A 275,243-nucleotide genomic window follows, 5' to 3' on the forward strand; every position below is an offset into this window, starting at 1 on the left:
AGCTGATCATGGATGGAAGGAAGGAAGGAAGGAAGGAAGGAAGGAAGGAAGGAAGGAAGGAAGGAAGGAAGGAAGGAAGGAAGGAAGAGAGGGAGGGAGGGAGGGAGGGAGGAAGGAAGGAAGGAAGGGAGGGAGGGAGGAAGGAAGGAAGGAAGGAAGGAAGGGAGGGAGGGAGGAAGGAAGGAAGGAAGGAAGGAAGGAAGGAAGGAAGGAAGGAAGGAAGAGAGGGAGGGAGGGAGGGAGGGAGGGAGGAAGGAAGGAAGGAAGGAAGGAAGGAAGGAAGGGAGGGAGGAAGGGAGGGAGGAAGGAAGGAAGGAAGGGAGAGAGGGAGGGAGGAAGGAAGGAAGGAAGGAAGGAAGGAAGGAAGGAAGGAAGGAAGGAAGGAAGGAAGGAAGGAAAGAAGGCGCCACAACCTGGCTCTTCTCCCCCCCCTCCACACCGTCAGGGGTGGGTGCGATAGTCCTGTTTCGACCACCCTGAGGGTCTCTCCCGCTTCTCTTCCCCTTAACATTCTGGGCGTAACCTGGTGAAGGCCATCCTGCCGAGCTCAGTGTGAGTGTGGGGAGTAACCCGTGTGAGTTTTGGGGGGGGGGGTCCTTAGCCAGGCAGAGGCTTCCAAACAGGGAGAATGGGCGGCAAAATGGCAAATGCGCTTCAGTATAAGAAAATGTAAAGTAACGCACATTGGGGCAACATAATCAAAACTTTAGATATCAGCTGATGGGTTCTGAGCTGTCCATGGACGGCTCGGTGAAAGGGCTCACCCAGAGTGCGGCCGCAGCAAAGAAAGCCAATTCCATGCTAGGGATCATTAAAAAATGGGATTGAAACTAAAACAGCCAACCCGGTCACGCCCTTGTGCAAAACGCTGGTATGGCCGTACCTGGAGTCTTGCCTGCAGTTCTGGTGGCTGCACCTCAAGAAAGACGTGGTGGAACTGGAGAAGGTGCAGAAGAGAGGGACTCCAAGGAGGACTGGGCAGGGGCACCTCCTTGATCAGGGACAGCAGCGACCGCGTTGGGGGCTCTTTAGAGAAAAGGCGCCTGAGGTGGGACAGATGATGGGAGAGGCATCAAAGGATGCAGGAGAGGGATATAAAGCGGAGAGAGGGAAGCTCTTTCCCCTCTCACGCCATACCAGAACCAGGGGACCCCCACTCCCGTGGAAGGTTGGGAGACGGAGGACAGACCCAAGGAGGGACTTCTTGACCCAGCGTGTGGTTAGTCTGCGGAACTCCTTGCCACAGGATGTGGGGGATGGCCTCGGGCATCCAGACGCCTTTCAAGGGGGATTGGGCAGATTCCTGGAGAAAGAGCCACGATGGGGAGGTGCTGTATGTAGCACAATCTCCAGGCGTTGAAGGAAGGGACCCCCGAAGGCCCGAGGCAGGGGAGAGAGATGTCGGGAGACCGGGATCTGCTCCCGGAGGCATCCGGAGGGGCCCCGTGGGAGATCCGGGGAGCTGGAGGAAGAGGGGCGCCCGGGCCCGATCCCGCAGGGCGCTCCTTCGGTTCCTCCGGCAGCCCTCCTGCTCAGGCGGAGGGAGGGAGGGAGGCGCCCCTTCCCCGCCCGGGTCCCCTGCCCCGATGCCCTCCCACTCGCGCCCTCCCCGGCGCCTGGCGAGTCTGGGCCCCCTCCCGAAGGGGCCCCTCCCGCTCTGCCTTTGCGCGACCCCCCCCCCCGGGCACCCGGCGCCCCTCCTGCAGCCCAGCCACGCCAAGCTCAGCCCCCGTCCTCCCCCCTCCCTCCTCGTCCCCCCCCCCCTTCCGCGTCTCCGCTTTCCCGCGGGCGCCCTAATCCCGGCGCACCCAAGCGCCGCCCCCGCCCCCGCCCCCGCCGCCAGTGCTGCTGCTGCTGCCGCTGCCGCTGCCGCTGCTGCTGCGAGAGGCGGGAGGCGAGGATGGGGCGGCGGGCGGGCGGCGGCGGAGGAGGAGGAGGCGGAGGAGGCGGAGCGGCGGCGGCGGGTGGGGGGCGCTGAGCGGCCAGGGAGGGAGGGAGGGCGCGCGGACCGGGGAGCGGAGGGGGGGCGGCGGCGGCTGAGCACCAGCACCGGCTCCTCCGGCACCGGCACCAATCCGAGAAGGCGGCGGCGCGGAGGCCATGCCGCGGGGCTCCCCCCGCCGGCGCTGAGGACACCGGGCACCGGGAGAGGCAGCGGGGACGGGGACGGGGCGGGGGCGGCGGCGCGGGCGGCCCGCGGGGGGCGGCGGCGGAGGGGCTGGCGGGGGCCGCCGCCGCCGAAGCGTCCGGGGAGAGGAGGAGGAGGAGGACGAGGAGGAGGATGGGGCGCCCGCTCGCCGCCCCCGCCGCGCCGGGGATCCCCGCTGCCGCCGCCCCCGCCGCCGCCCCCGCCGGCCGCCGCCTGCTGCTGCTGCTCGCCTGCCTGGCGGCGCTCCTGGCGGGTAGGTGGCGGGAGGGCCCTTCTCCCCAGACCCCCCCCGACCCACCCCCCGGCCCCGCTCCAAGGCGAGGGGGAGGGAACAGCGGAGCCCCCCCGGCCCGGCCCCCCTCCCCAAAAAAGGGACCCCGAGGGAGGGGCGGGTCCATTTCGGGGGCGGGGGGGTCCAGCTGTAAAGGAGGGAGTGGGCAGAAAAAGAGGGGGGGCGGGGAGGGGACCGGCCGCTGCAAGGTTCCCGGAGGGAGGGGGGTGGGAGATCCACGCGCCGGGAACCCCCCTCCCCCGAAGGGTCCCTCTGCTCTCTCCCCCACCCCGTCTCGCTTTTAAAGCCGGGCGGCGGCGCGACGGGAAGGAGGGTTTGCAGAGGGTGGTGTCCTTAGCATGCAGGACACGTGTTACAAGATCCACACGCTCTCCCTCCCCGCCGTCATGAAAAACGATGGTGGGGAGGGAGGCGGAAGGGGGGTCGGTGCGGCGTCAACCGGGATCTTGTCCTGGCGATCTGGTTGCGGGCAAACCCGTGTGTGTGTGTGTGTGTGTGTGTGTGTGTGTGTGTGTGTGTGTGTGTGTGTGTGTGTGTGTGTGTGTAAAAGGAGGACCCAAATGAGGATCGGTTTTAAAAGGCGTTTTTCGCTCTCCATTTATTAGTCCAGAGGTGGGTGTGCGGTCCCCATGGTGACCGTGCAGTAAATAAACCTCAGACCCGCTGGAGGTGGTTGGTGGTCCTGGCGCGGGGGGGGGGGTTTGGGGTCGCGGGGGGGGGTCGAGGAGAATCAGGAGGCGAAGGGACCTGGGGGATCTGGACTCTGGAGGTCAGGAGGCCCCCAGAGCCAGCCCCTCCCAGCAGGGCAGGAGGGAGAGGGGGGGGCGGGTTATTTTGAGAGGTACCCAGCCCCCCACCCCACCCCCATGACCAGAAACGGCACGCCCCTCGCTCCAGTCTCTTGGCACCTAACCCTAACCCTCTCCTGCTCTGGAGGGGTCTTCATGCCACCCCCAAACCCACCCACCTAACCCTTCCTTTTTGGGATTAATTCCTTTCCTGCTGTGATCCTGCCTCCCTTTTTTCTCTGTGTTGGGGAATCTATCTATCTATCTATCTATCTATCTATCTATCTATCTATCTATCTATCTATCTATCTATCTATCTATCTATCTACCTACCTACCTACCTACCTACCTACCTACCTACCTACCTACCTACCTACCTACCTACCTACCTACCTACCTACAGTATCTCCAAAATTAAGCAGCTGGGACTCCCTTCCTGGGAGTTTTCCTCCCCCTGGTGTGGATGCTGCCTTTTGCTGGCAGAGAGAGAGGGTGGAAAAGCACAGGAGAACCTCCTCTCCGCCCCCATCCTCCAGGAAATACCCCCCCCCTCCGGTATATTTTTAAGCCACTGTCTGGTTCCCCCCCCCCCGCCCCGCCCATCCTCACTTCCCAGGGATGAATTCTCCTCCGCTCTGCTTGGAATGAGGGGAGAAATCAAGATGAATCAGAGAGAGTAGAAATGTGTAGGAACAAATGGGAAGGGAGCCCTTTGCTATTTTTTGCCACTACTGTACTCTAGAAAAGAGCATCCGTCTCTCTCTCTCTCTCTCTCTCTCTCTCTCTCTCCATCTTTCTTCCTCCTAATTTGGAAAATTCAGTTTGATGGAGAGCTGTGGCTTGCAGGAGATCGGGGGGGGGGTCTGTACGAGGAGAAGGGGTTGCCAGGCATGGGAGGAGTGGGGGAAGAGGTGACTGTCTCCGGAGGGGTGAAGAACCCGGGCCTGGCCCCGATCCCCAGCCTGACGTGCCCTCCCCCCTTCCCTCCCCCCTGCCCTGTCTTTCTTCCAGCCTCTGAACAGCGCCCGAGATCTCCAAACACCACCGATGTCCAAGGCACCCTTTGGAAGGGCGGCCCCGAGCAGACGGCCCCAAAACGAGGGCCCCCCGAGAAGGACACTCCGGGGTCCGGCAAGCAGGGCTTTTTCCATGCGAGAAACGGCTCGGCAGAGGAGGAGGAGAAGGAGGAGGAGGCCTGGCTGCCTGGGGGCCCCGTGGCAGCAGCCGCTGCAGGAGGAGCGAAGGAATCCCGGCTCATGCCACCTGCCGTTCTCCCTGCAGGCGAAGGCAGAGGAGGAGGAGGAGGAGGAAGAAGGACGGATCCAGCTGCGGCGGCCGGCAGTCCCCCAGGGGCCGGCCCCAGCACACCCATCTCAGTGAGGTACCTTTCCAGAGAGGTGGAGGAGGAGGAAGAGGAGAAGAAGGCGCCAGCCCTTTGCCTTGGCTGTTCAGGGGGAGAGATGATGGCCTGGCAGGCGACACAGGGCGGCCGGAGGGAAGGGCAAAGGGCCCCCCTGGAAGCCTTGGCCGAGGTCACCAGCTTTGCTCAGCCGCTCCCGGATGGGGCCCGGAAGCTGTTGGAGGCGAAGGAGGCCCCCGGCAGCCTGGCAACCGTCCCAGAAAGCCAAGAGGAGGTGGGAAGCGGAGACCCTCAGGCCGGGGCCCCCCCAGGCGAGGACGGCGGCTTGGCCGGAGGGGCCACCGGGGTCCCGCCTCCCCTTCCAGTGGCCCCGGAGGCCAGCTCGCCTCCCGGCCTCGGCCACGATGCTGTGGCGACAGACCTTCTCCTCGACCCCTTGCGGGCTGAAGGGCAGGCGTCTCCCACGGAGGGGGCCGGCCCTCCCCAGCGGCCCAGGGAGCCCCCAGACCAGGACTCCGCTCAGAAAGAGGAGCCGCTGGAGATCTGGGTGGACGCCTCCAGCCGCTCGCCGGCCGAGGGGACGCAAGGCCGCACCGACCTGACCTGGCTGGAGGCCGGGACACCCCAGTCGGCCGTCACGCCGCCGGTGCAGGCGGCTCAGCCCCCCAAGCCGTCCTCCGACCCCCTGGCCTCCGAAATCATCGACATAGATTACTACGACCTGTTCGACGGGGAGGGCCTGGGCGAGGGGGCGGGCTCCGATGGCGCCAAGGGGAAACCGTCGGAGGATAAAGGCATGTCGTGGTCCCTCCACGACCTTTACGATGACTTTACGCCCTTCGATGAGTCGGATTTCTATCCCACCACCTCGTTCTACACCGACGGTGACGAAGAGGACCTGGAGGAGCCCGAGGAGGAAGAGGAGGAGGAGGAAGATGGGGGAGGAGGGCTGGCGAGGGATCTGGAGGACGAGAACACCTACCGGATCCCCACTCCGGCGACGCCCAAAATCCAGACCGAGGTCCAGGAGGCCAAACCCACCAGCCGCCACCACCTCATCCCTCCGTTGCAGACTTTCGTCATCTCTGGCGGGATCGGCGTGGCCACCCCCAGGCCCCGTCCGGCGGACGCAGGAAGGGACTTGGGCCTGTCCGGGAGCAGCAGCGAGAACGGCACAGAATGCCGTAGCGGCTACATCCGTCACAACACCTCCTGCAAGTCCGTCTGCGACACTTTCCCCAGCTACTGCCACAACGGGGGCCAGTGCTACCTGGTGGAGAATCTGGGGGCCTTCTGCAGGTGAGAACGTCATCCTTGGGCCGGGCGGGTCAGGGGTTTCCCCGTTTGGGTGAGATGGGGGTAGCCAAATCTGTCTGGATTTGTTGATATTTTAGACCTGCCGAAAGCAGCCTGTGGCTCTTGAGAACTTCTCTCTCTGGCAACCGGCAGCTATGCAAAAAATAAATCTGCCATTCGTTTAGTGAGGAAGTCTCCTTAGCCATTTGGTCGCCGGAATGAAGAGGCCTGATGTTAGACAGAGAAGCCTCCCAATCCTACATCCATGTTTGCATGGTCTGTTGGCAGCCCTTTCGCTAATCCTTTAGAAGAAGCAGCAGCAGCAGCAGGGGGTGACTTCACAGAAGAAGGAAGCCTAAGAGGACGAATCTACATGTGGATCTAAAAAACCAAGAGACTACCTATCTGCCAGTCCCCTCCAGGTGGCAGGTGGGGAAAGCCATTTTGGCATGCATAAGACGCAGGCGGATGACACTCCCAGCAAATTTTTAAAAAGGCTAGCAACTCTGAGATCAAGGTTCCCTGCGTCTAAACCTCTTGCCTGCTTTCTGCCAAGAGAACCGGGCCGTGATAAATGTCCAAGCAGAGCAGGTTTCAGAAAAGTTCTTCTTGTTAGCACAAGAATTTCCAAAAATTTCTGGCCACAGGCTGGGTGTGGGAATCCTGGACGGTGTCGTTACTAACTTTTCATAGCCCTGAAACAGGGACGTCCTTTGATCAACGGCCTCGATAGGGAAAGTGATTACAGTAGTTGGCAAGGGAGAGAAATGGCACCCACTCAGGGAGACTTGTCTGCCTTTATTCCACATTGCTTCCTATCTGTTCCCTTAAAGGAAGGGTCTGGCCAAAGAGGAGGGGACCTGCTCAATGGGCAGGATCAAAGGGGCCATGACGGATGTGTGTGCAAAGGGTAATGATAAAATAATATCGTTGTATATTGTATTTTTAATAGCACCCTGAAAGTCTTGCCTTCCCTACCCAACTGCTGGTTGACATTTAAGTCTGCAGATGAGGGCTGACAGAAGGGAATATTTCTCAGCACTACCTACTGTATCGTCTGTCTGTCCGTCCGTCCGTCCGTCCGTCCGTCCGTCCGTCCATCCGTCCATCCATCCATCCACCCACCCTCCCACCCACTGCATTCCTGCTGCTAGAAGATTAGCTGGTCAGAAAGAAAGGAGTCTTCTTAACTGCCATGCTTATTTTCTCGATGGAAGATCCCATTTCACCCCCCAACCCACGAGATTGCATGCCAACACCTGAGCCCCACCTGCAGTCTCGCGCCTAGAAATGCCCTCTTTTCTCCTCCGCTTCAGAAGGAATGAAGCCACCCACAGCTTTGGCAGAGGATCTGGGAGAGGAGCGTTTGTGGACAGGGGCTCTCTCTCCCTCCCCACAGATCTGTTTTGGTTCTCCCGACCGACCAACCGACCGGGCAGGGAGGGAAAGTAGGTTGGGGAGCCCCCCCCGAGGTGTGTGGGGGGGGCGGAGGACAGAGTTCTGGGTTTGTGCATCTCAGCTTGTCGCTCCTGGAGCACACGTAGCTGCCAGAGTTGCCCCAGGAAGGATGTGGGGGCCCAGTCCAACCGGGGGGGGGGTACCCTGGCTGCCTAATTAGCCGATAGGGTTTGGAAAAGTTCCTTTTTTTGGACTACAGCTTCCAAAGGCCCTCCTCCAGTCAGCAGAGCTGGAAAATTCAGGGAGGCATAGTCTGTAGAAGTTAACTTTCCGGAGCTCTGATTAGAGTGATGCGCGGCAACATGTGGCTGTCCGGAAGCTTCCCCCCCCCCTTTCGAGAAGCCACCCATCGGCCACGGCTTCCTTCAGAAGACCCTAACAACCCGTTTCCACTCCCTTCCCCCTCCTGCCCCGGGTCTCTTTCCTTGCACCCAGAGCCATCGGCATTCCTTGGCTGTGCTGCTTGAGCACCTTTGAGGATCACTTGCCTGTTTTGGGGTCCCCCCTCCCACAACCTTAGCGCTTTTAGGGGGGCCCTTTGCCAAACTCTCCTTTTACGAAGGGCTAGACTCCCACCTAGCCTGCCGATCCTCCCCTTCCATGTGCGGGCAGAGAATGGAGCTTCATCCAGGAAGAGGTTTATAAAATTTTACTTCTGCAGCATATAATCATTGTGGGTGCATGACCCAATACTGTCTGGGTAGACAGTGGGGAGAATTAAAAAAAAGGGGGATGTCTATACCACCCCATGATGCTAAAGTCCTCTTTGGGTGGTTTACAACATAATTATGCAGACACCAACTTGTTGTCCCCCACCCCCAGCGAGCTGGGTACTCGTTTTGCCAACCTCGGAAGGATGGAAGACTGAGTGAACCTTGAGCCAGCTCCCTGAACCCGTTAGGTTGCGAGCAGAAGCTCAATTGTCTTACTGCAGTTCAGCCACCGTGCCACAAGGCACTTGTTCTGTTCTTTTGTGGAACTCACTGCCACAAGATATTTGGGGAGTGGCTTTGGTTTAAATGACTTTCGGAAAAGGTTAGATGAATCCAGGAAAGGTGAGGAAAGTTCTCTAAAAAGCCAAACAGTTAGAGGACCTTTATGCTTGCGGACATCTGGCTTCCAAATACTGGACTGGGAGGGGTGAGCAGGCAGGCAGGCAGGGAGACCCGCTGCTTGGTTCTGCATGACAGAGCACAGCACGGAGGAGAGGGCGTCTGCGCAATGCCCCGGAGCTTGGGGGAAAGTTCCTTTTTTGGCTCACTGTGCCCAATGCACAGGATCCCCCAGGTGGCAGGGCCAGCAGTCTTGAGAGGGTGTGGATGTGACCCATCTCACCCTGAATAGTGGCGGACGGCTCTGCTATGACTCCCGTCATCCCCTAATCCACACAGACGGTGGAGGGCCACGCTGCCCCACGGATTCCGGGAGTTGGGATGGGAAGTCCTAGCGCGCGCCACTTCAGACGTGGGGTTTCCAGCACAAGCAATTCTGAATGTTGCCGAAAGAGAGACGACGAGACTCAAACCACCCTCCCTTCTCCTCCTCGCTCCTTCCTGTTGCCTTCTGTGCCATGGAGAGAAGCACGGTGGCCTACCTCGCTGGGCCGTTGTAGAGGTGGCTGAAGTAATTAAGAGGGAGTGCTTGGAGTCCTTCAGAGGGCCATCGCTGTCTCAGCCTCCTCTGAAAACGGTTACCTCCACGATGGCCCCTCATCTAGACTGCCTTTGCCTCTGGAGGTTTTGCTACAGCTCCGGCGGGAGGAGAGGGCCGTGTGGTGGTTCGGTTCTCTCTATGCTGATTGGGGGGGGGGCTTCCTTGTTTCCGGGGCGCAGGTGCAACACGCAGGATTACATCTGGCACAAAGGGATCCGCTGCGAGTCGATCATCACCGACTTCCAGGTGATGTGCGTGGCCGTGGGCTCGGCCGCCCTGGTGGTGCTCCTCCTCTTCATGATGACCGTCTTCTTCGCCAAGAAGCTCTACTTGCTCAAAACCGAGAACAACAAGCTGCGCAAGACCAAGTGAGTGGGAAGGTTCGGCCAAAGGGGGGGGGAGGCTCTTGGGTCGCCCTCCCAGAGGGGGCGGGGAGAAGCCACGCTGTCTTTTTTTTTAACCACCCTCCCCCCCCCGCCAACACTTCACTGAGTCCTGATTCTGAGATCAAAACAGTCAGAGAGTAAAGCCACCAGCGCACGCACGCACGCACACACACACACACACACACACACACACACACACACACACACACACACACACGAGAGCTAGCCTTTTCTGCTCTGCCCAGACCGGCTCTGACTGTTTTATGGCAGGATGGTGCTCAGGGGAAGAGTGGGTTTCTGAATGCCCGGGAGGAGACACCCATGTGTGTTTCTCATTTGTGATCCGCGTGCATGTTGGGCTTTAGAGTGTCCAAAACAGTCTGGGCCAGGCTCAAAGTCTTCTTTCTGCATGGTTTGGGACACAAAGCCCATCATCCCCCAACATAGATCTTGAGGGAGTCTGGTCTGAAATACCCCATGCACATTCTCTCAGACCGGCCCCTCACTAAAAAAGGTGGAATCGACTCCCACAAAAGGCATTGACGGCTGCCGGGGGGGGGCAGTGTGTGTGCAAAGTCACCCGATGGGCGTCACGTGTGAGGTGTGTCCAGCAAACCTTGTTCTTTATGAGGCATTTCCAGATGCAAGTTCAACGGGAACGTCTGGCACCATCTTCTTGTCAGTCCTTAAGTTTCTTCTTCCCAAAGGAAAAAGAACCGAGAGAGAAAAGGAGCAGGTAGCGCAGAGGCGGGGGCGGGGGGGGAGGGGAGCGAGTGAATTGTACAGCACAGTAACGGGTCACCATTATTTTCCTACAAGTAACGGGTCAAAAATCATTACGACAAGTCCTTTGACTTTAGACAGTGACGTGGTTTGCTTCTTTTGCTGGAGAGGGCCTCTGTGCCTTTCAACCGTCGTTGGTCAGGCAGACATTCAACAGGGGCGCCTTCCACCACTGCGGTTTGAGAGGTCTCCGCAAGCTGGCTTGCATTTTTACCTGGACGTTCAGCCAGCGCCAGAGTCCCCCAGTGGGATCCCTGCTCCTGCGGAGGAGGCGAGGCGGCTTCTCCAGCTAAACCCAGCCATCTCTGGTGATTTACGGGCCAGTCTTGTGCCTGGGAGGGTTGCCAAGCCGGTGTCCTCCCTCGCCCCCCCCTCCCTGCCCGCCCGCCCGCCCGCCTGCTTGCCTTCCTCTGGGGCCGTAAATTTCCCCGGTGCAACTGGAGCAAGACAGAGGAAGAGGTGAACCGGAGTGGCAGAGCGGGGAGGGGGAGGAGCGGCCACCGGGCAGGGCTTTCCAGACCGCCCAGGTGGAGCGTCCAGCGCCTCCGAAAGGATGCGATCCAGCTCAGTGGATGTGGTGGCGGTGGGGGCCCGATGACAGCTTGTAGGTGGCTCTGGACACTGCCGGGTTGCTGTCTGTGTGGAGAATGGCTTGCGTGGATACTCCTCCTGTTTTTAATTCAAAAGAATGAGAAAGACTTTCTGGGGAGGAAGCAAATGTCCCTGACAGGCAGGACCCTTTGCTAATCCAGCACCCGGAGGGTCCCTTAGGGTCTCCCTTCCAAGCAGGGCCGAGCCTGCTTAGCTTCCAGAATCACACAGTAATCGCTTGGTCCTGAGACGCAGGGATCCTTCCCGGAGAACAGGAAAGGCCCCTTTTCCAGGGAGGGGGCCGCTGTACAATCAGCATGGGTCAGGAGTCCCAAAGGTGGCTTTTTCATGCTCCAGACCCTTCCTGCTCCCCCACCTGCCGGTCGGTCGGTCGTATGCCTGCAAGTAAAAAGGAAGCACATTTTTACGAGTTCAGATTGAGAAAGGATGGGCTCTGGGTGCCTTTTGCAGTGTGTGTGTGTGGGGTGGAGGGGCTGGGGGGCAGGCAGAAGGAGGGTCAGTCGGGGCCAGTGATTGCCGCTTTCAGCTCCCCCCCCCCCCCGTGGAGAGATGGCTTAGAAGGAAGGAATAGAGGGAAGGGTCGTGTGGACATGACGCTATAACCTTCCAGCTGGAGGCCAGAGCATGAGCCACTGCCTGCCCGCCCGCCTGCTCCGCTCCTGCGGTCAGCAGCCTGCTAACCCCGCATAACCCCGTGAGCATCTGGATCTCGAGGCTGAGAGCAAGCGAGAGCGTTTCATAGCCGTTAGCAGCAGGAAAAGCTCTCGCCGGATGCCAGCGCATGGCCCCTCCCTGGCAAGCCGGGTCCCTAATGAGCAGTTAATTATTGTTTTGCAAAGTGCCATAAGCAATTATCCGGGAGTGCTGTGGGCTCTGCCTGGCTCTCAAACCTTCCTTTGTGAGGGCAGGACCCATTTCCCCACCCCATCTCCATCCTGGGTACGGGTGGCAGCGCCAGCCTTGCCTGGATATTCTCTCTTCCTCATGCCCGACACCTAGAACTGAACAAGGCAGGTCTCTGAGAGAGCCCTTTTAACCCTTCCCTCACGGCGGGTCAGGACAGGGAAAACTCCCCCCCCCCCCCCAAGGAGTCTGGTGGAATTCCTTGAGCGAAATTGGGGAAAGGGATCTCTCTCTGCCTGGGTGAAAACTCCACCTTTGCAAGAAATGCAGCATCCATTTCATTTCAGAAGCTTATTGCCCGCGGTTGTGGGTTCCCTCCGGAGTCTCGGAATATCCTTAAAACATCTCGGAAAGGGGGTGAAATGAGATTTTGGATGGCAGGAGCACCCATTCTGCGCTTGGCCAGACTCCTCCTCTCTCCTCTTGATCAGAAGAACTGGGGTGCATTATGCAACCCCCCCTCCCTCCTTTTGTAAGCGTTACGCAAGCAGTCATTGGTTGCTTTGTGAACCCCACCGAGGGGCAATGGGTGGCATTCCTCACCCCCTTTCTCTCCTTCACCCCGTTGCCTTCCAACCCTCTCGGGAGGTGGGTGAGCAAGCAGCTGGCTCGAGGGAAGTTCTCAGGCTGAACTTGGTTTTCTGCCCATCATCCTGGTCCCTGTGGCACACGACAGACAAGTGCAACAGGTTGGGAATGTTTGCACCTTGGAATGGGAAAGGTCGAACTGCTGGAGGGGGGGGGCAGGATTTCGCCTCCAGCCCTTGGTCGTTCACAGCCGTTGCTATGGTCAAGCCACCCCTCCCCCCCGGCCTCTAATCCTGCTGTAAACGCCATCGACCACCACGCTGGGGGCTGCCAGTTGCCCTAACGAATCCTGCCAGGAACTGAATTCCAGAGCCTTGTGCGAAGCCTCCTGCGTCGGCTGCTAGCCCAGGTCACGGGGTGACCTGCCCCTGCGGGCCTCGGATGTTTAAAGAGAGCGGCAGAGGGCTTCCTCCCCCCCCGCACCGTTTCCAACCCCAACGCCCCCCCAGCCTCTGACACCTGCCCTCCCCGAGGGGCTCCTCGCCCTGTCTGGCCCTCCACGCTGGCCCTTAGGCAGGAGGGCTTCCTGTTTCTCTGCCTCAGTGGGACCGCTTTCGGTTCAGAGATGCTTCCCGGGCCAGTCGCCCTGGACGATTTTGCAAAAGCTACTATCATTTCTGGGCTAGACTTCTGAAACACGTCCGGCCAGGAAGACATTAAAGCGCAGCTCCCACCGCCTGGTTCTCTGCTTGGCTGCTGCAGCCCCCACGTCTTGCAGTGTGTCTTCAGGGAATGAACCTGGAGGCAGTTTATGGCTGTATTTGCTGTGCTTTTCTGCTGCCTTTCTCCAGAGAAAGACCCCTAAGTAGGTTCAGATGGGTGCGGAGGGGGGCCTTTTGTCCCAGAAAACTCCCCCCCCCCAATTAGCTGTTAGCTCTCTTCTGGGGTTCTCCACCAACTGGTTCTGAGTTACATGACCACTGACTAGAAGGCAGAAATACCTCTGGACTCGATAGTTTTGCATTCTCCCTCCCTCCCTCCCTCCCTCCCTCTCTCTCTGCTGGCTGGAGATAGTCATAGTCTAAAAAGTCATATTTCAGAGCTTCGCTTCAGGAGGACTGGGATCCTGAGGATGATGGATGGCTGCAGGATGGAACGTTCTCCCCACGGCTTTGCTCTGGTTCCCAGGAAGCCGGAGGAACTCCTGCCTGCTCGTGCTCTAGCATGCCAATGGGAATGGGCCAGCCAGCTCGCACTCCCAGGGCAGACTGCAAACGGGGGGGGGGGGGGAGGCCAGTGCACCTCGCCTGGGAAGCGCCGCCGGCCAGCCTTGGGGGCCCTGCATCCGCCTTGTGCCAAAGTCTGGGCGGTTTGCAGCTGGGGGGGGCTGGGGGAGGTCGGGAAGGGGGGCACCTGGAGGAGAGACTCCAGCTATTTGCAACCTTCCCCATGCAGAGAGAGAGAGAGACAGTGTGGAGGGCGGTTGGGGGGGGCAGCCTGGGAACTGGTGGGGCCTGCCTTCCCGAGGAGCAAGCAACCGGAGCCCCCTTCTGCAGGGGTCATGGGAGCGGCCCCAGCATGTCAGGCCAGGCGGGCTCTCCCTTTTCTTCTGGGAGCGCCTAACAAATGCAAATGAGCCAGGGATTTCCCCCCCCCCCAACGTGCCCCACTGCACAGCCACAAGGCCATCTCCCTCCCCAGTCCCTGAAAAGAGCTTGGTGGCAGTGGGGGGGGGTGGGGAGGGAGGGAGACCTGGGCAGCTGCTTCTCAGCAGGAAGGCGCCTTAGCCTGGCAACGGCAGATGGTAGGCATTGTCCTTCCCATGGGGGGTGGGGTGGCTGGACGGGGCAGCGGGACAGGGATGGGAGGAAGGGGGGATCCCAGAGCTTCATATCTCTGTGTGTGTGTGTGTGTGTGCGTGCGCGTGCGCGTGTGCATAGAACAGAACCCGAAAAAGCTTGCTGGCTCTAGCCAAGAATTTCGCCATGCCGTCTCTGGAACTCTGGGAATTCTCATCCCCAAAACCAGGGACTTCCATAAACTCCGGCTCTGCTGGATGAGGCAGGGGTCTGTTTCATCCACCTTACTTTCAGGGCCCCCTTCTTCTGTTTCCTGAGACGAGGGTCCGAGCAGAGCTGGCCTTTGGCTTGGAGGGCGTTGCCAGGAGCTGCCCTAAGCCTCTGACTGAGGGGGAGGCATTATGTAGGGTCAAATGTGGAAGGGGGGGGGGGGAAACAGCAGGGAATGAGATTGTTAAAGCCAGGGCAAGAATTTTCCTTTCCTAACCTGTCACATTATCCCCTTAAGTGGTTGCAGAAGGAAGACGCTGGAGAGATCTAAGCCCCAAGCCAGCTTAAAGATGCAAAAAGCCCCTTCTAATTGTTCGGAATCCATTGGAGGCAGGTCACCTGGCTTTGCCACCCACGGGAGAGTTTTTACACACACATGGCCATGATGCTTGAGGAATTTGGGGCGGGGGGGGGGAAGCTGTATTCCAACGCCATAAAAGTACATACTTCTAATAGGTGTGCGTGCATAGATCAAGGGAACCTCAACCGACGATTCTTATCAATAGTAATGGAAAACCACTTGTGATTGCCATTCCAAAACTTTAAAAAAGAAAGTACCTTGAGACAAGGAATACCCGTTTTGATCAAAAACGAGTTGAAAGTTTGCAGGAATATTCTGCACCGCCAGGAAACTCAAAGTAGATGGAAGGCTTTCCATAAAAGGCCTGACACCCAGCGAAGTTGCCTGCGGTAGCTTCCCCTTAACAGTGTAAAAGTGTGTTCATGAGTGGCATAAGATTGTGTTCATAAGAAGCGCGGTCTTCTCATCATGTCAGATGGCCTCAGCCCTGCATGGTCCGGGGGTTTAAAAATGAGTGACCTCTGGTTTACTATGGCTGCAAAGTTCTGGAAGGGACACAGCACGGACAGCTACTCTCTGAAGCATCATTTAGTCGTGTTGTTGCACTTTGTGCTGTTTAAAAAGGAAGTGGCAGCAGTTTTAAAAGATCCGCCTGGCGTTGCACGATGGGTTCCTCCTTCCTTTTCCTTGAAGTTCTGTTCCAGTGTTGCTTTTAAAAAAAAAACGCTCCATGGCTGATAAGAAGATGGCGTAAAATTTGCCAAATTCCCGCCGAGATGCCTCCAAAGTGGAATTACAAAATGTGACTCATCACCCCAGGAGTAGCTCGTTGGTTGAGTGCGAATTGTTCCTTTCCAGCCGTGAGAAGGAAGGGCTGAAGGAGGTGCCACGAAAGGATATTTTACGTAATTTCTCTTTCTCCGGGTTCCCTCCCCTGTGCTTCCCGGCAGATACCGCACTCCGTCCGAACTCCACAACGACAACTTCTCGCTGTCCACAATAGCCGAGGGCTCCCACCCACATGTAAGGAAATTTTGCGACACCCCGTGTAACCTCTCCCCTCATGCCCGTGCATTGGCTTACTATGATAACATTATCTGTCAGGTAACTCGTCTTCTTCACGTCTCCCCCCTTCTGCATGCCTCAAGGTTGACCCCCCCTCCTTCCCAGACCCCCCCCCTTCCCGCCTGCTCCAGAGCATGCTCAGACCAACCCCAGCCAGGGGCCAGGGTGGGATCCCGACTCCCCCAAAAGCATGGCCCCGTGGAGACCGGGGGGGGGGATGCCATCAGACTTGGGGGGGTGGGGGTCATGGAGGAGTGGTCTTCACACCCCTGGAACCCAGGGCAGAGCCCAATGGCCTCCCCCTACTCAGCTCCAAAATCCCCACATTCCCCCCCCCCCGAAAAATGCAGACTGATTTCAAAGAGGGTCATGTTTCCTTGAGTCCAATTCCCCATGCTTCACACACACAAATGCAAACCCACCCCCATGAAAATTTGGGAGTGGCCATGCCCCCCCGAAAAGAGCTGTAAAAAGAGAATGGGGGGGTCTCCAGAGCTTGCAGGGCTGTTCGTGGTGGACCCCCCACACTAAAGCCACAGGGAACAGAAGGCTAGCCTTTGAGAGGGCTCCCACTCAGGCAACCAGACCCATTAGTCTGTCCACTCAGTGGTCAGCCACACCGGCCGGACACGCGGCGTGGGAGAGCAGTGGTTGCGATCCCAGGGGATCAGCAGGTGGAGCAGAGCTTGGAAGCGTTCTCTTTTTTGACTACAACTCCCAGAATCCCCGCTGGCCATTCCGTCAGGGGGACTCCGGAGCCTGTAGTCCTGAATCTGGAGGAAATATCAAGCCAACTTCCACGCCCCAATTCTCCCTTATGTTTTTGGCCCACATCAGGGGAGTGAAGGAGCCAGAGAAGGGGGGGATTTTGAGCTGACTTGGGGCCCAGAACCCCAAAAAGGATGCCCAAGACTTTTGCCCCATTGAAAGGTGGTTGCTAGGCGACAAAATGGCGCCTTTCTTCTCCAGTGTGTTGGGGCCCTTCCTCCCCATCATCCCACACAGCCAGTCCGGGGGGGGGGGGTCTGGGGGCACAAGGAAGGGATCGGCTCTTGCGGTGGCTGCTAGGCAACACAGCATGGGTTGGGGAGGGACCCCCAGCTCCCCACCCCGCCCCCAGGAGCCCTTGGCCTCTGGAGTGGTCCAGATCCTGCCCTGTTGGGTGGGGAGAGGGAGAGGCCAGTGGCAACGTTTGAGGAAAGAGCGCCAGAGAGGCAAAGGTCTGGGACTGGGGAGGTCCAGGTTTCTAGTCCTCAGTGAGCCCTGAAACCCAGGCGGTTGACCCTAGGCCAGCCTCACAAGCTCTCAACCAGGCCCGGGGGCCTGTCCGCTGCTGGCTTGCATGCCCCCCCCAGCCGAGTCACCCCTGCACTGCTGTTGCTTTGGGCGTGCCTGATCCACGCACTTCCTCCTCCTCCTCCTCGTCCATGTTTCTTCCCCATCCCCATGCTCGTCTCGTCTGCCATGGTGTCTGCCTGTCCATCTGTCCATCCATCCGTCCGTCTGTGACCAGCTAGCTACACCTCTCTGGCCGGAAGCAGGGCAGATGAGGGCTTTCCAGGGGGTGGGGTGGGGAGGAAAGGGCCGAAATGGGGGGGGTCGAGGGGGAGGAACGCTGCTCTGCCTTGGCTGCCTCCTTCTCCGCAGCTGCCACTTGGCCACGGGGTGGGGTTGAACGGGATGGATCCAGAACACGTGAGCATGCGCCAGGGGGCTGCTCACCTTCCAGGGTGTGAATGGTTCTCCTAAGCCTGGGGTTTGAGCAGAGGGGACCTCCCGAGAAGCTCCTGCCTTGTCCTCTCACTTCACGCCTCTCGTTCAAATGCTTGTATTCCTTTATTTGAGGTATTTGACACTCTGCGTTTCGGTCTTTTAAAAAAAATTAGTCTGAACAACTTTCAATGGAGATGAAATAATGCCAGTTAAAGCTATAGGGCTCCCCACTGGTAATAAAATACGTCCAGTAGATTTGCTTCTAAGTGAGCAGAGGTAGGCAGGGTTTTGTGGCCAACCCCCCCCCCCCCCGATAATCATACACAAAACCAAAGCTCAGAAGGGTTCATTTTCTGGACTCCGTCCCCCAGAATCCCCCCCCCCAGCCAGGAGAATCATGGTCCAAAATAGGGCCACGCCCAAGCCCTGTGCAAAACACAACAGCAAGCTAAGTTGAATCCTGGTTAAAAACAGAAACTCAGAAATATTGAAAGCAGGCTCTTTTTTCCCCTCTGAAAAAAGAAAAATGTCATGTATTTCAGCCAAAGACAATAGCTGGTCAAAGAAGCCCCAAAGTCAGCCAGGGAATCTCGCTCCTCCTCCTCTCCTTCAGAAAACAAGCTTTTACTTGGCTTGTGGCAACAAGGAAGAAGCAGCCCCCCCAAAAAAGCAAGTTTGGATCAAAACTTTAAAACAACAACAACAACTAAGATGGGTTGGATTCCGAATGCGAATCCTGTTCCACCACCACCTCCGTCCTCCAGGGACTTCTGGCAGGATATGGCCTTCTCATATGACCATTTGGGCCACAAGCCTCTTTGCGGAATATGGGAATCTGCCTTCCGCTTGACTGTTAGGTCTTCTGGTTTAGTTGCGTCGAGAAGATCTGGCCGTGGGAGGACTCTTTCCTGGCCTGGCCTGGAGATCCATAGGAGCCTCCTGTCTGAGCGTTAACCTGGCCAGGCCCTGCTCAGCTTCCAAAACCGGAAGAGATCCGTGGGCTCGGAGTGCGAAAGACACCTCCTTGATTTGGGAGGCGTGTCTCATGGCCCTTTCCAAGACACCTGGTTCGAGCAGTCACGTGGTTCCACCGACAGCTGTCAACCGTTAGGTCCCTGTGTGCTGTTGAGCAAGTCGGAGCGGCTTTCCCCATCCCATCCTTTTTCCTCAGCGCCTTTCGCTGTCCCACACCCAAGCCAGGAGGCTGGGCCACCAGCCAACCTGGCTTGCTCAGATTTGAGATTCAGGGGCTTTTAGATTTCCCCTCAAGACAGAGAGGCGGCCGTCAGAAGGCCTGGCCCCCTCCCCTGCTTGGATTAGAATCACGTCTCTGCCCATGGCCAGGTAAATCAAGATAGGAGGCCAGGTGTCCTTAGTCCACACACCCAATGATGCAGCCGGTCTTCCCCTTTTCCCCCCCTCTCTCGTACACCCTGCCTTTTCCATCCGCTCTGTCTAGGATGACCCCAGTGCCCCTCACAAGCTTCAAGACCCCTTGAAATCCTGCCTCAAGGAAGAAGAGTCCTTCAACATTCAGAACTCCATGTCACCCAAGCTGGAGAACAATAAAGGGGACCCGGACGCTGCCGACATGAACTGCCTGCAGAACAACCTGACATGAAGCCGGAGAGGAGCTGGGGAGGCAATCGGGAGGAGAAGGAAAAACTGCGAGAGCCATTTCCTCTTGTACAGATCTCATTCCTCGTAATCGTTCCGTTTTTCTCCCTGCAAACTTCATAGCATGCTTCGATGTATTTTCTACAGGGAGGGAAGACAAACCAATAATAATAAGGATCATCATAAGGATAATAATAATAATAATAATTCACAAGAAGATTAAGTCCTCAAGTGTCCCTCCATGAATCTGTGTGCATTGGGTTGTTTGGTATGATGTCCTTGTCTGTATATTGCCTGGATTAGCTTGCCCCACATCTCCCTCCCTTCTTCACCCCCCCCACCCCCAACCCATGGTCCACTTTCTGTGATTTCTAAACCTTTGCTGTAACTCGACTGACTTTTTTTTTTGTACTCTGCCCAGCCTTTTTTGAGAAACGAGTTTAAAAATGTGGAAAAAAAATTCAAGATCTTGAAATAATAACAATAACGACAATAATAATAATAATAAAACTTTTTAAAAAGTTAAATCACTGCCATCTATCTCTTGCTTTGTGCCGAGGGTGGGCGTGTGGGTGGTTTATTCTTGAGAATCCGGCACCAGGGAATCGAGAGGGCAGGTTGGGGTCAGGCAGACGTGGATGACGGATGGAGGACGAGGACCAACCTCTGAAGTTTTACAGAGACAGAAGATACGCCGTTGGTCTCTTAGGTCACCTGAGAACCACCGTATTGGCTGTTTTCTTACTCTCCTTGGCCGGTGGACTCTGGCTTCCTATATCTTGAGCCCCTTATCATGCACACTAGGATGATGGAGGACAGATCCCGCCCCCTTCTTTGCAGGACTCCCTTTCAACTCTTTGAAGAGCACTATCCTGTCTCCCCTCCGTTTTCTTTTCTCAAGGCTAAGCACATCCAGTTCTTTCAGCCTTTGCTCTTAGGGCTTCCTTTCCAGTCCCCTGATCCTCCTCCTTGTCGCCCTCCCTCTGAACTTGCTCCAGTTGGTCAGCATCCTTCTTGAAGTGTGGTGTCCAGAACTAGACACAGGACTCCAGAACAGGCCTAACCATTGCTTGAACAGAGAAGCCTTAGTTTCTTGCCTCGATCTTGCTTCCTTTTTCACCACTTGCAAAATGAACTTTGGAACCTCTGCCTATTTAGGCATGCTGGCCGAAAAAGCTTTTTGGTCTGGTTTGGTTCCCCCCCCCCCGTATCCAAACCCCTTATTCTGCTCCTCCAGTAAGTATTCATTTTGCTTCCTGTGGTGATTTTTGGACTGGAGAAAAGAAAAATGTATGTTAGGTCTAGCAATAAATGAGAAGTTCTGGATCTGATGTGGTGTTGTCAGCATCTGGACAACGTTGAACGGCAGTGCCTCCCCACCTCTTTCAGATTAACAGCCTGCCTGCACCCCCCCCCAAAAGTGGGAAGTGCAAAATGCTGTCCATGTATCAGCAGGGCAGCGTCTCCTGATGCCAAACAGAATGACTGTGCCTGTAGCTTTCCTGCCCATCTCTTTCCCTCAGTTGCAATCTGATGTCGCTGTGTGAACCGAACCTTCATTGTTTCCAGGAGGAGTAATACAATAACATTCAAAAGAGGCGCTAGCATAGTTGCCAAATGGAATGTGTGCCATCCAGATGGAGTGCTGTTGAAGACATGACCCCAGGGAAGACCGAAAAGCCAAAATCGCTGCCGAGCAGCCAAAACGTCTTCAGATAGCCCATTTGTGATGAGGACACACTCATGCCTTCTCATGATGCCGTGAAAACTTTCCTTTGGAGGAAGGCTTCTGGGTCTTAACGTGTTTTGATTTCCATGGGAATTGACCCAACGGCTGTTTCTAAGGCCTCGCGTCTTCCAGTTTTCGTTCTGTTCCTGGGGTGCTGCTTTGCTTTTTGTTTTGTTTTACCATGATGGGTGGCGACCCACTTTGGAGGAAAAGAGGGCGATAGATGGAACACCGAACGTGCGCTTTAATGGGCCGCATCAGAGGAAGGGCTGCATGGTTAGCACGGAGCGAAACATCCCTGGAATAGATGGGCTGAATGTTAGGGCCTCGTTCTCAGCGAAGCAACCCACCCATCTGGCACTACACCCCTCGAGACGGTGCCACGTCCAATGGCTCGCATTTATTTATTTGGCACCTTTCTGCCCCCCTCTTCCCAGTTGATCACACCGCTCAGCCACATGACGAAGAGATGCTTCCGAGACTTCAGGCATGTCCTTGCGTTCAAAATGTACCCTGTCAGGGAGAAAGGTCAGCCGAGCCCCCTATCTGCATCCTCTAAGTCAGCGGTTTCCAACTTTGGGTCTCCAGATATTCTTGGACTTGCAGCTTCCAGAAAGCTTGGCCAGTGCAGCGGGGTTTGTGTGTGTGAAGGCTTCTGGGAGTTGCAGTCCAAGAACACCCGGCTTGCCCAGGGTTGGGAACATGTTGCTCTAAGTCAGTGGTGTCCAACCTCGGCCCTCCAGATGTTCTTAGACTACAGCTCCCAGAAGCCTTCACTACCACCTCTGCTGGCCAGGATTTCTGGGAAACATCTGGAGGGCCAAGGTTGGACACCATTGCTCTAAGTCACTGGTTCTTAACCTTGGGTTACTCAGGAGTTTTGGACTGCAACTCCCAGAAGCCTTCACCACCAGCTGTCCTGACTGGGGTTTCTGGGAGCTGCAGTTCAAAAGCATCCGAGTAACAAAGGTTAAGAACCATTGCTCTAAGTGGAGAGGATTAAGCCTCCAAGTAGCACGAAAAGCTTCAGGACATTGGACAGCACCCCAGCAGGAAAGGCTTCTCCTGGAACAGCCCTGGCTGGCTGCTTTTTGCTTTCCCTGACTTCTCCTTCCTGGGGAGACCCGGAGAAAGGAAGGAGGCAGTGGGGGCGGGGGCAGAGACTGGCGCTGCATCATCAGCTGCCGAGGCCCCCAGCTTCGCTTCACCTCTGCCCACCCCACCTCCTTTCCCAGGGGACGGGGCTTGAAAGATGGCGAGGGGTGCCTGGGAAACCACTGCGGGCCAGATCAGAGGTCCTCGTACCACAGCCTCAAAGGTTTGGTCGCCTTTGGAACGGTGTCTGCATCTCCCTCCCCCATCATCTGTACTGTTGACCCTGCCCTGTGCCAAGGTCAAGGGACCAGCTCTGGCTGGCACCGTGGGGGCTGGAAGGCAAGATCGAATGGGCAAGACGGCCCAGCAAAACTTTGCCAGGGTCGTCCTCCAAGCAGTAGGGGAGGGGCCCACATGGACTCTCCGTTGTCCAAAAAGGCCCCTCTCTTTAGCTGAGCCTTCTTGAGATTCGGAGGTCTGTGGGGCGCCCTTCTGCTTGGTCCCACCAGCCCCATGAGAGCAGGGCCTTCTCAGTGGCTCCCCCCACACTCCTAGCTGGCAAACTCGCTTCAAAGGAAGGCTCAATAGCTAGCTACTCACCCGGTGTTTTGTCTGCAAAACTTGGGGGGGGGGTTGCCTGTCTCCTGGGGAAGGGGGGGGCTTTTCATGGAGGAGGGGGTTCTGAATGGTTTAACCCTTCTGAAAGAATCATCAATCGTTCACATTCTGAGCTTGCCTTACTCTACCCTTTTACAAATCCAGAAGGTCAACGTGGGTTTGTTTTCAAAACGTTTTTGTCAGCCAGCTCAAGCCGCTTGAATGAGAAAAAGCAGAGTGTAAAATAAAGAAATAATTCAGGCAGAAAAACGTCCCTGCCAGAGAACAGTGGATTCATTCTTCTTCTGGGAGACCCCGGCAGTCTTCTGGATAACCACCCACCCCACCTCCCAGGGGCAGGGGGGGGGGTTCACAAGGTGCCTCGGCATCTACCCAGCCTTTGAGAAAGTCACGTTTTTTAAGACGACAACTGCTCTGCAGGTATGGCAGCTGGGGGCTTTTGGGGGCGGGGCTGTTGTCCGGACCTGTAAGGTTCAGGATCTCTCATCCAAAATCCTCAACAGCCTCTGCTTGGAAGCAGGCTTGCCCCCCCCCCCCGTCCTGGAGAGGTGGGCGGCCCAAGGCCTCTTTTGCCCAGGCAGGCCACCCATCACTGCTCTCTTCCCAGACCGAGAGGGTACTGACGCTGGCGGGTGGGTGGGCAGGCGGGCGGGCGAGCAGCCCCTCCCGATGGCTGCTTTCCACGCCTCTGTGGGCTTCCAAGGGAACAGCGTTTGCCCTTTGCCTCCCTAGACAGCTTGACCCATTTCTGGCTGCGGGGTTTTTTTGTGTGTGCCTGCCTTTGCTTCCGGGAACCCAGATCAGGGTTAGTGTGCCAGAGATGGGAAAGGGGCCAAGAGGCCTCGGCAAGGGGGGGACCGGCCTGTCCCTGCATGATCGCTCCCCTCCTCCCCACACACCACGAAAACCACCCCCTGCCGTGGCAGATGGAGCCTGGTGGGGCTCGGGAGGGACGGTTGTGGAAGAGTGTATTCCTTCACAGGGTACTATGTTCTGCGGCTTCTCACTGAGGGTGTCACTTTCAAAGCACGGATTTTAGGAAAGTCTTTGAGAATACGTTTAGGAAAGCAACTTTCGGGACAGGAACGGTCCCAAACCCTCCAGCCGGTCTGTTGTCAGTGAACCTCCCATGCATGAATGTGCTTTTCTATACTTGGACGTACGTGCCCCCCCCCTTCAAATGATGCTTCAGGACGGTGATTCAGATTTCAACCGCTCATTTTCATCCATACCCCTTACGGATCACAGAAGGCCCTCCCTCATGCTGGAGCAGGTCATCATCATTCCCCTTCGGCCGGGCATCCTTCCTCTTTCATTCAATAGCAGCAGCCTTGTGGGTCCCACCATCTGCAAAAAGCGTCCAGGGCCGGGCAGGTGGGAGGGGAAGGACAAGAAGGCGGTGGAGGTCATCGGGCGACCTTGGACCTCTTGCCACCGCCTAGCCTACCTTGTAGAGGGGTTGTGAGGACACAGTCAGCGACAGAAGAACCAAGTGCCTATGGTGCCTACAGGCCTTTGGAAAACAAACCGGAGATCTGATCCATCACAGCCACAATATAGTCATATTGATAACAATCAAGGTAATAATTGTCCTAGGTTGGCTCCGTCTGGAGGGAATCTTCAGCCTTGTTATCTCGTGGACCGTTTTGTACACAAAGTACAGACACCTTGTCATCTCTGGTGCTGAATCTACTATGTAGTTCAAGACGGAAGGAAAGCGACAGGTGCCTCGAAGGACATCGGTCATGCAAGGCAGTTCCCGCCACTGGCCACGGCAGTCCGTGGGTGGGAAGGGAGCGCCTGATGTGGAACAGGCCTGGTGGCTTCAGAGGGACCCTCGGCGTTCCCGGAGCCTTTGCCCGAAGCCGCCCCCTCCCTGCTTCAGATGAACTGGCTTGCCTCTCCGTGCAGCAAGGTTGGCTTTGTCAGAAGAAAGTTTAATCACTTTTAAATGGTGGGGAGGCTATTAAATTTCAATGCTTGGTTAGCTGGCCGAGGGCAGGGAGGCTCCTCTGTTTTCGTGGGAGGCTAATGGCCACCCGAGGGAAAGAGGGTGGCCAAGGGGTGGCTGGGGGGGGGGGGAGAAAGAGCTGGCAGGCAACCGAGAGATCTCTGTCTGTGTTGCTTTTCTTCCTCTCCTCAGACACACACGTTGCCGGATCAAAGCCATAGACCTTGGAGACAAAGGCCCTTTCTTTGCCCTCTCTGCGTTTCTGGCAGGGCCCAAAGCAAGGCGGGAAGGTTGCCCAGTTCAGGCTCGGAGAAAAAGAAGGGAAACCAGATTGTGAAAAGCCGTGGGGTGTTTTCTCCTCGAAAGGCTCAGCGTCTCGCCCTGCGCTTGCCTTCAGGCCAGTGGAGCAGAGGAACTCAGACTCTAAGAGCTGATGGCAGGTCGGGAGGGCAAGCTGAGGGCGGGGCAGGGGGGGCAGCTGGCATTTGAGATGCCTCTGCCGGACCACCGGGGGGCGCTGGGCAAATCGGGTGACTGTACGAGGTACACCTCGTGGTAGGCTGAGGTCTGGGTAAAGTTATTTCGCTGGCCTACAGTTCTGGAGCATCCCCTGCCCAGCATGGCCAGCAAGTGTCATGATAGGGAATTCTGGGAGTTATAGCCCTCCCTCCCCAAAAGTAACTTTTCCAAGGGCTGGGGATGTCTGCCAGAGTCATCTCTCCCTACGGATGAACAGGGCCGCCATTTTGAAAGGGGTGGTCCCCTCTGGGGAATCTAACCTTTGGTCCTGCGGGCTGGTTGCACAGAAGATGTGAGACGTCAAGCTATGAGAGAGAGAGAGAGAGAGAGAGAGAGAGAAAGCGACGGAGGTCCCAAGGTCACCCCGTCAATTTCACCGGTCGGTTGGAAACTAGAAACTGGGTCTCCTGAGAAGGCCTGTTCAACACTCTGAACATGATCCCACCTAGGCTCCATCTTTGTATGGGCAGCGCTGATGAACGACCCATGATCTTGGGAGGCAGGGAGCGTTCCAACGATGGAGGCACTCAAAAGGGAATTGGACCACCCTCGGTCCGATGTGCTTTGATTTGGATTCCTGCCTTGACCAGGAGGATGGACTCCATGGCCTTAGAGGCCCCTTCCAACTCCGTTATTCTCGCATCCTGTGATTCTAAGCCATGACACCGGCTTCCCTAACCCTGGGAAGAGAGGAAAAGGCCCGCTTTCAGCGGGAAGGCCTCCTTCTCCAGCGACCGAGGGAGGGAGCCTCTGTGCAGCTCTCATGACGGGATCCCTTTATAGCAGCCGTGCGTGTGAGTGACCCCCTTCAGGCATCTACCGCGCTCGAACAGGCACTTCCCTTCCCCTTCTCCTGCAGTGATGCTTCTCTTTCAGCGGACGAGCATCCTAACAGCCCATCATCAGCTAGAAACCGAGAACGCCAATTGGAGCCCGGCAGCCTCGCTGCTCCAATCAGGGCAGAAATCAGGGGATGCAGCTGTTGCCAAGGTTCCCAGCGCCTCCGCTGGACCAGCCCTGACGACGTGGGGGCTCCCCCTTTTCCCCTCCCTATCAATGCACCCTTATTTTCTATTTTTGCAGAGGGGGCCCTAGGTCCCGTGTTTACATCTCATGGGAGGAAAGCACATTTTCACCTGTTCGACTGAATCCCTGTGGTTTTTAAAGCGACTCCTTAAGTTTATCTTTTGATTCCTTCCTATTTCTCAGCAACCCCCCCAAAAAACATTCTTGCTTAGATCGCCCTCTGGCGGACCACGGAAAATGAAAGCCTGGCCCGGCTGGGTCAAACCTCGCCGATCCTCAGCAGGGGTGGGCAACGTGTGGCCTTCCAGATGCCTTTAGGCGACATCATTTCCCATCATCATCCTACACTGCTGGCTGTGTGGGCTGGGGCCAATGAGTGAGGCAACATCTTGATGGCCCACGTCTGGAACGTAGAAAGCTTCCATTTTGCGATTGTCACTCCCAAAATCTCCTTACCAACAGGGACTACCACTCCCAGATTCCACGGCCACCATGGCCAGAGGCCGGGCAAAACAGCGAACGTGACCACGGTCTTCTGCACATGGTGATTTGTGCGAGGAAGTGCTTTCTCCGACCTGTCCAGAATAGACTCTTGATTTCAATCAATTTATATTCTATATAGGGAGAGAAAAGGGAGGCTGGGTCACCTCCGGTCGTGGATGTTTTCCTGGTAGGCTCCTGCATTTCACTGTGGAGTGGACGAGTCTTGGGGTGACCACCTGTTTTCTACACTCCAGAAACTGGGGGGGGGACACCAATTTGCAAAGCAGAAAGTGGGGAAGCTCCAGGCTGTGGGTCCAAGGTGAGTCTCTTGCACTCAGTCCAGACCCGGGCTACTCTCTCACTCGCTCTCCTCCGAACGACTGGCACGGTGCGTTAGTGTGTGTGCCAGCAAGTTGATCCGGACTTAGTGCAACCCTTTCCAGGGTTTTCCATGTACAGGAGTTACTTAGAGGTGGTCTTTTTTCTTAAATGGGGGAGCCCTGGGACTCCTGTGCCGTTTGCGCAAGGCCACACAGGATGGTTCTACTTGCGGGAGGTGCCGTGGGGGATCGAACTCCCAACTTCTGGTTCTGCAAGCCACAGAATCAAAGCACTGAACTATCCAGCCAGCTACTGGCATTATATATCTATCCATCCCTATTCTGCCCCAACCGGACACCTGCCAATTTGATTTTATTCTATTCAGTCATTCAAACGGTCTCCACGGGTGCACCCATGTTAAGACAGTTGCAGTGAAAACCCACAACAACGCACCTTGCAGAGCAAACTCGCTTCTTACACCATAAGCCTTCATGAGCTAGTAGGTACATTGCAGGAAAGAACTATGACTCCCATTTGGCAAAGTCACAGGATCAGGATCTCTCTACCAGAGGTGTCATAGGTTTGTGGGAGATGGTTGGACTACAACTCCCGGAACTGTCCGGGATCAACAGTTATACTAAACAGGAGGACTCTGGGAGTGGTAGTCCCAAGACCCTTGCACCTCTACCCCTTCCAGTTTCTGCATTTCCAGCCCCTCGAGAGTATGGACACCCCCCCCAAAGCAGCCACGCACGGGTGTGCACGCCCCCAGAATCTGATGACCGGGCCTTGGCCTGGGAACGCTTGACGTCCTCAAGAGAATTAGTGATGTCAAGACAGGGTTACACAGAGCGCCGGGCCGCCTTTCGGGACCTCAAATGATGTTCATTTGAACACTTGAACCTCAGGGTTTTGCTTCTGAGGCGCTTCAATTGTCGTTTTGATGGGGTGATGATGTCGGGCATGGAAATGCTGCTGGCGGGGCCATTGTGGCGCCGGGGGGTGGGGGGTTAGGGTGACCCAGAGTCATGCGAAGGACCTCAACAGGCAGTATATGAAAGCAAGAAGGAAAGAAGGACGGGCACAACTCAAATGTATCGAAACATTGACTGGTGTTATAGAACAGATGCAAGTTTTAACCCAAAATGGCGCAGGATGTAGGCTGTTCCTAATATTGCCTTTTTTTGTAATAATAATAATAATAATAATAATAATAATAATAATAATAATAATAATAATAATAATAATAATAATAATAATAATAATAATAATAATAATATAATTTATTGTCATTGTAAGTATATACGCAGTATACCATACAACGAAATTCACAGACACCCAGAGACCAGACACATGCACACACATAACATTCCCCAAACACTCCCCACCCACTAGAAGTCCCCCACTAAAAATACAAACATAGCTCTGATGGGTGTGATTTCTGAGATCTGCAACTGCTTATAGTTATTATTACTGTTATAGTTATGCTGATTGTTATTATTCTTATTCTTAATCCTGAATAAACGCAAATCAGAGAGTAAAGAATCGCTTCCAGTGGATGCCCTGACTTCCAGTTTGAGCAAAATAAAAAAGAAATGGGGAAGTCTTTAAAGTGGTAAAATATTCTTTCTTTCTTTCTTTCTTTCTTTCTTTCTTTCTTTCTTTCGTCTCTTGCCTTTGGTATTTACTTCCGAGTAGACCTGCCGATGCGCGCTCCACGCGCCCGCCCGCGCCGAGATCCCAGAGCGGCCAGCAGGGGGCGAGCGAGTCCAGCGGGACGTGCGCGGGGACCGCGAGCGCATGCGCGCTTCGCCCGCCCGCCCGCTCGCGGCGATCCCTCGGCGGCGCTTCCTCCCGAGCGGAGCCTTTTCATCCCTCGGCGGACACCGTAGCGGCGAGACGATGTTTGCGGAGCTGAGCGAGCTGCTCGGGGTCTCCGTCGAGCAGCCGGAGCGGGTGAGGGGCGCGTTCGGGAATGCCGAGCTTGGCTTGGCCTTCCTCGCTTCCCGTCGTTCCTGTGTATATGGGGGTGGGGGAGAGAAGAGAGACGCGTTCGCTCTCCCATGATGCAGCGCGTGCTGTGCTACGGAGCGAGGCATGCTGGGAGTTGTAGTCTACACGTCCAGGGCATGCCCTGGCTTTGCTGCAGTTTTCAGCTGAACTGGGAGGGTGTTGAATTTTTTTTTTTGACTGCAACTCCCAGAATCCCTCCTGTTCAACCACAAGGTTCTAATTACTAAGTAAGGAACGAGTTAATAACTAGTAGTTCGTTATTAGTAATTGATTACACTTCAGCCCAGGAGGGAGAAATGTTGGGCTCTCAGTCCCCACCAGCCCCAGCTGGGATGCCTAGAGGTCAGGATGATGGGATCTGTAGGCCGGCAGCCTCTGGAGGGTACTCGCTCCTTTTTTTTTTTTGCAATCAGTAGGAAATCATAACAGGAAGGGTTTTAAAGGGAACCTTAAGCATGTGTCCCCGTAAGATTGTTATGTCAGCATTAAAACATTTAGCAGTCTCCCCTTTGGGTCAATGTCATTCAGGAGTCCCGGCGGGGTGCAGTGGGTGGAGCGATGGCCCCAGGAGGCCTGGGGTTGAGTCTCCCCCCCGCTCGGCTGCGGACACTCACCAGGGGTGGGCAAGCAAAACTGCAAAAACCGCTCCTTAAATCTCTCGCTCACCTTGAAAGCCCTTTTAGGGTCGCTCTAAGTCGTTTCCGACTTGATGGCACACAACACACGGTGAAGGTCAGTCTGAGCCAACCTGTCGGAATCCTTCCCGAGGTGAGTGAAAAGGTTCACTAAAACACAGAAGTTGGTCGCTTTGATGCGTCATCGTGCCCGTTTTCACGCAAAACTAAACCCGAAATAGAATCCAGTCCAAAGGCAGTGCCTGATCCCAGGAAGGCCACTCCAGACCAGACTCCCTCTGGCCAGGTGTTGGGTTTTATACCTCTCTCTCTTTTCACCCCCACCCCCCCTCTCTTTTGCACTCTGTCTTCCAGGGCAAGCTCACTTTGCTGTGTGCCGCCAACACAGATGCCAGCTTCCTGATCCACCATTTCCTTTCCTTTTATTTGAAAGGTAGGCAAGCCAACGGCTTGGGAGTCTGAGTTGTGTGACAGGCCAGCTCCCAGGCCCCAGAGCTTGGCACAAATGGGATGCAGATGCCTTCAAAAGAACAGGAGCCTGAGGCTGAAATTCCGTTCTTGATTGGGTCACGTCTTGTGGATAAGGCACAGAACCTGGACATTTTTATCTTTTAGGAGTCTAACTCCCAGCCAGCACTGGCCCCTTGCCCTGTTGGTTAGCCGTTCTTGGAGTGGTCATTCGAAAGGGGGGGGGAAACAATGTTCCCAAGCTTTGCATCTGGATAGCTCCTCTATACACATCTGTTAGGGTTGGCCCGGAGAAGTACAGCATGTGCCTTCGTAAATCAACATCCCCATGCACACATGTTTATTTCTTAAGTAGAATTTTTCCAATAAAGGATGAATATGAAACTGCAGTTGCTATAAACACAAAGTAAAATAGCAGCATAGGGAATTTGGCATAAAAATTAAGCTGAACAAACAAAACCTTTAAAATTAAAATCTTGAGAGTCTCAACTCAAAGGTCCAAATAAATTTTAAAAAATTATAATCATGGGAGCACCATGAGCATGTCAGACTATCACAGGTTTTCATCTGGCAAGGGGGAATAAAATGGGGGCTATCCCTCCCCCCATCATCTCCTTTGTCATTTGACAAATTGTCACTTGTTGAGCCGTTGGGCCCATGAATTCTAAAGACCTGAGTAGCCCTTCCTTGCGTTTGAAAAATGTTAAGACTGTCAGAACAAACAAAGGAGCAAGTAAACAAGACAAAGTAAGATTATTTTGGATCACATACGTATCTTTGCAGTGATCAGAAAGCAAACCTCATCTGCAGCCGAGAGGATGGTGGGGAGTTTGTGTCGTATCTAAAGGCCGCTTTTGCTTCCCCATAAACTCTTCCAGCCTGGTTCTGTTTTGACATTTCACTCCACGGGTGGGGCTGGCAGCTCACTGTCCCCTTCAGCATTGTTGTTAGGTGCAGGATTTGTGGGAAACGAGATGGGGGAAGAATGGCTGAGAAAGCCCTTCTCGCACCGTGCTTTGCTCCTCGTCGGTTTTCTGTTGTCGCAAACTGTTTTTTATGGCTGACCTGCATAATAACAAGAAAGTGGGTGTCTTTGTCATTTTTTTCCAGCTGGCTGCAAAGTCTGTTTCATTGCTGTTGTGCAGTCGTTCAGTCACTACAGCATCGTCGCCCAAAAGCTGGTAAGTGACACGAGTTTTAATTTTTTCACCAACTACCACACTTTGACGTTTCTGGCACCCACCCATCCATCACCCCTCACCTGAGAAAGCAGGCTCAGCCATGGGTGAGATTTCAGTGACTGCCTTTAATGTAACTCAGAGGAACATGTTCAGAGGAACATCATCCCCAAATGGCATGGGGATAATGGGAATTCTAGTCCCCCAACAGGGACGTGGTGGAGCTGTAGGTTAAACTGCAAAGCCTCTGGGCTGCTAGGTCAAAAGACCAGCAGTTCGAATCCACGCGACGGAGGGAGCGCCCGTCGCTTGTATCAGCTCTTGCCAACCTAGCTGTCTGGAAGCATGTAAGAATCTGAGTTGATAAATAGGTACCACCTCGGTGGGAAGGTCACGGCATTCCGTGTCTAGTCACGCTGGCCACCTGACCATGGAAACTGTATTCGGACAAATGTTGGCTCTACGGCTTGGAGACAGCAATGAGCACCATGCCCTAGAGTCGGACACGACTGGACTGTCAAGGGGAACCTTTACCTTTACCTAGTCCCCGAACAACGGAAGCGTGTCAGATTGCGAAAAAAAGCCATTGTGGGCCCTTAATCAGGTGGGAACAGGCTGAGCAGACAACTTCTCGGTAGGCCCTTGGGGAGAGTGAAGCCGTGTTTCTTCATTCCCTCCAAGCGTGGATCTGAGATGTTGTTTTTTTTCTCTCTCTCTTTTTCCCCCTAGGGAGTCAGTCTGACCGCAGCCAAAGAAAGAGGCCAGCTTGTGTTCTTAGAAGGGCTGAAATCTTCAAACGAGGTCTTGTTTGCTGAACAGCAGGAGCCAGCTTATGCTAATCCTTTCCAGTTTATCAGGTAACCCGACTTTGTTTCTGGAAGTGGAAAGGGCACCGTGTGTATCTGTGAGAGAGTCTACTTTTCTCAACACCATTGGGCAGACTTCAGTCTGGATCCAACCTGGTTGGTCTTCTAAGCTTCTTGGCACGTGACACGGTGGTGGTAAATGTGAAACATCTATTACATTGAATATTGGTAAATGAAAAATGTAGATCCTTTGCCTCGGTTTGGCTCGTGTGACATTCTTGACGTAGTTATCCGTGGTGCTTGAGTTACCCGGTGGAGGGCAGAACGGCAGGTCAGGGCCATGAGGTAAAGAAAGGGTCGCCATTTATTATTAACTGAGATGGACTGGTAACAGGCAACTTGGTAAACTTTGTGTTTCTGGCGACATAACTGCCTGTGGGAGTGTGATTCAGCCGTCGTTTTTCAGGGAGAATATTCTGCCTAATGTAAAATGAAACTTAGATAGACCTGGGGCTGCAACACCTTCAACGTTGTGTATTTGAGCCCTGCAGTTGTGTTGCTTTCTACCATCCATTAGGGTTTGTCAGTGTTTTAAGCCGTCTTGTACTGTATAGTTAACTGTCTGTGAATTCTCGTATTTCTTCTTTTTTTTACACACTATACTTTTTAATAGACCTACCAGATTGTGAATGTTCTGTTTTAAGCTTCTTGTGCCATGATTTAAATTTCTCAGTCAGTTTTCACTGTTTTGAGAGACCAGCTCATTGTATATGACACTTAGCAGATGGAACAATTTTAGATAAGTATATTGTGATATTTGTTATTCTCGATCCCAGCGGATTCACCTCACATTTGCTGCTTACCATTTACTGTCTGCTTGGATGGTAGAGTGGTTATCCTCTCTCTTCTCCCTCCACCTGTTGCAGCAGAGATGGTTCAGACCTGAAGGTGCTGTATGAATTTGTCCGGAAATCGCTAAGCCCCACTTCGGTCGGAGAAACGTGGAGGTGCCCGGTGCTTATTGTGGACAACCTGGGGGTCTTGCTGAGCCTTGGTGTGAAGCTGGTGGACATTCTTGATTTCATCCATTACTGTAGAGTCACAGTGAACTCTCAGCTGAAGGTATCCCAGTGGCAATTCTGGTTGTGCTAGAGCTTAATGAGAACAGGAGTCCAAGGGCAGAGGCTGAAAAGGTCCTAGATAGGCCCCTTGGCAAGAGGCTTGCCGAGATGAGTCGAGGAAATAAAAGGCATTTCCTTGAAAGAAATCATCCCTGCGTCTTCTTGGACTGTCGTGTAAAAGAAGAATCCGGAATACCGTTCCTTATTGCCTAGTTCATTTCAGATAGATCAATCCAGGTGGGATGCAGAAACAGTCTAGTCAGGGGGGATCAAGGGTTTTGCTAGCCACTCCTGCTCTGCTCTGAAACGATGGCCGGCAGGTTACCAGCTTCTTCCCCGTCCTGTTTTCTGGCTCAGGGCAACGTGGTGGTGATGGCTCACAGCAGGGAGGATTCGGAGGATGAGGAGAACGAGCGGCTTGTGATGTCCCTCCGTCACCAGAGCCACCGACTCCTGTGGGCGGAAGGGCTGGCTACGGGCTACTGCAAAGACGTCCACGGACAGGTACGCCCCTCCTCCCTTGGCTCCCTTTCCCTCCCTGCAGGCCTTTGAACCAGGAGCTGAGCATCCTGGCTGAATTCCCGGCCCTGTCTCTAGATGTTCCCAGTTCTGGGCTTTTTCACACTGCTGGGGCTTGGACTTGATCCGCCTTCCCAGTCTGAGGTCCTCCCGGTCTGCGGGGGGGGGGGGGGAACAACTCCCATCATCCCCCACCCACCCACCCGTGGTGCCAGTTCGGAAGAGTTGTCGCCCCCACCTCTGGAGTTTGGCCTCCTGGGGGAGACGTCGCCTCTTCTCTCCTGACCTGTGATTCCGAAACATCCACGCATGCCACTGTAACCTGTTGGAGCGATGGTTCTGTGACTCTTGCTTTCTTCCAGCTGTGTGCAGGTTTGATGGATGGTCGGATCCATTCTCTTGGGAAACACTGGGCAAGGAGTGTTCCAGCGTTTTCATGACGCTGCTGAAAATATTCTGGTGTTCATGCATATGGGGAGGGGGGAGGCCTGTTCAGAGTATGGGGCTGGGCTCTCCTTGCTGCTCCTCCGTTACCCCCGCTTTGTTAAACCAGAACTAAACTCAAACAACCCTTTCCCTCTTTCTTTTTTTGCCCCAGCTAACCATCCTCCAGCGGAGCCCCTGGGAGGCCGAAGCTGAGCGGGACCATCCACGCATTTATCAGTACAAGATCCAGGACAGAAATGTCTCGTTTTTTGCCCGAGGGATGTCGGCCGCTGTGCTGTGACTTGGCTGAGGAGCTTTTTTTTAGGGATTCAGAGGCAGACCGAAGGGGCCTCTTCAATGCAGCTGGGTTTTCCAAAGGACTGGGTTGTTCTCACAGCTTCTGTTCTGACTCTGGTTCCCCCCCCCCGCCCCCCCCTTGGTTCTCTACCAAGTCCTGGTGAAGAGATTTGCTCTGAGCTGCTGTGAGATTATTCAAAATGAGGAATGAAAGTCTGATCCTGATTCTGCAGTGGTTAAGGTGACTTGGTAAAAGCCGCTTGTGATCTGACCCGAGTCAGATCCGAGCTTTGGAACCTGAGTCCAGTGGCTGATGCCATTAGTAGGTTGGCCAGTTCTTCTAAATTAAATCATTCTGATCTGGACAGAGCCAAGACTGCCCTACCCCGACCTGGATCTGGACTACAACTTCCATGTTGTCTGGAGATTTGGGAGTTGTAGTCTAGCCCACCTGGAGAGTGCCCGGTCAGGGGAAGGCTGGCCTGAACAGCCATCTCTGTGTCAAGGACTCCGAACCAGAAACATCAAGGCACGCTCACAATGTTTTCATTAACGTCCATTAGTTCAGTGGCTCTCGGCCATTTCCACCTGAACTTCCTACCAGCTACTCCGTAAGAGGACTTGGGTCCCACCACGGTAGAACAAAAACACTTACTGCAGCCTTTTCCCAATCGGGTCCTTTCCTGGGGAGAGGTGTTTGGCTCCTTCTGGGTGTTTTGTTACTATATCTATTATTTATGTTAAGTTGTAAAGACATAAAAAAATGCAGCTGTACTGTTGGGAATAATTGCACGCGAGCAAAAACATTACAAGTTGAGAATTGAAATACTATCCCATGGAAGCGTAATTGTGTAAAATACAGATATAACAGATTTAAAAATGGGAGTATTATTTTCAGGAATAAATTTTATTGCAGTGGCTAAAACACAAACCAACAAGAATTTCCATCATTAAGTGGTCTGAAACCACCACCACCCCCATGTTCCGCCGAGACCTTTTCCGCATCCCACTGGAGAGACACCACGGCATTAAATAAAATGGCTGGGGGAAGTCAAGGAGAAAGGAAGTATTCTGGGTGTGGTCCTTTCCTGTGTGTTCCTCTTTGTGCCGTCAATCTTGACGGCTGAGCAGCTGTCGGGCAGTCCACCTGCAAAGCGCTTGCATTGTCTATTTGTTTCCTTGAAAGTGGGAACATCTGGATGGCGGGGAAGGTCACCCATCCACTCTCCACACTCAGGGGTTCCTGGGCGAGGCAGGCATCCGCCTAAAGCAGGCTGAGATGCCTTGCCTGTTTGAGCGCCATCCAGAGGAGGGTACCTGGTCACCTGCGGTGGGGATCCGGGCTTCCAGGTCCTGTTGGAAGAGCCCTGCAAAACGGCAGAGGCCGCCTGCAACCACCTCAAAAGTGTGTTAGCCTTTGGGTTCCCTTCTGATTGGCAGGCCTTAATTGGGCTGGCCTTCTTTACTCACCGCAACCTGCAGTGTCATCTTATTTGAGAGTCTGCATCCTGGATGGGGGAATCTTTCAACTCAACCACTGAGTTTAGTTTCAGAAATATTTGGGCAGGGGTGGTGGTGGGTAGAATAGCAGAACGGCATTGTCAGCTCCGTTTCCTGCCTCTGAGAAGATTAAATCAAATATCTTTATATCTCCTCCTCCTCTTACGTATGATGGACTTGTCCACAAAAGCTCACATTAAACAATATAAGAGTTAGTCTTTGTTGTCTTTCCCCCCCAATTCTCCCTCCACCCCCACACCTTTAATGATCAAGTAGAGCAGACGGAGGCCTCTTCCTGTCCCTAGAGCTGAGGGACACTCCTAGGATCCGGTTCCAGACAACGAAGTGTACAAGCTGGTACCAAGATTAATGAATAGCCAGGTGCTCTTCCAACTTCACTCTTCTATGAAAAAAGGTGAAGGCTATTTTAGGCTGCATAAATAGAAGTACAGTTTCCAAATCTTGCTAGTCCCCCTCTATTCAGCACAGGTTAGGCCTCACCTTGAGTCTTGTGTTCAGATCTGGACACCGGATTTCAAGAAGGATGCTGACAAACTGGAATGAGTTCAGAGGAGGGCGACAAGGAGGATCAGGGTGGTGGAAAACAAGCCCTTAGGAGGAAAGGCTGAGAGAATGGGCCATGTTTAGCTTTGAGAAAAGAAATATTTGAAAAGCTGTCATGCAGAGGAAGGGCAAAATCTGTTCTCGATCATCCCAGAGTGCACAATAGGTAATAATGGGCTCAAGCACCCAAATATATACTGTATATTTTATTTTTTCTTTTACCACACAGGGGAGCATGTACAGAAACCAGCCTATTTTTTTTCAAGCCTGTCTTCCGTTGGTTGCCCTCTCTCTTCCCTCGCCCCTTCTCCTCTTGAGGGAGAGAGCAAATTTGATATTTCCTTGAGTAACAAAGACCCACCCCACCCATATGCACACATTCCACATTCGTCACATTCCACCATCAAGCCCATAATTGCATTGTATCAGATACCAAATATGCAGAAGAGCAGGACTGGCTTTTCCAAGCGAGGATACCTTGTGCAAAATTAGCCTTCACATCGTGCGCCTGGGACTTGGAAGGGCTGGTTGGGATTTGTGCTCCCACATGCGCAGCTTCTTGTTTAGTCATTCAGTCGTGTCCGACTCTTCGTGACCCCATGGACCAGAGCATGCCAGGCCCTCCCGTCTTCCACTGTCTCCCGAAGTTGGGTCACAGTCATCTTGGTCGCTTCGATGACCCTGTCCAACCAGCTCATCCTCTGTCGTCCCCTTCTCTTCCTGCCTTCACACTTTTCCAACATCAGGGTCATTTCCAGGGAGTCTTCTCTTCTCATGAGATGGCCAAAGTATTGGAGCCTCAGCTTCAGGATCAGCCCTTCCAGGGAGCACTCGGGGTTGATTTCCTTCAGAACGGATAGGTTTGTTCTCCTTGCAGCCCGGGGGACTCTCAAGGGTCTCCTCCAGCACCAGAGTTCAAAAGCATCAATCTGCATGTGCAGCAGATGGGTACATATTGCGTCATTCTCAAACTGGCAGAAATGTGCCCTTCCTCCTTGGCTGAAACAGCCCATGGGCAGTTCATCAAAGTCTGTGCCAGCAGACACAGTCCGAGAGGAAATATGGAAGAGAAGGGAAGAGGGAGAGGGAAAAAACCCACACCCTCGGTCGGTTGGGCTTGTGAAGGCCCTGCTTCCCTTCCCATCCTCCCTCGGCTGCAGCCCACAGGCCCCTCGCCACTCCCTCCCCTGCCGTGTTCGCCCTGTGGCATCTGCAGGAGGCATCGTTCAGGCTGCAAAAGTGGCGTCCGATCAGTCCCGCACTGCGCCATCGAGGTCAGCCAGGGTCAAAAAGGGAAGCCCACGCACCTGGGTGGCGGATCTGAGCCGTGGAGTCGGCGTGTCTCTCCACTGGGGTTTCCGGAAGGGGGGGAATGGGAGAACGTGTGGGGTGCGCCATTCACTCCAAGCTGGTGTTCCCATTGGGGCAACACGGAGCAAAAGGACCTGAGGATGTCCCGTGAAAAAACGGCACAGGGCAGGTCACTCGGGAAAACGGGCCACGTGCAGAAGGCTGGGAAGCAGGACTGGACCGCTCAGGTCCCAGGAGAGAGGGTTTGTTTTGGGCCCTTGTGCGAGCCTGGCCGGGGAGAATGGGGGCTGGACAGGGAAAGGCTGGGGAAGGGCTGTCCGGCAGCCCCAGGACGCCCAACCCTTCCTGGGCATGGAGGTCAAACGCGGCTCCGGAGGGGTTTCGGTCGGGTGAAGGAGTTCTGCGCGGGCCTGAGAGAGGAAGGGCAGGAGGTGCCTTTGAAAAACTGGGGTGCATGGGAACTAGAACTCCCAGGATGCTCCAAGTTGCATGGGATCTCACTTTTCCAAACGCCACACCTCTCCCTTTTTGGATTTCTTTTAGGTTTTTCAGCCATGCAGCCGTCAAAGATGAGGAGCCTTACAGGCGGGGCAAGGTGGCAATTGAGAGAATATCATCATCATCATCATCATCATCATCATCATCATCATCATCATCATCATCATCATCATCATCATGTGCTGTCAGGTCAATTCTAACTCATGGCATCCCTTTGTGCCTCAGGGTTTTCTAAGTGGAAGTGGTTGCCCCGTCCCTTCTTCTGGGGGTTACTTCTGGGACGGTGCAGCCGGCCCAAGGACGCCTAGGCTGGCTCTTCCTGCAAGAGGCCCCTGTGGGGAATCGAACTCGCCACCTCTGGCTCCCCAGACAGACAGGCAGACGTAGAGAGAGGTACGTATACAGCGAAATCGCTTGACGTCCGCGTGACCCAGCGGCGCTGGGACCCAGGGGAAGCTTCACGGAGGCTGGGAGAGCGGTTGTGCGCAAGCGCAGGCCGGCCGGCGGGGAGAGCGGGCGGAGCTGCCGGGTTTGCGCGGCCGTGGTGCGCACGCGCGGTAGGCGGGAGGGGGGGGGGGCGGAGGCCACGCGAGAGCAGTCGCGGTCGCGCGGGAGCCGAGCTCTGAGGCGGAGGACCGCGCTTCTAGCCCACGTCCCTTTGCCGCCCCGCGCCTCCACGGACGCCCCTCAGGTGAGGGGAAAGGGGGGGCGGCGGGCGGCGGGCGCTTCTCCGTTCCTGTCTCCTCTCACACGCGGGCCGCCTGAGGCGCCGGAGCGGAAGGGAGGAGAGGGCGACCCTCGTGAGGGAGCCGCCTGAGGCGGAGGGAGGTCCAGAGGGCCCTCAGGGAACTGGCGGGTCTCTGAAGGCAGGCCTCCCCACCCCTTACCCTTACCCGGGGTCCTCCAGGGGCGGCGGAGCGAGTGGAGGGAGGGAGAGAAGATGGCGACGTTGGACTACAACTCCCAGCATCCCCAGCTCCCGGGGAAACGGCGCGCGCATGGGTGTCTGGGGACGGGGTCGCGGGGGCTCGTGCTTTGTGTTGCTTTCCCTCGGAGCCGCCTCTCTGCCAGGCGACCACAACCCCCATCATCCCCGAAAGCCACAAGCCTTCTGAGCCTACCGCCTTCCTGCCTTGCCCCACGCCTGGAGGGCTTCTTTCCTTCCTTCCCTCTCCATTCCTTCATCCCTTCCTCCAGTCCCGCCTTCCTTCCTTCCTTCCTTCCCTCTCCCTTCCTTCATCCCTTCCTCCAGTCCCGCCTTCCTTCCTTCCTTCCTCTTTTCCGCCCCTTTACAACAACCGGGCCAGGGGCGCCCAAAGCATGGCCTCCTGCCTCCCTCGCAGAGCAATGATCCCCAACCTGGGGGTGGGACGGGGGTGGGCGTTGGACGCCGGACGGGATCGCAGGTCTCCTCCTGTGTGTGGTCGCCCTTCTTAAATTGCTTCTTCCTCGGCCCTTCGGAGCGGGAGCTTAAAATCAGCGCATAGGTGTATGTATGAGGAACAGGCCCCCCTTTAGGGGAGAGAAAGAAGCCTCTGCTTTCTGAGAAGGGATGCCTGGACCCCATGAAAAAGGCCTCTTTAGGCAAAGGGGTGTGTGTGTGTGTGTGTGTCTGTCTTTGTGGTGACTTGGCTGTTACAACAGGAGGTTGGGACTTGGAAAAGGTTGCGAACCACCCACGGCTTTGGAGACAGCACCTTCACCCCGGGGCTTTGCCTGTGCAGTGGTTGGCTAATATTTCACAAGGAAACCCACCCCATAACCTGGCACATTTTTATAAAAACACCCTGCCATTCAAAACTAGGGAGCCAGAGGGAAATGAAGGGGCCCTGGCCTTCTCCCCAGCCAGCAGGGATTTCCAACCCCCCCCTAGCATTTGCTCTGGGAGGGGGCCTATTCCATATTCCATCCTGGATTCCCATTTGCCCTCTGCCCAGACAAGGCCCAGATAACCGTTTGCCCGCCTGGGTGTGACGAGGGCCTGAGGTCATCATTAGGTGAGATTCGTGGCTGAAATCACCATGGCCCACCATGCGGGGTGTGGGCACAGCAGTGCATGACGGATCAGGGCGGCAATCCCAACTTTGTTTATTCAGAGAAAGTTGTCCTGGGCCAACATGAGTCTGCATAAACGTGCGTAGGCTTGACAGGGTGTGTGGAACGAGGCAAGAAAGAAGCACAGGGACCGTGCTGTAGATCAGCGTTTGTACCAAAAAGATGTGGGGTTCATTTTTGGGGAATTAGACCCTGGCTGTTGTGCTAATCATTGAGTGCAAGGACCAACTTGTTATTTTGTAAATGGTGTGGCTAATGACATTTAAAACACACACGCACAAGAGTGACCTTTGAAGATGTATGGGTGCTACTTTGGTCAACAGTGAATAAAGACTTACTGTATTTTTCCTGTATAAGACTATACTTTTGTCTAAAATCTTAGACTAAAAATTGAGGGTCGATGTATTTATATACGGAAGGAAGCTGAGGAGAGAACATAAACAAGTGGAGGGGAAAGCAGGGATCAAAGCGATCCTGCAGCGCTTTGATCCCTTCCCCCCACACTTGCTAAGCCCCACTTAGATTTCTTAATTTTGGATTAGAAAAATGGGGGGCATCTTACACGTGGGTGTCATACATGGAAAAATACGGTAACTTGTGAAAGCTATTGTGAGGCTCCCCCTCTTCCTCTGTGACTTCTTTTTCACATGAACATGAAATAATGATAATATTTTTGAAAATAAATGCTCTTGAACATTTGGAATCATATCACTTGCGCTTGTGATTCTTATATGCGGTGCAGTAGTCTAATCATCACCCATCAGGTGGGAGTACAGAGTCTGACAGAGACTGCTTTGCAGGAGGATTTTTTTGGGAAGTTCATGGTGCAGGGAAGGTGATTGGATGGCAGGCTTCCTGATTCGAATATCTGGACATGAGCTTCCTCAAGATGCTGTTTCTGATAACAAGTTTCATGGTTATGTCTTGAAGCACCTGCAAAGTGCACTTTGGCAGTCCCCTGTATCTCTACCAGTGAGTCATTCCTGGTATCATCACCACCACCACCATCTTTTCCTAGTGTGCTTTTAGCTGAGCACGTCTGAGTCAGTGACGAGGGACCACTTGGCTTTCAGAGTATGGGTGATGTATTTATTTTACTTGCCTCTATGGACCTTCGTGTGTCCTCAGATTTACATCTGAGTATGGTTGACAGTTTGATATTGGCATGTGTCTTTAAATTGATCAGCATATGTATTCTGAGGAGGAGTGGGGGTACATTGTGTGTTTGTGTCAAGAAAAGATAGAGTAGGAATTGTAGATATGTGTATATATTTAGTTAAGAAAAAGAGGTGGTGTTTATATCTGCTGGGTCTAATTACTGATATAATTAGCTTGCTTTATTGCCTAAGATAGAAATGTTGGAGCTTGAAATCAGCTTTACATTATTCTACCTTGCAGGCATAAAGTTTGAGGATATTATTTTCCATTCCCACATAGATCCTGGGTGTATTTATGTAGAATCTTGAAAATTTAATGTAAATCTCAGCTAATCTGGTTAATGCATAGGAAGAAAAGTTATTGAAGGAAGCGTGGGCTGAGTGGATGGATTTAATCTGTTTAAGAATGCAGAAGGTATTCTCCATTTCCTATTAGATAAAAAAAAATAGTATAACACTGCACCAGTTTTAGTCAGACTGTTCAGTGTATACAGTTTGCGTAAATGCCTATCATGCTTTAAAGCACTTTCCTTCTTAGCTCTTGACTCGTCCCTTGCGAATTGTTAGTTTCCAGCATAACAACATATTAATGCTACAAGTAACAATTAATTGTGAGGAATATTACCTGATATGATTTGTTTATTTTGAAACAGGAAAAGTACTTAGTCAGTAAAGCATCTGTTTTGTTCTGTTGGTTGCTTTAAAAATGACTGCGACTTTTAAATGGGCGGGCCGGCCACGGTATTGCTAAGTAATTCAGTTGTTTGTAGGATCCTTACGTTTGTATGTTTCAAGTGCTGTGAATCACTGGGAATAAATTTTAATAAAACTGGAGGAGGCCTGTTGCGGTGTATATTCTCACCTTCTTTCAGTGATGAAAGAGAAAATTACAGCAGTCAAGATGAGAAGAAGGGTGTGGGTCCTCGCTGAATTAAAGACAGGAAGGAGGGGTGTGTCTGTTCTATGAAAGATGGAAAGGAAGGCTATGCTGGCCTGGATATACAGTGGTACCTCGCATAGCGACAATCGGTGCAGCAAAAATAGCTGCAAAGCGATTTCGTCACTATGCGATTTAAAAAAGCCCATAGGAATGCATTGAAACCCCTTCAATGCGTTCCTATGGGCTTCAGACTCACCTTTAAATGAAAATCCTCCATACGGCGGCCATTTTCGCTGCCCAGTAAGCGAGGAATCCGTCCCAGAAAACAGCGGGCGGCCATTTTTTTTACCCGGTGGCCATTTTGGAACTGCTGATCAGCTGTTAAAAAATCATCGCTTTGCGATGATCGGTAAGCGAAACAGGGTACCGATCATCGCAAAGCGATTTTTCCCTATTTAAAACATCGCAATGCGATCGCAAAATCTTCGTCGCTATGCGATTTCATCGTTAAACGGGGCGCCTGTTAAGCGAGGCACCACTGTACTAGCCAGTAGTCCTGTGTGGAGGCGTATTATGCAACATGAATAGGCTGTCTGTCCAATCTCCAGTATGTTGTGTCTTTTACATGCAAATAATTGTGATTGTTCTTTGTATGCATTGTAAGCTTAGTATGAACTGGACAACTATAGAAAAAGTAGCAGGTGTCCCGTGATTGTTAGTGGCATTCTTTGGAGCTCCTGCTGTCAGAAATGCTGCTCTTGGCCTTATTTGCTACGTTATGCAGGGCTGTGGCAGGGGAGATCAGATAAGAAAAAATGTATTGTGTGAATAAAACGAAAGTAAACGGACAAGGAGAAAAGCAGACCAAAAATGGAAATACAAGCGTCTGTCTTGCCTGCATGTCTTTGTAGTCAGTAGCATTGTGTGGTGCTTCCTATCAGGCCAGATGTAATTCAGGCCTAAATCAATAAAGTTTTTTCTTGGGCCATGATCTGTTGGAAGTAGAAAGGAATAAAAAGCTTAATGAATGGGTCTGTTACTGTGCATTGTGGCACCTGACCTCATATTCATGGATCTCATGATCACATTCCATTTGCACTTTCCTTAACTTCCAGATCATGGTAAGTATTAGTTGCTTCTCTTCTGAAGTATCTCTGTACTCACGCCCTTTATAGGTATGGCCTTTTGCAACGAGAGAAGATATGTGAAGGATGCTGCATCTGGAAACAACAGCTGAACTTCAGAGAATTTTGTGTGTTTCTAAGAGAGATCCTTCCTTTCTCAAACTTCAAGCATGGGACTTCATCCTGTTTTGGGATGGGAGCAGTTTAGCAATAGCTTTCATTTTAGCAGTGAGCAGTTTCAGGACGTAAGTGGAACAACTCGTTCAGCACCAAGGCAGACACCCATTTTAAAAGTTTGAAGCAGGAGAGGAGAGGGTTAACACAGACCTACATGTTCAAGTGCAGGTTGAGATTAGAGGCTAAGGTTTTAGTTCTCTGGAATCCAAAGAATGCACCAGTGAACATCCTTGAATTTATTTCTGAATAAATCTGCATAGGATTTTGACGTGGTCCTGGGAACAGCAGTTTGTGGGCATCTGCCATGTTTAATGATGATGATGATGATTATGTGCCGTCAAGTCAATTTTGACTTATGGCAACCCTTTTCAGAAATTTCTAGTTAGAGAGTACTCATGAAACATATGGAAAAGCAATACCTTCATTTCATAATGGGGGATGTTAGTGCTAAGAGAAATGATCTTACAGACATTATGTTGAAAAATGCAGGCTAGGGTCCCAGAATAGATAATACATTTTCTTTGAGGAGGAACAAGAATTTATTCTCACTAGTACAACATTCAAGCTACTACCCATTGGACTGTATTCAGACAAGCATGATGACACTAACAACAATATTGTGAGGGGCTGAAGATTGGTCAGAATTTTCCCAGTCCCCTCACAGTTTCTTGTCAAAATCTGTAACCCTTCCTCCTGCAGCTGCAGGTATGCCTTAGAACCCTGCTTCTGGGTTTTGGAAAAATCCCTGGAGCAAGTGGGTGGCAGCTGACGTGGGGGGGGGATCCAATGCCCTGAGGTTCCTAATGGCTTCTGCAGGGCAAAAGAGAATCTGAGGTAGTCTCTGGACCTGAAAGTGGGGGATAGGAAACTTTCCATGAGTTTAAATTAAATGTTTCTGGCACCTGATCTGGGTTACATTGGTGTGAAAGTTACATAACAGTGTTTTGCCCATCATACTATAGTGACTTAGGGTTACCTGGATAGTCCCCGCTAGAGGAGACCCCTCGAATCCATGGTTGAATCATGAATTATTTACATAGATCATGCTAATTTAGTGAGGGTTCTGTTTCTTTTCTACATTGTGTATGTTTACTGCTCATCTAAAACTGAGGATGTAATTTGAGGTTTCTGTTGCATCATCTTTTCAGAAAAGGTGAATTCCCCAGTTGGTTGCAAACTTTCTAGATGATTTAAGAAGAGACTCAAGAGTGCCTCTGATGCCGAGAAACTGACATTTACCTTTGTCCGCTGCATTTGCAATTGTGGCCAGGAGTGTAGCCTTTGAAATTCTTCTAGTGACCTGTTTTTACTTCGCTGGGCAGGAGGCCTCTCAGAACTCTTAACTTACTGCCACTACTGTTTTGCACAGTGGCATTTTGGTGTCAAATCTGATTTGGGAAGCGACAGAAGAATTCAGAGTGTAGTCCTGCACTTGCCAGTGAGGACAGAGTTGCCTTCCTGATTCATGGTACTGTATTGTGAAGGGTGTAGGTGTGTTTGAATTGGTCATAATCATCTGCAGAGCGTTATAGAGAGTTGTTTCTGAGAGGTATGGCCTATAGACCCAAGAGCTTGCAGTGCAGTGTGGTTGATGTTTAGATCTCTCAGCCCAGATGTTGCTAACAGCTGTTTTGTAAGGGTAGGCAGATGTTGCTTTGTTGCTAATGTGGTTATATAAACTGATGTTGTTGTCTTAAGTAATACAAAGCACATATAGGTTGAGGCTATTTAGATGAGTATTCTACACGAGCTGTGAGCCTGAATAAATATGAGGAATTTTGATTCTTCAAAATTGGACATGTGCTGGCAGGTGGCTAGTGCATTTTGAAAGGAGGAGAAAAGCAATCTTGCAAAATGCCTGGTGTTTTGCAGGTAAAATTTACACCCTTCAGACTCTGTTTTCTCTCTCCTCTGATCCTTTGAATCTCATGGCTCTTTGGTCTTCTAATCCGTGTGCAACGAATGTCCGTATTGTATGAATCAGGTTGAGCACTGGGGAGGCCTTGGAGCTTGTTTCCTAAAATTGCATGGTCAAAATTTGTAAAGTGCATGGGCTCTCCAGCGACGAGGGCTCCACTCATAGAAGAGGGTCTGTTTTCACTTGGCTTTTGTCTGTGCCTACATATTGTAGGGTCACAGTCTTCCCATGGGAATTTCAAAGGAGAACAATATATCTTGTTGGTGTTATTGAATTCATTCTGGATGAAACTCACAAAAAGAGGAGGGATTATTGTTCAATACACATTCTTGGCTTTAGAAAATTGAAATTTTCTTTATGAAAATGCCCTGCTTAGCAGTTTCCCGGCGGAATCTGAAGACGCAAGCTCGTTGAAATGCCCCAGCTGTGCTGAAGCAATCTGGAGGGTTGAGTCCTGCTTGTGTTTCTTCTCTTGCTCTTACAAAGATATCCTTTTAGTTAGATACTAGTGGTCCTCCGTTCCTGGAAACCTGTATGGTGACAATCTCATCAATAGTCCGTTGAGTCTGGGCACCAAGGAGTAGTAATTGTGGCATGCTGATGGGAGAGAGTAAATGGGGCTCAAGGCTGTGTCAGCTCTTCTTATCACATCATTGATGACAGATCATTGTCTGGTTGTCTGTTCCAGTCCTTGGAGTGGAATGATTTTATAATCTAAGACTTTGAGCCTCTCAAGTAAAAACTGAGAAGCTAAAACTGCTTCATGGAAAAGCAACCCCTTGAGATTCTCCTTTTCTTCACTGTATTGCAACCTTTGAGGTTGACCCCGTAGAAAACTGGAAAGGTCAATGCCTTCATAATCAGCCTCCAGAGCAGCAATTATCAGTCTCTTTTTTTTTTTGCCACAGCTGTAAACACAACAGAAAAAATATAGGTGGAATCAGAATTGTGTAAGTTGCATAATGAACCTTATACGGCGGTGTGCAAAGAATTGTTTCCAGTCTGTGGCCGTTTTCAGTTGTGCCAGAGCCCCTCAAGGGCCCATATGGCCCCCACTGAGAATGGCTGCTCCAGAGTCTTCGACGGAACTCTCTTGATTCCTGCCCTTTCCTAAAGTCTTCCTTCAGTTTTCTCATTGAATATAGGAAGCTGTCGCCTCCTGAATCAGACCGTTGGTCTTCCTAGTCCTGCAAGGTCCCTTCTTGACCAGGAGCAGGCTCAGGATCTCTGGCAGGAAAATGCGTTAGCCACCTCTGATGCCCCAAAACATTTTAAATTTGAGATGATGGGATTTGAACCTGGGCCTCCTATTCAAAGCCTGTGCCCTTCAGCTGGCGTTCTTGTCAGCAGTCTTCCAGGAGTACTCACGATGTTTCCATGTATCTTGTGTGAAAGTTTTAGATATTTCAACCGCTGACCTCTTGCTGTCGGGCGAGGCTCCATCTCAGGCTCTCCATAGGGAGTGGGGAAACCAAGAGCTGCCTGGCCACCTGTTTTGGACTTCACCTCCCACAGGTCTCAGCTAGGATGTCAGTGGCAAGAGATTGTGGCAGTTCTAATCCCAGACCTTGACAATCAAAGGTCCCCGGGCCCTGCTCTGAACCCAGATGGATGTTTTCACTTGTGATTTTTAGGCCCTTTGAAATCTACATCGTAACTAAGCTATAAGAGTAGCGGAAATGCAGAAAATGAGAATGATTGTCATGGCAGTCATGTGCAAGAAAACAACTTTAATCTCTTGAAATCCATCCATCCCTTCCCCCAATTTCCATCACCACCAGTGTTTCAAGGCATACACGTTCAAAAGCCCACCCCTAGGAAGAAAGAAAGGAAGGGTGGGTGGGTTTTCTCCCCTTTGCCTTCTGTGACTGAGCCTGTGGCTTTTATACTGTGGAGCCTCCATGGCTGGGAAATGGAGAGTGAGCAGAACTCTCCCTTCTGCTCTCGGGCTGTGATCCCTTGTACACTCTGGCACAGTGACTGTGGCTTTGGGTCTTGCTCAGGGGCTTAACAGAACTGTGGGAGGAGAGTGTGTGGAGGATGATGAGGATGATGACACCCACTTCCTGGCATTTGCCATCTTATAACTCTTAAATAAACTTAATGAGCTTATGAACTGATGTGCTTCTGGTGCCTGCCCTTGAGGTGCTGAGGTAAGCTCTTCCCTGAATTCATCCCCTCCTGGTCTTTTCTGCCGTTGCTTTGCCTCCTTTCTCTTTATGTTTCCTCTTCTGGTTGGCATCTCAAGGCTGTGTTTTTTACTTTTGAGGATGGAATCGCTGTGTTCAAGGCTGAGGACTGTTATGATAAATAATATCTTTCTTCCTGGTTTTTATCTGACCTCCCTTTCTGCTTACAGTAGTTTTCAGTGTTTCAGTTAACTCCTGGCCTTGCTCCTTTGCCTTCCCTGATAATCCAAGGACAGGAATCTTAGAGCCTGATAAATGCCTGTCCTTTTTCCAGAGCTTGTTTACAGTTCCATCTTAGCACACATGTACACAGTCGGGGCTGATGCAAAATTGTAAAAGGTGGGAGGGAAAAGGCAAGGCCAGAATAATGCATGGCGGTCAGTCGCCAGGAACAACAGCTGTTCTAAGCAGGGGGCTTTCGTTGAATCCAGTGAGTACCTGTGCTGTCTCTTTTAGGCTCCTGCTGTTGTAGGTACATCAGAAGCTAGGCTCTGCAGTGAGCCGGGATGTTAGTCAGCGGAGGTCAATACTGCCAGCGCTGACTGCCTGACCTGTGCTCCACTGGGTATGCCCCGGCGGTCTCCTGTCCAACTAGCGAGCAAGCCCGCTTCTGTTGGCCTTGTGGAACCTGACAAGGTTTCAGGATGGCATAGTGATACAGTTATGAATTGGACTGGCCTGTTTCTTATCCCCTCTGTGGTCTAAGCTTCTGTGTGCACAGAAGGGATTATTTCTGAGAAATGAATTGTACTTAGACGGAAAGCCGGCTGTTGTGTTAGGTGTGCAGAAAGCCAACAGCACACTATTCAGTTACTTCTCGCTGCCAGTGGGCGGGCTGCTGCTGTGGTTCTTGGGGTGTGTATGCATCTTCTGGGTCAGAGTGCATTTGGGACCCCCAGAAGAGACTTGTTGATTGCTAGCAAGAAGGGCACTGAAAGTTTACCCCATTTGCCTTCTGCGTAATTCCCACCACAGAGGGCAAAGTTCCATCGGCTCCCCTCCAGAGGTGCTGCAGTTCTTTTCCTCATGCACTCATCATCCACTGGATCTTTTCTCTCCCCTCCAACCCCCAACCCTTTTCCAGGAGTTTGTCTCACCTGCTGCGTCTTCCCAGAAGGACTGCTCATGACAGGGCCCGTTGAAGCCACACTCACCCATTTTGGGATGGCAGCGAGCTGACGGGCAGCTGAGGATGACCTTGACTGACAGACTGCGTGAGAAGATTTCACGGGTGTTCTATAGTCATGGGCTCTTGTGTGCTTCCTACCCCATCCCCATCATCCTCTTCACTGGCCTCTGTGTCCTGGCCTGCTGGTAAGGGCTTGCTTTCATCATTCCGCTTTGTCTTGAGCCGGGGGACCTGGCCCTTTGTGCATATGTGCCTGTTTTATCTCGAGAACAGTGTTAACACTAAGCGGCAGGTTCTTAAGGCACCGAGCGAGTCAGCCGAGGATGCAGGGGAACTTGCAGGACAGCATGACCCGGCTTCAGTGCATGTCTCGTGTCTTCAAGGAGCCTGTCAGTAGATTGTGCTGCTTTCCCAGATGTATTGCTGTCCCCTTCTTGCTTGCAAATGTCTCCTGCGTTCTGATGGATTTCCTCTTTCCGTGCCACAAGATCCTCCTTTGGAGCTTGATGGGGAGGGAAGCTGCCTCCATCAGTGTCCTTTTGCCAAGTGCTGCACGCCTCCATCAGCCGCTCAGAACCTGACCCCCAGCTAGAAGCCGTTGGCGAGACACCTGCCCTTATTCATGCAGGAGTTTAAATTACTCATTAACTGGGAGGCAGTGAGAGGGCAGGTTCCCGTTTCAGAATAAAGATCAGCAAGAGGGTCAAGAGGACCGAACTAAGCTCCTCATGGGGAATGTTGCATGTTCAGGCTGAGAGCAACAGGACCCATGGGCAGCTCGCTCCTGCAGTGTCTCAAACAAGGAGGTTCAGTAGAAAGAAGTCAGTGGGTGGGTGGGTGGGGAGGCGGTGGGGAACAGAGGCATTCTGGGATGAGTTTATCTCTGCTGCAGATTTGGGATCTGTGGAAAGTGGGTAAAGGGAAGCATCTGAGCAAGAAGTCATCTGTCAGTATAAATATAAAGTGTGAGGAAGCACAGCACACCATCCAGCCGGCCCAGCGGACAGCGAGAGAAGCTGTCTGGAGAGTTGGCTTTTCATGTGTTGCTTTCCACAGCTACAATAACCCCGTGCCAAGCCTGACCTCCCTCCGACTGAGGCAGTGGCTGACGAGAGTCCTCCTGCAGCCACCTTCCTTGGTCCAAGGCCATTCAGCCTTGTGTTGTTCTTCCACCTGTTGTTTGGACTGAGGGGTTTAGTAAAGTCTAATCTTGGGAAGGATGTCTTCCTCTTGTGTTTATTTTAAAGAACAGGAAAAAATGTTTTCACCCGTTGAAACGTTTTTCCTGCCCTGTTCCTCTCCTTTGGTCCTAGTATTCATTAGCTGTACTCGGTTGTGTATCTTTGACTGTTGCAGCAATAAGTGTCTGCCGCTCTGGATGTTGAGAACACGTTGCTCATTAATAAACAGAATTGTGTCCTTGGTGTTGAGTTCGGCAACAGGAGAAAATGCCATGTTCCTTTTCACATGGAAAAATACTTCAGCAACCACGGAGGAGACTTCAGAAATGCACCCAGAATTAATGTTCTATTAATAGAAAGCCTCCTTTCTCAAGTCTCCTTTATGATCTGCCCGTTAAAAGTGCCCTTGGAACTCTGCGGCTGGATAGAGGTCTGGAAGGATTATTTCAGAGTGTATGGGTTGTTGGTGATGGGGGGGGAGGTCGCTTGCAAGTGCTCACATTTTACAGATTCATTAAATGAAAGGTTTCCTCACCCAAAGCTTTTTTTTTAATTACATTCTCTTCAAAACAGTCCCAGGAATATTAATTTCAGTTGTCCAGGGTTAACTAGAGTGAGAAGGTTTGAAAACCCAGGGGGTTGTAGCAGGGAAATGTCAGGTAAAGGCAGTAATGGAAAGAAGAGCCTAGGGATGAGCAGGCTGCCTTTCCTTGGCAGTGTATGCAGAGATCTTGCTTCCATGGCGCTGTGCAGCTTTTTAGACATCCAGGTCTTTTAAAAGGGTTGCACTGAGTGTTATTTTTCTTGTTGCATGTTGCCTCTCTTCTAGCATCTGTCAGTGTTACGTCAGGGTAGGAGTTCCAGTCTTGAAGAGGGAGGGTGTATCTTTTGGGCCCTTCTGTGGACTTGGATTTGCCTTTAATATACTGTATATGTATACCTCCATTTTTCCATTCTGCAGCTATCCCCTGCTGAAGCTCCCACTCCCTGGCACTGGACCTGTGGAATACACCACCCCTGCGAAGGACTACTTGCAGCCGCCAGCCTACCCAGCACACCAGCAAGGGGAGCCCAGCGAGAGGCCTGACTGGGTACTGCTTCTGCCGTGTGTCTGACGAGCAAGAGGCTCCGGTGAAGCCGTCTGGCACTCACTTGAGTCTTCCTCCATGGCAGCAGCAAGTGTGAACCCGGAGATAACTTTTATTTTATCTGTTTATTCAAGCAGTGGTTCCTGGCCTTGGGTCTCCAGATGTTCTTGGACTAAGACGCCCAGAAGCCTTCACCGTACACTTGCTAGGATTTCTGGGAGTTGTAGTTTGGGAACATCTGGGGTCCCAAGGTTGGGAACCATTGGATTGCTTGTCACTCGCTTTTCTATATCCTCCTATTCCTCTTCCCCTTTTGCCTGCTTTTGTCATTCTCCCCTGATATTCCTCATATTTGAAACAGCCCAGTTGTTAGCCCGGCTCTCCCCGCCTCCTGCTTCTTCTTGCACCAGGTACTGGAGAGAGCTGAATTGAAGCCTGTGCCATTCAGCAGCCCCTCTCAAGAAGGGCCACAAACACACAGGAAGCTGCTTTTCTCCAGTTCTGGTGGATGGTTTGCGTAGCCCCAGGTTCAGAAGGAGGTTTCCAGGCTCCCCAGGCAGAGGGTTTTTTTCTTGTCCTGTCACTTCAGAGTTTTTCAGGAGGGTATGCCAGGACTGACCCTACACTCTACCGCTGAGCCATATGCTAGTAGCAAGAAAGCTACAACGTGGAGAGGTTACAGGGAAGTTTTTAAAATATCAGGACATTGCTGTGTGGGAAGGATGTGGAGCACCACTGGCTGCCCAGTGGTCTTGCTCTGTCCACTCTTCAGCCTTCTGACCCATGTCATGTGCCTGTTTCTTCCCTTTAGTACACTGGGACTCCTGTTGCCTACATCCAGCAGGTCCTAGTAAAGGCCACTGTCTCTCCGTGGCCCACATCATTCCTGGCTGTGGATGTGTTTCGTTCGCCACTCTCCCGTGTGTTCCAGTTAGTGGATGAAATCAGGAATCATGCCCTCCGAGACAGGTGGGTTTGAGAAATGAAGATGAGCTCCCTAATGCTTCATTTTTGTTCATTTTAACCAGGTAACCTGGTAGATAGTGGGAATGCTGTAGACATAATATATCTTGACTTCAGCAAAGCCTTTGACCAAGTGCCCCATGAGATTCTGATTAGCAAGCTAACTAGGTCTGCGTTGGATAGAACATCTATCTTATAGACACACAGTTGGTTACAGAATCATATTCAGAGAGTGCCTATCAATGGCTCCTTGTCAAACCCGGAGGGAGATAATGTGGGGTACTCCAAGACTCAGTCATGGGCTTGGTGCTTTTCAACATTTTTATTAATGACTTGGATGAAGGAGTGCACGGAATACTTAATCAAATTTGCAGATGACACAAAATGGGGTGGAATAGTTCATACCTTGGAAGACAGGAACAACATTCAAAAAGGTCTTGATAGGCTCAAGCAGTGGGCTGAAAACAACAGAATGAAATTTAACAAGGGTAATTCAAAATTCTACACCTAGGGGAAAAAACGAACAGACAGTTACATGTATTATCACTCACAGTGAGAAGGATCTTGGAATTGTTGTGGGTCAAAAGCTGACTATGGGTTTCTTTCCAGCTCCGGTATCAAAGGTCTGGAAGAAATCTGCCTTCAGGTAACAGATCTCCTGCCCAACCTACGGAAGCTTCGAGGCTTGCTTCCAGAACATGGCTGCCTGTTGCTCTCCCCGGGGAACTTTTGGCAGAATGACCAGGAACGTTTCCGGGCTGACCCTGATATCATCAAAACCATCCATCAGCATGAACCAAAGACATTGCAAACCTCAGCTACCCCCAAAGGTAGGAAGGGTGGTGCGGTTGTGTGACTCACTTCCCAAGGTATAAATTGATTAGAAGTGGAAGGAGCCAAGGAATGCCCATCTTGCCAGCCCACCGGTTTCCCATATGGATGTTGCCAGCCTGAATGTGATTCTCTCCCATCTGTGGGGTGGTGGTCGTGGTTTTTTTAAAAAATGTGTGTGTTGTTTGTACTGTGTTTACCCGAAAATAAGACAGGGTCTTATATTAATTTTTGCTCAAACAAACAAACAAACAAACAAACAAACAAACAAACAAACAAACAAACAAACAAAACAAAACAAAACAAAAAAACACATTCAGGCTTATTTTCAGGGGATGCTTTACTTTTATCATGTACAGCCATCTACATTTATTCAAAGACAGCCATGCCATCATCTTCTGGTTGATGCACAAGGGTGGAGCGCGGGGCTTTACTTCACTGCGGCTTATTTTTGGGGTAGGGCTTATATTATGAGCATCCTGAAAAATCATCCTAGGGCTTATTTTCAGGTTAGGGAAACGGTATAGAAGCTTAGACAACCATGTTTTTCTCCCAGTTGTGTAATTTTCAAGCCCTGTCTCTCCTTTCCCTTCAGATCTGCTGTTTGGAGTCCCGGGGAAGTACAGCGGGGTGAACCTATACAACCGGAAGCGAGTGGTAACCTACACCATCACTCTGGGTCTTCAGCGCTATGATTCCAGGTAGGGCTGGCAAAATGCAATCTTGACCTATTATTGCACAGGAGATGACCTGCTGCACCAGGCGGTCTCCCTAACTGAATCTCTCCCCCCCCGCCCCCCGGTAGCACCCTGTGTTTCACAACCCTCTGGGCTTTCTCTCGCGCGCATGGCTTCCTACTAGCTCCTGAGAGCAGACAGCAGTTTCCACCTCTGAGCGGTCACGTGGCTGGTACAGAATTTTGAAGTCCGTTTTTACCATATATTGAAAACCTATACGTGAGATCATATTCTGTGCACAGTCAAAAATAAATAAATAAATGCTGAGCTACGCTTGAGAACAAATGAAGCAGAACAGCAAGACAGCTGTGAAATCTTAAGCCTCCTCCAGCTGTGCTTACTGCCTTCTCCTCGGTCACGTGTAGGTATAACCTGCACAGGTATTTTTATTGGTTCCTTTCTGGGTGATGTGCATGGTGTAGACTTGCTTTGGAAAGGTATTTGGCCATCCAGCCTCCACAGCATGTACACATGATTGAAAACTGCATTTTAACAAACGTGATGGGAACATTGGTGGCTTTGAGCAGTGTGTTGTTAATTTTGCCAGCCGCCGGCAAGGCGAAAAGACACTAGATCTGTCCCCTGCAATCCACGCTCTCTCAATGCTTGTGAGAGCTGGAGTTCTCACTGCCCCGGGGGGGGGTATTATTCCAGGGCCCAGAGGGAGACCTGTTTGGAAGCTCCCCTGCATTTTAGGGGGCCCTGCTGGGATCCCTAGGAGGCTTGCAGGTCGAGAAGGGCCGTGCGTTGCCCTCACTCAGCCTCTTGGGTGCTTCTGTGGCAGGTTCCTATCCAGCCTCCGTGCCCGCCTCAAGCTGCTGCATCCAAGCCCCAACTGCACCCTGCGGGAGGAACACGTTGTCCACGTCCACTTCAAGGAGGAGATTGGCATTGCGGAGCTGATCCCCCTCGTGACCACCTACATCATCCTCTTTGCCTACATCTACTTCTCCACTCGTAAGTTGGAGGGAGCTGCAGGCAAGGGGTGGGAGGGGGGCTTCAGGAGCCAGATTTTTTTGAGGGGGGAAAATGACTTTTATATTGCATTTCTGAGCAGATGATCCAGAATGAAATGAGGTGAAAAAATGGCCCACTGTACACTGGAAGAGAGAACCCTGGTTTGTTAAGCCAGGGCTGTATTTGGTGTTTGTGGGCTTTCTTTTTGGAACTGCTTGAAGAAACAGCTCGGTTTTAGGAGAAGGCGTCAATGGCCCACTGCCCTTTAGCTTTTGGAGTGGTGACATTGCACTGAATGTGTGAGGAGACCACCCCTGAGATAGGAGGGGACTGGAAACCCAGCCCTAAGAGGAGAGACGGAAGGAACTGGGCACAGTGAGACTTGGGAAAAGAAGATAGAGGGGAGACAGGAGAGCACTCTCCAAACACTTGGAAGGCAGTCCTAGAGAGGAGGGGCAGGATCTGTTCTCGATCATTCCAGAGTGCAGGACCCATAATAATGAGCAAGAGGCCAGATTTTAGTTAAACATCAGGGAAAACCTCCTAATTAAAGCAAGGCAGGACAGTAGAACCAGTTATCTCAGGAGGCAGTGAATGCTCCAACACGGGAGACGTTCAAGAGAAAGCTAGACTGCCGTCTAATCTGATACTAACTTGGCTTCCTGCATGGAGGCAGGGGTTGGACTTCATGGTCTTGCAGACTCCTTCCAGCTCTGTAATTCTGTGATAAGCATGCCGAAGCCTCCAGACGGCCCCTCATTTCCTCTGCCATCCAAGCTGTGGATAATCCCTTTCTTTTCGGCTGGAGAGGGAGGGATGTGGAAGTCCTCTCTCGGTACCTTTTGTCCCTGGCCCATGACGGTGGCAGCTTTGCTTTCTCTTCCGCAGGCAAGATTGACATGGTGAAATCCAAATGGGGCCTGGCGCTGGCCGCTGTTGTGACCGTCCTCAGCTCTCTGCTCATGTCCGTTGGTCTGTGCACCCTCTTTGGCCTGACACCGACACTCAATGGAGGGTACGTCTCCAAATTCAGCTTGGAAAGGGGAGTGGGTGTCCGGGCAGTCACAGCAGAATGGAACTGCGGCTGTTGAATGACCGTCCAGAGCCCTGCGGGGGCGCGGGGACTGGCACGCCTGTCCCCCTCCCGCTTGCCTCTGTCCTGACGGGGCCAGTGGGAATTGCGGCCATGAAGCTGTGGGAAGGCTGCACGTTGGCAGCAGCTCCTGTTGCTGCGTGGCTCTCCAAGCATTCTCTTGTTCTCCTAAGCAAATGGTCTCTTGCTGAGATGAGTCTGATTGCTCTGGTTTGAACTCTTGAGTGGATTCCTAAAAATATAAAGTGTGAATGTATCGAACATGTTAGGAGCCCATAAATGGCCAACAAGTTCATTTCACAGTGGGGTCAGCAGTAGCTTCCAGTCTGATTTGTTCACAGATGGAGGCAGAAGGCAAAGCGTGTAACTCCAGTCCGTCAAATAAATGTTGTCCAGAAACCCAGGAAGCAGTGCCTTTCCTACTAATGAGAAACTGGGGTGTTCTCTGAGAAACCCATCAGGAGTCTTGCCACCTCCACCTTTTCTTAGCAGCCGTAGGGTAAGCGCCGGGTCTGCAACCTCGCTTTAGCAAATTTTCATGACATTTCATGAGTCTGACGGAAAGTGCAGGCCATTTGCAAGCATTTCCTGACAGGTCCCTGCTCACGGTTAGATTAGACGTAGCAGCCAGTTTCGCATCAGATGAAATACAGATGTGTGGCTAAGGGTCGAAATCCATTGTATGCATTCCTTTCCTGCCATTAAACAAGGAAACTGTTTAATTCCAAAGCCATTTCAGTAAATAGCTTGGCCGCCTGTTTCCTGTCGATACCACGTGGACAAAGGCACCACGTTCTCGTCCTGACGGGTGGGGAGGTGGTCTCAGCAGGAACCATAAAGCTGGAAAGAAATGGACGAGGGTTGGAACCCCTCAGCTGCCCGAGGTGTCCTCGATCCTCTGCCGGATCCGTGCATCACAGCTGCCCATTACATAAAGAGTTGCACGAAAGTAAAAAAGCACGGTGACCTCTGTTTCTGTGACCTTCCTGCGGTCACCTTCCTGTCTGGTGGTGCGAGGGGGCCCAGAGCTGGACTTTCCCCTCTCATGGACCGACAACTGGGGACACCTTGGATCTGTGCCCTTTGTTGACCGAGAGTCTGATGGCCTTGCTCGCTCGCTCGCTCTCCTGTCTGCTTGGGGAGGGGCTGGTGCGGTTGGCCCCTGAGGCATATGTTGACAGGTGTGAATATTTTCCCTTAGAGGAGAAAGCCTGCAGTTGCGGAAGACATCGTATGTGTCTTTCAGCTGAAGTCCTGTCTTAGCCTGGAAACTTCCTGTTTAAGTTGGTTTAGGAAGCTTTTGTCTTGACGAGTTCCATTTTCTGCCCCAGCCCACCTCCGACCAAATAACAAGCGGTTTCTGACCAGATTTTCTCAGGCTTGTCTCTCTCTTGTTTCTGTTTTGCCTCTCTAGAGAGATTTTTCCTTATCTGGTGGTTGTGATTGGTCTGGAAAACGTGCTGGTTCTCACCAAATCTGTGGTTTCCACACCCGTCGACCTGGAAGTGAAGCTGCGGATTGCCCAAGGTACAAAGGAAAGCGCGGGAGGGTAACGTAGGCCAGATCGCTGGGTCTCTCTAGTCCCAGACTCTCGTCTCTGATCAAAGGCCAGGCCAGGTCTTTCTCACATTTCTTCATGGAGAAGAAAAATACCGAAGCAGCAGCAGCAGCAGCCAACTAAGTTTCCTGAACGGCCCTGCTCAGAGGTTAAGGGTGTAAAGTAGAGAGTTGTGCCTCCTAGCCCAGTCTAGAGGGGCGTGGGGGCCAGTGCAGAGGGAAACCTCCTTGGAAAGCAGGGGATGGTGATTCCTCAGACCCTTACCCTGTGTGTGGATAGACCCTGGTGTGAAACATATTCAAATAATGTGTGCGTACGGTTCTGTGTCCTCTCTGGAAGCATGCTGGCACCTTCTGCCTCTGAATTGATTTGGCTCCACCAGCACGTCTTGCAGGTGCCCTGCAGGAAAAGGGCCGGGTGGTGAGAGAGAAAGCTTTTTGCCGTCTCTAGACTGCCTGGAATCAAAGCCTGTAGCCTTTTTTATCTCTGCAGAAGAGCCTCTTGACTTTTATTTGGCTTTGGCGGCTTTTTGTGTTTGATTTTGTGAGGTGTTCTTGGTATTTATGTGAAAATTGTGTGGATAAAAACAAGCTACGCGTTCCAGAGCCTTTCTGACCGCTTGCCTCTTGGGCATAACGATTCTTACAGACATTGTAGAGAAGAACCTCTCACTTCATAGGAACCCCCCCTTTCCCCCCTCCCTTCCAGGCTTGAGCAATGAAAGCTGGTCCATTATGAAGAACATGGCGACAGAGCTGGGGATTATTCTGATTGGCTACTTCACCCTCGTCCCGGCCATACAGGTACCTGGGGCGGTGTGTTTGAATGCTTGGGAATTTGCGTACCTCAGGGTGCATTTCCTGTTTGTGTCTCTGCAAGGTCAGCAACCTTGTGGCTGATGATCTGTTCTCTTGTCCAGTCTGGTCTCAGTGGATCTTTTCTCTGGTGGCCCACTTCAGCTTGTTAGACCCATTCTAGTCGGGGAGCAGAAAAAGCTGCTGTTGCCTGGCTGTCACTTTCTCTCCCCTTCCTGTTGCTGCATTTTCAGGTGGTTCTGGGATGGGGTGGAGAAAAGGTTTGAAGGGCACCTGGAAGATTTAGCCTCTGTTGTGGTGACAGGGGATTGGTGGCAGATTCAGAGAGCAGGACGCAAGGTCTGGGAGGCTTGGATTTCTGCATGCAGTGCTTGCTGCTGGGTGAGGCACGTAGTGGGTTTGCACCCGTAATACTTATCTGTATCCCTGAGCTTGAAGGACAGAGGATGTGTGGAGTCCAAGGGAGTGCTGAGTGGCCTCACCCGACCCATGGCCTTTGCCCTGGATGGGTTGCCTCAGAGGGGGGAGGAGCCCCGAGGCCTTGACTGGGCGGCCCCAGCAGCTGGAGCGGGGACTTGGGTCGGCCGCTTTGCTGCCACAGCCAGTGGGAGGCCCGTCTCTTTCCCCAGCATTTGCCCAGCAGGAGTCCAGGAAGGGGGCAAGAAAAAGCTTTCCCCTCGCCTCCCCTTTCCCCTCCCCACCCCCCCAACACACTTTAATACATGGCTGGTTTTTTTTAACTATTTCTGGGCCCAGTGGGACTGGGGTGTTGACCTTGACTCCCGAGCCCCAAGACCTTGGTCCTTCCCATGCAGACATGCATGTATATATGCGTCCATGTATCTCTTACGTAAAGCTTTTGTGGACTGCAGCCCACATATCTGGAGTGATGCCTCAGTGGGCTGGAATTTAAACCAAACTCTGGGATGGCTCTTGCTGGCAGGGGCCGGGTGGGGGTGGGGGTGGGGAGCTGATTCATCCAGGGGAGCCTTTTCAAACCCTGCTGCCTCCATCTCCTCCCCCCCCCCCCCCCGGCCTTCCAGGAGTTTTGCCTGTTTGCCGTGGTCGGCTTGGTGTCCGACTTCTTCCTCCAGATGCTCTTCTTTGCCACCGTCCTCTCCATTGACATTCGCCGGATGGAGGTACAGTTCTCTATTTGCGAGCTTCCCAGGCGGACTGGGAGGGCTGGGAGCGACCGCCTCCGGTCGGCTGACATAATGTCAATCCTCTATAGTGAGGGGACAGCAAAAGCCAACAGAATCAGGAAGCACAGTCAGACCTTGGGGCTGTGAGAGGCCAGGCAGCTCTGGGGGCTAAAACAGTGGGTGCACCTTGCCTGGATCCTAGGTGTTCTTGGCAGAAATGTTGGGGGGGGGGCAGGAGTCTGGTGGGCAAGGCTTGTTGGTGGCAGAGAGTCCAGCCTGCCAGTGAGCCAGGGGGCAGAACTGAGATGGGTGGGTGAACCAGGGCTGTGACATGGCCACGGGGGGGTGGAATGCGTGCACAGAGAACAGAAGCCCTTGTAGCACACAGTGAGAGGGTAGTGCCCGGATTTTTCTGGCCTGGGTGGGTGGGTGGGGCGGGATGGACCCCTAGAGACTTCTCTGTTTTTTGTGCTTCTCACCTTCCGGTTTCCTTCCTTGCGACAGCTTGCTGATTTGAACAAGCGGCTCCCAGCAGAAGCTTGTGTGCCCCCCACCAAGCCGGCGAGCCGCTCCCAGCGCTACGAGCGCCAGCCAGCCATGCGGCCCGCCACCCCGCACACCATCACCCTTCAGCCTTCCTCGCTTCGGAATCTGCGCCTCCCTAAGCGCCTGCGCGTCATCTATTTCTTTGCCAGGACCCGGCTGGCTCAGAGACTCATCATGGTATGGCTTGGCCTCTCGAGAGTTATCTGTCCTGGAAAAACCTCTGGGGGTGGGAGGTGGGGGTTTGGCGTTCTTTGGCTCCCTTATGGAGCTGGGGGTTTCTACCCTGAGTGCCAGGATCCGCTCCTAGTGAGAAGGGCACAGGGAGGGACGATCTGCCTGCCGTGGGGTTGGGAGACGGAAAAGCCGCAAGCGACAAAGGCCAGGCCCAACAGGCCCTGCTGCCTGATGGGCAGATGCTCGGCGCCTTGACCTCTGCTGCTGTGAGGGCCAAAGCTTACAAAGAGTGTAATGGTTTTTAAATGTCATGCAGATGGGTGTTAATAGTGGCCCTTGAGGTCATATGGTTGGCAGGAGTAGAGGGCGGGAGCTGCAAAGGGGTAGGGCAGGCCGTGCTCTTGAGTGGGGTATGGCCACGGTGACAGCTCATTCCCCCTCACTGGTTCGGTAGCACACTGCTCAGTTGCGCTCCAGGCTCTGGTCCGGTGTGTGGCCTTCTGGTCAGGCCAGGCCATTCTCCAGCTTCCACCTGGTGGGAAGATCTGTCTGGGTTTCTCGCCAGCGCCCTGGGCTGGGCCACTCGAGACGATGGGGGCCATTGTGTGGTGGGTAGTGGCTGGTCTCCTGACCCCCGGCCCCCAGGATCATATCTCTCTCTTTTTTTTTTGGAGCATCTGTAGAGCCAGGAGTGGTTTTGGCCATGCCTGTCAGAGCAGAGGGTGGGGGTTGGTGACTCTGCCATCGCGCTCACCTCTTTCCTTGTCTTCTCCACAGGCTGGGACAGTGGTCTGGATCGGCATCCTGTTCTACACAGATCCTGCCGGCCTCCGGCCCTACCTGGCCTCTCAGGTCACTGAGCAAAGTCCCCTGGGCGAGGCGGGGCTGCCGGCGATGCCAGTTCCCGGAGAGGTCCTGCCCACCGGGGACGCCAAGCTCTCTCTCTCGGTCTTTCCCCCGGATTCCGTCCAGCCGCGGTCAGGGAATCAGACCCTGGATTCCCTGCGGGGGCCGGAGGCAAGTCGCCGTGCTGAGGCAGAGCAGCGGCAGCAGCAGCAGCAGCGTGGGGAGAGCCGCGGGCCACCGGAAATGGGGCCCAAGGCCGAAGTGACGTGGGGGGCGGAGGACGAAGAGATGTGGAGGAAGCTGTCCTTCCGGCACTGGCCATCTCTCTTCAGCTACTATAACATCACACTTGCCAAACGGTTAGTCCAGCGGAGGGGCTGGGATGGATCCTCCCGAGACAGATCTGTCCCTCCCCTGTTCCAGTCTTTAGCAGGTTTGTCCATGGCCGGCCATGAACCCTTGCTTGCCCACTGAGCCGGTCAGAGTTCTGTGAGCCGCTCTGGAGCTGAGAGTTGCCTTGGTTTGTTGCTTTTTCTCCCAGCGTTTCACCTGGTCTCCTAGGCCTGTGCTTTGTGCGTCTCGGATGCTGTTCTGGTTGCTTGTGTATCTGTTTCCCTCCAGTTGACATGTTCTTGAACTGCTGGGAAGCCACTGGCCAAAAACAAGTCCATAGGCAAGAAGAAGCTGGAAACGGATGGGAATATTCAGGCCACAAAGGGCCCTGGCGGCAGAGGATGGAGAAGAACTCCCTCTGGCTGAGCTGGCAGAGGCAGCCGCTCAGCGAGAGGGAGGTCAGCTTCCTCAGGATCCAGGAATTCTCCATCCGCTCGGCTGGGGCGCCTGTCTTCGATGTAGGAAATTCTGAATTGGGGTGGTTGTCCTTGGGCATCCCCGAATGCAGCAAGGCCCTAGGAAATCTGTTGCGACCTTTTGCTTGTTCCCTAGCTCCCCACGACTGCTGTCCAGAAATTTGAACAGTTCCATTTTTGAACAGCCACACTCAGAATTTCCTAGGGCAGCTTGGCGAACAGCTAGGTGGGCAGGAGGCGTTCTGGGAGCTGTCGTCCAAGAAGCCACTTTTCCAAGTTCTGTGGCCGTCACGGCCGGGCGCAAAGGAGGCGGATCAGCGTGGTTCCGTTTCATCTTGCTTGCCATGCCTTTCTCTTTACAACCTGGTGCTCTGAAACTGGGGTGCCCTGACGTCCTCTTGTGGTCTCTTGTCCCAGTGGTTTTCAGCCTGAGAGGGGGTGCCATCACTCCTCCTGTATCTCCTTTAAAGGTATATCAGCATCCTTCCCGTGATCCCGGTCACACTGTACTTGGACCCCCAAGAGGCCCTGGAGGCACGCCACCCCCATGATGCAAGCCGCTACCACACTTTCTTCTCACCAAGCGGCAGGAAAGCGGAGAAGACGGATCCGTCGGCTGAGGGTCTTCCCAAAGCGCAGGGGCATCGAGATGTCACCCTCTACAAGTACGAGAGAGAGAGCCAGGCGTTGCACGGGACGGGGAGGTTTTATGTATTGATTGATTGATTGATTGATGATTCATGCATTCATTCATTCATTCATTCATTCATTCATTCATTCATATGTGATTCATATCCCACTCCCATTAGTGTCACAGCACTCCTCTGGGTGGGTTACAACTCATAAAATAGCAAAACAAAAATGAAAATAGAAATATTAAAACCGATAACAATCACCCTAAAAAAAATCCAGATGGGACCGGCTAATCTCGGAGCAGATGGAGGAAAAGAGGGGAGGGAAGAAGAGGAGGGGAAAGAAAAACGGGAGGAAGGTGGTCAGCTGGGGTTTGATGTGGAAAGCCTCCCTGAAAAGCCATGTCTTTAGTGGCTTCCTAAAAGTCCACAGGGAGGGGACCGGGCAGAGCTCCCCTGGAAGCTGGTTCCGTAAAGCGCGAGCCACCGCGGAGGAGGCCCTGCCCTCTTGGAGAGAATTGATGGGCCTCCTTTGGGGTGGCCGCCCGGACGAGCCTCTACATGGGATGATCTTGTGGTTTGGGCAGATGACCTTCAGGAGAGAAGCTCCCATTCAATAGCATTTCACTGGCTGAGTGTGCGTGTGTCACAAAACAACACGGTGAATCTGAGTATCCAACCCAGAAACTTTATTGCTTTCGAAAGGAGGAGAAACTTACCAGACACAGAGAATATGTGTGGAGTGATTCTCCTTGAATAATCAAACAGAATAATTTCTTCTAAGTGGAATTTTCCAAAATACAGGCTGAACAGGAAACGGGGATGCCTAATAAAAACCGTTACAGAGAGCAGCTACAAGGAGGGTTGTTTTTCTCTATTAGGCTCTTTAGACGTCGTCATTGTAGGAAAGGCTTATCCATGATAACGCCTCTCTCTTTCTGACCTGACCCAGTGAATACAAGCTTTTGAGATCCGCTCTTGTGCCCAAGCGGCATCGTTTCCACACTTTATCTCTTCCTCTTCCCTGTCGGAGGAATTGCTCCTGGCTGACCACATAGTTATGGGTCTTTGGGGGCGAACCTCCAGGGAATGTAGCTACTTGCAGGGTGGGGATGGTGAGGATTGCAACCTGGACCAGCCCCTCCAGTTCCCTCTCCCCCTTGTACTGGCTGAGAATGGCCGGTTTCTCCGTTGCCTTTGCCGTGACCTTCTGTGCTGGAAGGGGGAGGGGCATGAGTGGGGGAACCAAGGCGTTTCATCCCAAAAGGAGGAGAGAGAGTGGGGCCTCCACTGGGAGAAGACGGGGACCCTATATTTATTTTGACGTTTTAACATTTATTTATACATAAGTCTGTTTGATGTATGACTAGCTCAGCCCCAACGTCCTCGCCCGGTGGCTTTGGTTCCCATGCGGATCCATGGGGCCCCCTTTGTGGGGGTGTTGCTCTTGCCGCCCTCCTGGGGCAGAGATGCTGAGGCCGGTCCTGCCTGACTTCTCCCCTTTTCTCTCTCCCCCCCCCCCCAGGGTCGCTGCTTTGGGCCTTGCGTCTGGAATCCTTTTGGTCCTCCTGCTCTTCTGCCTCTACAAGGTCTTGTGCCCCAAAAACTATGGGCAAAACGGGCTCTCCCACAGCAGGAGGCGAAGGGGGGACCTGCCGTGTGACGACTACGGCTACTCCCCCCCAGAGACGGAGATCATCCCTTTGGTCCTGAGGGGCCACCTCATGGTAAGCGGCTGGAGAGGGAGCCTAGCGCACGGAGAGGGGGGCGGAGGACGCTTTTGACGGTTCCCCAGAGGAAGGCGCACTCTTTTGCTCCCGTGCCCCGATTGAGGAGAATGGACGCGTGGCGAGTTGTCCCGCACGTTGGGGAAGCTGTGGTTGGAGTCCCAGCTCTGGGGACGGTCCATGAGGAGTGAGGGCAGACCTGGGAGCTGTCGCTATAGAGAAAGAGAGGAGGGTCAGCACCCAGTGGCGCCTTGCTCCATTCCCCAGCCCCTGGGCCTCTCCTCTGGGCCTTCGTTGCCAGTCACCCTAGCCGGGTCCCTTCTTAGGAGAGCATACCGTCCAAACCTTGGGGATGTTTTTGAACCAGCGAAGGCAGGTCTTCCGCTCAACGCTGCATGCTTCCCCTTGGAAGGCCTTCTCTAGGTGCCCCTGCCCTGGCCCCTGGCTAGAGGGGCCTTGGAGGGCTAGCACCCTACCTATGGAACTTGCCCCCCCTTGTGTTTGCCCAGACAGTCCGAGCTTCCTTTCTGCTTTTACTGTTAATTCTGGCTAATCTCATTCCCAGTTTTTGTAGCTGTATCGGATTCTGCTCTGCCTTTGTCGAGTGCTCTTGAGAGTTCTGGCAGGGGTGGATGGCAGGCCGCAGATGGGCCAACCTGCCTCTTCTCCTGTGTGCCTCCAGGGCTCACCTGGGTCTGCTCTTGTCTCTCCCCTTTCCCTCCAGGACATCGAATGCCTGGCGAGCGACGGCATGCTGCTCGTCAGCTGCTGCTTGGTGGGTCAGATCCGGGTGTGGGATGCTCAGACTGGCGACTGCCTCACCGTCATCCCTAAGCAAGGGTAGGTCTGCCCCCCCATGCCCCCCATCCCATGTCCTACACCCTGTGGGCACACACCTCGAGCCAAGGTGGCCGGCCTTGTTTTGGATTGCTGTGGGCTTTTGAAGAGACTTCCCCTTCCACAAAGCCTGCCAAGGTGCTGCCTGGGTTGCCTGTTGGAACAGCACTGCAGGATGAGTGTCTTCCCTTCCCTTCCCTTCCTTGTCAGGGACTCCTGTCGGGGGTAGCCAAGCTCTCGGCCTCAGGCGAGCTTCCCACCCGAAGGGGAAATCCACAGAGTGCTGGGGAGTGTGAGGCCGTCTGCACAGCACGCTGTGGAAATGCCAGGGGCATCCGCCGTGGAAATGCCCCTGCTGGTTTTCGTACGAGTGGTGCCTGCACCAGAGCAGAGGTGCCACTCCCCGGGTTGCGTCGGCCACCTCCAGCCGCTTTTACTCACAGTCACAAACTGCGGAAGAAACAAGCAGACGTTTCTCCATTGCAGTGTCTTTGTGGTGGGTCGGGTGACAGCCCTTGATGCGGAGGGAATGCTCTCCCGCCCGTGTTCCTCCAGCCTGTTCATCTCTCCGAGGTGTGGTGTGCCCTGCTTTCTTTCCCCCGACATTCCTTTGCTGCTCCATTTCAGGTTACGCCGAGACCACAGCGGCTGCTTTGACCACCAGGATGGTTGGGATCCCGGCCTGGATGGCAAAGGTGGGTTTGAGGACCCCTTCTTCGAAGGCAGCCGCCCGCTGAAGCGGGCCCGGAGCCCTCCGCAACCCCTGCTGTTCATGGACCAGCCGGATCTCACGTCCCTCATTGATACAAACTTCTCGGAGCAAGCCAAGGCGGCCGCCCCGGAGCCCCGCCACCGCGCGGTGTGTGGCCGCCTGAAGGAGTCCGGCTACGACTTCAGCAGTCTGGTGGAGAAGGTCTGTGAGGAGCAGGGTGGCGCCAACTGCCTCGGCTTCTCTGCCCCTCGAGGACCGGCGACCTTCAGCGTCCAGACAGGCGGGGCCGAAGAGCCGGACTGCGGCACCCGCAGGAGTAGCCTGGTGGGGGACGAGGCCTGCCTGGGTTCGGAGAAGGCTGCGTCGTCTGTTCCCTCCTGGGGAGGCGACTTTGAAAGCTCAATTTGGAGCCTGGAGCTGCAAGGGAACCTGATCGTGGCCGGCCGGAGCAATGGGAGGCTGGAGGTGAGGCCGCAGGACTGGCTGGGTCCTTCCGGGCTTCTCTTTTAACCCAACCGAAAGCCAAAACCCCTGGCTCTCCCTCCCCCCCCGCTCCGTGAGGGACTATGGCTGACTTGGTGATTTTTACCCGGGCCGCCTAAGTCCTGGCCTTGCGCCCTGACCCCTGCTCGGTTTGTGCTCACACCTTTTGTGGTGAAGGGAGCACAGGCCTCTTAGGTGCCCCTAAGGCGGTGGGGGGGGGCAGTGGGATGCCTGGTTGGGTTGGAGTCCATGAGTACGCAGTGAGGGTGGCCCTTCGAGTTCCAAAGGCCCCTGCCCGGAGGATGTCGTTCAGACAAAACCCACCTCCCTGTGCCCCTCCCCACAGAGCATAGCCGGGCGCCCTAGAGAAGGAGCCAGCAAAAGGTTTGTCCAGGGCCAGGGAGAAGTGGATACCCCCCCCCAAGCAGTGCATCCTCCTCTTGTGTGGAAATGTCCGTCCTATTTTGCCCTGTCAGCTCTGCAGCTGGTGACCCCGGAGACTCTTTATTTGCATATTGGTTGTACGCCACTTAGGTATTCTCCAAAGAATAGCTAAGCGGCGTGCAGTGGTGCCTCGCATTACGATGTTAATTCATTCCACCGAAATCGCTGTAGAACGAAAACATCGTAAAGCAAAATTTAAAAGCCCATAGAAACGCATTAAAACCTGTTTAATGCGTTCCGATGGGCTTAAAACTCACCGTCCAGCGAAGATCCTCCATAGGGCGGCCATTTTCACTCCCTGTCCAGCGGGGAGCCATTTTGAGCACCCAGCGGCCATTTTGAAACCACTGATCAGCTGTTGGAAATCATCATTGGAACCGATCATCGCAAAGCGAAATTCCCTCATAGGAAACATCGTTTTGCGATGCTGTCGTGAGGCATAACCCCCCCACCCCAGAACACTGCTGGGAGGGTGGGGGGAAGGGGAGCCTTGCCTGGGCCACCCTCTCCAGTCCCCTTGGTCTTGCAGGTGTGGGATGCGATCGAAGGCACTCTGCGCTGCAGCAACGAAGAGGGCCAGTCGGGCATCACTGCGTTGATCTTCTTGAACAGCAGGTGAGAGGTTTTGCCTGGGCTTTCCGCCCGGTCCGTCGGTCGGTCAGTCTGCTTGCCCCCAGAGAGGGCGGCCGTTGGGCTCTGGACGTGACATTTTTGAGCAGATGTTGGGAAGGTGACCTGAGAGCCTCGCCGGCGGCTGCTTCTTTTCAGTCCCCCCCCCCCCCCAGCCCTGGCTCAGAGGCTCTGAGCTCTCCCGCCTCTCCCAAGGCCCCGGCCCCCCACCCCCCCCAGGCCTCCCCGCCCGCCCCCTTGCATGCTCCCTTGGCCAGCCACCCCTCCCTCGGCTCCTCCCTCGGCTCCTCTTTCTCCCGCTGATCTTGCCTGGACGGCCCTCCCACTTGTCATGCTGGGGAGGGGGCCGTACAAGCCTCTGTGCTGTCATATCCAGCCATTGCCTTGTTCAGGGAGGGATCCCCCCCGCACCCACCCGCCTGCCTGCCTGCCAAAGGAGTGTTCATCGCCAGCCTTTTGAATATATGAACAGCTTCAGCCGTGATGGCTGGGAATGCAGTGGCTGATGTCTTGTTGTCTTGTTGCCCAAGGGGCATCGACATCATCAGCCTGGGATGTTTACCATTAGTACCATGCAAAGCTTCCTGCCTCCTCCTCTCAGGTTCTGAGTCTCGGGTGTGTGTGTGTGTGTGTGTGTGTGTGAGTGTGAGTGTGTGTGTGTGTGTGAGAGAGAGAGAGAGAGAGAGAGAGAGAGGTCAGGGGCCACAGGTGGCCTGATGGCAGCCATCAGGTAATGATTATGATTTCCTGATATTAAAGGCACCCCCCCCCAAAAAAAAAAACAGGCACACGTGTCCCAAAGGCTCCCAGGAGCTTCTCCGTGTCAAAACAGATCCGGGGGGTGGGGTGGGGAGAGACCATAAAAGGTGTATGGGAGGGGGAGAGGCAGGAAGCTTTAAACCTAGATCAAAGACCCACGCTGCAGGCTGCAACACGGTCAACGTTTACACCTGTGTTGTGCCAGATGGATTTCAGCCATGGTGACTCTTCAGCCACGCTTTGGGATGGAACCTTTTTTCTTCTTCTTGGTTAAAAATAATTGTTCTTGTAGTTTATGGTTTCTGTTTGGATTTAGAGGACTGGACACTGCTTTGGAGCGGCTTTTGGGCCTTAAAAGGCAGCCTGCCAAAATCCTCTCTATAGGAAGCAGGGCTGTTTGTCTTTTCTTGTCTAGGATTGTCGCTGCCAGGCTCAATGGCTCGCTGGACTTCTATTCCTTGAAGACCCACACCACCTCCTTCGAGCACTCCCAGTTCCGAGGTAAGAGGAGCTGCCCATCTATCACACCGGAGACAGATGTGGGTCCTGCTTGTGTTGGTGTCCCTCCAAGCTCAGAGCCTTTTCCTAAAAATGGAGGGACCTGGAACAGGTGCAGCGGGAGGTCAAAGTGAGAAACCTTCCTGCCCACGTGCTCTTCAGTGGCCACGTGGAAATTCCTGGCCCTCTTCTCGGCGAGCACCAGGCTCGTTGAGAGGCCTGGCCTTTGGCCCCGGCGACAGTTCTGCCTGCTCTTCCTCTTTCCCTCGGCTCCTCTCCTCTCTCCTGAGCAGTCCCGGAAGGTAACGGAGGTGACTATGGTGGTGAGTCGTCTTCCTCCTTCTACTCCTCGTGCTGAAACACATAGGGACCTGGTCTGGGAAGCAGAAGTGGAGAGCCCCAGTAGAGTGCCCCACATGGGCCAAGAGCGCTGCCCTTCCTTGTGTTTCCTGAAGGGCTCCGGGATGAGTCAGCCTGCCTTGCCTGCCCGCCCGCATACGTGCGCGTGCACACACTCACACTTTCTCTCTCTCTTTCCCAGGAACTCCCGGGCGGAGCAGCCTGCCAGCCTCTCCCATGTACAGCAACAGCGACGTCATCGCATGCCGGCTGACCCACACCGTGACCTGCGCCCACCAGAAGCCCATCACGGCTCTGAAGGCAGCTGCGGGGAGGCTTGTCACGGGGAGTCAGGATCATACCCTGAGAGTGAGTAAAGAATGAGGCCCGAGGTCTGGAGGCCAGCCCTTGTTAACCGCAGTTATTTTTTCCCCCCTCCTGACCTGGGAGGCCTTTTCAGGCAAGGACGGTCTTCGCACAAAACTGGAGCAGAGAAAAACTCTGCCTGTGAACCCTCCTGTACGAGGCTGGGATGGGGGAGGAGGGTGCAGGCAGACCTCTGCTCCGTTCTGTGTTTCAGGCACAGCCTCTCCTGCTGGTTGCCGGTGGCCCCAGCGCTGTGGCCGGTGGCTGTGTCGGCTTGCGGTGGGTCTCCCAGGCCCACCCGGTGTTGTTGGGCACCCTTCCCTGTGTGGCCGAGGGGTGGCTGACAACTGCCACCCAGCCCCCTCTCGAGGGCCATCCTCGGTCTACCACGTCTTGATGGCCTGGGCTTCCCACTGAGGCTGGTGGTCAGGCTTTCCTGGCATTTTAGTCAAGTGGTTGGCAATATCGGGTTGGCACCCCTGGCCTGTATGTGGTTCCAGACTGTGCTAGGGAGGGGATGTAAACTGGCAACAGTGGACACTCGGCTAAATCTGTGACTTCCTCTATAAGGAGGGAGCCCCTTAAAGGAAGATTCAAGAGCAGAGGCGCCAAAGGAGCCCTTTGGCTGAGAACAGAGGCTTCCGGAGGAGGCAGAGAGGGGGGTGGGGTGCCCCCTTCTCCCACTTGCCTCCTTCCACAGCCTGCCCAAGGCAGCGTCATCTTTATTTATTTATTTATTTATTTATTTATTCATTCATTCATTCATTCATTCATTCATTCATTCATTCATTCATTCATTCCATTTCATTTCATTTCATTTATACCCTGCTTATCTAGTCAGTTGTGACCACTCTAGGTAACTTACAACACACACTAAAAATTAAACAAATAACATATCACAAACATAACATAATTTGCATAATTAAAAGATAGAATAATTTTTCCCCAAAGATGGCAAGAAACAGGGTATTTTATACAGTGGTGCCTCACACAACGATGTTAATTGGTTCCAAAAAAATCAACGTGTGAAACATCGTTCTGTGAAACACCATTTCACATAGGAATGCATTGAAAACCGGTTAATCCGTTCCAGTTGGAACGGATTGCCATCGTTCAGTGAAAATCCCCATAGGAAACATCGTTGAGTGAAACAATGTTTCCTATATTGGAATGTATTGAAGCCGACTCAATACATTTCAATGCCTTTGCGAAGTCCTTTTTCGCTCCTGTAAAAGTGTCTTACAATGTTTGGACGCTGTTTTAAATGATTGCAATGGTTAGTCCACCTCCTGAAACCTATGCAAACTGATTTTGGTGTTGTTCTGACACTTCGTTAATTTATGATGATTTTTTTTTTCCATTGGAAACCATTAGACAGACCATCCAATGGTTTCCTATGGAGAAAAAACAAAAAATCATCATAAATTAACGAAGTGTCAGAACAACACCAAAATCAGTTTGCATAGGTTTCAGGAGGTGGACTAGCCATTGCAATCATTTAAAACAGCGTCCAAACATTGTAAGACACTTTTACAGGAGCGAAAAGGGAGATCGTTGTGTGAAAATCCCCCATAGGAAACATCGCTGTGTGAGGCAGCAAATTTAACAGAAAAAGGCATCGTGTGAATTCATCGTTGTGTGAGGCACTCGTTGTGCGAGGCACCACTGTAGCAGAAAGAAAAAAGAATAATTAGGTATTAGGGGGAAAGGGGGAAGGGGGAAGGCTTGCCTGAACATCCATGTTTTCAGTTGTTTCTTGAAAATACCCAGCGAGGGGGTGGCACGAATGTCAGGAGGTAAGTTGTTCCAGAGGCGAGGAGCCACTGCTGAGAAGGCCCGGTTTCTTGTTTTTTCCTTCCGGGCCTCCCTCGGCATCAGGCTCCTCAGCCTCACCTCCTGACTCGCACGAGTGACACGGGTAGAACTGGGTGGGAGTAAGCGTTCCGCCAAGTATCGAGGCCCTAAACCGTTTAGGCTTTAAACGTAAGCATCAGAACTTTGAAGTCAACGCGGAACCAAATGGGCAGCCAATGCAGCGCAGCCAGAATAGGAGAAATGTGATGGTATCTTCGCGCTCCACTTAGGAGTCTGGCTGCTGCATTCTGCACCACTTGGAGTTTCCGCGTCAGCCTCAAAGGTAGCCCCACGTAGAGTGCGTTACAGTGGTCTAATCTTGAGATTACGAGCACATGGACCAGGATGGTGAACGCCCCCACATCGAGACAGGGTCGCAGCCGGGCTATCCGCCAGAGATGAAAAAGCGGTGCGGACCACTGATGCCACCTGAGTCTCCATGGAGAGCGCCGGGTCCAGGTGGATCCCCAGACTGCGAACCCACTCTTTGCGGCAAGGGTCGTCCCTCCAAAAGGGAGGGAGTCACCTTTGCCGCCGACAGTGGGGGCATCTTTATCTCTTGCCCTCTGGGAGGGAGCAGCTCCCATGAGTGGGTCAGGAATACCATGGGCTGTGCCATTTCTGGCTGGTGTGAGGGCAGCCCCTTTGCGTTCCCGGTTTTCAAAAGGCACTTGTGGCAGAGGAAAGGAGCCCCTTGTGTGCTGGGCAGCACATGTTGGGCATGGATGGGAAATTGAGAGAAAGAGAGAGAGAGAGAGGTGCCAGCTTTGCCCCTGCTGATCGTGTTTCCCCTCCCTCCCTCCTTCCCTCCCTCAGGTGTATCGTCTGGAAGACTCCTGCTGCCTCTTCACTCTGCAGGGCCACTCGGGAGCCATCACCGCTGTCTACATGGATCAGGTAGGAAGCCCTTGGAAGGTGTTTGCCACGGCGGGCTCCTTTCTAGTCATCAGCTGCACAGGAGATCTCTGAGGAGACGGGTGGGGGGGGGGCGAGAGGTAGCCAGGTTGTTCCTTCTGTATGAGAGAAAGACATCATTGGTGGCTGTGGCCGTCGGCTGTGTCGGCCTGCAGTGTGTGTCTAGCAAATGGTGGCACCTTCTGGCTGCTCGGGATCAACCAGTTTGAGGGAGGTGTGGGTTTCAAGGGTGCCTTTGACACAGCCCCCGACCGCATGTGCAGGTGCTTTTTGCCTCTTAACCAGCAAAGCCGTGTAGGCGAAAGCCAGAATGGTTTCCCTCGGGAGCGTGAGACATCACAACTCTCCCTAGTTGGACAGCCCTAGCTAGGAGACCTCCTACGGGGGCCGGAACTGGGTTCCCAGAGTCCAGAAAGGCCGCCTTGTCCAGGCCTGTCGGCCGACAGGGTCTTAGGTGTATGTCTGTGCGGATGTCGGAGGCCAGGTGTTCAGCGACAGAGCCCGACCACTCTTGCTTCTCTCGTGGCCGAACTGGGCACCGGTCGGTCTGTCCTCATTGAGCTTGAGCCAACGGGAATGCCCCTGCCCGACCTCGCTGCCCGGTCCTGGGCATGTGAGTGGAGGTTTCCTTCCTTCCTCCTTTCAGACCATGGTGCTGGCCAGTGGGGGCCAGGATGGCGCCATCTGCCTCTGGGATGTGCTGACCGGCAGCCGAGTGAGCCACATGTACGCCCACCGCGGGGACGTCACCTCCCTGACCTGCACGGCCTCTTGCGTGATCAGCAGTGGCTTGGACGACGTCATCAGCATCTGGGATCGGAGCTCTGGGATCAAGCACTATTCCATCCAGCAGGTGCCTGGCTAGGGCCTGTCCCCGCTGGGGTGGGGTGGGGTGGGGTGGGGTAGACAGGGTCATCCTGCTGCTTGGGTGCAGGGGTTGGCGGCGTCTGGGCTGGGCATGCCCAGAGGATGCCAGAGAGTGTCACAGTTGCCCCTCAGCCAGCGTTCGGTCTCCATGTGGGGCTTCGCATGGGGTGGCCCTTGGCCACAGCTCGGGAGCTTCCCTTAGGTCTGAAGGAAGGGGCTGCTGGAAGACTTCGCAGGGCCACCGATTTGGGCTTCTGGACCAAAAGCAAGGCAGCTCCTGGAGGGATCATCCTCACGCCTGCTTCCTCCTTCCCTGGAGCGTCCTCGTGGCCCTTGGCTGCAGGCATCCCTTCTGAGCCCTTCAAGGGCCCCCAGGAGCTGGCAGGGCTCTTTCCAGGAACCCCCTTGAGATTACAAGGCTTCCGGCCATCCTCCTTTTTTGGAAGACCACTCAGGAGGACCTCCTGTTGAGACAGACGGCATCTTTCTCCAGCCGTGCTTACTGAGCACGTTGGATCTACGCCTGTTCCCGTCAGTCCATCACATTTTTTAAAAATTACTGTCATTTTTGAAGTGGTAGCCATGTCAGCCTGTGCACGCGTCTCAGCTAGGGACACACAACAAAACAGAAGCTAATCTAGAAACGAGACAGAAACACAGCGGCGGCGGCGCCACCTGGAAGACCAAGTGGTATAATTTAATGTGAACTTTTGTGGAACGAGACCACTTCTTCAGACGCAAGAGTGTGAGAATAACCAAGCTTCAAAGGTACAGCCAGCTAAATTTGTTAGCACGTGTTGTTTTTGTGGCCGCTTCGTTTATCCACTAATCAATGTGGTTGTTCACAGAACAAAGCTTCCAAGGAAATAACTGATTACTAAACTGGGCTCTTCAATAACGACTAGGCATGAAATGCAGCTTCCAAGCCTACCTACCAACCAGGGCGCTGTCCTTTTATCGTAGAGCCCTGCATGAATATTTCATGTTGTTGTTTCTGGATTCTCCTCCTTAGGTGTGGAGAAGCTTCTGTGCTTGAAGAGCAGGCGCTCTGCCTCTCTGCTGCTGTGGGGCTGCATCTTGGGGGGTGAACCCTCAGGTGCATGGGGAGGGGTGTGTGGGTGCAGGCGGGCGAGAGGCACCGGCTGGCGTGTGTGGCACACGTGGCTTTCGTGCTCTGCAGCCGTGGAAAAGCAGAGAGAGAGAAGACTCACCGGGCTGCTCTGTGTGCCCTTCCTTCCCCATCTCTCTCTTCCCCCCCCTTCCTCCCTCCTCCCTCTCTTTCCGTTTTGATGCCAGGACATGGGCTGCGGAGCCAGCCTGGGCTTGATCTCCGATAACCTGCTGGTGACGGGAGGCCAGGGCTGCGTTTCCTTCTGGGACATCGGCTACGGGGACCTGCTGCAAACCGTCTACTTGGGCAAGAGCAACGAGTCCCAGCCGGCCCGCCAGATCCTGGTGCTGGAGAACGCGGCCATCGTCTGCAACTTCGGCAGTGAACTCAGCCTGGTTTACGTGCCCTCCGTGCTGGAGAAGCGGGACTGAAGTGGGGGGGCAAAAGGCGGCCATTTTTCCTGACTGGGCCACCCAGTGGAGTGGAATGTAGATTTCTTCTTGGAGTGGAATGTAGACTCCCCCACCCCTACCCCTGCCGGAGCTTCCTCCCATCTCAGCCAGGGGTTTGGGTTAAGCTGGAGATCCCAGATCCGTACAGATCCATAGGAAGCTGCTGCGGAGTGGATGGAGAAGAGGCCTCCTGGCCGCTTCCGTCCAGCACTCCTTCCCACCCCAAGAGCGAGCGAGCGAGCGAGCGAGAAGCCCGAGGACACCTGGTTCTGCCCCTCAAAAGCAGCTGCAGCCGCCTCACAAAGGCCGGGAGCCGGTCCGGCCTTTGCAACAACACGCATCGAGCACAGTCACAAGAGAGGAGGAGGGTGGTGTGCTTTGTGGTGGCTGGAAGCCGGCTGTTCTCAGCACTTAGCCCTTTTGCCTAGCTGGTCCGATCGCGCCCCTCCGCCTGGCAAGCCTTGTGCCACACAATTCTGAGGGAAGAAGACCCAAGAGCTTAGATTTTGGGGGGGGGGGGCGAGGTGTGTTCTGCCGTGGAGGACTTTTTCAAAAGGAGACAGAGGAAGCAAGCACTGGGGGTGTGGGTATGTGCGTGCGCGTGTCTTGAACAAGCCACCCCGAAGGCAGGCAACCAAGCCGCCCCACGGGGCCCTCCACCTGCTGGTCCAGTCCTCTTGCCTCTGTCTGTCTGCCCCGAAAGCGAGGCGGGTCGTGCTCCCTGCCCTGTTTATTTATGTGCTGTACATAGTTATTTATTCCGGTAGAGGGGCAGTGGGCAAAGGACGAGGGCAGCCTTTCTGCAGGGTGGGGTTCCCCCCCTGCCTTCCCCTCGGCTGAAGCTGGTGCCTCCGTCAAGAGCAGCCAGGCCAGGCCTCCTTGCCGGGTCAGGCCCCTGGAGAGAGTCGGGGTGGCCCTCCGACAGAAGCCGCCCTCCTCCCACAGGTCTGTAGCGTGAGCAGACCGGGGCAGGGTGCCTGCTGCACCGGTGCTGGCCTGCCCCTCCTCTCGGGCAGAGGCGTCACAGGGCATCATCCCGGTTCGAGGCAGGGAGCTCTGCCGGATCTGCCCTTTCTTGGGGACCAGAGTCTGCCTTGGGAGGATTCCCGATTGGGACCCATCCTGCCGGCAGACCTGCTTGCACGCCTATGGGCACAACACGCACTGCTAGCCAGTTGTTCCTGGTTTAGTTCTTGGCTGCCAGGGTGTGGCATGAGAATTCAGGTGGCAGACAAAAAGAGAGAGAAGGAACCAAGGCAGACCAGCAACTGGAGATTATTTTTTAAAAAAAAAAAAATGGTAAAGCCATTCATTGACTGACTCTCTAGTTCATGTTTTGTTTTTAACTTAGGACTTCTAGCTGTAGGGAGCCCTCTGCTTTGTAGCCTACTAAAGGATGCTTTTTAGGGTTTGCCTGTTGTATTCCACCTCTCCCACTTCCCCAAGGCGGGGGAACAGCTGCCTGGGTCCGGGGGGGGGGGAGACACCCATGTGGTTGGAGGCTGGCCAGCGAAGGCTCCCCCCCCCCGTCTGGGGCCTGCAACCCCCTGCCCCCTTTTGCGCTCCTGCTGAACAAACCCAAGGAGGGGCTTTGGTCGGTGTCCACACCACGCCTCAGGTGGCCTTAGCTCTGCTGCACCCCTTTGGACGGTGCAGCGGAAGCAGCTTTTGTATCCGGTTGTGTTTTTATAATGTGTGCAGGTACAGATGCATTAAACAGAACCAACTAACCGGCTCGTGTGTGTGTGTCTTTGGGGCCTGGAGGAGGAAAGGGGTGAAGGAGCTGGGATATACATCCACCCTCCCGTGGCTGTGAGGGAAGAACAGGCAGCCCTTGGCGGGGTGTGTGTGTGTGTCCAGCCACCACTGTCTGCAGCAGAGGCAGGCGCATCGCTTGGCGAAGGGCCCCTTCTGGACCGCCAGCTGCGCCCGTAACTATTCTTGTGTCAGGCACTGGTGACAATTTCTTTTTGAGTTTCACAATGGTAGTACCCCTTGAATAGGAGCATCACTCTCCCCACCCACCCCATTGTAGAAGATGATTAATGTTGCCAATGTGCAAAGAACTCAAAAGCCACAAACTCTGAAACTGGCACGCCGACACATTCAAACCAGCCGCCTGCTTCAAGAAGAAAGGCCCCCTACCCAGGCTCCACCCTAAATAATGCCCCCTTTATTTTTAGTAGGAAAGAGCTGAAAAAGATCTAGATTACAGAGCTGAAGTTGAACCGTGAAGACAATGTTACATTTTTACAAGAAAAAAAATGTAAAAGAAAGCGTGCCGCCCAAGGCCTTTCCCACTTCTTACTTCCCTCTGGTAGCCACGGAACACAAGGGCTAAATCAAGGCCACCCACCCACCCTTTAGGGACAAAGCGCACAGGGTGGGATTTTTCCTTTTCTTGTTGCCAGACGGTAAAGAAATCTTACATCCACACTCGCCTTCGTGCATGTTGGGCTGTAGCCACCGCCATGCCTGGAAGTGGGGAGGGGGGGGCGACACTCGGAGGGGTGGGGTGGCTTTTCTCCCTTGCTCCAGAATTGGGCCAAGGCTGTTTGCCCCATTTTGCTGACTCCATAACTTCTCTCCCCGAGGATAAGACCTGCTCCCAAAGAGGAATGCTTTTTAAAGGGACTGGAAGCAGCCTTTCCTCCCTTGCAGCGCAAGCTTTTAGCTTGTCCTAAAACAGGTTCATAAGCAGCCCTGGGGGCAGGAGTGGACTGGCCCCAAAAACAGCCCAGGTGGCAAGTCCTGGGCCGTTTCTGCCCACCCTCTTCCCCCAATTGCCACGGTCAGTCCCTGTTAAAGAGCTGCACAGGAGGGCGTCAACAGGGCCCTCGCACCCCCTTCTCACTTGGGGTGTTCATTCCGAAGGGAGGTGAGCACACAACCCCCAAGGAGCGGAGAGGATCAGGTGGCACAAGACACCAGAGGGGGCCTTGCCCTGAGCCCATCCCCAGCGGGCTCAGCCACCTTTGGGGGAACGTCTGGCTTGCAGGGGGCAGGTCGGGTCAAGGCGCAGGGGCTCGGCCACAGCCGTCTCTGCACAGAAGCCCACACCAGGCGAACCAGAGAGACGCGCCCCCAAGGTTGCCCCCGGCTAGCACTGGAAGACCGTGTCCCCTCCCTGCCAACGGGGCCGAGACCGCTTCCGGTCCACTGCCACCGGACGGGGTCTTTGGGGAGATCCGTGGCCTTGGAAGCAGGGGAGCCTCTGGCGGCGGTCGCACAAAGTGCCTTGGTGGGGCTCCTCCTGGAAAAGCTGCAATCGAACGGCAATGTGAACCGTCTGCCTCCCGCTCCCCCAACCCCCCCCCCCTTGCCTGCCTTCTCTCATGGGAGGACCTGGAGACACAGTGGAGGAGTCAACCGGAGGTGGGAGGGTGCCGTGACATCATCTTCATCCTCCTCCTTGTCAGTCCCAGAGCCCCCCCCCTTCTCTCCGGCGTGCTCATGTCTTGTTCAGGGTCCAGAGGGGGTCCAGCATGCTGAGGGGGTCGTCGCTGGCCGGGGCCCCGCGCAGACCCTCTCCGTTCTGGGGCTGAAGGAAGCTCTGCTTACTCATTCGGGGCCTGCCCTTCAGGGAGCTGTCCAGGGTGAAGGCCTCGGGAGTGAGGGAGGCCAGCAGCTCCAGGGAGGAGGAGGAGGAGGAGGAGGAAGGGGCCACTGCAGCCGCCGCCACGGAGGAGGGCTCTGGCCCAGGAACAGCCGGCAGGCGGCCGGCCCCCTCTGCCACCGCTTTCCCCTCTTCTCCCTTCTCCACAGGGTGGCTGTTCTCTGCCGCTGACGGGCCAGTGGCCTCGGTGGCTGGCGGTGGCGGCGAGATGGGCGGAGGGGGCTCTGCGTGATCAGGCAAGGCGGGTTGGGCCACGCTGGCTGGGAACACGCTGGCGTGGCCCGTGGCAGTCCCCAGCGGGGGCTCTGGCGGCTGCTGCCCGTTTGTCGCCGGCTCTCCCCCGCCCACGGGGGGTCGGATGCTGAGTTTGGCAATGGTGGCCTGGATGGAGCTGATGGGCACGTCTCCCCCCAGCACCAGGTCCTGGGGGTCCTGGGGAACGTATGCCTGGGGAGAGGGAAAGAGGGAGGTTTTTAGAGGCAGAGTCCCACGCCTCGCCCAGCTCTGCACCCGCACCCCCCCCGAGGGGCCCAGGCCCCATCAGCAGACCAGCAAAGGAAAGAGACTCAGTGTGTGGGCAGGTTTACCCTCCTCCAGCCTCCTCCACATCCCGGGAGGGGAAGGTCTTTTCTCCCGGGACGGTGCTGACGCCCAAAGGGGGGGGGGGAAGGGAACTCGGGAGGCAGCCGCACCTTCTGGGTGGCACTGCTGGCCGGCTTGCCGGTGGACACGGCCGTGACCCCATGTCTCTGCAGCACCTGCTTGGCGTGCTTGAGGACGGACTCGTAGCAAAACTTGAGGTGCAGCTGGAAAAGAACAAACCCCGTGAAAGCCGCCAAGGAAGGAGCCCCTTCTCTGTGTGTGTGTGTGTGTGTGTCTCTTGCTCAACTGCCCTCCATCGCGGCCCCGGCAAAGGACCCCAGGCTCGTTCTGCCAGCCTGCGCAGCCCAGGCTGACTCCGTCTCAGCGTCCATCTCTCCCGCCCCCAAACCCCTCAAGACCTCCCCACCCCCACCCCCCTACCTTCTCCTGCAGCATGTGCTTCCTCTGCTGGCGGATCTTCCTCACCAGGTGGGCCAGGTCGGGGATGCTGTTGCCGGCCTCCACCTCCTGCATGGCCGCGTACAAGAGGCAGAAGGCGCCCGAGCGGCCTACGCCAGAGCTGTTCGGGGAGGGAGAGGAGGAGGAGGAAAGGGGGGATGAGGCAGCCGAGCGAGAGAGCCCACCATGGATCCACTCCCCCCCCTTCTCTTCTACACAGCCCCTGCCCCCAAGTCTCTTCCTGTCAACCTTCATTTCTTCAAGGATTTGGACTCGTTCATGGAGGAACAGGGGTGCCAAGAGGGGAGCCCGGAATGACACTCCCTGCCTTGAATTCCCAGGCACGAACGGGCAGCCAGCCCCCCAGCCCCTGAGAACCCAGCTGGCAGGAGCGTCGCCCACGTTGGGGGAGAAAAAAAAAACCCCACGAGACCGGATGGGGGCTGAAGACTCCCCTAGGGTCCATCCCCGGGGACGCTGCCCACTTTCTGCCCCTTTCGGCCATGTCTTACCTGCAGTGGACCACGATGGGCATGTGAAGAGGCCGCTGGTGGAGGTAGTGGCTGTGCACCTCCTGGATGAAGCGGAGCAGGTCCCCTTTGCTGTCAGGGAGGCCCCTGGAGGAAGGAAAGGCAGGAGGAGGTCGGTGCCCGGCATTTCAAAAGGTTTGGGCCAGGAGAGTCAGCAGAGCATCATCTGCTCCACCCCACGGAACCTCCAGTGGCAGCAAACGGAGGGCAAGAAGCCCCTCCGAGCAGAAGAAGCAAGCCCCGCGACCCCCTCGGCCCCTCCCCACGCAAGCCGAGCCCCCAAGGGGAAGGGGTTCAACAGAAGCCCTGACAGGTCTCCCCTCCCCACCCCTCCGTTGCTCCCCCCTGGAAGGGGGACCCACAGGAGCACCTACAGCTCAGGCCAGGAGGAGAACTGCAGGTGGATGACGGTGCGCTTCAGGCTCTGGTCGCGGAACTGGAGGGTGATCATCCGCTCTGTGTGGGTCGGGGTGACCTTCAGGCTGGTCAGGACCAGAGTGAGGGGACCGTGGACGATCGGCTGGCCCCGCTCCGTGGGCAAGTACCAGACCACCTTTTGCTGTGAAGCAAGGAGGAGAGAAAAGGTTACCGGCTGGGCAGGGCGTCCCAAAGGAAAACTCTTCAGGTGGATCAGAGCCCCTGGTTTCCGTCCTCATCTTGGCACGGCCAGGTCACACTCCTCCTGAGCCAAAGAAAACAAGTCACGTCGGAGCCAGAGGTGGGAATCTGGTGGAAACCCCTGAACTGCAGCCCAGGGACCCAACAGGCCGCTCATGTGGGAAAAGAGCAACGCTCTCCTGCCCTAATCGTGGTTCCTGGAAGGTTCTAACTCCCCAGCCTAAGAAGGAGGGAGCCCAATCATAGAAAACAACACAAAACGTGGTCCAGTACACAGCAGGACCCCTGTATCCGCGGGATCAGTCTCCTCTGATTCACTTATCCATGGTCTGAAAATACTAAAAATATGAAAAGAAAAATCCTAGAAAGGTCTATTTCTAAAGATGATATTACCAGAATTGGCTACGAGAGGGAGCAAGAGACCATGCCATGTATTGTGTTGGCGATAAATCCGTGTTTTCCAGCATCCTCAGGTTTGCTCTCAACAGATCCCCTACAGATTTTGGGGGGTGGGTGGGTGGGGTGTTTCCCTTCCGTCCTGCAGAAATCCGGCTGCACATCCAGTTGCCAGCCCCATCACCTGCCCGCACCGACCTCCCAGCCACGCCGCCCCCCCCCCAGCTACCTTTTCAATCTCCTGCTCCGAAACCAGCATGACGACCACGGAGACCTTCTGCTCGTAGATCATGAGCCAGAAGTCGGAGGCGGTGCCCACCAGCGGGGCCTGGGTGGCGATGATGGTGGGGCAGTAGGAGGAGAGGTCCTCGATCCGGCTGGCATTGATGTAGTCGTCCTTGCCCGACTGCAAGACGACGCGGTTCTTGTCGTAAGGCATGATGTCCTGGTGGCGGTTCTTCATGGAGTAGCAGCGGGCGATGGCAATGGAGAGCTGACGGGCGTCCTTCTCTTGCGCCTCCTGCAGCTCCTTCCAGAGGCTGTCCAGCTCGCCGGGCTTGCCCAGAGAGGCCACCCCCTCCTGGAAGCGCTCCAGCTCCGAGAGGAGACGCCGGAGGCGCTCGGGCTTCTCATAAGGGTCGTTCTCGATCAGCTGCACGGCCTTCGGCTTCAGCCCCTCCTTGGCGTCGGCCTTGGTGGGCTGCAGGAGGGGCTGGCCCACGGCCGCCTTGGGGCCCCCATGCTGGCTCTCAGGGCTGGAGGACAAGAGGTCGTCGGTGGAGGCGCTCGGGGGGTGGGGGTGGTGGAGGAACGGGGCCTCCGAGGGGCCCGGCAGGAGGGGGGCTGCCCCGGGGCCCAAGGAAGAGGGCGGCCGCTGGGGCAGCAGGCCCGAAGAAGGCAGCAGAGCGGGGCCTGGCATGGCCAGGGAGGGCTGGGGCGAGGGTGCCGGGGAGGGCAGGGCCGGCCCCGACACCACCACCACCCCTCCGGTGGGCATCTGAGCCAGAGCCGGGCTCGGGGCTGGAGGGATGTGGTGCGGGAGCGGCTGGCTTGCCGGAGGGGGCTGTGGGGGCCCCGCCAGCACCCCCGAGCTCCGAGGAGGGATCTGAGCCGGGGCAGCCTGGGAAACGGAGCTGAAGGGGACTTGGGCCAGGGCCCCCGGCTGCAGAGCCGCGTGCGAGGAAGGGTGGAGTGGCGCCGGCTGACCGGAGGGCCCCAGCATGGCCCTCGGGAGGTTGGGGCCCCTGGCCACGGTGGTGGGGAAGGCCAAAGCCCCCGAAGGAGGAGGAGGAAGAGCCTCCAGAGGCCGCTGGTCCGGGCCTGGCCCCGGATAGCGCTGGGGCCCCAGCTGGCCCGGGAGCTGCCCTGGGCTGGCAGGAGGCGGGGAAGGCCGAGCGGGGCCCTGGCTGGTCCCCGCCTGCTGCCCGGAGACTGGAGGTGGGGGGAAGGGGTGCTGGTAGACCAGCTGTGGTGCCTGGGCCAGGAACTGGGGGGCGTACGGCTGAGGGGCCGCTGGTTGCCCCGCCACCGGCTGGGGGCGCGCCTGTCGGTCCGGAAGGGGCTGGAGATGCCGGGGAGCGGAGAAGCTCTGCTGGGGCTGAGCTGCGGGGAAAGGGGCGGGGGCCATGAAGGGAGGCCCTCCTGTCTGGGCGTAGGGGAACGGGACGGGGGCTCCCATTTGGGGGCTGCCAAAGCCCCCCTGCGGCAGGGACCCCACCCAGTGCTGCTGGGAAACAGGGGGAGCCACCCCTCGGGGGGCCGTGCAGCTGGAGATGGGGGCCTGGATGCTATCCACAGTGGTGGTGGCCGGCCGGAGCCCCTGCACCTGCGGGGGGAAAGGGCTGGGCCCCAGGGGAGCCGGGCCCAGAGGGGGCGGCCGGAGAGCCAGGGTGGCGCCGGGGTGGCCTGTCAAGATGGTCCCGCTGCTGGGGGGCGGCTGCCCCATGCTATAACCCCTCGGAGGGGCTGAAACGGAGACCGGGAGGTGCTGAGGGGATGTGTGCGCTGGGGCCCTGGGGTACGCTGGTGGTGCGGGTGCCATAGCCGGGCCCTGGAGGAGGGCTCCGGGAGGGTAGACGGGAGGGCAAGGCACCGCTGAGGGGGCAGAGCTGAGCGAAGGCAGGCCTGTCTGGGAGCCAGAAGGGGGCAGGAGCTGGGGGGCGGAAAGGGAAGGACCCCCCAGAACGCCGGAGAATGGCCCCTGCCCAGTGCTGGCCGGGCCCCTGGCCGGCGGGTAATGCCTGGGCAGTGGACCCGGGGCCATGAAGTGGCCCGAAGTGAAGGGGGCCTGGGAGTGGCCCCCATGGGACAGCTGGGGAAGGGCCCCCATCCCCGCAAAGGCTGCTTCGGGGCCTGGGGCGCGTAGGCCTGCGATGGCCGGATCCAGCCCGAGAGCCGCCAGGGCATCAGCGGGCAAGCGGGCCAGGTGGGCAGCCAGCACCTCGGGCGGGAGGCTCCGCAGCTCCTCGGGCAGGTCGGCCAGGGTGAGGGAGCCCCGGGCGGGAGACTCGCCCGCCTCGGGGTCCGAGGGCTTCTTCTGGAGTGGAGGTTTGGGAGTGGTTGGCCTGGCCGGAGACTTCGCTTTGATCTCCCTGCCGAAAGGAGAGAGAGAGAAAAGGAGGTCAGCGGCACACAGGCGGGCGGAGGCGGGGGAGGCGGACAAACCCCCCTGCCCTCTGACCCCGCAACCCCACAGCCATGGCCAGGAGACGGTGAGGAAAGCAGAAGCCCCGTCTCCCAAGACCCGACTGCTCCCTGCCTGGGGGGCTCTTGTCTCGGGGCCTCCCAGGTTTTGGCCAGCAACTCTCCTCCCCCTTTGAACTCCCCCCCCCTCGGCTCCTGCCTGCCCTGTGCCGCCCCCACCACCGCCCCCCCCACTGTCCCTGGCAAGGCTGCCTACTTGGCCATCAGCTGCTGCCGGGCGGCTTCGGCCTCCTGGCAGGCCGCCCGGCTTTTCTCCAGCAGCTTGGCCACTTTGCTCTCCAGGTCAGCGTAGAAATCCTTCCCCTCCTGCGATTTCTTCATCAGGTCCTCGTAAGCCTCGTACGAAGCCACCAACGTCTGCAGGGTCGTGTTCCATCTGAGGAGAAAGAGAGCCGTGGGCGGAGGCGACCTGCCATCAGCACAAGGGGGAACCCCGGGAGGACTTGCCTCTCCCTCCGGAGAGAAGAGGGTTGGCCCCGAGGGCCGCCCTGGGAAAGGACGGGCGCTCCGTGGGCCAGGTCAGGCGCCAGGTCTCCTCAGGACGGACGCCAGGAAGCCACCCCTGGACTTCTCCAGCATACCCCCCGCGGGGAGGCTCTTCGGCGGCTGGAGGGGTTTTCCAGATTCCTCAAGGCGAAAGGCGAAACCAGGAGCGCCGAGATGCCCCAGGGTCCCCTTTGGGCCCCACCTGTTCCTGGGACGCAGCCCCCCCAAGGATCGATCCAAGCTCAAACCTGTCGAGCCGGAAGGCCGTGCCACCCCTCGGGGCTCCAGAAAAGGGTGGCAGAGCCCCCTACCGGCCGACTTGAGCGTCCGCCTCCTCCTTGCCCCCCCCACCCGAGCCTCTCCGGCCACTCACTTGTGCTCCACCTCAGCGAGGATTTTGCGCACGGCCGCGTACTTGACGTTGGCCTCCGTCAGGGCCTTGAGGATGTTCTCCTGGGCCGCCATGTTCTGCTCCAGGTAGACCTTGATCTGGTCGTACTTCTTCAGCTGCTCCTCAAAGAGTTTCTAGAGCGAGAGGGAGCCAGCGTCAGGCCAAGGCCAAGGCCAAGGCCAGGGCCAGAGGAGGCGGGAAAGAGGCTCGGAGGAAAGGATTTCCGGGGAGTGGTCCCGAGGGCAAGGAGAGGCAGGAAAAGGACAACCAACGGCCACCCTTTTCCGGGGTTCTCTGGGTATAAAAGTCCTCGGGAGCGGGTCAACCCTCCTTCCTTCTTGGGGAGCGCTGGGGCTGGACCGCTCTTCTCCCACGGCCACCCCAGACGGCGCTTTGCCTGACGGCCAACCCAGTAAGCTCCCGGTGTGCCCCATTCTCCCTTCACGAGGGGGCACCCCACCACCAGCTCACATTGTGGGATTCTGAGCATCGCTGCCCCACAGAGGGAAGGGCCTCCTGAGTCTACCAGGGTGGGTTTCTGATGAAGATTCCCCCCCCCCCAGGCCTGTCCAGGATGGATCCCAGGACCCCACGCTTCCTGGGAGAAGGAACCGTCAGGTGACCCCCTGGGCCACCCCCCCCCAAGGCCATGGAGGATTGCCCGGCTGGCCCCCAGCGGCTCACCTTCATCTCCGACCGATCCGTCGTCACCAGGGAGGTGGTGATGTCATCTTTCTGGATCATCTCCCGCAGCTGCTGCTCCAGGGAGATCCGCTGGTCCTTCATCTCCTGCACCTTGGCCAGGATCCGCTTCAGGTTCTGCATCACCTGCTTGTCGTCTGCGGGGCGAGAGACTCGGCCGATCAGGGGTCACTCAAGGGGAGGGCAAACCCCTCCACAAGACCCTCCGTCCCCCTTCCTTTCCTTTCCCTTCTTATCAGCACCAGACGTGGGACGTGGGGGGGGGGGGGGAGACAACCAAAACCAGGGGTGGGAATTGTGATCTGGAGCTTTGCCAATGAATGGCTGGGCAGAAAGGGCGGAGGGGGGACCACCCCCCCCCCCACAAAAACCAGGCAGGAACGGCCGACTGCAGCCAGCCAGCAGAGCATCCAGTTAGAGAACAAGGAGAAGCTACATTTCTTGGGCACCAGCGGGGGGGGGGGGGGGGGGGAACCTGCAGGATTCCAACGGCTGCTCAGGATCCTGATCTACTCTTGATTCCTGAGAAGCCACATCCCACCTCCAGCTCCCCCTTGGGGCCCTTCCTGTGGCTATCGGGGCAAGAGCCAACCCCCCGGCCCTGCTCAGCAAAGGGGGGGGGGCGTGGGAAAGTCCCGTCGGACGGCAGCTGGGGGGGCTCCCCCCCTGGACACAGAGGAGGGGCAGGAGGGGCCCTGGTCCAGTCCTTACCTTCCGTCAGGGTGGGCGCGGGCAGGGCGGCCCTCACCTGCTCCAGGGGCCCACTGAGCAGCCTCAGGTTACTGATGTGAAGGTTCATGGCCTTGTGCAGCTCCGTGTTGGTGAAGCTGGCCTTCTTGTGCACCTCCATGTACTTGGCCCATTCCTTGGCCACTTCCGCCAGCGCAGAGGAAGAGGAGGAGGAGGAAGGGGTGGGAGGCGACGCCGGTGGTGGTGGCTTCGCCAGGGCCTCCCGCAGCTTCTGCTCCTGGGCCTCGTTCTCGTCCAGGAGGTCCTTGATCTCCTGCAGAGAGGCCTCCACGTCCGTGAAAACTCCAGAGAGCACTGCCAGGGAGCGAGCGCGAGAGAGAGATAAGGAGGCAGCACCAAGGTGGGCCTTTTGTTTTTAATGGATGGTGGGGCCTTGACTGGTTTGAAAGGGCTTTTGGTGTTGCTTATGCTTTTTTCAGTATGAAATCTGTTTGATCCTATTTAGTATTTGTACACTCACTGTTGTTAGCTTTAATACTACCTTTTTAGCGATGTAAGCTGCCTTGGGTCTTTTTAAGGTGAAAGGTGGGGACTGAACGAACGAACAAATGAATGAAAGAATGAACAGGCATGTCTGGAAAAGATGCAACACCTGCAAGATCACAGCAGCCCCTCGGAGAGGAAGGCGCAGACCTTCCTCGGCCCCAGCCAGCAGCCCAGGAGAAAGGCGCTCCCCACAAAGCTCAGCAAAGCAGAGAAAGCCAGCCTCTTACCTTGCATGGACTGGACCAGGTTTTTCACCGTCTCGGGGCGCACGCTGAGGGCTGCACATTTTTCCATCAAGACGGGGGGGATGTGGTTGTACGTGTCCAAGTTGTCCACCGTTTCAGGGTCCAACTGCAGAGAGTCCATGAACTGCCTGCAAAGGGAGAAGGACAACAGCAGGGAGGGAGGGGGGGCAGCTTAGAGAGCCCTTTTGTATCCACCGTCCTCTGGTCTTGTCTCTCCCCCACTGGCCTCAAAGGACCTGAAACAGCCCCTCTTCTCGGTATCTTCACCTGCTGGAGTTGAAAGACAGCCCCGAGCTTTCCCTTCCCATCATCCTCTTTTAATGGACATTCAAGCATCTCCTTTCTTCTGCACGGACAGGCCAAATGGCCTTCAGGAAACAGCCGAGCAAGAGGATCCGCTAGCTGCGGCATCCACTCCTGCACACCAGGGCATCCACTGAGGCTGCCCCGGCCGTGCAACAGAACAGGTGTGTGCAAAGCTACCCTTTTGCCAGAAGGAGGGAGCTGGCAGGTAGAAAACGTCCAGGCCCACCGGGACCGCGGTTGCCAAGGGGTGGAATCACAACGGTCGCCCACGCAGAGGATCAAACCCCATCGCCCAGCAGAGGCCCCCTCCGGTGCCAGAAGCCCTCCCTGCCGACATGACCCCCCCCCAGGATGGTGAGACGGTCACAGAGGAGAAGGGCGCACAGAAGGGGCAGGCCTCGAGGGGGGGCCTCCCACCCTTTGGGGGAAAGGGGTGGGTGGCAATCAAAGGCCACCGAGCAGGAAGCCCACCACCCATTCTCCAGGGACTGCCTATAGATCGTTGCCGCTCAAGGTGTCGCAAGCTTCAGACAGGGCAGAGGCCGGCACGAAGGGGCAGAAGGACCCAAACCTTCTCGGGCACTGCTGTGCGAACACCAGCCGCCCCTTCGCCAGAGGGAGAGGCAGCCCCCACGGACAGTCTGTTGTTTCTCCCCCTTCCATCACTGGCCCGGGTGGGGCTTTCTTGGCCCCCCTCCCCAGCCCGGCCCTTCTGCCACACTTTCCAAGGCCATGCTCTTCAAAAGGGATTCCCCCACCACCACCACCACCACCACCACCACCACCATGGAGCTTGGGGTTCGGCCTTGGCTCCACGATCGACACCCCAGCCGCCTCCGTGGCCTCCTGCCTGCCACGGCTCCCTTTCCCTCTTCCCCCCCCTCCACCCCCCTCGCCCCTCAAATCCAGGAACAGACTTACTCCAGAACCTCATTCTTGGCGTCAATCTTGGCCATCACTTCTCTCAGCAGCTTGGCCTTCTCTTCACTGAGAGAGGAAAAGAAAACAGCCGCTGAGCGTCAACAGGACCCTCCTTTGAGGGCTTCCACCGTTCCCAGTCTGTGGGTGGGTGTGCCTTTGCTCACCCTTGCACCGAAAGGAGGTAATGACCCCACACACTCAACAGGCACCGAGTGACACCTCCTTGGGACCCAGCCCCTCCCGTCCAGAGACTATCCTCCCAGGCAGACTGCCCATGTCTCCCTCCCTCCCCTGCTCCATCCTCTTGCGCACCACGGCCAGGTCAAGCAGGCGCCCCAAAGGCAACGGTAAGGTCAGGTAACAGGGACCGGGTGACCCACCTGTACAGGGACGATGCTTCATGGGCAGCCATCGGAACCAGCTTGGCGAAAATATCCGGGCCTGTCACGGCCGGGTCGGTGGGGTTGACGGGAAGGGCCTTGACCAGAGGTGCACCTGGCGGGGGGGGGGGGAGGAAGGAGGAGGAGAGTTGGACAAGGCTGTTATGACCCGGTTACCTGGGGACACCTGGGCAAGGGGGACAATTCTGGGAGAAGCTTCCAGGCCTTGCAGCCACAGCGAGGACACACGGAACGGGCTGCAGTAAATCGCCGGCAGGAGAGGAAAAGGTCTCCTTTTCTAAATCTGTGTGTTATTGAAAAGTGTTAACAACGCCCAAGCCGTTACTTCAACCAACCATTTCAAGCTGAATTGGAACAAAACAAGGCAGGGGGTAGGGGTGGGGGTCCCAGCCTTTACTCCTACTTGTGATTAAAACGAGCGGGCCGCAAGACGGGCGTGGAGGGCACCACTGCCGACTCCGAGAGGTGGAAAAGGCACGACGCCGGGAAAAAAGGCCACGGGGTGGAGCCCTCTCCTCCAAGGAAAGGTTACCCTGGAGGCGTTCTGTCTTTAGCCAACCTCCTCCTTCCTCAGCAGGGCGAGGAGAGAGGCGCGCCAGAGGCTTCGGTTCGGGCAGACAAACCCTTTTGGTGACACAGGTGACCTCTCATCGCCTGCACAGTGAGCTAAGAATGCAGCTCTTCCGTCGACGCCAGGCCCGGCCCCCAATTCCCAGTTTACATTTCGACACGGCCCGATCCGCCACCAAGGGACTTCAGCACAGCAGGTCTTCTCCAGAGATGGCAGGCAGGCCCTTTCAATGGACCCTGAGGCACACTGAGGGAGGGCTGCTTATTTCCCTCCCCAGGACAATTCAGTGGCTCCCCAGACAGAGTGCAAACACAGGGGCAGAAAGGAGAGGCTCGGCCAGATCAGCAAGTAGATGCTTCTGCTTCTCAGTTCTTATCATCCCACGGCCGTCTCCGTCCAACGCTTGCTCCCTTACTTCACTGGGAGGCTGCACAGTTTATTTATTCTATTTACTGTATATCCCACCTATCTGGTCTTGCAACCACTCTAAGCGGCTTACAAACACATGAAACAAGTAAAAATATAACAAAAAGAAATTATTACGTCAAATAGCAGTACCCCAAGATGGAGGGGAGAAAAAAAGAGTAGAGGAAAGAATCAAATATTAACTGGCGGGAAGGCTACACAAGGCAGCAAAGTCACCCCAATTTGCAGAAGGTTCCCCCGTTGGAGCAGGAGACGACCCACCGAGGAGGACCCAGAGTTTTTCAAAGCTAGCTGGGTTTCGGGCCAGAGGAGATGATGACCTGCCGGCCCTTTCCCTTGGTGGCTTGTCCTGGCTCAAAGCCCTGGGGCTAAATGGCGATCTTGAGGCAGCTCCCACCCACCACCCACCCCATGCCAGGCATTGAGGACCGGGCAGGACGCTGGGGCCCCTTCACCTTTCACCGACGGCAAGGTGTCTAAAGCAGGAACAGCTTCGTGGTAGATGAAGTCGTTGTCCTTTTTAGCCGAATTGTACCTGCAGAGGAGCCAAAGGACAGAGAGGCTTCCCTTGAGAACGAGGACCCCGGAGGGCCAAGGTAGCTCAGGCAGGGAAGTGGAGACCCTGCGCATGTTTATTTGCTGAATTGGAGGACTGCGCTCCCCTGGGTCAGAAAACCCCTAAAGCCATAGACAGAGCAGCTGAGAGATGCCACGGGCCGGAGGGCAGGATTGGTGCAGCAAAGGAACTCATTAAGGTCAAGCGGAGGACCTGGAAAGGGCAGGATCCAGCCAGCACCTCCTTCTCTCCCGAACCCAAAGCAACACCAGCAGGCCTGCATGGGTGCCTTGCTCAAATGCAGAATCGGGCGGTGTAGCTTTTGGAATCTAGCCAGTTGGCATCCAAGCAGCAGGCTTATCGTCTGCGCGGTTGCAGAGAACAACCAGCCGCCAAGCGTCCAGGGGTCAAATGCTGGGAACCGTCACATCTTTTGAGCGGACCTCACAGCATGGCGCTTCCCTCCCTCTCCCTCCTTTATCACTCCCCATCTTTGTAAACTATTCCAAAAGGATTTGAAAATACAGGAGGGACCCCCTAATTCACCTATTCACAGCCTGAAAATATTAGGCTATGTATGGGGTTTGCTATTAAAATAGCATTCGCAATAACCCGTGTTTTCCAGCCTCTGCAGGGGTGGGGCTTGAAACCCATGTCCCGCAGATTTGCAGGGTTCTGCAGGACTAGATTTAATAAATGGCACCAAGCATGCCATTCTTTCTTCATACAACGGAGGCTCTCTCAGTGCAAAGTTACCGTTGGGGAAAGAATTGTGTGTTTAAGACACTATAACTCAAAACGCCCCAGAAGAATTAGTGCCTGGCACGGACTTACTTTCCTCCGATGACATCCATGGTGAATCTCAGGGCCTCCTGCACCGTTTCAGGCTGACCCTGCGGGGAAGTGGCATGGAGGTCAAATCAGATTTAATGGCACGTCTCGTTTACAAGGCAGAGCAGCCCCCTCGGGCAACAGCTCCTGATCCAGGGGCCCAGATGGTGTAGGACTTCAACTCCCAGAAGCCTCAGCCCACCTTGACCAACCGTCAAGGAGTCTGGGAACTGCAATCGAATGACATCTGGGGGATCGAAGTCTGGAAACCCCCCCCCCTTATTTTAGGAGATTTCCATTTCAGCTCTTTCCTCTACTAGCTATGTGAGGTTATTGGTTCTGTAGGTTCAAACAAACCAGCATACTCCCCAGCTTGAGTTTTTAAGAATGTTCTTTGTGAGCCACCAGTTTTGCGTTCAGGTGTGTCTACAGATGGAAGGGGTCTGGGGAAGGGGAGCAGATGAAGCTCGCCTTGGTACCAAGGGCCTGCTTTCTAGATTCATTTATTTATTGCACTTATATGCCGCCCATCTAGACATTGTCTACAATGGGCAGCTCACAACAGATAAGATAAAAACTGTTACTATATAATAGATCAGTTCAGCAAAACAAAACGAAGCCCAAAGGCATGCACATCTGTTCCCGTTTCACCCGTCTGTGGAACATGACGTCTGCAGCCACAGACAGGCAAAACCTTTCCACTGCTCAGTTCCCGACTGAGTGTCTTCCAAGGCAACTGTGGGAAATGAGCAGGACCAGGATCTGTACCTTGGCCAGCTTGATGGCTTCGTTCAGCTTGTCGAGAGCACTCTGGAAATAGACGACCTGCAAAAGAGGGAGAGAGGCAGTCGACCGAAGGCCCTTTTCTAAGCTGGCTTTGTTTCACAGCAGGGCGGGGCGACTCTCCCATCTTCCAGGAGATGATGAACTGGCCCCTTGAAGCAGCTCTGGTCAGGAGAGCTGGCAGTGAACGGGAGGAAGGCACCTGCGCCCTAATAGCATCCGTGCCGAACTTGGCTTTAGAGTAGCCAAGCCTTTCACTCTGCGCTACGCACACAAAAGCACAAACCACGCCTGAGTCCGCCTCGCGTCGTCTTTAAAACAGGCGCTTCTGAAGTGGGGTCCTCACAAAAGGCCACCAAAAAAGAAGCCCAACAGAAGAAGGTGGGGAACAGCGGTCAATTCACTTATCACGGCTGGAGTCTCCGACACCTTCATCAATGAGGGGCAAGCAGGATTCACTTTTCCAAAACAAACCAAAAAACCGAAAAAACCCAGATTGTCCTTCTCTGCCGCACATTCCTTCTTCCATCATCATTGTTCAGCCTACCCGGCACCAACTACTGTTTTTTAAAGGTAAAGGTAAAGGTTCCCCTTGACAATTTTTGTCCAGTCGTGTCCGACTCTAGGGGGCGGTGCTCATCCCCGTTTCCAAGCCATAGAGCCAGCGTTTTGTCCGAAGACAATCTTCCGTGGTCACATGGCCAGTGCGACTTAGACACGGAACGCTGTTACTTTCCCACCGAGGTGGTCCCTATTTATCTACTCACATTTGCATGCTTTCGAACCGCTAGGTTGGCGGGAGCTGGGACAAGCGACGGGCACTCACTCCGTCGCGTGGATTCGATCTTACGATGGCTGGTCTTCTGACCCTGCAGCACAGGCTTCTGCGGTTTAGCCCGCAGCGCCACCACGTCCCTGCTGTTTTTTACAGGAGGCTATTTTTTTCAACCAGGAAAAAACATCAAAAATGCTACCCACCAGGCGGAAGCCCTTCACGCCCCCAACGAGGTTCTTGGGCTCCCATCCATAAACCCTAATCCACAACCTGGAGAAGTTCCTCTTTTGGACTACACGGTTATAAGAGTCATAGAGTTGGAAGAGCCCACTGAGGCCATCCAGTCCTAACCCCCCCCACCTCCGCCATGCGGGAACATCCATCGAAGCACTCCCAGCAGACGGCCATCCAGCCTCTGCTTTAAAAACCTCCAAAGAAGGAGACTCCACCACCCTTCGAGGCAGCCTTGTATTCCACTGCTGGACAGCTCTGACCGTCTGGAAGTTCTTCCTGAGATTCAGGTGGAATCTCTCTTCCATCTGGCCATGCTGGCTGGGAGTTAGAACACAAAAAAATCTAACGTGTCTAAGTTCTGCTCTAACCCTTCAGCTGGGATGAGACCTCCTGGGATCCGCCTGGAGAACTCCACCTGCCAGAAGAGGGACCCACCCCTGGAGGTCCACCACCATTTTGGGGGGTTGTCTGGCCCACCCCCGTGGGGGGGGCAGGTTAGCTTTCAGAAGGCACCAGTTTTACTCACCCTCTCCCCGTACTTCTGCTGCTCTTCCGCTTGCTTCCCCATGTGCAACTGCAAGGAAACACAAAAGCCACGCGGGTGAAGGTGGTGAGCAGGAAGCATGGTCAGAAGGCGCCTGCTCGATCCTCAGGTGGGTCAAGCCAAGCCATGCCTCACGACCCGGCCATTCACCCCTGCTGCCTAACTCTGGCACCCGGACGGACCGGCTGCAGACACAAAATCCCAGGGTCATCAATGTTCCGGCCAGGACCAACCCTGCCGCGTCTCATAAACACAGAAAAAAGCAAGCTATGGCTGCAAACAAACATTGATTCCAGTTCCCTTGGGAGCTACTTGTACTTAAGAGGACGGCATTGAGCCAGGCAGCAGCTGCTTGAGCCCCGTGCACGGAGGCCCCCCTTCGCACAGCCGCCGTTGTCCGCCCCAAGGTCTGATCACGATCACGGGCAACACAGGCTGGAACACAGAACTCAATAGGTCTCCTCGCACTCCTAAGGTCTTTATGGTGGCAAAGGTTGGATCGCTCTGTGGTTTCGGTCTCTGGCTCTGGAGACCAGAGGCTGGGGGCTCCGTTCCCCACGGGGCCTCCTTGGCAGGGGCTGGACTCAAGAGATTCCCTTCCGGCTCTGCAGTTCTAAGATGATGATGATGATGATGATGATGATGATGATAAAGACTGAAAGGGCCGAGGGATCTTTCACTCTTGCCACCTTTCTCACTCTCTTCCTCCTCTCTACAGATGGGTTAGAATGATATTCCAACTGGGGTCCCCGGAGGTTCTGGGACGGCAACGCCCAGAAATCTTGGCCAGCCCAGCCAGGGGTGAAGGCTTTTGGGAACGGCAGTCCAAGAACCTCTGGGGACCCCGGTTGGAGAACCACAGGGTGAGACTACAACTCCCAGAACCCTGCAAGCAGGGAGTGGTAGGATGGGAGTGGTACAGGGGGAGCCTCAAGCTGTGGCCTGGGAGAGGATGGGCAACTTCATTCTCTTTCCCCGCAATGCACACATCCAGCACAGCACAGCACGGGGACACGGGCAAGGCTGGGGCCAGGAGCCGCTGCCCCCCCCCCCTTTTCGCCCCAACACTCACATGGGCCACCGCGGCAAAATAGTAGATCTTCATCTGCACCAGCTTCTTCCAGTCCTTCTGGATCTTGCCCAGCAGTGAAGCGGTTTCCGAGTTCTCCAACGCTCGGCACGCTTCTTTATAGTAATCCACCACCTTGGGGGGAGGAAGATGAGAGAAAGGCATGGGCCAAGGCATGGGTGGGTGACGGCCGTGTGGGGAGAGGGGAAAGGAGGCGAGGGTCTCTCCCGTGCACCGGCCGAGAGGAAGGGGCTCTGTCCCTCGAGCCCCGTCCAGGGTCAGGGAGAGGCTCGGTTCTCTGGGAGCAGGCGGCTTCTTGGCCGGCCCCACCTCCAGGTGGCAGGCTGGGTCGAAACAGCTCACCTGGGCACTGATTCTGGCGACAAGAAAGCTCTTCCGGTTGTCCAGCATCGACTTCTCAAGGAGGCACTCCTGGGCTTGGCCCTTCGGGGAACAAAAAGGAAAGGCCCCTGTCAACAAAGACCTGCCTTGAAGGCGGCCAAGACAAAAAAAGGAGTCCTCGGGAGTCCTCCGCTCGGTCCCTCTGCCAGAAGAAGCACAAAAACTCGAAGCGGGATATCAGGCCAAAGGCCTCCGGCCCAGCCTGTCCTGTGCCCCCTGCAGGGCCCGCTCAGCTGGGATGTCCACAAGCAGAGGGGGAGGGCCACGGCACCCTTGTCAGCGGCCTCGCTCCGCAATGGGTCTCCGAAGCCCCTTCCTTCTGATTCCGGAGGGAGAACAGAGCCATCCTAAAGAGAGCAGCTGCCACGTAGCTTTGGGCCACCAGAAGGGCCACAAGACGGCGTGGTTTCCACCGCAGTACAGCTGCTTGCTCCAAGTTTAACATGCATCTCGTGGTCCCTCCAGAAAGAGGAGAGGTGCAACTGGGCCCGCTTTCTTCTGCAACGGGAGGCTAGGCGTTCTGCATGAACTGGAAGCCCGCAGACTTCCTGTTCCCCAGCGGACGGAATAAGCTATCAGAGCTGCGATAAAGGAAGGCCTGCCATCTGCTCAGCAGCCAGTTCCAGCTACCCGTGGAACACGGGCTGAACTGGGACCGGATCAGGCCATCTATGCTTCTCTCTTGGCTGGCCGTGGGTGGCTCTCCCACTGTGCAGCGCGCAAAGAGAAGGCCCTTCCCATCACCCAATCACTGGGCCCTTGCCAAAGTGGCAGGATGGAGGTGTGTCCAAAAACAGGGTCCCTCAACAGGCCCTGGACACACGCGCACGGGCGCGCACCCGACAGCCCTTTCCAAGGAGTGGGCTGTGAACCTCCTGCCCGTCCTTACCAACATGAGGTTGATGTTGAGGTTAAGGATCTGGTGGCTCATATCGACGCTGTAGGAATGAGGGAAGTGGTCTTGGAGGTACGTGAACGCGCCAGCCGCGCACTGGAAATGGGTGCAGGAGACCTTCATGCCCTGTGGAAGGAGGGAGGAAGCAGCTCAATCCGTGGAAATGTCTCCGGAGACCTCGGGGATGTTTTCCACCCGTAAAAGTGGAGGAGATGCCGAGAGGGAGGGCTCCCGTCCGGTGTCTCCAGGAGTCTCTTCCCCCCACAAGCCCATCCCAGCCCCATCCCAAATGCGACCCACAGCTCCTGCTGAGGCCAGTCAAGCCCCAAAAGCCTGAGGGAGGAGGATTTGTGTGTGTGTGTGTGTGTGTGTGTGTGAAGGCAGAGGGAGGGGAGTCAAAACCCTGGGCAGGCCGTCCACCAGGTGAGACGGCAGGCTCAGAAAGTCACGAGAACTCCAGAAGCCAAGGCGCGGCGGACGGCGATTTAGAGACGGCCTCTTGGAGCACGGTCTGAACAAGGCAAAGCGCTTTCTGACCTCTGCAGACAAGGCGAAGGCTGCTGTTACGTGCTTACACCAGGGCCCAACTCCCCGCAGGCCAGACCACGTTCACAGGCCCCCAGCCGGCATCTCCGGAACGCTCATCTCCGCTCCAGGGCTTTGGGAACCCAAAGCTGACTCTCCCGTGAGCCCTGCCGCGGGCTACCCAAACCCACCCTCTTCAGCCTCCCTGGTTCCTCGGTCGGCTCCTTTTCCCACCCTCTCCTCCCTTCTGGCTGCCATCTTAGCTCGATGAACAATACGGGCCAGGAAGGGGAGCGAATCTTCTTTCACCTGCATGATTTTTTTAAAAGCAAGAACCACCACAGGGCTCCCTGGAGATGCCGCCCCTCTAAGAGAAGGCAGAAAGGAAAACCCCGAGCCTTACCTCCTCAGACACCCTTTTGTCCATTGCTCCAAGCATGGAATGCAAGGCACCTGCAAGGGGGGGGGGGAGAAGAAAGAACAAGGCATGCAAACACACAGACTACGATGGGGAGGGAACAGAAGGCGCTGCCCTGCAGAGTCTTAAAACAGCAGCACGCCCCCCCCCCCATTTCACGAGGCTTTGAATGGACACTCTGGCACTGCAACCCACACGTGGCGCAGATATCAGAGTTTCTCTAGCTGGGCAGACTTCAGTCTCTTGGGAGGCAGAAAAGGCCCTGATCCATCCCTGCCCTCCACACCCTGGAGGGAAGTCCCCTGCCTCCCTATGGCAGCCAGGGAGGAGATTCAGCAGCGACAGCAAAGCTAGCTTTTTCCCTCCATGGGATCGACTCAGCAGCAAAACAAGAACCTTCCGCCTGACTCCTCCCTCTGAGAAACTGCACCCCCTGGGCAGCTGGAATTAGGGATGGATCGGGGCCTTTTCTGACCTGATTTCAAAGCTGCTCCAGCCCCACAAGCCCAAGAGACAGGAAGAAGTCCATCAGGCACGGAAGCCTCAGTCAAACTCAAGAAAAAGGGGTAAAAAAACCCGACCCACCCATGTGCCTCCTTGCAAGAAGACCCTTTCCCCCCTCTTGATCAAGGGAAAGGAATCGGGAGGGAGGGTAGAAATGAGTCCGGGGGGGGGGGGGAGAGGGATCTTGAGAGCCCTGACTGTCTGCATGTTGGTTTGGGGATGGAATGGAGGGGGGGGAGGCTTCAGACAAAGGAACGGGTCTCCTTGGCAGAGACCCGAGGTTTTACATTTCTCCCGAAACAGCCCTAGTGAGTTCTGGCCTCTTCTCTTTGAAGCCACAGGAAGCTGCTGTTTGTTGCACCCTCCTTTTTTCCACCAGAGAAGGGGTTCACCCGGAGGGGGCGAGTCCGCCGTTATGGGACGGAATCCAGAGGGGATCCATCCGGTCAGGCAAAAACCTGGCCTCGTTCCCCCACCCCACCCCCACCCTGGCGGGGACAGAAAAGGCTTCCTTCGCAAAGGCACGGCTCTCAGCCCTTCCTCACCAAAGGCCCCGAATGGCAATCCACAACGCCAGGAGAGTAGAAAGGATGCCAGCTACCAAGGCCTGCTCTCAGACCCCCCCCCCCCCAAGGTGGGTTTAAGCACAAACAAGATCTCCCGTCAAGCGTCCTCTCTCGCGTCCTGCGCCTGCTCTGGAGGCAGACCGGCGGACTGGTGTTCAACCACGCAACTGGACCCGAACCCACCTGGGTCAGGAATCTCCTGGGGCAGGAGCGAAGAGGGCCACGCATTGTGTCCACCACTCTGATTTCAAAGAGGGAGGGGCCGCCGGGTCCCACTGACCCAAAGGCAGATCTGGTGTGGCCAAATCGCTGCCTGGAGACCAGCAGCCCCTGCTGAACGAAGGCAGAGAAGGCCACCCTGGGAGCGTCACAGCTGAGACGCGCTCCTGCTGCTGGCTCTGTTGTCCATGCAGGACAGGCAGGCCTTGGGGGGGGGCAAGGGCCAACTTGGGGGGGCAAGGGCAAACTTTCATCCTCGGCACCCCAATACTGACCTCATCCCAACCAAAACTGGCTGCAAGAGCAAGAAAAACAGGTCAAAACCAACACCCGAGAACCTTTCAAGGACTGAGAGGCCTTCCTACCTAAGGAGCAGAACCAGACCCTTTTTCTTGTAAAACCCCGCTTTTATTTGCTTGTTTGTTTGCACAGTGGAAGACTTCAGGAAGGCCTGAGAAGCCATCGAAGCGTCCTCTGGTGCCCCGCTTTGCCCCCAACCGCTCCAGAAACAAAGACACTCTTGGATGCTGAAGCCGAGACACCTGCGGGAGGGGCCCGTGCTTTAGGAGGCCTGTGACTGAGGAGCCAGAAGTGGGGAATTCGATTCCGCCACCAGGCCTCCTTGGCAGGGGCTGGACTCCAGGATCTGAAGGGTCCGTTTCCAGTTCTGCCGTTCCAAGATGATGATTAAACAAGGTCCTTACCCAGATTATAGAGGATGCAGGCCTGCTCGTACTTGATGTCCTCATGAGTAACCGCTTTGCCAGAGAAGATCTCGGTCCTGGAGAGAGAGAGAGAGAGAGAAGTTACAGGCGCCGGCCAGGATGTGCTCAAATACCCACCCCCACCTTTTCCAAGGAAAAGCTCTGCCGCGCCATGGACAAGATTCCTATTCCAAGAACCACCTGACTCAGGAAGAGGGCTCGAGGAACACGGAGCTTCCACTACTCTGGTGGCATCGAGGCATACAGCCGTCTCTCCTGAAGGAGCAGCCCACAGAGCCACAGAGGGTTTCCTGCTTTTCCACAGCCTGCGACCGCAGACGGTCAGGTACCAGCAGATCACAGAGGGAGGTCGCCCGCTTCTCCCGCACCATGGCTACTAAAAGCATCCATGTCGGAAACCTCTGCGCTTCCGTCCCACAGCCCTGCCCTCCCTTTGAGGCCCTCGCCATAACCCCTGCCGACTCAGGTCCCTCCGATGGCTGTTTTGCCCTTTTCCTGATTCCGAATAACCTTCTCGGCCTCTTCTCAGAAAGCTCCCTCTCCCCCTTCACAAGCGTCTCCCAGACCACGGCCATCCAATTTTCTCCAGTTTTCTGTTACCCGCAAGATGGACGTTTCCTGTTCCTTATCCCTCACCCCCTTGGCAACTGGATGATGCCTGCTGCCATTCCTGTTGTCCCCGTCCCCCCCCCCCACTCCAGCCTTCCAACGCCTCACACAAGTTTTCTCTGGGCAAAGGATCCATTTCCTCCAAGGCTTGGCAAAAGTATTTTGGGGATGATGGTTCTTATGATCCCCTAGCTATTGTGGCGATAGGAGACACAAGAGAGGTTCCAAGGCCTATAGGTGGTTAGAAAACTGAGGATTCTGGGAATTGTAGTAACAAAAAAAGAACTTTCCCAAGCTCTCAGGCTTGTGCTTGAGAGAGTGACTCAACAACAGCAGCAGCAGCAGCAGCATAAACGTTCTGACCAAGAAAGGCTCCCCACACATGGACCAGCCAAAAGGGGGTTTGGGGTGGAGGAGTTAGCTCTGCCCCCCACCTCGACCCACAGCTCCCTTACCAGGTGATGGGGACGGCCGCCTCCTGCTCGGTCCCCATGGGGATGCGGCTCTGGAGGTAGTGGAGTTGGCCAAAGTATTTCCGCAAGATGCTGCACCCTTCAAAGTCCCTGGGCACGTTCACGGCATTCTGGAAGAGTCAAGAAAGCAGCAGAAGGATGGGTCGGGGAGGGCAGTTGATTCTGGGGTGGGAGAGAAAGGAACACACACACACATGCACGCACACACCCTGGCCAGCTTTAAACCAGGCCTCATCTGGAGTCCTGTGTATGGTTCTGGACACCGCACTGGAAGAAGGATGCTGACAAATTGGAACACATTAAGAGGAGGAGAAAAAGGATGATCAGGGGAAGGGGAACTAAACCTTATGACGAACGATTGAAAGAACTGGGCATGTTTAGAGAGATGACAGCACTTTTCAAAGACTTGAAAGGTAGTCATCCAGAGGAGGGGCAGGATCTGTTCTCGATCATCCCAAAGTGCAGGAAATGTCATAATAGGCTCAAGCAACAGGAAGCCGAATTCAGGCTGAATATCAGGAAAAAAATACTGTATCTTAACTGTTAGAGCAGCTCAACAGTGGAACCCATGACTTCGGGGGGGGGAGGTGTTGGGCCCTCCAATGCTGGAGACACTCAAGAGAAATTTAGACAACCCTGTGTCAGCATCTGCTTTAATTTGGATTCCTGCCTTGAGCAGGGGGGTTGGACTAGATGGCCTCAGAGGCCCCCCTCCAACTCCATGAAGGCACAGGCAATGGCCGAGAGCCGCCACGCTCCACAACACAAGGCAGGACGACCCCGAGAGGTCGAAGAGACAGCGTTCCTGGGCCAGGGCCCCGTGACGTCTCCCATCAACCACTCACTCCCACATATACTGTTCAGCGACACATTTCTCTCACTCTTTGGCGGGGGAAAATCAAATACGTTTGCAGATTCTCCCTCTCAGCAGGGAACTGGGGGGGGGAAACCCAGCTCTGGCCCAGGGACCCCACGATTCCCCAACACACATCACGGGGCCTGGCCAGCAGGGCCCCCTCGCTTCCAGCCCAATCCCGCTTCCACCCTCAGAAAGACTCACGGCTGCCCTCACCTGTCGGAGCTGCTCCAACTTCTTCAGCTCTTCATTGTAATTCTCAGGGTTCTCACCATAATTCTTCAGGACAAACTGAGTAGGGGAGAAAAACGACAAAACGTTAAAACCACACCTCTGCGGAGATTCTTGCGCGGAACAGGAAATGTCCGGGCCTGACGTCCAAGACAGGCTGATGTTTCTGCAATCAGAGAAGGGAAAGAGAAAGACTCGCCTCAAAGTTTGGGATACGTACACACTCTCTTCCCCTCACTCTAGCCTGAGAAAATGACTCCTGTGTCATTCAACTGGTCTTTTAACCTCTCAGAAGCAACCCCCAGACCCTAATGCTAGCATCCTCCCCACAAAGAGCCTCCCACATGTGGTTTCAAAAATGAAATCTAGACAGCTCTACTCCTGTGGATGGGCCAGAAGCCACCAATGCAGCAAAACAGTGGTTTCTCCTGGGGGCCCAGACATGCCGGCCACCCCCCCTCTCCCCAGACAGCCCCGTTTGGCCCTCTGGACAGAAGAAAGGCCTGTCCGAAGCATGAGAAAGCCCGGTCAAATCTAATGGCACCGTACGAGGAATTCAGCTCCTGAACAGGGTCCTGCTCTTCATGGGTAAGGCCCGTGCGTGATCCAAAAGCCATCCAGAAGGCCTGCTCCAAGAATCCGGCCACAGAGAAGTGTTAGGAAACACATCCGGTCATTAGGCTCCCCATTTCCGGTCTTTTTGACCTGCAGGTACCATGAACGTTTCTGCCACCCTCTGTGGTCAAAGTCTTTCATCCGACAAGACGCGCAAACCCTCCACTGATGGCTAAGTCCTCTGGACGTTCGGTCTGGCGTGTCTTTGGCTTGCCAGGCCCTTCACCCTTCTGGCGGCTCCCCGAGAACGTTCCCCCTTTCTGGTCAAGATGCCCCAGAGGCACAAACTGGGCTAGGAAGGCCACCTTCTTCGCTCACAGCGGCCGGGCCGGAGCCTGGAGAAGACACCAACCCACTTGACACCCTTTCTTTCTTTCTTGAATTTATATTTAGGGCAAGGCACCATTTAGGGAGGTTTACAACATGATCCAAACACAGCGATTCCTCATGGACTGCTGCCCTCTCGCCAGCCATCAGCGACCGATAAAATTAAAATAAAACATACAGACAAAGCTCCAAGAGGAGTAAATTAAACACTGAATGTGAAGTGTATTTGGAGGCGGGGGGATAGGCAAGACTACAGTGAAAAGCCTCTCTAAAAAGCAATGTTTTCAGGAGCCTGAAGGAGGGGGCCAGAGGCAGCTCCATCAGGAGTTGGTTGCAGAGTTTTCCTGGTATCAGAAAACGGGAGAAAAGAGGCGAGGTGAGAAGCACTGAACACCGGTTCGTCCAAAGGAGGAGCCAACACGGCCCGCCGAACCGGCGCTTCGTGCCCACCTCTAGGGGCCGCGACACCTGTCCGCTCGTGCATTGGAATGGCTGGTCGGAACAGCCGGGAGTCAGAAGGCTATGTGTAAAAACAACACACCACCATTTGTTTAGCAGGTTTATATCCAGTCTTTACTTTAATGAGCTCAAAGCCGCAGGCACGACTCTCCTTGTCTCGCTCTGTCCTGACAAAACCTGCGAGGCAGGGCCAGGCTGCAAGAGGGTGACACCCAATGAGTTTTATGGCCCAATGAGAATCTGAACCCTGAGTTCTAGCCCACCACATGATCCGCTCTGCCACCCTTGCGCTACACACAGCCGGGGCGCTCCCTTCTGCTCACCTTCTGTAAGAAAAGGCCATCGTCCGGCAGCCACCTTTTTCGGCTTGTCAAATGGCTGACCCAAAGCAAAACAGCCTTCCCTGCTGGGAGATGCCCACCAAAATCTGAGATTCTGAAAGAAGACAGATCACTAGCACACACACACACACGCCTCCCTAACACACACAGGCTGCAGGCTACCTGTCTGTGGCCATCTTGCACGCCCCGCCTCCCGGCCAGCTGCTTTGGGATTAAAGAAAAGCCTATTTCAATGACCACCCGATACTGAGCATCCAAGCTGGCCACCAGCCAGGAAAACAGCTTATCAAGAGGACTGCAAAAGGTAATCCGCAGGATGGGGTCCTCTGCCCCCCATCACCTCTGCGTGCCCACCATCAAGCCATCTCAAAGGAAGCACCTGCTGCGGGGGGGGGGCATCTGTTACCCTTCCGTTTCACACGTGGAAAGAAGCAAACCAGGAATGACACAAACAGGGCATCTAGAGATCTCCCGGAAACGCGGGTTTATGATGAAGCCCTCGGGCCTGGATCTCGCAGCGTATCTAAAGTAGCAGATAAAAAATCTTAAGGAGAGACTGAGGTCTGGCCAACCGGCTTAAAATCCCATGTTGTGTCTCTCTGAGATTGCCACCACCCCGTAGGACGCTCACTTCCGTTTGGTTTCTTCACTAACCAGTTCCCCGTCTCTTCTCCCGCATCATCCCTGCTGTTCCCGTTCATCGGTTCTCTCTCTCTCTCTCTCTCTCTCTCTCTCTCTCTCTCTCTCTCTCTCTCTCTCGCTCACACACACACACACACACACACACACACATTCCTCTTCTCCTAAGATAAGAACCAGCAACAGAGGCACCACTTCCTTATGGATGGCTGCCACCCCGCCAGCCATCAGCAGACTGTGACTCAGCCCTTTTGGAAGAACCGGCCACAAAGAGCAAGTCTGTCCTTTTATTTCTTAAAATCCTTTCCAGCCAATCCTTTTCTGGGCGGGGAGCAAGGGGGGGGGGGAAAGGTTGAAAGAGTTATAAACAAAGAGATCACATCAGCTGATCCAGACGAAACACACGGGGAAACCTGGCTTTTACAGCCCTCAAATCCGATGAGCTTATGGGCTCAGAGACTCCCAACGCTGTACGGCTTGGTGGTGGTGGTGGCAGCGTAAGGAACAACACCATCGTTTCTGCAGGTTCTGCTGGAAGGAAAATAATGATGGAGGGTGCCAGAAAAGTCCTCAAGGATGTGTCGGTGAAAAGATCAGACCACCTGGTGAGAAATCAACACCTTTTCCCTCCTTGCCCCCCCCCCCACATCCTCCTGCCATGGACTAAAGGAGAAGCTTCACCTTCTTATGCCAGGGATCAAAAAGAGAACCCCTTGGTTCCAACAAGGACGGTCACCCGAGGGTCTACTAGGACCCTAGCCCCCACCCCCCCACCCCCACCTTTGACGCCCAAACACAATAAGGGCCACATAAAGCATCGGGTGGCCAAGCGGCCAGGGTTAGAGTGGAACCAGGACGCTCAAAGACAGAAGTCTTCGGAATTTATTTATTTACTTCTTAGCAGGGGCTACAATTTCCCCCTGCCAACTCCAAGGCTTCTTCCCCACCCCCTGCCCACCCCCCACAATCTGAAGTCTGAGCTTGCTGTAGTCCTCAAAGCAGCAGGGCAAGGTGGGTAAGCGACCCACGCTATGGGGCCAATTCCTTGGCCTGGCCTTGTCCCCCTACTATCCCACGCTTGTCAGCCGATCTTTATAAAAGAGGCATTACATCAAGCGCTCCTTGAGGGATGCTATGCAGCTGCATGCACAGGCGTGTCCGTACACACACAGACACACACATATGCAGCCTGACCGTACCCAGATTTGCATGTTGTTAAGTCCCTCTGGTTGCAATAGGGTTAACCTGGGAGTAAGCACGCATAGAAGGGAGCCTTAATCTTCTTTTCCCCAGCCCAAATATACCTCCCTCCTTCCCTCCTGCCTTGTGCATGAAGGCTCTCAAGCCATTTCTCAGTTTTGCAGGTCCTGAGAAAGCAGGGATGACAGCTCAGCACAGCTCCCCCCCGGCGAACCTGGGGCCATTCTGTACGATCACACCATCAAACACTCTTTCTTGCTGTCAAGCAACTACCAAAGTACTGAGACATTCTGAATTCACATAAAGAAAAGGAAAGAGGATGTGATGATGGAGGTACAAGGGGCCCCAACACAGACAGCGCTTTCTAATAGCAATTCCATCCAGAAACTGTGAACTTCCCGTGGTTTTTATTTCAAGAAATCTTCTCCTAACTCAAGATGCTGCTTCAGGGCCACCAGAGTGAGAACCCACCCCCATGACAAGCTTCTCTTTCCAAAATGCTTCTCCTACAAGGTTGGGAAGAGTCCATCGGGAGAGCCAGTCATGGGGCGGGCGGGCAGGCAGATGACATCATGTCCCCAATTATTCACTGCAACAGGTGAAGAAACCTTTCAGATACGATTTGGGCACAAGTCTATATGAGTGACGTGGTGGCGCTGTGGGTTAAACGGCAGAAGCCTCTGGGCTGCAAGGTCAGAAGACCAAGCAGTCGTAAGATCAAATCCACGTGATGGAGGGAGCCCCCGTCACTTCTCCCAGCTCCTGCCAAGCTAGCCGTTCGAAAGCATGTAAAAATGTGGGTAGATAAATAGGGACCACCTCGGTGGGGAGGTCATGGTGTTCCGTGTCTAGTCGCGCTGGCCACGTGACCACGGAAACTGTCTTTGGACAAACGCTGGCTCTACGGCTTGGAGACGGGGATGAGCAATGCATCCTAGAGTCGGACACGACTGGACTCAATGTCAAGGGGCACCTTTACCTATATGAGTGACAAAGAGGGCCGTTCAGACGGAGTTGTGCGCCATCATTCCATGCTATTCGATTCAAGACTCCGAGTCAGGGGTTGAGTCGGCAGCCGGAAGATGGTGCGTCAAGGCTAAGGGCCCTCAAAGCATTCACACACCCCCTTCTCTTCCAGTGCCCCCCTTGCCGTGGCTCACGAACCTCCCGACAACCCTGATGCCACACTGCATTTCGGCCCTTCCTCTGACCCCTTGGCCCCCATCTTTGGAGAGTCTTCCCTTTCTGGAGCCAATCTGCTCCTTAACGATGCCCAAGCCCATTCTCTCTTCTTCCCTAACACTGCTGCCAAGGACCTGATCCACAATCGGCAAAGACAGCCACGTGTGCGGTGTGATAATGTGTGGACACCTCTGTGGACTGGAGAACCTTCCCACGACTGGTATGAAAAAGAACCCTCCTGAGCCTCAGTTCCACCAAAAGAAAGCCACTCCTTCTGACCCGGATGGGGATGAGGGAGCAATTTGTGTGTGTGTGCGTGTGTGTGTGTGCGTGTGTGCACGCGCACGCGCCACGCATATGCCCAAGCACACATGTACACACACAAAATGTCAGCTAACCAACGTGAGGGTAACCCAAAGATTGAGATGGAGTAGACTTCCAAAAGAAAAACTACATGTTTCTCTTTTGTTTCTTATGTTTTGTAGGGGAAAAAAACACAAGGGAGACATGATGGAGATATTTAAACATAAGGCATGATGGAGAAAGTGGACGGAGAACTCCTCTTTCTGTCTTGAGTCTTGTAACACTAGACTCTACAGAGGCATCTATCTATCTATCTATCTATCTATCTATCTATCTATCTATCTATCTATCTATCTATCTATCTATCTATCTATCTATCTATCTATCTATCTATCTATCTATCTACCATATTTTAATCCCATCTTTCTCCTTAAAAAGGACCCAAGACCCTTTAATATCGTTATAAGACAATATTTAAAGCAAAAGCCGTTAAGTATAAAGAGGCTAAAATGGATCATGCAAATACCACAGTATCAGAGGGTAAACAAAAGCAATACCGTGAACATATTCAAAGCACTAAGCCACAACTATCCATTAAAAAACCCGTCAGGCAGCCCTTCCATCATTAAGGGAAGGCTTGTCTTAACGACCAATGAGTCTTGGCCTGCTTGTGGAAAGAGAGCCAAGACGGGGCCAGTGAGAGATTCAGGGCAGACCAAAGGAAATATGAAGCTCAGCAGTGGAACTCACTGCCACCAGATGTAGCAACAGCGGACACATGGTGGATCTCTAGCCATTCAAAAATTTAGACTTTCATTGCGCCTCAACCACATGGAAATGGCCGGGGGTGTGTGTTTCCGAACGTGTCACTGAGTGGACTGAATGGACGACGGTGCCTCGATTACCCCCCATGGGGTTTTTTTAAAACAGGCACTGGATGGGAAAGCTACCTGTCTGGGAGGGGGTGGCTCTCCTTCCTTCACAGGTCAGCAAGGAGCTGGAGGGAGACCCCCCCTTGGGAGACACCCCCCCCCCCGACTCTGCTGGAGGGCTTCAGACAGGTGGCCAGCCTCGGACACACCACCCCCCGGGGGGGCAGTCCTCTAACTGACTGTCAGTGTCCGAGGTGGCCGGGAGGGAGGGGGAAGCCCAAGCTGGAGGACTTCCTGGTGGAGGGGATCTGCTTGGTCACCCTGGGAGGAGGGAAGGGAAGGGAAGGCCCTGGTCCTCCCAGGCCTTGGCTCTCCTTCCTCCCATCCTTCCATCATCTTTCCCTATAGGGCTTTTGCTGTGGGGGGGGGAGAGGTGGAAGAGGAAGCCTCCCTCTCCTGGGCCTTGGCCTTCTCCCCCCACTCGGGACCAGGGAGGAGGGGAGGGAAGGGGAGGAGGGGCTCAGCCCGCGGTCTCTGTGGGTCGGTGGGGGGGACCCCTCTTGTTTATCCCCCCCCACATCCTTTCCAGTCTCTCCCCCCCTCCCCCGGAGGAAGCCCAGCCAGGATGAGACGGGCTGCCCTTTTTGGGGGTCTCGACGGGTGGGGGTCCGGGAAAGGGACCGGGACCCCTCCTGCTGCCTCCCCCCCCCCCCGCCGAGGCACACGCGGGGCCTCCAGAGCCCCCCCCCCCCAAGGCCCCAACTAGCCTCCCCACCACCTTCCCTCCCTCCCTCACTCACTCGGGTCCTCCCTCGGGTCCTCCCCCTTCTCTTGAGGGAGAGTTCTTCCCCCACCCCACCCCCAAACCCAGCCCTTTCCCCTCTCAGCCTGCCCCCCCTCACCCCATATCCCTCCCCCCCACACACACACACCCACTCCCCCCCCCGGACCCACCTTCTTGACGGCCTGCTGGAAGGCAAACTCTCCGGCCTCCTTGAGGTCCAGCCAGATCATGGGCATCCGGGGCACGGCCTCCATCGTCGGGCCCCCCGCCAACACACCCCCCCCCCCGGGCGGAGCCGAACCCGAACCGAGCCCAGCCGAACCCAGTCCCCTCCGCTCCGGCCCAGCCCAGCCCAGCCAGTCAGCTCCTCGGGTCCAGCCCGGCCCCGCCCCGCCCCGCTCACCGGAAGGAAGTTCCGGCTGCCCGGCCGCGCGGCCTCCTGGGAAGTGGAGTTTCTTTTCCCCGCCCCCCCCCCCGCTTTGGAGGGGGACGCCGGCCTTTTCTTCTTCTTCTTCTTCTTCTTCTTCTTGCAAAGGCTGGGAACGTCGCTTCTTTTGTGGGTGTGGGGGGAGAAGAGAACTACAGCCCCCAGAAACCCCTCACTATCACCACCATGGCCGCATGCGCTCTGAAGGATTCTGGGAGCTGTAGTCCTAAAAAGAAAGGCCTCCCGGCTTTACAAGAGACCCCGGGATACAGTAGTGCTGCCTTAGGCGCTAGATGGGGCGGGGCAGAAATGTAACAAAACAAATAAGCAAACAAACAAACAAGCAAGCAAATAAATAAATAAATAAATAAACGTTTCCTTATTCCCTGCATGGTATTCGTAAACGTCAACAAAAGGAAGAGCTTTTTCTAGCCCTGTTTAGAGTTGAAAAGGGTTTCACATCTCCCCCCCCCCCCGAATCCTTCCCTGTTCCCCCCCCCCCATAAGACAGAAGGTCCTTTTTCTTGTAGTTACTGCCATTTATTTGGGCAGGCCCTCTGAGGTCTGATTTTTAAAATCTGTGGGTAGCCAGGAAAATGCAAGACCTTTTTCTGACCCCGTGCTTTCTTTTCCCGGAATCGGAAAGCAGATTTGCAACCCCAGAGCTGGCCCCCGGGGTCCACAAGGAGGGCCTTCCCAGGGGATGGACTCTGATCTTCTCCTTCTTCTTCCTCCTCTTAGCCAAAACACGGAGGGTGCCAGCAAATCGCGGGGATGCTTCCTTGCCCCAGAAACCAGCAAGGGCCCTCTGGCTACCAAGACAACCTGACGGGTGGCCTGCCCGGGAAGAGGAGAAGACAGCCGGTGTGGTGGGTTTCGCCAAGCCCCCCCAACCTCCACCCCACCCCCCCACCCCCAGCAAGCAAGACTCTCATCCTGACTGTCTAGACGAGCGAGGTCGTTTGGGGTGATCCCAGCCAGAGGGTCGGACATGAAGGACAAGCAAGGAGACCCTGACTAAACAGGAGCCCTTCGGCCAGGGAAGGCAGCCTGTCCTTCATGGCTGGTTTTTAGATCAGAGGGCCGTGGATTTCATGGCTTGGACAGAAGTTAGTCTGGATGGCCTCGGAGGGGCCTTCGGGCTTGGAAATCCGATGGCTGTGGTTTCATCTGAATGAGGAGCCGATGCCCTCTGAGTGACCAGGCAGCCCCAAGGGCCGCTGTGCCCAGAGCAGTCATCCTGCGGGCTACACACAAGCTGAACTCTGAAAAGGTCTCCCATCCACGTTTGGGGTCCACCTCTCGCGGCCCTTCAAAAGACCCGGACAGAGTCCGTGCCGTATCACCTTTCTTGCTTCTCTCTTTCAAACCCCTTTGAAAACAACTTTTTAGCACGATTTCAGTTATCCGGCGGCAGCGCCTATCAACATCCTTGGGGGGGGGGCTGCTTCTTTTCTGGGTTAATTCATAAGAGCAAAGTCTTTGCCATGATTTGGCCAAGACAGGGGACTGTTGTGCACCCGTACCTTTTCGGGAGTGAGGAGACACAGCATCTCCCTAGCATTGTACCTAGTACATTTTTTGAGGGGGGGGGGACTTGCAGACAAGAGTTTTTCCAGAATCCTTGTGCAAACCTTGGCTTGCCTCAGATCTGTTCCTGAACTGGAAAACATAGACATATAGAAAGAGACGCGAGTAAGCTGAAGCAGTAGGGAAAGTAGTAGTCGTCATCGTCATCGTTGTTGTTGTTGTTGTTGTTGTTGTTGGCACTAAGTTGTTCTTGTTAATGGGACGTGGTGGTGCTGCAGGTTAAACCGCAGAAGCCTCTGGGCTGCAAGATCAGAAAACTAGCCATCGTAAGATCCTATCCATGCGACAGAGTGAGCTCCTGTCGCTTGTCCCAGCTCCTGCCAACCTAGCGGTTTGAAAGCATGTAAAAATCCAAGTAGATAAATAGGTACCACCTCGGTGGGAAGGTAACAGCGTTCTGTGTCTAGTCGCGCCAGCCATGTGACCATGAAAACTATGGACAAAACGCTGGCTCTATGGCTTGGAAACGGGGATGAGCACCGCGCCCTAGAGTCGGACACGATTGGACTCAATGTCGAGGGGGACCTTTACCTTTACCTAACAGCAGCAGCAGCAGCAGCAGTAGTATCTATGTGTATCTCCTTCCTGTCTGCTGCAGTGAGTAGCTATGGTCAGTAGGTGGCAGAAAAGAACCTCAACTGCTGCTCAAATTATAGGATTCTACAAACCCCTGCAAAGGGGGGGGGAGGCAGTAAGAGCAGAGCTAGAAAATGTTAGCTCTCTCTCTCTATAGATAGATAGATAGATAGATAGATAGATAGATAGATAGATAGATAGATAGATAGATAGATAGATAGATAGATAGAGAGAGAGAGAGAGAGAGAGAGAGAGAGAGAGACAGAGAGAACACATCAAAGAACCCGTGGATTAATTAGTCTGTCGCTGCCACTTTCGTGACACCGTGCGAAGTGACCGACTCCCTCTGACCCATGTTAGGGCCGGCTCTGGGCTTTGGCTTTCTCTGCCAGGACGGATGCATCAAAATACTTCCTGCTTCATGAAATTTGAAGCCCAGGAACGCCATGAGGCGATCAAGGGTTTTTTTTTGGGGGGGGGACGCCAGCTGGCCCACTCAAGAGTGCTTTGTAGCTCTAGAGAAAGAAGACCTCTAAGGACAGCAAGGGGATCGGGAGCCGCTGCTTTCATTTCATCTTCTTGGATTTATAGGCAGAACTGGGAAAAGCCTCTCCCCCCCCCCCCCATTTTGGACTACAAATCCCAATGGCTAGGCTGGTTGGGGTGGGAGCTGTAGTCCCAAAAGCCAACATCCTCAACCCCTTATACATACCTACGGGTCAACCTTGGTGACTCTGGGTCAACCACCCAAACCGAAGATTCTGGGGTCCTCTTGCAACCCTGAGATACACTCAAGGGTCTCCTTAGCTCTTTGATTTTGGGAACTTAGCAGGATCAGGCCTGGTCGTTCCTAGGATAGGAGACCACCAGAGATCTCCAGATGGGGCTGTGAGAGGAAATCCCGCCGGGGCTATTTCCACCAGTCCAAGATGACAAACATTGGGCGGTCTGAAGGCAGGCTCCTCTACTTCCTTTCTATCACTCCAGCACCCAAAGGGGCCCCCATCGCAGCCACCGGTTCTCATCGGTGCCATGCCTCTCTTTCTGTCATGTCTGCATCCTCTGCCCTAAGAATCAGCCCACGTGCTCTTATGCAACCGGCTGTGAATCTCAAGCACCTTCTTCTGGAAACGGTTCTTATTTTAAAAAGAAAGAAAGAAAGAAAAAAAGTTGGGAGCCTGTTTTTGCAATCACCTCCTTTCTCTTTCCTTCTCTCTGCTGACAAATGCACCACCAAAATAGCAGGCAGACAGGACCTATTTCTGATGCCGAGAAGGGCCCCAGAAGAGAAGTGAATTCCCTTCCGATATCCACTCCCTGATGCTGACCCTTATCGATCAGCCTTCTGCCTTCTTGCCCAGGTGCTGGATTGCAGCCCTCAACATCCCCGGCACGACCAGGAAAGATGGGTACAGTAGTCCATTATTCATGAGGAAAGGGGTTCCAGATTGTGGGAGGCAGAACTAGGTTGGCTCGGAGAGGAATTCCAATGGGAAGATCCAGGCGGCGTGGACAAGTCAGCCAGGAGCAGTCAAAACGTTTTTGAGTCTGGATCTACTCACGATGCTGGCTGAGGTGGATGGAATTGCCCCGGAAGAGGGATGATGGGAGTTTCAGCTCACTGAGCCTAGTCAGATCTGGATCTGGTTGGACGCAGTGAGCCCCTTTTGCCCTGCCCCCACTGAAACAACATGGTGTCAATAAAGGGTGGTGTTGTTCCTGCCAAACCTTCTTTGAGGTTGCCCCTTGGGCCACAACACCTAGAGGGTCTCGGGACTCCCGAAGCGAGGGGCTGCGGCCGAGCAGCTGGAACTGCCTTTCGGACAGAGAGTGGAAATGTGATTTGGGGAGAGGCGGGGAAGTTGCCAGAATACCCCAGACAGCATGGCTGTGGGGCTTGTGGCTTGAGAGATTCTTGGGGCCAAGATGCTGTCGCCCCAGATTCTGAGAGTTAGGATCCACTACTGCCCTCTGTGTAGTCTTGGGGATTCTGGGTAGTGTAGTCCGCAAAACATGTACTCTCCAGATTCTCGGAGTGGCCACACTTGGGAGGTGGATTCTGGGACTTGTATTCCCTAGATTCTGGGACCTGCTCTCTTCCAGTAGCCATGCTAGCTGGGGGCATTCTGGAAGGGGCAGATTTTAACAGCCCCCTTTCCAAGCTCTGTTTGGGGAGCACCTCCCCTTACCTCTCCTGAATGTCCCCTGAGAGGATGATGAACCTTGGCGCCTTGCGGGGGCCCTGGAGTGCCTGGCCTTTGGCACCTGAACAAGTGAGAGAGAAAGGAAGCAGCTTTCAATGGGGGGAGGCTGCCTTAAAAACAACAACAAAGACCTGCTTCTGGGGTGTCGGTGTGTGAAGGTTTAGGTTTGTTTTAAGCCGGCAGTCTCTTCATCCTACTGGATGTTGTGTACTGTGTTTTAATACTGGACCTTTTTCGATTTCCTAGTACATGTTTTTAGACTATCTGGAAAGCTGCCTTGAAACCCTGTATAAGGAGACCAGAAGGAAGGAAGGAAGGAAGGAAGGAAGGAAGGAAGGAAGGAAGGAAGGAAGGAAGGAAGGAAGGAAGGAAGAGAAAGAGGAAGGAAGGAAGAAGCTGATGATGGACAGAAAAAAGGAAGGAAGGAAGGAAGAGAAGAAGGGAGGGAGGAAGAAGATGATGATGGACAGAAGAAAGAAAGAAAGAAAGAAAGAAAGAAAGAAAGAAAGAAAAAGCGACTGCGGGGCTTAGGTTCTCCCCCCGCCCGCTCCGGGGGGGGGCTGCAGCCTCCGAGGATCTCAGGACAGCCGTTTTTTCGCCTGAAAAAAAAACCTCGAGGGACTTGTGGGCAAAGACAGCAGAGGGAGCAAGAGAGGCTGGGATCCTGGGGGGGGGGGGAGAGAAGGAGGGCTCCGGCTCCCCTCCCTTCCCTTCCCCTCCCCTCCCCTGCCCGCCCTCCCGCCTCCCGCGGCTGCCCGGGCGCTGAGCATCCTCGCCCGCCGGACGCGGCCAGACGCGCGGCGGCTCCCAAGGCTGGCCTGAAGCCGAAGGAGCGGGAGGGCTCCGGGCGGGGCTCCGCGGCCCCCGCCGCCGTCTCGTCCGCCTCCCGCTCCCCCTCCTCCTGCCCCCCTCCTCCGCCCGGCACCAGCATCAGCATCAGCACCACCAGCCGCAGCTGCGGCGAATTTGGCGCATCTCCGCCCCGGCGCGCGCGGCGGCAAAAGCAGCGCCGGAGGAGGAAGGAAGGAGGAGGAAGGAGGCGCCTGGGATTAAAAGCGCCGGATCCCGGAGGCTGCTCGCGCGCAAGGCCGCCGGCCCTCCGCACCCGGACGCCGGATCCCGGGAGGCAACGGCGGCGGGGCTCCTCGGGTCCCGCGGCAGGCCAGGCTGACCGGCGGCTGAAGAGCCCGGAACGCCCCCCGCCCCCCCCGCCCCCCCGCGCGCCCCACTTCTTCCATCGTCGTCCCCCCCCCCCCATCGATCGATCGGGGCCGCCCTTGGCGGGGAGACCGGCTCGAGGGTTGAAGGATCGCCCTCGGAGGGGAGCCATTCCCGGGCTAGGCGGGGGGGGCAGCGGGGGGGGCGGATGGTGGCCCCCGGCGGGCGGCGCGGCCCCTCGGGCGAGCCCTCCCGGCGGAGCCCGGCGTGACCTCCGGGGAGCAAAGGAAGCCCGAGGGGGGGATTGCCGCCCCCGCGCCCCGCGCCGCCCGAGGCGGGCTTCTCCCCCCCCCCCCATCCCGCGCCCCTGACCCGCCTGGCTGGGCTGCTCCCTCCCCTCCGCCCGCGGGAAGGGGGGGACGGGCCCCCCGCGCGCTTCTTCCGCGGCTGCGGTTCCCCTCCAGCGGTCCGCGATGGTGGTGGCGGCGGCGCAGCAGCAGCGGGAGACGCTCCGTGGGGCTGCGGTGGGGCAGCCCTGATCCCCCGGGCTTCAAATCGAAGAAAAGGGGGGAGAGAGAGAGAGCACACCTCAACGCCATCGGAACTCCAAGCTACTGGACTCCCGATGCCTCGGAAGAGCTGAGCCGGTGCCAGGGAGACTCTTGGACGGACGCGGCTGGGGGATGGATCCCTGACCCCCTTTGACGGAGCCTGGGCTTCCATTCGCCCTGGGTGGCCTGGCCACGAGCCCCTTGCTCTGAAGGGGGTTGGCACGGGCTCCCTGGTCGGACCTGGGCCAGCCCCCGGCTTCCTTTGCCCGCTCCTTCGCCTGCGATCCTGTGCTGGGCCCTTGGCCTTTCCGCCTCCCCACCATGGGCACCGTGTTGTCCCTCTCTCCGGGCACCCGGAAAGCCAGCCTGTACGACGACGGCTCCTCGGGCTCCCTGGCCCACTACCCAGGTTTGCCTGGCACCAAGGGGGGCGCCGGGCAGAAGGCGGACAAGACCCTGAAGCGCCACTCCATCTTCATCCCGGCCTTGACCTGGAAGAGGCTGGTGGCTTCCACCAAGAAGAGGGGCTCTCGGGCGGGGGGCAAAGGGGCGGCCAACAACAACAACTACCCCCACGCCAAGGAGGTGGCCCACCTCAACCACGAGAACGTCAAGAAGTCCCTCTCCTGCGCCAACCTTGCCAGCTACGACGGGACCGGGGCCCCCTTGGGCCCCCTGGGCTCCAAGCGCACGTCGGTCTCCTCGCTCAAGCCCACCGGCGGCGGGGGCGGGGGCACCTCCTCTTCCTCCTCCCCCCGGCGGGTGGTGGTCCAGGCCTCCACCAGCGAGCTGCTGAAGTGCTTGGGGGAGTTCCTTTGCCGGCGGTGCTACCGCCTCAAGCACCTCTCGCCCACGGAACCCATCTTGTGGCTGCGCAGCGTGGACCGCTCCCTGCTCCTGCAAGGCTGGCAGGATCAGGCCTTCGTCACCCCCGCCAACGTGGTCTTCGTCTACCTGCTGTGCCGCGAGATGATCGACGGGGATGGGGTGGCCAACGAGCACGAACTCCAGGCGGCCCTGCTCACCTGCCTCTACCTGTCCTACTCCTATATGGGCAACGAGATCTCCTACCCGCTCAAGCCCTTCCTGGTGGAGGCCTGCAAGGACGCCTTCTGGAACCGCTGCCTCCGTATCATCAACACCATGAGTGCCAAGATGCTCCGGATCAATGCCGACCCCCACTATTTCACTCAGGTCTTTGCCGACCTCAAAAACGAAGGCAGCGGCCCCCACGAGGATTTTGGCCGGGTCTTAGACCGGTGACTGGGGGTCGGCCCGTGGTCCGTGGCTCTCCTTGGGTGGTGCTTTGGGGCAGCTGGTGAGCCTCCGTGGTCCTCCAATGGGGGTGGATGGAGGGTGGCTCTTTTTTAAGCCAGAAAATAACAGGTCGGAGACTTGCTGAAATAGACGTGGCTTTCAGGATAAGGGAGTCACAGAGTGAGACCCTGGGTTAGAAAAACATGTCAGGGAAGGAGGAGATTGGCTTGCTGAAAATCTCATCCTTCTGCCGAGTGTTTTTGCTGAAGATTGACTGACTGGGCTGGATCCAAGAGGCCAACAGATAGGTGCATTCTTAAATCTGGCTACCCGTCTCTGGCTTACCGTGCCAGGGGGCATAATGTACAACGCCTGCATTTGAGCTTGCTTTCTTAAATTATGATTACTGTGCTTTCCCTGTTGTTTTCTGTGGCTTGTTTTGTGACTGCGGGAGGGATGTCTGATGACCCCGATGGCACAGGGGCCATGAATCTGCGGTAGGGTTTACTTCCAGAAGGGTTTGGGCTTAGTTGTAGTCCAGGGTTTATAGGAGCTCTCCCCGGTCCTGAGGCACGGTGCCCCCAAGATGGGCTAGCACCATGGAGAGCAACCAGGCTGCACCTTGGTTTGTAGTACCTTTGAGCGGATTCAGCACCCCTGTGAGGCCGGAGTCACTCCCTTCCTCTGTTCTGAGGCTCTCCTGGCATCTCTGGAATTCGGTTTCCACCCCAAGGCTTCCCAATAGTCCCCCTTACCTGCACAAATCTTTTTGAAACCGCGGCTTGTGACACCCCCACCCCTTGCTGGGGTCTGTTGAAGTGGGTCGCTCCCCTTCTTGTTCAGCTGATGCGTGAAACACGGGTGGTTTTACAAAAGCTCACAGGTTGAGAATATAACTGAGAAGTTGCGGGTGGCCCCCTTGCTTTCATGACTTTTGGGGGGGTTTGGCTTTAGGCCCAGCAGAGAGACCAAAATTTGAGGAGGAAAGGAGAGATGTCCTCTCCGTGGTCCGAGTCACGGACTAGTGGCCACACCAGCCACCCAGGCGATCTCTTAGAGGCAGCCAAGTGATAAGGGACACCAAAGAACCAGGGTGTGATCCAGGAAATGCACCCATCGAAATGGGGAGGGTTAGGGTTGACCTGCACAGTTGTTAGGTTGTGTCAGAAGTCCTGGGAAACGTTGGCTTTGGGGGTGGGGGTGGGGGCTACATCTCCCCAAATCCTTGAGCCACTGGAGCAGCTGTTTCTCAGGGCATATCTCTGGAACCATGTCAGAGAAACACCCCGGGCCACTTCTCTCCATCCTATCAGTTGCTAGATAGACATCATCTCCTTGAAATGGAACCGAACATTATAAATCTAAGAGCGACCGAGGGCTGCTCCTTTTATCTTTACAGCAAACAGGTTTCCATACCTTTCTTCTTTTTTTTTTTTCCGTATCAGTGCATCGGACAATTTAAAAGGATGGATGTGTAGAATAAGTAGGTAAAAACTAAGAACAAGTTAAATGTTAAAATACATAATTAGACTAATTTTGCCCGGAAGCAGGCTGCCTCAATAGCGTAGGTTAAAACCTGTATGCAATAAATAGGGATTTTTCCATACAGACGTCTATGTTCTCTGGGTATAATCCCCATTTGGAAATTTCAGAGCCACAACTCCATGGAGTAGAACTCCCAGTTTAGGAGCTATCATTCAAAAAAAAAAAAAATTAACATTCCGGGTGGATATATTGTAAATCTGTATTAATTGCAGTTTAGCTGTTGTTTCTACTCATCACAAACCTCAGGAAATTCAGTTTTTTTGAGGCTTCTAAGAAAGTTCCCCGGTGCCAAAGTGCCAAGAACCAGTGCTTGGAAAAGTTGCTTTTTTGGGGGGTCTGGGTGTGTTTGATAACATCTCCCAAATCCCAAATTCCTGAGCCAGCATGGACACTAGTTTCAAGTTTCTGCGAGTTGTCGTTCAGCCCGTGGGCAACCCCTAAGCTCTGTGCAGAAGGATGATGTTTCTTGGTTCCCTGGAGTGAGGGAAGGAACGGGTGCAAAATCGGGCGGATGTCCGAGGTTCAATCTGAAACCCCTGTGGCTCAATGTTCTGTTTGGATGTCCCCGGTTCAGGTTTTTTTCTCTCTTGCCAACCTCTGTCTGGGACTGCAAGATGTATGGGGAAGGATGTCTGCCCCACGGATGGGGATCACTGCCTGCTTGCTGACATAGCCAACGGATATGGGTTTGTGGCTGAAATCCAGGAGTAACGACTGGAGTGGTGCCATTGAATCAAGGGCACTTGCACAGGGGTGGACTTACTAAATCCCCATTGATCCAATGGGCTACTCTAATGGCAATTGACTACTGCATTTCAGTCTGTATGTTACACGGACTGGGGGGGTAACAGAGGACAGGAACGTCACCCGTGCGAGATGGGTCACTTTTGCTCAGAAGCCTAGGTTTTCCCAGTTTGCCACTGGTGGCCAATGAAAAGTGTGACAGATGGCCTGGACCTTCTCTCATTCATCCTCCTGCATCTTCCATCTTTCTCTTTCTCTCCCTCCCTCCATTGGCTGTTCCCCCCCCCCCATGTTCAGACTTTGGAGCACTCTGGGGTGATGACAACTTGCACTGATTTTGGAAAAGCTCCTTTTTTTCAACCGCTTGTATCAGAAACCACCTGGTAGCCAGACCGCTGCTTCAAACTCTGGTCTCGGCATAAGAGAATGAACAGGTTGAGGGAATCGGCCGCCATCCAAACGTCCTTCTTGCGAAGGGTTGTTCGCTTCCCGGATAGACAGGAGAGTGTTGGCCCATCACCTGGGGGGAACGGGCCCCTCGTTGGTTATATGGCTGCCTCTCCAGCAGCCACAACATCAGGCTTAGCACCAGCCTGGTGACTTCGATGTGGCAAATTCCAAGAATCCATCATAGGGTTATATTTTTATTAGGCTAAACGAAAAGGTACGGGAGAGCAGACAAACCTCTGAGTTCACACACCTCCTCTTCGGACAAGAGGTTATGAAAGCGAAGCTAGCTTGATGGCCTTCTTGCCCGATTCCCACTCAACGATTCTATGATTCTAAGGGAAAAGTGGTTGGTGGGAGGCCCGATCTTAAGGCCACATTCTTTCTTGAGATTATTTGTGTGAGCGTTTGAGGGTGTGTGTGTGTGTTTTGTTTGTTTGTGGTTGGGATTTTTTGTTTACCTGATAAAGGAATCATCCTGAATGAGTTTGGAAATTCATCCCATGGCCAAGGCAGCTAACTCAACTTTTGTGTCACGCACTGAGGCATGCACAGTTGAAGTTGGATGAGGGAACAGGTTCCGCAACTTGAAAGGGGGGATATGGACTACAGCTCTCAGAATTCCAGTGGCTATATGGACTGAAGGATTCTGGCTCTTGTAGTCCAAGAATTAGTTTTCTCAAGTTCTGATTGAGTGTAGGAAGCTACCTCGCCCTAAGCTTGACTCTTGGTTTATCCTGCCCCCTTTTGGAAAGTGGGGCTCCATTTGAGCCTTCTCCAGTTCTGTTCCCTGTGTTTCTTTAACGAATCGCCATGAATATGAACAGTGTGGAAAGCCATTTTAGTAAAAAAAAAAAAAAAATACAAAAAAGGTAAAGAATCTATGGAACTAGACAAGATAATATGAGGAAAAGAAAATCATCAAATTGCAATTCAAACAGAGGATTGCTTTAGAGCACGGAATGATAACCTAAAACTATTAATAAGGACAGATTGGAAAGAAAATTATATGAAAATATTACATAGATGGTATATGACACCAGAGAAATTGGCAAAGGTGAAGAAAAATGAGAAAGATAAATGTTGGAGATGTAAGACAGTAAAAGGAACACTATATCATATGTGGTGGGGTTGCAAATTCATTAGGATATTTTGGAAAGAAATAGAAAAAAATAATCACCATAGATTTAAAAATAAAAATGGAGATGAAACCTGAAACTTATTTGTTCAATATGGTAAAGCTAAACTCAAGACAAGAGACAAAAAATTGTTTATGCAGTATATAATTAGGTGTAGCCAGAATTCAAGTGGTAAAACAACGGGAAGACAAGGAGGAACCTTCAATGGAGGATTGTTTAATAAAATTACAGGAACTAATATTAATGGACAAACTAACAGACACATTGAAAGGAAAGAGTAGAATGGAGCACGAATCCCAATGGGGGAAAGTAAAGAATCATCTTAAAGAGAAATGGAAGAAAGATTCCAAACCTGTGCCAAGTGACTTAGGCTTAAATTAGAAGCAGAACTGGTCTCAAAAGAAGTAAAAACAAAGTAAAGCAGATTGTTAATATGGATATAAAATACGAATTAAGAAAGGTACAGTATTATTAAGATTACAAAAAAAATAAATGTTTGGTGGAAAATAAGGAAGTAAAAATGTTAAAAACTTATTGTTTTCCAAAAGAGATAGTAGAAAGCTATTTTGGTTATGTGCTAATATTATTTTTATAATTTCTTTTTAAAATGCAATAAAGATTAAAAATTGAAAAAGGAAAGGAAAGGAAAGCCATTTTAGATTGGTATGACAGGTGTCATTTTCACTAGGGAACGAACCCATGTGAACAGGGCACATCACTAAGAAAATGCTATTTAAAGGAGGAAAGAAGGCAAATTGGATGAAAAACAGGTTATTTAGCTATGATTACCAGGGCAGAGGAGGGTTTAAATAAGTGTGTCTCTGGCTGATTTCCATAGCAACATTTGGGAACTGCAGCTGAATCACTAACAGAGGGAGGTGATGTGTGTGTGTGTATATGTATTTCAGTTCATAATTGAGATTTTAAAAGTGTTTGCATTAATTCCTTCACCCAATGAAAGGGTTCTTTATTAAGGAACAATACCTTTCTCTCTTTTTTTTTTATGGCATGAAATATTTTTATGCTGAAAGACCTTTGGCTGTCCCTGAAAACCTCCAGCAAGGAAGAAAAACATGCATATTGGTTCCCCCTTTCACCATTAAGTGAAAAAAATGGCCTGGGAGGAAATCGAATTTTATCCTTGAAATTAGGTATGTCGGAGACAACGTTTTGTGCTGTGTACAGTTTCATAGAGTTCGGACTCATGTCCGCAAGACTAAGCCGTTATGGGCTGCCCCCTGAATCTGAGACCGGGGCTGAAATCCTGTTGCTTAAATAAATAGCAGGTCCCACAAGAGAAGATTCCATTTGAATCCATGGGAATATGATGAGTCAGCGCTTCCAGAATTGCCATTGGTTCAAACAGGCCTTCTCTTGTTGCCGCTCACTCTGCTAAAGTAAGTTGCAACTAGAGTAGGCCCATTTGAATCAAAGGAACTTAGAGATGTGATGACTCATCCGATCCTCACTGATTCCATCCGACGACCCTAGGATGATTTACTACTCCAAGCAACAGGATTTTCACTGATGTAGGACAGAATTCTATAACCATGTTTTTATATATATATTATATTGACATTATTGTTTTTCCTTAATTATATATATAATTAATTTAATTATATAATTAATTAATTTTCCTTAATTCAATTAATTATATCTAATTAATTACAGAAAAACAATAATGACAGTACTAACATAGAAAGTGTGTACATTGATACCGTACACATTTCCCCCCCCTGTGCCACCATCCCCCTCGGGACCAGATAATAAAATATGTTCTTAATCTCTTTTCACCCCATTCCACTCCAAAAATACAATGATTCTTCTGCTGGTTTTTGACCTCTCCCTTTTACAAAAACATATAGATTTCATACCTTTTAAAAATCATTGTATTTTGTCACTCCCCTTCTTAATTTTATTTCACCTGTTAGCTTATCCTTTATTGCTAAACTCCACATTTCTTTATACCAATCTTCAAGATTAATTTGTTTGTCATTTTCCTCAGTTTTTTGCAAATATTAGTCTTGCTCCTGTGACCATGACAACTATTATTTCTTTCTGTTCTTTTTAAAACATGGTCATCCTTGATTATATTTAAAAAGGCAATAGTCGGTGATATTTGAATATTGTATTCAATAATTTCTCTGATTTCTTTGAAAACCAATGGCCATTCTTTCGTCCTTAGTTCACAAGTCCACCACATATGTAAATAACTTCCTTTTTCCATTTTTACATCTCCAACATTGAGATGGTACATATTTATTTAATAAGGAATAATTCTTATTCATTCCGTACGTATATGTAAACTCTTCCTTGCTATAGGAAGCACAACCTCTGTGAGGAGACTGATTTAAGCAAGTCACTTGTGCTTAGATTTATTTTATTTTATTTAGTTTATTTATTTGACTTTCATCCTGCCTGTCTGGCTTCCAGGGCCATTCTGGGTGGCTGATAACTAAGAAAGAATAATATAAAACAAGAAGCACAAGAACAGTCAAAGTCAAAATTAAACATTGGCTAAACGTAGACTAGCAATGTAAGTAAAAACTTTTAAAAAATGAGAATCAATTAAAGGCAAAGCGGCAGAACAGGTAGTATAAAATAATGAAATGACCGTGGCGTTGGATTATTAAATAATCCTGGAAAGACTGCCTGAAAACTCATGTTTTCAAGGATCGGTTAAGGCTTCCCCGTGAAGGGGCCAGGCAAATTCCAGGCAGGAGACTGTTCGAAATAGGAGAGGCAACCGATAAGAATACCTGGTTAGGGTTTTTTTGGGGTGGGAGGGGTGTCTTCTCTTTCTGGGCCTCTTGAGAGTCCGTGTTTCTCAACCACATGGCCTGGAAAGATGGAGTAGAACGGGCAGATCTCATCGGAAGGAGGCGTTCCTTCCAATGATATAGGAGATTCATCTGTTAATCATGCTTAGAGTTTTTTCAGATAATCTCAATAAGGCCAAACCTATTCTAAATCCTGAAATCAATCGCCTCAGGTTACTGACTGGTCTTGTTGATCTCTGCGGGAAACTGAAGCGTGACTCGATTAACCTGAGTCCCATTCTCTTCTTGGAAAACTTTCCGTCTTGGGACTACGACCCCTATCGGCTCCCCACCACCCAGTCAGGAGGGCCCAGTAATCTTGCTGGTTCATTGATTCGGTCAGCTGGAGTCCCCACCAGGGTCCTCTGCTTGTGGCTGTTACTCTCCTTCCATCCATCTTGCCGGCGGGACTTCCTGGGGTGGCCTCACCGGCCACTGGCCAGCCTGACGTTGAGAGGGTTTTTGGTCCGCTCCACCTTCAGAGCATTTCTTACGTGGAGGCAAAAGCAAATAGCCCAATTTTCTGCCCGACTCACCTGCTGGGTAAGGTGTTCTCTGTACTGCCTCAGATGGCTGGGGGCGGGGAGGGCAGATCGTGAATTTAAACGAAGGACCAGTTGACCACCGCCAGCTCCCCACTTTAAAGAGATCTGCCCTTTCGTTTCAGGTGGGATTCACAAATGGGGGGGAAAACCTGAAATCCTAATAGCAAACTCATTCCCCAGGGCTGTTCCCCAAGTACTGAAAGCCGCACCGCTCAGACACGCAACACCAGATTGTTAATAGGTTCAGCTTCCTGAGAAACCATTTGGGTTTCTGGGCTACAAAACCACATGAAAAACGAGGAGCTATAAATGGGGGGGGCAACCCAGCCCTAATTAGCCCCCCAAGGATTGAGCATCATCCAGGGATACAAAAACACCAGACAGATGTGCAGCACAGAAGCTGGTTTTGGAGTTACTTTGGAAAAGGGTGTGCTTGATTGGAACTCAGATGGAAGGAGCTCTGTCTGTCTGTCTGTCTGTCTGTCTGTCTGTCTGTCTGTCTGTCTGTGGGGCAGCTGGAGACTGAGGGCAGAAACAGATGTCATAGATAAGGGGTCATTAGATAAAGGAACTCCTTCGGGGCTGATTGTGTGTGAGTGTCACAGTGGGAGTTGCTCTGTTTTGTGTTTGGTCTTCAAGACCGAAGCACGAGAGTCTGCTGTGCTTTGCTTTCTCGAACACAGATTCTGCCTGCATGGCCTCTTTGCAACACTGAGATGCTTTCAGTGCGAATGACAGACTGCGTTATACTGTCTGCTTCTGCCCAGAGAGGGTGGTGCATGAAACCATCATCTTTCATCCTCCCTCCCCTCCTACATTTGATCTCTGTAGTCATCCAACATACCTGCGACCTGTGCCTTCAAAAGCCTACAAGCCGCGCAAGGGAAACAGTTGTTCTGCTGTGACAACCCCCCCAAGAACGAAGTCAACCCCCCCCCCCATTGGCCAAGATGCAGCCAGTCTCCGGGGCAGTTGTGTGCTTGCTGTCGGCTGTGCTTGCTCAGTTGCTGGACCCGTTGCTTTGTGCTGGTTTTGCGGTGAGTGGCTGGCAATGAGTTCCTTTTACTAATTCCAGGGTGACAGCCCGTCATCTTACGTAAGAACTTCCTGCCTGCCCGTTGCCCCAAAAGCTTCCAGGAATTCTTCGGAGGTGCCTTACCTTGAATTAGGGCCCTTTCAAAGTGGTTACTTTTGGGGATTCTGACTCCCAGCATCCCGGCTGTCCAGCCAGCGTGGTAGTTCGCCCGCAAGTTACTTTTCAAGTTCTCCTTATTGAGTCTAGTCCAGTTGTATCTCTTTGGATGGGCAATGGCTCTCCCAACCTCCGGAGAGAGGAATTCCCTGTCCTTCCGACCTTCAGCCTCTTTAATTGGCAATGCCGGGAGATGAACCTGGCTCGTTGATGCACTCAAAGCGGGTTCTCCATCCCCAGGACATTCATGTCCATGCCAGGTGGCTTTGGGACCTTAGACCTATGGCTAGAGGAAAATGCACACCTGGTGTGTGTGTGTGTGTGTGTGAAGGAGGAATGGGTCAGTTTAGATTGTGGTCCCCAGCCGTGGGTCACCCAGGTCTTCTTGGACTGCAGCTCTCAGAAACCCCAGCCAGCACAGCTAGTGATGAAGGCTTCTGGGAGTTGCAGTCCAACAAGACCTGGGTGACCCACGGGTGGGGACCACTGCAGGAGACAGACAGGCTCGGGCTGCGATCGTCTCCATTTATGTTTCTACCCAAGGGAGTTGGCGTGCATCGCAGGGGCCTGGGGCCAATGACTCGATCAAAGAGCCCCACTCTGCAAATAATACAACTCTTCCAAGCAATGGCTTCTTGGCACGCTAGAATGGGAGCAAGCCTAGCAACCTGGGCCAGAGTGGGACCCTCTCCTGTGTTCAGGGAACCCCTGTGGGCACATTCTGAAGGTGAGCTCAGTTGTTCACACTGCCGGGCCTGCGTGGGTCCCTCCACCAAGCTAGCCTGGAGGTCAACACCAGGCGTCCTAAGAACCTCCGTTTCTTTAAAATTAGTAATAATAACCATAATAGGCTACGTTTCTAGTCCTTATGAGTTCTGATTGGGTCTCGGTAAGCCTGTTTACATCCCTTTCTGTAACATGTGTGCTTTGTACCCATCACATCATCCAGTGTTTCTCCACCTACTGTATAACTTGGAGTTGCCCGCCATCTTTTCTTTCCCTTTTTCCCCAAATACAACGTTCAGGGAGGCCTCTGCATCGTGTTATATCTGTGGTGATGATCACCCTGGACTGTTCTACCCAGAAACTCTGGATGGTAGGGGTGTGCTAGAATCCTGATACAGATTTCTCCAACCTCAAAAAAATAAATAAATAAATAAAAGAGGACAATCCAGATAAGAATCTCCTCCTAGTCCTCCAGTTTGGTGCCCTTCAGAGATGGGGTACTACAGCTTTCATCATCCACTGCTGTGTTGGCCAGGGATCATGGGAGCTGGATCCCAGTTGCAAATGGAGATTGAGAGGCTGGGGAAGGCTGGCTTAGGTGCACATTCATGGAAGGAAGTCTTGACCCCTGGGCCACCGGGAATATTATCTATATAATAAATCCCACCCAGCTGCTGCTAAATCAGGATTTCCTCCTTGGTGTAAATGGAGATCTGTACATAACTGTGTATATAAATTGCCTTTGGGGAAAAAACGGGTTGGCTGCATGTCTAGAAGATCTGCTTAATTTTCCCTTCATGTTTCCTCCTTCTGTTATGGCGGCTTCTTTTTCTAATGGTTGGGTTTTGGGGACAGATCTCCCCGTGAGTCTGGCCCCCTCTGCTCTCAAAAACATCCTGGATTCCCCACCACCCCTTTCACAGAACAGTCAAGGGGGCGACACATTTCCCACTACGACCGAACAAGACCTTTATTTTTAAAGACAAAGCACTTTTCTCTCTCTCTTTTTCGAATCTTGCTCAGCTTTTTGCAGCATCTTGAAGGGAGTCTGAAAATCTAGAACTGCATTGAAAACCGGTCCCTTAGGATCTTGGGCCGTCAGAAACCTTCGAATCCCTGTGGTCTCAAAGCCCTGCACTTTCAGCCTGTCGTAAAGACCGAATTTAAAACTGGCAAAGACCCTTGGGGGATGATGGCTGAATTGCACCATGGATGGCTCTGCTCCGGATGGAAGAAGGAACTAAAACAATCTGTAAAGTTTTTTTTTTTTTGTAAGTGGGGTTTCCCCACTTCTTTCCAGAAAATGTTTGAAACCTGTTTGTACTGTATTTCCTATTTAAGACATGCCTGAATGTTTAATTTCTACATTGTATGGAACAGTCTCATGATAAGAAGCGGCGTATCTCTCTTTCTAAGAAGGCCGAAGAGAAGATATTTGGGCGTGGGGGGGCTGGGGTGGGGGGGCAGGGGGCATCAACCTTGGCACTTTATGCAAAATAAAAATTTAAAAAAAGTGAAAACGTGTTAGATATTGCCAAAGAAGTAGAAGAAAGACATTAAGAACCGGTGATTTAACCTTGTGACATGGGTGGGTCCCGCTACATCCTGGCAGAGCTAGGAATAGTTACTTTTTAAGACTACGACTCCCAGGATCCTCAGCCAGCATGGCTGTTGGCCTGGCTGGCTGAGAGATTCTGGGAGCTGTAGGCCAAAAAGTAACTTCGCCAAGCTTATGAAGCAGCAGTTCAGCGAGTCTGGTTGCTTCAAAGCCACATAATACAGGTTGTGGAAGAAGTACCGATAAGGCACCTGCACACTTCTCTCTCCATCCGCCCCGGCTTTTCTGCTTATTATATTATAATATGATATTAACGTAATAGCATAGTATCTCAGGTGACCAGCCCTGATGGGGACGTAGTATCATCTCCAGGATCTTTGAAGAAAGGGACCTCCAAAGGCCAGAGGAAGGGGAAGAGGGGGAGCAGGAGACCGGGATCTGGTCGTCTCGTGGGCTCCCAGAGGCATCTGGTGGGACTCACTGGGAGATCCAGGAAGCTGGACTCGATGAGCCCTTGGCCTGGTCCAGCACAGGCTCTTCTGAGGTTCTTATGTATTTAAGAAGATATAATATTCTGAGCTCTCACACTTGGTTTTAAATTATCTAGCAACTGCAAGTAATGCCACCTATAAAGTTGTCTTTGGCCAGAGAACTACTCCAAGCCAAAGATTGGAAATGTTAGTCTTTTGAGGCTACTGTGCCCCCCCCAAAAATTCTAAACCTCCTTGACTAACCCTGCTGGTTGGGGATAATGGGACAAGTAGTCCAAAGGCATTTCCCAGGCTCTGCTCTTAGCCTGGTTTTGCCTGCCGTAATCGGCAGCAAGACTTCCCAGGGCCTGGAGGAGAAGCTAGACCCCCCCCCCTTCCAGCTGTCTGTCTGTCAGAGAGCTTTTTAAGCTCCAAACCGAGGAAAGCTCTCCCGGGCGGGCCTCCAAGAAGAGAGATAATTTTCAAAATGCTCGTCCCCTTCTTCTTTTTCAACCAGAGATCCCTGGGAATTTTATGCAATGTGGGAGCTCTTTGTTGCTGAGGTGAAGGCAGGATGCTTTGAGTAACCATTTCTCTCCTTGATCCTGGGTGGAATATTCTTGCTGTTTGAAATCTTGAAACAGTGGCTGCAGCCCTTTTTTTTTTTTTTTTTAAGAAAAGAGACAGAAGGGTACCTGAAAGACAACATTTTCAGCATCCCATACCAGCTTTGCCTTGAAACTGTATGGCCTGCTAAGCAAGCATTGCAGAATGGAGTTTTCAAAATGGCAGAGGGATGGAGAAAACACTGACAAAAACACTATCACCATCTTGGAATGGGAGAGCTGGGAGGGACCCCTAAGGATCATCCAGTCCAGCCCCATCAAGGAGGCCCCCAAGGGAGGGAGAATTGACAACCCCCCATTCTCTGGCTCCCCAGCCAGAGGGCTCAACCCCTAAGCTTTCCAGAACCATCCTCCTTCAGCAATCCAGGGTACACACAGGAGCGCGAGGCGTTGGCTGCTAAGTCTGTATTTTCACCGTCTCCTGCGGCGCGTGCTTTGGTGGGGGACCGCCACTAAACAGCTCAGAGTGACTTCTTGAGGACACGTACGGGACCGACAGACAAAGTCCGGGGAGATGCAGTGCTGGAAGCCCGCCGTGCAGAGAAACCACACACTCTGGAACAAGGAGCCCGTTTTCCTTGTCTCAGAAACGTGTGGGTGTATTGCTGTAGCTGCCCAGCAACGAGGTGCTCTTGCATCGATGGTAACGCTACACCTCCCAGAACAAACAACTTTAATACTCATGGCAGATTCCAGGAACGAGAGCCGGCACTCATTTTAAGGCCTGCCTCGCTGAGGTTGAAGTATGGGTCACCATGAGACCTCTGTATCAAAGAGTGACGGGGGTTGATCTGTGGTATCCCAGGATTTCCACCATCTTTGCTTTGATCCAAACAACCTGCAGTCGGAGTTTGGTTACAGAAGTGGAAGGGAGACATCTTGCTTGGAAGGGGAACCACTTGGGGATGTATAGGTGTCACAGGGGAGATGAATCCCCTCGGGTTTTTAAGCCGAACTATACCAGAGGTGTCGAAGGGGCTGAACCTATTTTCAGGGTGTGGTTTAATACCTGGAATGCCTTGTGTAAATTCTGGGTTAAAATCCTGTGTAGATTCATTTCCCCTCCCATGAAAATCAGAGTTGCCACCGAGGAGGAGCCTATAAATCACCCTGTCCAGATTTGAAAGATCCAGGCAGCTAGCCTGAGGCTTAGGTCTTCCTTGTTCCAGGAATCTTCCAGGAGAACCGCCTTGGGACTTTGAATCCTGGATCCAGACTGTGAAAAGACACGTTGATCTCAGAAGGATGGTGAGACAGGAACCTCAACCAAGAGATGATGTTGTTAACAGGACCTCCCTGCAGTGGGTTGGGCAGGGAGGAAACCCAGCTGGAAAAGTCCCAGGGATGAGTCCCGGTGGCTGCTTTGCCCGTCCTTGGAAAATACCCTGTTTCCTTGAAGCCTCTGGTACCTGGAGAGACCCCCCAGGCATGGAAGCAACGGTCCTCTGTGTGGAAAACTGGAGGCGGAGGAAAAAATGAATGGGATCTCACCAGAAACACTTCCAGAGACTCCGGGAGAGCATCTTGCCTTGAGAATGCGTAGATCTGTGGAATTTACAATGCATTTCGGAGAAAATTAAGTATGCCCCCAAATCATGCATGTGTCGCAGAAAGGCTCAAAAATAGAACAAGGCACGTGTGAACCCATGTGCAGATGTTCCTGTTAGCCACTATACTGAAACCTCTCTATATACAGTATGATGGAAATGTTCAGGAAAAACCCACACCTTTGGGACACACATGCTCACAAAAATTCATACAGAAGATGCTGGGGTGGGTGTGGATCACCAAAAGTGATGCTGAAATGAGACAGAATAAGCATGTGGGCAGGAAGTCAAGAAGCTAAGCAAATACAAGGCTCACTTTTTTTATTTTACATCCCTATGCCAAACATACTGTTTGCTACTGAGCTATTAGCTGAGATCCTTTCCATTTTCCTTTAAAATCAAAACTTAACCCCAAATGACATTGCATCTCAGCCTTGCTTCTATAGAGGATGTTCTGCAAGCTGCTTTCACCCACTTTCACAGAATCATGAAGTTGGAAGGGGCCTAGAAGTCCATCCAGTCCAACTCCCTGCTCAGTTGTTGTTGTTGTTGTTGTTTAGTTGTTCAGTTGTGTCCGACTCTTCGTGACCCCATGGACCAGAGCACGCCAGGCCCTCCCTGTCTACCACGGCCTCCCGGAGTTGGGTCAAACCCCTGCTCAGTGCAGGGATACACATCAAAGCAGATCTGACAGAGGGTTTTCCACTTTTCCCTTGAATGCTTCCAGTGTGGGAGCGCTCACCACCTCCCCCTGAGGTCCCTGGTTTCATTGTTGTACTACTCTAGCAGTTAGGAAGTTTTTTCCCTTATATTCAACCAAAATCTGGCATCCTGCAACTTGAGTCTATTGTTGCATGTCATGCACTCACAGATGATTAAGAACAGATCCTGCCCCTCCTCTGGATGACAGCCTTTCAAGTCTTTGAGAAATGCTGTCCTATCTCCCCTCAGTCTTTTTTCTCAAAGCTAAACCTGTCCAGTTCTTTCCATCTTTCCTCCTAGGGCTTGGTTTCTAGTTCCCTGACCTTGCTCTCCTCTGAACTTGCTCCCGATTACCTGCATCCTCGTTTCCTTGCTGCTCTTCCCAGCCAGGGTGTTTGTCCTCAGTTGACTCGTTTCCCTAATGAACAATCCTTCTCATTTCCCTGTCATCAGCTGACGTACTTGCTAAACACCTGTCCCTTCTGAATGAACAGTTTGGTACACAAGGGAAAATTCTAGGAAACATGCCGGCCAGGAGCGAGGCGTCAACCCTGGGTGTCTCTTCCAACTTCATCTTGGACCTCACAATTACGTCATTAGCCCCTCCCCCCTTCTGAGAAGCATTTTTGGGAGAGCACTGCTGAAAGGCGATTTCCACTTTCCTGTCATTCCCTTCGCCTTGAATTCGGACATGTCAGGAACGTAGTGGTTTATAGTTTTATGGTGCAGGAATTCGCCTGCATCATTAAATTGCAAACTGGCCAGAGAGGGATTTAAGGACTATGGGGCGGCATATAAACAGCACAGTTTGCTTTGCTTTGACTTTAAAACTAAAACCCACCGCCCATTCAAGGGACCAGGCCTTTTTGCAAGGTAAGAACTCTGATTATTGAATACAAGAGGCCTGGGAGAAAACTAAACAGGGTGATTTCCCAGGCTGGGCTCGGCATCAGTCAAAAACCCCAAATATGGGGCACAAGCCTCGGGGCACATCTGGGCAAACCAGCTAGGAGAAATGGCACCTGGGCAAACCCATAGGGGAGATAGATGGCAAGCTGTTGTCTAGCCCAATATTGTCCGTTCTCACTAGGAGCACTGAGTCTTCCGGTGTCAAATGGGATCTGTTCCCAGCACTACCTGGAGATGTCAGAACGGAACCACTTCGCTTTACAATTGAGCTAGATGTTCTCTCTAGTACAGCAGCTGGAAGTCCCTGGTGTGGTTCCCCCGTGTGAGTCTTAACCAGGCTTGACCCTCCTTAGCTTCCAGAAGCAGTCAGGGTCAGTGTGTTTAAGGCAGTGCAGCCGTACAAGGTAGCATTCTGCAGAATTAGACCTTGCAAACATTATTCTTTCTTTCTCTTCCTCTTGGGATTACCCTGCCCAACACAAGTGGAGGGTGGCCGTTGGAGAAGTCCGGTCTAATTCAAATATTTGGGATGGGGGAGGGCATGATTTCCCCTCCTCCCAAGCTGTGCACCCATCCTGAATGGTTGTCATCTAGCCGTGTAGCCCCGAAGCGAAACAATAAATGTTCCAACGCAGTACCTGGCACAGCTGGGACACAGAGGTGGGCCACCGCTTCCGTTGGGTTGGGCGATGGGGAGCCCAAAGGGAGGCTGGACCTCCAGAAGAGACACCTGGCTGGTTCCAAGATGCCTGCCCGTCTCTTTATTGCGAGGGGGTGGGGACCTTTGGCCCACAACTGTCTCAGTGCCCTACTGCTGTCCCATGTTGGGTGGGGCTGATGGGAGTTGTAATCCCAAGACTCTGAAGGGGCAAAGGTTCCCCCTCACCCATGGCTCCCAGTTTGCAAGCTCCGTGGAGGACCTGAAAGGTAAATCTTCAACTTCACGAGTTAATCCATTTAAAGTTTGCAAAGGTAAGGACAACCCCCAGCATCCCCCAGCCAGGAAGCCTAGTGGTCCCTAAGGTGTGTGGCCCTTGTGGCAGATCCGTTCAGTATAGGTGGAGGAGTTCGGGAGCAACCCTGGCCTCGGATGGCGATGCTTCCTTCCCGGGGCTGCCGAGGCGTCTCAGCCACCTCCTGACGCTGCCAGCTGTCAAAGCCGGTTGCCTCTCGCACAGACACGCCTGTCTCCTCTACGTGGAAGGAGGTGTCCTCTTTCAGGTCAGCTGTAGCTCTCGGGGGACGGCAACGTCCAACCCGCTGATGAAACAAGGCAGAGCTGAGACAGGGACAGGCGTGAGTCTGGGCCACTGACCCCTTCTTTGCAAGGACGACTGGGCGACCTCAGGCGACGGAGGGATGGAGGCGATGACCGCACTCTCTCCCCCCACACCCACCCCACATTGGAAAGGATGCTTTCCAGTCCAGGCATGCTGTGGCTTCCTGCATGGGCTGGGGAGGGGGGGGGCAGGATCAAACCCTTCTTAGTGTTTCCCCAGAAGTCAAAGGCTGCTCGGTGGGCCAGACGGGGGTAAATGTACATCTACCAGGCCAAAATGATCGGGGGGGGGCGTTGATAGTTGTGAGCAGAATCTGCCCAGCTCAATGGTTAACTGACACAATCCACAGGTCCAGGAGGCATCTGTAATGATTCTGGCAGTGATCCAGCCTGCCTTCCCATGGCATCTGTGTGTGTCCCCCCCACACACACACATTCCCACGTGGCCCTGGATGGCCACTCCCCGCTCCCATCAATCGGGAAATGACCCTTGAAGACATTCCGGCCACTCGGAGGAGGCAGATGTCCAGCAGGCCACACGCCCTGATCTTGAGCTGGACAAGCCAAGCCAGGCTGGGGGGCAGTTGGCTGTTGGGGTGGGTGGCCAGTGGCCACGTGGGGAAACAGCAGGGGGGCTCATGGGAAGGAGGAGACGTGGCTGAGGATGGCGGGGAGAGCCAGGCACCCAGCCGTGAACAAGGGTTTTCCCCAACGTGAAAACGGAACTCCCTACCACTGGAGGCCCGGCTGGCCCCATCTTCGCTGTCCTTCCGCAAAGCAGGCCAAGACCTTCCTCTTCAAACAAGCTCCCCCCGAATGACTGGCTGCCGGAGTGGGGCGTTTTTAAAAAGAATGGTTGTGCTTTACTGCTTTGCATTCGCTTTTGCTCATGTTTTTAAGTACATTCTCTTTTTTAAAAAACCCTTTTTAGTATTTGAATATTCACTGTTGCTCGCTTTAAGTACTGTTGATGTAAGCTGCCCTGGATCTTTTTTAAGGAGAAAGGTGGGGTTAAAAAAAAATATTTAATTTTTTAAAAAAAGAAACCTCTGTTGCAAAAGGTCTCCAGAACATCCCATCCGAGGTTCACGGTTGACCCGTATAAAGAAGACAGGACATAAATTTCCATAGAACGACATGGTCTCTTTGAACTGTACAGATGCAAAATTTGAAATGGCTTCTGGTCATTTAAACAGAATGACGAGTTCTCTCAACCCAGTGAGTAAAAAACACAAACAAACCACTGTCTAGGTAATCTGTGTGTCTGCCAGGTTTCCTTGATTCCCCCAGATACACACTTCCACCTGGAAAGCCTTCTGCTAGGGTGGAACCGTTGGGGGGGTTTTAAAAGTACATTATTGCAATATTCCTCCCCTCCCCCTAAAAATAATAATTAAAGAAACATAAACTGGAAAACAATACAGTGAAAAGGAAGTGGGGGAAAATGACTTGTAAGGACAACAGAGGGTCTTGGGGCTAGCTATGAAGCTATGGGGCATAAGCCCATTTCTCTTGATGCATGGAGTACAGGAGGCGGGCATGGGTTGGAACCCAGTCACCTGTTGCAGGTAGAGAAGGCCCACTGCAGCAATGGAATTTACAGAGTGGTGGACTCACCCAATGCCCCACTAATTCGATCAGGAGTTGTCTAGTTGCTACTACCGGTTTTCAACCACAATAGGCATGAAAGCTCGTATTGTAATGAAACGTGTCTGCCTTTTAAGCACTGAGCAGGGGGATGGACTGGATGGCCTTGCAGGCCCCTTCCCACTCCACTTTTCTATGATTTTAAGTTCGGGGCCGAATACGCTCTGTTATTTCTGTCGGAAGAGACCAGCGCAGCAACCCTTGCAAATGGCTTGTTCCTTGGCAGATCTCTTCCCTTGCCTTTTCACATCATGCCATTTCCAGGGCCGTCCCCCATTCCCTCCTCATCGCCTCGGCCAGTAGAGCACAAAACCATCTCGGCTCTTGGCGAAGTCAGGCGTGGCTCCGCCGTCCCGTGGCTCCACCGTGACTAGCCTCTTCCGCCCACGGAGGTTCAGCTGGATGCAGTCCGACACCTTCAGGTCCAGCTTCTGTTTGGTCCTGCCACCCCAGGGAAGAGAAGGAGAAGCTGAGAGGAGGGAAGTCTCGCTGGGTCTGGGAACAGAACTTGGAAACGTTACTCTTTTCTGGAGCACCACCTCCAGAATCCCCTGTGGGTGTGGCCTTTCCAAGCTCTGGTTGAAAAGGACCTCCTGCAAATTTGTAAAGAAATTCCTTGGTTCCAGAGACAACCAGCAACTAAATCTTTCCCAAGTCAAAACAGCCTTTGGGGAGTAAACCGGTTATTTTCCAAAGTAGAGGGGAGGAACCTTGGTAGAGGAAGGGCAAGAAATACGTAAATATAACATTTAGTTAGAAGATATCAAACTATTCAATTAAAAGGGAGATAGATAGAGAGAGAGAAATAGGGGAGGAAAACCCAGAGGTCATGAGGACTAGAACCCTATTTTCCAATGAAACCTGGGATTCTGTGTATTGTCCTGGGAACTTTTTCGTTCTTGCTTTTTTGTTTTCTTTCAAAAGGACAGCTTAGCAGCCCCTGAAACCTTGAATAAAAAACAAAAAAAGCAAAAACCTCATGGGCAAGCCAACATGGATAAAAGCAGAGAGATAAACCAGGTGGAGTAACAACCATGGGGTTCAGCCGCATGGTGCCTTCAGGCCAGCCCTCCCTAGAGTAGAACTTATAAGACCTTCTGTAGCCTCCTCCAGACCTACAGTTGCTGGCATTTACGCTGCAGAGATGTCACCTTGCCAACAAAGGTCCGCATGGTCAAAGCTATGGTTTTTCCTCTCGTGATGTATGGAAGTGAGAGCTGGACCCTAAAGAAGGCTGACCACTGAAGAATTGATGCCTTTGAATTGTGGTGCTGGAGAAGACTCTTGAGAGTCCCCTGGACTGCAAGGAGAACAAACCTCTCCATCTTGAAGGAAATCAACCCTGAGTGCTCACTGGAAGGACAGATCCTGAAGCTGAGGCTCCAGTACTTTGGCCATCTCATGAGAAGAGAAGACTCCCTGGAAATGACCCTGATGTTGGAAAAGTGTGAAGGCAGGAAGAGAAGGGGACGACGGAGGATGTGATGGTTGGACAGTGTCATCGAAGCGACCAGCATGAATTTGACCCAACTCCGGGAGGCAGTGGAAGACAGGAGGGGCCTGGCGTGCTCCAGTCCATGGGATCACGAAGAGTCGGACACGACTTAATGGCTAAACAACAACAACACTGCTATTGTGGTTTTTTAAAACAATAGCCAGTGCGTGAGAGCTCTCGTGGAGGACACAGAAAGGATGAGAAGCTCTGAAAGTGGAACGAGGCCCCTGAAAACACCGGTGGAAGGGAGATTTGGCCCCTGAGCTGAAAGGGCTTCCCTGACGAGATAGATCGTTGTTTTTGGTTCGAGGGAGAAGGCGAAGCCTGGGACAGTGAAGTTTCCGCCTGCAGGGAAGAAAGAGCTGGTTTATGACAGAGGGGAGGGGGAAAAAGAGAGAGAGGGAAGGAGGGAGGAAGCCTTGAAGGTCACAACAACCCATGTTAGAAAAGCCCTACAGGGAAGATACTTCTGTGGAAGGAATCACATGCATCGCTGATGTGTGAAAGCAGGAACGCGCATGGCGTTGATGCAAAACTCATGATTAAGAGGAGGCGTCGGAGGCAGCACCCATCCTCTGCTCTGCGCTAGCTTTCGGGGAAAAGTTTATTTTTGGAGAGGGAACGGCTGGCCGGCCATGGGGGATGTGGTGCTCTCACAGCTGCAAAGTCTTCTAAGCGGCAGGCAGAGGAGAGCGCCCCACACAGACCCACTACCTCCACGTGGAAGCCTGCCCCTGTGCCCTTTGGCACCAAGTCCTGAGTCTCCCCCCCAAGATAAAAGGGAGGGGTGGGTGGGTTCTGAGTAATCAAAGTCATGGGGGGGGGAACCTGACTCGAGTCACTGATGTGGCTTAAGTCTGACTCGACAGGGAGTCCTGCGACTCGAGTATCCATCCCTGCTTACTTGTGAATTAAAACCACGGCCACAGCCACCCAGCCACTGAAAATGTGCTCAAATAAAAGTATTGTTGTGTTTTTTGTGGGGTTGGGTGGGGGGGTGGAGGCACTTAGGCCTGGATTTTGGCAGACCTCCCAAAATTAAGGCGGCTGTTTCAGAGTTAGGGGAGGTCCCCTTTCATGGCTCCAAATTGCTAGTTGCTTTAGCCGCCTGCTGTATAAACCGCCATGGCTAATACGTTTACCTCTGGGTGGCCTAAAGTGCTACCACGCCCCCAACCTGCCACGTTACTCATCTACTCCCCAAGGAAACCTGTTTAGCAGAGCATCCTCAAGGGTGTCTGATGATGGAGAATCCACCCCTCTTTTGGTTGACGGATGGGAGAGCTTAACCCACGTTCTCAATGCATCCCAATCCTACACGTCTTTTCCTGGACGACCATCGCCGTGACAACTGGGGACCAACTGAGTACCATAGTAACCAGGTCCCGAGCCCTTTTTCCTGTGGTCCAAATAAGGAAGCAGGATGTTGGGAGTGCAAGGACCTGGAAAGGAAGCCACCCTCCGGGCCTTTCGATCCTGAGGTAAGCCTGATGCCACCGGCCCAGCTGAAAGGAGGGCCTAGAGGAGACCCACTGCGGTAAAAGAGAGGAGCCAAGAGCATCCGGGAAATGGAAAAAAAGAGGGTCAGCAACCACATGATTCAAGGCCAGGAAGGGGAAGCCTTGCAAAAAGATGGTGGTAGCTCAAATCTGAGACACAGTCGTAAGTTGCCCTGGGCTGGCGTCCAGAGGGAAGGTGGTTCAGAACCAGAAAGGCAGAAGAAGCTGGGGTTGAACAAAAAAGCAGAGTTTGGAAGGGGCTGGGAGATCCAAATTCATGCCAAAATCTTGAAGGCCTCAAGAGCTTCTTGACCAACCTATGCGATATAATAAATCAGATTGCATTTAAATTGCCACTTGAGTCCTTTTTTAAAAATGTCTAATGAACACTCCATGGAAAGATAATTTTTATGAGCACATACTTGCTTTTCTTTCCCCCTCACATGCCTGAAGATGGCCAGAAGGGTTGGAGTTTTTACAACCTTGCATGCTGCCTGTAGTAGATTTGGCTGGGGAGGGACTTTTCTGAGCTGGATTGGCTGTCAATCTATCCAGGATTAATCAATTATTCCTTCCTGCCTCTCAATTCAAAGAGAGCTCCGCCTCTCTGCTGAGTGTTCTATTTCCCTCTCTTTTGTCTCTTGGAGTCTATTAGAAGTCAGTTGCCTGTTGGTTGGTTGGTTGGTTGGTTGGTTGGTTGGTTGGTTGGTTGGTTGGTTGGTTGGTTGGTTGGTTGGTTGGTTGGTTGGTTGGTTGGTTGGTTGGTTGGTTGGTTGGTTGGTTGGTTGGTTGGTTGGTTGGTTGGTTGGTTAGTTAGTTAGTTAGTTAGTTTGTTTGTTTGTTTGTTTGTTTGTTTGTTTGTTTGTTTGTTTTGTTTGCAAACAAAACTTAGTTACTCCATGAAATAACTGTGGGGAAAAAACCATATTTACAGCATTGGGGGCCCAGATGCCTAATTAATCATGGTTACAGATCCGGCCCCATGTATTTTGCACATCTCCACTCTAAATCTTTAGCGGACTCATCTCCCAGTTAAAGCTGGTGGCCTCATCATTAGGTAATGATGCTTCCCCAGGCAGACTTTGAACCCTTCCAAAGCCCCGGCTGCTCCATACTTCTAATTAAAACGTCCTGCTTCTCAACCCCCAATTTTCAGGTTTCCTCCCCCTTCTGGTTCTCCTGAGCCTGTCAGCAGCAGACTTGCAAACATATGGGAAGGCTGGGAGCGTGATGCATTAGCCACCCCGCCACCCACCCCCTTCTCCATTCGGAAGGAGGATTAGGAGGTGAAGAGTGTGGGCTTTGATTCATTCATTGGCCCCTCTCAATGGGGAAGCCCCGCCGGAAGAGGGGCCGCCTTCCTCCCACCTTGCAAAGGGGCTGTGCCATCCCCCCCTTTTGTGTGTCACACGCGTAGGGCCATCTGGAAGGCGACCTCCGACCCCAGGCTGCCTCCTTGCCGAGGGTGTAAGGCATCCCGGGGCTGACATCTGTCCCTTTTTTTGCAAGCCCCCTCCCTGCCTGATGGGTCTGGGCAGAAGGCAGCCTGCGTGGGAAGGCTTTCTCCTTCCCACTGAAACTGGGGGGGGGGAGGATGGGGGGGGCTACGTGACAGAGATGCTAGGGCTTGGAGAATTGGCTCCTTTGGTGCAGGACTACCAGAATTCCAGCTGGCAATGGCCGTGCTCTTTGGAGGATTCTGGGAGTGGTAGTTTTAAAAGGTAACGTCTCCAGACTTTGCCTGGGGCAGGGCCCGGGTTCCTGAGCACAGGCAGAAGAAAACAGATCATTTTAGGCATTAGAACATAAGACCATAAGAACCTGAGAAGAAGAGCCCTGTGCTGGATCAGGCCCAGGGCCCCTCGAGTCCAGCTCCCTGTATATCTCACAGTGGCCCCACCAGATGCTTCTAGGAGCCCATGAGACGACCAGATCCCTCTCTCCCGATCCCCCTCTTCCCCTGCCTCTGGCCTTTGGAGGTCCCTTCCTTCTAAGAGCCTGGAGATGATCCTCCATCCCCATCAGGGCTTGTCCACCTGCGGTGGGTTTTTCCTCCATCCCCTTTTCAAGGCCTCTAGCGGTCAGATGCCATCACGGCATCCTGTGGCAAAGAGTTCCACATTCCAGACTTTGTGGTTTTATTTGCACCAGGGTCAGGAGTCTGTAAGCTGCCTTAGCTCCCCCCCCTTCCAGGTGGGAAAAGGACAGGATGTCCATCCATCAACAAGGTCACAACTGTTGGCTCTGCTCTCAGTGGGAAAGGCAGTTTTGCTTTGGGACCCACAGATCCCCACATCCTTGTGATTGATGGCAAATGGGCCTGCAAGGTATTCTCTGTCCAGTCTCAGCTTTCATACAGGAGGGGAAGACAAAGGCGTTTCCAGTTCTAGAAAGGCAGAGCCGGCCAAAGTAGCAGCTTTACTTAAAGCGGGGTTCATGGCGCCTTGTCCCAGAACCCACATAGAATGCCGAGAGAGAGAGAGAGAGAGACAGAGTGATTCTGGATCATATCAAACAAGGAGGGGGGGAAAGCACCCGGGCCATGTGCAGAGTTCCTTTCCTTTATCAGGGACTAGCTCTCCTGCTATGACAGTCCAACGGCAACTGGGCGCATGCCAACCAGAGGCGGGCGCTTCCAGCCCAGCTTGACCAGCGGCCTCTTGGGATCCACTCCTTTCCTCTCTTCCCGGCTGCCCCAGCCCCCCACGGAAACAGATGCCCTGGCGGAGCGTGGCAGATGGAGGCATGACCACGCTCTGGCGCGCTGGCAGGGGCTGGCCCCAGGAGGTTCACGTGGTTGGCACCGGGAGGAACAAAGAGGCTGTTATGAGAAGAGACTAGGCAGGCCCGACTGAGCCGAGGAAGGCGGGCGGGTGTGTGTATGTATGTGGAGGGAGTCCTCCCTCTGCCGCTGCCAAGGAGACAAGCAGTGGCTCAGAGGGACCAGCGAGCGGCCGGCTCAGAGCCGGGACCACAAACTGGCCAGAACTACGACTCCCAGTATCCTCCCACTGTTGGCCATGTTGGCTGGGGGAATCTGGGAGTGGAGGTCATGAAACCTAAGTGCCAAGCTCCCTCCCCTCCTCACAGCTGCTCTTGGATGGGAAAGGACGGAGTGCCAGCAAATACATTTATTCCTTATCGCAGTATTTATTTGATCAGTTTCTATTCGACTTTTCCTTCTTGGGAGAGCGTGAAGGGTCTGAGATGACCCCCCCCTTCCTGCGCCTTGGGGTCGTTGCAACTTCTGGCTGGTTAAAGGGTCCTAGACGAAGGCAAGCGCATGACAAAGATCTGCTCAAGGCTTGTCTCCACTTGAACCAGCAAGAGGTAATCAGACCCTGTGGGGTGGTGATGGGGCAGGGGCCCCATCCAGGGGACCCGTCTGATTCATGGAGGTTCATCCGGGAGGGAATCATCAGGGAGATCTCCCTGGGGATCTGTTCCTTCAAGTCTTGCAGAAGTTATTTTCCCCCCCGGACTTTTCTGGAGAGAGAGGCACACCAGCATCGTGGAAATGTGGGGCGTTCATGTAACTAATGAACAATTCCAAGAACACCACGGAGAGCACAGTCATTATTGGCCATGCCAGCTGGGAGATTCTGGGAACTCTATTCCCCCCGCCACTAAAAAAAAAGTAACTTTCCTAGTTCTGGATTCCAACTCTGTAGGGAATTTGTGTCTTATCCTGTGTGGGAATTGGGCATTTATGGTTGATTCATAGCATCCCATACAGAGCCAGGAGAAGCTTCTGCTTTGGACGACCCCTCTGAGAATCCCCCCCCCCGCCAACATACCCCATGGCCTTGCTGTGGTCTGTGGATTCTGGGAGCGGTAGTCCAAAGACGTGCCTTTTCCAAGTTCTGGTTCTATGTTGTGATACGTTCTATTGGTTGAAGGACGGGTTAGACAGACAGACAGACAGACCCACAGACAGACAGACAGACCCACATCTCTACTTATCAAACACACCCCACATGGCATTGGACTCCATTTCTGCTGGGGAAAGCCGTGATGATTATGATTTTTTAAAAAAACTGTTATTCTATTAATCATTCAAAAACACGACTTGCCTTTTGGGTGGGTGGTTAAAAGTGTGTCTCTATTGCAAGCATCGCCTGGTGGTGCCTTTTTATGGCACCATTAAAAGCAGCTGCTGACCTCCCGCTAGGCTAAAAAGACAAGCCATTGGACAGAGAGGAAAATGCGCTGCTCCCCATGGATACTCCCTTCGGTTTCCATGGATGGAGGCCATCGGTGCAAAAGTTATGACAGCTTTAGAGCCGGGTACCAGAAATGGATCCAGATCGGCTTCCTACTGCTGCCCCAGCACCTGGAGGTAAGGTTTCCTCCCCACCTGCTCCTCTCACCTGGACACGTCTTTCCCTTTTCTTAACACACACACACACACACACACACTCTCTCTCTCTCTTTCCTAGCACACTATTTAAGATCTGGATAGTTAACGAGCTTTCTGGCAGTTACCTAGCAACCATTTCCCTGGCTCTCAGGCACCCGCAACAGGTCAGGGGAGCAAGAGATGGACAACATGGGTGAGGATCGCAAAACTGGGACAAAATTAAATTCCTAAACCTCCCTGGTGCATGGGATGTTCCAAGAAAATGGGAAATTAAAAACAAGTGGGTTCGTTCATACCGGTGTGTGACATTTCCGGGACTCTGGTCGTGATTCTCTCAGGCGTGCCAGTGGGTAAGAATGCCCAGGCTGTTGCCAAAGCTACCATGGGGGGGGGGGAACCTCATGGCTGGGGATCTGGAAACCAGACAACTGAAGCCAACTTTGACCCCCCCCCTTCATCGGCTCACTTTCTTCTTATCAAGTGAGCCCAACCTGGTTGCCAGCTTGGACAATATTGAAGGGGGTCTGGAAGGCACCATCAAGGGCTGTTAATCAGCATGGATAGGTACCCTCCCGGGGGTCTGCTTCTGCCTACAAATTGACAGAGGATGTCAGGCCGGGGGTGCTCCACTGGTCGGCTCCCCATGGTCAGTTGGGTGGCCACTGTGGAAGCCCAATGCTGGACTAGAGGGCCTCTGGTCTGTTCTTTGCTGTCCCCACCCCAACCCTGGGTGGGGCTCGTCACATTCTCCCCCCTTCTCTTCATGCCTCCTCTTTTCTGCACATCTTCCTACACCCCCACCACTCCAAGTGATGGGAAAGTTGCATTTCTGAGCAGCAACTTCCAGAGTCCACCTGGAAGCCGGGCGACTGGCTAAGGGATTAAGGTCCAAGAAAAAGGGGGGGGGGAGTAACATTTCTAAGGCTTCCATTGGCTTCCAACTGAGTTTCTCCAGTTTTCGTTCCAGCGAAATCAGTGGCACTGGATTGACATGGGTAACTTAAATCTCATTTGTTGGAACCCTATTCTGGAGAGCATCACATCAGACCAGTTGCAAAGGCATTTTACCTGGCTGGACGTCATGCTCTCCTGCATCATGTGCTCAGTGGGTAAGAGTTGCCCACCTGGTTGCATGGCCAGCCACGCGATGGATGGAAAGCCAGAGAGGGAAAACTTCATGGGTATGTGAATTCTGAATGTTCTTATTTCCCTGTTCACAACCTCATCATTTCAGCTCTGGAAACATCCCACTCTCTTCAACAACCCAAGAAGGAATGGGTGCAAGCCACCTCCAAACGAGCTTGGGGTGGGGTGGGGTGGGGTGGGAGAGGCACGAAGAAAATTCATACAGTAAATATTTAGATGCAAACCAGATAAAAAATAAATAAATCCCCATCGCATGAGCTCTGTGCAATATGGGAAGAAAAATTCTCTCTTTCTCTGGTCCCATCCTCATTTTGCAAATACGATTTTTCACAAAGACTCAGAAGTGTAAATTAAAGTCTTAGTTAACAGGTGAACACCTCCTACAGAGCTGTGGCTTCACGTCTCGCACTCCAGAACAGCACAACCCGTTTCACAGGAGAAGTGCAACAGATCCCGCAAAATTTTTAATTCCATTTACGGTAGTCACACTTTGTTTTTTTGTTCAGGTGTTAACTGAAAATAGACAAACCAGAGCAAGCGGCCTACTCGCTAATGAGGCTATTCTTATATTAACGGAATTCACTCCCCTTGTGGCTTACTGACCTTCCTTGAAATTGCATACAAAGATGGGCAGGAGTTAAGTTTTGTCTAATTCATCATCCTCACCATCTTAGAACCATAGAGCTAAGAATCATCACGTCCAGTCCCTGCCGGAGAGGCATGGAAAGGAATCAAACTCTCAACCTCTAAACCACGGAGCTATCCAGCAGTTGCGTGGTTACACATTTTTGTTTGAGAAAGATGGTGCTGGAGGACAGCTTGGCAGATACCTGGGACTGCCAGAAAGTCCAAGAAGTGGGTTCTAGATCAAATCAAGCCTGAACCATCTCCGGAAGCAAAAATGACAAAACTGAGCCTGTCCCACTTTGGGCACATCCTGAGAAGGCAGGATTCCCTGGAAAAGTCCATAATGCAGAGAAAGGTGGAAGGGAGCAGGAACAGAGGACAGCCAAATATGAAATGGAACGATTCCCTAAAAGAGACCATGGGCTTGAGTCTTCAAGAGCTGAGCAGGGTGGCTAAGGACAGGACATGCTGGAGAACGCCCCTCTTTCAGAGGGTCACCATGAGTCAGAGGCAACCCGATAGGACATAATAACAACTCTTGTAGTTTCCCCCAGTTTTGCCACTGTAATTCACCCTAAGAATTCTGTAAGAGAATCTTTTCCCTAGATCCTTGTTCTGGAACTGTGCACCTTTGCCCAAAGCCACACCGGTGACAGAGCACAACACCCCACCAAACACATACACACACACACACACTCCACGTGATCTTGGCTGGCCCCGGGACCACGAAGCACAGCAGGGATTTTAACTCCCAGCCCCCTTTCCACAGCTAGCCACTCCGACCCGCTGAGGTAGACCAGCTTACAGAAAGCAAAACTAGGATTGGCCAGTGCCAGCCACAGGAAGCTTTTGGGTGCCAAGCAAGGCAGAAGCCCAAGACTTGATGGTTCTAAGCTGCCTCCAAATAAGGGAAAGTGGGTGGTGGTTCCCCAGCATCTTGTATCTGGCAGCTTCTCACATAGAATCATGAAGCCGGATGGGGCCTCTAAGGCCATCGAGTCCAACCCCCTGCTCAAGGCAGGAATCCAGTCAAAGGGTATCTGCCATGTGAGTGCCTAATTTTCTCTTGAAGGCCTCCAGGGTTGGAGAACCCGCCACCTCCCGAGGTCATCAGTTCCATTGTTGTACTGGTCTAACAGTTAGGGAGTTTTTCCTCATATTCAACCGAAATCTGGTTTCCTGTAGCTTGAGCCCATTATTACATGTCCTGCACTCTGGGATGACTGAGAATGGATCCTGCCCCTGCTCTGTATTACTACCTTTTCAAGTCTTTGAAAAAGTGCTCTCCTCTCACCCCTCCATCTTCTTTTCTCAAGGTTAAACATGACCAGTTCCTGCAGTCTTTCCTCGAAGGGCAGGAGGAAAGACCGATCATCCAACCCCCTGATCATCCACATCTCTTTCAACATCCCTAGAAACATGAGGAAATACATGGCAGGAAACAGGTCTCATCCCGTAAGGGCTAGCAAACTGCCCTTTTCCCAACCAGCTGCAGAGAAGGAGGAGGAAGGCCGAAAGAGAAGTCCATGACTAGCCGCCTTCTGGCAGAACTGGGCTTCACCAGGAGTTCTCCATTCAGCACCACGGCCAGTTCCTCTCAAACCGAGAACACCGGTTTCGGTTCCCTTTTCCTTCACAAGCTGCTTCAGAGTTTATTACCCGAGGGCTCCCACCACTGCAGCCGGCGTATTTGGCCGATCACGGATGAGGGTTGTAGTCCCATATGACGGGGATTATAGGACCGGGGGACATTTCTCTGGGTTCTTTCTCCATGGAAAGCTCAGTCCTTGGCATGCTCACTTGGGAGCAAACGTCTTGATTTCACTGATTGCCTTTTGTGCTGCTTTTCTTCTGAAATCGGGACCCCAAGGGGCTAAATCTAAACCGTGTTGAATCCTAAGTGTGCCTAGGACTGCACAGGGTGCGGCCCTTGTGCGTATTAATTGTACGAGGATGGTTGTGCAGCAGAAAAGAAGAATATAAATGTAGCACTTGCACACTTAGCAGCTGCAGTCTGGGACATAGCAGTTGATGGAGGCTGGCACAGACCAGATGCGGCCACAGGTACTAGCGGGGTCTGGCTGAGTGGGAGGCAGCTTTAGGCATTCCAAGGAAAACTAGTGACTTTTAAGAGGGTTTCCAGATATTCCCCAAGGGATACAAAACCACTTGCCGTGAACTGCAAGGTCATTTGCCTCTTTGCTAGTCACAGACAGCTTAAGACTGAAATCCAGACAAGACGGCCAGCGGCTCACTTTTCCGGCTCCATGGTGGAAGCCAGACTAGACCTACAAATCCGGTGCCCTCCAGGAAAATCGATTCATCCTGTTTAGACGGGTTGCCCTCAAAATACCTCCATGGGCTTCAGCCCACATGTAGCAGATTCTCAGGATTTGACTGTTTTATGCTGGGGGATAGGTCAACATTATGCAAAGGGGGGAAAAACAGATTGATTCTTGGCACGTGTAGGGTTTCTATCTTTCCAGAGACAAGCTTTGAGAAGACATGGAAGAGGTTTCTGGGCTGCAAGACCAGACTGGTAACCTGTGTTTTGGAAACGATGGGCCCTATCCTTCAGTTAAAGGCTGGAAATGTGGACATTAAATAGCAGCTCGGTGGTTTCAGCATCTGACTATAGAGCCAGAGGTTGGGAGTTCAGTTACTGTATTATTATTATTATTATTATTATTATTATTATTATTATTATTATTATTATTATTATTATTATTATTATTATTATTATTATTATTATTATTATTATTATTATTATTTACAATTCCCTTGCAGGAGGATGCTGATGTTGCCAAACACTGTGTGGCAGGAGCCCAAGAATGCCCAACTGAACCTTCTGTTCTCAGAGGCTTTGCAAATTCTTAAATGGTATTTCACGGTTTCCTCTGTGTTTGATTTCTGCACACACACACACACCGGTCTCTCTGGCACCTCCAGGACTCCAACCCTGGCCTCGCCCTGGGAGCTGTCCTGCAGCCCATCATTTCCAGGCAGCCAGGACCGGCTCCTCACTCACAACCCCCTTTTACAAAGCTCTAACGGAATGCAGTGGGAATCTGTCCACCACCATCATCCCCCCCTTTTTTTGCCCCATCCCTGTCCCCCAGCCGGCCGGCCTCCTTCCCTTTCTGCCACTCTTTTCTTCTCCTCGCTCGGTCAGATCAAGACGTGCGTCAGCAGCTGCCTGCCGGGAGCAGATGGCTTGACCTTGGGGGTGGAAGCTGGGGGGCCCTTATAGAAGACCAGCTGTCACCTGCTGTGGAGATGGGGCAGAGCCCACAGACTGCTGTGGCCTGACCCTGCCCTACAGATGGACCCGGATGGGTACGAGGACAAACCACCCTTTTAGACACAGACCAGCAGGACAGTGGGAAGGGATCAAGATCCTCCCCGACCAGGCGGCCCAAAAGCCTTCCATGACAAGCAGGGCCTTCTCCACAGTGGCTCCAGCCGGATGGAATCAGCTCCCAGAGGAGCTACACCGGGCGCCCCCCCCTTTCATAATTCAGAAGAGAACTCAAGACCTTTCTTTTTAGAGGGGGCTTTTGTACTGCCGTAGAATGATATGGGGTTCGTCTCCTGTCCTGTTGCTTCTGTAAATGGCTTTGGTGTCATCTGGTTTTTATATTGTGAATCTTTTAAATATTTGTTTATTTTTGGTATTTGTTTTAACCAGTTGTTAAAACAGATACCAAAAGAATGCCATTTGAATGCTATACCACCCGGAATAGAATTTTTTCTCTAATGGAGCGGTATACAAATGTAGCTAGCTAGCTAGCTAGCTAGCAAGCAAGCAAGCAAGCAAGCAAGCAAGCAAGCAAGCAAGCAAGCAAGCAAGCAAGCAAGCAAGCAAGCAAGCAGAAGTTTGATCCCACCAAAGACCCAACCTGGCCAGCATCCACAGGTTTCTGAGAGGCCGACATGCCGGGCAAAAGGAAAACTCTGGCCTTTCATGTCTACTGCATATTCACCTGGATTTCTTGTCTAGCCATCATGACTACCAAAGCTTGGAAAACTTACTTCCCAAAATCCTCCGGCAGTCGCCCTCAAAGTAACTTTTCCAGCTCTTTTGACTGCAGTCACTCTCATGATGGGGCGAGTCCCCTCCTCCATCTGGGACTTGTTGTACTGATAAACAAATCGTCCAAGCTCTGCTGTCTGCCTGCAGATAGACTTCTTCCTCTTGAAATGACCTAGTTCTCCCATGAAAGCCAGCTACGACAATGACCTGTGCATTAAATCTGCATAATACGTAGCAGTGACATCATCAGGATTGTGGCTGCATGTCTCTGAATATATTTTGACTTGGATTCCTGCCTGGAGCAGGGCGGGTTGGACTCGATGGCCTTAGAGACCCCCTTCCAACCCCAGGAGTCTAGGACTCTAAGAATCCCAGCCAGTGGAAAGCAGAAGGGAGAGGCTTCTCTTGACTTGCCTTGGGGCTTCCAGGTTAAGGGATCCGCTTGGTCCCCGTGGGAAGAGAGAAGGGAATGCCTGGGCTCCAGAGGTCTTCGGTCCCTCTCCAGGGGAGCTCCCTTTACCTCTCCGTCCATTTGGATCCCACCCCCCATCCTCGGTGGGTCCTGGCTGCGGGTACAGGAAGAAACCTCTCCCCGCCTCTGTGTCCCACCCCACCTCCTTGGGACTTGGCCCTTTTCCTCATCCACCCTGCAGCTGGAGAACCACAGCCTCAGCCCCAGAACTGGGGAAAGGGACCCAAGATTTGTTCCAAAAAGGTGGGTCTAAGTATTTGGATGAGCTTCAGTCAGAAATATCAGTCTGCTTCTCACGATGACTTTGAAGAAGTCACCATTCCGTGAAGAAAAGCCGGTGGTTGGACCAGCGCAGGGAGCCCTCCCTGGATTCTTTTGCTCGGCGTAATTGTAGAAGGAGGCACCCCCAGTAACCTTACAATGATAATAAGGACATAAGAGTCAAAGCTATGGTTTTTCCTGTAGTGATGTATGGAAGTGAGAGCTGGACCATAAAGAAAGGAGACCGCCGAAGAATTGATGCCTTTGAATTGTGGTGCTGGAGGAGGCTCTTGAGAGTCCCCTGGACTGCAAGGAGAACAAACCTATCCGTTCTAAAGGAAATCAACCCTGAGTGCTCACTGGAAGGACAGATCCTGAAGCTGAGGCTCCAGTACTTTGGCCATCTGATGAGAAGAGAAGACTCCTTGGAAAAGACCTTGATGTTGGGAAAGTGTGAAGGCAAGAGGAGAAGGGGACGACCGAGGACAAGATGGCTGGACAGGGTCACCGAAGGGACCAACACGAATTTGACCCAACTCCGGGAGGCAGTGGAAGACAGGAGGGCCTGGCGTGCTCTGGTCCAGGGGGTCACGAAGAGTCGGACACGACTAAACGAACGAACGAACGAAGAGTCCAAAGGCAGCGTTAAGTCTAATCCTTTTTCAAGAGCCATCACCCGTTCTTGCAGTAAGTTAATTAGGAACTGTGTCATTAGGTGCCCTTCTCTGGATAATCAGCTGGGCTGGCTGCCATCGGGTTCAAGCATTACTAGAATCGGAAAATAATCTCCTTTGACTGTGTCCCCCCCCCTCTCCAAAATTCCATTATTATATACATCTGTCCTTCTGTTTCCCCTTAACTCTTTTTTCCCTGAATAAAGAAATCAAAATCTCTGATGCATTTCACCCGCCCATCCATTGGAAGATGTCAGTCAATCGGTCAAAACTTCATGGTTTATGGCCATAGGCCTTTACAAGGTGCAAATGTTATAAAAAGAAAACCCGACTTTTAAAAACACACATTTTAGAACTACATGCTCTAAAAGGTGCCCTTCCCTCTTTGAGCAGCTCCCACTAAAGTAGGGACCTTTAAATTGGAAGATGTTCCAAGTCCTACACCATTTTCCCCGCCTGCTCTAGGCCTGCGTCTCTAAGATCTCCTTCTTAGATGATCATAGCGTTCTGCGACACATTCTGTGGTGGAGCCACACCAAACGCTTCCATCCACGGTCCCTTTCTTTTGGGATAAGCAAACATCTAAAAGGGAGGAGGGGAGAAAACAGGCAACGACTGGAAACAGACCTCTTTGTCCGTTCTGCCAATGTAAGTCTAACCTTTGGGAACGGCTATTGGAAGAATGAGCAGGTATGACTCTAAAGAACGACTGACTCACTTCTAAGGCTACAAAATATTTGGGAACATGGCTCGGAAGCTTTCTTGGACTACAAGAGGGGATTCTGGGAGTGGTAGTCTAAAAACCACCCAGCAGTCCAAAATAGTTTCCATTCCTTGCTCTTTAGTGCTTCAGACCACTGTCGTGCGCGCCCCTTCGGATTCCTGCCATGGGAGTCAGGAGTGAAAGGCCTATGACGTGAGCTGAGGTGAGCTGGGTTTCTTGGCAGAGGCGTGCTAGCTGTACCCCCACAGATGTGATCCGTTCCTTGCACTCTGCACCAAGGAATCCGGAACTATGCACATCCCCCGGTTTCTTAGTCACAACCCCTAATTCACCCATGAGCAAATGGGGGGGGGGTAGGCGAGGGAAACTATCCACCCCCCTTTCCCACCCTTGCAGGGAGCTGACAGGGCTGTGGAAGCATATGGCGGGATAACAGCATTGTATTCCTGAGCCCGTTGCTATGGTGACCCATTTGATGCACCGAAAAGAAGGACGGGGGCTGATTCCGACAGAGGTTAGGCCCGCTCACACAGCTGGATATGAAGGTGGGCATCGGAAAAGCAGGCGTTTGCACTGAGCCAATTCAGAAAATGCCTTCCAGGGTTTTAGAGGGCTTTTCGTGAGAGGAAATAATCCGTTCGCCATATCTTACAAGACTAGGAACACTGCACGGCTTCTCTTCCTAAAGCTGTGTGCGTGCCTAATACACAGAGAGAGAGAAGACTCAGTGCTTACGGCCCCTCAAGGATCGGTTCTCCATCATCCCAGAGTCCAAGACACGCCACCATGGGCCCAAGTGGCAGGAGACCAAATGTTGGTTGAATGTCAGGGAAAAAAACTTCCTGACTGTTAGAGCAGTACGATAATGGAACCCATTCACTTGGGAGGTGGCGGGCCCTCCAGTACTGGAGACCTTCAAGAGAAAACTGTGCAGCCACCTGCCCGATCTACTTTGACTTCGGTTCCTGCATTAAGCAGGGCAGGTTGGACTCCATGGCCTTAGAGACCCGTTCCAACTCCAGGATTCTAAGACTCTATAGTTCTGTGGAGGAAGTGGTCCTCAGTTGGCCAATTGTTGGGGGCAGGGAGGGCCCCTGAGCATGAGGGCCCCATTAAAACCATTCCCTGCCTGTGGACTGTCATGAGTACCACCTGGCTGGCCACTGTGAGAACAGGATCAAGGTGAATCAGAATCATGGTGTTGGAAGGGGCCTCCATCTAGTAGTTCAACCCCTTGCTCAAGGGGGGTGGGTGGGAAACGTGCCAGAAAATGGTATACTTCACCCTCCCTGTCTGTTCAGTCAGTGCTCAGAATATATCGTACAGAAGGTTGGACTAGATTTTGATGAAGCCAGAATGAAAAGCAGTGGAAGAAACGTCAATAATTTAAGATAAGCAGATGGTACTGTAGGACGGGCAAAAAGCGACAGTGGCTTAGAATGGCTTTTAGGGAAAGTGAAAGAAGAAAGTGGGAAAGGCAAGGATGCAGTTGAATAAGGAGAAGGCCACAATCATGACTACAGAAGAATGACACCACTTTAACATTGACCATGAAGAAATTGAAATAGTGACAGAGTTTGTAGATCTCTGTTGGATCATCAACCCAAAGGGAGACGGCAGCCAAGAAATCAGAAGACTGAGAATCGGAAGGACAGCTATGAAGGAAATAGAGATGATCGTTAGTGTCAGTATGTCCCACTAGAGACAAAGACTAAGATAATCAATACAAAGGTATTTCCAATTACTATGTGAAAGCTGGAGGCAAAGAAAGCCAACAAGAAAAAAAAAATACGGATTTATTCGAAATATGGTGCTGGAGGAGAATTTTGCAGATACCTTGGCCCACAAAAAAAGATGAACAAGTCGGTCCTAGATCAAATCAAGCCTGAACTATCTCTAGAGACAAAAATGATAAAACTCGGGCTACTTTGGGCACATCCTGAGAAGGCAAGAAGTGTTGGAAAAAGATAACAATGCTAGGAAAAGCCGGAGGCAGCAGGAACCCACTTCTTTAGCCATCAATGGGAGTCTCTGGGTCATCGGCCCTTCACGCCTAATCCCAGCTCAGACGCCCACTCCCCGGCTCCATCCCTCGGGTGGCAGGTTCGTGCCAGAATGCCCCACGGCAGCCGGTCGACAGCGCCTCTCACTAATCCCACCACAGATGGGGGTGGCATTATGGATCGCAGCCGCAGGCTCCTTTCCTGGGTTTCCACCAGAGACAGCGGGAGGGGAGGGCGGAACTGAACCCACGTGCCTTTACACAGTGCCCAAGGGGGTGGATTGATGTGGGTGGGGGAGAGCAGGTCAAGGGTTAGGGTCGGGTGCTAATACTAGGTCTCCTTTTTTGCCTGTGCATTCAGCATTCTCATGAAGGAGGCTGTTGCATGCCGCTTTTCCGCCCTGAAACTGTAGAGGCCTCCGATGCAATTGTCCGCACGCGATCGGCGCAAGGAAGGGCTCCTTAGCTTTCAACAGGGTGTTGCTTCTGTCACAAATCCCTACAAACCTCTCCAAAAGCCAAGCCTGGCTGCTTATACACGGCTCCATAGGACTTAAAGCATTCATGCAATTTAATTATGCAGGCTACACATTGCCCGCCCACCCCCACCAGTGAGCTGGGCACTCCATTTATACCAATCTCGGAAGAAAGGAAGGCTGAATGAACCTCAAGGCAGCTACGTGGGATTGAACACGAGTTGTGAGCAGGGTTTTGGCTGCAGTACTGCAATTTAACCACTCCACCACGACGTTGCATAGAATTCTGATTGCCCACTTAGACCAATATCTGCATCCCAGGAAATGCAGCTTTTCTGATGAGGAAAAAAACAACGCTGGATGGAGAGGTTTGGAAACCCCGTCCCCTCCTGTATTTCTCCTGCCTGGAACTACTATAGGCTCCACAGCTGTGTTTGTAATAAAGGATGGAGAGACTTTGGGAAGATGTAATACAGCGTTACATATTATATTGAACACCTCAAGCTCTTGGGAAAGAGATCATGCAGACAACATATGAAACCTACAGCGGACACTCTAAATGTTGTTCATCGCTGGTGTTTCTTATTGCCCACCCAGTTGGAACAAAATTACTGTATCTCGCGGCTTTATCAATCATGCAGCCAAATACTGTGGGAAGTCTGGCCCTAAGAAAGCGTCAGAGAATGAATCCATTAGAAGCTCAGCACAGAAATCTGGGGCAAGGCTGGTTGCCGCGCAGAGATGCCGAAGGTCTGAGAACGGCATGTGCCTTTGTAAAAAAATAAAATAAATAAATCAGCTGCCAGAGACACACCTTGATTTAGAGCGCAAGGCTAGAAAACCCAGCAGGGCTTACTCGTAAATAAATGTGGATTCCAGCTATGGCTTAATCTGGTGCCCTCCACATATGGTGGATGACCCCTTAGACTCTTGGCTGGGGTAGTGGGACTTGTAGTACTTGTGAGAGCACCTGTCCTCAAGGTTTTCCCTCCCTCCCACGCCACCAGACCCTCTCCGGCTAGGCTCCTCCAAGTGCCTACGCTGAAGGAGGCCAACAAATTTTCAGGGAAAAATCAGGCCTTCTCGGGGGGTGGGGGTGGCATCATGCCTCTGGAAATTTCCTCTCTCCTTAACTTCAAGAGTGTGAGCTTTTAATTGTCCTTGCATTTCACTTCTTAAACCACCCAGAACACTGCTTTTGCATTAACAAGGTGATATATAAACAGGAGAAAGAAAGAAATATAAAACTCATAAGAGGCTGCTGAAGAGGCTTCTCTTTCGAGATGCTTTCAAAGGGAGCCTGCTTTGAATTTAGCCACCTCTGTTCTGCTACCTGGACAAACTGTGCCATCAGCACTTTGTGCTGTCTTATTTCCTTTCGTTATTGTTTGATCGTATACTTTATTTGATTGTGGGGCTTCTTTTTTCTTTTTTTACAAGAAATGTTTTGTATGTACCCTGCCCAGAATATTCTGGTGCTATACAAGCAGGCAAGTAAGCAAGCAAACAAGTAAACAAGCAAGCAAGCAAGTAAACAAGCAAGCAAGCAAGGAAACAAGCAAGCAAGCAAACAAGCAAGCAAGCAAGCAAGGAAACAAGCAAGCAAGCAAGCAAATAGTAGTCATATGAAGAGGAAGGAGTAAAAGACTGCAGACTTAATGGATTAAAAGTTGGGGTGTGTGGATGTGTGCATTTGGGCACCCCTTGCCAGACACTCCAGGGCTGCCTGGGAAGTTCTAAGAAACTCACATCTGCTGCACACTTGGAGATGAACCCAACCTTCCTCACCTCACCTCCCTTCTGACCACTTCTGTAGCCAAGGAAGTGAAAAATCTCCCCGCATCTCAGCCCAGGATCCACTGCAAGGCAGGTCATCCCAAACCACTGACCCATCTACGACCGGGTGTGTTTGCAAACAGGATCTCTGTGTCCCTGGATATGGCTGGTGCAGAGACGCAGCCCTATTTTCATTACTATAATAAGGCTTGACAAATTCAGCTTTCCCCCCCCCCCATGTGTCAAGCCTCCCAAGTTACGCTGTGCTTCGCTCTAACCGCCTCACAACAAGGAAGGCAAAAATAACTCTCTCCCAGCAGCAGCTGTCCAGTGGGAGGTGGAGGCATTATCTTCAGACACGTGTTCCCCCCCCCATCCTTTAGGCTGTGCTGTAATTAATTAGCACCTGACATTTTTCTTTCTCGAAGAACAACGGCCTACCTTCTGAAGTGGTCCATCAGCACGCCCACCAGCTCCCCAACCCGGTTGTCGTCCGGCGGCTGCATTTTATGGAGGCACACCACCAGGCCGTCCTGGTTCTGGGTGTGGAAGACCACCAGCTGATCTTCGCCGCTGGTCACGCTCACTGTTGTCACCTGGCAGGGTTGGAAAAATAATAATAATAATTTAAAAAACCCTCTCATCTCTCTGTCTCTTACATGGGACCAGAGGGTTGAGGAAACTGTGAAGACAACGTTGGGTGTCAGCCTTCTCCAGTGGAGGACGATGGAGACCTGTTGGATGGCCGCTTCCACCACCCCCTGCCGCCAGCTGTGGCTAGGCCACGCCGGGGGAGGGCAAACGTGTCCCTGTGGCTGTCCAAGGCTTCGCTGCCCTGAGAACCTTCAGCCCTCAGAACCCGAATATAAGAAAAGCCTCATGGGATGAGACCAAAGGCCTTTCTTGTCCAGCCTCTGGAAAGCCAACGAGGCCCCATCCCAGAGGGAACCGCCCTGAGTTTCCGGCTCTGCGGCGATCTTGGTCTCACGGAAGCCTCTCGTCCTGCCTGTTCCCCCTCGGCTAGCCCTCCAAGAGGTCGTCCCTCTTACCATGCTCAGAGGTACGGATCGCATCACTTTGTACTGCTTCTTTGGGTCCATCTTGTACAGGTGCTGGTCTGTGATCAGAATGGCTCGGTCGGTGCTCTTGTTGCAGCGGTTGATCTGCAAGGGGTGGTGGGAAGGAACCCCAAAAAGTCCCAGGGGGAGGGAGGGAGGGGAGGAAGGAAGGGGGGGTGAAGAAGAACACCGTAACCTTAGGAACCGGAGGTTGGAGCCAGACCTTCAGAGAAAGACGAGTCAAGCCGGCGGATGCCGTCTGTCTGGAATTTCCTGCCCCAACCACTGAACTGGTTTTGCCCATGCAGGTGTATCTTGGCCACCCTTTTCCTAGCCGCGTGTTCTCCAAATGGGTAGGATTACAAGCCCCATGATCCCCAGACAACATGCTGGCTGGGCTGGTGGGAACCCTAGCACAACAGATCCAGAAGGGGAGAGGTCGGGGGAAGCTGACAGTAGCTTTCCTCCCCCTGGAAGGGGACCAACAAGAAAGCCAGGACCTTCTGCAGCGATGCAGGATCAAGACCTAGTTTCAGTTGACCCAGAAGGCAGTGCATCTCAAGGCTGTGGAGCTGGGTTTTCTGCTAGTTTAACTGTCAGGTGTTTCCCGCAAAGAATTCTGGGAATCATAGTGTGGCGAGGGAGCTGCAATCTACCTACCCCAGGCACCTACCAGAGATTGACAGTTCTCAGGATGTCCTAGCAAGAGAACATTTCAGTGTGCCTTAGAATGCTAGGTTGGATGCCTTACAACGAAACACGTTTTACATCAGTTTAGCTGCCAGGTTTCCCTTCAAGGACCCTGGGAATTACAGTGTCGTGCCAGCGCTCAGTGCTACACTTCCCAAGGTGCCAGTCAGAAAGGCCTCATTCTTGGGACTCCCAGGGGTTGGGGGGGGGTTGGGGGAATTAACTGCTAACTGGATCTAGTTCTGGGGTGTGTCTAGTGTTGAGACCCTGAAGTCTGCGGCTCTCACCTTGCGGACGTGGCATGAGAAAAGCACGGCGTTGAAGTGCACTTTGTCCTTCAAGGCTGACACCCGTTTTGCAAACTGGGTGGCCATGGTGGGGTTTTCACGGACCTGGTGGAAAAAAAAGAGAACACAAGCTGTAGAATTAGTGGATCAAGGAGGGAGAAGGAGTCCAGGAGGAGGAGGGACACAGAATTATGCCTTTCCTATTCGGAGGGGTATGGAAGTGAGAGGTGGACTATAAAAGAAGGCGGACCGCCGAAGAATGGATGCTTTTGAATGGTGGTGGTGGAGGAGGCTCTTGAGAGTCCCCTGGACTGCAAGGAGAACAAACCTATCTGTTCTGAAGGATTTCAACCCTTAGTGTTCACTGGAAGGACAGATCCTGAAGCTGAGGCTCCAGTACTTCAGCCATCTCATGAGAAGAGAGGACTCCCTGGAAAAGACCCTGATGTTAGGAAAGTGTGAGGGCAAGAGGAGAAGGGGACGACAGAGGACGAGATGGCTGGACAGAGTCACCTAAGTGACCAACATGAATTTGACCCAACTCCGGGAGGCCATGGAAGACTGGGTGGCCTGGCATGCTCTGGCCCGTGGGGTCACGAAGAGCTGGACAAGACTTAACGACTAAGCAACAACATTCAGAAGGGTTACATGCAGTAGAACGGGACAATCAAGTCCGTCAGTGGTAAAGTAGTAGAGCACATCCCATCTGATAGCAGAAGGTCCCACATAATAATAATAATAATAATAATAATAATAATAATAATAATAATAATAATAATAATAATAATAATAATAATAATAATAATAATAATAATAATAATAATAATAATAATAATAATAATAATAATAATTCCCAGCGAAGGACAGCACATTCTTGAAAGTGTTAATCCAATCAGAAAGAAGGGTTCAAGCCACGCACCCTCCCTTCTGTATTCGTCCCATAGGGATTAAGGGGTGCTGGGGTTTATGGGAGTTGTAGTCCAAGCCCAGCCCACACGGAAGGCTGCTGGTTTGGAAAATCTGGTGAAAACACCAAAGCTCAAGGGATGGTGGGTCTACGCTGGCTCCCAGGCAGCTTCCTTTGAGCCCTCGTGGTATGCACTGAGGGAAGCGTTTCCCCTGTGCCTGGGAGCGGAGTGGTGGTGGTGGTGGTGGGAGGAGGGCGATGGGCTAGGTGATTCTGTTTCAGCCGACTCCATCCCCATCGCTGGTGAGCAGACAGCCAAGCCTGAAAGGGGTGGCCCCCTCATGCAACTCCTCTCTCCTGCCTTAGAGGACTCGGGTTGGGGAGACATCACCATGGAGACTATGTGTGACATCACCATGGAGACTATGTGTGACATCACCATGGAGACTATGTGTGACATCACCATGGAGACTATGTGTGACATCACCATGGAGACTATGTGTGACATCACCATGGAGACTATGTGTGTGTGTGGGGGGAATTATTTTTCCCCCCATATGCTCTTGTGAAGTCTTCTCCCACGCACCTCTTGTGGCAGCCCTGGTGAACACGCACCCGTGGCCCATTTTCTTCCAGACGCCCCAGCAGGTCCTGGCAGCGCAGCTGATTCCATCCCCACAGGGGAATCGTGGGGCGGAGGAGGGCCGCTGCCCTCCAGAATTAAATGAAGGGAAGGGAAGGCAGGATGACTTCATTATTCTGCTCATCAAGACGTCCCCGTGACCCGCAGGCTGGGACAAGGGGGACCCTGCAGGAGAAGAGGGGTCGGATCCTGCACCACCCACCGCAGCCTTCCGGGGCAGGACATCTGGGTGGAAGGGACCCCTTTCTGAGCCAGGCATCTTCTCCTTTTTGGCACCAGCCTGAACCCAAACCGATCTCTCCTTTCGGCCGGCCAGCCTTCCTTCTCTGGACCTCTCCTTTCTTAGGGCTCTCCTGCATCCCTTGGCCCCTCTGGGGGGGTCCCCTCTTTTTGGGAGGCCCTTTTTTCCCTCCTGCTCTCCTACCACAGATGGTTCAACCCCCTCGGTGGCTCTGAGGCGGCCAGAATCCCAGCCCGAGATGCTTGGAGCACGGCCTGCCACCTCAGCCAGCCAGCCACGACCCTCAAGACACAGAAGGAGGCTGCTCTGGGGCCATGCTAGGAAGGAAAGATGGGATTTGTAGTCCAAGAAGCGGGAAAGCTGGGAGTTGTTATCCCCTGGAGGCCAGCAGATTGGAGGAGACCAGGGCACTCTTTCATGTCCTGTGTAGACAGATAGGTAGATAGACACAGATGGATGATGCTGAATACAGAAAGGTGATACTGGAAAAATGCTGATGCTAGAAGCACAGCATTTTTCCAGTATCTGATGTAGTTGGCTAGCTCCCTAGCTCCCTAGCCAACTACACCAGAGCACAGGTTGTTGTCCTCTGAAGATGTCGGCCACAGAGACTGGGGAAACGTTAGGAAAAACAACCTTTAGAACACGGCCAAAGAGCCCGAAAAACCCACCACAACCACTAGAAGCACATTCTTTTTCAGATGACAACCCTATAAATCCTCCAGCCACATGTGTGTCAGACTTTCTCGGTAGGGGATCCTGACATGTCTCATCCGAAAGCATCCTAGAGTGGCCTTAATTGACTAGATAGGCGGGATATAAATAAAATAAATAAATAAATATAGATAAATCCTTTTTCCAAGAGCTGGTTGACATTCGTCATTCCAAAACTAGCCCCACACTCAACAGATGGCTGCAACAGGGTGTGCTACTCCCATTACATGGCTGCCACCCCCCGCCATTTGCCGGCACTCCACAGACAGCTCTCCCCCCCTCTCCAGCTGCCCCCCTGAAACCACCACACATACGGGCTGTCCCCACCCAGTCTGGAACCGTCGACGTGCTGTCTGGGACGAACACGCCGGTTAAAAGAGGAGTGCAGAGACGGTTCTCTGCTGGTCCGGGCCGGCTGCCAATGTCGCCACGGAGTTGAAGCCAGGGACAGGCGTTGCTCGCAGGGGCCAGGGAACACCTGCTCAAGCCAGGCCAGTTTGGTGACCAGGGAGCTGAATGTTGCCTTCTTCTCCTGCCACATCACCACCAGGCTGTGGAGGAGCAGCTGGACCAGAGTTCCAGACAGACAGACACCCTGTCCGTGGGCAACGGCCAGGAAGAAATCATGCTAAAGAAGCTGCATTCATGTCAACCACTCCGCTGTCCTCTTTTGCTCCAGCATCCGGAGGAAAGGAGACGGCATCGAGACAAGTGACCAGTCCAGGTATAATGGAGGGCCTCTTGCATGGCCAGAGCATGGGGGAAGTCCCTCCTTGGGCCCCATAACCCCACAACTGGTTTGTCTCCAGTGGGTAGCAAGGGGATGCCCCATGCCTTTTGTCACGCAGGACCTATGCTCAGGTGGTGGCCCTTCCGTTGCAAGCAAAAGTGCCCCTTACTGCACGGAATGGGGGGGGACACCAGCAGGCTGGAGGTGGGGAACCTCAAGGCTGACAGCAGATAAACATCCGAGCCTGGCAAAGTTTCCTTTTTGTACTAGGTAAAGGTTCCCCTTGACAATTTTTGTCCAGTCGTGTCCGACTCTAGAGCGCGGTGCTCATCCCCGTCTCCAAGCCATAGAGCCAGCATTTTGTCCATAGACCATTTCCATGGTCACGTGGCCAGCACAACTAGACACGGAACGCCGTGACCTTCCCACCGAGGTGGTACCTATTTATCGACTCGCATTTTTACATGCTTTCGAACGGCTAGGTTGGCAGGAGCTGGGACAAGCGACGGGAGCTCCCTCCGTCGTGTGGATTCGATCTTACGATGCCTGGTCTTCTGACCTGGGAGCACAGAGGCTTCTGCAGTTTAACCTGCAGCATCACCACATCCCCTTTTTGTACTACAACATCCCTAATCCTCCTCCCTGCTAGCAATGTCTGTGCACCCTGAGGCATTCTGGGAGTGGTAGTCCAAAAAAACAATGTTTGCAACATTCAGTGAACATTTGTCTTTTCAAAGAGAAGGCCAAAGCGCCCAGGAAAAGGGGGAAATAGATCAGGTGGCTAGAAAGGACAGCAAAGAATGACGGTCCTAAGTCTCACATTGAAAACAACATTTTGCTTTAGAGCCTTATTTCTTGAGGGGTTATTTAGTCCAAATTGGTAGAAGCTGCAAAAGCTCCCTGGGTTCTAATGCGTATTTTAAGAGGAGCTCTCTTCAACCCCTCCATGAAGGAGGACCTGATATTTCACAGCTCAAGAGAGATTCATAGTCAAATTTGTTCTCTTCCGTTAGGATTTGGAGAGAGCCGGCCGAAACCCGCTGAAATGTTTTCCGCCAGCGTTTGATGGCTCCATTAGGGTGCCGCCAGTATGGAGTTCGCCGTTGCTATTTTTATAGTCTTATTTATATTGCTTTGATAAATGTTTTATGCTGATGTTTTTCCCCATCTCTGTGCTCTGCTGTTTACTGCTCCGTGTGACATACATAACTTTCTGGTCTTTATTTTCTTTACACAGTTAGTAAACTAAAAAGCCACCTCTTTTAAAGCCAACTATCTGGTCGCTTGCGTTGCTCTCCTCATGTTAGAAGTTGGGTGGCCTTGTGTCGGATCCTGGTGGCAAAAAATGGGGGGGTGGCCCTGCTGAGTAGGGAGAGCCAGAACTGAAGCCAACAAATGGAGAGGGCACCAGAAAAGCCAAAGTGAACAGTCACAGTCACAAGTAGGCGGCTTTCAGAGGGAATTTTTTAAATTAATAGGGGTAGCTCCATCTGTGATCACAATAATAATAGGTTCAGGGGCACCCTATCTTTGAATAACCTCTCCTCAATCTGAATGGACCAACAATGCCCACCCGCCCCAGAGCATCTGTGGTTTCATACTCCTGCGGTCACTACTATCGTGAAATCATAGAACCATGAAGTTGGAAGGGGGCCTCTAAGACCATCAAGTCCAACCCCCCGGTCAAGGCAGGAATCCAAATCGAAGGATATCTGCCAGGTGGTTGTCTAAATTTCTCTTGAATGCCTCCAGTGTTGGAGTGCTCACCACCTCTCAAGGTAATTTACTCTACTTTACTTTATTTAGACTTATACCCCGCCCCTCTAGACAAAGTCCATAATTGGTTCCATTATTGTATTGCTCTAACAGTTACGAAGTTTTTCCTGATATTTTACCGAAATCTGACTTCCTGTAACTTGGGCCCATCATTGCATGTCTCACACTCTGGGATGACCAAGAACAGATCCTGCCTCTCCTCTGGATGACTCCCTTCCAAGTATTTGAAAAGTGCTCTCCTGTCTCCCCTCTGTTTTCTTTTCTCAAGGATAAATGTGCCCAGTTCTTCCATTATTTCTCTTGAATGCTTCCGCATTGGAGTGCTCATCACCTCCCAAAGTCATTGGTTCCATTGTTATACTGCTCTAACAGTTGAGATTTTTTTTCCTGAATACAGAGCGATTCTGTATTTTTATTTCCTAACGCCTATCTTCAAAGTAATCTCTCCACCCCACCCCATATCTTAGATGGCCTGAACTGGCTCAGCCTTCTATCAATTAAGCCTAGAATTGCTTGAAAGGTAGAAGGAACATCTTAACTAACCTCTGACTAGCTGTCTAGTCCACTTCCATCAGAGATGCACCTTCTCTCTCTATAGGACAAAAAACCCAGCCTGTTTTGATTAACGAACTGGCATTTTTGGGTTTCAAATTCCCATTAATGGGAGAAAACATGACATCGGAATTTAGCTGCCCCCAAGAAACATCAAAATCAGAAATTCAAAGGGACTCTTACAGAATCTATTTCCTACAAAGAACTCTTCATACATAAAGTACTGGGTAACAAGCTAAGTTTAATTTACTAATTTTCTTTGGACATCTATGTGTGATTGCGCTTCCCCCTTCTCTTCCTTTCTCCGCGGACAACAAATAAATTCTTTGTGTCTTTACTTGAACAAACGGCTTCCTCTTTTTTTTTAAAATGGTTTTCTAAGTAATTCTTTAGTACAATCTTCCTTAGGGATAATAAAGATCAAGAGAAAGAGGGCAGACAGCCGAACATGGTCAGCCATAACACAATGCATGGCAAGATTTGCGAATGGAGAGCAAAACCCCAGACTTCAAAAAGGGGGCTGGCCCCCCAAAAAGCAGAGCACGGTCAACCGATTCTAAAGACGCAGAGCCTGGGAACCTCATCCCTTCTGTATTGCAGCTCCCAGATCTGGAGAGAGGTTGTCCGAAACAAGTAACAGGTATGGGCTCTGCTGAGCACTTGCCTCCCCTCCAAATTGCGGTTGTGATGAGATAACAATCCTGAACTAAAGAAGGTCCTTGAGAAGCACCGAGCTGCAACCATAACGTGGCATCAGGAGCTAGCTTGCAAAATAATGGGGGGGAGAGCAACGGTTCAGAGCGTCAGCAGAAGGATCTCCGAGGTCATCCAGACTGACCTGCCAAACTATAGCCTCCCAGACAGATGAGGTCTCTCCTGAGGTACTGGATGGAAAACAGAGCCTCTCCTGCGGCAAAGATGAAGCCTCTCAATCCTCAAAAAAGGTATCATATGAATGCTAAGGATTGTTATCCAACAAGGATGAACAGGGAGCTAGAAACCAAGCCCTTTGAGGAAAGATGGAAATAACTGGGCAGGTTTAGCCTTGAGGAAAGAAGATGGAGGAGAGACAGGAGAGCCCTTTTCAAAGACTTGAAAGGCTGTCCTTCAGAGGGAGGGGCAGGATCTGTTCTCCATCATCCCAGGTTGCAGGACACGCCACAATGGGCTCAGGTGACAGGAAGCCAGATTTCCATTGAACGTCAGGTGATACTTCCTAACTGTTAGAGCAGTGCGACAATGGAACCCATGACCTCAAGGGGAGACGGTGAGCAGGGCTCCAGCGCTGGAGGTGTTCAAGGGAAAAATCGGACCACCCTCTGTCAGATCTGCATTGACGTGGCTTCCTGCCTTGAGGCCCCTTCCAGTTCCACGATTCAATGACTCAAAGATACTATGGCTTTATGTCTTCTTCGTAATGACCATGGCCATGGTGGTTATGGCAAAGCACACCATTTGTCCTGCTGATTCATGTCCTAGCCTTCCCCCCCCGCTGACACCCTGAGTCATGCGTAGGCTTTCTCTTCCTGCGACGGACTCTTCTCTTCCCCCGGGACTATGATTCACAGTGGGTGAATCACAGCCTCGGGGCCACTTATGGAACCCCAAGATATTTTTGTATCCTCCTCCTCCCCATCCCCATGCCAAAAATGGTCTCGGGGGGGCGGGCGGGTGTGCATGTTGGATTTTGGCCTCCCGGAAGCCTCCAGGGGAACAATTCAGCTTTTGACAGAACTTGCAGGGTTTCCCTGCCTGATTGAACAAAAAATAATAATAAATATATACATATATATATAAACCTATTTTACCCCACCAGATGCGAATTCCACCTGCTTTGTTTTAAAAATGTTTGGCAAGCTCTGTGTCCCACTGAAAAGTCTGGGAGGGGTAGAAAATATGGTCCCAAAGCTGCCAGCCTCTGGTTTGCACAGAATAGTGAGCAAGGGGCGCTGAAATGGGACCTTCCTCCCAGCTAGGGAAGAGAACAGTCCATGCAGGTGACACAGAAGATGATGGAGAAGAAGAAACAAGGGGGTGTTTGGGGGAACCAGAGAGAGAGAGAGACACGGATCCAATAGAGAGGAGGAGGAGGTGGAACTGGGCTTTTTTTAAAAAAAAGCCCCAGCGGTTTCTATGGAAACTAGAACTCGGCTGAACTCAGAGAGGCGGCTTCATCTGGTCCAGAACCTGAGCGTAGGAGTTAGTCCTCCTGCATCTTTAGAGGAGCACAGAAGGGAATCTTTCAGCGTGTGCCGCTTCTCCAAAAATACACAGAACCCCTGCCCCTTTAAGGGTTGCTGGGTGGTTTTTTTTTCTTTTTTCTTTTTTTTTTGCCCTCCAGGACCACGCACCAAAATAATTACTTTTCTTTTGTTTAAAAGGGAAAAAATGGAAAAACTTCGAGAAGCATCGCTTGTACTCTAAAGGAAGGCACGCTGGGTTTAGAGGAAAGAAAAATGGCAGGTTTTTAAAAAAAAATAAACCCCACTGGAAGGAAACTTCCATTCATTTCCATTTTAGAAAAAAAAAGTTTAACAATTATTTTAGGAGAGTTTAGTGAGGGAGAAAACCGCCTTCCCGCACCTCCTGTGGCTGTCAAAATGGCCTCTTCTTGAACGCCAACTTTATGGAAGGCGTTCTATCCCAGCATGTCATCTGGCTGGTTAAGAAGGTAAGACGTGGGGAGCTGTTCCTGGTGCCCCCGATGAAGTGGTTATGGGTTATGGGGTGCATGAAGCTTGCCTCACGGCGCAGTGGTTCAACTGCAGTACTGCAGCGAAAAATTTTCTCACCCCGCAGGCTCGATCCCACATAACTGGCTCGAGGTTCACTCAGCCTTCCATCCTTCTGACGTTGGTAAATTGAGTACCTGGCTCACTGGCCCAAGGAGAGCCTTAAGCACTAGGGGGTGGTATAAAAACACCACATTTTGCTTTGTTTTTTCGTTCTTTCTTTCTATTTTCTGCCTGCTTCATTTCAGGGTGGCAACTCCCCCTGGAGGAGAAATCCTCAGGATCAGGGCCGACTGACAAAGGAGGGCCACTCGGTAGGCGAGAAACAAGTCTCAACCTTCCCGGGCCGCTGAATGCTTACCGAGAGCAAGTAGTTCCGCTCCCAGGGTCTGCAGCAACCCCACTCTTTCCGTAGGCCTTGCAAGGCGCTGAGGGCGGCCACCTTGGCTTGGATCTGGTCCATCTCGGAGGGAGGGATGTTCTTGACGATCAGCTGGGCCCTCCACCTGCAGGAGAATCCGGGAGAAGCTCTATTGGGCTCTCCCAGCGACACCTATTCCAGACGCACCTGAGGAGAGAGGGGCTGCCCGCAAAGCTCCGTTGGGGGGGGGGGTGCTCGATAGCACTGAAAGGAGGAGCCGGAAGGTGGGCTTCCGAGACAGAGCTTAGAAAAATTGCTTGGGGAACGACAACCCCCCAGAACTTCCCAGCCACTCACAGTGAGCGGGAAGAATCATTCTTAGGCGCTGTTCCAACGCAAGGGGACTTTTCCATGGCTTTTTAGGTATGAAGGGCTCAGAAGTGGTTTGCCACGTCTGGTGGCACTCTGGGACCACCGCGCAGCTGGTCCACGGCCATGCCAGTGGCATGGGGGATCACCAGCCGCCCATGCTCCCTCTGGGGGGATCTCACCTGGCCCCTCCTCAGGGAGACGCCTGGCCATGGATCTATGTCCTGTATGTGCCGCCCCCATTGGAACCAACTTAGAGCGAGCCTATTCGGGCTTTCGAAGTACGCGAGATATTTGTAAAGAGGGGTTCCACACGTGAGTTTCCATGGGTGAGCAGAGATTTGAACTCAGCCCTTCTGAGTTCTAGTCGGTGACTCTATCCACTACACTCGTGGTTCCAAGCCTTGGGTCACCCAGGTGTTCTTGAACTGCAACTCCCAGAAACCCCAACTCGTGGCGAAGACGTCTGGGAGTTGCAGTCCAAGAACACCTGGTTGACTCAAGGTGGGGAAGTGTCATCTGTGCCCCACCCTGCCTCCTGCTGCATACCTGCGGAAGATGCGCATGCTGGTCTTCTGGAAGTCGGCCAGCACAGTCGGTGGCTCTGGCCACTCTACCTTCTTGCCATAGTCGGGCATGCTTCGCACCCCTTGGAAGCGCTGCACGAGCTCCCGCAGGTAGGCCTTCACCTTGTGGCGCTTGTAGTAAGCCATGATGGTGTAGACGGCCCGCAGGTAGCGACAGCGCTTGCGGGCCAAAGCCCCTCTCCAGACCTAGGGCAGACAGATGAGTCAGATCTTGGCCAGCAAAACCCCAGAGCCCCATTGCTTCCCCCTCCTGCAGCCAAATTGGGCATGCTCTCGAATGGACCTGGAAAAACAAAGCAAAGAAACGCTTCCAAGAGAGAGTGTTCCATTTAATGTGATGCATAGAATCCTAGAATTATGGAGTGGGAAGGGGCCTTTAAGGCCATCGAGTGAAACCCCCTGATCAAGGAAGGAATCCAAGTCAAGGCAGATAGGATAGGTGGGTGGTCCAATTTTCTCTCTCCAGGATTGGAGCACTCACCACCTCCCAAGGTCAAGGGTTCCATTGTTGTACTGCTCTAACTCTTAGGTTTTTCCTTATACTCAGCCTAATTCTGGCTTCCTGTAGCTTGAGCTCATTATTATGTGTCTTGCACTCTGAACACACAAATATTGCAGCAAACATTTGCTGTCAAATGAACACTTTTTTAAAAAAAATGTTCCTCACTTCCTCTGCCCCTCCATGGAGCTGAGGAAGTGACTGATTTGCCAATATACTGAAGTAGCTGCTTTATTAAGCCACTACATTGGCCAAAGGCTCACTTTTGGTCTATTCCCAGTAGATATACATGCTAGCAACAGACCAAACCCACAGCAATCCTGCTCACATCAAAATAGTAGAAGCCCCTGATAGGGACCATAAAGATGTGGGTAGGAACACTGTGGTTCACTGACTTGGTTCACTTCAGCAATTATGTTGTGTGATCACTGTCAGAAAGAGCAAACTAACCAGTCCCTCTATTGGCCCTGACAGTAGACTAAATACCCATTTGATCACATGACTCAGTTACTTGTAACTAGGAATATAAATCTTTGCTAGCCTCCATCTCACATGCAAGGTTGAGAGACTGCAAAATTATTCTCCTTGCTTGCAAAACTTGAGACATTTTCTGTTGCTCTTGATGAACAACATGGCATGATTTTTTGCACAATCAGCCAGCCTCCCTTTGTGACATGTGTGTGGTGTGTGTGCACTGCTTTCCAAACAGAAAGTACCCCATTTTTACAGAGAAATTTGGAGAGGCTGATGGGAGGGGGGGGGAAGTGCCTCTAGTCTCACTCTCACGCTGGAGGCAAGAAACATTGCAAGACTTGAAAACTAGTCATGGTGGCATCTCATCACGCCAGGATGGCCAGAACTGGAGATAATGAGGAATCCAGCAACTTATTTTTCAAATCCTTACTTAACTAATTACTTATGATTTCTGAATCTTTTCAGTCCCTTGCTAATTGATTCCACCTTTGACCTTAAGAGATTACAGACTGAACCTTGTGCATCTGAAACAACTACACTGCATGGAACTATGTTCACCTCCTCAAAGATCATCTATCATGAGATTGATGGGTATTGTAGACCAAAACCATTGGAAGCCATCCGGTTGAGGAAGGCTGTTAATTATTACACATCCTCAGCTACCTTATTTTGACCCAGAAATTCACAGCTGTCCCACCCTCTCTTTCTTTGAGGTGTCTCCATTCTTGATAGCTATCATTTGCCATCCCTGTTTTCTTTCTCCGTTCTTCTCTCACACCCACACCCAACCACAGTTTCCCTCTCTCACACACACACAGGCACACAATCTCCGGGTACCTTCTGCAACAGCAACACCAACATGGGGATCAACTGAGCCCGCTCCTGTTCCAACAGGAAGAGCGTCCGAGGGGTGCGGATGAAGATCTTCGTACGCCCGTAGGCAACGTCCTCTTGGAAGCCGTGCTGTGAGATCAGGGTCTCTGTGGCCTCCCGGTCCGTGGCCATGAGGTGATTGGGCCACGTGTACTCCGAGGTCATCTTATACCTAAAGCAGGAAGGAAGCCAGTCAGAAGGTCCCTCGAGACCACGGCAGCCATTTAAACGTGGCTCTTCTTGTTCTTCCAAAGTGCATGGTTTTCCAAAGTGGCACTTATCTGGGAAGAGAGAAGGCGGGCGTGATGCCCACAAGGAATGTTTTGGCTCTTCTCTCAGCCCTCTCTGGAAGCGAGTTTTGTTTTTAAAGAAGATAAAATTCCACATAGGCATGCACAATTCTGAGTTCCCAAACATTGTATCTGTTGGAGTTTTTGCAACCCTGCAGGCAGCCTTCAGTAGGTTTGGCTGGGAGAAACCTTTCTGGGTTGTCGATCTTTGACGGTCAATCTTTCCAGCACTAAACCCATCATTCCTTCCCTCCCACTGAATGCTGAGACCCTCTCGGCTCTGGCTGTCCCCACTTCCCCCCCCCATGGTTTGTTCGCGGTCAGGAGCCTGCTAAAGTCTGTCGCTGAAAGCGGTCCTGTTTGTCAGTCTGCTGTTTGATCTGTTCTATTGTTAAGTCATGAAACCTTTTTTTCCTTTCTCCTACTGATGTCTCAGAGTTATTGAGACTGTAAGTACCAGATGATAAAAAAAAGGGAGGAGGGGTGGACTACTCTGGAGAAGTTACAGCTATTCTGCTGTATGGATTCCTGCACTTCTGCTGCTCAGCTGGAGAAATTCAAAACTCTGCAATATTATTAGCAAAACAGGTGCGTGTCTTCCTCCAAGGAGCCGGAGGAAGAAAGGCAGGGCCCCAGAATTTATTCAAATTAGTGACAGACAACCCCATGGCCGCATTTTTGGACTTCCCTATTTCGAACACTCTTTTCCCACACTTTCTGGACCCCCTGGTCTAGTGAACGGTCCTAAAGAACCCTGAAGCTTGTGTGATCCCATAGAATTTTAGTCCCAGGAAACATATCGTGTATTGGTGCAGTATCTGGATTGGTTATTGTAGGTTTTTCGGGCTCTTTGGCTGTGTTCTGAAGGTTGTCCTTCCTGATGTTTTGACAGTCTCTGTGGCCGGCATCTTCAGAGGACAGGACTCTGTGCTCTGGATGCTGTCCTCTGAAGATGCCGGCCACAGAGACAGGCGAAACATTAGGAAGAACAACCTTCAGAACACGGCCAAAGAGCCCGAAAAACCCACAACAACCATTAGATCTTGGCCATGAAAGCCTTCGCGAATACAGTATCTGGATTCTTTTTGCGATGGGTGTGCAGGGAAAGACTGGGGGGGGGGGGCAGGCAGAACCAGGCCTACCGGAGCAGGAAGCGGTCATAAGGCTGCCTGTAGGCAAAACCCGCCCTTCGGACGCGGACGTTCTCCAGCAAGCCCAGGTAAGCCACCTGGTGCCGACAGCGCTCCTCATCAAACAGCGAAGGCGACTTCTGTTCGTTGGGCTTGATGCATCGGACGTAATACGGCTCCTGTTGCAGAACAAGAAAAGGGGGGCGGGAGGAATCAAGGGGTCAGGTGGGCGAATTTCAGAGGAGGGCCGCTTCCTCCATCAAGAGCCGGCCCCAAAGATCTGGCTGTCTGAGGTGAAGCCGCCAAAGCCCCCCTGCAGTGAGCAAAAGGGCCTTGCACCTCCCGTCCCTCAAGGTATTGTTTTGACCACGGAGGCAGAAGAACCCGAGAGCGCCCATGGCCGTTGAAATACAGTCCTTATCAATGAAACAGCTTAACCGTTTCCTGATGGGAGGCAGGCTCTGTGTCATTGCCAACCCATGACGATAAAGACCTCCCGAGCCAGACCGCGGTGGCCACCACATCGTTACCTTGGAAGCCAGATTCTCCACCAGGGCCACAATGGAGTTTTTGAAAAGGGTGGCGGCTGTCAGAGGCCGTTTGGTCACCTCCGTGATGCTCTGCTGGCCTTCGGGCCACATCTCTTGCAGGACAGGGTCTGTGCTGGGAGGAGACCAGAGAAAGGGAGGGAGGGAGTGAGAGCAGGCCCCAGAGGGATGTGCCCACGCGAGGACTCTCTCGCCCCTTCGATCCCTGCCTCGTGCTGAGCCCCAAAGTGAGTGTGCTGTGGGACAAAACTTTGGGGTGGGAGCCCGGCCAACTCCCTAGGAAGCATCGAGAGCCCCATCGTCCAGGTACTTGAATCTCGGCGAAAGAGCATCTGCTGTGCGTGAGGAATGTCCCCCCATTCTACCATCAGCAGCATCTCCAGCAAAAAGCGTCGAGAACAAGCAATGGAAGAAATCGGGAGAGCCATGGCCACCAGAGGACAAGGATGGGACCCTGAGTCTGTAAATGTGTGGACTACGACTTCCAGAATCCCCCAGCCAGCATTCCCTCTCCCCTGCTCTCCCTGCTAGAGATTAGACACGAGGATGTGGACTTGGGACAGATACAAACTGATGTTCAGAGAAATACAGTGGTACCCCACATGACAACGATAATCCATCCCGTGAAAATCGCTGTTTAGCAAAATTGTCATCATGCGAAAACCCTTTCCCATTTGGAATGCATTGAAACCCGGTTTAATGCGTTCCAATGGGGAAAAATACCTCGTCGTCCAGCGAAGATCGCCCATAGGCAAGCCATTCTGCGAGCGCCGATCAGCTGTAAAAATGGCTGCCCTGCGAAGCATGGGTCCGGAAAACACAGGACAGCCATTTTGCGAAGCTAATTATCATTGGAAAAAATCGTTGTCTTGCGAACAAACGGTTCGCGAAGCACGGACCTATTTGACGTCCAGCGAAAATCCCCCATTGGGATGACTGTTTTGCGAATCGCTACAGCGATCTCAAAAAGTCATTGTTATGTGGATTAGTCGTTTAGCAGGGTCATCGTTTAGCGAGGTACCACTGTAACAGTTCTAGACTATGAGTTCAAGGATCCTCTCCCCAATGAACATGGCTGTTATTCAGGCCTGGGGCCACCAATATTTCTAGTCCCCAATAAAAGTGAAATTTGTGATAGAAACAAGCTTCTGGGAGTTTATAATTCATGGTGCAACTTTGGCAAAGGCCCTCCGGGGAACCTTGGCAAAATCCGTATCCCCCCAAACCCATCAGCTCAGGCCGGGCTACCTGTTATACATCAGTCGCTTGAAGTCTTGGAAAAGGGTGTCTTTGTTCTTGTCCAGAAAGCCTTCCACAGAATACCTTTAAAAAAAACCAAAAAGACAGATGCAAAGAGACTGATCCTCTCCTGCCTGTGTCATCCACACCCACAGGGAGTGGGGTAGGTAAAGGTAAAGGTCCCCCTTGGCATTTAGTCCAGTCGAAAGAGACTCAGTGAGGTCCAGCGGGCGATGGAGTAGGACTCCAGGGTTTGGGGTTCAGAACCCTGCTTGCTTGGAAACTCATTTGGAAGTGGGGGGGCAGTGGGATGATACTGGTAACACGGCTCCTAAAATATCGTCTACGCCTTGAAAACCCTCTAAGCATCCCCATAGGATGTGACCTGAGGACACATAACACAGTTAGAGAGAGGCTTCACGAGTCCTTGAAATGTGCAAGGGAACAAGAAAGCCATAGAGGTGTGTGTCTGTCTCTGTCTCTGTCTCTCTCTCTCTCTGTGTGTGTAATGCAAACAGGAAACCTCTTTCTTGTGACTTCCCCCCAAGACTTCCTGGAGTGGCTGAATCATGAGAAACCAGGCCTGCTCCACTGACAGCTGGGAATATGCCCACGGATGCTCAAGGCATGCTCAACAGCCTCTGGCCCCCTTTGTGTGGGGGATTCACAGTTTCCTATAGGCTCTGCTTGGTGTCCTGGCGTCTGGGCCCATGAATCTTTCCTCTGGGGAAAGAGACATTCACGGTCCCCCCCCCAATGAAATCAGAGCCGCGAGCCTCCCGCCACCCACCAACAAAGGAGGAACGCGGTCATCGAACCGTGCGGCCGGCAGCAGAGACTCACGTCACGTCTCCTGCGTAGTGCTTGATCCGGAAATCCCGTCCAAACTCCATGGACTTATCCGTAGGGTTGAGCTGGAAACACACAAGGGAAAACATGAAGAGGCTGATGTTTCAACAGCATTTCTGTTCACAAAATGCACTCTCACAACAAGGAGGCCATTCCTGAGGTAGGCCCTGGTGCATCTACGCATGCCAAGAATATCCCACACCAGCTTTGAAACTAAAAAGGGATGAAACCTTTCCCCTCCAGAGACGATGCCATTGCCAACCACCTTTAGCTGTCTTTTAAAAATCCATTAGAAAAAAAAGAACACTCAAGGAGGCTTAAAAACTTCTTAAAAGTTTCACATGCAAATGAAGCCCATGTTCACCTCCTTGTGACCAATCACAAAACCAAACCTGGGCAGGGAGGAGTTATTTTGCAACGTACAGATTTGAGGAATTCTTGTGCTAAAATATACACTTCCGTCTTGGCTACTAACATGCAAACGTGGTGCTTGACCCACAACTTAGAAAATCTTCCTGCAGTTCCACATTGGCCCGAACGGGCAGGTGTGGGGGACGGCTTCTGCTTGGAGCTGGGAAACCCTGTTTTGGACAACTACAAAGCCCAGGATCCCCAGCAACACGGCCACGTTCTGCTCATGCTTCCCTTTAAAAGGAAACAGCCCAAGCCTTCCTCACCCAGGCGGTTTGTCAAGAAGAGGGGAAGCCCCCTCCACATTGCAGGCATGGGTGCCAAAGGCCCTTACCACACACAGAGGGGGTGGGTGGGCGCCCTGCCCTGCCTACCTTCCTGCTGGCATAGTGAGGGTGCTTGCTGAGCCGGGCATTCATGGACTCTAAGAAGAGGGCGTCGGTGACGTTTCCCACCGTCAGGCACGCCTCGTCCAGGATGGCCACGATGCCTTTGTGGGGCTGCTCCACCAGGTCCACAATGATTTGGTTGTTGAAGTAGTCAATCTGCCAGGGAGAGAGGCAGAGGGGTGAGAGGGCAGGAGGACCATGGAGGGGGAGGGATGTCCACCTCCGGTCAGAAGAACCCCCCAGGAAAGGTGACGCAGGGGTCTGGCCTGGGCAGGGGGCGCTGGATGTGGCGGGCAGGGCTGCAGGGGGAAGCCGAGGGAGAGAACCCCCCCCCAGCGCTTTTGTGAAGCAGCCACGTGGAATGGGTTCTGATCCTCCATCCTCAGAAGTAGCCAGGCAGAAAGTACAGGTGGCTGGCTTTGGTGGGGCTGGAGTGGAGTTCGGAAAATAAATGGCAGGGGGGTGGGTGGGGAGGATGACTGTGGCCCAAATCCCCAAAGCGTGGCCACGTGGGCAATGGAATCCAGGGTGCTGCAGCCTGCCCTTTTCAAAGATGGCTCCTGAAACCGGGCAGCATGATTTTCCCTGGAATGTCCGGCTGCGCTGTTTCCCAGAGGGCTGGAACCACAGAACCTGCGCGCTGTCCGGGCTGACTCCTGCACCCAAGGAGGCGCCAAGGAAAGAAGCCCCCTCCCAGCACCTCAGAGAGCAGGTGGAGAAGCCACCTGTATGGAAGGGGAGCCTCTGGACTCCTGCTCCCGCTAGGGCTTCCCCAGCCAAGACCACCCACAGCCTGGCTCATGCCCCCCCCAGGCATGATCTGGCCTCTGGGGCATCTGTGACCCAGGAGGGAGGAGGGAGGACAGGGGAGGAACATCTGGGCCTGGGCGTGTCACAGCCCCAGGGGTTGCAGACTCAGCCCCTCCCGCTTCCCGCTTCCTTCCACCCAGGGTGCAGGGAGCAAAATACCCATGGGGAGGATCCGCGGGCCAGTCTGTCCAAAATTCGCTTCCCCAAGCGAATTTTTGCACCCTCTCAATGGCAGGCCTCTGGGCCAAAGCCCCCGTTTCTGCCCCTTTCATTCTGGCTCTGATGGCCCTTTTATCATTGGCTTCACGACCCTCGGAGTGAGCGTAGCCCTCCGTGCCTCGGCTCCTCCTGGAGATGCTCTGACCGCCCGTTTCCCTGCTCTCCCAGCCGGGCGACTCACGTGCTGCCACTCGATGCCCTCCCGCTGGTACTCCTCCTGCTCCTGTTGCAGGATCAGCTCGATGAACAGCTGTTGCAGCTTCTCGTTGCAGTAGTTGATGCAGAACTGCTCGAAGCTGCAAAGGTGGGGCACGCGGCAAGGGTCAGGATCCAGCCAGCCATTCTATCCCAGGTCAAAAGAGGCCCTCCGTGGCCCTCTTCCACCAGAGGAAGGAAGACCCCTTAAGCAACGCCAGCCAATGAGCTGGCCAGGAGGGAAAGCCACACATTGTGATCCCTGGGGATTTAAAGACTGTGGAACTCCCTCCCACTGGAGGCCCAGCTGGCCCCGTCTTTGCTGTCCTTCCTCAAGCAGGCCAAGACCTTTCTCTCCAGTCAAGGCTTCCTTCAATAACCAGCTACCTGTGTGTGATCCTCAGAGAGATTGCTCTGTATCACTGCTTTGACTGGATTTTAGTACTCCCTGTGTTTTCCGTTTTTGTCTTTTCCACTTCTCTTAAAAAAACAAGTATGCTTATTGATCTTTGCCTTAATATTGCCTATTAATGATATAAGATGCCTGCTTGTTAATTGCTTGTAGTTTTTAAACATTGTCTCTTAATGATGTTAACCACCGTTACATACTCGTGGTTTTCAACTTGATCGTCTTTTAATTATTGTAAGCCACCTGTGGTCCTTTTCAAGGAGAAAGGCAGGGCATCAATCAATTAACACCACGGAGAAAGGGAGCTCTCGAGCCATCCGGTCCACCCCCAACACCGTGGTTAAAACTGCAGTATTGCGCCCAAAACTCTGCTCACAACCTGAGTTCGATCCTGAACTGGCTTGAGGTCGACTCAGCCGTTCTGTCCTTCTGAGGTCAAGAAACGGAGTGCCCGGCTCACAGGAGGGGTCAGCAAAAGGTAGCCTGTGTAATTAAATTGTAAACTGCTCCGAGAGTGCTTTAAGGCTATGTGAGAGGGGCACAGAAGCAGCCTGTTTCACTTTTGGATCTATGACACATGATGCTATGGCACCATCCAGGATCTGCTTAGAAACCAGCCGTGAAAGATGCTCACCCACCCCGCCCGCCTCCCATGGTAAAGCAGCTCCTACCCTCATGCGGGGTCTCCCAACATTTAGTTAAAATCTACTCCTACCTGTTATTGTCAAAGATCTCAAACCCATAGATGTCCAGGACCCCGATCACGGTATTCTTGCCGTGGATGCGGGCATCGTAGTTCTTCACCTCAATGACGCGGTTGATTCGCGCCACGATCCAGCAGAAAAGCCGCTCATAGATGGCCTGCAGATGAAGGGGCCGGGAGAGCTAAGTTACTTTGAAGTTACTTCGAAGATTGATTGATTTAATTTTAATTTATTTCTATCCCTTCTCCCCAAAGGGGACCCAAGGCGACTCACATCATTAAAAAGACAATATTCAAAAGCTAAAAACAATAAGAGTGGTCTTAACTGACCAGATAGGTGGGATATAAATAAAATATAATAAATAAATAAATAAATACACAAAAGAATTAAACAGGTATTATATTAAAAATAGTAAAGAAAATCAGTATTAAAATATATTTAAAACAACAATCCAATTAAAATCCCTCTCAGACCACCAGTCATTAAAGGAAAGCTGGCTTGAAGAGAAAGGTCTTTTTTCTGCTTGCAGAAGGAGAGCCAAGATGGGGCCAGGCTGGCCTCCAGTGGGAGGGAGTTCCAGAGTCGGGGAGCAGCCACCGAGAAGGCCCCTCTCCCGTGTCCCCACCAAACGTACCTGTGAAGGTCATGAGAAAGGCCTCTCCTGAGGATCTTCATGCCTGGACAGGCTCATTTAAGATTTTTTTCAGACTAAGAACATTTTCCCCCCCCCCATGCATTTTCAATATGACACCCTCATTCATACTTGCAGGGTGTGTGTGCTGATCGTTGTATTAGGAAAGAGGCAAGCAGGGTGTGATTTCCTGATGCATAGTCATTATCAACGAGAAGGTCTTGCCCACCTGTGGATTTGGGATAATTCCCTTTATATCTCATAGCAATGATACCAATTCCAAAGTGTTGGGTAGATTTTAAAAAGGGCAGATGGGATTCCCCCACCCTCCACCCCTGACATATTCTAGCCTATATCCTAAGATCTTGGGGCAGAATACATGATCAATGATTTAAAAACCATCAAACCTATAGGCAGAGATTCAAACGGCCCAGGGCTGTTTCGTCTCTTTTCCTCCGGACATCGAGACCTGCTTTGCTCACCCATGCAAGACGCGTGGCACCGTTTTCATCATTCTCCCACGGAAGCCATGACACAAACCCGCTACGCTCTCAACGCTGCCTACGCCGGCCCTTTGCCGTGGTTACCTTGGCACAGGCGTCCCTCGCATAACTGGCCTCGTTGGTGCTGTGGCCCTTTTGGATGACCTCTCCGCCCCCGGCGGCTACCGTCCGGTACAGGAACGCTCGCAGGAGGCTCTCCGGCTCGGTCGAGGTCAGCTCGGCCAGGCAGGAAACCAGCTCCTCATTCTCTATCCCGATAGCGTCTTCGTTGGTGACAAAGCGCAGGTTGCCCTGCGGAACCCACAATGGGAGAAAAGCAGCAGTTAAAATACCATCCACACAACGCCAAGAGGAAAGATGGCCTTCACAACCCCAGTCGGCTTCCTTGGGCCCCAAGAGTACATTTTGAAGGAGTAAACTTTCAAGGACAGCAAATCCCAGATTCAGGCACCCACCACGCCTTGGAGGCATACAGGCTGGGGAGCGACGGAAGCTGTGCTCCAGAAAAGTAACTTTTCCCAGACTCCAGTGTCTGAAGTCTATTATCTTTCAAAGGCCTCCAGGTCAGGGTCAAATCGCCACCAACCATTTTCCAGTTGGTCCCTTTCTTCCTACGAAACCTCAGCTCTTGGGGGCAGAAAGACACACCCAGCCAAGGGACTACGAGAGTTCATAATCCCAAACAGGGCTCAAAAGAAGACCGAGAGATGCATAATCTTACACACACCCTCTCCACAGAGATGTTATGGCCAAAATTCGACTGGCCATTTATGCTTGTCAAAGGATCCAGGTCAAAGCAGGTCTGACAGAGGGCAGTCCAGTTTTCTCTTGAACGCCTCCAGCGTTGGAGCGCTCACCACCTCCCCGTGAGGTCATGGGTCCCATGGTTGCACTGCTCTAACAGATAGGAAACTTTTCCTGATAATCAGCCGAAATCTGGCTTCCTGTCCCTTGAGCCCACGGTTGCCTGCCCTGCAAAGATCGGGCCCCTTGGGGTGGCTTTGGGACCAGCCGAGAACCTCCGCATTTACCAAGTGCAAGACGGCAGCCAAGATCTTGTACACGGAGCCCATCTCTTCGGGAGTAAAACCAACCACTCTCATGGCATCTGCCACCACTTGGAAGTTGGCTTTGTCGCCACCTATGGACTGAAGGGGACAGGGAGGGGGCAGGAGGGGAAATGGAGAGGGGGAAAGCAGGGGGGGGGGAGAGAGAAGGTGAGATAAAATACTCATCAGTATTTGGCTGAAAACAGCCGCTCCAGAGCCAAGACATCAAGCCAGATACTGGAGGAATGGTTGGAGTTTTTGCAAGCTTGCATGCTGCCTGTAGTATATTTGGTTGGGGAGGGAATTTTCTGGGGTGGCTGTCCATCTATCCAGCAGTAACCTGTCGTTCCTTTCCTGCCTCTGATTTCAGAGAGAGCCCTGCCTCTGTTTAACTCTTTCCCCCTCTCTTTTTTGAGGTCTGTTTTTGAAAGTAGGCGTGTTAGTCAGTTTGCTGTTTGATCTGCTCAATCGTAAGCAATGAAACCTTTCATTCTTTCTCAGAGTGAGTCATTGAGACTGTAAGTGCCAGTTAAGGAGGAAAGGGGTGGACTGCTCTCAGGGAAACTTGAAGCTATTCTGCTCTGTGAATTCTAGAGGAATCGAACCAAAAATTCAAAACTCTGCAAGAATGCTTTCTGGGGTCCAGCAGCTCCTGTTATCTCCCCACCACGCTACCCATGGTGGATAGAGGCTTCTGGGAATTGTAGTTTTCAAAAGCCAGTTTATTCTGGAGGCTTATTAGACATCCGAATAGTAGACATTCCATGGTCATAGAAGAAAGTGTGTGCCAATCGGCTGCCTACCCTAGCTGCAGCTGCGTGAACCCTGAAATGTAGAGAAGCCTGCTGCACACATCGAGGTTTGGATGTGTTCCTCCCCCCGGGCCAGTCTCCACCCATACTGTATATCCTATGCCACCAAGATATTTTAAAAATGCAACCAGCCCCTTCGGCTGGAGCCCTCCAGAGCTGGGCCAACAAGCCACCGGTCCTGTTTATAACGGAGAACTCTCCCACAGAGGGTTTTCCAGGGCCCTTGGTGGGCAAAACCAGCCAGCGACCGCTGCTTTTTGGAGGAAAAAGCATTTGTGCTGCTAGAAATTCCACTTCTGTCTGATCAGTTGGGAATTCAGCGCTTTGGATCTGGGAATGAAACACCAGTGCCCCCAAGTGGTCGTTTGGGGGACTGCAAGAGCGGCGACTAACAACACAAGGGGAAAACGTGTTTCTTCTTCTTTTAATGTTATCCCTCCAGGCACACAAATCTTTCAGTTCTACATTCCCGGGACATAAGATCTCAAATCAAAGCTGCGCTATCTCCCAGTTGGCCCTCAACAAAACAAAATCAAGCTAGCTGGACGTTGCAAGCTCCTGTCAGAATTAGAAACCAGACTTTTCCTCTTAAGGAATCCCGGTTTCAGGTTCTCATCTCGAGAGGCCCTCACGGTCTTTCGTCTTCCCCATCCTTAGCAATTAACTAGGAAAACCCGCAATACATGGATTCTGAACTAAAAAAGGGTTCGACCCATCCCAGGGAGGGAGAAAGTTCTACCAATGGACACATGGTGTCATTACTGGCACTCATATTGACCTTGAAATGCGGTGGCCCCAGACTTTTACATTCCTGTGTGCTCTGTCCCTCCGACACACTAGAATTTCTAGGGTCAGAATTATACACGCAAAAGACATTTCAGAGAACCGTTGCAGATTCCTGAAGCATAGCCCACCGACAGCGTCTGAATGAAATCGGAACGGAATCCTTGGTCTCTCCCTCAGAAAATCCACTTTGAACCTTCTAGAAGGTTCTGCGGAAGGCTACTCAGAAGCAATGGGTTTGTGCAACTCGTAAAAATAAAAAAGAGATTTAGGGTTCCAAGAGGATGAACACTCTCCGTGACTCCCCTCTGAGGCACCAAGGCCTCCATTTTGACTTCCTATCTTCATTGCGAGCTGCACAAAACTCAGTCTAACTGGAAGAAAGCAAAACTGGGCAGGGAACTACTCTTTGAAAGGTATCGTTCCAAGGCCAAAAGAGTAGTTAGTTATCTCTACAGGTAGACATGGGGAACGAATATAAAAACGAATTGCAATATTTGTCGAATCTTGCTGATTTGTCGGATATTCGTCCCTTTGTATACGTCAGTTCAAGAGAACCCAATGAATACGAAGGGGTGAATATAATTGTTTTGTATTTGTCCATTCGTAGCGGATTCCTTCTTTGCCTGTGCCCCTGCAGATCAACTGTTCCTTGGGGGCATAGGCAGAGAGGGAAGGCTAGGCTGCCAGAAGGGAAACCCGGATGGCCGGGGAGGGGGGGGCTTCCCTTTGGGCAGCCAGGCTTGCCCTGCCTGTCTATGGCCTGCCAAACAGTTGATTGGAGGGGGGGTTGTCAGCTTTTTGGACCTGACCAACCGATTCACGGTTTGTTGCTTCAGCGCAGGGAAATTCGTGGCTCGTGGTTCATCAACCTTGATGAACCATGAATCAAAACGCCATTTGAGTGGTTCACTCCCATCTCTAGTTAACATTATTTTTTAAAAACCTTCTTTTTAAAGGGTGCATTTTTTTCTTCTTCCTCTGCCTGAAGCTTACGTTGCTGTTGGTACCTTCCCTGGTAAACTGGTAGTCTGCAGGATCTCTGCTGAGATGCATAGAGTCCAGTAACGCATCCGTGGCTCCCAGCAGTAACTATGAGAAACAAAGATTTGTACACCTGAAAAAATAACATCTCTGGAAGGAAATCATGATACATGGCGCAAGAGGCGGAAGGAAGGGCTGCCAGTTCTTAGCGAACTTGCGAGATTGCTGTCAGTTTTCTAGTATGACTACAATGTTAAATCTGGTACCAGTCTGGAAATTCAGCTATACTGTGTGTGTCTGTTTTTTTAAAGTATAGTAAGTTACTAGACCTCATGAACACAGGAGGGCTCTCTATGGTACTAGGTTCATTTGCAATTGCTATTGTTTTGTTTGCATGTCCGGGGAGAGGGGCTTGTGGGATTTCCAGTTTCAGGAACCAGAGTAACTCAGCTGTCTTTTGGTATTGCATGCCTTGACGTGGTTTGTACTAGACAGGTGAAGATGGGGGCCCAGGTCTTTGGACTGCAACTCCCAGAATTCCCCAGGGAGCCATTTAGGGAACTGTAGCTCAGAAAAAAAATATATACAACCACTCTAAATCCTGGTGCCCATAATTTCTACAATACGCCATGAATTTGGGGTTTGGAAGAAGAGGGAGGGCTCCACCTTTGTCATCAAGATGGATTTTTGGCTGACTCCAGGTATGGCGCCCGAGCCGCTCTGGAACTAACCCAGGAAAGCAAGAATAAGGAGGGACCATCCCAGGAAGGACTTGAAGGGATGCTAGGTTTCCCACCCACCCCTTTTTTCTGGAAAGTCCGCTCACCTGATAGAAGGCATGGAAGTTCCTTTCTCCTGGCTGCTGCTTGAGGATGCGAGACTGCAAGGGAACGAGAAAGGGAGCCGAAAGTAACTTTTCTGATTCTGCCCCTACCTATACGGTATGACCCAGAGTGTGTGGGCTTTCTAGTCACACAAGACTCTTGTTCGGAGAGGACAGAAAGGTGGTCCAAGGGGAACATTCACTGGGTCGAGTTCATACCAAGGATGATGCCTCTAAATCTCAGCTGTTGAGGAACACAAGCCAGCAGAAAGGATGTCCTGCTTTGAAACCTTGCTTTGGGTGTTGGGATCTGGCATGGCAGGAGCAGAAAGGCCACGCGAGAGTCACCTTGCTTTGACTCAACACCGTTCTTAAGCGATTCGGGCACTACCAGCACTGGGGAGATTCCTTGATTACTTAGCCACTGCTCAACAGAAAGGCTCAGTTTGAAGGTTGTTGTGGGTTTTTCGGGCTCTTTGGCCGTGTGCTGGTGGTTGGCTGTGGGGAACACGGCGAAAGAGCCTGAAAAACCCACAACAACCCTCAGATCCCGGCCATGAAAGCCTTTGAGAATACGCTCAGTGTGAAGTTTTGCGGACCGGCCTTGTGAGGTGCAAAGGGTTAGGGTGCATGGAGATTAGTTGAGCCTTTGCATACTTTCTGCCTTGAGCAGAGAACTGGATTAGAGCGGTGGTTCTCCAACTGGGGTCCCCGGGTGTTCTTGGACTGCAACTCCCAGAAACCCCGGCCAGCACAGCAATTGGTGAAGGTTTCTGGGAACGGCGGTCCATGAACACCAGGATTAGATGACCTGAAACCTTTCCCCCAGCTCTAAAATACTAAGGTGTTCTGTTGTTGTTGTTGTTGTTGTTGTTGTTGTTGTTGTTGTTGTTGTTGTTGTTGTTGTTGTTGTTGTTGTTGTTGTGTGCTACATAGTCACTTCCTGATTATGACAACCCAATTAAATAATGGCCTCCGAAACGCCCTGCCATTAACAGCTGGTGTTGCAAACTTAAGGGCATGGTTTCCTTTATCGAGTCAGTCCCTTTCCGGCTGGGTCTTCTTCTTTTCCTGTTGCCTTCAACTTTGCCCAACATTATTGCCTTTTCAAGTGAGCCTTCCTTGCTTGCAAGTTGTGCAAAGTAAAATAACCTCTGCGTGGTTCAGATAGCACAGATTCATGACGTTATTACTATGCAATTTGACGAGCATAATTTCAGACACGAATACCCTATATTAACACACCCTGCCTCTCAATTTCAGATACACCTGGCTTAATCTCCTGTGGGGCAATACAGGAACGATGGGGATGTTATCAGGGGGTGTAGAGAAAATCTGCCTCCCCATCTGCCCCCCCTCAATACCTTCTCCAGGAGGTAGTTGTTGATGTGGCCCCCAGTGGGCTCCCCTTTGAAGTCAAAGTTGATGTCCATGTACTTGCCAAATCGGCTGGAGTTGTCGTTGCGGTTGGTTTTGGCATTGCCGAAGGCCTCCAGGACACAGTTGGATTTGAGCAAAACATTCTTCACCCTGAGGGGGACACAGAGAGACACAGACGTGGGTCCATACGGCAATGGAGCAGGCAATATTTATACCCATACATATTAATAACTCTATAGAAATCTAGAATGGGTTATTTAAAAAGTGGTTATTGACAAGATGCTAGGGATCCGGGTATTAAGAGCAGCTTTAAAGAGTTTGGTCTATACCCTTGTTCTAAACGTAAGGAAGGAAGGAAGGACGGACTCTGACCTATGTATCTCAGCTGGCATTTTAATTCTGGAAACCTGGGGGTGCCCATCGATGAACCACGATCCCTCATAGTCGCCTTTCTGGTCTCCCTTGGTGTTGCAAGGTCTAACACCATGGATTGAGAGAAATAGATGGGATGGATAATTGGATTCCGACATGCATCGAAGTCTTAAATCGTTAAGCACTTTAAACTGTCAGGGGTGAGGAGAACTGCCCCCCCATAGAGCATGGCAAAGGCCAACTTAGCCAGGCCGTCAGCCTCCGATAGGTCTCAGCCCCCAACCGTCCAGCAGCTCCGGCGAATTATGATCACCAGATCACGTCCGATGGTCCAAGATCCATACGTTTTAGATGTGGAAGTAGAAGAGGACGGCTTTGGCTCCCCAGGGCCAGTGAAACAACATCGGTTGGGGAAATGGTTCAGCACCTTGGACAGAGGCTTTAAAGTTTGCACTAAAACCCGGAGCTGTTTGCCGTCCCCTCGGAATCTGAGTCACCAGACCTCCTCCACAGGCGAGCGAGGTTCCATGCCAAGGAGTTCACCCTGGCTGCCAGCTGCGGGGCCTGCCCATTATGGATGGGTGCCTCTGTTTTGAAAAGCCAGCCTGTTCTCACTCAGCCACCTACCTTTCCACCTCGGCCCTCTGCGAAGGGTTTGTGATGGCCGCGATATATTGCATGATGTACTTGCTCGCCTCCGTCTTGCCAGCCCCACTTTCACCTGGAAGGCGGATCCAGACAAAGGGAAGGCAAGCCAAGTGAGTTTCCCTGAATGTCAGGGAGTCCTCACCTTGCTGCCTTCCGGATTACTGTATTAGACTACAGATTCTATTATCCTCAAGCTCATGGAAATGTGGGGGAATTCAGTCCAGCCCCACATCTAGAGGGCAGCAAGAGGGCAGCACAGTAGCCCAAACTATGGGGCCAGCAGATTGTGTTCAGGGTGACCATACCATTTCAAACTGCAAAAGATGGGTTAGATTTGTGAATTCAAACCCACCTTAAAAGGTGGAAGGAAGGAAGGAAGGAAGGAAGGAAGGAAGGAAGGAAGGAAGGAAGGAAGGAAGGAAAGGGAAGGGAAGGGAAGGGAAGGGAAGGAAGGAGAAGAGAGGAGAAGAGAGGAGAGGAGAGGAATGAAGGAATGAAGGAATGAAGGAACGAAGGGAAGGGAAGGGAAGGGAAGGAAAGGAAGGAAGGAACAAAGGGAAGGAAAGGAAAGGAAGGAAAGAAGATTACAACATTGTAGAACACAGCCCTTGTTCTGCTAAACATGAAAAGCATCTACTAATATGATTCTTCTCTGGAATGGGTATGGTGTATTGCACTACGCAAAGGGAAAACATGGAAAGTTACAGTACTTTAAGAAGACGTGCAAAAGCCATCCTATGGGAATACCAAATCGGACTTTCCCGGATTCTATTAACATGTGAACGAGAGCGAGGGGGTCACGGACGGGCCCCTCTACCTGAGATGACGATGCAGGTATCTTTCGCCCGGCGCTTCATGGCCTTGTAGGCGGCGTCGGCCACGGCGTAGAGGTGGGGCGGCCTCTCGTAAAGCTCCCGGCCCCGATACTGCTCGATCACCTCCTTCCCGTAGAGCTCCATCTGCTTGTAGGGGTTCACGGAGACGACCACCTCTCCTATGTAGGTGTAGATGCGCCCCTTCTCAAACCTTGAGGGAAACCCAAAGAAACTGCAGTTAAGGTCGAGAGGTCAAGAGAGGTTGGGGAGGGGTGGAGGGAATGGTCCCTATTTTGGATCCAAAGACGTGGGGGCAGAATCTGTGAAAGATTGCACCGCATAAAACGTCTTCGTCTTGAAGGGGCCACAAAGCTCTTGACCAGCCCAAAACCCCTGGGGAGAAGCAGGGCCAGCCTTTATCCCCGAGTGTAAATTACAGCCCTCAAGAAAACCCCATAAAATGTGGATTTGGGGTCAGAGGGCAAGGGCCCGGATCAGCAGAACGGGCTCCCTGAATGACGAGTGCCGGGTCTCCGAGCGCTGGCTGAAGTCTGAGGGAAGTTCCGTCTTTCTCTGGGCCTTTCCTCAGGAAGGCAGATCTCCAGGTGGGGGGTGCCGGGTGGGGAGAAGGTTGGGCGTCTGGGAGTCAAGGTGGTCTAAAAAGGCCGAGTGCCCACCTCGCGTGCACGACACTAGCCAGGTGTGAAGGGGGTTTTGTGTGTGTGTAATGGGCAACAAGGGGGATCAGGGGGCTGGAAACCAAGCCCTGTTAGGAAAGACTGAAGGAATTTGGCGTGTTTAGAGAAAAGGAGAGAGAGGGGTGATAAGACATTTCAAATAACTGAAAGGCTGTCATCCAGAGGAGGGGCCCCAGGTAGTCAAAGATCAATCAATAAAGCAGTAAAATGAATATTCCCTGGGTAAACTGGCTTATAGAAAATTTCTGGGCCCATGTACATAGGTTACCCATATGCCCCCTCCCACCATCAGTTGGCACCAAAGCCCCTCACCCTCCACATCTCTGCCCCTTGACATCACACACACGCAAACACTCTTTCTGCAAAGTTTGGCCCCCAAATGACTTGGAATCGGATGCCACCGACTTCTTAACTGTGGCCCAAACATGGCATGGTTCACTGGCAGTGACCCTGTTTTGGAGGAATGGGGGAAATAGACCTTATCGCCTGAAGTAAGGGAGGGTCAGGAACTCAAGACTGTGTGGCTGGCTGGCCAGCAGAGGAAATGGCATCCAGGAATTAACTTTCCCCAAAGTTTTGGTTCTGAAGCTGAGGCTCCCATACTTTGGCCATCTCATGAGAAGAGAAGACTCCCTGGAAAAGACCCTGATGTTGGGAAAGTGTGAAGGCAAGAGGAGAAGGGGACGACAGAGGACGAGACGGTTGGACAGGGTCACCGAAGCCACCAGCATGACTTTGACCCAACTCTGGGAGGCAGCGGAAGACAGGAGGGCCTGGCGTGCTCTGGTCTGTGGGTCACGAAGAGTCGGACACAACTTAACAACTAAACAACAACAGGTAAAGTTTTGGTCTGCCGTAAAAGCATGCCCTTAACCCCTGTAAAAGTGAGAGGAAGCAAGCAAGACGGCCCTCCCCTCTCTCCATTACGGGTGGGAATCTCCTCGTTTTAAAGGTTGAGAAATGTTTGCACCTTCCTGTCAGCGGAGGAAGGCTGGCAGGAAACTCCCCACAGTGCGTCAAACAGAGATGAGGAAGAAACGTAACCACAACAGCCAGGTCTGCGCATGAAAGAGGGGCGGCTCCGTCCTTGCCTGACCCCCTCCTTCTCCAGGCCTCCAGGAAGAGGCTGACATCTTCCCCGCCACCCCGCCTGAGCCTCGGCCGCCGCGTCCTTGAGGTGCCCCTCCTTCCCAGAGGCACCGCGAGCTGGCGCCAGAGGCAGGGTCTTCTCTGTGGTGGCAACCGAGAAGGTGCAAAAATGGTTCCCAACGCCTTTTTGACTTGCTTGCCCTCTGCTAGGTGGGCACAGGCTGTTGCGGTTTTGCTGTTGTGTTCGTCGTGGTTTTAATTATTTTAGTTCTCTGCAAGTTCACTCAGGCCATGTGCAATGAAGAGCGACAGGAGAAAATCAAATGGCTTTGACATTGCGTGAATAAAGAGATGATAATTCACTTCTTCCTCCCCCTGCCCCTTCAGATGAGGGCTTGAAACGACGCCTCCTGGAAAAGCTCAATCAGCATGGCTGGTGGCTGAGAGATTCTACGCCTTATCAACATACACGCAACACACACACACACACACACACACACACACACCCTATAGCAGTTCATGGGGCACTGGAGAATAAAGGTTTGCCATATAAGCTGTTTGGGGGTTCGAGGGGTGCTACCAAGCTGAGGTTCTCCATAAGGTCCTCCCTGGCCATTTCTTTTCCAGGGTAAATAGACCCGGTTGAGTTCCTTCAACCTTCCATTAAAGAATGGGTTTTTCGTGCCCGTAGCGCCCCCCCCCAATCTCCCGGGACCCCCTTCCAGTTTTCTTATAGTTTAGTGCCCAGAATGGAATATGTATCCGTATTAAATTTCAGGTGAGTTAGCCAAATGAAGGGGAGGGGAAGAAACGTCATGACAGGCAAAAGCCATGACGCCCCCCACACAGAGTCCAATTAAGCAGCGGAACTCACTGCCACTGGAAGTGGCAATCCAGCTACTGGTTTAGATGGCCTTCAAAGGTTTGGCCAACGCTTGGCACAGATGCTACAGCTTGGAGGGAAAAAAATCCTTTTTGCACTCAGGACTTCCCGAATTCTCCCCCACCAGATGACGGTCTCTTAAGACAACCATCGGCTCGGTGGCGTGGCTGCTCTCCCTGTTTCTTAGCAGCCCTTCCTCGCCGCATCCTGAGCCGCACGTTGCTCACAGGTGACGTGAAAAGACGCCATCTCTTGGCGGGGCTCGTCCTTGCCTCTGTGTCCCCCCCCCCCTCTGCCAGTGCCCCCTCTTCCTAGGGGTTACCTGAGTTTGAGGTTCTCCATGAAGTCCTCCATGGTCACCTGGTCCAGAAGGACAAAGTCTGCTTTGCCGAACTCCAAGCTCTCCTGCTCAGCCATGCCTCCGTCCCTGGAGGTGGTCGGCCACGCAGGCGGGAGCTCCTTGAGGGACCCCCGAGAGACAGAGAGAGAGAGAGGGACCGGCTTCGTGGGGCGGCTGTCCCTCTCGCCAGCAAAGCGAAAGGGGATGACTCAACGCCCCAAGCGAGCGGCTGGTGGGGAGGACTTCCTGCCTTGAGGTTGCTTCTGAGCCGGGAGGGTGGGGGCTGGTGGTTACCAGCCGCCCTTCAGCGGCTCTGGGTTCCGGTTCTTCACGGGGTGTCATCACTGCACTCCTTACCCCGGAGGTGGGGAAAACGCCCTTGAAACCCATCCACCCATTTCGCACCCTGTGGCTCGATTTAATCATTTGAAGGGAAAAGTTAAAACATCACCGAGGAACATTTAATTTTAAAAAGTTAAAACACCACTGAAGAACTGTCAGCGGTTTGAGCTGACGAATCCTCCCGTGGAGTCCGTGGTCGGGGAGAATGGGAGATGTTGGCTAAGACACCTGGGGTATCAAAGGGCCCCCAGACCTCCCCTTCCCCTCCACCCCGTTTCCCACTCTGGCACCCACCAGACTTGCAGGGTGACATTTCCCATTGCTGACAAACTAGACTTATCCGGGTTGGGGATAATGGGCCTTAGAGCCGAGCCCACCCAGAGGGCATCGGGGCAGATCTAAAAGAACCGAAGAGGGCTTAGGAAGGTAGAGTGGCTTCTGTTAACAGACATTTCTCGTTACCATAGCTAAATGGCTCAGAGGCAAACGCAGTTCGGAAATCAGAGTTTACATTTCCCCACCACCACTCTAGGTCCCAGAAAGCGGCCATCCTGACTGAGGATTATGGAGGTTGTAGTTCAAAAAGTAGGTTTTCCAGGGTTTGGTTTGGCTTCCAAAAATATTTGGCTGTCTCTCGACAACTATCGTTGGCATCAGATGCTCCCACCTGTGTCTGAGCAGTCCGGCAAAGCGTTTCAAAATCCTTGATTGAGGAGGAAGGGAGAGATGGGTGTGTTGATTTGCTTTTTTGGACTACAACTTCCAGAATTCCTCAGGCAGCACAGGAGGATTCTGGGGGCTGAGGGGAGCGAGCGAGAGTGTAGAAGGGTGCCTATTTGGAATACGGACATTGATTTTCACTGGGTCAGGTCCGTCAGAGGCGCTATGATAGGTAAAGACTCTTCCTGAACAGAGTCAGTGTCCTTCTGGTTGCATAGCGCTGTTTTGTATTTCGCATCCCTGTTGTTACTCAGCTTGTACTTTGGGAAATTCCACTTCGAGGTATAAAAGAGCAACTGCTTATTACACTGTGAGAGCCACTGTACACATATTCTCTCTCTGCGTGCATGCATGTGTTCCAAAAGTAATAAAAGTTTTATCGTTCTATTGCTGAGATTCACTCTGTGTCCTGTTTTGCAACTCCTGGCAACCCGATCCAAGCTAGTCTGAAGGGCTGGCTTTACCCCCAGACGGCTAGACTTCAAAAACACGAATCTGCACATCTCTGACACAAGAGTAGACTCAATGCTGCATCCGGACAAAGTTAACTTGTGAAAAATCTGTTGATAAGAGCTGGGGACTGCTCCCAGCATAGTGATCCCTTGAAATCAGCTTCAGGAAGTTTACTTTGCAACAGCAGGCCAGCCACAGAGTAAGTCATAGGCACCGGCAAGCAGATCGGAAGCTTAGCCTGGTAGACACAGGACAGCGCCCTAACCCCCCAGCTTAGCCCCTGGGGTGTGTGGGTGTGGCTGGTTGTGTAAGGGACACAAAATACTCTCGGGGCCCCAAATCAACTTTGTCAGTCACTGTTCCATGTGTGTGTGTATATATACCATATTTTTCCATGTATAAGATGCTACTTTTTCCTAAAATAGTTAAGACTAAAAATTGAAGTTCATCTTATACATGGAAGCAAGCCGAACCTATGGCATGCCTGCCACAGCTGGCACGCCGAGCCCTCGCTGTGGGCACACAAGCCATGCCAATGCTGCTCCTCATGCCAGCCTGATACAGGACGGGGTGCTGCTTGCTGCTGGAGCTCAGTTCAAGCCGAAGCTGCTGCCTTTTCCCTCGCCCGAAGGGAGCCCAGAAATGGTGCTGGAGGTGGTGATCAGGTGGCAACAGCAACCGGAGGACGTGGAGATGAAGGTGCACCCAGCTGCCCGTCAGCGTGAAATCACTGCTGCGCATTGACGGCGACTCTGGTGCTGCAGGAGAGCAAGCAAGCAGGGCGGAGGGCAGGAAGCCCAAGTGAAGGTCCTGGCTATATTTGGGGAGGGGGGAAAAGGCGACCCCCAGCCACCCTCTGGAGGACGCACCGGGCCGGAAGGTGCCCACTGATTTGGGCACTCAGGACCAAAAAAGTCAAAATTGGAGGGGCATCTTATACATGGAAAAATACATACACACATGCATAGGTATGTGCATCTATGGCTACCTGCTGCCTGTCTCTAACCCAGCCCTAAAGGCCTGGCCTACCTGGTGGTAGGTTATATCTGTATCTGATCCAGAAGGAATGCCATTGGGGCTAAATGTGCATCAGTGCTTCTCCCCTCCCCCAGCCGACAGAAAGGTGTGATGTCCCCCACGAGGTATATATAACCTGCCTGGCATCTGCACCAGGGGTCCATTCTGTACATCCCTGGCAACCTCTGATCTACAAAGATTCTGGCTAGCACTTTCTAAACATGCCGCAGAATGAATGTTTCTGCGGTTCGCTTCGAAAGCAACCTGCTGCCACCCGTTTCAAAAATCAGCACATCGGAGTAGCTCGCCCAAGGGCCAGGAGGACAAAGCCGAAGGAAAAAAGGAAGAAGGAAAGAATCTGTCACCCTATGACTTCAGTCTCTGGCTGGGCTTGTTTTCTTCTTCTTTGCCGGTCTTGAAAAAGCCGCCACCCTCGCCGGCCTGCTGTTGCGCTGCTCACTGCCTTCCGGCAACACCTTCAGCTCCGGCCTGCAGTTAAAAATGTCAGTTTCCTCTTTTCAGTCTTTGCAAAGGCTCCCGGTTGCCTAGCAAGAACCTTCCTGGGGACACAACAAGGCGCTCAAAGGTCAGCAAAACAGGAACCCCTTAGACGTGTTGCACAGGTCTTGGCCGGGAATTTCTTTCCCCCACCCCAGAAAAAGACATTCAGAAGTCTCTTCATTTAACAGGAACTAAGGCAGCTTCTCCCATCCCGATTCCCTTTAGCTGTACCAGACTGTGAACTTCCATCCCCTCCGATCAAGATGACAGGGAAACCATGGTTTGAAACTATTAAAAAAACACACACTTCCTCCTTAAAACCCCTGGCTTTGTTTACAACCCAGAACATTGTAGGCAGATGGGTGGCCTTGGGCAAGCTGCACCGTCCCGGGGCACCCCCAGAAGGAGGGAATAGGAAGCCACCTCTGAGCATTCTCCACCTGGAAAAGCACGCCATTTTTATTAACAGGAGTTCTCAAGGTAAGTGAGATATTTAAGGAGTGGTTTTCTCAGTTCCCTTAGTGAGTCGGCATGATCGAACCCAGGCCTCCTGTGTCCTCGTCCATCACTCTGTCCACTACACCATACAGCCAACAAAACAGGCACTTAAAAGGAAATGCCCCCAAGGAAATCCGGGGAGGGAGAGAAACCACATGGGAGGACGCAGCTTAGGAAAACTAGGGCTTCTTATCTGTTTGAAATTTTCCCAGAAAGTTGCCCTAAAAAAAACCCCTTCGCCCAGATCCTGTGGGTTGTGGTTCGTTCTAGTCTAAAAGCACTTCTCTGGAAGTTTCCTACTCAGAAAGGGGGGGGGGGGAGAGAAACATTGAGCACATTCACATGAGACACAGAGCACCTGACAATTTGATCTGCATATTTATTGAAAGAATTTTGAGGCTAGCTGAGCAGCTAGCTGAGCAGAAACTTCCTCTTTCCAGCAGATGTGACTTTTGCATCCTGCTCAGACTGAGTCAGAAAGAAACAAGAGACGTCCATGAGCTGGCACATGGTGAAGGAACGCGACCACAGCCCCGCCACACAGCCCCCAGCAGGTGGAGGAGGGCGCCAGACACGGCAGCTGAGGGAAGCACCCACGCCGTTCAGTAGCTTCCTCTTTGCAGGCAACCTGGAAGACAAAAAGTTCAAGGCTTTGCAAGCTGGTCTTTCTAAATTCACTCAGCAAGAATATGACATCAGGGGAATAAAAGACAATTTCTAAACCAGAATTTCCAAGATCGGCACCCGTCAAGTTTACAGTACAACGTGGGCTTATCAGCTCATCTGTGCTTAAATGTCTGTATTCCTATGCAGCTCCTCCAGATGTGAAGCGTGTTGTGGGCCCTTAAAGCTAACAAACGGCGTTTGGAGATAGACTCACGTGGATCATAGCACACTCCTTTGGATGCATCGGATGACGTGGCTGTGGTCCACAAAGGTTGACACCCGCGTTTGTTAGACTTTTAAGGCGCCACAGCACTCTTCAAATTCTGGAGTTACTAAGATTTCTGCCAGAGGGAATTGGCTGCTTCCAAGCTCCTCTGTGGGCCAGCAACCTGCCTGGTTCCCTTCTGTACTGATTTTTCAACAAGCGGTCGAGATCCTCAGGATGTCCAATGCTGGATTTTTTTTCCAAAACACACAGGATGTGCACAAAGACTTGCAGAACATGCTCTGTTCTGGACGCAGAAGCCTGCTTTCCTACTTGATTCTCCAGTTCGGCAACTGTGATAAGATTTTACAACTGACAGCTTCTCCCTCCCAGGTTTGCCTACGTCAGGAGCCACCAGGAGGGGATCTTCTGTGTCTCTAGGAAACCACACTCTCCGAGCGCCACCCTGTTTCGCCCGGACAAGACATGTTTGAGATTTCTATAACCTTTCCCCGAAGTTGAAGCAGAGGAAGGCCTCAAACCATCACAAGACTGCTCTTGCAAGCGCTACAGGAATGATTTGGGTCATGGGTCAGACCCAGCCACGCTGGAAGGCTTGCGAGGAAGGACACCAAAAGAGTAAAGATCCCCACAACCGTGTCAGCAGCTGTTCACACAACACATCTTGGCTGCTATTGGCTAGGAGGGTTTAAACAGTCCTCAGTCCCCAATCTGAAAAGGAGAAAGGTCTTAAGGAGCAGGAAAGAATGCAAAAGGAGGCTGGTTCTCAAAAGTGCCAACATTCTGAGAATGAAGAGGCTCTTGCAACCCAACACGTTTTGAAGCAATAATATTTTTCTTTGAACAGTCATTCCAGTAACCAACATAAGATCTTGCTCACCACTGACATTCCCGGAAACAAGTTTATGAAACCAGAAAGAAAGAAAAACTCACCCAGTCTTACTTGACACGTGGTTTGCGTGATGATGCAATGCGATACAATTTAATGGCAGCTACTGATCATTAAATGATATGAAAATCTCTTGGACCGGCCTGTCCCAGCATCCAGCTGCATTTCCTCTTTACAACTGCCAACACCCCAGCCGGCATGAACATGTCAGCTTAGGAGAGGCGATTTTACTTTTGTGAGCTACAACATGGTAATGAAGGTCTTGCATTGGCTACTCAAGAGGATGCTGTTAAAACTCAGAAACACCAAAACCGTAATCCTCTCTACTTGTTTTCAACAAAACCTTGCCTCCTGCTCTTCTGCCATCTCTTGTAATGTCTCAGTTATTCCAACCCAATGTTTTATATTTTTTTTGCTTTGTTCAAACTCCTTCTGGCTTAGGTGCAATCATAAAGCTGGGCCATCTACCCATATTCTCCAAGGGATTTCCTTGAGATCTGTTGGCTTGCCATTCCCATCACTTCCAGCCGAAGGCCTAAGTGCCCGGATACCAAGATGAAAACGCTCCCTGCTCTCCTGCCTCCTAGAGAAAGGATTCTGAAACACAGGTAGGGGGGCCACGGAACCCTTAGCATCCATTAGTTCCAAAAATCTGAGACGTTGTGACATTACCCTGAGACAGACAGACAAGACACACACTGAATCGCAAGCATCATCCACACCAAGACCAGAATTCTCACCTTTCCCCAAGCTGGAATTCACGACCCATCAGACCTGGCGGGGAAGAACACCAGGCTGATTCAGCATCCGTCAAGCAGGAACTTTTCCCGGAGCATCTCCCACAAGGGCTGCAACCACCGTTTCCTCATTCAGCGCTGTTTGAGCCTGTTCACCTCACATCTTGAACTGAAAGACAGAAAGAAGAAAGGTCCGTGAACTCCAAAATTCCTGCAGGGTGGGTCTACAGACCAAAGTCTTTGCAGCCAAGCCATGTGGCAATTATTCCAATGACTTTCCTTTAAAAAAAAGAAAACAGGCCTTCCATTTGTTCAGCTGCTCCTGCATCCATTAAAACCTGAAATTCAGGAAAACACACACGTGCATGCTTGCTTGGGTAAGTAATGTCCTTTTATCAACTTTCGAGCTCCTTTTATTTGCGCGCACTTAATATCAGGCACCACGGAATGCCCACAGGCTTTCAACGAGTGTTGTGTAAATAATCTACGGCAGGGAAGGAAATTCACTGGCAAATGAGATCTTCATTTGGCGATTAAAATGAAAAAGCCAGAGCGAACCTTGCTTCTGCATTCAATACATACATGAAAAGGCTGTGGGGGGGGGGGGGGAAACGACTCACAGGCCCCTTTCTACCCCTTTTACTCTTGCTTTTACAGAAACTTTACACCAGGAAGAAAAAAACACCTTTCCTCATCTAGGTAAGGGTGCACATACTTCTGCTAATTCACAGCTGTGGGAAGACAGCAACACAATAAAAGGGAGTCCTAGTTTTGGAAAGGTATTTTGGCATCCCCTGCCAGGTATCACCACCAGAGGCGGCAGACGGGGCTCACCGTCGACAGTTCATTACGTCAGAGGAATAGAACTTGCTGACCATCAGATATTCTGAGCACTGCAACGGTCCCAGATTCTAAGAGTTGACACTCAAAACATCTGGAGGGGCACCAGAGGCCTCCTAACCCTGGAGGATACCGAGAGGCCTGCATGTGTGTATGTAAGATCACAGGCACCTTTAATTCAGATCATTACTCTTACCTATTTGACTGATCTGCAAAAGACACCATGAGCCCAAAGGGGAAACTGTGGACAGACTTACCTTAGGCCACTTGGAGGCTCAAAGCAGGGATCAGCCAGATGTGTGCCTTTTGCCCAGAGCTGCGGAGCACAAGGGACGGCCCCTGAACCCTCTGAGCTGCGCTGACGGTCCCTCTGGCACTGCACAACCTTGGGCCGATGCTGTGGAGAGGCAAGAAAAAGCACCGCTGCTGAAATATATCTGGGAGCTCAGGGTGCTGAAATACTTTCCCAGTTCTCTGGGAAAGTGTCGGCTGAGGGGGGTCTACCAGAGTAGAGAAATGGCCTCTGATTTCCCCCCCCACCCCCGCTTTCTCGCACAGCTGGTCTTGCAAGCCCTACCGGATCAGACTCAGCCAGGCTGGAAAGCTTGCTGGGGGGGGCCATGCACCCCGACCAGGCCTGGACCCCTTCCCTCATTCGGGAGCAGTCTTGCGGGGGAGACTCACCCTCCACAGGCGCCGTTCCTCGAACTCTCGTCCTGAAACTTCGCAGCCACATCGCTTCCTAGGGATTGTGCATTTCTGAAATATATTTTTTTTAAATTTTTATTCCAGGCACTCTTCTCAAGACGTTCCTGGCAAAAGAGCAAAACAGTTTCTGAATGAAACCAAGCAGGTCCTTCCCCTTCCCCCAAAGAGGACCCCCTGGGAGGAAAAGCGAAGTCAATCAAACCCGAGACCAAGGGGCGCTGTGGGCTCGGGGGGCCCCCACTTTCCACCGAGGCATTCCGGGGCTTCTAAGCGGCCTCTCGTCCCCACCCTGCACCTTTCGTGTGAAAGGAGAGACACGCGTGTTGCGGCTCCCAGGGTCCGAGCAGGGGTGGGGGGAATAACAGGACCGGGAAGGGGACCCCCTGCGTCTAAGGGGATTCCATGGGGGAAAAAACTACAAACCCCACCATCCACGACGCCGGGAGCCTTCGCCTACGGGCCTGAGAGCGACCTGATGGGACTGGTAGTCCGCCGGGGCCTAAACTCGGGAACCGCATTGGCCCGGCCAGCGGAAGGAAGGCTGCCTACCTGCCTGCCTGCCTGTCAGTCAAAGGGCAGGGGCCGAAGCGCCTACCCGTCCCCCGCCGGGCCGCGGACACGGCCTCCTCACCCGGGATGGCGACCGATCCGACGGCCACGCCGCCCAGACCGCGAGAGCTCGTCCGGCTTCTCCTCCTCCTCCTCCTCGCCTCTCCACCCCTGGGCGCGCGGTGACCTCATCGACGCGCGCCTCCAGGTCGCCGCCCCTCCCGCGCCCTCTAGCGGCCCAAAGCAGAGAAACCTCGGAGCCTGGAAGGGAAGAGCCAATCAACGTCCGGCAGTTTAAACAAAGTGGGCGGGGAAAATAAGAGGAGGACCGAAGAGATGCGAACCGATGAGTTCTGCAATCGATTTCCGGCTCTAGAGCGCAGCTCCTAAGAATCCTCTTTGTGCGGATCCAGAACGCTAGGAATGCCCTGGAGTTACAAAGAAAAGGCGATAAAGAAAGTACTGAAGATTCTCGTCGACTCAAGGCTGCTTTCTCTTCATCCTCTGGGCCCCTCAGATGGTTTTAATCTGAACCGGAAGTGGAGGCCCTTCGAGCTCTCAATCCTTTCTGTACCTCTTCGGGCAAATCGTCTTTAGACGCCTGCACGCTCCTCTTCCCCGCCCCTTGCGTCATAAAGGGACGCTCTGGCTCCCTTCTCTGTGCTCCTGCGCCTCCCCCCCTTTCGGAGGACTGACGTCAACCCGGCTCCGAGAGGCCTGAATGAGGCGAGGGCGCGGTGCATGCCGGGAACGCCGACGCCCAAGATGGCGGCAGGATTGAAAAGTTGTGGCCGCGGCGGCGGCGGCGGCGCCTTTCCCTCCGCCTGAGCCTCCCGCTCTTCCCGGGGGCGGCCATGGCGGCGCTGTGAAGGGAGAGAGGGGCCCCGGGCGGGGAGATGCCTCCGGGCCCCGCCTGAGCCATGGAGGAGGAAGGCAAGAGGGGCAAAAAGGTGAGGGAGGGGGGAACCAGGGGAGGGGGCGGGGCCGGGGCCGGTGGGGGAGGGGCTTGTTTGGAGCTCGAGGGGGGGAGGGGAGGGGTGAAGAGGTGGGGGGGTCGCTTCCAACCCCCCCCCCAAGTAAATTAAACTCAAGGTGCATTGATCTTCTCCCCCGCCAAAAAAAGTTTATCTTTTAGAAGGAGATGCACGACCCCCCCTCCTGACTCAACCCCATAAATAAGTATAATTGCATAATGAGGTAATTGCTCCCAGATGCAGAAGGTGCAGGAGTCCCACCGCATCAAGTCCAGGACTTCTCTCCTCCCCCTATTGTTTATTTATTATTTATTTATTTGCTTACTCCTTCATTCATTCCATTTTTATACTGCTTATATCTGGCCGGTGGTCGCTCTGGGTAGTTCACCACGGGATAAGACCTAATGGTAGCATCGCATAACCAAGAGCTCCAAAGGAAAGTAACTGCTATTAAAGAGCAAGGATTTAAGTGATTAAAAAACTATTAAAAGTAGACCCAGCAGACGGCAGTCCTTATTAAAAGGCTGACCCTCCATGGTGCCCAGGTGGCGTGGCCATGATTTCTTGTCTCTCCCTCAAAGGCATGGGCGCAAAGCCAGCAGGGTTCCTGGTGCCCCCCCCCGAAGAAATCGTGGACTAAAAAAGGGGGTCATTGGCAAGGCTGTCACAGAGCCTTTGCTGTGTCGGGTCATGGGGGGTGGTGGTAAGGGTCAGGAAATCTTTGCCCTTGGTCTGTATCCAAAGCTTCCCCTGCCCGCCTGCCCCCCCCCCCCGATCTGTGCCTGAATCCTTAGTTCGTCTGCTCTCCAACTGCCTCCTGAAATGGGTCAAGAACACGATGTGGAGGTTTGCTGGCCCCGCGTCCCTTTCCAGAGGTAGCTGCCTCTGAATTCAGAAGCTCCGTGCAGTTGTCTGTCCTGACGAGCGACGAACGGGTCTGCCTTGTTTGAAAGGATACTTCCATTTTAACCTCTCCTGCAGTCACGCTTCACGGGCGCTCCTGGGCCCATTTGTGATGACAAAAGGCAAAACCTTCTCGCTCTTTTCTCCAGTTATGTAACGCACATTCCCATAACCCCAGAATAGACCCATCAAAACCATTGCTGACTGGAAAGTCAGCCATAGTGTAAACCCCATTGATTCCGTATCCATTCCTGTTGAGATTAACAATCGGGCCTGATTATTATTTTATTATTACACTTTGGTTTTCTTCTCAGCATTTCCTAATTACTTTACTTCTGGAATGCTGACATCCTTTAGCTTTTTGACAGTATCTGGGCAATGAAATTCCCGGTAACTTGCTTTCCTGGGCATTTACTATTTCATGGCAGCTGCTAGAAGCCTAAATATTTTTCAGCATGGGAAGAGGGCTGGTGCTTTTTGGCCCAGGCTCTCAAAACCAGGAAAAAAATGGGTCTTTTGTGGCTGGGTCTAGCTGACAAACCTTTTGGTTTTCCACCCTTCCTGTGTGCTTCCTGTTGAACCGTTGTGGCTGAATGGGACTTTTGTAGATGAAGGCATGCATTAGCCTTAAAAGTCTGGCAGCCTTTCTCAGAAAACAGAAAGTAATGACAGGATTTTCCTGCAAATCTCTTTGTTGAGGAGAGAAGGTTGCAAATAACTCCACGTGTTTTGTGTGTGTGTGTGTGTGTGTGTGTGTGTGTGTGTGTGTCTGTCTATGTGCATCAATACAGTAATTCACAAAAGAACTGGTGATGGGTTGTATTAGCTGTTAATCTGTCCGAGGGCCTTATAAAATTATTCTTTAATATTCAATGGAAACTGTTCAGGGGATGGTTCTTGGACATGACTAGGACACCGTGCAAGGACAACAGTTACTTATTTTAGCTTGACTGTTCTCCAGCATGCATCTGACTCTTCCCAAGAGTACTGTTCTAATTAGGAGGGGTACCTAATTTTAGTTAGGTTGCATTGTACAGTAGGAATGGGTCCCTGAGGATTTGGGAGGGTGGGGGGCAGGGGGGAGAATAATCTGCTGAGGAAATGAGTATGAGGATTGCCTTGGAATCATTTTGATTCTGAATGCTTTCTTTTTTAACATTCTTCCTCTCCCATGTTAGCTTCTTAGTTTTGCTTCATGATGGGCTAGGATCCATCACTAGCTTGCAGCCCCAGTCTACCCCTCGGGAATTGTTATGAAGGTTTATACGGTGGAGTGGGAAAAGAGTTATGTGCACCATTTTCCCTCCCTCCCTCTCTGCTGCTCTCAAAAAGACTTGGTTCCAGAATCCTCACTGCAGTAAGAGCCACCCTATGAGCTCATAACTTTTTCACTGAACAAGAAAAAGCTTGGAAGCCGGATCTCTCTCCACCCTTTCAAGCCTGGGACAGAACTGTGGCCGAGGCGCTATTTTTATCCAGCATGTTCACCACAGAAACCTGCATTTACCACTAGCTCGGAAGGTGGCAGCAGAGCCGCCCATGATGACATGCCAAGCAGAAGGTTGGATAAAGTCCTTTACAGCAGAACCGCTGGATTGCCTTCAGGACAAACGTCTGTCATTCTGGACTTAAGAAGTATTTAAATTGTGCGGCACATTCCGCTGTGTGTTGGAATGGTCTCAGGAGTGCTTTTATGTGCATGTTCTGCATTCTGTTTTCCAGCCGCAAGTTGGTTTGTCTGCCTGTGATGTAGATTCGACCGAAAGGCACTGGCAGAAAACCAGGGCAGACAATTTTGATTTTCCGAAGCGGGGAAGGTGGTATCCAAACTCTTTGGAAGGAGGGTCCCTTTGTGAGGAGCAGAGGAGGAAGGCAAGAAGGCAGATGGGTTTGGGAGGCCGCATGCTTTCTCGTGCAGAGAACCCTCCTTATCGCTGCTTAGCTACTGCAGTGCTGGCCTCCAGGGAGCAACCAGTCCACCATTCCTTTGTGACATCTGCAACCATCACACCCATTCCAAACATATTTTATTAATTACATTTCTATCCCGCCCATCTAGGGACCCGGCATCACTCCGGGCAGCTAACAATCAAAAACAACTACCCACCCACCACCCACATAAATGCTATGATCCCATATCGGATCTCTTTGTATATTGGCAACGGTTCTTTTCCTTACTTTAAGGGAGAGTGATTGTTGTGCTGGAGACCCTGAAAGCAAGCCCTCCCTGCTCCGCACACTGAGTGCTCGTGTGCAGAGGGACAGCCAGCACCCTAATCCCTGCCTAGTCCCATTGCTTGGTGAGCATTTCTGTCATTATGTTTGACAGGTAAGGCCTGCCCTCCCTTTTGTCTGACTTGTAAGCTGGCCAATCGGCTCCGTGTTCCCCACCCCCTCCCTGACGTGGTTGGACCGTAGCTCCCATCTTGCTGGTAGACCGGCAGGGTTCTGTTGACTGAAACTCTAGTTCTGCTGGTTCGAAGAGTGATGGGGCCAGGGAGGGCTGCCGTAGACAGCGAGTAAATCGAGGGCGTTCAGTGCAAACTATTCCGAGACTAGTCCCAAGCAGCTTTCCGAGTTTCTCTTGCTATCTCAGAATCCCTGCTTTCAAATCCTGGCTGCCTCAGTCATAGCTCCTGTCTGTGAAGAAATGCCCCAAAAGGGAGTAAGTTATCTATAGAATCACCTTTTTCCAAAGTCACTTTGAATGCAGAGCTTTGATGTCTTATTCTCCACTCAGCCATGCACAGAAGGAACACTTCAACTCCTGCTGGGCAGGGCAGGATGAGAGCCGTTGCTTTGACGGCTCTTCTGCATGTCCTTCATCATCCTTAAGGTCAGGTGATACAACCTTACTGTCCTTGGCCACTTGATGGGTGCCTGGCTTTTTTGCTGAACCAGTTGGCAGTAAATCAGGTGCTGCAAAGCAACTGTGCCAATCCCACAAATGTCTTCTGTAAAAAAGTTTTTTTCATCACTCAGAAAAGACAGGGTTTGGGGACCACAACTCCCAGATTCCCCATACTGCTGCTCTTCTCCAAACTTGTTTAGGCTGTGTTAAGGTGGGGAATTGGCAGCCCATTTTTTTGTAACTTGGGAAATCTGATTGTAAACGCAGAGATTTTTTTAATGTTGTTGTTATTGCAATGAATACAGACATAAAGGAAGTCTGCTTTGGGAATATATGGAATATTCAAAGAAAGACGGATAAGACAACCCACCCACCTTGGAGAGCTCTGGCAGGAAGTGCTGGGGGCCCTCGAAGGAATTGAGTTTGTAGGTGGAATGGTTTGATCGAAAGATTCGTAAATGTGTTTCTGTTATGCCCTGGCTTCAGAAAGTTCAGAAAGGGGGCAGATCTAATTCCAGATGTTTGATGTAGATAGAGATATCTATATCTGCATCAAACATCTGGAATTAGAACTGCTTCCTTCCTGCACTTTTTTTTTTTGGTAACAGTCAAATTTACCTAGAAAAAAAATCCCAGAAACAGGGGAAGTTGGGCTGAAGGCAGTCCTGGTGGAAATTTTGGTGCCATTGCTGAATCCCTAGAGCTTCTTCCTGGTTTTCTCTCCTTTTCCTTCCCCCTCCCTCCCTCTTTTCCTTCCCCAAAGGGGTGTGTGAAGATCCCTCCCGGATGCGTCCTGTCTGGGTAGCAGCTGGATTTGATAAAACCAGGAATAGCAATGCATGACTTTAAATAACTTCAGCTGGCTGTGTGTGGCGTCTTATTGCAGCTGTTCTGATTCTTTTTTTCTTGCTTTGAATCTTGTATGTATTTACAGATGTGGTTAAAAATAATACTCTTAGCTGTCTCCAAAACTCTTATAATAATGGGCGTGAGCACTACTGAGGAGCCTCGCATTCCCTTCTCACATGCCAACCCCCCCAGAAAAACATGCTTCATGAACTCTCTCTGTGTGTGTATTTCTGATGGTCTTATCACCCTGCTCTTGTTCATTGGCAAAATGGGCGATTAGTATTGTGTTCTTCTCTCTTTTTTAGTATCACTCCAAAGGAAACAGTTAACTGCACTCACATGGCTGAGACATCTCTAAAGTTCTTGGGAATGAGATGTGATATGAAATCCCAAATCCCTCCTTCAGGCGGACTTCATTTGCTTCAAGAAGGAACTTTTAATACAATGGATGCTGTATTTTATTTCTCTGGTAGTAGTGGTGGTTTAAAAATAACATAGGTTTAACTTTATGCATTTGCACGAGTTTTATTGTGAGCTGTCCTGTGTCGTGTTGGTAGGAGGAAGGCAGGAGTTAACCGAAATTTAAAAAGTTTTAAAAGGATGTGAAAATAAGATTCCTTGGCTATGCCTGAATGGTTAGTGTGAAGTCATTCTAGCACAAGGGCGCAGAAGAAATGAATGTGGTGTTTCTGTAGATTCATTCGAGTGTGCTGTGATCTGTAATAAAGGAATGGAAGTGTTTGTGCATCTCCAAGCCTGTTTCTGTATTCCTTCATGGTGGATAAAGAGTGAGTGAGGGGTCAGGTACTCTGCTTTCAGGGATGTGCGAAGGTGCGCTGTCCTGAGCCAGGCTCTTTGGTGGTGGTGGGGAGGGTGGCGTCATGTCAGGCAGAACCTTTTGCTGAGCCTGTTTGGGCACAACGCTGGACCACCTCTGGCTGGCATCCACAGCTCTCCAGTGTACCAGACAGTCTCCCCCACCCCACCCCTACCTGGATTGGACCTGGAAGTTTCTGCCTGAAAGGCAGTGCTTTACCCCTGAGCAACACTCCCTCTCTCATGGGTTTGAAATTTGGGGCGCTTGGGACTTGACCTGTTCTTGACCACCCTCCTGCCCAGTTCCTGAGTTTTGGGTGTCCAGCCGTCTGCCCCTCCAACTCATTGTCCTCCTCTTGGGCTAGACCAGGGCGCTCACCAGCCAATGCTTGCTGAACTAAGTTATTTCTTCCATGCTGTGTGGAAGTGAATCCTTGCAAATTGCAGGGAAAGGTGATTAATTCCCCTCCCCCCCAATTGCATTTATACATTATTACAGTGACGACGGGCCATTTAACCTGCAGGAGTGTCCCTTTCCTATTCCCCCCCACACCTTTTTTTTAAAAAAAAACTGCTTAGTACCCTCTATGAAGCAGGATCTGGCTTTTCTGCTTGCTGTCTGTCCATCTCCTGTGCAAGTGGTGGTTGGGAAACGTTTCATGGAGATCGTGGGATGGCTGGGAAATTGTAAAAAGGCCGTGGTAATCTCATGCTCTGTCTTGGTTTGCTGGCCTTCTGGTTTCGTTTGTGCTCAGCGTCTGGATCCAACCAGGCAGCTTCTTGTCATTAGCTTTGGCTGTAAAATATCTTAAGATCTGGATGGAACGCACTGGGCTTTTTAGCTGCTCCTTGTGTCGTCTCTGAACATGATCTTTCAAAGTAACCCAGTCATGTGCCAAATTGATGTACGGTTCATGGCGAGCAAGTGCCCATTGAATTCAGCGGTATTTACGTCTGAATAAACATGCATGTGCTGTAAGTAGGTCTTAAAAGGAAGCAGAAGCCCGAAATGGCGAGGTCGGTCTGAGTCGTGCAGGCCACTTTGTTCACAGGCCTCATATTCCGTAGGCACGTAGCTGTCAAGAAACCTTCAGAAGCCAAGATGAGGATTTATGCTCCAAATGATGCCCAAAGCTGAGAAAGGGGATCCTCTAGTGCCTGGCTTACCGCTAAGTCTGATGATGAGTGTCTGGTGAATAGTACTGTATGGGTTTAAACATCAATTGAACAATTCCATGGGCCGCTTTCTGCCTGAGTCTATGCATTCCTCTGCCTGAGGAATTTAGTGTATGTGTGTGTGTGTATGTGTGTGTGTGTATGTTTTATATAGCAGTTGGTGGGAGAGCGATTTACATGGGAAGGCAAGAGGGGATCCCCAAAAGTGCTGTGCTGGTGTGGGCAGGGTTCATGCCCGAGCAGGTGAACCCTGATAGCGAGCACACCTGTCCCACCTTACTTTGGGACATCAGCCTGTGGGGGGTTTGGGAGCTCCCCCGCCTTGTTGATTTTCATCAGTACCAGCATTTAACTGACTCTTCGGAGTTCCCGGTGCTCCTGCGCTCTAGCCTGATGGGAGCCACGTATCGCACTGAATGCATAAATTCAAAGCGATGCAGGGTGACTCTTCTGTACCATGTGCCTGCAGATCCCATTTCAAAGGTTTTAGGTGTGTTTCTGTTGGTGAAATATGATTATATAGTATTCTAAGCCTGTTTCTTTTTCTGAGATGGCTGACGCCTGCTTCTGGGACCAGTTACAGCAGATGGGTGCAGCAGATATGAGGATGAACAGAAGGCAGGAGGTTATTTTAACAAGCACGCCGTGGTACACCATCTACCAATACCAACATGTTCCGCAACTTGTGAACATTTCTCCACTGAGTCCCAGAATGCCATTTTTAAAGTTAAGATCGTTTTTAATGTTTTACCTGTTTTAATTATTCAGTATATTTTAATCAATTTTATGGTTTAATTGGTGTTTTTTTAATGTATATGGAATGTGTTTTTCACTCTGTCCTTTTTAACTTTACGAGTCCCCTTATTGGGAGAAAGGCAGCCTATAAAACAAACAGCAGCAGCAACAACAGCAACACAAAAAGCAAAGCATGTCAGTTTAGAAGGTAAATCCCAGGTCAGGATGCTGGTTTGTTTTATCTTTGTTTCCTAAGAGTAGACTACTTTGGCTCAGCCCCCTGACTAAATAAGGTGTCCAAATTTGTCCTTGAGTTTTTTTAACTTCTGGGAACCGTTGTGGGGGAGCCTTTCTGTATCTTGTATCAGATTTCCGTGAGGTGTGCAAAGCAGAATAGTAGAAAAACAAAACAGAAAACCTTACAAAGATGAAGCAGGTACATGGTACCGTATTTTTCCATATATAAGACTATACTTTTGTTTAAAATCTTTAGACTAAAAATTGAGGGTCGTCTTATACACGGAAGTAAGCTGAGGAGGAAAAAACCCAAGTGGAGGGGAAAGCAGGGATCAAAGTGATCCTGCAGAGCTTTGATCCCTGTTTTCCCCTCCACTTGTTAAGCGTTAGCGCAAGGAAAGCAGGGAACAAAGCACTGCAGGATGGCTTTGATCCTTGCTTTCCCCTCTGCTTACTAAGTCCCATGGGACTTAGCAAAAGGAGGGGGGAAAGAATCAAAACAATCCCATGGCTGTATAAGGGGGAAAGGGATCAAAACGATCATGCAGTCGCGGGATAGCTTTGATCCCTTTTCCCCCTACACTTGCTAAGCCCAACTTAGATTTCTTAATTTTGGGTTAGAAAAGTGGGGGGGGGGGGCATCTTATAAATGGAAAAATTGAATGAACGAACGACTAAGCAAACTAATACATAATTTCACAGCAGACTAGAAAATTTAAAGAGGGTGGGTCATATTCCCAGCCTTGGTTAGGAAAGGCTGAGACAAGGAGCAGACGAGTGAGTACGTGTGCAACCTTCACACCCCTGTTTTGTGTGTGTGTGTGCAAAGGTTTGTGAGGCCCATTCCTTTGGAAAGATCAGGGACGTGGTGCACAGACACCTCTGGCTCCTGGCTGGCTCTTGCATCCCTGTTAACTTTCAACCCGGCAGGTTCTCTGGTGGAGTGTCCCCTTTCGCCTTCTGCTTCTATCCACCAAATGCTGGCATTCCTGTTTGAATGGCTTCATAAATCTGAATAAGGTGATGAGCTTCAAGGACTAAGTCAGGCCTTTGCTGAGTTGTTGTTTTTCCCCCAGGGAACAAACCAGACAGTTCTAAAAATAGCCCTTGGGGAAAATTCCTTTCCTATTTCCTTGAGTGCTGATCCTGAAGCTGGCAAAACTGATGTAAACATGTTAAGTGCAAGCCTGCAGCGAGCCGGACTCAAAACGAACAGGCATTCCTCTAGACGTGTTCACGGGATGCCGATGGGGCCACCGGGGATCTCCTTGAGATCAGCCCGAACTAACCTAATGCCACGGAGTAACTTTTTCGTGGGTGTTGCGGGAGCGGCGCGGAGGGTGTGGGGTCCTGTGAACCCATGGTAAGCTGGGTAGTCGCCTTGAAAGGCCTCAGATCTCCTAGACGTGATCGGCGAATCGCATTCAAGCCTGTTCAGTACTAGTTTGGACAGGGCTGCGTCAACTTTGCAAATGTTCAGCAATGGTGGCACAAGGCTTTGCTGGGAAGGAGGGGCTGGAAGGTCGCTGGGTCCCCGTTTTCCTCTCCTTCGTGGCTATCGGTGTGTTACGCATGGCTTGCTCTGCAAAGGGGAGTGGTAGTCTCGTGTTCCTCATGTACAGGGTGGGGCTGCCTTTCACTTCTGCCTCCTTTCGTACAAAAGTGACACACAAAATAGATTGTGACGAAGTAAAGCATATTCATGAAACAGTGCAAGTCAAAATTCCAAGTTATAGTCCTGGGAACAGCAACAGTACTAAAATCAGCGTTAAATAATTCTAGTGATCTGGCCCCGTTAGTTATTAGTATATTTCCAACCCACTCCTTAGCCAAAGGTCTCAGTGCACGCACACACACATATGCAGCTTAGAAGCAACACAAGGTCACAGTGTAATATGATGACGGGCAAACCCAATCCAGTACAAAGTAAACAGTGGTAATCCTGTGGGCAGGAAGATCCTGGTACTTGGGTGGGTGCAATAAGAACGAGGTCAGCACCACCCATTCCTCTGGATGTGAAGGGAGGCCATTCAGTAACGGTCCGTGTGTGCGTACACACAAAGCTGTGAGGATCTTTTTTTCGTTTGTGCGTAAGGTGGCGGATTCCAGAAGTCGAAGGCAGAGGAGAGAACTCCCAAGACCCAGCCTCCCAGCCCCACCAGTTGCCTGTAGTTAGACCAGTGGCTAATGAGGGTGGGTTCTTTGTGCATGATATAAAATCCCAGTTCAGAAGCGGTCACCGCCCTCTTTCTTGAAAGTGGAGTAGGAACCGTCTCTGCTTGAAGCCCTAAGAATTTATGAGACGGAGGTCCTCCATGCCGTCTTTCTGGACACCAGAAAGTCCAGGACGGGTTTCATTCTGAGGTCTCTACAGTATTAGAGGCATAATTGTTACGGTCTGGTCTGCCTCTTATCTGGTGGGTTGGTGAGTATCGTAAGTGGAGGGAAAGGACCAAGGGACATATTCTCAGTTACAGAACTGTCTTTGTTTCCACTAAACCATGTGTTGGCGGGGCGGGTTCAGTTGTATCATTGGGCAAATGTGTGGTCATCTCCCAGTGGACGCTGGGGTGGTCTTCGTGGGGAGAAGGCAGCAGCTAGGCAGAGCCAGGCTTGTGGTGTGTGAGTGAGGGACGGACGGACAGATGGACGGTTGGACTCCCCGTTAAGGCATCGAAGTAAAGAGCTGATCAGAAGCTTCCTTCTCCGTCCACCTTCCCAAGCAGGCGTTTCTCCCCCCCCCCAAGCTAAACATGCCTCCAAAGGGTGGGGAGGGTCTTCCGGGAGGGGTGTTGCATGAACGTCCGGTGCCTCCCACCGGCCTGTGCACGCGACAGCATATGGGAGCAGGGCTTGGTGGGTGGCGCTGGGGCCTTTGGCTTCTCAGCCTTTCTCTCTGTGCCGTGTGGACGCTGGGCGGCCTTTCGCCAGAGCTCAGCGTGTCCATGGGCCCCCTCTGTGCCCCGCCTGCCCCAACCGATGTAGGACTTTAGAACAGAGAAAAAGCATGAGAGGTTCAGGTTTTTGACATCGGTTTGGCCTTTTTTTAACAGCCCCGGGGGGGAACAAGAACGTCTCCAAAGAGCACTGAACCCCAGTTGGTTGGTTTGCTTCTTTTAAAAAAAGAAGTCTTTTTAATGGCTTCGGACAAGAGATGTCGGCAGGTTTCCGTCGGCTGAGGGCAAGGAATATCTTGGGCCCAGTTTCTCTCTCTCTCTCTCTCCTGTTCAAAGGAAGATTGCTGTGTATTGCTTCTGTATGTATGCGTGCGCGCATGCGCTGACACTCTAAAGCATTATGTAAATCTTAGTTATAGGCTCTGAGGTTCTAGTGTAGAAACAAGCAAGGGTGTGTTTTGGGCAGCTGCAGAGGCTAAAAGGCAGACCTCCCTCTGCTTGCCGTGCAACATCCATTTCAAGAACATCGACAAGTTGTACCCAAGGGCTAGAAATCTGGACCTAGACGTCCTGAACCGGGGGGCGGGGGGCAAGCAGGTTGAAGAAGGTTTCCCTACCTTTATGAAGCAAGCACCTGCCAGTTCCTTTTCCAGAGTATCCGGGGTACCTTCGGTGCCATCGTGAACATGGAAGGGCCCCTTTTCAGAGTGCCCGAGACCCCTCCTGCCTGCACGAGGATGCTCCCGTCGCTTTTCTGCCGGAGAGAATCCGGTCCTGAAATGGCTTTACCAGCTCTGCTCCCCCAGTGACTTTCCATGCCCAAGCAGGGATTCAAAAACCAGGCCTGGTGCTAATCTGGTACCTGAAGGGGAAGGATTTGGAAGCTTTCCCGAGGAATTCCGAAGAGCACTGGGTAATTCCAGAGCAAAGACAATCTCACCCAACTTCCTTTACTTTTGAAGGTGCGGTGAGTTTTATCAAACACTCCCTGGCAATCAGGGTTAGCATGGAGCAGCGAAGCCTAGTTAGTGCCTGGGCATGTGCTAAGCGTAAACCACCCACAAGTCACTGTGCCTGCTTACTGAAAACATGTTCAGCAGAAATAGATGTAGATTGCACGGGCGCCGTGAAAAGCATTTCTTGGTGGTTTCGTTGGGAACCCGGTAGAAGGTGAGCTGGTGGGCTCTCTCACTCGTTCCTCTTGGGAGTTCTGGTTTCTTTCACTGGCAGCTGTCTCTCTCTCTCTCTCTCTCTCTCTCTCTCTCTCTCTCTCTCTCTCTCTCTCTCTCTCTCTCTCTCTCTCTCGGGAGGGTGTGTATGAGCTGTCGCTGAGCAGAAGGAAGCTGTGGTCATTCTACATCCTGTTCACACTCTTGCTTAAGAGCAAAAGCTGACGCTTGGCCCTCACCCCTTCCCCTCGCTGCCATTAGCCATTAGCCAGATGGAGCCCAGTAGCCCAATGTAGGGCCGATGGAGTGGAATCCTTCCGAGCTCCAACCAGCCTTCGCCAGCTCATCAGTCTCTCCTAATTGGAGACTTCATGGAGACCGAGGTAGGGCCACGCGCGGCTGTTTTCTCCCTGAGACAAGCTCTCTTCCAGCGTCCATCGAACCTTGTCTGTCTTCAAATCAAGCTTATCCCTTCAGTTGCTCCTGTATTTAAAGACTGGGAGAGCCAACCACTTGACAAGGTTAGGCAACGTGATCCGAGAATGAAGCCCATGGGAGGGGTCTTCCAGCCCCTTAGGTGGGACCCCGGGCTTGGCAGCTTTTCTTTCCCGAGTTGTGTTCTAGACAGCACCAGGCTCAACTTCCCAAGCCATAATGGGGCAATTATGAGCAACGCAGCTTCCCTTCTCAACAACGGATACGCCTTGGGCAGGGGAGCAGTCAACTTGCTTGGGCATTACTAAGGTTTCTCAAAAAAACGATCCCCACCAGTGTAGGTATATTTATCAGAGGTTTCTGGCATTGTTCATTATTTGGTCCCATCCATCTTGCTGTAGGCATTCCCTGAGCGTTCCACTTTTGACATAACTGTTTGTTACAGCAAAATGTCTCATGGCATTCCGTTGTACAGCAACCATAATAGGTTTTTTTTTTCCTCTCCTCCTGCTGAACGACTAGGTTCTTTGGGGACGGTGGTTGCTGGTAGGAAGAAGAACGTAGTCTCAAAAACAGTATAAAGTGAGGTCGCTCACAAGAAGGGCGGCTTGATGAGCTCCATCCTCCCAGATTGGCTTCAGCCCCACTTGTCTTGGGTATCAAGGTGCGCCTGCCCTCCAAAACCAGTACAAATGAGGTGGAGCCTCTTTAGAATTCAGGAGAAGGAAAGGGTCCACTGCTTCAGAGTATTCCCAACCTAGGAAGCCCTAAAAAGGGTCGCCGTAAGTCAGAATTGACTTGGTGGCCCCTGATTAGCATTATTATTTAGAATGGGGTGATCGGGGGCCGTTTTTTATGTTTGCTACAGTCTGGACTTCTAAAAGGATGGGACTAAAGGGGCTAATTTGCATATGCAACCATTATTTAGCGTAAAGGAATCTGTAGTGGGTTTTTCCCTCCTTGAAAAATGCCTCTAGGTTAAAAAAAAAAGCTTCTTGAAATTGAAAAAAGGCCTCTCGTTCCCTCTAGTGGTCATTATTATATATATTATCTCTAGCGAGAGAGAGAGAGAGAGAGATTATGGACTATGAGGGCCCCTCAAAACATGACAAAATTGCCTCCATGCTCTCTATAGAATACAGGGAGACTTTTTGAAGAAAAAACATGTTGTTTTCAGTCTGTAGCGATGGAGAAAACACAGACATAGCCCTGGGGGCTACGGCTACATTTTGACTCCTCCTGTCTTAGATGTAAGCAAGCTGTTTCTTGGGCCATCTTTATCCAAAAAAAGAAAAGAAAAGAAAAAAGCAAAGCTGCATCCATCTAAGCCAACTTACACACACACACACACAGTTCAGGCAGAACTGAGTGCTCTGTTTGTAACTATATGGCTTTTGCAACCAGCAGATGTCTTTGCACACCTGATGTGAAGGCCACGTTTGCTGAGCAAAGCAAAAAAAGCAAAGTATGTTGCTTCTATACCACCCCATAGCACTTCAAGCACTCTCTGGACAGTGTGCAAGTTAATTATGCAGTCTGTACATTCCCCCCCCCCCTTCCAAATGAGCTGGGCACTCCTTTTACTGACCTCGGAAGGATAGAAGGCTGAATCAACCTTGAGCCGGCTGTCTGGGATGGAACCCCAGGTCGTGAGCACAGTTTGGGCTGCAGGACAGCGGTTTAACCCTTGTGCCACGAGGCTCTTACCGATGAGCCCTGTTGAGTGTGGGAGCTGCCCTTTGCTTTTAGCAACAGTGAAACTTCCGTGTCCGTTGCTGCGACTTGCAGCGTCCTGCCCTGATCGTTGATGGTCTGGAGGAGCAGATCAAAGGAGGGAGAAGCGTCTCATCTTCAGACCATCTTTGTCTTATCAGTTAGGAGCGTCCCCTCTTGGAGACACCGAGACTTTGATGGATATGTGATGGCTCACATGCAGGCATGGCTAGTATTCTCAAGATTCAGGGCCGGAGGGGTGCAGTGTACAAAGGTATGACCCAAGGGCCTGGTAACTGAGCGTCTTTTGGGCACCAGCAGACTGCCATCTGCTTAGTTCTGAGCTCTCGGCTGGAAATGCCCCCCAGAAGCATCCACTGTCCTCCTTGGGGGAGTCTCCCCTTTCCCGGGGGGAGGGCTCACACTGTTGTGAGAAGCGTTCCCTAACTTATTGCCTTCCACAGACATTGAACCATGACTTCCACCCCCCACCCCCCAAAAAACACAGCTTGTTGCTTTTTGTACGAAGGACAAGTCATGGAGGTCTTTCTGAAGAGGGATTCTGTCTCCTAACAGTATGGAGCCTTTCATGGAGTTGGTTCTGCCCCAGACAAACCCCTCTTCTTACTGGTTTATGATCTTAGCCTATGGGCTGTTTTGAATAGATACCCTCCTGTGAGCCTTAAGGCTTGAGAAGGCTTGTGAAAGAGGTACCCCAAAATCCATCTTCAGGGCTCAGTGTGTGATCTTGAAACCTCTGCAGAAATCCATCCTGCCCTCTTTGTTTGTGACCTTCTGAGAGCACCGAGTCCCTTGGAAGCCTTTTGCTCTGCTACTCCTTGTGGAGTTTTATTTTTAGCCAGGACAGCCTGGTTCATGCCTACAATGGTTTCAGTTTTATTCCTCCCTGTTTTGGCTACTTCATTTATGTTTCATGACTGCCACCGCCTAATGGAGAAGGCCAATAGACAAAGCAGAACTAGATCACCGAAGATGTGTTGCAGATAGATGGCTGAAAGCAACCAGCCGCTTGCTCCTTTGAAAGCATGGTTCTGAGTCTTGTTGAAAGGCGGAATGTGTGCCTTTTGCCCCTCTCCCAAAATCCTTCTGATGAAAGTCAATGTTTGGCTTGTTCTGCAAATTGAGCTCAACACACCAGAGCGCGTGCGGGTTCCCTTTATGGGGAGAGGTGACAGAACAAGCTAGAGTTCTGCCGAGGCTTGGGGAACACCCTAGCCGTTTCTGAGGCTTTTCTGTGATGGGTGGGACTGGGAGCCCTTGCAGACCCACCACATGGGAGGCATTGTGCTTTGCCCATCCCAGTCCAACCTGGACAGCAGCTTGGTGAACCTGGAGCTGATCCAAGAGAATCCTGTGATGCCTTAAAAGACTTATTGCACCTATTTTTTTAATAGTGGGGCAGCTTGAATGCAGACTCCGTAAACCTTGCTCCGAGTCTGCCAGCTTGTTGGCAAGACCTTGTTACTGAGTCTACTGGGGGGGGTTGTCACTGATGGCAGCCAAGCAACTGCTGCTTTCCACCCTCCTTGCATCTTTACGGCTTTCTGTTGAGTTGGGGATGGGAGGTGACTTTGCTCCTACACGGCGTGTTGATTTCAGAAGACTTCTCTTGTCACCTGTGCTCTGGGACTCTCTGAGGCTCAGTCCTCCCCACGCCTTTTCACATCCACAAGAGATTGGAGAGTGAAGCCCTCCTGAGGTTTGCTTGTGAGCGTCAACCCTTGCAATATGTGGGTGACTTTAGTCCAGAACACTAAAGTACAAAAAGCTCCCCGAGGAATGTCTTCGAAGGGCAGTGAATGCCGGCAGTGGAACGAGGAAGTGCCCTTTCTGAAAAACCTCGGAGCTGGCGTATGGGTTGTGGTGGTTTGGGGTGGGGCTGGCTCATCCCGCACAAACCCCCCAAAGCTGTTCCTTGGGATGCCCGTGAAGCAGCTTGCGATCCACGGGGCGGGGGGGAGGGGCTAATCCTTTCCTGTGTCCAAGGCCCCGTTTCCAAAGTTGCAAGGTTCCTGCGTCGGGTCTGCCGCCGAGTCCCCTGCAGTCCACCGTCGCTCGGGCTTCCCACGTTTCAAGGTTGGGACTAAACAATGTAGGCCTCCGTCTGTAGACTTTCAGCTAATAAGGCCTTGCATCTGGCCAGAGCCAGCAGTTCATTTTGGAAAAGTTATAGCGCCAGGTGAGTAATGAGGCTTTTCAAAAAGAAAAGGGGCAGGGGGAGGAAAGGATGAAGCTGCACAATTAATATAATGGTGGTTGACCTCATTGCAACTGGGTACACTGCGCTCTGTTCCCTGAATACCTCTTTAGAAGACAAACAGCCTCAGTAATCAATGCATCTCTTGACTGTTCTGGAGTTTGGTGCAAAGAGGAGCGCTTTGTGAGCTCATAAATCAGACTAGCCCCAAATAAAATAGTGAAACCACTGGGTCTCTCCTTCTGCCTCCCTGCCCTGTTGCCTCTGCAGCCTGGAATCGTGTCCCCTTTCAAGCGCGTCTTCCTGAAAGGTGAAAAGGGTCGGGACAAGAAGGCCCAGGAGAAGGTGACGGAAAGGCGGCCCCTGCACACGGTGCCCTTCTCCTTGCCGGACCGGGTGGAGCCGGACGTCCTCTTGAACGACTACATCGAAAAGGAAGTGAAGGTAACCTGTCCTTGTCCTTCCATGACTCTCTGGTTTCCAGAGCAGGAGCCTTGAGAGGGCCGCGGTTCCCCCCCTCCACACACCTTGGGTCTCCCGGTGTTCTTGGACTCCAACTCCCAGAGGCCCTTGCCAGCACAACGGGTGGTGAAAGGCTTCTGGACGTTGTAGTCCAGGAAGACCTGGGTAACCCAAGCGGGGGGGGGGAACCACACCTCTAGATCCTATGCCACAAGAAACGGTTCAGTTTTGTTCTTATTACCTTTCTGTCAAGAACTGGTGGGTGCCGTGCTTGTTTAGTGGGAACGCATTCCCAGCCTTTGGAAATTCGAGGCCCAATGGCAGCGTTCCACCATCAGTACCTTTAGACCCGTGCTGCCTTTTGTGTGACTGTTGGAGTGTTATGACCGTGACAAGCCACAATAAAAGGAAAAGGGTGGAAAAACAGACTGCAAGGTCCACCCACCTACATGGTAGAAGCACCTTCAAGGCCAATCTGACGAGGAGGCACTTGTGTGCTTGAATGGGGCTTTTGTCCCCCAGAATACCTTTGTGATGGTAATGGAGACTTTTCCATGACGTGTGCTTGAGTCATGCCATCTCCCTTTAATCTGAGCCCTTTGAAAGGTAGAGTGAGTGGTGGGTGGCTTGCCTGCAACCCGGAGCTTTTTCCATCCCTACACTGGCTGAATTGCTCAGAAAGAGAGTTTTTCTCTGTAGGATGTCTATTTTGAATCTACGCTTGTGTCAGAAGGCTGAAGTTGAGGTTTGTATGCCTGTGTATCCACATAGGTGCTAATTGTTTCAAATTGCTTTCCAGTATTTAGGTCAATTAACATCTGTCCCAGGATACCTGAATCCCTCCAGCCGTGCTGAAATACTGCATTTGATAGACAATGCAAAGGTGTGTATTTTGTCATCACTTGAGCCTTAGTTTCTCCTCTCTTTCTGCAGTCAGGTGAAGAAGGCCTTCCTCTTCAGCCTGGCTTTCCCTGAATGACTGGCTGCCTGAGTGGGTTTTTTTTTTTTTAAAGGGATCCTTGTGCCTTTCGCCTTTGAATGTGGTTTTGGTATCGTTTATGTTTTTAAGTATGGTATTCATTTGGTCCTGTTAGTATTTGTAACGGGACCAAACTCCGGGAGGCCGTGGAAGACAGGAGGGCCTGGCGTGCTCTGGTCCATGGGGTCATGAAGAGTCAGACACAACTGAACGATTAAACAGCAAAGTATTTGTATACTCGCTGTCGTTCCCTTTAAATTTTGTCTTTTAATGATGTAAGCCGCCTTGGGTCCTTCTTAAGGAGAGAAGCATGGTAAAAAAAATAATTTAAATAATAATTGACTAAATTAGTCCGAACACCAAACTTTATTCTCTACACACCAACAAGGGATAGGAAATGCTGTGGTGGACAAGCATTGAAGAGACACTGAGATGACCCTCCGTGTCAGACCTGGCAAGGTTAAAGAAAGGAGCAGGCCAGTGGATTGCCAGGCCTGGGAGCCTTTCTGGTCACCGCTGGTTGTTGGCCTCGTGGGTGTTAGACTCAAAGCCCTTTTTGATCACCCATTTGTCCCTGGTGTTTCCCTCAAGCTGAAGGTGGGCAACTCTGGCCTTCCGGTTGTTTTTCAACTTTCACTTCGTTCCTTCCCATGGACGGTGTTGACTAGGGTTTAGCCGCCTAGAGTAATCTTAATTGATTAGATAGGCGGGATAGAAATCAATCAATCAATCAAATAAATAAATAAATAAATAAATAAATAAATAAATAAATAAATAAATAAATAAATAAATAAATAAATAAATAAATAAATAAATAAATAGGGTCTGGTGGGAGCTGTAGGCTCAGCACCTCCGAAGGGTCCTCAGTTGCCGACTCCAGCTCACACTTTGGAGGCTCCCTTGGGTTCTGGTACCCTAAAAGAAAGGGGCGAGTCCTTCCCGGAGCCCAGTTGCAGGTTTATTTAGATGGAAACAGCAAAAAGGTGTCCCCAGAGTTGTGGGAGAAGGAAGAGGTGCATGGATCGTTCTCTCTCTAGTTGTCTGTCTTGCCGCCTGATGCTTGGCTCATTGTGTGTGTATGTTGAGACCTGCTTTTTTCCCCCCAAGGAGCCTGAGATCTTCTAAAGTGGGGGGGGAGGGATTTCCTCATGTCCTGCACTTCTAGCTTTGCCTCGCTCAAGAAAAGGGCTTTCATGCTCTCTCTGGGCTGGGCTGTTGGGGCCCCTCCGGTCCGCGCCGCCCACCTCCCTGTGTTTCGTCCATTTGGTTCCAGAGGGCGCATCAGCTTCCCGGCCAGCTGACCCAAGAACACGACGCTGTGATCAGCCTCTCCACCTACAACATCAAGCTGGTATGGCGAGACGGCGAAGACATCATCCTCAGGGTCCCCATCCACGACATCGCTTCGGTCTCCTACATCCGCGACGACTCCTCACACCTGGTGGTGTTGAAAACGGGTATGCTCGGACCCGCAGAGGGGCTGCCCTCCCCGGGCGCCAGGAACCCTCGGGGAGATGTCGCCTTTCCCCCAACTTCTCTTGGCCCCGCTCTCGCCTGCCCTGGAGGACTCCTGCTGGCAGCCGTGACTCTTCCAGGGCATTGGGGACGACCTTTCCCTCGCCCGGCCTGGGGATCCCTGGGACAGTCCATGCAAGGACCAGCCGGACCTGACCCAACCCTGCTTGGTCTCTGAAACTGGCCGAGCTCCTGTGGGTCCCGGGGGCTGCCGGGAGAGCCGGGCAGGGATCAGGCCGACAGCTACGGAGCTCATGGCCCGCTTACTGCTGGTTCCGCTAATGGTCTCTGGTTTTTCTCAGCTCAGGACCCCGGGATTTCCCCCAGCCAGAGCCTTTGTGCTGAAAGCTCAAAAGCCCTTGCCTCGGGGTCGCTCTCGGGAAGCGGAGTGGTTCCTGTCGAGGCCTGTTGCCTGGTGGTCTTGGCTACCGAGAATAAAGTAAGAGGCCCCCTCTCCTGTCGTCTCGACCCCTCCCTTCCTCCCTCCCTCCCTCTCTTCCTCCCTTCCTCTCATCCTTCCTTCCTCCTCCCCTCCCCTCAGTAGCATCAGTCTGTCCCATCGTGATTGCTTATCCCTGGTGATGGAGATTTTTGTGGCCCTGCGGGAATCTTGCACTGTCCACGCAAATCATGGCTACCATTTTAATACGTCCTGAGACTCCGTTGGCCCCTTTGTCCATTTCCCACACAGATCTCTGGCCGGACTATAACACATTCCCCCGGGACACAACCCGTGTGTTGCCAGTGGCTTAAACGTTCCTCCCTGGTTTACCCAAGAGTAGTGGGTTGCTCCTCCCGGCAGATCTAGAGGCCCTTCCTAAAAATGCTCGATTTGCATGGGTCGCATGGCCCCCTGTGAGGGGAGTCTGTGACTCTTCATGCTCCTTTTCCTCCCTTCCTTCTTCAGGTGACGGCAGAGGAACTCTGCTCCCTCCTCAGCCAAGTCTTCCATATTGTTTACACGGAGTCCACCATCGACTTCCTCGACAAAGTAATATTTGATGGGGCCTCCACGCCGACACGGCATCTCTCCCTGCACAGCGGTAGGCAAAGCGACAAGGCGGGCGGGCTGTTCATCTTTTCGGAACGACTTTCTCACCACTTCCCTTCGGCCTCCCGGGTTTCCGTGAGGGAGCCAGGATCCGTGGGAGGCCTGCCGCCCCACTAGCCATCCCATAACCCCAAGATGGAAGCTGTGCAGGTTTGACCACCTTGTCACTTCCTAGTTCTGAAGAAAAGCCCTTTCAAGTCTGAAGCATCCAGGAAGGGCATATGCTTACATGTCAAATTGCAACCCCAAGAAAAGCCGCTGGAGGGGAGCCCCTGTTTTTTGGAGGTGTTGGAGGCATGCACACCAGACTCTCCAGGGCCTGGGGAGGGTAAAAAGAGTTTTCCGGACCCTCAGACGTTGCCCACCTCCCTTTGAATGAGAGGTGTTGCATCTAACTTAGAGCGGAAGCATTAAGCCAGATGTTAGCCTCCATAGTAGAAAAGGGGAAACCAGAGAGGCTCATTCATGGCTTGTGGATCTTGTGCCACTGAGGACTCCAAGCAGGGAGTGGCTTTGAGAGGGGGCTCTGCTTCCCTTTGGAGAGGAAGCCTCCCACGCTGAATCTGGCTTCATTCTTCTAGAGTGGCCTTTGAGGGTGGGCAGGTCAGACGTTAAGCAAGACAAAGACCAAAAAGCGTTTGTTTGTTTCCTGAGAATCAGGGAATCAGTTGCCTGCCTTAGAAATGCTTCCCTTTAGCACTTCGGAGTGTATGAAAAGGGGCCAATAAAGCTTCATGTCTTTGCTTCCATCATGTAGGAGACAAGTGTTTGCATCCGGTCTCTTAAGGTGGTACAACTGAGCCTCATTTTGCATTAGAAAGCATATTTGCTTTACTTTATTTTCATTTATTGTATTCAATTTATTGCACTTCTGGGCCACCTTTCTCCCAGCGTTGAGACTCAAGGCAGCTGGCGAATCATTAAAAGAGGCAAAAATTAAAAACAACGTACAAAAAGAAATTTTAAAACACACACACACAAAGCTGACAAGAGCTGTGGAAGTTACTTGTAACTGCAAAATGATAAAAGCAGCCCAGAAGCCCAATTCTGCCAGCTAGACGTGGGCTCATTTGCCGCATCCTGTTTCCAAGATTTCTGGCCTGGAGATTTCTGGGACTTGTCCAAGAGGCGAATCTGCTCCCTCGGCTGTCAACCGGTTTCTGTTCCGCTTCACCTCGGGGACCGAAGCCGTCAGCCCGGGCTGTCTCTCCCTGGGGCAAGGGTCTGCCTGGTCCTTCAGCCCCAGCAAAGGCAGCTGAGAACGCCCTGCTTTCGCCTCCCAGTGGCTTTTGCGTGAACCACCTGCGAGGGTCAGTTTGGAGTGGGTCAAATGGCCCAGCGTTTATGTCTCTCCTCTCTTGCTCCCTTCCAGATGACTCTTCTACAAAAGTGGACGTTAAAGATTCCTACGAAACTGAAGCAAGCACTTTGTGAGTGTCTTGTGTGCACGGGAGAGTGGTGGGGTCCCTGATCTCTGCCCAACCCCTTAATGGCTCTGTGGAGGTTATTTTACCTAGAATTAATCTGGCCCACACCGGAAGAGTTGGGGATAGGAAGGTGCTGTAGAGACCTATATGGGTTTCTGCTCACGATGGCCATTGGAACTCTTTCTGTAGGGTCTGCTCCATGCTGGGTGGTGTCCAGAACAGAAACTGGAAGTGGCGTGCCATCATGGGCATGGGCCAAATGGGCGGGGGCAGGGGGGCGGCCTAGAATGGAACAGGTAAGCAACACCTGGCAGATGATCCGCAGCGGTGTGAGCCAGACGGCATGGCCACTGGGTGGGGAAGGGATGACCTTAAGCGGTGGCGAAAGCAAAGGCTGGTTTCCAGCCACATCGCTGGCCTGGAGCCCAAACCAGGGCTCAGGGAAACATTAATTAGGGGCAGACTGGGAATGGCAGTCCCCTGAGAGTAACCCCCTCCTCCCACCCATTGCCTGATCGTTGAGAAGAAGAAGCTGGCCTTTCTCCCTCTTCACATTGGGTGCTCGGTGGGTACTCGCTGGTTCTGTTGAGTTTCTTTGTGACCTTCCAGTCTCAGTGGGACGTGTTGGCACTGCAGGTTAAACCACAGAAGCCTCTGTGCTGCAAGGTCAGAAGACCAAGCAGTTGTAAGATCGAATCCACGCGACGGAGGGAGCGCTCGTCGCTTGTCCCAGCTCCCGCCAACCTAGCGGTTCGGAAGCATGTAAATGCAAGTAGATAAATAGGGACCACCTCAGTGGGAAGGTAATGGCATTCCGTGTCTAAGTCGCACTGGCCACGTGACCACGGAAGATTGTCTTCGGACAAACGCTGGCTCTATGGCTTGGAAACGGGGATGAGCACCGCCCCCTAGAGTCGGACACGACTGGACAATTGTCCAATCTCATCTTTCCTCCAGGGAGTTCATGCTTCTCTCCCACCCCGGTTTATCCTTGCAACCACCCTGAGAGCATGGGAGCTCGCCCAAGATCAGTTGGGGCTTTTCCAGACTGAGTGGAGATTTGAAGCCAGGTCTCCTGAGTTCTCCTCCCTCCAATGCTCTAGCCACTAGACCAGACTGGCTCTCACCGTTAGAGGCTGATGGGATCTCATGAGAACCGCAAAGCTTCCCCTAAACCTGCGGGGAGCCTTGCTGCAGCGCTGTTCGTCCTGTTGTGATACCGTTGCTAAGGATGTGAGCTGGGCTGCCTTGATACCCCTCCCTTCCCTACTCCCCTGCGGATGCCATTCCCTCCTGTCTCGAGGGCCACTTACTGGCCCTTGCCTTAGAGAGCAGCTGCCAGGAGGATGACCCAGGATGGTGCGGGTTGAATCTGGGGGCCTGTCAAAGCAGCCGCCGGTGGGGCCGAGCATTTAATGGGGCTCTGGCGCCTCGCCCACACCCATGCCCCCCGCAAGGGTTCTGTTATTCCGTGCTCTGGAGCCAGACCGTGCAAATCTGGCAGCCTCCGAAGTCTTGGCCCCTGCCCTCCCGTTTGCTGAAGGTGACATGTGGACCTCCTCTGATTTTTTCCCCCCCAGTTCTTTCCCCGAGTCCCTGGAGACGGGAGGCAACTCCCCCACTTCCTTCTCTGTCCTGCCCTCTCCCCGCACCAAGACAGCCAGCGAGAGCGAGCTGAGCACCACCGCGACGGAGCTGCTCCAGGACTACATGATGACGGTAGGCGCTGCGTCCTCTCGGGGGGGCGGGGGGGCTTCCGTTGAGCAGAGGTCTTGCGCGTCGGCTCGAAGGGGCGCACGCTGCGCCTCGAACTGGGTGGGCTGGAATCAGGATGCTGGTGTTTCCAGAGGGCGCCTGGCTGAGATGGGGGCTGCTGGCTCCTGGGGTTGTGGGAGTGGTCTGGCCCCCTCTTTGTTGTCTTTCCACCCAGTGGCAAAGATCTGGTTTGTTTGTTTTGTACCCGTGGGGCTTTGGGTAACTGATTTTTGTATGGTAGACGCCATTCTTTGCCTTCTCCCCCCCCCCAACACTTCTAAAACATTCCAATTCCGTGGCGTGACTTGAATACAAATAGGAGGCACTTCATTGCATGTTTCCGATATAATTGGTTGCCCCTGATGCTGTGGTGGGATCCTGCCAATCTAAGGGCCATTCATGGCACTCCTCCTGCCGCCCACACAGCTCAGGCAGTTTCTTGAGTGCACAACAGATGGAGGGACAGGTTATACACCCCACTTGTGTGATTCTAGTTTATGCTGCAGGACCCTGGCCTTTGGGCGTTTTAGCTGCATCTGTGTTTTGCATGTTTTGGAAGCCCATCGTGGGAGAAACGTGGGGTATAAATAAAGCAAAAGCATGAAGTAACCATTACGCTTTTGCTCCCTTTTGAGTGGAGGGCAGAGAGGGTGTGCCTGGACACAAGGAGGGGTTTTGGAAGGGGCTGGGTTTTGTTCTTTGCTCAGAACCAGAAAGCCTCTTTTCAGGGGTCCCTCCGCGCGTTGAGGGACACGACGCCATAAAGCGCAATTGGGGTGGGTGGAGGGGGGGACGCCTAAGGAACTAGATGCCCTCTTGGCCAGCTGTGGTCCCCCCCCACACACAATAAAATGCTGGCTTCTTGGTTAGTGAGTGTTCTTCAGCCTCCTAAGGATAATTTTCTCTGGAATTGCATCCCCTGTGTTAACAAAACACGGGAGAAAGGCAACGGCACAGACAGAGGCCAGGGCTGCCTGCCTTGAGATTTTGGAGATTCCTCCCCCCCCCGGGGGGCAATCCTGCTCTCCACTGAGCCTGTGTTGACTCCCTGAGGCACTTCTGTAAATGACGCCTTTGACTCGCACAGCTATCCCAAGGGGGTTGTGTTCCAAAAATGTAGGCAGTAGAGCTTAAGGGCGTAGAACTCTGGGCGCCAGGACTGTCCAGTTTGGGGTTCTCGAAGTGAACCTTCTGGGTGCTGAATGCAAAGTGGTGGCGGTGGTTTTCTCCGTTCCTTCTGCCAAGACCTTGGAGTGGCTTTCCTAGGGATACTTTCCCCGCCCCCCAGCACTTATGCAATCTCCACAAGACCGCCACGCACCACGTGCCAGGAGATGCTTTCTGGCTGAGCTTTTTAGCCTGTTCAGAGACGTGGACGTAGAGACGTAAATAGAATCACTCTTGGGGTGGTTCTAAATGGGGAGCCCTCTTCGGTCTCACACGGAAAGGTCTTACAAATAGGATCCTGTCTTCTCTTGAACGCGCCAGAGACACTTCTGGCCTCCGTTTGATTTGTCCCCCATTGCCTCCTCTTTCCTAGTTGAGAACAAAACTCTCGTCTCATGAGATCCAACAGTTTGCCATGCTTTTGCACGAGTATCGCAACGGAGCGTCCATACACGAGTTTTGCGTCAACCTCCGGCAGCTCTATGGGGACAGCAGAAAATTCCTTCTACTAGGTGAGTCAGTCCACCTTTGAAGAGGGGGCCGCTCTGTGTCATCCCGCCGTATTGGGACTGCCAGCGTGCCAGGTGCCATGCAAACAGGGGCCAGAGACCGTCCTTGGAGAGGGTTTGCGTTTGACAGGAGAAGCAGACTTGGGAGAGAAGCTGGGGATTCGTGGGTGAGTAGAGGGGAATGTTTAGCATGTATACATTACTGAAACAGCGACGTCTACGTTGGCTTGAGCATGTCGTGAGAATGGCTGACGGTCAGATTCCAAAAGATCTCCTGGATGGAGAATGAGTGCAGGGAAATCACCCCAGAGGGAGACCACAGCTGCAATACAAGGATATCTGCAAGCGCGATCTGAAGGCCTTAGGAATGGACCTCCACAGATGGGAAACCTTGACCTCTGAGCGTTCAGCCTGGAGGCAGGCGGTGCATCATGGCCTCTCCCAATTTGAAGAGACCCTTGTCCAGCAGGCCAAGGCAAGGAAGCAGTCACAAAAGCAGCAAAATCAGGGAACTGGACAGGGGACAGATTGTATTTGTCTTCAGTGTGGAAAAAATTGTCACTTTCGAATTGGCCTTCTCAGCCACACTAGATGTTGTTCCAAGTCCTCCATACAGAGCACGTTAACCATAGTCTCTCGATACTGAAGGAGGCCTAATCAAAAGAGGGGATGGGACAAGAAGGGAAAGGTGAACATCAGAGTAGGTGGGTTGAAATTCGTGGAGGAGGACATCTCAAAGGGCACCAGGCTTCTGTGTCCAGAGTGCAAGACAAAGACAAACACATGGTGGCACCCTAAAGACTTAACTCTGTGTATGTGTGCGTGTGTGTGTGTGTGTGTGTGAGAGAGAGAGAGAGAGAGAGAGAGAGAGAGAGAGAGAGAGAAGTCCACTCCTCTCCACGTAAGTGCATCTTATTTCTATGTTGCTTTTACCTAAAATGCTTAGTTACCTTGACACTCTAGAGACACAAAATTCCGCATGTTGATGGGGAGGGGGGGGTTCAGTTTGGACAGCCTTTTAGCTGAACTGTAATATATTTCTTTGGCTAGCCCTCCTGCAATTTTTTTAAATCATGACTTTGAGATCATTTTTAAGAAGTTCTGTTTTCTCGTGACTCCCTCTCGTGGCCGAGGTGGGTGCTGAGAAACCTGGATAGGCCCTCGAGTGCCACTGGTCCTCTAGGCCAGGGGTTGTGGGTTCCAGAGGAAGGACCTCCCCTGCCATCCAGCCCCACCCCTAACCGGGCAGCCGCTGTGGGGCTGATGTCAGTTGGACGAGTCCAACCAGATCCAAGTGGCCTCTCTGAATCTCCCAGCTTGGTTCCCCTTTCAGGCAACTCCCCCAAGCAGGTTCCTGTATTCAGCTTTATCCAGACCGGTTTTGCCACCTTCCAGGGGTGGGGGGGGAAGTGAGAGAGAGAGAGAGAGAGAGAGAAGTGGGCCTCATTCCTGGTGTGAAGATCTTCTGGCTGCCACCCTTGCTCTCCTTGTCAGAGAACCCTCACTCTTGAGTTCTAAGAGGATCAGGGTCTTGCTTAGAAGAGGAGTCAGACGTCCACCCTGACCTTTATCCTCAGGACACGGGGAGCCAGAGTTTGCCATTTCCCAGTGTCTAGTTGCGGGGGGGGGGGCTCTGCTCCCTTTAGGCCGGCAGCATCTCTGGAAAAAGGAGGGCCTGCCGTACCTTTTCAGACACAGGTAATGCCGATTCAAGACGGCTGTTGGAAGGCTGGTCAGATTTTGTCACAGCAAATATGAATAGCTGCTAAGCACAGTCCTGGCATGATGTCTGTATTTTTTAGGGAAAGGGAAAGATTCCCCTTGACAATATGTCCAGTTGTGTCCGACTCTAGGGTGCAGTCCTCATCCCCGTCCCCAAACCATAGAGCTAGTGTTTGTCCATAGACACTTTTTGTGGTCACGTGGCCAGCATGACTAGACATGGAACGACGTTACCTTCCCGCCGAGATGGTACCTATTTATCTACTCGCATTTTTACATGCTTTGGAGCAGCTAGGTTGGCAGGAGCTGGGACAAGCAATGGGAGCTCCCTCTGCCGCATGGATTTGAACTTCATTTTTTAAAGGGTCTCCGAATAGCGAGACAGGCACGGTCTTCCTCTTTGGAGGGAGCACCTGGCGCAGCTTTAACCACAGCCAATGTTTCAAGGCTGGCCCCGATGGGATGGATTAATTGCTCTATTGCCTGCTTTTCCTGGTGTCCCTTCTCGCCTCTTCCTGATGCTCCCTTTTCCCCCATCTCTCCAGGCCTTAGACCTTTCATCCCTGAAAAGGACAGCCAATGCTTTGAGAACTTCCTAGAGACCATCGGTGTGAAGGACGGGCGCGGCATCATCACCGACAGCTTCGGGAGGTACCGGCGGACGGTGAGCACCACCTCCAACTCTACGACCAACGGCAACGGTGCAGCCGGGAGTTCGGACGACCAGTCAGTGCCCTCAGAGGGAGACGAGTGGGACCGGATGATCTCGGACATCAGCAACGACATTGAGGCCCTCGGGTGCAGCATGGATCACGATTCCTCCTGAAAGGGTGGGGGGTGCAGGGGGCAGAAGAAAGAAGAGGCTGCTCTCCCCTCCCGGGGCGCCCTGGCCCTTCACACACTCACTCTCTGCTTTCCCTGGTCAGGAGAATGAGATGTTTTTTTTTTGGCCCCGGCCACTTTTCCCACAAGATCTCTTCTTCCCGCTCCCGCCCCCTTTTCTCCCACCATTTCGGTGGCTTGGTTCGATAGCCATCTTGCGCTCCTAGCCAAGGGTCTTTTCTGGGAAAGGAGCGAGAGCGAGAAGCCATGAAGGAGAAACGAGAGGAAGCTTAGCTTGGAAGGAGAGAGACCCGAAGAACGGCCGGCGGTCTTTCTCCTTCCTTGCCGGGATGGGAGTTCTTGGAGGAGTCATGGATCTGAGAGAGAGAGAGAGTGATTGTGGACGTGGGGGGGTGGGTCTGGCTGGAGGACAGCCGGCCCACAAGGACCCTTACCAGCTGGAGTATGGTTTTGCACATGACATTTCGATTTTTTGTTTTTGTGTTTTCTATGAAGTTTATCACAATGTGAATAATTTAATATTCCAGGTGTTAAGTCACAACATTTCTGACTCAAACCAGAAGGTGGCCTTGGTTGTAAAGCTGAGTCAAGGTTCCCCCCCCCCCCGCCCTCCCCCAACGGTCAAGGTCTTGGTTGGGGGTGAGCTTCCCATGCCCTGGTGCTGGCCAGCCGGCTTGTCTTGTTTGCTGTCTGTGGGTAGTCAGGAATCGGGGAACCGACCTTCATGGGTCCTTTGTAGGACCTCGTTGGGCCGAGATGCAGTTCTTTTGGCTTTGGTGCTTGGCGTGCTGGGTTTGGCCGGCTCAGCTCAACTTGAATGTTGATGATTCCGGTGAAGAATGTGCTGGCGGTCCTTGCCCAGCTTACCTCTAGCAAAGCCATCCTCTCTCCTGTCTCTGCCTGAGCAGATGTTCCCTCGCTTGGCCCAAGGTCTGACAGCTCCCATCAGAGCTCAAGAACGGGGGACTTTCTTTGGACCAGCCAGAACAGTTCCATGCTACCTGGGGGATTCTGGCAGCTGTCGTCCAAAAAAGAGCCTTCTTCGGAGCTCAGGTTCCCAAGCCCAGCTAGGTGCTGGTAGCATTTCTGTAACCCACTTAAAGGATCTTTTAAGTGGAATTTGTGCCAGGTCTCCTACTGGGGCGCCCTGTTGAGGATCAGGGCCTGATTTGGGCTTGAGGGGCTGTTCCAAGGGAATGATGTCTGAGTTCTGGGTAGCCTTATCTCAGCAGAGAAGAGTCAGTTCCGCCTCTGCAGCTGGCGTGGATCTCCTGAGCTGGATTTCAGGGGCCGGGGGCCAGTCTGCGGGAGGTGGACGGGCATGGGTTTCTTCCATTAGGAGGCACCAGTCGTTCGGGCATTATTCAGGGTCCGCTCGAGGTGTACGGACTGAGTCGGTTTGCTCATCTAGTGCCAGAGGGGACAGCAAGCCTGACGGCTGCATAAACTATTTCGAGTTTGATTATTTTTTAACAGAACATGGAGTGGAAGAAATATATACATAATGTATATGCATTGTATATATTATACATATAAATGCACAGTTATTTTTGTATGTGTATTTCATGCCACATGATCTCTGCTGGCTACTATAAACGGACCTGTATGCTCTTTTAGCCCTTTTGAGTGGGAATTTTGAGTGTTTTGTAACTGCAGCAACCAGGAAACTGGGTTTTTTTTTTTTTCTTAAAAGTGCTCAAAAGCTGGCCTGCTGCCAGGAAGGCCGGCGGTCCTTTTTGCCAAACGTGCTTTGCTTTGTGTTCTTGAGCCTCACCAGTGGCTGCTTTGGCAAGGCATCTCTGTCGAGCAGCACGTCCCCTCCGCTTTTTGCCTGACGTCCATGTCTGTTGTCAAACCTGAATTTTTCATGGGTTTAAGCCTTGTAGAAACAACGATTTTTCAGGCACCTCTGATGGGTTTGCTGGGATATAAGCCTTGTGGACTGCAGTCCACTTCATTAGTTGCAAGGAGTCATCTCAGTCTGCTGGATCGCTCAGGGGTTTAGGTCTCTGACTGCACACCCAGAGGTTGGGAGTTCAATTCCCCGCTGGGGCTGGAGACTCTCTGATCCAGAGCGTCCCTTCTAGCTCAGCCGTTCTAAGATGGTTGTAAAAACACTCTCTAGGATGATTATACACCCAATGGACTGGGCTGCAGTCTGAAAAAGCTTATGCTAAAGAACCCTTGGAAACTTTTAGGGCATCGCAAGACTCTGTATTGTCGTCCTTGATGGCTTCACGTGTGGCCTCCAGAAGAAGCAGTGTTGCGCCACAAGGAGAACATCTCTTTTAAAAAAACCTCTTGTTTGGTCCCCTGAGGGTGGGTCTGCACCATCTGACTCCTCCACGGCCAAAAGTTCTGGACATCACAGTTTGAGGCTGCTGAGAATGGCTAGATCCTTACTGCCCCCCCTCCCTCCTCCCATCCCCGGCCACTTTTCAGACAACACAATTTTCCGGAGAGAGGACGTTGCCATTAAACCGAGTTTGCACTGATGTGGCGTAGCTCTGTCGTCAGTTTGACAGGGGACCGATCCCAGGGAAAGAGGGAGGGTGTACAAATGGCGGCAGAAATCTTGACATGAAGACAACGGATGGGCGACAGTCTCCCAACACCTTTGCTGCCTCACTGCAGCAGTAAGGAATGGACCAGTTGTAGCACATGTTCTGGGAAGGTCAGAGTTATCATCCTCTTGCCAGGATGATAAGAGCATTCCTCTGAGGGCTTGGAGGCACGTTGTATTTGTGTTTCTGGGGGTGATAGGGGGGTGGAAGTACAGATGCAACTTCTCACTTCTACTCCTGCAAGAGAAGGATGCCGAAGGCTTGACGTTCTGGTCATCTCCTGGGAAAACAGGCCTTGTCCAGGGGGTGGTCCGGCAAGCTCCTTTGGGAGAGTGGTGCCCTGTAGTACCAGCCCGACCCACATTCGTGCAGTTTTTGTTCCTTCTGGGGAGTGAGAACGAGGCCTCTAGAAATGCTTAGGGTTTGATGGCTGAGGCGGGGGGGAGTTAAAAATCCAGATGTGTGTTCCAGAAATGGGCAGACTGTGAAGGATAGGAATTCAGCTCTGATGGTTGTTGAATCTTTGTGTAGAAAGAGCATGGCTCCTCACAGAGGTTGGTGTGCTCCCTGCTTCCAATAACCAGAAGCTGGAAGACTAGAAACCTACTCAGGCCAGGCGCTGAGTCTCAAGGCAGAGCTGACGTCTTCCTGTGCTACGAGAGGCAGCTTTCTTCTCCCACGGCGCTCGCTCATCTTCCAGAAACAAAAAGCCATTCTACCGTTCTACCTTGTGGCTCCTTTAAGAGTTCTGACGCCAGCCTCGAGTTCACTTCAATGAGCGGTGTTTAAAGAGGCCTCCGGAGTCTGTGTATGGCTGCCGTCATCTATTTGTTTAGAAGCCAAAGCAGTCCCTGGCTACATATATGGCTTCAGTCGGCTCAAGAGCCACGCGGTGCCGACTCTTGAAACGACAGGCCGGAAGACTTAAAAGAGGGGAGCTGCAAGAGGGGCCAGGATGGTTAAATTGTTGGATGCGAGAGGCTTGGGTTCAAACCCCAGTCTAGCCACGGAACACCCTGGGTGACCTTCGGCTAGCCGTGGTCTCTCAGCCTGTCTCCCCTCGCACGACTCTTGTGAGGTCTACGCGGCGAGGAGGTGAGCTGCGTCTGCCACCCCAGGCTCGCCGGAGGGAGAGCCGGCCGAAGGTACAACGAGCAAAGACGAAAAGTTTTCTTAGAGGGGACATGGGTGTGGATTGGGGTTTGGAAAAGGCAGAGCCGGCTGTGCCGTGACCAAAACCCTCACCGCTGCATTGGGCCTGTGGCTCACAGAAACAAATCCCCCGCCCCCCCACTAGCTGTTTTGCTGCTGCTGGCGGGAAATGGAGTCCCAAATCCTCCAGGGTTGCTGAAGTCGCCGGCCCTGGTTTGGCCCCCTCCTGTCCTCTCCTCTGCACTTCTCCCCAAATGTTGATGGGGCCAGAAAATGTTAACTCAGCACCGGCTGGCTTTTTTTTCCTGTCCGGGAAAGCGCTGGAACCCTCCCGCTGAGCTCAGCAAACAGCCCGGGCAGTTTGGAGGGAGAGCTGAATCCACCCCTCTAGGGAGGATGCCTGGAGGACAGCGAGCAAGCACACCGGGGGGTGGGGGTGGGGGGGGGATGGAGAGAGAGGACCCATTGACCCCAAGCGGTCCTCAGCTCTCCTGGAAGCGGGAGCTTGCTGTGATGAAAATTGGCCCTTGCCACCCAGATTCCTTGGCCTTCTCCGACTGGATTCATCCCCTTCCTTATTCCAGAATCAGAGAGGAGGTGTCCAAAGCAAGGAGGGATTGTGGACTCACCACCAGAAACCTCCTACTGAGACACCCGAAGGTGATGCTGGCTGCCTGCAAAGCCTCGTTAAAAAAGGAAGGAGGGAGAGAAGGAAGGAAGGAGCCGGCTTGCGGGGCTTCTGCTCTGCTTAGAATGGTGCCTTCCAGGGTTCAAGCGGGTGGAAGGTCTGTCCTCTTGCAGAAGTGTTGCTTCTGCCCTGACCCTAGATCTAACCACCTGCCTTCGGGCCTGGGTCCTGCAGTCTCCGGCAAGAGGGAGGGCAGCAGCTGGATCTGGCCCAGCACCTCGAGTTCCCAAGTGTGACGGTCTGTGGCCTGGGCTGAATCCACCGTCCTCGCCCTGCTGTGCAGTTAAGAACAGTTGGAGGGCATGGTTTCCCCAGCCCGACTGTCTAGAATCAACTATAGTAGGACAAAAAAAAAAACCCCTTTATTCATGGGGTCAGTATCTACCCATTCGCTTATGTGTGTTCTGAAAATATGAAAAGAAAAATCCTAGAAATATATATTTGTAAAGATGAAGTGACCAGAACTGGCTGCTAGAGAAGAGAGCCAGAAACCATGTCATTAGTGTTTTCTGTAATCTGCCTTTTTCAACATCCAGGCGTGGAACTGATCCCCAGAGACCATGGGGTGGTCTTCCTGTAGTCCACGCTGCGCGCACACATGCACACATATGCATACACACATGCACACATCTGTCTTACTGTAAGTACTGTACCAGGGACATGACTGTCATTTTTCTAATCCAAACCATGTACTCTCACGACAGGTGCCTGCATTTAGCTCAGGAACTTGACCGAAGTTGATAACAGACTCTACTCCCCTCAGAAATTCAGTGCGGCACCCTTCCGTTGGGTTTTGGCGTCTCGCTCGAGTAAGAAACGGGCTAACCACGGAGCAACTTCAATGTGGGGTTTCATTGCTTAAGGGCAAAAGGGGAAGGAAGGGCCCTTGGAGTGTTAAACTGCAGGTCCCAGCCGGCTCAGCCCAGGGTGTGGGAAACGCCAGAGGTGGTAAGCCCAGCAACTGCTGGAGGCCACATTTTGGCTGCCCCTCTTGGAGCAGGAGCCACACGGTCCCCGGCACAGAGACGCCAGCTCGGGGGTGGAGAAGGCAGGCCACAAAAAAGCTTGCTGTAAACTCGAAAAGCCTGGATTCATGGCCAAGGGCCAGTGAGGGAAACGCTTCTAGGTGTGGGGTTCTGCGCTGGAGGGCCTCTGGTTGTTGGTAAGATGGGATGCTGCGCTCCGGACCACCTCCAGCGCTTGATTCTGAGAAAGGTGCCTTTGCTCACCGTCAGAAGCAACGGATGCCATGGACCCAACTTATCTCCCATGAAAGGAAGAGAGGAGAGGGCGGTCGGGCTTCTTGAGCGCTGGGGGGAAAGCGCTTCGTTTGGGCCCCTTGAATCTCTCTCTCTGCAGTTAATTCTTCCCAAACAATCTGAAGTGACAGCCCCCGGCAGGCATGAATCCCAAGCTCTCTGCCTACCTATAGAGCGAAGCCTGGCTGCTCGGCAAAGCAAGCCGAGGCTCTTGCCGTCTCTTGCATCAGATTTTCGGGAGAACGGCTGTCGCCGGGGGGCCTCTTAGTCCCCTTGCATCACCCCCCCCCCGGAAGGTGGCTGGTGCGCCGGCTGTTTGGCGCACAAGCTATGAAAGTGGTGTTCTTATCCAACAAAGCAGTCCAGAAAGTCACACGTTGGAAGGAACGGGGCTGGCTGTTAATCAACTACTTAAAAGATGATGGGTATAAAAAGGTAGAATCAGAAAAGTGAAGTTGCAAGGGCGCCTAAAAGACCATCCAGTCCAACCCCCTGCTCAAGGCAGGAATACCATCCAAGCAGATCTGCCAGGTGATGATCTGAGTTTTCCTTGAATGCCTCCAGGGTTAGAGCGCCCGCCAACTCCCAAGGTCATTGCTTCCATTGTTGTACTGCTACAACTCCCATAGCTGGGTGGGGTCACGGGAGTGGTAGCCCAACCCCTTTGGAGGGTGCCGGGCTTGGGAAAGAGGCCCCTTCTCCCCTGTGACTTGTTGCCACTGAAGTGGTAGCACATGGGAGAAGGATTGTGGTCTGTTGTATGTATCACATGCAGGAGGAGGAGATGTTAGGAAGTAAGCAAGGGAAGAGCAGGGCACGTGGGAGAGAGAATTAAGTTGGAACCCATAGGTGGGTGGTACAGAATTGTTAGAAACAACCTCTTCCGCTCCACGTGTAGTTTTCCTCTGGCAAAAAAAGGCTATTCAGCTTTACCCTCCTGCAGTGGCCCGTCGCTAAACCCTGCTATTTTGAGCTGCACCGCAAAGCCAAGCCCTCAAGAGTGTCCGCATCCACTCCAAAAGAAGCCCAGCAAGGCGGTGAGAAAACTCTGCCTTCTCTCGAAGCCACGCTCGCCCACTCCCAGCCAAGCCCCCACAGAGGGACGACTCGGAAACCCATCTGCAGTTCAAGTGAATATAGCATTTATTGAGCAGCATTATCAATGCAGAATAGTTGGGACTAATTATTTGCAGTCCTAACGAACAACAGCTGTATTGGATTATGGGCCACTGTGCATCTATACAGAACGGAGGCGGAGGCTAGGCGGGCAGGCCGGCCCACCGATGCTACATAGTCAGCTCCTGGGGGGAAAAAGGGGGGGGAAGGGAAGATCAAAGTCAGAAGGGAAGAAGGGGTGCCCCAGAGATCATCCCCCACCAAGACCAGTTGCCATGGAGGGATCCGTTCGCAGGGACAAACGGCATGTCCGTGACCCCCACCAACAGCAGGTCATCCTTGGGTCATCCTGGAAGTGGCTTTTTGGCAAAGCCCCCGCAGGTTGGCCACACTCTGCTCCACCAGTCCAGGAGTGAGGAAAGCCACCTCTCTAGCCTGGGGTGGACAACCTGGCTGCCCCGAGACCGCCTGGGCTTAGCTCACCCCGTCCCACTGGTGGCAAGAAATTATGATCCAAAATATTCAAAGCCAGCAGCGTGCCGGCCCTGCTCTACGTGGAGACAAGGTGGTGGTTGAGGAAAGGGCAGCTAGCTTGCAGGGTGCTTTCTGCATGGGGACTCCCCCTCCCCTCCCCTCCCCTCCCCCACCCAACTGCCTGGACTCACCATAATGGCGTTCACAATATCGTTGTTGTTGTGCCGGAGAGCCCGGACAGCTTTGGGGCGTGACACGTTCGCCTGAGCCATGACCAGCTCAATGTCCCTCAGCTCCAGACCTGTTTCATCCACCTGCGAAGAGAGAAAGAGTGTGGGGGGGGGGGAGAGACAGCATCCGAAGGCACAACATCCCAGCTGAGGCTGTGGCCGTCGATTGTGCCTTTACGCCCCTCCTTAACAAAGGGCACCTAGCCAGCCTTCTCTGCTGGTGGAAGAACCGTGGGACTCGGTCTCTATCTCCCACGCCCCACCAAGGAGGAGACACTTGGAAATCGCTGCCACGAGACGGCCTTTTTTGTGCCTCCCGGAGGGTGCACGGGGGGGGGGGGGCTTTTGCATGCACCCAGAAGGGTGCTCTGGATCTGCGCCTGAAAGAAACCTCCATCTGGGGACAGAGCACTTTTCTACTTTGCATTTTGCAAACCCGCCCAGGAGCAAGCGCTGGCAACGAGGAGAGAAGTGCATATCCCATCGTCTGGCATCCAGCCGAGAGCTTCCGAAATTTACTTCTTGGACTGTAACTCCCAGAATGCTAGCTGAGAGATTCAAGGAGACGCAGTCTGAAAAAGTAACTCCTCCAAGCTCTGGACCAGTCTTGTACAGAACCAATCACCCAACGCCTCTGACAGATCCAAAACAGGGGAAGAAGCTAAGTCCCAATAGCAAGGGGTTGGGCTTGATGGCCTTACAGGTCCCTCCCGACATCATGATTCTATGGTGGCGCAGCTGCTTTCCCCATAAGACTCTGTCTGTCTGACTAAAATATTTATCTGTTGACATTCTCCTAAAGGATCCAAGGTGGCTGACAGTATTAAAAGAAACAAAGCGAAAAGCTAAATAAGTTATTAAAATATTAAGAATAGCATTCAACAGATACCATATTAAAACTCATAGTACAAGCAATATAAAAAAAGTCATTGGCTGGACAGACCAACAATCTGCCCCAGAAAAAGCCAGCTTATACTATGACTTCCCAGCAAAGGGAAAACCTTTCAAGACACATGGCTGAGAACTGAAGCTTGGGGAAAGTTCCTTATTGGACGACAATTCCCCCAAATCCTGGACGTTGTGTTCCAAAAACATTGCTTTGCAGGGTCTGGCCAGATCCCCATTTGGGGCGCAGTCCTCTTGGTTCCCTCCCCCCCCCCCGTTTTCCCACCCCTGCCGAGACACGGTCCGAAGGTTGTTGGCCCTGCCTTGTGGGGCTTTCCCTGTCCGCACCCACCCTGGAAGCACTTACCTCCTCTTCTTCCTCGCTCTCCTCTTTGATCGTAAGGGTGGGGGCCGTTTCTGTGATCAAAGGCGAGTGCTCCATGGGCACCTTGAACTTCTCAGCCGCAGCTTTGTGGACCTGTTGCGAAAGGTCTTCGATCTGCAGAACACACACACACAGAGAGAGAGAGAAGGGAAGCTGAGGACCGCTCTCTTGGGATGTACAGGTCATGAGGAAGAGAGACCACCAGGAATCTTAAGTGTCTTGGATCACAGGAACCATCGAGCCATTTGATCGTTTTCCACCTTTTTATATGTTTTTATAAATGGCTGCAATGATTCTTCCATGGTAGACAATACAGCTACGATGTATAGCTTACAATACGATACCATTTTGCCCGTCAGGCTCTGTCCTACAGACGACCGTAATTTGTAGTTTGGGGAGGCACTTTTAAGTCTCTGCTTCAGTTCAGGAAAATGAGCGGGCGGATCAAAAGGTGAGCACCACAGCAGTAGAGCTTTACAGCAGAGAATCTCGAGTCTCTCACCAAACTACAAATCCCAGGGGTTCATAGGATGGAGCTGTGACCACGGAAGTCCTTTCAAACTACTGAAACTTTGCAGTGTAGATTGGGGTGCCCTATTTGGGTGTGAACTCCCAGAATTCCTCAGGCAGAATGCAGGAAGTTCCACCCCACAGACACAGGCCTACTTTTCACTCACCTGAAACAGGGCCTAACTTCCAGGCTGTCTCAGGCCTACTTCCTGTACAAAAGGAAAGCTGTCCCAGGGCTTCTTGGGAGGCTCTGGTCTTTGTGGGAAATGTAGTCTTGCTGTCCATTAGACCAGTGGTCCCCAACCTTGGGTCTCCAGATGTTCTTGGACTACAACTCCCAGAAGCCTTCACCACCACCTTTGCTGGCCAGGATTTCTGGGAGTTGAAGTCCAAGAACATCTGGAGGCCCAAGGTTGAGGACCACTGCATTAGACTATACAGGAACCCCCCCCCAAGAACTACACTTCCCACAAAGACCAAGGCTTCCCAGAAAGCACTGAGGACGTTTCCCTTTTGAACAGGAAATAAAGGGAGGCCCTGTTCCAGGTGAGTGGAATGTAGATGTGGGTAGGTGTCTCTAGGTGTGTGTCTATAGGCTGGAACTCCTGGATAATTTGGGGGGTTGGGAATGAAAAACAACAAACAACAAAGGGCTTAACTGCTGTTAGCCACCCAGAGTACTGCTTAGGCATCAGATGGGTGGGGCAAAAATGTAATGAATACATAAGATAAAGTGGAACACCCCTAGCACAGATCCAACCTCAATTATTTTTGATCCCACCTTTTTCCTTTCCCTGCTACCCACTGCCATCTTTTCTGAAATTGAAAGGCACTCCCAACCCTTGATTTATACTGGACTGGACGGTCAGAAGGTGACCGGATGGCCACTCTTCCCAAGATGCCATAGGGCTGGCTGACTATCTCCAGGGTCCACACTTCCCTCAAACTTATACTCCCTCCCTCAGCATCTCACCTTGGCTTCTCCAAAGACAATGTAGATGTCCGAGGCCGGGCTTTTGAAGACATCTGGCTTGGTGATCACAAACAAGATGTTCTTTGATTTGCGGATCGTGATCCTGGTGACGCCGTGGATTTGCCGCAACCCAAGCTTGGACATAGCCTAGAAAAGTTAAGAAAGTGACATGAACATGATCTGGTTAAGCACCCATGAGGCTAATTCAAAGCCAAAAAAGTTGAAATAAAGAGGAAGAGGTTAACAGACACAAAACTGGTAGACACAGCCCTCGGGCGGTCCAGAATACAAAAGTGGTTACACCCAACCTGTAGGTCGGGCTGTCATTAGGACTTATTTTTGTCAAGCTGGGCAGGGAACACATTCATGCATGGACATCCCCAAGATTGTACTACCTGAAAATACGAGAGGGGCATCGGAAAATCTGGGGAAAACCTCAGATTCAAAGCCATCAAGTGACGGGAAGCAAATCCCTTTCATCGGAAAAGGCTATCAGGCTTGAGGTTTGGTTTAGAAAGAAGACAAGAAAGGGAAGCGGGAGTCACTGAGTTCCATGAAATTAGACGAGGAAGATCAAGGCAAACGGGACTAATAAAGGAGATGTGGGTCTAACGCTGAGTGCCAAAAGGAGAAGCCCAGAAATACGATTATAAGCCACCCCTATAAGCCTCTTACTGGAGAGGACAGTAAGAGCCCTCTGGGGTAGACGCTGGTGGGAAAAGAAAGGCTGCAACCACCAGCTTCAAGAAACCATGTGGGCAAACGGGCCCTCGATCCAGGGGCTCATAGTGAAGGAGAGGAAGCGTGGGCTACGAACTGAGCGGGTTGGCCACCTAGCGCATCCTCCATAGAGACCGAAGCTGTCCTGGTGATCGGAACCCGGGAACGGCCCTCTATTAAAGTAAGAGTCATGTCGGGAAGTGGGGATGATGGACTTCACTTGTGATGTTTTGTTATCTTCTTCCCCCTTTCCAAGTTTTCATAAGCCCTGCCCAGTTTTATTGATCGCCTCTTCCTTATGTGGATTTAAAGATGGAGAGTGTTAATCTAACCGAAAGCCCAGGGGCTACCGGGGTTCACACCCATACCTCATCTCCTCTGCCAGCTCGGTTCTGGGCAGGGCATAGCATGGCTGGGACCCCTGCAAAGCCAACGGTGGCGGCTGGGCAGGTGTCATAAGCAGGACTAATCCCTTGAGTCCACGAGGAAGGCAAGGCAGCTTTATCCTTGCTCTAATCCGTTCCTGCCCCCCACTCAGGGCAGCTGTCGCCAACACTGCAAGGAGTGGCACCAGACCGTCTGACCACTGCTTGCCAGGATTCGTATTGTATCCCAGTTGGTTCCAAGAACAGGCCAGCAGAACGCCATCACGGAGCCAAATCCAAACCAGACTGTGTCATCACTGAACGCCCCTCAAGACGTGAACTTCTCATTAGGCAAGAGTGGCAATAAAATGTTGTTGCAGGTCAAAATCCTATTGCTGTGCATGGTGAATTGCACTAGAGTAGGCCCACTCATGAGAAGAGAAGACTCCCTGGAAAAGACCCTGATGTTGGGGAAGTGTGAAGGCAAGAGGAGAACGGGATGACAGAGGATGGGATGGCTGGACAGGGTCATCGAAGCGACCGTGAATCTGACCCGGCTCCAGGAGGCAGTGGAAGACAGGAAGGCCTGGCGTGCTCTGGTCCGCAGGGTCACGAAGGGTCGGACACGACTAAACGACTCAACAACAACAACAAGGCCCACTGAATCAATGGGGATTGGGCGAGTCAACTCCTCTGTAAGTGCCATTGGTTCAAAAGGGCCTCCTCTGACTTTGACTTACTATGCTAAAGTCAGTCCCAGTTAGAGTAGACCCCTTTTAAATCAATGGAGCTTGCAGAGGCATTGACTCACCAACTCCTCATTAATTCAATGGGCCTACTCTAGTGCAATTCACTATGCTAAGCAGCAAGATTTTGGCCACTGCTGGAGAATCACCCCAGGTGCCGTTTCCTAGCCTGTTTCCCTGAATTAAAAATTGCAGGCACGCATCCACACTGGAGCAATGGAAACAGAAAAGTCTCTAAAAATATTTTGGCATTGTTTGGGTTCTCTTATGTAGATAGGTTTTTTTAACATTTGCAAACTGTGTAAGACCTAGTCATGGGGGAAGTACAATAAATACTTCTTCTGTGAAATATATCATGACACATAGTGTCATCGGTTTTCATGTGACTGTTTTATATATTGACCGCCGAGGCCATGTTCTCTGAGGGGATCCTATCAAAAAGCTTCACCTGCGGCAGTCTGGGGAACTATTCTGATTCAAGGGAATGACTGGCTTCCCATTTGCATCCCCTGCTCTAGACTCACCTTCCGCGCCTTCTTTTCGCTCCGACTCTGTTTGGCTTTGCTGATGGATTCTTCGCCCGTCCCCAAGGAGTGTGTCAGCTGAGCCTGAAAGGGGCAAGAGCAAGCTGAGGCAAGCCTGAGCAGATCTCCAACCTCCCAGAAAGAGACCGTCTGGATTCAACTGTCACTGAGAAGAACAACCAAGCTGAGGTCTCCTCTGTACATGCTCAATGGTGCTCTATCCAGAGCTTGGAAAAGTAGATTTAAAAAAAAAACAGACCATAGAATCATCCTATCCCACCCAGCATGGCCACTGGCAATGCTCACTGGGAGAATCTGGAAGTTCTAGTAACTTTCCCAAGCTCTTTGAGTTCTCCTCCTCAACACCAAGATCATCCTGGGCTATTTGCATCTTTTATTTGTCTACACTTCTGCCTCCTCATTGTTGAGTAAAGCCAAGCCTACTAAAGGGGGCAAAGCTTACAGTTTCTCCCAGATCCCCAATACAAGAAGTCTCCTGCCCTCTGAATCCTTCCTTCCTTCAGAATCCTCCCTCCCTCCCTTCCTTCAGAAGCCTTCCTTCCTTCCTCCCTCCCTCCCTTCCTTTTCCTTCCCTTCCTTCCTTCCTTCCTTCCTTCCTTTTCCTCCCTCCCTCCCGGCCATCAGCCTTCTCTCCCTTCCAGGCCCAAGTACCTGTGACTGAGCTGTCCGTGGTTCTGAAACCTCCGGCTCTTCTAGTTCAGGTATTGACCCCTCGTTGCTTTCCGAGTCATTCGAAGACCCTAAAAGGAAAACAGAGCAAGGACCGGCATCATTCCCTGAGGATCTCAGACTGGAGGCTGAGTGAAAAGCCAACCTCCCCTCCCATGGTGGCCTCCTGTGCTTTCTCTTCCTGTCCTCCGGCACCAGAGGAAGAAAGCCCAGCACCATGCATGGAATTCATTTAACATTTTGCAAAAGGGAAACTGCTTTTATCGTGACCTTCATCGAAAAGCACTGAAAAGATCACACTCTGTCACCCAAAAGGAAAACCAGTACTTCCCAGGTCACTGCGGTGTATCTGGGCCCTAGACTTGGCCCATCTCCTAGCCGGCCAGGCACAGAGGCTTCACCTTTGCATCCTGGACACCAGAAACATCCTACACAGCAGCACACCTCCGGTTGGGCCTTACGTGATGGGGAACTCAAGCAGGGCCTGCTACAAGAATGGTGGAATGAGGTTGTGGTCACCTTTATGGTTGGCCTCATGGCCTCTCTTCCCCACCAGCGGCTTCTTCTCTTCCAGCAACATCATGCCGGTGGCCTCCTTCAGACTCTCGATCTCTGGGCAACGGTAGGAGAGCTCCCTTTCCCCGGAGGAGCTGGACTCCAGCTGCAGGGACCCTCGGTCAGCCCGCCTCTCCGCTGCAGAGGCCGAGGCCTTCCCACGGACATCTTTGTTGCCGGGCAACCGGTTCCGGCCTCTGGCGTCTTTGCTACTGGGAAGTAGGTCAGGCTGGCAGGGCCCGGGGGGCCTGGTCTTCTCAAGGCCTGAGGAAAGGGAGGGAGGGGGGTGGAATAAAACTTCAGCATCCTTTCCCCACCTCCGATGGCTTGACCTTCAGGGCCTCAAATCATGGTAGTGAAAGGTGGTGTTCCAACGGGGGTCCCCCACATCTCTCTCCCCACTTGTGTAAGGCATGGTGAACAAGAGCCGGGAGGCAGGAATGGCCACTACTCTTGAGCAAGGCTTGGAGAAAAAATGCTTTTTAAAGGAGGCAGGTTCCAAGACTCCTCCAGGCAATGCATGGACCATTCAGCATAGGGGAGATCTGGAACATGGCTCAGAAAAAGCCGGGGGGGGGGCTTGGGGGAGAGAGTCTCAAGAACTTAGCTGGGAAGGTTTCACGATTGTTAAAGGCCTCCACAGTCTCCTTGCTGAATATGCCAAATTTTAAAAAATAGCTGGCTTGGTATCTGTGGTGAACAGGCAGGTGGAGGTCCCAAATGTGTGTGAGCACCCCCAAGCAATCCAGTGCCCCCCTCCCATACCATAGGGCCCAGGCGGTGGCTTCCAGACTACGGGGAGAATTTACTGCGCAACTGGATTTTCTAAATCCTTTTCATTCCCCAGGATACCTCCCTTGTCATGCTAGCCCAGAGGCCTTGTAAGAGATTTAATGAGGTGAGGCTGAAATCTGGAAATGCCAAGGTTCCTGCTTGCTGCCCCCCTCAGCCTTGTCTGGAAGACGCCACATAAAAGAAGCGGGAGGCATTAAATGGTCAAATACACCATGTTGCTAATGGACCAGAGGCTGCATTCATTTATAGTCAAGGCGGGCATGTTTCCCATCAAGAAGTGGTTCCAGGAAGAGTTTGGGTGTGTGCGTGCAAAAATGGCTTGGGGGCTGTATCAGCTCAGAAGCTACACATTGCCCACCCCCAGGTTACAGAAATGTGATCGCGCAGGGCTAGAGCGCAGGAGCAACCTAGTGGCACCCGGAAGAGGGTTACCGGGGGCTGTTGGTTTGGGACCAGGCAGTTTGGGGCACCAGAGGATCACAGGTGTGCCCCCCTCCCTCCTCTTGTGTTCACAAGGGTTAGTCAGCCCTTTTGGGCCAGCACTGCAGGAAAAGGCTGAGTTTTATTCCATTCTCTCCTTCCCTAAAACAGGGAGAAGTGACATCACGGGAGTTGGAAAGCAAAGCTACCCACAAAGGCAGACTTTGGGGGCAATATCGTCCCTAACGTGTGGCACTTTGCGTTTGGGAAGCTTCACCCGCTCTGCTGTTCCCCCTTTAGTGGAAAGCCCTCCCCACTGCAACATGGGCAAATCTTGCTGCTCAGGAGGGTCTACCACAGTGGGCCACAGTGTGTCCCCCCCCCAAACCAGGAGGGACAGTAACAGAGCAGTCACGGATGAGAAATCCACCTCTCTATCTCCCATCCCTAATCAGAGATTCTAAATCCCTTAAACTGTCAAGGTCTCCATGAATCTTAAGTCCTAGTTCACCCTTGGCCCTGTGACATCACAGCAGGTAAGCCAATGGCAGCCAGAGGATCCTCGGGGCCCTTTAGGGGCCCGGGGCTCTCAACACACCCACATGGATCACACACAAACAAACACACCCCACTGCAGTTCTCTGACCCATGAGGATACAGAGCAACACAGAAAAGGCCCAACACCACAATGCCTAGAGAGGTGGATATCCCGTCCAGGTAACTGCGTTAGCTGGACAGCCATAGAGGCTGATGGCCCATGTTTAATGTTCTGATTCCAGTGGAGGAAACAGGATTTGGGGGTGTGGCGGGGCTCACCTTCCACAGGCAGATTTCTGGAGTCCTGCAGGTGGCATGGGGTCTCTTTGGAAGGAGCATGTTCCTCTCCGAAGCCCACGGCGGCAGGAGCAGGGAGCCACGGAGCAGCCGCCGGGCCTGGCAAACGGCCCTCCGAGGGAGGCAGGGGTGGCGTAGCAGGAGGAGGCACTTCTTGAGGCTCAGGACTTGGAGAAGGAGGTGGCGAGACGGGCGTCTCTTCCACAATGGGAGACCCGGGGGGCTCAGTCTGCAAAACGGGAGCAGCCAGAGATTCTAGAGCAGTGGTGGTTCCCGAGGGAGCCCGTGGCCACGGAAGGGCGGCATCCGTGGGCAGGAAGTCAGTTTCCAGAGCAGAATCCTTTGTGACTTCAGTAAAGCTGTGGGAGGCGGTTTGTTCTGCTTGCGCTTCTTCCTCCTCCTCTACCCTGAGGTGGCCGGGCTGCTCCTCCACGAGAGCTCTTGATCCCACCTCGTCTTGTATCTCCCGGATTCCTTCCTCTGCCACCACATCAGCTTCCGGACTCTGGAACGGCAGCTCTTCTTGCTGGCGTGGCCTTCTCTCGGCCACTTCGGCCTCCTCTCCCTGGCCTTCATCCGGCATCAAAATGAGACCCTCGTGAGGCTGCTCATTGCCTCCGGGCCCAGAAGTGGCCAGACGGTTCAGAAGCGTATCCTCCACCTCTGACGGGTTGGGAACACCCTCAGCTTCCGGCAGCGTCTCCGGCCTCTCCTTTCCCAGGTCGTCTCTCCCCGTTTCCTCCTCACAAGGCGGCAGGGTGTCTCGGTCTCTATCAGCGGCCGCATCACTGGAACCCTGAGATGATAATGGCTCTTCGCCAGAATCTTTTGCCTCCGACCACTCCGGCGTGAGCTCTCCGGAGGAATTCTCCACAACGCTCCCCTTCAGGCTGCCAAGGAGGCTTTGGGCTTCTGCTACTAGCTGGCTACTCATGAGTCGAACCGCTCCTGCTCTCTGCTCCTTCAGGTTCCCAAAGGAGCCTCGCAACATGCTGGTTATTTGCTGCTGGTCTGCAACCCGGTCAGGAAGCTCAGCGACAGCCACGTCGCTCTGCAACAAGGCACCAGGTGGCTCAAGCGGGCAAGGAGTGGCTGGCCCGCTTTCCAGCACCACGGTTTCAGAATCCACCAAGGCTGTGTCCACGTCCACGGCCTGTGGGTGTCCTGCAGCCTCGGCACCACCCATGTCTCCCGTTCTACTGGAAAGGGCATCTTTGGGCTCAGTCAAATATATCTCCTCCTCAGAAGCAAAGAAGACCTGTTGGTTATCATTAGACATGGTCGGGGGATCTCTTTGGGTCTTGGAACGCCGTGAGGCGGCTGAGGAGGAAGTCTGGGCGAGAGCTGTGTGATGCAGGCACACCGCCAGCGTCTGAGGAGAAGGACCCTCGGCTGAGGAAACTTCCAGCGATACAGGCACAGGTTCAGCCTTGCCATCTTCAGGCTCAGATGCTGCCGCCTGTTGCTCTTGTGGAGAAGGTCTCTCCTCCACCACACGGGCCGGGCTGCCCCACATTTCCTCGGGAGTCTTAAGCGCCTCTCTTTTGGAGTCCGGAGAGGCAGTGAGCACCACAGTCTCCATCGAACTACCTTCGGCTGCTGTGAAGAAGCTGGAATCTGTAAGAGACTGGGATGGAGAGACATCGGGCAGCTCTGAAGAAGAAGAGGAGGAGGAGGCTTCCAAATCTTCTCCCTGGAAGGTGACTTCAGCCCGTGAAACGGGCAGGAGGCCTTGAAGGAGCGCTTCCGCAAAGGTCTTCTTATGGGCCTGCTGTGCAGGGCGACAGGAGACGTCACCCTCCCGCTCTAGGGAAGATGTTGCATTTACGTTTTCTGCGGCTTCTGAGGAAACTTCATCTCCCTGAGCTTTGGTGTCCAAAGGCTGGCGGTCATCTGGAGAAGGCGGAGATGCAGCCGGTTCCAACCACACCCCCTCACTTTGGACCTCAGAGCTTTGCTGATAAAACAGCTCAACGTCTTCGGTGGCTGCCCGAGGTGCTACCATTCCCATCCCTCCAACCACAGGCGCCCGGGAGCTGATCTGGCCGGTCACCTCCATGGCCATGGGCACCCCTGGATCACTGTCTCCTTCACTGGGCCCTGCCTTTTCACCAGCATCTGCCACCAAGTGTGTCTCGCTGCCCATCCCGCTGACCACGGGAACACAAATCATCTCCTCGCTCTCAACCTGCACCAAGTTCATGTTATTGTCTGTCACGACAGGAGGGCGTTCAGAGGCCAAGGGCCGAGCATCGGTTACATCCTGGACCACTCCGGCTCCCGATTCCAACCCCCCGGCGTCATCCCTGGCTGGATGTTCAGCTTCAAGAGGGTCTCTAAGGGGAGCATCTCCTTCCACTGATGCTGCCCTCCTGCACTCTCCACTTTCAAGTTCTGAAGCGGTGTCGTCTTCCTCAGCCTCTTCTTCCTCTTCAGAGGGAGTTCCCCAGTTCTGGCCAGCCTCACCCTCAGCGGGCAACTCTTGGGGGTGCTCCTCCAACTCTTCAGCCGCTGCCTTTGGCCGGTCTTCGGCGGCGCAGACGTCTTCCCCAAGTGGCTCCGAAGTTTCCTTCCCATTCTCAAAGGTTTCCCCAGCGGGAGGACCCACAGCACAGCTGCCCATCCCTATCGGTGGTGGCAGCTCACCAGGCTGAGCCACCCCGACGCTGGCATCTTGGGCATCGGTGGGCACTTGGGTGGTTGGGTCGTCCCCTTGGGCCCCTTCCTCACAAGGAAGATGTCCTACGTGGGGGCCCCTCTCCAGCCCTCTCTGCCTCCCACATAAGCTCCAACGGTGGTCTTCAGGGGGTTCCTCAGCCTCCGTGTGGGGCGGAGGAGTCGGCCCAGGCGGTGGCGCCTCCAACAGGAGGTGGCGAGCTGCCACAAACACGTCCTCCGGTGTGTCGTTGAGTCCCGTGAGGGGCTGGGAGTCCGTTTTCGCCTCCAGAAACATCACCACCGCATGGTCGTTGTTGTTCATGTGGTCGAGGGAGGCGGCTTCCTCAAGTTCGTCCTCCGAATCGAAGCAGGCGATGAGGCACTCCTCGGCCGGCTCGCTGTCGGCTCGGATCACTTCGGGCTGCTCCAAACTGCCCACCTCGGACACCTCAAGGAGAGAGGCAAACAGCGCTTCCTTCTTGGGTTCTGCCTCCAACCCTCCTCCGTTGGGGCCCCCCGGCTCCACCGGGTCCTCCTCCTCTTCCCCCAAGGCCTCGTCTTGGTCCAGGAGTTCCAGCAGTTGCTCCTCAGACTCTTTCAGCTTGGCACCAATGTCAAAGGCAGCCGGGTCGTTGGCTTCCCTCACGGCCAGCTCCACGGGGTAGAGCTCCGATTCCCATCCCAGAGGAATGGCCGCTCCTGCACCTCCTGGGGCTACCCATTCTTTGGCCATCTGACCCACGGCTTGAGGCTCCCCTGGAGATTCCTCTAAAGGAGGTAAGGGGTCTGATTCCTCATCGGTATCAAAGCAGGCAATGAGACACTCCCCCGCAAGATCAGGGGGACCTTCCTCCGGGGCCTCTTCGTTCTCTGAGAGAGGCTCAGGCTCGGGAGAGGCAGAGCGGGAACCCCTCCCTCCCGGAGACCCTTCCTCTTCCTCACTTCGTGCTCTGGAACCCAACAGGGCAGGAACAGCTGCAGAGGTCTCCTCCTGCTCTGGAGGAGACCTCTGGCATTGCAGAGAAGGAGAAGTGCTCCTGCTTCCTGAACGTTCAGGTGAGTTGCCTGGGCCTCTCAAGAGTGGCTCGGTTTGCAGCCCGGTGGGAGTCGCCACCTCCATGGGGCCGTCAGCAGCTTCTTTCTCCTGGGGCACCTCTTCCCCTCTTGGGTCTCCCCCCTGGAAGGAGCCTCGCTCCTCTGCTTCTCCCTCGCCTTCCTGGGGCTCTCTGCATGCCACCAAAGAGGCTTCGTCGTCCTCTGAGTTGTACGGCTCTGACGAGGTTTCCATCTCGCTCTCGCTGCCCGAGCACGGCTCTTCCTTGGTTGGTGCGGCCTCTTCGTGGGCAGCTTTGGAAACCACGGCGTACTGTTCCACGCTGTACCGGCGCTCATCCTCCTCTCCGTTATAGGAGGCAGAGTCAGAGGACTGAGAGGTGTCATCCCGGTAGGCGAAGGACTCGTCCACCCCTTCGTGGATGGAGGCTTCCGAGAGAGAATGGAGGAAGGAGGCCGACGTGCTGTCTTCCTCCTCCTCCTCCTCCTCCTCCTCCTCCTCCTCTTCTTCCTCCTCCTCCCCATAAAGGACATCGTTTCCCACCGATTCCCCTTGTGGGAAGAGAGTGATCTCCAGGGACTCTGCCTCAAAGAGGAGGCTCCCCCGAAAGGGCAGCAGCAAAGCCGAAATCATCGGGTCGTTCTCCGCGTTCTCCACGCCGTCATCGGGAGAGGAAGCCGCCATCTCTGCTCGTGGGTCGGGCGCCTCGGTTGCAGGTAGAGGCCCGGAGGAGGCGTCGAACGAACAGGGCCAGGCGCTGGGTTTCGCCGGCTCCCTGGCTCCCTCTTCGTCAGGAGGCAAGCTCTTGGAAGGGACGACAGGGCGGCCCGACGGGCCGTAGGTCAGTCTGTGTTCATCTTCCTCGGACTCTTCTCCACTCTCGGTCCAAGAGAGTTTGACCGGCTCTAGCTTTGGAGGGACCAGGGCGGCCATGTCAGGGTCCCAGGGGTCATCTTCTTCTGGAGTCGTCTGCCCCTCGTCATCGTCCTCGCCCTCCTCGTCGGCCGCAAACGAGGCGTGGACTCCATGGGGCGAGAGAGTCTGGAAGGTCACCTCTCTTCCCAGCTCAGGGGACAGGCCAGGAGCCACGGCCGGCGACCTCACCGGTGCTCCCTCGGCAAGCTCCCCCACCCCCTCGGCAGCCTCCTCCATGGCTTCGGACTCGGCCATCAGGTTTGGCGAGCAAGAGGGGGAGGTGCTGGCGGTGCCGGACGAGGCCCAGCTGCCCCCCTCGGCAGTCATGTAGGACCCCGAGGGCGAGGTGGGCGGAGAGCCGAGGCCCTCGGCGTCCACGTCGTGGTGCTCCTCGCCGGAGCCCTCTTTGGAGAGAGGAAGGTGCTGTTGGGCGTGGGGTGGGAGCGGCCTGAGGGGCGAGAAGCCGACCCGGATGGGGGTCGAGGGAGCCGTGAAGTAGAGCTCCGAGTCCAGGCCCCCAAAGGGGATCTGAAGGGGTGCGGACTCCGAGGGAATGTCTTTGGAGATCGCGGGAAGAGGGAAAGGCACGTCAGCCCTGAGTTCGCCCTGAGAGAACAACGAGGGTGACCCCGCGGCCGGGGCCGCCAGGGCCTCAGGCTCTTTGTGCTTCCGGAGGTCAGGCAGGGAGAGGATGATGCTTGGGTCTCTTGCGGCCGGAGAGGGAGGCTCAACCAGGAGCTCCTCAGCTCCCCATAGGACCTGACCAGTGGTGCCTTCCTCCTCCTCCTCCGCCCCCAAGCCGATGGTCAAGACGTCAGCCTTGGCCTGCTGCCCAGCCTCTTCGGCCTCCTCTTCCTCCTCGCTCAGGCACTGGGTCTCCTCCCCCATGACGATCCGGGTCTCCAGCATGTCCTCCCCGGGAGGTTCCCCTGGACCTTTGGAGGCCGCTTTGCTGGGCTGGGGGGCCTCTTCTTCTTCCACCCTGACCTGCCCACATTCACTCAGGGCCACCAGGCCGGCCGTGGCATTGCTGACCGCCATGTCGCAGCTGGCCCCTTCCGGCTGAGGCCGGTCTTCCTTCTTGGTGGGTCGGAAGGCCAGCATGTTTTTGCCGCACAGGGTGGGATCCACCGAGGTTTCCGCCTGGAAGTCGGGCGTCACCGCTGGGGAGAACTGGAGGGGTGTCAGGGCATCGCTGCTGGGCGTGGAGGCTGGAGAGTTGCTCCGAGAGCCATCTATAGCAAGGAGAGAAATTGGGAGGGGGGGGGAAGAGAGAGAGAGATCACTGGGAAGAAGTGTGACTCAAAAGCTCCTCACAGCAAGCTGGAGTCAAGACCTCCATCCTTGGGCACAAGGTCTTGCCAAACACAGCACCAACTTCAGCTGCAAGATTTCAAACACAACGGTTGGAACAACCAGACCCCTAAGATTGCCATCAGACAAAACACCAGCTGATTTTCTCCCCCAAGTTCACAACTTGGCTGGTCAGGAACGAACGGGTGGAGGTAGAGATGAAACCAGCCACTCATCTTACGTTTTTGCAGCAACGCAGAGAAAAAAACCAAGTGGTGATCGCTAGACACTGAGATGGAGGTCCTCAAACAGAGCTCGAAAAGGTTTGTGGGGAATTTGTTTTGGACTCCCCAAATGCTGGCCGGGGGGGGGGGGCGGGATGATTCTGGGAGCTGTACTCAAAAAAAAAGGGGGGGGAGTTTTCCAAGCTCTGGATTTGCTTATGCACTCCCCTCTCGGCTTGCAATCAGCAGCTGACCCATCCTGAGACCCTGCAGAACCGGTCTCCCTCTTCCAAACCCTTTCCTCCGGAGATTGAGGGGAAGAAATGGAGCCCCTCCAGTCTTGTGTGGTGCCACCTTCTTAGTAGGTCAGCACATTTGTGACATTCCATGACCCCCTGACAGCCAAAGGAGGTAAGACTTGGGCAAGGTGGGTCCTGTTTGCAATATATTAACACCAGTGTTCTTACTGCTCAGTGCCTCCACATCAGGAATGGGAAGCAGCTCAAGTCAAAAGCGTTAAAATAAAAGCAAAATTACCTACTAAATGCATCGGGGGGGGGCAGCCCATAAAGATCTCCAGATCTGTTTTCAGAACAGATTGAAGCTAGAGGTGAGCAGATTTGGGTTTTTGGACTGGGGGACCCTCATCCAACCGCACTGTCCACAAAACAGACTCTGTTGCTCAGAAGCACAGCAAACAGAACAATCCATTCTCAGGGAAGGCTGGCGAGACACTCGAGAAGCTTTTAGGACGAGGCTTTGCTTTGGCCCGGAGCCTAAAAGCCTTCCCTTAAAAACAGCTGGGAATGAGATACAGAATTCTGCATCAATATTCAAGCCAGATTGCCCCTCGGGGCTTTTATGCATGGTAAGAAGGGCCCGTTATGGCTTTTTAAGCATCAGTAGCCAGTCAGGAAAAGTAGCCAAACGTTGGACTCCATCTAATAGCATCGTGCTGCTGTTACGGAAAGAGAAAGGTTGGCTACCACAAACAGAGTCACTCCCCGGCTTCTATTCCAGCCTCCTCCAGAGATATACACCCTGCCGTCTAAGCGAGCAGGTTTTCGAATCACACTTTGGGAAACCGGGCACCATTTTACCTGCTAAGCTGTGTGGCTCTAGTCCATTTATGGAGCCTCCAAAATGCAGGAATCCCCCTGTATCCCGCTAAGGGGCACCGAAAACAGCAGAACCTTGGCTAAGCCCTCACTGAGTTTTTGGGTCGCCTGCTTTGAGTCACACCTTGGAAAAGTGACTTTTTTTTGGAACACAGCTTCCAGAATTCCCTCCCAGGTCATGTGACCACAGAAAAGTTATTTCTTTGGGCTGCCTGTATCCATCCTGGGAGGGGAATTCTGAGGTGTGAATTCCCCAAGATCAGGGCTCGAACACCAGGGGTTGGGGGAATCATTCCGCGTGTCTTCTGACACTCTCCTCCCGCTTTCCCGGAACAGCCTCCCAGAGGGTTCCTCTGCCCCCGGTATTGATCTGGGCAGTCCTACTGATGGACCGGCGAGTGATTAAGGAGTACTTTGAACACATAAGGCCATAAATCGGTATTGCTTAACTCTTCGTTTTAGGGGCAAGGCAGGGCCTGGGAAGAGCTGCCAAATCTGATGCCTGCATAGATGGGAGAAGCAGGTTGTTCACTCTTGGGCAAAACTGATGCTAAGGGGCTCGGATGCTTCTCTCCCTTCTGCCCCTTGACCCAGCCCAGCCTCCAGAGACCTAGCTGCAATTGTAGAAGCAGCGCATGGCCACTGCCCTCTCGGCGCAAGCTCTCTCTCTCTCCATCCCCTCTTCTGCCATGCACAAACCCCTCCGTTCCGGTCCAGGGGGAGAGAGAACCCCAGGGAACCCCAGGGAATTGCCGCATGAAAACTGTTCCGCTTTCATACCAAAGGCGAAGAAATGTTGTGAGCCGTCCAGACGGTTTGACCAACACACCTCAGAAATTCCAAACCAGATGTGGAACATGATCAGGACTGGTGGGCATTTTTAAGGGCTCGTCCGTTGGAGGTTGAGGGGCTTTGACGGAGGGGCGTGGGAAGAGAATCATACCGTAACGGAGTTGGAAGGGGCCTCTAAGGTCATCCAGCCCAACCCAAATCAATCCCTCCAGCATGGCAGTACTCACAGTTGGGGGTCCCTTTCCCCCACGGATCTGGAATCCCTCACTCCAGGCTTCCAGATCTGTTTCAATTTTTCCTTAAATGTAATCTGGATTCTTCTGAATTGAATTTCCACACCTCTCCTCCCACCTCTTTCCCCTCCTTTGCTTTGATGCCCTCCCTGCTCTCTTGCTTCGTTCCCTCCCATGGGTTGGGGGGCAATTAAAGGTAGAGCTCTCTCTCACGGATGGAGAATTTGAACTCCCTACATTCCATAGGAACCAGGTTGGTTCAGGCCAAGGAAAAGACAGGGCTGACACGATCTGAATTGATCCTTTTAAACAGTTATAAAACACACACAAAAAAGGCAGGCAGGAAATCCTGAAATAAAAGGGAAGTGGAAGCAATGGGTTTGAGTCTCCTGTGCAGTCAATGCTGGTTCGTTAAATTAATGTGAATCAATGGGTGATGGGAGCACCGCTTTGACAAAGAGCGAATAGGGTGCGTGGATGAGCCCTACTTCCAAATTCCTGTTTCTGCACAAAATTGAAAACGTGCTTGTGGGCCGTCTGCCCCTATTCTTTATCAAGACAGGAATGGGTTCAGGATTTTTGTATAGGCATCTGCCTGGAGGGGGGCAGAACTTAAGGGGGGTACACATCAGGGCTTATCTGCTCAACAGCTGAAAGAAAATAAGATAAATCTGTTCACTGGTAAAGCCGGCAACGATGCAAGCCTTGCAAACATTACTTCTCTGGAAGAAGAAACCCCAACACGCAGGCTGCCATCCTCTCCCGTGGGCGTCCGACTCAAATGCAAAGTGAGATGGCCTTCCATCACTCAAGCATGAGCCTTGCCCAATACAGAACGTGCATCAAGCTAACAAGAAACCGTACTAGGGGCACCCTAATGGGACCCGATGGCAAATAAAAAACTTTTTCAAAAACCACCCCTTTTTGCATCTGAAAAAGTTGGCTGCAGTCCCTGAACGCTCCTGACCAATGAAACTTGTTAGTCGTTAAAGGTACCAGAGGGTTTTCTGTTGTTTTAACTTCCTAGTAGGTAAACATGTCTTCTTGAATAAGAGTTCGGGTCAATTTGTAAGAACACAAGCAAACAAGCAAGCAAGCAAAAAAAAAAATCACCCATACACGTAAAAAGAAACACCATCCCTTAGAACCGAGATACTCTGATCTTTTGGAACAAGCCTTCTCCAGCCTCTGGATGCGTTTGGTGACAACGTGCAGAAACTCCCCCGGGGGTCACGCGCTCCTGTGCAGAACGGCTGAATCAGCTCTCTCTGGAGAGCCATTGATTCACGAGAGATAAAGAGAAGCTTCATCAGCACCTCAAGCGACGCCACCTGGACCAGGTCAGACTAGGATTACTGGGGAGATTAGCACCTCGAGCAGATGCACGCCCCCCCCCCCCCCCGAAAGCAGCAAGGTAGCAGAGGAGCTTAGAAGAAACGACCCACAGAGTGAATGAAGGGGGTTGAAGTGTGACAGCTGAAGATGTGGCAGGGTTTGGGGGAGGCAGAGAGAGAGAAGCAGAAGGTGATTTATTCAGTACAGGATGGCCATCTGCTCCTGTCCGACTGCCCCCCCCCCCCAGAAGCAGAGCCTGGAAGTGGCGGGTTGCATGTTATTATTTGCTTCACCCACATTCCACCTCCTTTCCAAGGAGCTGGAGGCAAAGTACATGGCCCTCCTCCCCGCTCTCTTTACCCTTTACCACCACCTTGAGAGGCAGATCCTCAGCCAGACCAGTGGCGCCCAACCTTGGCTCATCTGGGGGGTTTTGGTCCGCAGCTCCCAGAAACCTGCAGCCAGCACAGCTGGTGGTGAAGGCTTCTGGGAGTTGCAGTCCAAGAACCCCTGGGTGACCCCCCCCCCCCGCAGTTGGGCACCAACCTGTCCCCAAAAAGGGGCACAATCAAGTTACATTTAAAAAGCAACAAAAGCTGGCAGCCAAAACAACTTGATTCATTTGAAACGGGACATGGGGAGACATCCTGACAAATACGAAGAATGGGCAGAAAGACAAATAAACGGAGGGCAGAGCAAATCAAGCCCAAAGTGTCACTAGAAGCTAAAAGAATGGAACAAAGTCCATTGTACTTCTGGACTTGTACCACAAAAGGACAACATTCACTACAAAAGACAGTCAATGCTGAGAAAAGTGAAAGACAGCAGGAGAAGAGGAAAGCTTAACCGTGGGATGGATTGACCCCATAAACCACGGCTTTGAATTTGAAAGAGCTGAGCAGCATTGTTAACAGTAGGATGCTTTAGTAATGATAATCATGCGCCATTGAGTCAATTCTGACTTACGCTGACCCTTCTCAGGGTTCTGCATGTATTCTGGTGCTGCTTGCCCAAGGCTACCTAGGCTGGTTCTTTTGCCCTGAGGCGTAGTGGGGGAATTAAACTCCCAACTTCTGGCTCCACAGCCAGAGACCTTATTCACTGAGCTATTTTTTTTTAAAGAGGTCATTAATTCAGAAGGCTGTCATCCTCTGGAGGCAATAACATTCCCTAGTCACTGTTGAAAGTGGTTTTTAAAATCATAAAGATTTCCACAGGCATTCCGAGTGGCGTTTTCCTGGTTTTAAACCAGAAGCATCAATCCGAGGATTGTTTTTTGTTCCTCCCCTCAAAATAACTAAAAATAACTGGAAACTATCCAGGAATATTGTGAGTTACTTCTGAAACAGCAGAATGAAGAATAAAAAGGTTCTTTCTAAAACATTGCAAGTGCATAAGAGGAATAAATTACTTTTAATCAGTAGCTTTCCCAAAAGCTTGCCTCAGAATTCCTAAGGAGCCACTTAGGGGCACAGATGGCCTTCCTCAATCTAGACCACTCTGGGGTACCTTGACTACAGCACCCATTATCCCCACCCCGGGCCACCCTGGAGGAAGGAAGCAGCGGCAGACGCAGGACATGGCTTTGCCTGGGTGGATGTGTTTTGAGGCAGTGTGGCACAGTGGTTAGAGGGCTGGATTGGGGGGGGATCCAAGTTCAAATCTCCACACTGCCATAGAGTTCAGCGAGTCACCGGAGGCCAATAAAACTCTCCCAGCCTGACTTGCTTCACAGGGTTGCTAAGAGGGTAACGTGGGAGAGAGAGAAGACCCATAGACTGCCCGGAACTCACTGCAGAGAAGACAAGATAAAAACAGAGGCAACCAATAAATACATGGAAGGACAGCCCAAGGAGAGTCCCAAGGACACCTGCATGGCCGCATCCTCTCCGTAGGCGTGCATATTTCAAAGAAAGCCCCACCAGTCCAAAGGACTTGTTCCAGGTTATGTCTGTCGTGGCTTCGGCGTACGTTTATGTCCCGGACCTAGATGGACCAAGAAGCTCTCCTAACCAAAGCTTGGGAAAACTCGCCTTTTGGGGTGGTGATTTTTCAGGAGCTTCCGGCCAGCTGGGAGATTCTGAAAAGTCCTATTTCTATGGGTCGAGACTCAGGACCTCTTTAAAACCAAGAAGCTGCAGCTGGCCTTAGCTTTTATGGGCCGCAGCCCCTGAAAACATGGACTAAAGCCCAGGAAAAAAAAAACTTGTACCACAGAACCCATGGCTGCTTTTCCCTCCGGACGGTTTGGTGACAATTCTACAATTTAGGAGACACCCCCCCCCAACCCATCACATCCAGAGGGCCTGAATGCCTCAGGTGGGGCCATCTCTCTCTGCCCCCCCCCCCCAGAACAGGTACATTCCGACCCCAAGGCAAGTCAGCGCTCATTCTCCCTCGTTCCTACGGACAGGCGAGGAGCCACCGGCGAGCGGGACACTTGACATCCACAACTCGTACATAACGGCAGCCACCAGCCAGCCCCCCAGCTGCCGGCAAGATCCCCCCTTTACCTCTCTCTGCCCGGAGCTGCAGGCGATTCAGCACAGCCCCCATGAAAGCGAGGGTTCCCGAAGAGCACAATCCGAAGCAAACCAGAAAGAGAGCGCCTGACCTACTCTCAGAAACCCAAACCACGAACACCTGAAGGCCCTTCCTTTTATCCAGGACAGGGAAAAAAAAGCTTCCGGCCTCTGATTTGCAAGGGTTTGAGGGAGAGGAGGGTGTCAAATCTTGAAGCTGGCCCGGTCCAGCTCTTAAAGAGAGACCCACCTCCTTGGGGAGATCTCTTTGAGGGACCTGCTTTCCTCCAAAGGTCGATGGTGCCTACGGTTGTTTATTCGGAAGGATGTCCCGTGCTTTCCTGCGGGCTTCCTCCTCTGGTGTAAGGAGGAGGCAGAGGGTCGTCCTCTGCGCCCAGCTGCCTTTCCCAAAAACCGAGGAGGCCCATTGAGGGGAAAGAAACGAGGCCAACAACACTCTCATTCTGCAGAGCCGGTGCTGGTGAGCCCCCCCTTTGCCAGAGGCTCTCTAGGTGTCTGATTGACGCAATCCCATCACCCAGCTGACTGAGGCTGATGGGAACCGGAGTCCGAACACACAAAGGGCCAGAGGTTCCCCACTCCTGCAGTAGAGGCATTTATGGCTCCTTCTGTCAGAAGCCAAAAAACATGCTTTCGTGAAAGAGAGGGCCCCCACCTCCCAAATAATGTCTCTGTGTACAGTACAGTGTTTTCTTGCACACCTCCAGGTTTATCCAGCACGTCCTCCTCTTAATTGCCATTTCCATAAGCATTAGCCATGTCCGTCTGGCTTCCGCCTAGCAGAAGAAGAGTTTTGCAACACCTTGATGACCCACCGGCATGGGCTGCTGTGGGTGACGATCCACTTCTGCAGATAAACAAGGGCATTACTTAAGCCACAGCTCTTGTTGTTTCAGAGGCGAGACATGCGTGACTCCCAGCGGCCCCTCTTTCCCCCCTGCATCCATAAATGACTAAACGGACAGGCTACCCCACTTTGAGCGCATCATGAGGAGACCAGATGTGATCCTGTGAGAGTGGAAGACGGTAGGAAAAGAGGAGGAACAAGCATGAGATGGACAGACTCATTAAGGAAGCCAGGGCTTTGAACCGGCAAGAGATGAAACTCACAACCTTCTGGAGGTCACTCACCCATGAGGTTACCAGAGGTCAGAAATGGCCTGAAAGCACATGAGAACAACAACATTGGGACGATTTTTTAGGGCAACACAGACACCATCTAGAATTTTTTTAAAAAATCACAAAGCCTCCTTTCTTTGGCTTCTTAGCTTCCACGAGGCTTTTTTCCAAGAATAGACCTTTTGTCATGTTCAACCATCATCACTACTGAGCACAAATGTTGACATTTGCACATAGAGCTAGGATTACGGTTCCCAGAATCCCCAGCCAGTAGGGCCCTGCCTGGAACTTGTATCCAGAACAAAACATTTTGACACGTTCTGTGAAACCAACATCCCAGCGTCGAGGACAGTCCGCTGTCCTTTCAGCTTCTCAAGGGGAAGGGGAAGAAAAAGATGACGTGGATTTAATTCTCCAGCAAAGCAATGGAGACTCGGAACGGACAGGGTGGAATTGAACCGCAACCTTGGAGGGAGGCCTCCGCGGTGTGATCTTTAGCGAGGTTTTGCTTGCTAGCCGGGGCTGCTGGGTTTTCTTTTGCCCGGCCGGCAGCTGGCATTTTTGCAAGGGCCACTTGCGCTGCCAAAGAGAGGACCTTGATGGGTCCCTAACGGGTGTTGGCTCAGGACCTTCAGCCAGTGGACAGAAAGGGAGGGAGGGCTGCCCGGGCGGGGATGCCGACGAAAACAGGACAGGGGGCATGGACTGCACACCGGCCTTCCTTTGGACCTCTCCGCCCCCATCAGCATCTCCCAAGAAAGAGATTAACTTGCCCCCCCCGACCCCCACAGGTAGAGCACATTGCCACTGATACCAAGCTGCAAAAAGTTTGTTTTTTGGACTACGAAGCCAAGCCAGGACGATGCCCGAGTTGTCCCAGAAGCCTCCTGACTCAAGGGTCGGACTGTGAGTCCTGCCAACCCTCACACGGTTTGCTCCAGAGCTTGGGAGCCTGTAGCCCTTCGGAGGGCAGGCCTTGGAAAAGTTACTTTCGTGGATGATGGCCACGATGGCTGGAAGATCCGAGGAGTGGTAGCCCTCCCACAAGGCAACTTTCTGAAGCTCCGTCCACCACAACGAGGTTGGGCTCCAACTGCTCTTCCCTCTAGCCAGCCGAATGAGGCCAAAGGATGATGGGAGCTGTAGTCCAGCACCATCTGGCCACTCTGCTCCGTCCGCCAAGGCCTCGTGCTGAAATCTCTCATGGGACGTATCCTCAGACACTTCTCAGCAGAGATGCTGCTACGTACGGCTTCTCCAACGGTATCTCTGTTCGCAAAGGGGTGCTGGGTCCTTGCACGAAGACCTGGCATACCTCCAGTCTCACTTTGTACTGCATTTTGACCCCCCCCCCTCTTTCTTATCTAATTCTTCAGCGAGCTTACACGGGGGAGTCGAGGGGCCAGCTGCCAAGCGAGTAATGCATCCCGCTCCGAGCCTGACGCCCGATCAAACCTGCAATAGGTCTATAATACAAAAGCAATCATAGCCTGAAAGCATTTTTAGCAGTCATTGGTTCCCCGCTAAGAACCCCGGGATCTGCAGTCTGGCGAGGGACATAAACAGCTTCACAAAAGAACTCGAGTAATTATCTCGAGTAATTATGCCAGGCCATTGTAAGAAACCTTCCAAACGACAAACTCCCAGCGTTTCATAGGACAGAGCCGTATAAAGCGGTGTCCAACCGCTGACATGGCAGCATGCAGATGTGCTCCAAGCTGGCACAGCCTCTCCTCCACTTCTGCCTTTTCTCTGCTTCCGCCTGGTTGCAGACATGCGACAGGACCTCCGGAAGGCCCTTTTCCTCTCCTGGGAGACCTCTTGCTCCCCCTGAGGTCCCTGTGGGTCTGTCGGCTCCACCCAGAGCCGTTTCTGCCCTCGGAGAGGTGGTTGGCGTGGGGGGGTTAGAGAGCGATGCCAGGCCTTTCTTCTTGGTTGTGGCACCAAGGCTGGGACGCTCCCCAGAGAGGCCCAACTGACCTCCACCTCTGGGCTGTCCTTGGCAAGTCAACAAGGTCACAGGCTTTTTGAGAGACGCTGCCTTAAGGGGAATCGGAAATCCAAACAGTTGCTCTCTCTGCTTTAAAATTCCTGGCCCATGATTGAGGAGATTTAAATTCATCCCCTGATGATCGGGAAGCCCCTTGAAAAAGAGAGGAAAGGAGGGTTCCTGCATCTTTAACACTGGTGTAGAAGAGGAAATTTCTCCAGCTGCATCGGGTGTAACAAGGGGCACCCCATGCTTGCCTTCAACATATGACCTTTAAAGGGGCAGGGGCCATTGCATCTGGCCCCCTTACCCCAGAGAGTGAGTCACCTTGCTCAGGTGCCGTTGCTTTTGTTACTGAAGGATCTGGAATACCTGGGGTCCAGGAGACCCATGCTGCATAAGTCGTCTGCGCATGGAGACTCAGGACAGGGAGCCCTACTTAAGCAAAGAGGATTTGTCTCCCAGACAGGACCCCTCAGACTGGAGCCTTAACTCAGAGAGACCATGAGGTGGCCGAGCGGTATCTGGACCCTTCTTGTGTGCATCTGACCGTTGTCTTTGGCTGTAGATCTGCTGGCCACAGCACCGTCTTCTTGAGCATCCCTCAAGGGCTATCAAGAAAGGACAAGATCCAGAAAAGGGTTACTTCTCCGAATATCCCTCGAGCCGTTTTCTGGGGAACATCAACACTCACCGGCTGGAGTCTCCATCTCAGCTTTGAACACGACAAAACCTCTGGTCCTCTAGGTGTCAGCTAGCGTTTTGTGTCCAGTTCTGGACACCACACTTCAAGGAAGAGGCCAACAAGGCTATGGTTTGTCCTTTTACAGTGACCATCTTTCATCAGAAGGCCCAGCACTGAAGGTGGTGAAGTGAGGAAATCGGGGTCCCTATTATCGACCTCCTTCAGTCCAGGATTGCTCGAAAACAGCCCCAAATATTCTTCCATTCTTCTCTGGCTTTCTCCTCACCGTTTGTCTTCTTTGGACAGGCAAAGCATCCGACAGTCCACGAAACCTTATGCTTAATAACACTTGTTTGTCTTTATGACGCTAGGGGAGTCTCCCTTCCGGCAACAGCCACGCGTGGCTGTTTCACTGGAGGCCAGACCGTGAGGATGGCGTCTCTGGCCAATATTGGCGCACTAAAGCCAGAGCCACCAGCTAAGACCTTTTGCCCTCGGTCCACTTCCCATCGTCAGAGATGGGACTCTTTTGCCCTGGTGGCTGGGGGATTCTGGGAGTTGTAGTCCAAGCCAAAACATTTACTGTCGCATATTTTAACTTACGACCCACAGTTTTGTGCAACAGGGATTTGCAATCTTTTTGGGGCCCCGAGAGGCATCCGTAGAAGGGGGAAGCATACAGATGCTCAGGATCTCAGAGGGCAAAAGCAGGTGACCCATACAGGACAGCTACCGATGGTCCCAAATTCTGCACCCTGGCTCTTCAGCTAGAATCGCAACACCTTGGCTACCCGCCTCCCACAGGAAGCCATTTTTTGGTCCCCAGGATGCACCCCAAATGTGATGGATTCTTGTCCCAAGCACCCCCTAACTATCTCTAGTACAGCACATCTGGAAGGCGCCCCTGATGCAGAAGCCTGATGTATAAAATATTTAGCAGAACCTGCCAAGCTATCTTTAAAAAGTAATTTGCTCCTGTTGGTTGTTTCTGTGCTAGAAAGGTAACCTGTTGTCATTATTTGTCAGAATATTAAAACTACAGCTTCTTACCTCCTCATTATTCTTTCTCTGTTACTTCCTCTTGGCTTTTAGAAAAAAAATACTTAAGATTGCTAAAAGAATCACGTAAGCTTGGAAGATGCATGTCTGAGTGTTCCTAGGAATAATGTATTCACGAAGGCTTTCACAGCCGGGATCTAATGGTTGTTGTGGGTTTTTCGGGCTCCTCTTTGGCCGTGTTCTGAAGGTTGTTCTTCCTAATGTTTCGCCAGTCTCTGTGGCCATGGGCATCTTCAGAGGACAGCACTCCTTAAACACTTCTTGAAAGTTGGAACAAAGGTAATTACACAAGTCACTCACACCAGTAGAGTAACATCAGCCCTACTCACTACTTTCCTTTTGAAACGTAACTCCATTACACCTTCATTACTCTCCCCACCAAAGTAACTATTCACAGGTAACTTGGGATCTAAGCTCTGGTGTTTCACGGGCAGTCCAGCCATATAGGGTGTGCTGTTTCAAAGCTCGGGGAAGCTTCCGTCTTTTGGGGGGAGGCTGAAGAAGACACGGGGTTGCTGTTCAAAGCACCTGCTACACTGGAGGCTGAACGACCCCCCCCACTCCCCCTGAGTCTAGGCACGTGACAATCCCAAAGTCGGTTTTCATTCATCATCGCAGGATGAGCCGGGATGAAAAGTTCACTGGGTGAAACGCCTCCTCCTTAATTCCACGTAATGCCTCCAGTGGCAGTTCTCTTCTGATCCGAGGCTTCCACCGTGCACTGGATACGACACTTATTTTTGGAAATTTACAGGCCAGTCTGTTGGCGCGCCTGCACTCAGCTGGCACAGCAACCGTCTTCACTGGGAAATGAGCCTTGCAATTTTTTTTCCCAGCTTGTGTAGGCAATTCAGAATGGTTTCGTAGTGTTGGGATTAACCGTGTCTATTTATTTATCGGGAATTTATTTTTCTAGTTCTAGCAGGCCTTCCTTTCAGTGAGGTCAAACGGGCTTAGATGGCTTTCATTCATTCCATTTTAACCCCACCCAACCCCGTAAGTCACCCACTGACCTTTCCATCTGTTTTAGGATTTGAACTCAGGAGTTTAATCTGCTCCTCTAGCCACAGTGCCCTCCTGGTCTTTAAACAGGTACAAGACACATCTGAACAGACCCTACGGGAAGATAGGAAGAGATGCAGTTTTAAATTTCTGGTTAAATTGTTCTAGCTGTGCAGGAGAAATGTGGGGATTCACAGAGATCAGTCCTCTCCTTTTCTCATTAACTGGCAGACTATTCTAAGGCCTGTCAGAAATGTGATGAAGAAATTGGCACATATCATCATATGTGGTGGGAATGTAAATGGACTCAGAAATTTTGGAAACTGTTTTTTAAGGAAATATGTGACATAACTGGAAAAGATACCGAATTCAATTCTAAAATTGCTTTGTTGTCAATTTTTGATAAGATCAAACTTGATTATTGTTCAAAGGAATTGATTTCTTATCTTATGACAAGTGCTAGAATATTAATAGCTAGATTCTGGAAAGATAAAAAAGATATTAAATTAGACGATTGGTATAATGAAGTATGGGACATTGCATTAAATGATAAATTTACTACTGAACTTAAGATGAAAAGAGTGGAAATAAATGCATATAGTTTTTTATGCTATTTGGGGTAGATTTATTGAATTTGTATTAGTGAAAGGAAAGGGGAAAGCCTCTAAACAACAATCAATACAATTTTAGAAAAGAGGTACATATTAAAAGTATTGCTCCAAAGGGCCCCGTGGTTTAGATTATATTAGTAAGTATTTTGTATTCATGTATTTGTATTTGTTTTGGAAATTTAAAAAAATTAAAAAATTAACTGGCACTTACACTCTGAGGCATTAGTCGGAGAAACAGTAAAAAATTTAATTCTTTAAAACTTAACAGATCAAACAGCAAACTGACAAACATGTCTGCTTTCAGCAACAGACCTCAACAGCCTCAAGAGAGGGAAAAAGACACTGAGCAGAGAGGTGGGGCTTTCTTTGAATTCAGAGGCAGGGAAGGAATGATTGGTTAGTGCTGGGGAGATTGACAGTCACCCCAGCCCAGAAAAGTCCCTGTCAACCAAACCTGCCAAAGGGAGCATGCAAGGTTGCAAAAATGGCAACAGGAAGTTGTCTTAGACCGAGTTAATCCGTTGATCCATCTTAGTTCCCTGCTGCCAACACAGCCTAGCAGAATTCCAAGCTAGCGTCTCTCCCAGCACTCCTGGCAGACTTTGCTGAGAATAGGGCGACCTTCTGCATGCAAAGAATGGGGTCTAGCACACACCTGGGAAAACGTACTCCTTTTTTTGAAATGCAATAGTTAAGGCTAGCTCTATGGAAAACCGTGGAATTTTGACCAAGTCACGGCCAACTTGTTCCTCTGGTTTCAGCTGAACTTCAGAACCTAGGAAAATCAGGGTTTTTTTGAACCCAGACTTCCTAGCAAAGATGGTCATCAGCCCTTGTGGCTGGGGGATTCTGGTAGATAAAAGTAAAAAAAAAAAAAGGGAATGTCTACAATCGCAATTAAAAGGCCAGAGTGGCTGTGTGACAGTCAAAGGTGGAGACCTGTCTCTTTCTGGCCAGCATGAGGTCCCGAAACAGCCTGGGATCCTTAGCTGTTCAGTCAACATCCTTCAAGGTGCAAATCAAAATGCCAACGGCAGAAGGAGGTGATTGCATCAAGTCTTTGTTTTTGGCGTTTGGTGGCCATTCCTGGGACTCAGGATTATGGAATTTGGAGGAAGGTGGCCCAGAGATTGATTTTGGATCTTATTCCCAGGGCCAAATAATTAAATATAGAGCAAAGCGTGCGCTCTCGGCATATTTCAGCGTCTTCCGCCTGAGCAGAAATGAAAGAAATCTCTACTTTGAATGGAGATAAGAAAATCCAGATTGACACTAAACGGGTTCATGAAACCTCAAAGCAGACAATTAAGGAGGAAGGAGTGAAATATTAGAGGGCCTTCATAAAATACAATTCCTTCTTTTTGCAAATCATTAAAAAATTATTTGGGTTTTTTTTAAAAAAATCTTTAGGGTCACAGAGTTAGGACTGTCAGCCCAACAACTCCCATCAGGCACAATATCACCTTGAAGTCACTTCCATCTCCTTACTTCTGAGCAAATGTGCCAAGGATGGTGTTGGGTGTAAATTCCACCAGGATGAGGGCACTTATTTTCAGTTAGGTTGGCATAGCAGGAGGAGACAATATGATGTTATTTTGGACTACCTCTCCCATAATCCTTTAGCACTGGCCCTAATAGTTGGGAATGAGGAGACTTGTAGACTGACACGCCTGGAGGCCACCGGGCTGCCTACCTCTGGTGTACACGACGGATTTAAATGCTCTATTTGCACAGTGACTGTTTATTAGTTACCAAGGCCAACATATTGTGTTTTTTCCCCATCTCATCCTGCTGGCAGAGAACGGTCAGCCAAGACCGATGGGCACTGGGAGGATTTCTGGCCGGGAAGAAGGAAAGGCTCAGCTCCTGGGTCGAGCCATGAAAAGGGCATCAGACACACACACCCCAAATCTCTTGCCCACCCCTAAAGCCATGGAAAAGAACGTCTCACCCCTCTAAGCTGCTAAGAGAAACTTGGCACGGAACGCACCTCACTCTGATCCCTGGTAATCTTGGCGGGATTTCCTGCAAAATCACGGGCCAGAGGGTCACACCATCAGACCCGGATGCAAGAACGCCCGAGATGCAGGCATGCGTAACAAAAACACCGTGCCTTTATGGCAACTCCTAGCCTAAACCATTTATTGCAAAATCAGCTTTTACAAATGACAATCCACTCCCTCGGACACACAGAAAACAATATTTAAGCTCCAGGATTATATATACCATATAAATGGTGGGGTGGGGTGGGGTGAGGAAACCCAGTGAAAAGGGGTGTAGACACCTCTTCCAAACCGATGCTCACAGACCCAGTCTAGCCATTGGAAGAGCGAGCAGCTAATGTAAACCGTCTGGCGGCTGATACAGAACGGTTAGGCTTTTGCCTTTGAAGTGTTGAAGCAAAGGACTTCAGTAAAAGGCGGATTCTGCTGAGGCCAGGGTTTTGCCAGAGAGAGCAATTGTTTGGCTAATACCATGTTTCCCCAAAAATAACACAGGGTCTTATATTCATGTTTGGTCCAAAAAACGCATTAAGGGCTTATTTTCAGCGGATTTTTTTAATGTACAACCATCAACATTGATGGTGTAGGGAACAAATATTGGGAGTAAAGACCCAATATTTATTTATTTATTTGAAAGCTGGATCTGGGATATCCCCTGCGATCGTACATCTCTTTCTTTTTGATTTAAGCTGCAAATCATGCAGCAGATGGGAGAGCGCAGGAGGGGGTGATGGAGTTTCCCAAAAGTTATGTATTCCTGTGTTTCCTTCCAGCTGGAATGCAAAATATTTAATGGAGAACCTGGTCTTTCGTGAGCAATGAGGACTCCTTAGCTTTACAAAAGACCTGTTTCTGGTCAAAACAAACAGAGGTAGAACTGATTTGCTGAGGTGGATCAATACAACTGTCGGAATTTTTGCACTCTCCTCTAGGGAGGGTCAGGATCAGCTCCCACACTTCAAAATGCAGCACGGCATAAACCACGGCCTTTGAAAAGCATGGGCGCTCCGGATGGATCTTGTGCATGATGCCAGCTGTCCATCTTCCTCCCAGTCCCTCTTCAGGAAATGCACCGTTTCCGTGAACTCATAAGCAATCCCTGTCTGTGGCCTATGGGACTAAATGACTGTCGTTACTCTTGTGGAGGAGGAAGAATTACCACCACATGTTTTTTCTCCTGCCACGTTTGCTTCCTACCTACTCCTTGCAACCACAGCTCAAAAAAGAAAAAGCATGCTTTCAGTCTTTGCACACACACACACGCACACCGGAGTGTGTGAGTTTCTGCCTGCTTCAATGCATTTTACACTAAACCAAGCTCTTCTTGTAGATTTCTCTTACTTGATGCTTGTTGGATACTTCTACGAAACCCACATACAGACGTTTTTCTCTCCCCAAGAACTAAAAGCCCTGAACCTTGGAAAATGGGATGGGTGGGGTGGGTTTGGGTGAGCGACACAGCCTTGCTAAGCATTGCACTGACGCTTTTCTCCTGCAAAAGCCGAAAAGAACCAGACTCTCAGGAGCTGAGTCCTCGAAAGAGAAGCTGAGATGGACGACGGTCGGGGAGTTCCATTCTCGTTCATACCCTCCGAAAGCAGTCTGTGCACCTGGAGACCCTCCGGATGGACCTTGTCCTTTTCAGAACATTGGCTGGCCGCCGCCGCCCCCCACCTAGTTGCCGGGAATCTACCAACCTAGGGAATGCCCCCTTCTGAAGGCAGGCCAGCTCTCCAGCTACAGCTGGCCATTGCCTGGACCTGAGGTCCCCGACACTGTGGCTGCCGTTGGGTCCGCGGACCCCTCCTGCGGGTGGCCAGCCAGGTCCCTCATGATGGGTTCAAAGGTGTGGTTCTGCCACCCTGTTCATGAGCAATCTCCAAGATGGCTACCACAGGTGGCCTTTTGCCAGCACAAAATGGCGCCCATGTTCTCCGAAGCAGCCAAGGTGTCTGCTACTCCCTTCTCCTTCTCTCCCTGCATTCCTCCTTCTGTGCCAAGAAGCAGCTTCTGAATAATGAATGCAAAGCACTCTCTGAGCGGAGAGATTTCGTCTCTCTTGGCCAAGCTCTCAGGCAAAGCTGCCGGGCCCTCAAGCCAAGAGCAGCCAACACACACACACACACATACACACACACAAACACACACCCAAAAAAAAGTCAGGACCAGAGGCAGCGATGGAGGAGAGCGCTAGTGCTTCAGGGATGCTCAAAGCCTCCGTGCTGAGCCTTCTGCTTCCAGAATCAATGAGAATGCCCTTAGGAATCAGAATATATACCCATAGGGCTCGATTGGGACTCATAGTTCTGCAGACTCCCTGGAAAAGACGCTGATGTTGGGAAAGTGTGAGGGCAAGAGGAGAAGGGGACGACAGAGGATGAGTTGGTTGGACAGGGTCACCAAAGCCACCAGCATGAATTTGACCCAACTCTGGGAGGCAGTGGAAGACAGGAGGGCCTGGTGTGCCCTGGTCCATGGGGTCACGAAGAGTCGGACACGACTTAACAACTAAACAACAATAAGGAAAGGGTTAGGTTTTGGATAAATGCTCTTAGCATCCCACTGCCAGTATTCCTGGCTGCGAAATTCTGTGATGTGTCATTAAAGATACCCCAAACACCTGCCATAGAATCCTGGAGTTGGAAGGGGTCTCTAAGGCCATCCAGTCCACCCCCCTGCTCCAGGCAGGAATCCAAATCAGAGCAGGTCTGACAGAAGGTGGTCCAATTTTCTCTTGAAGGCCTCCAGTGTTGGAGCACTCACCATCTCCCCGTGAGGTCAAGGTTTCCATTATCGTACTGCTCTAGCAGTTGAGACATTTCTCCTGACATTCAGTCAAAATCTGGCTTCCTGTCACTTGAGCCCACTGTTCCGTGGCCTGTCCTGTTATTACGTGTCCTATCTCATCTGCACGGATACTTTGATTATACTAGCGCTTCCCCTGAGATGCCACAGAATGTGGCCTCTGGTTAATCCTGGGTCTCGATTCTTTGCATCGTAACACTTGCTTCGCCGCTGTCATCGATGCCCAGACCGTTAGCCGCTCCCAACCAACTGCAGGCTCTCTTTGGGCACTGATTTGCAGCGAAATCCTGGTCGGTTTCATCTCTCCTCAGTCCCTGGGTAGCTAGAGCTGGACCGCAAGGAGAACTGCTCTCGCGGACAGACCTTCCGTTTCTGGATCTGCCTTGACATCTCCATCTGCGGGGGTGTGTGTGTGTGTCTCAGTTGAAACGGCTGCTTCACACGGCAGATCACTTACATCGTCTGGGCCACAAGGCAGCAAAGACACTGAGGCCAACTGGCTGAGCCGGCATCAGATGTTCACAAACATTTCAGCTGCTCAGGGAACAAAGCTGCTAATTTTTGGTGAGGAAAAGAAACACTGTCAGTTTGCCTGGGACTGAAAATCCACACAAGCCTTTGAGCCAGAACTTGCTTTGCGAGATAGGGTAGAGATACAGACGATGCTTGGAAATAACGAAAGGTAAGTAACACAGTGACCTCCCCAAGTTACTTTCGGGTAAAGTAATGGGCAGTTGCAAACCCACAGTAAAACGGAATGTAATAAGTAGCTGGCACCCAGTGTTGCGGTTAAAAGGATGGAATATGACTCTGGAGACCAGAGTTCGAATCATACTTCGGTCATGAACGCGCACTGCGGGGAAGCTGGTGGAACTGGCAAAGCCACACTCCTTAAATATCTCACTTATGTTAAAAGCCCTGCTAGTGTTACTATAAGTTGACTGCAAACAACACCACAAAACAAGTACTTACCAAATTACTTTTTGGCGTGATAAGCATAATTTTCTAGTTATTCTCAAAAGTTACTTCAAAAGCATTGTGGAGGTAATTTTAGAGGAAATTTTCAAGTTTTATGCCACATTTTTTATCAATCCTAAGTAGCAAGATGTGCATCTACTGTAGTTACTATCTTTTCTTCTTGTAAATATTGGCAAGGCGCAATATCAGAGTCGGCTGATAGATGGAACCGGAGAGCCCCTTTCCGTGTTTCTCTGAGCGGCTCCTAACCTGGGACCATGTAATGGACGGCCAATGGATCATGAAACCAGTTCCTTTTTAAAAAGTAAGGTTCCACACTTTGGGTTGAAGACAGGAGATGGACTGACTAGGAGGAAAGGTGAGAGAAAGACAGATGAAGAGGCAGTCAGGGCATGGAGCCAAGAGGAAGATGATGAGAGACGAGAGACGCTCAAGTAACTTTGTGGTGCAAAAGGTCTAAAGGAGCTTTTATCGGCTCGGATGAGAACTAGAGAAGCGGATCATTGGATCGAGTATCTGAAGGAGTTCGGCCAAAGAGGCTGCAGTACAGGAAGGAGCACTCAGTAAACCATGAGGAATAGAGACAGACGTGAGAAGGGAGAGCCAAGGCAGTGTGGTCTAATAGTTAAATGACTGACCTAGGACTCTGGGGCGGGAGGGGGGGGGGAATAGATTTGTTTGAAATGTGGTGCTGAAGGAGGGCTTTGCTGGTACTGTACATCCTGGACTGCCAGGAAGACCAGCAAGTGAGTCCTAGAACAAATCAAGCCAGAACCCTCTCTGGAGGGGAAAAGTGTCGAAAAGGGACCGGTCCTCTTTTGGCCACACAGAAGGCAGGATGCTCTGAAGAAGTCGAGAATGCTGGGAAAGGTGGAAAGGCAGCAGGAAAAGAGGAAGACCCCAAGATGAGACGGGGCCGGACGGGCCTCCAGTGGGAGGGAGTTCCAGAGTCTTAAAGGAGCAGCCACCGAGAAGACCCTCCTCTCCCGTGTCCCCGCCAGACGTGCCTATGAAGGCGGTGGGACCGAGAGAAAGGCCTCTCCGGAAGATCCTAACATTTGAGCAGGCTCATCGTGGGAGACACGCTTCTCGAGGCACCCTGGGCCCGAGCCATTGAGGGCTTTCGGGGTGAGAACCGGCACGTTGCAGAGTTCCCGGAAATGAATCAGCCGCCAGCCAAGCTGCCGTAACAGGGGTTTGGGGGGTTGGTGTGATCCCTGTAACCAGCCCCCGTCAGCAATCTGGCTGCTGTGTTTCGGACCCTCTACAACTCCCAGAAACCTTTGCCACCACTTCTGCTGGACAGGATTTCTGGGAGTTGAAGTCCAAGAACATCTGGAGGCCCAAGGTTGGGGACCACTGCTCTAAAGGGTTGAAACGCTTTCCAAAGGAAGCCCCACCCAGAGCGGGTTCAAGTCGTCCGGCCGGCGCGCAAGGCATGTGTCACGTTGGCCAGGTCAGAGTCCATGCACAAATCCACGCTCTTCTAGCGAGGCGGCTGGTGGAGCCCTGGGAGATGCCGTCAGAGAGCACAGACAGCCACAGATGCTGGAGGACACCTTCTGATCCCCTCGGGCTGGAAGGATAATCCCCTGACCCAAATGTGCTGACTCAGGGGCTTCTCTGATCGGGATCACTGGCAAGCCAGTCCTGACCGTCTCTCCTTCCCCCCCCCTCCCAGCCCCCTAAGAGGATCAGCCTCCGATCTCACAGGTTTCCAATTCCATCTCTAGATTAGCCGGCTACCGCTCTCCCTCCCTCCCGCCACTAGACTAGTTTTTCCAGGCCCACAAATATCCCTTTGCGCTTCCCGGCAGTCCCTAACCCCCTCTGGTCCAACCCGATATGGAGGCTCCGGTCCACCACAGCCCCCCACAAAGGAAAGGTTCCCAAGTTCTGAGTCCCGCTCAGCATGAGGTTTCCAAGGCGGGCGAGCAAAGATCCTTCTGGAAAGCCCACCAGGAAGCTGTGGTTCGTGCTGCTGTTTATCCCCAGCACTTTGCATCCAGAGGCAGCGTGCTCCTGGTGGTGGAGGTTCCATTTGGCTGGGATGAGCTGGGCCAGTGACCCTGACGAACCTCGTTTTCTTTCCTCCAGGCTTAATAATCGCACATGAACATGCCCGCTGCCTCCTCCCTGATTCTGCCATCAACTTGCCTGCTGTGATGACAGGGTTTTGAGGGTGGGCCAAGAGACATCCTGCATTCCCTAAGCATCCGAGCTGGGGGGGGTAACGGGGCGGAGAGGAACTGCAGGGTATCTCTGCCCAAAGAGATGCATCGCTTCTGGGTTCATGCGGTTCTTCTCGGGGTCCCCCTGCCTTTCCCCTTGGCCTGCCCGGCCTCGTCAGGAGTCCGCCGCATCTCGTTCCTGCACTGATTAATGCCCACGATTCTGATCCTGCTTGGTCCGTCCCAAAGTGCTTTGCAACCTGCACGATCGCTTGCGCTCACCCCCGTCTTGTGAGGGAGGCCAGTTTGTCCCCAAACATATTGAAGCTGGAAGACTGGAACCACGACTGAGGCAGGACCAGAACCCAGAGTGAAAGCACAGCGTTCCTTTTACTCTCACCAAGGGCACGTGGTACCTTTCTCAGACGCCTACCAGCAGGACAGCGGGAGCTTTCAGCCAGACTGCCACGTGGATAGTCCCTTTTCCCATAAAGGCCACACCCTTTCCCGGTCTGTTCTCAAGACCACATCCACCTAATCCAAACCATTTTTTTGCTTTCATTCCCCTTTCATACAGTCCTAGAAGGGTGAAGTCAGAAGGGGCCTCTGAGGCCATCCAGTCCAACCCCCTGCGCAAGGCAGGAATACAAATCAACGGAGATCCGCCCAGTGGTTGTCTGAATGTCTCTTGAACGCCTCCAACGTTGGAGCGCTCACTGTCTCCCCTTGAGCTCATGGGTTCCCTTGTCATACTACTCTAACAGTCGGGAAGTTTTTCCTGGTCTTCAACCGAAATCTGGCTTCCTGTTGCTTGAGCCCATGGTGGCATGTCCTGCACTGTGGGATGATTAGGAAGAAGATCCTGCCCCTCCTCTGTAGAACAGCGCTGATTAAATGTTCTCCCTGCCCCTTCTTGTCCTCCTCTGTAGGACAGCTCCTTTAAAGCCACTGATGACCCTATGTCCCCAAAAAGGATCTTTCCCCGACCTCTGGGCAATCCTATGCAGATTTACCTGGAAGGAAACCCCACAGAATTGAGCAAGGCTGGACTTGCAATTGAACCTTCTTTATCGATCAGACTCCAATCCTGCACAGAGCTTGTTCTAGAAACAGGTCCGTTTGAATAAAATGAGGGCTTTTTGCTGAGTAAGGTTGCATAGGATCAAATGGTGAAATGCCTTGGGGTTTGTCTGTTTGTTTGTTTTCCCTCTTTTTTTCTCATGGCCTCCCTTTATTTATATGGATTTACTGAGAATGATACCATTGCAGCCTTATGGTGAGGTTTCAGGGCTGGATTCATCCATACGCAGCACAAAAGCCCCCCCCCCCTCCACTACTTCTGTCTGCTAATCGTACACCCACAGAATCAAACCGGGAATCCCAAGCACCACGAGGATGCTTCTTGAAAGACATCATCCTCTTGGATGTTTCCGACAGCTCTTTCCTCTCTCGTCCCCTCGAGAGGGTGTGGCTGAACTCCCGGCCGCTTCTGCCCATTACCCCAGAGGATGTCTGGGGTGGTGGGTGGCGCGGGATCAAGCCAGCCGTCACTCACTCTTACCCATGAAAACATCTTGGCATTTAAACCGAGCCGGGCGCCGGGGCAAAACAGCTTTGGAAGGAGGATGCTGGGCCGAAGGGTCCCTTCCGGTTTGGGGGAAGCCAGAGATTTTTGGAGAGACGGCGATAAGGATCATGCAACAAACCGGGGCCCCCCCCCAGGGTAAAGGAAAAGCCAAACCGGACCCAGAAACCGAGAGCACCATTTCTTACCACCGATACGCCACAACGCCTGCACAAGAACAACGACACGGACACTACGATCTCGGTGTGTGGTTTTGAGAGGTGTAACCCCCCCCCATTTCACAATTTTGGAGAAAGGAGAGGGTGTTCAGCGGCTGGCTGGCTGGCTGGATATGTGGGGGGTGCAAAATAGCCAGTGGCCCCTAAAATAAAAGGTGGCCTTCCCCCTAAACATCATGGGGGGCCCGTCAGGGCGGTTGGAGAGTCACACCCCCTTCCCTTCCAGCAAGGGTCCCGCAGGGAACCCCCCACTGGGGCAGTCTTAAGGCCAGCAGCCTTATCTTAGGGGGGGGGAATTCTGTCTGCGGAGAGAATCCGGGAAGCCACACACACCCCCTCTCCAGAAAAGGCCCACTTGGGGGGGGGGGACACATTCTGTGGGGCACTCTGGGATCCCGGCGGGGGGGCGAGTCGCTGCCCAGGAAGGAGGTCACCCGCTCTGGAGTGCCCAGAGCCTCTCTCTCGTGGCCCAGCCGGGCAGTGATGCCCAATGAGCGGAGCAGCGTGGCGGGGGGGGGGACGGGGGACGACGACACCCGGGGAGCCAGGAGGGCGGCCCTGTGGCGTCTCTCCCGGCCTCCGGGCTGACCTTGGGCCGCCCCGATGCGCACCGGCTCCGGTCCGGTCCCGCCCCCCCCCCGAGGCCAAGCGGCCCCTTCTCTGAGCTACCCCCCCCCCCCGAGGCCCGATCCCTGCAGGAAAGGGCCCCTCCTTGGCGGGGCGGCATCTCCCTCCCCCTCCCCTTCTCCATCCCGCAAGGCGTTACCCCGGAGCAACTTCGGCGGAACCTTGGAGAGCCCCTTCGCGGGCGGGGGGGGGGCGGCTGTCATTTGGGGGGAGGGGCTTTACAAGTGTTTCCTCCCGAGCCTCCCAGTCTCTCCCCCCCCCCGGAGGACCCTCCGGGCATCCCCTCCCGCCGTCCACCTCCCCCCCCCCCCGCTTGGGGGGACTGCTCCCTTCCTCCCCCCTCCCCGGGCGCCCCTCCCCCTTCCCCTTCGCCCCACCCCATCTCCTTTGGGGGGCCCGATCCGCCAGGGAGCCCCCTCCAGGGCCAACGGGGAGGGAAGGTCCCCGGCGCCTCCTCGGCCACTCACCTGCCTCAGGTGCCCTCCGGACGCCTGGGTCCTTCGGCGGCGGCGGCGGCGACGCCTCGGGGGCTTTGAGGGCATCGCCGGGCATGGTGGGGCATCCGCGGGGGGGGGGCTGGAGGAAGAGGAAGGCGGTGTCTTCTCTGCCCTTCCCCGGGGAGGGGTGCGGGTGCCCGGGGCGGGGGCTGCGCAGTCCTCGGGCTGAGCGCAGCGGCTCCTCTCGTCCTCCTGCAGCCCCGGCTCCGGAGGAGGAGGAAGAAGAGGAGGAGGAGGAGGAGGAGGAGGAGGAGGCGAGGGCAGGAGTCTGCGCCGTGCAGGGCAGCCTCGCCACTTTGGGGGGGGGAGAGAGAGAGAGGTGGATGGGGGGGAGGGAGGCAGGGAGGCTGGACCAGGCGGCGCCGCCCCCTCCTCCCCCTGATGCTGCTGATGCTGATGCTGCGACCAGCCTGCCGAAGCGCGCTGTCATCGCGGATGATGTCAGCAGCAGTAGCAGCAGCAGCAGCAGCAACCCAGGCCTCTCCTCCCCTCCCCTCCCGCTACGAAAAAGAAAGCGGTGGGGGGGGGTTGGAGGGCGTTGTGTATGTGTGTGTATGTGTGTGTGTGTGTGAGCGCGCGCGCCAGGCACTGCAGAGAGAGAGAGAGAAAGAGCGAGAGAGAGAGCGCAGGCTGGCCGGGGAAGAGCGCGGGGAGGGGTGGGGGGGACCGTTGCATCAGCCTCCCGCCAGACACAAGCACACACACACCCGGATTCTGGAGAAGGAGAGGCAGGACTGGGGGGGAGGGCCGGGGGGGCGCGGTTTGCAAAGATTGTCCAGGGGTGTTTGGGGAAGGGGGGGGAGCTGAGCTGAGCGTCGGGCAGGTGCCGGGCAGAGGGGGGGCCCGCCTCGGAGCGCGCAGGTAGAGCATCCTCGTTAACATCACCAGGAAGGCCATTGCTGTTATTGTTATTCTCCTCATCCCTATAAGCAACAGCAGCACGATGATGATGATGATGATGATGATGATGATGATGATGATGATGATGATGATGATGATGATGATGATGATGACGACCACCACCACCACCACCACCACTCTGTGGGCTCTTGCTGAGATCATGGCTATTGCCATGATGAATTCTTAGAAGGGTGGCCTTCCTAAACAGGCCCTCAAATCAACCCCAGGGGATTTCTATGACCACCAAAAAAACCCCACACCACACCCCTCCATCTGGTATCACTCTGGGGTGACCCATACAAGCCCCCTCCCCTGGGTCTCTGCAGGCCCCTCCTCCCAGGAGGCACAGCTGGGATTTGAGCCAGCTGCTCCAACCCACGGAGTGCCACTGGCACTGAGTGCTGGATGTTACCCCGAGCCCGTCTGCTGCAGTATTGCCAAGCCCTGGCGGTTTCCCACCGACTCTTGATTCCGACACACCTTCTTCCCCGCCCCCCCCCCCCTTGGGAGACCTTTGGGCTGCTGCTTGTCTATTGAGCGTCCACTAAGCCTCAGGATCACACCATGTGTGTGGGAGGGGACACTGTAACCTCCCGGCAGACCAACTGTCCTCTGCTTGTGCAACAGCAACACAGTCAAAACGGTCAGGATCCCGCTTGACGATGGCCCTAGAGCACAGACTTGGCCCCTGAAGTCTGGAGGTCTTTCCTCGGCATTTTGATATCCACTGTTTTTCCGGAGAGCCTAGGGAGACGTCCAAGGAAGAAGCCGGTCTTTCCTCCTTAACACCCCTATGTGGTTAGGACTGTCCCAAAGCATGTGAGTTTGGGATTTGAACCCGGGCCTGCTGGGCCACTCTGTCCATGACAGGGTCATACAAGTGGCTACAGAAGGTACTCGGGACTTGGAGGTTGCTTTTTTTAAAAAAACTGCTGCTCCCAGACCCCAGCCAGCATGATAATGAGTCATGATTTGGAAATTTGGGAACCTGTACAGCTTAAGGGCTGGGGATGTGGTGGCGCTGCAGGTTAAACCGCAGAAGCCTCTGTGCTGCAAGGTCAGAAGACCAGCCGTCGTAAGATCGAATCCATGTGACGGAATGAGCACCTGTCGCTTGTCCCAGCTCCTGCCAACCTAGCCGTTCGAAAGCATGCAAAATGCAAGTAGATAAATAGGAACCACCTCAGTGGAAAGGTCATGGCGTTCCGTGTCTAGTCGCGCTGGCCACATGAGCACGGAAACGGTCTCCGGACAAACACTGGCTCTACGTGAGCACCAGGCCCTAGAGTCAGACACGACTGGACTCAATGTCAAGGGGAACCTTTACCTTTTACAGCTAAGGGCTGCAAAGATCTGCCAATACAGAAAAGGCTACAGCTAATTAGGGAGCATTTAGGTGCATGTCATTCAGCATAATGTGTGTCTCGTTTTTATGATGCTTGCTGATGTCTCTTTGTAGTGAGCCGATCTGCCTCTCCAGAGGCACTCTTCCCATCTCTCCATAATGTTAGCTGCTGTTGTAGGAATAAATGGAGAGACTCAAGTCCAGGAACCAAGGCAGCTGATATAGAATAAAGGTCTGCTTTTTAATTTTCCTCTTTACTATATATATATATTTTGGAGCATCTGACTATAACATTTTCATTGTCTGGTAGTTTAAGGGAGCCTTTTATTCTGTGTTTTGCTTGTTGTTTTGTAAATATTGTCCTTACTATGTGTTTGAATAGGATAGTTCATCATCTTGTGATCATTTCTTGATACCCTGTTTCCCTGAAAATAAGTCCTAACCTGAAAATAAACCCTAGTAGGATTTTTCAGGATGCTTGTAATATAAGCCCTACCCCAAAAAATAAGCCCCAGTTAAGTGAAACCCCACCTTCCACCTTTGTGGAACAACCAGAAGAAAATGACACGACTGTATTTGAATAAATGTAGATGGTTGCACATGAAAAAAATAAATATCCCCTGAAAATAAGCCCTAATGTGTTTTTGGAGCAAAAATGAATATAAGACCCTGTCTTGTTGTCAGGGAGACACAGTAGGTTTTTTTTAAAACTTTGTTTTTAATACTGTAAGTCACCTTGGATCCTTTAGGAGACAAGGGGTGTATCAAATAAGAAAGTAAATAAATAAATATTGTTTGCAGCATTGTTAATATTGCTTTAAAATTAGGTATTATAAATTGTAAATAAGATCAGGTGGAGCAAACAGGGGCCCCAAATACATGTGCCTTGCCAATTCTGTGCAGCATGAGGTTTGATGGTAAATAAACAATCCTTCTAGCCTCAAGGACTAGAAACTTGCTTTTGGAAAGAGACTGAGGCTTGGGGTGTCCCGAAAATCCCACAATGGTGGATGGTGCTGAATCCATCTCTTCTGCATTCTTCAAGGGCCAAATGTACAGAAATTAGCTTTGTCAATGAGATCCTTGTCTTGAACTTCCAAGCACTGAGCAGAAGTGGGATTTTTGGCCAGAAACCAATTTTCCTCACCCTCCTAGCACTGCGCTGCCCCCAATCCTGAGTCCTCCTTGCTTGGAAGCCTGCCTTCCTGGCTGCGTAATGGTAACCTGCATTTTCAACACACTGCAAAAGGTGTAACCTGAACCGATGATGCAAGATATACAACAAATACAGGAATTTACAATCCCAGTAGCTTGCCTACCTTGGCCATATTTCACTTTGGCCAAGGGGCCGGAGCTTCCAAATCAGCTGAAAAAACTTACCCTGGTCTCCTCGTGTATGGCCAGGGTTGTCTTACACACAGGCAGGCAGTTTGAAAATAATATTGTTGGTTGTTGTAGGTTTTTCGGGCTGTTTGGCCATGTTCTGGAGGTTTTTCTTCCTAACATTTCTCCAGTCTCTGTGGCCGGCATCTTCAGAGGACAGGAATTAGAACTCTGTGTTCTGGTGTAGTGTGTGGGATAGTTGAGTATTTGTAACTGTGGGATCAGCTTTTTGTTATGGATGTATTGTTGTGATAAGAGGGGAGATGATTGATGAGTGTTGTTAGGTAGTCTTTTGTGTGCAGTGATCACCTGTCCTTGTGTCTGGGTAGAGTTCAACTCACCCCGATCACCATAATCACCCCAATCTCCTGAAAAAGACAAAAGCTGATCCCACAGCTATAAATACTCGACTATCCCACAAAACTGCACCAGAGCACAGACAGAGTTCTGGCTCCTGTCCTCTGAAGATGCCAGCCACAGAGACGGGTGAAACGTTAGGAAGAAAAACCTCCAGTACATGGCCAGACAGCTTGAAAAACCTACAATAACCATCGGATCCTGGCCGTGAAAGCCTTTGAGAATAATGTTGTTTGTGCACGCTGGGACTTTGTTCCCTGCCCTTATTCTGAAACAACGCTTTCTGGTTTGCTCTGAGGCCGCAGCCCTCCGTGTTGAGGCCGAAGCTGAGGTGGGCTTTGTCCCTTCCCTGCCTCAGCCTCTCCAGCATGAATGCTGTAACCAATGTCAAACCAACAGGGCAGACCAACCAATTTCACTGCCTGAGGTTGGAACGCAGCAAATAATCCCCCCCCCCATGGTGTATAGAACTCAAGGCCAGGAAAGGCGGTCTTCAGCCTTGAGGCTGAAATATCCGGAAGCCCCTTTCCCTCCCCATGATAGTCATAAAACCATATCCATGAAGAGGACGGTGGGTATTCCATGACAATTCGAGCTGCCATGATCACGAGGGTAGAATCAATCCAGCGAAGCCTTTTCAGTGTCCGAACTGCTTCTGTCAGCAGAATGAGAAAGGGGATCACACACACACACACACACACACAGAACCTGCCTCTGGCCTCAAACTCTGCCCTGGCGATTGATGGGGAGAAACTTCTGTCCACCCACAGCTGCGTGCTTTGCTTTCTTCTTCCCCACCCTCTTCTGGCCATCTTTCCTGTTCGCCTCCATCAGGGGCCTGCACGGGTGTGGGCTCTTCCCAAATCCTTAAACGAGGAGGAGCGGAGGAATGTTTTCCAGCGGCTCGTGCAATATAGTCCATAAATGATGCTGGAATTTCCCCCGCGCGGCCTGGCTTCCTCCCCGTCCTGGGGAAACGCTCTGCAGAGCTTTACCTTAGACGGGTCATGTCCTACAATTATGGTGGCAGGTCCTCAGCCTGGCAACGGTCTGCCTCTGAGGCAGCGTATGAGCGACAGAGTGGGATGCAGGATCGGTCCATCAAGGGGAAGGGTGGCAGAAATTGCCTAAGGCCCAAGAGGCTTCATGGAAAGCTTTCTCTCCAGAGAAAAATGAATAATCATTCGCTCTCTTTTCCGGCTGAGTCTTGCCATGCCCCAGAAAGGACTGCGCTGACCACAGAGAAGCGGTAGTGTGTTGGGGGGGCTCATTCCCTTCCAGTGGTTTTACGAGGGGGGGGGCAGCTTTCATCCCTGCAGGAAAATACAGTGTGTGTGGACAAGGACTAGGCAGATTCAGGTGATAGGTTGCCATGGAAACTAATTGTTGGACCATCTTCCTGAATGAGGAAGCAGCCCTGAGAATGAAGGATGGGTAGATATATATCCTGTAAGGAAAACAGACTCAGGTGTTGAGTTCAGGAGGGAGGGAGGGAGATGGAGGGCTGAGTCTCCCGGTTCTGGACCCCTCCCTGGAGATCTGAAGTGAAATTTGGACCACACAAATTGGGGACATTCCTTCTCTCCCCCCAACCCAGAGCCACCACCAATGTTCAACCTACAGAATCCATCTCTTCCAGGTGAAAAACTGGGTGGCTCTCCATAACGTGTCCAGATGTTACGAATTTGACATCTTCTTTTTCCAGGGGCCTAGATGGGGTTGGAGGTGGGGAGGATTAAAAACAAGTAATACTATCTAAAGTTTTTACTACTGGGGGGGGGTCCCCTCTGATTTGAATGTTTTTTTTTGGGGGGGGCACAGATACCCTTTCCGTGGTTTTTGTCATCCATGCAACACAGTCTCAAACTTCTGAGGTATTTCCATTGGTTTGATGGCTGCCATAACCTAACGAGAGACTTTTGGAGAGACAAATGATCGGGACCATTCGGTGTATGGATGTATACAAATAACACAGGGCACAACGGCCGGCAGAAGTAAAACCCCAAAACAGAAGTGCCCGGGGAGAAAAACACCCTGCAAGCTTCTTGCTGGTATTCTGAATCATCATAGCCCATCATCATCAATATTGTAGGGGTGCATGCATTTGAATACAAAGGGAAAGCCGGATAAGCTCCTTTGAGTTGTCAAGCCTGGCCTGCTGCCATAGAAGCCCCCATTTCCCCCCTCCTGCTTGAGTCGCCATGGTGACAGGGGAGTAAAACCTGGCCGGTTGCATCAGAGCAATAGGGGCAGGCTATAGAAATACAGTGGTGCCCCGCATAGCGACGTTAATCCGTTCCAGGATTAACGTCGCTATCCGAAAACATCGCTAAACGGAACAAAAAACCCCATAGAAACGCATTAAATCCTGTTTAATGCGTTCCTATAGGGCAAAAACTCACCGTTCAGCGAAAATCCTCCATAGGGACGGCCATTTTCGCGCCTCGGTAAGCGAGGAATCCATCCAGAAAACAGCAGCGGCCATTTTGGAACCGCCTATCAGCTGTTGAAAAAGCATTGCTTTACAGTGATCAGTTCCCCAAGCAGGGAACCGATCATAGTAAAGCACTGCCAACCAGCCAGCTAGCCAGCCCGGGAGACAAGTGAGGGCTCGGGAGGAGAGCCACCAGAACACCCGGGCCTTGCCCTGCCTCCCCGCGGTCCCCGAAGCACCCCTCACCCCAGTCGCCGCCGCCGCCGCTGCCGCCGGGAGGAGGGCCGCCGGAACACCCAGGCCTTGCCCTGCCTCCCCGCGGTCCCTGAAGCACCCCCTCACCCCAGTCACCGCCGCCGCCGCCGGGAGGAGGGCCGTTGGAACACCCGGGCCTTGCCCTGCCTCCCCGCGGTCCCGAAGCGCCCCCTCATCCCCTCCACTGCCGCCGCCGGTCAGCTGGGGGAAGGTAGGGGGAAGGGATGGCTCCCTTCCCCCTCCCCTCCTGAAGCTGACGCTGAAGCCGGCATTTCAGCACAGCTCCGGAGGTGGGGGAATCCCTTCCCCCTCCCCTCCTGAAGCTGACGCTGAAGCCGGCATTTCAGCACAGCTCCAGAGGTGGGGGAATCCCTTCCCCCTCCCCTTCTGAAGCCCATGCTGAAGCCGGCATTTCAGCTCAGCTCCGCAGGATGGGGAGGGGAATCCCTTTTCCCCCATCCGCCGGAAGCCCCGCCCATCACCTGCGCGAAAATGGGGCGTAGGGGAAAATCGCAAAGCGATTTTCCCCCATTGAAAACATCGTTTTGCGATCGCTTTTGAGATCGCAAAATCACCTTCGGTATGCGGATCATTCGTTAAACGGGGCACCCGGTAAGCGAGGCACCACTGTAATATTTGCAGATCTTCCTACATGTTCTCACACCTTCTCCTATTCACAGGGAATCAGAGGTGGTTTCGGGGAGGAATGGAGTTGAGGAGGGAGAAAAAAATCTCCAGAGGGCCAAATGGCACCCAAGGAGACCTCATTTATTTGCTGCTCTGAAATGAGAGGGATGAAGTGGGAGGGGGGGAGGGAACGGGGTCTTATTTCAGAGTCATTCTCCCATTGACCATCATCCACCCATGCCCTGGACCTGTGTCGCTCACCCGAGGAACCAGGCTGGTGCGTGGTTTGCCTTCAAGCTACCCGAATTCCACACCAAGGGAACTCAAACGATGAGCCGAGGGACTCTTGGTTTCTTTCACTAAACCAATACGGGCGTCTTTTCTTTGAGGCGGCCTCTGCCAGGAGACAGAGTGGGTCCTCAAGTAGCAGACGTTAGGGGAGGGTGACAGCTCTCTCTTATTTCCTCTGGGAAGTCTCCGCACACACGGGCTGGGCTTTTTCTCCTCCGGGACTTTGCAAGAGCTGTCCAAAATGGGGAGTGGGCTCCACTCAGCACCTCGGACAGCTCTTCCTGTCAGGTCCAGGCTAAAAACTGGTGCGGATTCACAACCTCCATGGGAGTGATCAACTGCCCCCGCCCCAAAGTCTTCTTTGTTATTATTTAGTCATTAAGTCGGTTCCTACTCTTCGTGACCCCATGGACCAGAGCACGCCAGGCCCTCCTGTCTTCCACTGCCTTCCGGAGTTGGGTCTAATTCATGTTGGTCACTTCAATGACTTTGTCCAGCCATCTCGTCCTCTGTCATCTCCTTCTCTCCTCTTGCCCTCACACTTTCCCAACATCAGGGTTTTTTCCAGGGAGTCTCCTCTTCTCATGAGATGGCCAAAGGATTGGAGCCTCAGCTTCAGGATCTGTCCTTCCAGGGAGCACTCAGGGTTGATTTCCTTCAGAATGGATAGGTTTGTTCTCCTTGCAGTCCAGGGGACTCTCAAGAGCCTCCTCCAGCACCATAATTCAAAAGCATCCATTCTTCGGCGATCAGCCTTCTTCATGGTCCAGCTTTGCCAAGAAAACCCTATGAACAAAGTATTCTACAGGAGCCTAAAGGTTGCCCTTCTCAAAGATGGTGGATGGACCTGCTTTGTTAAATAGGATCCCATGGGCAGTCTAGCGCCCATCAGATTCCATACAGGGAATCAGTGAGAGGTACCACCTTCTTGTATGTTTTAGGCAGCAAGATGTTCTGCTAACACCATCCTTTCGGATAATTGTTTCTCGTGATGCTCCAGGAGAGATAAGAAGCTGCACCCCCTCACCACAAGGCTGATGGAATCCACATCCTCTCTCTCCCCCACTTTTTTATTCTGTTGGGTCCTGCTTGCCTTTAAAACCCCCCAAATGTGTCAGAATACATAAATCCTGCCAGTGTCTGCCTGGGATTTCGGACACGGATCTCCTCCAGCCCTTCCTGGAGATGCTGGACGTGGACTTTTGGATCTTTCTCACTTCATGCGTGGTGAACCAAGATGCGCTCAACCTGCCACTGCAAATTAAAGAAACCATGCACCAACAGGGTTGCAGCCGAGGTGTCCTCCTTCGCCAAAGGGGCCTGGAAGAAAATGTCCGAGGAAACCGAAGCCCTGTCAAATTACTTGGTCTTCTGGGCCAGTATGGGCTCTTCTGGCTCAGCAGCCAACTCTCTCCAGAGTTTCAAAAC

At 52.7% G+C, this 275,243-nt stretch overlaps 8 protein-coding genes, 1 long non-coding RNA gene and 1 other non-coding gene across 25 annotated transcripts; 5 read left to right on the forward strand and 5 right to left on the reverse strand.

The window, feature by feature from the left end:
- The first annotated feature begins 1,994 nt into the window (after window positions 1–1,994).
- Window positions 1,995–19,500, forward strand: CSPG5 (chondroitin sulfate proteoglycan 5). The gene is made up of 5 exons (XM_073002707.2): window positions 1,995–2,402; window positions 4,241–5,888; window positions 9,176–9,364; window positions 15,529–15,682; window positions 18,816–19,500. Exons 1-5 carry the CDS (start codon window positions 2,282–2,284, stop codon window positions 18,975–18,977), a joined length of 2,274 nt encoding a protein of 757 aa, XP_072858808.2. The 5' UTR covers window positions 1,995–2,281; the 3' UTR covers window positions 18,978–19,500.
- Window positions 19,501–28,387: 8,887 nt separating this feature from the next.
- Window positions 28,388–35,058, forward strand: ELP6 (elongator acetyltransferase complex subunit 6). Of its 2 annotated transcripts, none has more exons than XM_020800265.3 (7): window positions 28,388–28,671; window positions 29,718–29,796; window positions 30,942–31,012; window positions 31,739–31,866; window positions 32,745–32,937; window positions 33,294–33,440; window positions 34,054–35,058. In XM_020800265.3, exons 1-7 carry the CDS (start codon window positions 28,516–28,518, stop codon window positions 34,180–34,182), a joined length of 903 nt encoding a protein of 300 aa, XP_020655924.3. In that variant the 5' UTR covers window positions 28,388–28,515; the 3' UTR covers window positions 34,183–35,058. The 2 variants fall into 2 exon arrangements, with proteins under 2 accessions (XP_020655924.3, XP_020655923.3); XM_020800264.3 differs by having other exon boundaries at window positions 28,389–28,671; window positions 32,742–32,937.
- A 3,560-nt stretch (window positions 35,059–38,618) lies between these two features.
- SCAP (SREBF chaperone) lies at window positions 38,619–74,163 on the forward strand. Of its 2 annotated transcripts, none has more exons than XM_073002712.2 (23): window positions 38,619–38,742; window positions 48,636–48,865; window positions 50,823–50,952; window positions 51,761–51,918; window positions 52,522–52,742; window positions 53,339–53,444; window positions 54,265–54,437; window positions 55,326–55,452; window positions 56,945–57,057; window positions 57,797–57,891; window positions 58,947–59,045; window positions 59,553–59,771; window positions 60,546–60,973; window positions 61,894–62,088; window positions 63,581–63,782; window positions 64,507–64,622; window positions 65,247–65,796; window positions 66,788–66,873; window positions 68,063–68,148; window positions 68,687–68,853; window positions 71,521–71,601; window positions 72,266–72,472; window positions 73,783–74,163. In XM_073002712.2, the coding sequence occupies exons 2-23, from the start codon at window positions 48,744–48,746 to the stop codon at window positions 74,026–74,028; spliced, it is 3,927 nt and encodes a 1,308-aa protein (XP_072858813.1). In that variant the 5' UTR covers window positions 38,619–38,742; window positions 48,636–48,743; the 3' UTR covers window positions 74,029–74,163. The 2 variants fall into 2 exon arrangements, with proteins under 2 accessions (XP_072858813.1, XP_072858814.1); XM_073002713.2 differs by lacking the exon at window positions 38,619–38,742 and adding an exon at window positions 47,881–47,981.
- Window positions 74,164–77,379: 3,216 nt separating this feature from the next.
- On the reverse strand, window positions 77,380–107,109 carry PTPN23 (protein tyrosine phosphatase non-receptor type 23). 2 transcript variants are annotated; one of them, XM_073002711.2, is made up of 25 exons: window positions 106,979–107,109; window positions 99,839–99,913; window positions 98,749–98,876; window positions 97,664–97,740; window positions 95,656–95,705; window positions 94,722–94,853; window positions 93,794–93,874; window positions 93,434–93,565; window positions 92,344–92,391; window positions 90,794–90,850; window positions 90,029–90,087; window positions 89,094–89,173; window positions 87,621–87,735; window positions 87,241–87,306; window positions 85,996–86,141; window positions 85,244–85,576; window positions 84,515–84,669; window positions 83,813–83,964; window positions 83,150–83,329; window positions 80,480–82,841; window positions 79,611–79,795; window positions 79,219–79,323; window positions 78,689–78,827; window positions 78,358–78,471; window positions 77,380–78,112 (listed from the first exon to the last, which is right to left on the reverse strand). In XM_073002711.2, the coding sequence occupies exons 3-25, from the start codon at window positions 98,784–98,786 to the stop codon at window positions 77,501–77,503; spliced, it is 5,418 nt and encodes a 1,805-aa protein (XP_072858812.2). In that variant the 5' UTR covers window positions 98,787–98,876; window positions 99,839–99,913; window positions 106,979–107,109; the 3' UTR covers window positions 77,380–77,500. The 2 variants fall into 2 exon arrangements, with proteins under 2 accessions (XP_072858812.2, XP_072858811.2); XM_073002710.2 differs by lacking the exon at window positions 106,979–107,109 and adding an exon at window positions 106,746–106,968.
- A 5,495-nt stretch (window positions 107,110–112,604) lies between these two features.
- Window positions 112,605–123,931, forward strand: LOC110082610 (cyclin-dependent kinase 5 activator 1-like). Its single transcript, XM_078378473.1, has one exon. It carries the CDS (start codon window positions 113,403–113,405, stop codon window positions 114,342–114,344), a length of 942 nt encoding a protein of 313 aa, XP_078234599.1. The 5' UTR covers window positions 112,605–113,402; the 3' UTR covers window positions 114,345–123,931.
- A 7,777-nt stretch (window positions 123,932–131,708) lies between these two features.
- LOC110082544 (unconventional myosin-Ig) lies at window positions 131,709–184,551 on the reverse strand. Of its 5 annotated transcripts, none has more exons than XM_073002715.2 (22): window positions 184,257–184,548; window positions 181,267–181,475; window positions 180,429–180,522; window positions 179,414–179,579; window positions 178,053–178,106; window positions 177,239–177,334; window positions 174,630–174,746; window positions 173,683–173,889; window positions 172,476–172,621; window positions 171,338–171,452; window positions 170,113–170,283; window positions 169,322–169,392; window positions 168,488–168,562; window positions 167,222–167,354; window positions 166,704–166,870; window positions 165,236–165,443; window positions 163,388–163,611; window positions 162,470–162,614; window positions 153,814–153,918; window positions 152,828–152,941; window positions 152,220–152,374; window positions 131,709–132,674 (listed from the first exon to the last, which is right to left on the reverse strand). In XM_073002715.2, the coding sequence occupies exons 1-22, from the start codon at window positions 184,349–184,351 to the stop codon at window positions 132,518–132,520; spliced, it is 3,024 nt and encodes a 1,007-aa protein (XP_072858816.2). In that variant the 5' UTR covers window positions 184,352–184,548; the 3' UTR covers window positions 131,709–132,517. The 5 variants fall into 5 exon arrangements, 3 of the variants coding, with proteins under 3 accessions (XP_072858816.2, XP_072858815.2, XP_072858817.2); XM_073002714.2 differs by lacking the exon at window positions 131,709–132,674 and adding an exon at window positions 148,897–149,179 and having other exon boundaries at window positions 184,257–184,551; XM_073002716.2 differs by lacking the exons at window positions 131,709–132,674; window positions 152,220–152,374; window positions 152,828–152,941 and adding an exon at window positions 153,491–153,535 and having other exon boundaries at window positions 184,257–184,550.
- Window positions 184,552–188,170: 3,619 nt separating this feature from the next.
- Window positions 188,171–192,577, reverse strand: LOC144583773 (uncharacterized). 6 transcript variants are annotated; one of them, XR_013537705.1, is made up of 5 exons: window positions 192,467–192,577; window positions 191,848–191,975; window positions 191,421–191,560; window positions 190,327–190,486; window positions 188,171–188,433 (listed from the first exon to the last, which is right to left on the reverse strand). It is a non-coding gene; the product is annotated as an uncharacterized LOC144583773 (long non-coding RNA). The 6 variants fall into 6 exon arrangements; XR_013537703.1 differs by having other exon boundaries at window positions 190,327–190,492; XR_013537708.1 differs by lacking the exon at window positions 192,467–192,577 and adding an exon at window positions 192,300–192,438 and having other exon boundaries at window positions 190,327–190,492.
- Window positions 189,161–189,298, reverse strand: LOC140701567 (small nucleolar RNA SNORA9). Its single transcript, XR_012080458.2, has one exon. It is a non-coding gene; the product is annotated as a small nucleolar RNA SNORA9 (small nucleolar RNA).
- A 575-nt stretch (window positions 192,578–193,152) lies between the features above and the next one.
- On the forward strand, window positions 193,153–222,439 carry CCM2 (CCM2 scaffold protein). 3 transcript variants are annotated; one of them, XM_073002717.2, is made up of 10 exons: window positions 193,153–193,370; window positions 209,664–209,837; window positions 210,655–210,738; window positions 212,108–212,291; window positions 212,652–212,788; window positions 213,257–213,392; window positions 214,773–214,830; window positions 216,408–216,546; window positions 218,123–218,261; window positions 220,526–222,439. In XM_073002717.2, the coding sequence occupies exons 1-10, from the start codon at window positions 193,341–193,343 to the stop codon at window positions 220,804–220,806; spliced, it is 1,362 nt and encodes a 453-aa protein (XP_072858818.1). In that variant the 5' UTR covers window positions 193,153–193,340; the 3' UTR covers window positions 220,807–222,439. The 3 variants fall into 3 exon arrangements, with proteins under 3 accessions (XP_072858818.1, XP_078234600.1, XP_072858819.1); XM_078378474.1 differs by lacking the exon at window positions 193,153–193,370 and adding an exon at window positions 205,237–205,548; XM_073002718.2 differs by lacking the exon at window positions 193,153–193,370 and adding an exon at window positions 205,243–205,410.
- A 5,167-nt stretch (window positions 222,440–227,606) lies between these two features.
- LOC110082570 (uncharacterized) lies at window positions 227,607–266,454 on the reverse strand. 2 transcript variants are annotated; one of them, XM_073002719.2, is made up of 9 exons: window positions 266,194–266,454; window positions 236,691–242,570; window positions 234,624–234,923; window positions 234,087–234,175; window positions 233,415–233,498; window positions 231,060–231,206; window positions 229,559–229,690; window positions 228,268–228,390; window positions 227,607–227,787 (listed from the first exon to the last, which is right to left on the reverse strand). In XM_073002719.2, exons 1-9 carry the CDS (start codon window positions 266,276–266,278, stop codon window positions 227,773–227,775), a joined length of 6,855 nt encoding a protein of 2,284 aa, XP_072858820.2. In that variant the 5' UTR covers window positions 266,279–266,454; the 3' UTR covers window positions 227,607–227,772. The 2 variants fall into 2 exon arrangements, with proteins under 2 accessions (XP_072858820.2, XP_072858821.2); XM_073002720.2 differs by lacking the exon at window positions 266,194–266,454 and adding an exon at window positions 248,844–248,986.
- Between the last annotated feature and the right edge of the window lie 8,789 nt (window positions 266,455–275,243).

The sequence above is a fragment of the Pogona vitticeps genome, chromosome 6 (genome assembly GCF_051106095.1).
Source record: "Pogona vitticeps strain Pit_001003342236 chromosome 6, PviZW2.1, whole genome shotgun sequence".
NCBI lineage: Eukaryota > Metazoa > Chordata > Lepidosauria > Squamata > Agamidae > Pogona > Pogona vitticeps.

Excerpts from the sequence above, each read along its gene's own strand:
- CSPG5 (XM_073002707.2), top strand. The coding sequence starts at position 2,282 with ATGGGGCGCCCGCTCGCCGCCCCCGCCGCGCCGGGGATCCCCGCTGCC. Across the intron at positions 5,889-9,175 it reads AATCTGGGGGCCTTCTGCAG|GTGCAACACGCAGGATTACA; the intron begins GTGAGAACGTCA and ends TCCGGGGCGCAG. Across the intron at positions 9,365-15,528 it reads AACAAGCTGCGCAAGACCAA|ATACCGCACTCCGTCCGAAC; the intron begins GTGAGTGGGAAG and ends GCTTCCCGGCAG.
- ELP6 (XM_020800264.3), top strand. The coding sequence starts at position 28,516 with ATGCGCGCTTCGCCCGCCCGCCCGCTCGCGGCGATCCCTCGGCGGCGC. Across the intron at positions 31,867-32,741 it reads AATCCTTTCCAGTTTATCAG|CAGAGATGGTTCAGACCTGA; the intron begins GTAACCCGACTT and ends CACCTGTTGCAG. Across the intron at positions 32,938-33,293 it reads CAGTGAACTCTCAGCTGAAG|GGCAACGTGGTGGTGATGGC; the intron begins GTATCCCAGTGG and ends TTTCTGGCTCAG.
- SCAP (XM_073002712.2), top strand. The coding sequence starts at position 48,744 with ATGACCTTGACTGACAGACTGCGTGAGAAGATTTCACGGGTGTTCTAT. Across the intron at positions 63,783-64,506 it reads TCCTGAGGGGCCACCTCATG|GACATCGAATGCCTGGCGAG; the intron begins GTAAGCGGCTGG and ends CTTTCCCTCCAG. Across the intron at positions 66,874-68,062 it reads TTGATCTTCTTGAACAGCAG|GATTGTCGCTGCCAGGCTCA; the intron begins GTGAGAGGTTTT and ends TTTCTTGTCTAG.
- PTPN23 (XM_073002710.2), bottom strand. The coding sequence starts at position 106,829 with ATGGAGGCCGTGCCCCGGATGCCCATGATCTGGCTGGACCTCAAGGAG. Across the intron at positions 93,875-94,721 it reads TCAACATCAACCTCATGTTG|GGCCAAGCCCAGGAGTGCCT; the intron begins GTAAGGACGGGC and ends TGTTCCCCGAAG. Across the intron at positions 90,088-90,793 it reads AAGCCATCAAGCTGGCCAAG|GGTCAGCCTGAAACGGTGCA; the intron begins GTACAGATCCTG and ends ACTTCCCCGCAG.
- LOC110082610 (XM_078378473.1), top strand. The coding sequence starts at position 113,403 with ATGGGCACCGTGTTGTCCCTCTCTCCGGGCACCCGGAAAGCCAGCCTG.
- LOC110082544 (XM_073002714.2), bottom strand. The coding sequence starts at position 184,351 with ATGGCTGAGCAGGAGAGCTTGGAGTTCGGCAAAGCAGACTTTGTCCTT. Across the intron at positions 178,107-179,413 it reads ACAACTACCTCCTGGAGAAG|TCTCGCATCCTCAAGCAGCA; the intron begins GTATTGAGGGGG and ends GTTCCCTTGCAG. Across the intron at positions 162,615-163,387 it reads AGCATGCGCATCTTCCGCAG|GTGGAGGGCCCAGCTGATCG; the intron begins GTATGCAGCAGG and ends ATTCTCCTGCAG.
- CCM2 (XM_078378474.1), top strand. The coding sequence starts at position 205,399 with ATGGAGACCGAGGTAGGGCCACGCGCGGCTGTTTTCTCCCTGAGACAA. Across the intron at positions 213,393-214,772 it reads GCATCTCTCCCTGCACAGCG|ATGACTCTTCTACAAAAGTG; the intron begins GTAGGCAAAGCG and ends GCTCCCTTCCAG. Across the intron at positions 218,262-220,525 it reads CAGAAAATTCCTTCTACTAG|GCCTTAGACCTTTCATCCCT; the intron begins GTGAGTCAGTCC and ends CCATCTCTCCAG.
- LOC110082570 (XM_073002719.2), bottom strand. The coding sequence starts at position 266,278 with ATGCCCGGCGATGCCCTCAAAGCCCCCGAGGCGTCGCCGCCGCCGCCG. Across the intron at positions 234,924-236,690 it reads CAGAAATCTGCCTGTGGAAG|GCCTTGAGAAGACCAGGCCC; the intron begins GTGAGCCCCGCC and ends CCCTTTCCTCAG. Across the intron at positions 231,207-233,414 it reads GCGAAAAGAAGGCGCGGAAG|GCTATGTCCAAGCTTGGGTT; the intron begins GTGAGTCTAGAG and ends TAACTTTTCTAG.